At 38.4% G+C, this 288,358-nt stretch overlaps 3 protein-coding genes across 4 annotated transcripts; 2 read left to right on the forward strand and 1 right to left on the reverse strand.

Annotated features, from left to right (window-relative positions):
* The first annotated feature begins 211 nt into the window (after positions 1-211).
* Positions 212-118,176, forward strand: LRRC9 (leucine rich repeat containing 9). Its single transcript, XM_052647183.1, has 32 exons — positions 212-259; positions 512-730; positions 2,485-2,625; positions 3,905-3,968; positions 4,259-4,329; positions 9,077-9,259; positions 22,141-22,296; positions 25,149-25,345; positions 26,261-26,392; positions 38,281-38,457; positions 38,792-38,909; positions 41,278-41,410; positions 42,596-42,718; positions 43,319-43,434; positions 49,583-49,795; positions 53,293-53,412; positions 66,336-66,527; positions 67,712-67,837; positions 70,024-70,158; positions 72,395-72,572; positions 75,775-75,995; positions 77,790-77,912; positions 86,040-86,170; positions 89,225-89,333; positions 92,112-92,251; positions 96,013-96,149; positions 102,811-103,028; positions 105,163-105,231; positions 109,883-110,023; positions 114,772-114,916; positions 116,880-117,048; positions 118,137-118,176. The coding sequence occupies exons 1-32, from the start codon at positions 212-214 to the stop codon at positions 118,174-118,176; spliced, it is 4,485 nt and encodes a 1,494-aa protein (XP_052503143.1).
* A 39,268-nt stretch (positions 118,177-157,444) lies between these two features.
* Positions 157,445-196,808, forward strand: PCNX4 (pecanex 4). Its single transcript, XM_052647096.1, has 11 exons — positions 157,445-157,625; positions 169,158-169,901; positions 175,784-175,963; positions 176,062-176,576; positions 176,812-176,912; positions 177,028-177,150; positions 179,488-179,848; positions 183,697-183,800; positions 186,840-187,876; positions 188,212-188,398; positions 196,557-196,808. The coding sequence occupies exons 2-11, from the start codon at positions 169,213-169,215 to the stop codon at positions 196,806-196,808; spliced, it is 3,549 nt and encodes a 1,182-aa protein (XP_052503056.1). The 5' UTR covers positions 157,445-157,625; positions 169,158-169,212.
* An 8,152-nt stretch (positions 196,809-204,960) lies between these two features.
* On the reverse strand, positions 204,961-228,025 carry DHRS7 (dehydrogenase/reductase 7). Of its 2 annotated transcripts, none has more exons than XM_052646963.1 (7): positions 227,821-228,025; positions 217,165-217,317; positions 215,186-215,292; positions 214,474-214,713; positions 211,473-211,595; positions 209,550-209,765; positions 204,961-205,150 (listed from the first exon to the last, which is right to left on the reverse strand). In XM_052646963.1, the coding sequence occupies exons 1-7, from the start codon at positions 227,951-227,953 to the stop codon at positions 205,103-205,105; spliced, it is 1,020 nt and encodes a 339-aa protein (XP_052502923.1). In that variant the 5' UTR covers positions 227,954-228,025; the 3' UTR covers positions 204,961-205,102. The 2 variants fall into 2 exon arrangements, with proteins under 2 accessions (XP_052502923.1, XP_052502924.1); XM_052646964.1 differs by lacking the exon at positions 227,821-228,025 and adding an exon at positions 221,225-221,276.
* Positions 228,026-288,358: the final 60,333 nt, after the last annotated feature.

Raw genomic sequence — 288,358 nt, forward strand, 5'->3', positions numbered from 1 at the left:
TCCAAGAGAAAATTTCAGAGAGGGAATGGACTGTCTTGGGGTCCAGACATTCTTGGTAATGTACTGTTGGAAAATGTTAAAGCACAGGTGAGTAAGTCCACCTAAGTAATGTTAAGGTCCCTTTACATGATGTGGCATGACTCTGGTACTTACTTCAACTTTTCTTTTTTCTTAACAGATATATTACTATAACCTTTATTTTTAATGGAAGATGATTGAATGTGAAAACATAAACCAACACGACATAATTAAAGAACTGGTGAGTCAAAACCAGATTTCTTTTCAACTATATTTGTAAGAATACTAAATGAAACATTTTTACACTTCTCTCTGGAGTTTATCTAAAGATTTCTTCTATGATCTTTGGAAGTAGAGAAAAACCATATATGTGGTACAGCTTTTCTGCTTGTGAGTCAAAATGTCATCAGTAAAACACAGTTTATAATTTCTAATATCAAAAATAATTTGTTATCTTAAAAAAGTAATAACCCAGTTTCTTTTTTGAAAACAGTGTTTATGCAATGGTTTGTCTTATGAGATGATTGGACAAGAAGGATCAGATACTTCAAAACTGGAAATGTTTTTCTCAGGGTATCCTCGTATAGTTGGATTGTCATTATTTCCTAACTTAACAAGTCTCACAATTGTTGCTCAAGATATAAAAGAAATTTCAGGACTAGAAACTTGTTTACAGCTTAAAGAACTTTGGATTGCCGAATGCTGCATAGAGGTAAGTCTAAACATAACCTTACATGAAGTATTTGTACTAAATTATTTGGCTTTGGTAAATAATTCATTGAAGTATATGCTTGAGGCATAGATCAAAACAGATAAATTCATATTTGATGAATTAAACCCTTTATCCAGTAAAACAAAAGAAACATTTAAATGGGCAAAATATAAAAATAGATGTATACAAAAGAGAAAATAGAAATAACTGAAAAATAGACACATTCTACTTTTTAATAATCAAATCAGATCAAGTAATACCCAGTATTGCTTCATAGTAAAACTGGTTTCGGAGAAGGCGATGGCACCCCACTCCAGTACGCTTGCCTGGAAAATCCAATGGATGGAGGAGCCTGGTGGGCTGCAATCCATGGGGTCTCAAAGAGTTGGACACGACTGAGCGATTTTACTTTCACTTTTCACTTTTATGCACTGGAGAAGGAAATGGCAACCCCCTCCAGTGTTCTTGCCTGGAGAATCCCAGGGATGGGGGAGCCTGGTGGGCTGCCGTCTATGGGGTCACACTGAGTCGGACACGACTGAAGCGACTTAGCAGCAGCAGTAGCAAAACTGGTTTAACACTATTGGTTGTGTGAAAATTATAACATCTGTATTGAAAAGCCGTATTGCAAAATAAATCAAGAGCCAGAGATAGGTATATACCTTTTGACTCAGAAATCCCTATTCTAAGATTTTATCCTAGAGAAGTAATTAGAAGCAGAAAACTCTATACATAAAATTATTTGTTGTAATATTATTTATAGTAGTTAATATTTTGAAACAAATAATCATATAAGATTATTTCTAAGAAAATTATTATAAACATGAAATATTTTGTAAATACTGTAATTTGAAAGATTATAAAAACATTTTTTAGATGGCTTTAAGTTTTAAAAATCCCACAAAATTGTGTGTTATGATTATAACCATATAAAATAGGTATCAATGATAAAAGTTCAGAGAATATGAAAATTGAAAATAGTTATATTTAAGTAGAGTAATTAATATGATTTTTTAATTTCAGTTCATTTTCCTGGGTATTGATTTTGCAGTCTATTCTGAAAATGTGATTTTTAAAGGAAAATGTACTTAAAAATGTACCTTATTGAAAGGATTCAGTTCAGTTCAGTTCAGTCGCTCAGTTGTGTCTGACTCTTTGCGACCCCATGAATCACAGCACGCCAGGCCTCCCTGTCCATCACCAACTCCCGGAGTTCACTCAGACTCGCGTTCATCAAGTCAGTGATGCCATCCAGCCATCTCATCCTCTGTTGTCCCCTTCTCCTCCTGCCCCCAATCCCTCCCAGCATCAGGGTCTTTTCCAATGAGTCAGCTCTTCGCATGAGGTGGCCAAAGTACTGGAGTTTCAGCCTTAGCTTCATTCCTTCCAAAGAAATCCCAGGGTTGATCTCCCTCAGAATGGACTGCTTGGATCTCCTTGCAGTCCAGGGGACTCTCAAGAGTCTTCTCCAACACCACAGTTCAAAAGCATCAATTCTTCGGCGCTCAGCCTTCTTCACAGTTCAACTCTCACATCCATACATGACTACTGGAAAAACCATAGCCTTGACTAGACAGACCTTAGTCGGCAAAGTAAGGTCTCTGCTTTTGAATATGCTATCTAGGTTGGTCATAACTTTTCTTCCAAGGAGTAAGTGTCTTTTAATTTCATGGCTGCAATCACCATCTGCAGTGATTTTGGAGCCCCAAAGAATAAAACATAAATATTCAGTCTCCTCTTTTTTTTTTTTACAGAAAATTGGAGGTCTTCAAGAATGCAGAAGTTTAGAAAAGCTGTATTTATATTATAATAAAATTTCTAAAATAGAAAATTTAGAGAAATTATCCAGATTGGCGGTTCTTTGGCTGAACCACAATGCAATTAAATATATTGAGGTAAGATAATTTCAGTGATTTATGTTTAAAGTCGGTCAGATATGCAGATGACACCACCCTTATGGCAGAAAGTGAAGAAGAACTAAAAAGCCTCTTGATGAAAGTGAAAGAGGAGAGTGAAAAAGTTGGTTTAAAGCTCAACATTCAGAAAACGAAGATCATGGCATCTGGTCCCATCACTTCATGGCAAATAGATGGGGAAACAGTGGAAACAGTGTCAGACTTTATCTTTTTGGGCTCCAAAATCACTGCAGATGGTGACTGCAGCCATGAAATTAAAAGACGCTTACTCCTTGGGAGAAAAGTTATGACCAACCTAGATGGCATATTAAAAAGCAGAGACATTACTTTGTCAACAAAGGTCTGTCTAGTCAAGGCTATGGTTTTTCCAGTAGTCATGTATGGATGTGAGAGTTGGACTGTGAAGAAAGCTGAGCGCTAAAGAATTGATGCTTTTGAACTGTGGTGTTGGAGAAGATTCTTGAGAGTCCCTTGGACTGCAAGGAGGTCCAACCAGTCCATTCTAAAGGAGATCAGTCTTGGGTGTTCATTGGAAGGACTGATGCTAAAGCTGAAACTCCAATACTTTGGCCACCTAATGGGAAGAGTTTACTCATTGGAATAGACCCTGATGCTGGGAGGGATTAGGGGCAGGAGGAGAAGGGGATGACTGAGGATGAGATGGCTGTATGGCATCACTGACTTGATGGACATGAGTTTGAGTGAACTCTGGGAGTTGGTGATGGACAGGGAAGCCTGGCATGCTGTAATTCATGGGGTCGCAAAGAGTCGGATACGACTGAGCAACTCAACTGAGTGACTGACTGACTCCTGTAGAGCTTAACCAGTGTCCAAGAAATATTAATGACTCTTTTAACTATTGTTGAGAACTAATGCATATATAGCATATTATAACATACAGAGAACCTCATGCATAATTTTCTTTATTCCTTATACCATGTCTGGGAGGCAAGATGTTAATTCTTCTTTGAAGTTTAAAAATAAAAAGGTTTGCAGAAGTTTTATATATAACTTGCTGTCTATGTATTCTTTTTCCTCCTCCTCTTCTTTTCCTCTCTACTCTGCTCCCTGTTCCCTTCTCCTTCAGTAATTCTCTCCAGCTTCCAGAGAACAAGGTAGGCTGCACTGAGTTCTAAGCTTTTAAAGTAAACAGCATCCGGTGCTTGAAACACCAGGAGAGCTAACCAGCTTGCTCAGGTGACTTATAAACATAGATTTTAATGATTTCTTCTAAATTCTATGTTGCCTAAATTTTTAGGGCTTGCAAACTTTGAAGAATTTAAGTGATCTCAACCTTGCTGGGAATCTAATAAGCAGCATTGGTATGTACAGTTTCATTTGAAATATGATAATGTTTCAATAATTTTTTGTTATTATAAAAAGTACAGTCTTAATTTCTTTCTTTTAGACTTTTTGTATGATATCTTTACAAAGTATTTCTAAATCTATAGTTAAAGGATATGGAAATACTACCCATTGATCAGTGGTTACTAATTGTGAAACATTACTATTAGGAAAAGATGATCATATACAACTCAGAAACATGACAAGATACAAATGAGGTAAAATGAGAAATTTAATTTTTGTCTCATCTTGTTTTTTTAAATTAAAGGTCGATGTCTTGATCCCAATGAGCAATTAGAAAGATTAAACCTTTCTGGTAACCAAATATGTTCTTTCAAGGTATGTTTAAGTGGAATAATTTATTTTTATTTATCAGTCTGAATCATGAGCCATCTTATTGCAGTAAATGGACTAAATATTCCCCTCTTAAAGAATAATTTAATTGTTTTGGGCTACCGAACGCTTCCACGAATTTTCACATCAGCTGATAAATTGGCCCTAATGGTCTGACACTATTAAAACCAAAAAAATAACTATTCAGTTGGTTTTTAGGACACTACTTTCTCTTAGTTTATCTCCCATCTTTCTGGGTATACCTCTTCAGTTTTCTGGCTTTTCATTCTCTTCTAGCATCTACAAAATGGATTGTCCCAAGTTAGTCCAAGATGTTTTCTCATTTCTATCTGCATTCATTCTCTAATCACTCTAATCATCTTACAACTTTAAATACCTTTATTCACTAATTACTCCTAAATTGGTATCTCTGTTTTGCCTTAAAAAATGGTAGACATCTATCCTAACTCAAACTGATTTCCCCTTCACCAAAGCTTCATCTCCTGCAGCCTTCTCCATTTCTCTAAAAGGCATCTCTATTCTTCTGATAACTTAAGCCAAAATCCTTAGAGTCATTCCATGCCCCATATCCAGTCCATCAGCAAATTCTGTTGGCTCTACCTTCAGAATGTCCAGAGTCTGACCATTTTTTACCTCCTGTATCACTGTTAGCCTGATTCAAGACACCACCTTCTCTTTCTTGCATACTGAAAAAAAAAACCCCTCCTAACAGTTCTCCCTGTGTTTACCCTTCCCTATACTCAGTCTGTTCTTTACATAGCATCCTGCCCCTTTAAATATATGTCAGCTCAAATCACTTCTGCTCAAAAACCCGTCCTTGGTTTCTCATCTCTTTCAGAGTAAAAGCCAATTCTTACAATGGCCCATCAGATTCTATATAATCTAGTTTCCCCACTGTGTCTCTGGCTACAGCTTCTATCACTCTCCCCTCTGTTTATATCATTCTAGCCTCTCTGGTCTCTTCACTGTTCCTTAAATATATCTAAGACAGTCACCTTAGAGCCTTTGCACTTTCTGGCATATTCTTCCCCCATATATCTTCATGGGCTTCCCTCATAGCTCAGTTGGTAAAAAGTCTGACTGCCATGCAAGAGACCTGGGTTCAATCCCTGGGTTGGGAAGATCCCCTGGAGAAGGAAATGGCAACCACTCTGATATTCTTGCCTGGAGAATCCCATGGACAGAGGAGCCTGGCAGGCTACCATATATCAGGTCGCAAGAGTTGGACACAATTGAGCGACTAAGCACACAGTGTGCTCACATATATCTTCATAGCTCATCTCATTTCTTTCCAGACTTTATTCGAATGTCATGTGCTTAGCTATGCCTTTCTTGCCTAATTTAAATAAAATAGCAACAATCCCCTACTACCCTCTCCCAACTGGAAGCATTCCCATCATTTTTCCCCTGTTCTATTTTTCCTATTGGAACTTATCCAGAAAGCTTACTAGAATACAAGCTCCATGAGTACAGGAATTCACCTGTTTTGTTCACTGCTATATCCACAATACTTAAAGCAGTATTTGACTTATAATAAACCTCAATGAACATTTGTGAGGCACATAAATGAGAGAGAAAAAAACAAATAAGAAGGCAATGTTTATGGCATATAGTGTGGGTAAAATTATATGGCATTCATAATTTTGACAGTGTCAGAATGAAGTACATATTCAAACACTTTCTCTAGGTAATGCTGAAGAAAGGTGGGCAGATTTACTATTTAAATAATTCTGAATTGATCAGTGTTAAAGTAGGCATTCTTTTCCTCAAAAAAGATTATAGAACACCAAAAAGCTATAGAATGAGGCAGAATGTTTGAAGTGAAAGTTGCTCAGTTGTGTCCGACTCTTTACCACTGCATGGACTATAGCCCACAAGGTTCTGTCCATGGAATTCTCCAGGCAAGAATACTGGAGTGGGTTGCCATGCTCTTCTCCAGGGGATCTGCCCGACCCAGGGATTGAACCCAGGTCTCCCGCAATGCAGGCAGATTCTTTACCGTGAGGCAGAATGTTATAAGCACCTTAAAAGAAATTTAAATAAAATTTAATTTTATTGGTAAAATTAAAGAGGAAATATTTGATGTGAACATTGATGGGCTGACAGAATTTCAACAGGCAATATAGGGAGGATCTTCTGCAACATAGTTGGAAGTAGGCATTCCAAAGATGAGAAGAACCATTTGCAGAAAGAAGTGGAGGTAGGAAATCAAGGGGTTTGTTTGTAGTAACAGCAGCAACAGAAGAGGGAGCTATGAAACATATATTCAAAATGTATATATGTATACACTTAAATATTATCTACACTTAAATATTACCTACACTGATTTGTTACCTTAAATATTACCTAACGTTAAATGACTCTGGAGTCTATGAAAGCACAACATCTCACTGAAAATTAGTGCTATGGTACCTGGTACAGATGGAAAAGGGCACACAAACTTTTTTGTCACCACCAAGATAGTATCTTTTAAGGGTGACTGGAAAGGCTAGACATAAAAACTCAGAATAGTAGTATTTCAGGAACATTCCTAGTATGAGAATAGTAAAAGTTGCTGTGAGTTATGCTCAATGTTTTGCTCTGTAGGTAGTATTTAAGCTAACAAATGAGACATGAACAGGAGTTACCTAAGGAAAGAGCATTCCAAGCAAAGGTGTGCAGGACGTAGGTGGTGGAAAGACAGTGGCAGAATAAAAAAACTAGAAATCCTCTGTCTGGAGCAGAGCAAGGGAGAGAGTATGAGTTGGGGCTGAAGATAAGTGCAGAATGCTGGGAGGATGAGGTATCACTCTGCCAAGAAGCTATATGGAAGCTTATCTCACCCTGGCCTGCCATGGCAGCCTTGTGGCGAGGAGCAGAGGCTGCACAGCCAGGAAGACCTGTCATTTCTAGCCCTGCCGCAAACCAGGGGCAGCGCAATACAATGGTTACGTGATGCTGAAGTGACATAATAATATAAGGTTCTTAGAATAAAGACTGAACATCACTCAATAGATAGGCCATTTTATTATTACTCTCACTGTTGTAATGTTAACCTATTTCAGTCTCCTCACCAAAAGAATTGGATTAAATAGGACTATTTTGAAGATTCACTGTATGGCATAAAATTAAAAAGGCTGTCTACCATAATGGCAGCTACTTCTCAAAAAAAACATTGAGCATAACTCACAGCAACTTTTACTATTCTCATACTAGGAATGTTCCTGAAATACAACTATTCTGAATTTTTATGTCTAGCCTTTCCAGGCACCCTAAAAAGATACTATCTTGGTGGTGACAAAAAAGTTTGTGTGCCATTTTCCATCTGTACCAGGCACCATACCACTAATTATCAGTGAGATGTTGTGCTTTCATAGACTCCAGTGTCATCAAACTTTATAGAGTGTAGGTGGAGGATTCCAAGTTCACACCCATCATAGCTCAGACTAATGGTCAGATGCAATCCAGCCACGCAGAAAACAGTATCTTCATACTTCAGAACTATCAATGGTTTACCTTCCTTGCCCTGCAGAATTTGGCCAAGTAATTCTCTGCACAAGTCTATCCAGCAGTCTCCTTTCTAGAGAAACACTGCTTAGTGCCACTCCTGGGCTATGGGCCCAGCCATAGCCCCAGGTCCAGCCAGGGAGCCAAGTTCTTACTTGTCCATAGATAGCTGGGACACACATTGTCCACCTCCTCCTTACTGTTGATTCTGGCAGCCTGAATACTTGTTTCCTGATTCCATTTGTGCTTTATCTTCTAAATTAGAAACTGCTGATTCTTGCCTTGGATTTCCTTTAATTCCGATTCTGAGTCTCCTGACTAGCATTGCATTCCATCAAGTCGAGCTCTACCATCATACCCTCTTACCCCAGATCCCCTAGTAATATTATTATTGAGAAAGATGTGAGGATGTCTTAGAGATTGGTGGAAAGTAATATGTTGAAGTGATTTAGATGAATAAATGTTATTCTATAGTGAAAAAGATGCTAAATACTTGAAAAATGGATCAATAATTAAACAACAGACTCTGTTCCCATGCATTTTAAATGTAAAAGGCCAAAGAGTATTTACTAAATCATGTATTCCATATGATTTTAAGTTCAAGGTAAAAGATGTAATTACATTACCAACCCCTACCCTTCCAGAGTCTGTGAGGAAAGTGAGGGCCTTGGGAGAAAGCTAGATTTCAGTTGCCCTTAATAGGCAGAAATGGAATTTATAGAAACAAAAAACCTCAAACCAAAAGAAAACCTAAAACTCAGGATCTCAGTGGTAATTATGATAGAACAGAGGTGCCATAGTCTTTGGTGATAATTGCAGACCTGGAGGAGGCTGAGGAAAAGAGTGAGTGGTGGTCGGTGTGGGGAGGTTGATGAAGCTTGTAGGAGACCCGCACCCTTGTTACTGCTGGGCATTTGTTGGCAAAGGGGCTGTGTGCAGAGAGGGAATGGGGTCTGAAGGAATAGATGGGCTCCAAGATTTCACGTGGAATACGTGATTTAGTAAATACTCTTTGGCCTTTTACATTTAAAATGCATGGAAACAAAGTCTGCTATTTAATTATTGATCCATTTTTCAAGTATTCAGCATCTTTTTCACTAGAGAATAACATTTATTCACCTAAATCACTTCCACATATTAAGGTACATAATTAAAATGCATTAATTAAATTATGGGTGATCTTAAGAATTCAAATGCCTTTTTTAGAAATGGACAGTTGAAATTAATTGATTTGTTACTGTTCTAGGACCTTACTAACTTAACCAGGCTACGTCACTTAAAGGATTTATGTCTGAATGATCCTCAGTATAAAACCAATCCAGTTTGTCTGCTGTGTAATTATTCCACACATGTGTTATATCATTTGCCTTGCCTTCAAAGACTTGATACATTTGATGTGTCACCAAAGCAGATCAAGGAACTGGCAGATGTAAGTGTATCCCTAATCAGGTATCTGTGACTTAAGTTTAATTAACTGCTTCTTTCTGGCTATGTCAATGCGTGGTAGGTAGTAGTATTTTGTCAGTGTTGTCACCAATTCTACTTTTTCCCAGTGAGCTGGATATTTCACATAAATGCATATAAATAATAATAATATTAGTACTAGAACCTCAATTTTGATGACAATACTGGAAGGTAAAATAATAGAAAAGCATTTATAACTTATATAAAGCTTAAAGAAGAAAATCTGAAAAATTATCATCACTGCTAAGAATATACAAAAATTAATAAAACCTAAACAAAGTAGAAATGAAACAAGTAACTTCCTCTCATTTGGAATGTTATATATCAAAATTAGAAAATACCCGTGGTTGATGGTAGTATGCCAGGATTAGGTAGATTTTAATCTAATTAAAGATGGTTTGGGGCTCTCTGTAAATATAAGTGGATCCACCCACACTGCCAAAATCTTGAAGATGTCCAAAATTTGAAGATAACTGAAATCTAGAAGAGAGCTTTTCCTGGGCTGTCACTGATGGTGACTCTCCCAGTAAAGGGGCTACTTTGACATGGTACTAAAGGCTTTGTAATTTGAGAATAGAGTTCATAGGAATTTACCATGTTTATTAATATTCTTTCCACATTATATTTCTACTTCTCTTTCCAGTCCATTGAGTCCCATTTGTTCATTTAGTTAACCATTCAATAAACAGTTTATGAGTATCTAGAATGTGCCAAGCATGTGGATGCCCCCACCTAAAGCCCTTCCATCATTTCCTTGTGGTTCATCCATTATCTCAACACAGATGAAGAATGTCTTTACCCATTTATCTTGTTTCTCTTCTTTTGTTAGCCTGAGGATTTATTGTCAAGTTCCCTTCTTTCCTCTCTTCTTTTCAAAACTGAGATTATCCTCTCTCCCATCCCAATCTAAGAAGTGAGCTGTCTTGTAATATTGAGCAAAGGGCTACAGAGTTATTGTCTAGTAGCAGAGGTTCTGGAGAAGGCAATGGCAACCCACTCCAGTACTCTTGCCTGGAAAACCCCATGGATGGAGGAGCCTGATAGGCTGCAGTCCATGGGGTTTCGAAGAGTTGGACACGACTGAGCAACTTCACTTTCACTTTTCACTTTCACGCGTTGGAGAAGGAAATGGCAACCCACTCCAGTGCTCTTGCCTGGAGAATCCCAGAGATGGCAGAGCCTGATGGGCTGCCGTCTATGGGGTCGCACGGAGTTGGACACACCTGAAGCGACTTAGCAGCAGCAGCAGCAGCAGCAGCAGAGGTTCAGAGTCATTGGTGGGTCAGGTAGGAATGTCTTCTTTAACAGTGTTAAGTCAAAAATAATTACAAAACTTGGCAGTGACACCATATTTTTGAAATTTCCATTATCATCTGTGTTTTAATCACACACTTTCTAAAAGGTGAGCAGGGTGAATGCGCTTCACTAAACTACTTGTCTGATTTATTTATCTAACAAATATTTAACGCCTATTAGACACTGAGACACAGTTCAAGGCACTAGAAATAAAATTACCAAAATAGATAAAACCGCTGCCTGCATATGGAGTTTACATTCTAGTGAGAGAAGACAGATAATAAGGACTAAGTGAGTAAAAAACTAGTATGTCAGATGGTGATAAATGCTATGGAGAACAACACGGTGAAGGGAACAAAATTGTTGGTAGGCGCAGAGGAAGGGCTGTTGGCTCTTTTATATAGAATTGTTGGGAAATGATTTATTTAGGCAACATTTGAGCAGAGAACTGAGGAAGTAAGGGGGCAAGCTCTTCAGGGATCAGCAAGAACAAAGACCTTAAGCAGGAGCATGCCTCTCATATTTTAAGAACAACAAGGAGGCTAGTCTGGCCGGAGCTGAGCAAATGAAGAGGAGAGAAAGAGATGAATACAGAAGTGGCGGGGTGGGGGGTAGGAGGCAAACCATGTGAGACTGAAGAATGGTGTAAGAACTTTGGCTTTTACTTTCAGTGATATGAGGCCACTGGAAAATTTGAGAGGAGGTGAAATAAAATGCCTTATGTTTTAAAGTGTTAGTCACTCAGTCATGTCCGACTCTGTGACCTCATGGACTGTAGGCTGCCATGAAATTCTCCAGGCAAGAATACTGGAGTGGGTAGCCATTCCTTTCTCCAGGGGATCATCCCGGCCCAGGGATCAAACCCTGGTCTCCCACACTACAGACAGATTCTTTACTGCCTGAGCCACCAGAGAAGCAAAGTGATCTTTTTTTGGATAATGAATTAAGAATAGAAGATTTGAGGGAAAAGGTGAAAGCAGAGAGACCAGTTAGGTTCCAGAAACTTGGATGAGAGATGTTGATGGTTTGATACAGGACACTATAGAGAAGGTAGTAAAAATTAATCAAATTGTGGTAGTAGTTAGAAGGTGGAACCCATCTGGATTTGCTGATAGATTGAATTTGAAGTGTAGAAGAACAAAGTAGAGAATAATTCCAAGCAACTGGCCCAAGCAACTGAAGGAAAAGGAGCTGCTATTTGATGAGATAAGGAAGAGTATGGGAGGAGTACATTTAGAAGGAAGAATCACAGTTTAATTTTAAGCACAGAAGGTTTGAATAATCTTTTGAACATCTGAGATAGATATGATTCTATTTAATAGAGTCGCCCAGGTTGGAGATATAAATATGAGAATTGAAAGCAGAAGGATAGTACCAAGCTGAGGACTGGATGAATCACCAAGGGCATGGTGTCGATGGGGAAACTTGCTACTTGTAGGCAAAAAAAAATAGCACCATTTGCCATTTCCTTAGTTAATGATTTTTTTTCCTCAGTGCCACCCAAGAAACAGCTCTTCTTGGTCAGTAATTTTTATCTGCTAATCATCACCCAAAACAGCTTTCCCCACTCTTAAACTCTCCAGTTTTATGAATGTCTTATTTTTTGCACAAGAATTTAATGATTTCAGTTTCATAATTTCATAGCATGTGTGGGAAAAGGAATTATTTTGCTTTTTCAGCATGCATATATTTGTTTCCATTCCATCTTTTATGCCAAATAATTCTGTTGGGATCTTGACTATCCACTCTTTACTAAGTAAATCAGATAACAGTATACAAGCCTTCCAACTTATTTGAGTACAGATTTCCTGATAAAAAGAAATCTCTTCATTATTTCAGGTAAACAGTTAAAACCAGGTCTGATTTGTTTATTTTCTTCTCAGCTAGTTCTTTTTACTAGTATAACTCATAAGCACCATTTACTTTGTGTATTTCTTTTTTGTATTTTTAATTTTTTGTCTTTTTAATTTATTTTTAATTGAAGGATGATTGCTTTATAGAATTTTGTTGTTTTCTGTCAAATCTCAACATGAATCAGCCATAGGTATATATATATCCCTTCCTTTCTGAACCTCCCTCCTATTTCCCTCTCCATCCCATCCCTCTAGGTTGATACAGAGCCCCTGTTAGAGTTTCCTGAGCCATATAGCAAATTCCCATTGGCTATCTATTTTACATATGGTAATGTAAGTTTCCATATTACTCTTTCCATTCATCTCACCCTCTCCTCCCCTCTCCCTATGTCCATAAGTCTATTTTCTATCTGTTTGCCCATTGCTGCCCTGTAAATAAGTTCTTCAGTACCATTCTTCTAGATTCTGTATATACGTGTTAGAATACTATATTTATCTTTCTTTTTCTGACTCACTTCATTCTGTACAATAGGTTCTATGTTCATCCACCTCATCAGAACTGACTCAAACGTGTTCCTTTTTATGGCTGAGTAATATTCATTGAGCTCCTCCGGGAGTTGGTGATGGACAGGGAGGCCTGGCATGCTGCAGTTCACGGGGTCACAGAGTCAGACACGACTGAGCAACTGAACTGAACTGAACTGAATATTCCATTGTGTATATGTACCACAACTTCTTTATCCATTCATCTGTCAATAGACATCTAGGTTGCTTCCATCTCTTAACTATTGTAAATAGTGCTGCAATGAACAATGGGATACATGTGTCTTTTTCAGTTTTGGTTTCCTCAGGGTATATGCCTAGGAGTGAGATTGCTGAGTCATATGGTGGTTTTTATTCCTAGTTTTTAAAGGAATCTCCATACTGTCTTCCATAGTGGCTATATCAGTTTACATTCCCACCAACAGGGCAAGAAAGTGTTCCCTTTTCTCCACACCTTCTTCAGGATTTATTGTTTGTAGAATTTTTGATGATGGCCGTTCTGACCGGTTTGAGGAGATATCTCACTGTAGTTTTGAATTGCATTTCTCTAAAAATGAGCGATGTTGAGCACCTATCTTTTCATGTGTTTGTTAGCCATCTGTATGTCTTCTTTGGAGAAATGTCTGTTGTTTAGGTCTTTTTCCCACTTTTTGATTGGGTTGTTTGTTTTTCTGGTATTGAGTTGTATGAGCTGCCTGTATATTTTGGAAATTGATCCTTTGTCAGTTGTTTTATTTGCTGTCATTTTCTCCCATTCTGAGGGTTGTCTTGCTTATAGTTTCCTTTGCTGTGCAAAAGCTTTTACATTTAATCACTTGTTTACTTTTGTTTTTATTTCCATTATTCTAGGAGGTGGGTCATGGAAGATCTTGCTTTGATTTAGGTCATTGAGTGTTCTGCCTATGTTTTCCTCTAAGAGTTTTATAGTTTCTGGCCTTACCTTTAGATCATTAATCCATCTTGATTTTATCTTTGTGTATGGTGTTAGGAAGTGTTCTAATTTCATCGTTTTACATGTAGCTGTCCAGTTTTCCCAGCACCATTTATTGAAGAGGCTGTCTTTGCCCCATTGTATATTCTTGCCTCCTTTGTCAAAAATAAGGTACGCATAGGTGCATGGGTTTATTTCTGGGCTTTCTATCTGTTCCATTGGTCTATATTTCTGTTTTTGTGCCAGTACCATACTGTCTTGATGACTGTAGCTTTGTAGTATAATCTGAAGTCAGGAAGGTGGATTCCTCCAGCTGCATTCTTCTTTCCCAAGACTTTTTTGGCTATTCGGGGTCTTTTGTGTTTCCATATGAATTTTGAAAATTTTTAATGTAGTTCTGTGAAAAATGCCATTGGTAATTTGATAGGGATTGCATTGAATCTGTAGATTGCATTTGGTAGTGTAGTCATTTTCACAATATTGATTCTTACAGGAACATGGAATATCACGCCCATCTGTTTATGTCATCTTTGATTTCTTTCATCAGTGTCTTAAAATTTTCTGTGTTCAGTTGTTTTCTCTCCTTAGGTAAATTTATTCCTAGATATTTAATTCTTTTTGTTGCAGTGGTGAATGGGATTGATTCCTTAATTTCTCTTTTTGATTTTTCATTGTTAGTATATAGAAATGCAAGTGATTTCTGCATATTGATTTTGTATCCTGCAACTTTGCTAAATTCACTGATTAACTCTAGTAATTTTCTGACACTATCTTTAGGGTTTTCTGTGTACAGTATCACGTCATCTGCAAGCACTGAGAGCTTTACTTCTTCTTTTCTGATCTGAATTCCTTTTATTTCTTTTTCTTCTCTGATTGCTATAGCTAGGACTTCCAGAACTATGTTGAATAATAGTGGTGAAAGTGGACACCTTTGTCATCTTCTTGATCTTAGGGGGAATGCTTTCAGTTTTTCACCATTGAGAGTAATGTTTGCTGTAGGCTTATTGTATATGGCCTTTACTATGTTGAGGTAGGTTTCTTCTATGCACATTTTTTGAACAGTTTTAATCATAAATGGATGCTGAATTTTGTCAAAGGCTTTTTCTGCATCTATTGAGATGATCATATGGGTTTTATCTTTCAATTTGTTAATGTGGTATGTCACATTGATTTGCATATATTGAAGAATCCTTGCATCCTGGAATAAACCCAACTTGATCATGGTGTATGAGCTTTTTGATGTGTTGCTGAATTCTGTTTGCTAAGATTTTGTTGAGGATTTTTGCATTTGTGTTTATCACTGATATTGGCCTGTAGTTTTCTTTTTTTGTGTTGTCTGTCTGGTTTTGGTATCAGGGTGATGATAGCTGCGTGGAATGAGTTTAAAATTGTTCCTTCCTCTGCAATTTTTTTAAAGAGTTTTTTTTTTTTTTTTTTTGAAAAATGTTGAAGGAGTTTTACCTTGTGGCTCAACTGGTAAAGACTCCACCTGCAATGCAGGAGGCTTGGGTTCGACCCCTGGATTGGGAAGGTCCCTGAAGAAGGGAAAGGCTACCCACTTCAGTATTCTGGCCTAGAGAATTCCATGGATGTCCATGGGCTCACAAAGAGTTGGACATGATAATAGGTGGTATTAACTTTGGGCTTCCTTTGTGGCTCAGCTAGTAAAGAATCTGCCTGCAATATGGGAGATCTGGGTTCGATCCCTGGCTTGGGAAGGTCCCCTGGAGAAGGGAAAAGCTACCGCCTCCAGTATTCTGGCCTGGAGAATTCCATGGACTGGAGAATTCCATCTGACTCTTCCAAGAGTCAGACACAACTGAGCAACTTTCACTTTAGAAGGATAGGCATTAGCTCTTCTCTAAATGTTTTACAAAGTTCTCCTGTGAAGCCATCTGGTCCTGGGATTTTGTGTTTTGGGAGATTTTTGATCACAGCTTCCATTTCAGTGCTTGTAATTGGGTTGTTCATAATTTCTGTTTCTTCCTGGTTCATTCTTGGAAGATTGAACTTTTCTAAGAATCTGTTCATTTCTTCCAGGTTATCCATTTTATTGCCATATCGTTGTTCATAATAGTCTCTTATAATCCTTTGTATTTCTGCATTTTCTATTGTAACATCTCCTTTTTCATTTCTAATTTTGTTGATTTGACTCTTCTCTCTTTTTTTCTTGATGAGTCTGGCTAAAGATTTGTGAATTTTGGTTATCTTCTCAAAGAACCAGCTTTTAGTTTTATTAATCTTTACTATTGTTTCTTTCATTTCTTTTTCATTTATTTCTGCTCAGATCTTTATGTTTCTTTCCTTCTACTAATTTTTTTTTTCCTTCTTTTTCCAGTTGTTTTAGGTGTAAAGTTAGGTTGTCTATTCGATGTTTTCCTTGTTTCTTGAGGTATTGCTATAAACTTCCTTCTTAGAACTGCTTTTACTGCATCCCATAGGTTTTGACCTGCTTCTTGAGAAATCTGTATGCAGGTCAGGAAGCAACGGTTAGAACTGGACATGGAACAACAGACTGGTTCCAAATTGGGAAAGGAGAATGTCAAGGCTGTATATTGTCACCCTGCTTATTTAACTTATATGCAGAGTACATCATGAGAAATGTTGGGCTGGAAGAAGCACAAGCTGGAATCAAGATTGCCGGGAGAAATATCAATCACCTCAGATATGCAGATGACACCACCCTTATGGCAGAAAGTGAAGAACTAAAGAGCGTCTTGATGAAAGTGATAGAGGAGAGTAAAAAAGTTGGCTTAAAGCTCAACATTCAGAAAACTAAGATCATGGCATCTGGTCCCATCACTTCATGGCAAATAGATGGGGAAACAGTAGAAACAGTGACAGACTTTATTTTTGGGGGCTCCAAAATCACAGCAGATGGTGATTGCAGCCATGAAATTAAAAGACACTTGCTCCTTGGAAGAAAAGTTATGACCAACCTAGACAGCATATTAAAAAGCAGAGACATTACTTTGCCAGCAAAGTTCCATCTAGTCAAACTATGGTTTTTCCAGTAGTCATGTATGGATGTGAGAATTGGACTATAAATACAGCTGAGTGCCAAAGAATTGATGCTTTTAAACTGTGGTGTTGGAGAAGACTCTTGAGAGTCCCTTCGGCAGCAAGGAGATCCAACCAGTCCATCCTAAAGGAAATCAGTCCTAAATATTCATTGGAAGGACTGATTCTGAAGCTGAAACTCCAATACTTTGGCCAGTTGATGCAAAGAACTGACTCACTAGAAAAGACCCTGATGCTGGTAATGACTGAAGGCAGGAGGAGAAGGGAACAACAGAGGCTGAGATGGTTGATTGGCATCACTGACCCAATGGACCTGAGTTTGAGTAAACTCCGGGAGTTGGTGATGAACAGGGAGGCCTGGCCTGCTGCAGTCCATGGGGTCAGAAAGAGCTGGACATGACTGAGTGACTGAACTGAACTGAACTGATAGGTTTTGAATTGTTGTCTTTTCATTGTCATTTGTTTCTAGAAATTCTGATTTCCCTTTTGATTTCTTCAGTAACCTGTTGGTTATTTAGAAATGTGTTGTTTAATCTCCATGTGTTTGTGTTTCTTACAGTTTTTTTCTTGTAATTAATAACTAGTCTCATAGCATTGTGGTCAGAGAAGATGCTTGATATGATTTCAGTTTTCTTGAATTTACTGAGGTTTGATTTGTGACCCAAGATGTGGTCTATCCTGGAGAATGTTCCATGTGCACTTGAGAAGAAGGTGTATTCTTCTGCATTTGGATGGAATGTCCTGAAGATATCAGTGAGATCCATTTCATGTAATGTATTATTTAAGACTTGTATTTCATTATTAATTTTCTGTTTTGATGATCTGTCCATTGGTGTGAGTGGGGTGTTAAAATCTCCTACTATTATTGTGTTACTGTCAATTTCTCCTTTATGTCTGTTAGTGTTTGTCTTATGTATTGAGGTACTCCTATGTTGGGTGCATAGATATTTACAATTATGTCTTCCTCTTAGGTTGATTCCTTATCATTATGTAGTGTCCTTCCTTATCTCTTGTAATCTTTATTTTAAGGTCTATTTTGTCTGATATGAGGATTGCTACTCCAGCTTTCTTTTGCTTCCCATATGCATGGAATATATTTTTCCATCTTCTCACTTTCAGTCTATATGTATCTTTAGCTCTGAAGTGGGTTTCTTGTAGACAGCATATATTTGGGTCTTGTTTTTGTATCCATTCAGCCAGTCTGTGTCTTTTGTTCGGAGCATTTAACTCATTTACATTTAAAGTAATTATTGATATATATGTTCCTATTGCCATTTTCTTAATTGTTTGGGGATGATTTTGTAGATATTTTTTCTTCTCTTGTATTTCTTGACTATAGAAATCCCTTTAACATTTGTTGTAAAGCTGGTTTGGTGGTACTGAATTCTCTTAACTTTTGCTTATCTGAAAAGCTTTTTATTTCTCCATCAATTTTGAATGAGATCCTTGCCAGGTACAGTAATCTTGGTTGTAGATTTTTCCCTTTCAGTACTTTAAATATATCCTGCCATTTCTTTCTGGCTTGCAGAGTTTCTGCTGAAAAATCAGCTGTTAAACATATGGGGTTTCCCTTGTATGTTACCTGTTGCTTTTCCGTTGCTGCGTTTAATATTCTTTCTTTGTGTTTAGTCTTTGTTAGTTTGATTAGTATGTGTCTTGGCGTGTTTCTCCTTGGGTTTATCCTGTATGGAATTCTTTGTGCCTCTTGGACTTGATTATTTCCTTTTCCATGTTGGGGAAATTTTCAAGTATAATTTCTCAAAAATGTTCTCATACCCTTTCTTTTTCTCTTCTTCTGGGACTCCTATAATTAGGATGTTGGTGTGTTTATATTGTCCCAGAGATCTCTGAGACTATCCTCAGTTCTTTTCATTCTTCTTACTTTCTTCTCTTCAGAAGTTATTTCCACCACTTTATCTTCCAGCTCAGTGATTCATTCTTTTGCTTCAGATGTTCTGCTATTGATTCCTTCTAGGGTATTTTTAATTTCAGTAATTGTGTTGTCTCTGTATGTTTATTCTTTAATTCTTCTAGGTCTTTGTTAATTGATTCCTGCATTTTCTCCATTCTGTTTTCAAGGTTTTTATCATCTTTACTATCATTATTCTGAGTTCTTTTTCAGGTAGTTTGCCTATTTCCTCTTCATTTATTTGGACTTCTGTGTTTCTAGTTTGTTCCTTCATTTGTGTAGTTTTTCTCTGCCTTTTCATTATTTTTTTTAACTTATTGTGTTTGAGGTCTCCTTTTCCCAGGCTTCAAGGTTGAATTCTTTCTTCCTTTTGGTTTTTGCCCTCCTAAGCTTGGTCCCGTGGTTTGTGTAAGCTTCATATAGGGTGAGATTTGTGCTGAGTTTTTGTTTGTTTGTTTGTTTGTTTTTCCTCTTCTGGGCAAGGCTGACTGAGGTGGTAATCCTGTCTGCTGAGAATTCAATTCAGTTCAGTTCAGTTGCTCAGTCTTGTCTAACTCTTTGTGACCCCATGGACTGTAGAACGCTAGGCCTCCCTGTCCATCACCAACTCCTGGAGCTTACTCAAACTCATGTGCATCAAGTCAGTGATGCCATCCAACGATCTCATCCTGTCAGCCCCTTCTCCTTCTGCCTTCAGTCTTTCCCAGCATTAGGGTGTTTTCTAGTGAGTCAGTTCTTTGCATCAAGTGGCCAAAGTATTGAAGTTTCAGCTTCAGCATCAGTCCTTCCAATGAGTTTTCAGGACTGATTTCTTTTAGGATGGACTGGTTGGATCTCCTTGCAGTCCAAGGGACTCTCAAGAGTCTTCTCCAACACCTCCGTTCAAAAGCATCAATTCTTCAGTGCTCAGCTTTCTTTATAGTCCAACTCTCATATCCATACATGACTACTGGTAAAATGCTGATGATTGCGTTTGTATTTTTGTTTTGTTTGTTGTTTAGATGAGGTGTCCTGCACAGGGTGCTACTGGTGGTTGGGTGATGCCGGGTCTTGTATTCAAGTGGTTTCCTTTGTGTGAGTTCTCACTATTTGATACTCCCTAGGGTTAGTTCCGCTAGCAAAGTAATGCTTAAAATTCTCCAAGCCAGGCTTCAATAGTACGTGAACTATGAACTTCCAGATTCATGCTGGATTTAGAAAAGGCAGAGGAACCAGAAATCAAATTGCCAAAATCTGTTGGATCATTGAAAAAGTGAGAGAGTTCCAGAAAAACATCTACTTCTGCTTTATTGACTATGCCAAAGCCTTTGACTGTGTGGATCACATCAAACTGTGGAAAATCCTGAGCATGGAAAAATAGACTGGTTCCAAATAGGCAAAGGAGTACGTTAAGGCTGTATATTGTCACCTGTTTATTTAACTTGTGTGCAGAGTACTTCATGAGAAATGCTGGACTGGATGAAGCACAAGCTGGAATCAAGATTGCCAGGAGAAATATCAATAGCGTCAGATATGTAGATGGTACCACACTCATGGCAGAAAGTGAAGAAGAACTAAAAAGCCTCTTCATGAAAGTGAAAGAGGAGAGTGAAAAAGTTGGCTTAAAACTCAACATTCAGAAAACTAAGATCATGGCATCTGGTCCCATCAATTTCATGGCAAATAGATGGGGAAACAATGGAAATAGTGACAGACTATTTTGGGGAGCTCCAAAATCACTGTAGATGGTGACTGCAGCCATGAAATTAAAAGACACTCGCTCCTTGGAAGAAAAGTTATGACTAACCTAGACAGCATATTAAAATCAGAGACATTACTTTGGCAATGTCTGTCTAGTCAAAGCTTTAGTATTTCCAGTAGTCATGTATGGATGTGAGAGTTGGACTATAAAGAAAGCTGAGTGCTGAAGAATTGATGCTTTTGAAATGTGGTGTTGGAGAAGACTTTTGAGAGTCCCTTGGACCACAAGGAGATCCAACCAGTCCATCCTAAAGGAAATCAGTCTTGAATATTCATTGGAAGGACTGATGCTGAAGCTGAAACTCCAGTAGTTTGGCCACCTGATGTGAAGAGCTGACTCATTTGAAAAGACCCTGATGCTGGTAAAGATTGAAGGCAGGAGGAGAAGGGGATGACAGAGGATGAGATGGTTAGATGTCATCACCTACTCAATAGACATGAGTTTGAGTAAGCTCCAGGAGTTGGTGATGGACAGGGAAGCCTGGCCTGCTGCAGTCCATGGGGTCACAAAGAGTTGGACACAACTGAGTGACTGAACTGAACTGACCTGAGAGTTAGTTCTCTGGTATTCTAGGATCTTGGAGTCAGTGCTCCCAGTCCAAAGGCTCAGGTCTTGATCTATATCCTCCCACTAAACTGTAAATCCCGTGCAGTACTGGGAACGTGTCTGGTTCACCACTATGATGTCTCCATCAAATGTGATATAACTCCCAGTGGCTCAGCTTGTAAAGAATCTACCACACCTACATCGAGAAATCCAAACAGGAAGAAGCTCAAGGTCAAGGAACTCCCAGGTGCCAGGGAAAGAACAGGAGTTTCTGAGGGCAGCTGGCCACTGTTCTCTTAAGAAACCTGAAGTGCTTTCCAAGACTTCTCGAGCCTCCACTTTCCAGTCCATAAAATGGGGAGAAGCTAGTCATGCCTGCAAAGCTCCTGGCACCTGGTGTATTTCTTACTGGTGGATTTAATCAGTTTATCATGATAAGCATTGATAACTACATGATCCATTGATATTGAGAAATTCAAGATAACTGAATTAGATTGACAATTTAGTGACTTGCTCAATCTAAAACAAATTCATTTAGAGCATCATTTTACAAATTTGAAAAAAAAACCATGAAATGCTATTTCTTAACCATGATTTTAAAAAATGAATAATGTTACCTTTTATTCTCTTAAATTTATTTTTTTCAATTAATCAAATAGGAATAATACATTAGCTTTAGTAGTACTGCTGCATTACCTAAATGATACTATTTGTAAACTGAGTTCTATCTATATTCTCTTTATGTTGTCATCCTGAAAGTAAATGTAAATATGCCCCACACTTTAAATATTACCCACAGAGAAAATCTTTTAAATTTTATATTTTGCTTATTAAATTTGAGTAGAGAATTCTGTATAACCATTATCATTTCAACTAATATTATTAGTAACTGAGCATGTAAAACTTTAAATTGTTATATAAACACACCACACTCATATAATGCCACTAATAATTACCTATAATATTGTGTTTCAGCTAACCTTCTGGATTTTTTTCTCACTTTTAGACCACAGCAATGAAAAAAATAATGTATTACAATATGCGTATAAAAACTGTTCAGAGGCATCTTAATGAAGATCTTGAAAAACTGAATGATCGAAAATGTAAATTACAGAAGTTGCCAGAAGAACGAATAAAATTATTCAACTTTTTGAAAAAAAATGTAAGATAATATCATAAAATTTCAATAGCCATGTCTTAAGAAAACTGCCAGATGGCATTATCTTTTAAATTTTATATGTATATATAGAATTATACATATACATTTGTACCAAGTTTCAAGTAAGTTTGCCCTGAAAATGTTTTGATTCTGGGTACTTAAATTGGCTTCATTCTGTGCTTAGAAGTCTGCAATTTAAAAAGGGTATAGGCTTATTAATTTACAAAATTTTTAAAATGCTGGGTAATTCAATATGATTCACTGAGTTATAGAGATCTGTGAGACTTATTTCACTGAAGTTTTATTAGACACCAGCAGGCTGTGCTCAAAATTCATTTTTTGTCTAAAGAGCTAAAATATTCCTTCACTAACACTATTAAGGTATACAACATGGTGGGAACTTTATAACAAGCTATACTTTAGTAGTTGTATATTCCTTTTTTATTTAGAATAAATTGAATTTCCACTAAAAGTGGACTCTGAAAAATGAAGAATTACCTCAAAACAGAATTTTGTATGTATCAGAATTTATTGTATATAAAAAGTATAGGAAAATAATGGTTTATTTAAACAATAGTGTTACGAAAACAGTCACACTACTTGGGAGTAGGAGAATTGAGTCCTTACTTAATCCTTTACCAAAAGCTAATATAATAGAGAAAAAGAATTAAATGTAAAAATAAAATCATAAAAAAGCAGTACTATATTTGACTGATCTCACGCTGCCAAATAAGAAAAATACTATAAACTCTAGAAAAACACTAAAAATCATGAAGACCAGAATTAAGATTTGATTTTTAAAAGATGCTTTTGTACTAAAAAGCATCATTAATGAAAATAAGTAATAAATGACAATCTGAAAAATTTTGTTTAGGATAAAGTTACTCATAAACAAAACAAAAAGGAAATATCCAGATAGAAAAATGGAACAAATTCCATGAACTTTCATTTTACAATAGAAGAAATAAAAACTGGCTAATGAACATTTGATTCTGAAGACCTCAGTCTGACTGTTAATTCCTGAGTATGAAATAAGACAACAAGCAACCATTTTCACCTATAAATTTGTCATAGTGTGCCTGGTGAAGACGCATGTGTGCATGCTCAGTCGCTTCTGGCTCTTTGCAACCCCATGGACTGTAGCCCACTAGGCTCCTCTGTCCGTGAATTTTTTCAGGCAAGAATACTGGAATGGGTTGTCATTTCCTACTCCAGGGGTTCTTCACAACCCAAGGATTGAACTCCTGCACTGGCAGGCAGATTCTTTACTTCTGGGCCACCTGGGAAGCCCACCTGGTGAAGATGGGTGTGACACTGTTACACCACTGATGAGAGTGTAATTGGGTCATATATATTACTAACAGTCTAAAAATGCTCATAGCCTTTGACCCAGTAAAACTACTACTAGATTTGGATAAATACTTATATATAAGAATATTCATCACTGTGCTATTAATAATAATAAAAACTGGAAACTACCTAAATGTCTAAATTTAAAAAGAGAGGAATAATTATTCATTCTTAAGATAGAATGGTATGTAGCCATTAAAAACCAAGTTTTTAAATACATTTAATACTCTTTCTGAAATGAACAAGTTTAAATTCAATTATAGTCAAAAAATATTCTTAAAGTTAAAACATTAACATAATTTAAATTATTTATTTGAATAAAAAAAATCACAGGAGAACCAGTATATGGAAATCACTCTTTAGCTGCCATTTTCATGTGCAAATGGGTATATTAATATGTGAAAAATAATAGCTATAGGTTATATAAACTACAGACAGTTTTATAAAATATGCTTACTTAGTTTTTTAACAACTATATATAGCCATTACAGAGAAGGGAGTAGAGAAACTTAACAAATTAGTCTATTTGTATACCCCTCTCTATGTACAGTACAATTTATCTTGAAATCCATCTTACAAGACAGGTTAGGGTAAGGCCAGTGAGGCACTCACTCTGGGCTCAAAATTTAAGGGAAGGTCCAAAACCTCCATAATCAAGATAAATCTTATACTTTAATATAATACATTTTAAAAATACCAATGAATGCAAAAAAGTCCTTTATGAACAAAAAAAAATCCCAAATTTCAATAGTTATGTTGATAACTATTGTGCAGAGTCATATAGAAGACTGCGGCAAAGAGAAAAATGTGCACTGCTATACCCATGCTTTTATGTATTTTTATGTTAATTTTCCCAGAATACCAAAGTAGTTGAAAAATTGATAAGTAGGAGTGGTTAATGGCAAGCCACTCCAGTACTCTTGCCTGGAAAATCCCATGGACGGAGGAGCCTGGTAGGCTGCAGTCCATGGGGTCGCTAAGAGTCAGACACGACTGAGCGACTTCACTTTCACTTTTTACTTTCATGCATTAAAGAAGGAAATGGCAACCCACTCCAGTGTTCTTACCTGGAGAATCCCAGGGATGGGGCAGCCTGGTGGGCTGCTGTCTATGGGGTCGCACAGAGTCGGACACGACTGAAGCGACTTAGCAGCAGCAGGAGTGGTAAAAGTCACATTATTTCTAGTTTAGATATTTGCTTTGTATCAAAACCAGCATTTCTTATCATTTTACTTTAATAGAAGCTAACTTTTAAAATTTACTTCTTTGCTTTTCTTATTTTCAATTGAGAGAACTGCTATGTTTGAAGTAGTTAATATTGTCTTTCATTTGGGCAAGAGAAACTGGGTGACTGAACTTGAACTAAAGTTATAATCATGTGTTTGCCATGGTTTTATGAAGTTTGACTTATTTATATCTAGGTTTCTACTTTATTAATTTAAGTTAACTAAATATCTAATATATTCCACTAATGATTTTGCTCTCTGGCACATTGATTTCAACAGTTGGAACGGGAACTGACTGAACTCAAAGGATCTGGGAAAGGACACAATGATAGATCCAATAACAATAAAGTAACTGAGCTTGAAAAATCAAAAATCTGTGAAACTGTCACAGAAGAACCAAGTCTTCAACAGAAAATAGTGATCAAACTAAATGCCTTGAATGAAAGGGTAACATTCTGGAACAAAAAACTAGATGAGTATGTTTAATGAATTATCTAGTTGTTAAAATTTGAAACATGAAGAAAAAGAAAGTTCTACGTCATGAGTTGAGCCCAATTCTCTCCTTCAGGAATGGAAAGAATTACAGTATGAAGTACAACACAAAATGTGTTTCCAGTCCAGTTCTTAGGAGAGATGGGCATCTCTGGTTTAAAGCTAGATTTAGTTTTTTACAGAGGCAATACTTTACCAGAAACAGTGCATTTCCTTTGAGTGGCTTCTTGTCACACCTAAAAACATTAATCTGCAAACTAAAAAAATTAGTTTTTTTTTAACATTAGCTGCTACTGGTGCAGAAACTCACAACATAGATGAGACTGGGCAAAGCACATACAAAAGTTGTCTGGAAATATATAGAAACAAACTCAGGTTGAGTATCAACTAGAAACAGAAATCAAGAAGACTTAGTAAGTACTGTGAGTTTCCTTTTACTTAAGAGGGCACTAAGTGGATAAGTTAGTTATTATTATTATAACAAAATAATAAGTAATACTTACTGAATTCTTCCTCGGTGCCAAATTCTTTTCTAAGAGCTTTACATATATTTTGCATATAATCCTCAAAAAGACCTATTCGGGTATAAGTACTATCAGTAATGTTATTTTCTGAGAAATTACAGTAGAAAAATGTTGCAATTTGTCTAAAATCTGAGAATCATAAATGGTAAAGCCAGGAGAGTCTTCTAACCTTCACTTATTCTGAGGTTAACAAAATTTGAGGTGATTATAATTGCCAAAAATAGAATGTCTTTTACTTGGTTTAACTGTTAACACCAGGCTTTCTTTATCCACTGATGAAAGCCTTATATTTTGACATCAACTTAGAAGAAGCTATCATGAATTTTAATGTTGTGATTTTTAGATAATTTTAATGTTTGTTTTTTTCTTAAATAGAATTGAAGCAATTTATCGTATTGAAGTAAAGCGAAAGAAGAAAAGTCATAGTTTATTAATCCCATTTTTGTTAATTGAATTGGAGACGGTGGGAAATATCCACTTTGAAGAAGGCACTCGATCTGATGACTGGTAAATCTTTTGAAATTTAGTTATAGCTTTAAAACTAATCTTAAGTACTTAGGATCATCGACCGAAATATCAACTTACAAACATCTTCAATTGTCCCATTTCAACACACTTTCTCTATACAGTATTCATCAACTGAAAATTCGCACTTACTTTACATCTATACATTTCTCTGTTTACACAATTGCCATGAGCTAACTTGAAAACATCCTAATAGTAATTCTTTACTTTTTACTCAATTTCCCTTAGCCCAAGAGCAGAATATAATTTAGAAAAGTTTATGGTCAAGAATTCATTTTATGTATGTCTATACTGTTTATTTATGGACTGAATATAGCCCTGGTTTCTGACTACTGGATGAGAAGCTAGAGCAGATAAAGAATGGCAAAGCAGTATCGGCAGCAGCAGGTTGCAAACACTGGAGGATGCTGCCTAGTGTATTTCCTGGGAGTTCCCAGAGTCAAACTAGTTGCCTAGAGCTAGCTAGAGTCAGGGTGCACATAGACTTTATGAGTTTTAAAATAAGGCAGATACTTAAAAACTAAAAATTCAGGTGGAAAGTCTATCTGGACAAATACAGAATAGCCACCCAAAACGGAAGCCGGAAGCAGGCATCTACACTTCAGAATCAAGTCCTACTGGTAGACACAAGGAAGTGGTTGTGTTGCTTCAGCTAGAGAGTGTGTGTATGTGTGTGTGTGTTTGCACAGTCACTCGGTCAGGTCCAGCTCTTTGCAACCCCATAGACTGTAGTCCACCAGGTTTCTCTGTCCATGGCATTTCCCAGGCAAAATACTGGAGTGGGTTGCCATTTCCTACTCCAGGGGATTTTCCCGACCCTGGGATTGAAACTGTGTCTCCTGCTGAGCCATTGGGGAAGCCCAACTAGAGGGTACAACCCTCAAAAATGATCCTAAAGAAGAGCCTTGGCACAAAAATGTCATAATTACAACTTTCACATTTCTGCAATCGTTTTCTCAAAATCAAGAAGCCTATGAATGAGCTGAAGATTTCCCTCAAACTCTAGAAGCATACTGCAAACTTGGATTGTGGAGAGAAACCAGGAAACATTTACAGCTACAGAATGGACTTGGTATTTCACCCCCGAGGATGGTTTTACTCACAGTCAGTGTTGAAACAAACACCGATTTTTGTGGACTAAAATGCAAAACTTCAGTAACTTTTAGAAAGAAACATATGTGAAAGTATCTGCCAGCAATGCAGGAGCTGCAGGGAGACACGGTTTCGATCCCTGGGTGAGAAAGATCCCCTTGAATCCAGTATTCTTGCCTGGAGAATTTCACGGACAGAGGAGCCTGGCAGGCTACAGTCCACAGCTTTGCAAAGAGTTGGACACAACTGAAGTGACTTAGCACTGCAGCAAGCATGCACGCGCTTTAAGCCAAGCCCCCTGATTCTATTAGATGAGGCTCTAACTCACTTCTGTGAGTAAAAGCTAAAGTTCCTGGGGAACTTTGGTGGAAAAGTATAAGACATTCTGCCCAAGGGAAAAGGAATATTTTAAAATATTTTCTTTTGTATCAGTACACTCACTTGCCCAGTGATTATCACTGTTTGTTTAACCACATAACTTGTTTTTTATGTACAAACATAAAAGGTGGGCTTCCCTGGTGGCTCAGATGGTAAAGAATCTGCCTACAATGCAGGAGACCTGGGTTGGATGCCTGGGTAGGAGAAGAGCCCCTAGAGAAGGGAAGGCAACCCACTCCAGTATTCTTGCCTGGAAAACCCCATGGACAGAGGAGCCTGACAGGCTATAGTCCTTGGGTCACAAAGAGTCAGACAAGACTGAGCAACTATCACTTTCACTTTTCAGATAAAAAGTACCTTTTCATATAAAAGTTACTCACCCCACTTTCCATGTAAACACGCAGAGGCCTTGATTTTTCAAGGATAAGAAATGAATGGTGTCTCTTGCAGGATGTATGCATCATTCTTCAGTCATTCATTTGTACTCACTCAACCTACATGAGTTGTTTTTTCGTTCTTTCTTTTTAACTTAACACAAAGTAAGCTCTTTACAAAATAAGTAGATTAGCTTTTACAAAAATATGTAAAAGCAAGATAACTAAAAAGCCATTTAGGTAACTGTGTCAGCCTGATAGTAATTTAGACAGCTTTTGGATTTTTCATAAGCATTAGTAATTGTTTACTTGGTTTTAATAAGAATAACCTGGATCCATTTTAAGGAGACCATCAGATATATGTTGGCAGAATTTTAAGGACTGTTGGTTACTTTTACCATACTACAAGCTTGACGACTACCTTAGCCCTGATCTTTTAAGTATATTAAGAAACTGCTGTTCAAATGCTTTAAATTACTCTGTGTGGCACATAACTAGTTACTTTATTTAAACACTTATCATTAGTAATATTTTTAAAGCCAATGATTTACCATTTAAATAAAAAGTACTGGAATAGAGCTAGAACTATAAATATAAAGTTTATATATATATGTATATTTATATAAACTGTAAATATAAATATAAACTAGAAAATATAAAGTGTTATACCAAAAAAACCTATATATATAAAGTTCATATATATATGTATATTTATATAAACTGTAAATATAAATATAAACTAGAAAATATAAAGTGTTATACCAAAAAAACCTATATATATAAAGTTTATATATATATGTATATTTATATAAACTGTAAATATAAATATAAACTAGAAAATATAAAGTGTTATACCAAAAAAACCTATATATATAAAGTTTATATATATATGTATATTTATATAAACTGTAAATATAAATATAAACTAGAAAATATAAAGTGTTATACCAAAAAACCTTTCTTTATAAAATATAAATATAAATATAAATATAAATATAAAAATATAAATATAAACTATAAATATAAAGTTTATATATATGTATATTTATATAAACTGTAAATATAAATATAAACTAGAAAATATAAAGTGTTATACCAAAAAAACCTATATATAAAACCTTTCTTTATAAAATATAAATATAAATATAAATATAAATATAAATATAAATATAAATAATTTATATAAATATATAAATATATAAATAATATATATAAATATAATTATAATTATAATTAAATATATATTATATAATATATAATATATATTATAATTAAATATATAAATTATATTTATATTATATTATATAAATATAAATATAAATAAAAAACCTATATATAAAACCTTTCTTTATAAAATATAAATATAAATATAAATATAAATATAAAAATATAAATATAAACTATAAATATAAAGTTTATATATATATGTATATTTATATAAACTGTAAATATAAATATAAACTAGAAAATATAAAGTGTTATACCAAAAACTATATATATAAAGTTTATATATATATGTATATTTATATAAACTGTAAATATAAATATAAACTAGAAAATATAAAGTGTTATACCAAAAAAACCTTTCTTTATAAAACAAGAGCATTGCAGATTTCTAATTGTGTATCACTGAATATTTCTTAGCTTCATTTCTTTTATAAAATTAAAGGGCTTTATTATTCAGTTTAAAAAAGTCCCAGCTTTACAGAGACTTGCCTGTTGAGTAGACTGTTGCCACTATAGCATTTTCATTGCAGATCATATTATTTACCTATGCATTGCCAGTTTAGTTATCTATTGACATCAGACAACATTTATCAAATGGGGACTCCAAAGCATCAAAGATACTGTCCTTGTAGTTGAGAAGCTTTTAACCTAGTTATAGATACAGGGCCATTACAATGTAAAGCAATCACTTCCAAGTACCATAGAAGAAAATATGTGACTCTGTGAGCTCCCTGGGGACAGACAGAACTTGCCTTATAAATCATCTAGTATCAGTTCAGTTCAGTTCAGTCGCTCAGTCATGTCCGACTCTTTGTGACCCCATGAATCGCAGCACGCCAGGCCTCCCTGTTCATCACCATCTCCCGGAGTTCACTCAGACTCACGTCCATCAAGTCCGTGATGCCATCCAGCCATTTATCCTCGGTCGTCCCCTTCTCCTCCTGCCCCCAATCCCTCCCAGCATCAGAGTCTTTTCCAATGAGTCAACTCTTCGCATGAGGTGGCCAAAGTACTGGAGTTTCAGCTTTAGCATCATTCCTTCCAAAGAAATCCCAGGGCTGATCTTCAGAATGGACTGGTTGGATCTCCTTGCAGTCTAAGGGACTCTCAAGAGTCTTCTCCAGCACCACAGTTCAAAAGCATCAATTCTTCAGCACTCAGCCTTCTTCACAGTCCAACTCTCACATCCATACATAACTACTGGAAAAACCATAGCCTTGACTAGACGGACCTTAGTCGGCAAAGTAATGTCTCTGCTTTTGAATATACTATCTAGGTTGGTCATAAATTTTCTTCCAATGAGTAAGCGTCTTTTAATTTCATGGCTGCAGTCACCATCTGCAGTGATTCTGGAGCCCAAAAAAAATAAAGTCTGACACTGTTTCCACTGTTTCCCCATCTATTTCCCATGAAATGATGGGACTGGATGCCATGATCTTCATTTTCTGAATGTTGAGCTTTAGGCCAACTTTTTCGCTCTCCTCCTTCACTCATCAAGAGGCTCTTTAGCTCCTCTTCACTTTCTACCATAAGGGTGGTGTCATCTGCATATCTGAGGTTATTGATATTTCTCCTGGTAATCTTGATTCCAGCTTGTGTTTCTTCCAGTCCAGCGTTTCTCATGTTGTACTCTGCATAGAAGTTAAATAAGCAGGGTGACAATATACAGCCTTGACGTATTCCTTTTCCTATTTGGAACCAGTCTGTTGTTCCATGTCCAGTTCTAACTGTTGCTTCATAACTTGCATACAGATTTCTCAAGAAGCAGGTCAGGTGGTCTGGTATTCCCATCTCTTTCAGAATTTTCCACAATTTATTGTGATCCACACAGTCAAAGGCTTTGGCATCATCAATAAAGAGAAATAGATGTTTTTCTGGAACTCTCTTGATTTTTCCATGATCCAGCGGATGTTGGCAATTTGATCTCTGGTTCCTCTGCCTTTTCTAAAACCAGCTTGAACGTCAGGGAGTTCACGGTTCACGTATTGCTGAAGCCTGGCTTGGAGAATTTTGAGCATTACTTTACTAGCGTGTGAGATGAGTGCAATTGTGCGGTAGTTTGAGCATTCTTTGGCATTGCCTTTCTTTGGGATTGGAATGAAAACTGACCTTTTCCAGTCCTGTGGCCACTGCTGAGTTTTCCAAATTTGCTGGCATATTGAGTGCAGCACTTTCACAGCATCATCTTTCAGGATTTGAAACAGCTCAATTGGAATTCCATCACCTCCATTAGCTTTGTTTGTAGTGATGCTATCTAAGGCCCACTTGACTTCACATTCCAAGATGTCTGGTTCTAGATTAGTGATCACATCATCATTACTATCTGGGTCGTGAAGATCTTTTTTGTATAGTTCTTTTGTGTATTCTTGCCACCTCTTCTTAATATCTTCTGCTTCTGTTAGGTCCATACCATTTCTGTCCTTTATCGAGCCCATCTTTGCATGAAATGTTCCCTTGTTAGCTCTAATTTTCTTGAAGAGATCTCTAGTCTTTCCCATTCTGTTCTTTTATTCTGTTTCTTTGCATTGATCGCTGAAGAAGGCTTTCTTATCTCTTCTTGCTATTCTTTGGAACTCTGCATTTAGATGCCTATATCTTTCCTTTTCTCCTTGGCTTTTCGCCTCTCTTCTCGTCACAGCTATTTGTAAGGCCTCCCCAGACAGCCATTTTGCTTTTTTGCATTTCTTTTCCATGGGGATGGTCTTGATCCCTGTCTCCTGCACAATGTCACGAACCTCCATCCATAGTTCATCAGGTACTCTATCTATCAGAGTTAGGCCCTTAAATCTATTTCTCACTTCCACTATATAATCATAAGGGATTTGATTTAGGTCATACCTGAATGGCCTAGTGGTTTTCCCTACTTTCTTCAATTTAAGTCTGAATTTGGTAATAAGGAGTTCATGATCTGAGCCACAGTCAGCTCCTGGTCTTGTTTTTGTTGACTGTATAGAGCTTCTCCATCTTTGGCTGCAAAGAATATAATCAATCTGATTTTGGTGTTGACCATCTGGTGATGTCCATGGGTAGAGTCTTCTCTTGTGTTGTTGGAAGAGGGTGTTTACTAGGACCAGTGCATTTTCTTGGCAAAATTTTCCCTGCTTCATTCCGCATTCCAAGGCCAAATTTGCCTGTTACTCCAGGTGTTTCTTGACTCCCTACTTTTGCTTTCCAGTCCCCTATAATGAAAATGACATCTTTTTTGGGTGTTAGTTCTAAAAGGTCTTGTAGGTCTTCATAGCACCATTCAACTTCAGCTTCTTCAGCATTACTGGTTGGGGCATAGACTTGGATAACTGTGATATTGAATGGTTTGCCTTGGAGATGAACAGAGATCGTTCTGTTATTTTTGAGATTGCATCCAAGTACTGCATTTTGGACTCTTGTTGACCATGATGGCTACTCCATTTCCTCTGAGGGATTCCTGCCCGCAGTAGTAGATATAATGGTCATCTGAGTTAAATTCACCCATTCCAGTCCATTTTAGTTCGCTGATTCCTAGAATGTCGACGTTCACCCTTGCCATCTCTTGTTTGACCACTTCCAATTTGCCTTGATTCATGAACCTGACATTCCAGGTTCCTATGCAATATTGCTCTTTACAGCATCAGACTTTGCTTCTATCACCAGTCACATCCACAACTGGGTATTGTTTTTGCTTTGGCTTCATCCCTTTGTTCTTTCTGTAGTTATTTCTCCTCTGATCTCCAGTAGCATATGGAGCACCTAATGACCTGGGGAGTTCCTCTTTTGGTATCCTATCATTTTGCCTTTTCATATTGTTCATGGGGTTCTCAAGGCAAGAATACTGAAGTGGCTTGCCATTCCCTTCTCCAGTGGACCACATTCTGTCAGACCTCTCCACCTGACCCGCCTGTCTTGGGTTGCCCCACAGGCATGGCTTGGTTTCATTGAGTTAGACAAGGCTGTGGTCCTAGTGTGATTAGATTGACTAGTTTTCTGTGAGTATGGTTTCAGTGTGTCTGCCCTCTGATGCCCTCTTGCAACACCTACCATCTTACTTGGGTTTCTCTTACCTTGGACATGGGGGTATCTCTTCACGGCTGCTCCAGCAAAGCACAGCTGCTGCTGAATTCATAATTCAATCAATAACTACTAATTGAAGTCTCCATATCAATTTATAGATACTTAACAGGTCCACTTTTGTCTATAAAATAACTTAGTAATTAATCCTTTTATTTATAAACATTTCATGCTGCCCTGTTTTAGGCAGCTACAGAAACTTAGACTTTTTCCTTTATACTGTTTTATATTTGTTTTTGATATGGTGTAAGTCAGCAAGTAAGTTAACAGTATTTATTAAATGCTTGTTTAGGATTTTGAAGTACATTTTAATATAGTTTATTAAGCTTCAGTCATTTAAAATATGCATATTCTACATATGCTAGATGAGTATATCATTTGTATATTAATGAACATTTGTAGGCATCTCTCTGTGTAACTGAATACCTTAGTTTATGTGCATATCACCACTGTGGATGCTCACACATTCAGGTCTCATTGAATGAGTGAGGGCACCCAGTGAAATGAGGGGCCTTCACTCTCCTAATCTGTGCAGATTTTGATGCCTTTAGCAATTCCTTTCTTATAACTTCACTTCTCTAGTTATTTTTTGTACTTCGACACTTCCTACTTTCTTTTACACTCTCCCTTGATAATTTCTTCTACACCTGCACTGTCAAAATTACTTAATTTTTTCTCCTTTATACCAGTCTTGAATCTATCCCAATGTCCAACTAGCAAGGAAAACTCAACACATTTAAAACGGAACTCAGCCATAAAGTAATAAAATATTAAGTGGAGTTAAAATCAGAAAGCCTATGTTCACACTCTATCTGCATAGTCTTAAAGCAGTTATTTAATCCATCTGAACGTTATCTGTAAAGTAAGAAAAAGTCTATCACAAAAGGCGACCGCTAGGATTAGACAAGTTAATGTGAAAATCTTTAGTCCTTAATCTTTTTGCTTTTGTTTTCCTCATCCTGCCTACAAACCATCCTTTTCTTCTGCCTCCTCCATTCCTGTTTGTAGTACTACCATTATCTTCGTCGTGGAGGCACCATAAGCACTGAAGCCACTTCCTCAATATTCATATCTAATCAGTCTAAGCAAGACCCTCATGTTCTCTCCATAATGTCTCTTGAATTCATTCTCTCCTTTGTAACAAAATCACCTGCCTCACAACCTTCCACTTAGACTATTGCAGTATTCTAGCCTTGCAAATTTCATGGACAGAGGAGCCTGGCAGGCTTCAGTCCATGAGATCACAAAGAGTCGGACACAACTGAGTGACTAACATTTTCACTTCAGACTATTGCAGCATCTAGTACAGTGTCTGTCTGTAGTGGGCACTCAGTATTCACCAGGCAGTCAGTGAAGACACCTAGTGTTCCCATATGCTCCCTTCCTACGCCAACCACTCTGTTAAAAACAACAAAAGCCTCTTGTACCAACTTGTTATCTTCCAAATTACATTCTAACTCTTCACCGACTTTCAGTGTCCTTCACTGTATTGTCTCCAAATTACCTTAAACCTTTTTCAAACTGCTTCAGAGTCAGCTAAACTCTGCATGCCTCACTGCTTTTGGAGTCTACCTGGTACACCATCACACAGATGGTTTTCTTTGTTTTGCTTCCTTCCCTCAGAATGCCTTACATCCCCAGCCATTTGTGAGGGATTTTCTTGTCAATCCCATCAGCTGTAGTCACTGTTATTCTTTCTTCTTTTTAAATCTTCATAGCACTGAGTTGTATCTCTCTTATACTCTATAATTTTGCTTATACTTGACCTATTACTTTTTCACTTTGTTGGTTTATAAACTCAGTGAATATAGAGACTGTATCTTTTTAATCTTTGAGTCTTTTCTATTTTGTTCACTTGCTCAGCAGTCATCCATTAAGCTTCTACTGTAAGTCACATTCTATACTATGTGCTAGTGGTAAGTAGGGCACTTGAGGAAGGGAGATGCTTTGATTTGAATTTTGAAGGACAGGTAGACGTTAACTACACAAAGAATTAGAGGAAGGACTTTGCAGGCAGAGGCAACAGCAGCATGTGAAAGGGTATGTAAGTAGTATAATATATCTAGAGAACTCAGTAGTTTCACATGACAAGGGCCTGATCATTAATGGTCTTACAGGCTAGGCTGGGTAGTTTGAATTTTGCCCTTAAATCTATGGGACTCTTTGAAGCAAAGGTGTGGCAGATTTCAATATTATTTTATACAAAGCCCTAGAGAGTCTTTATTTCAGGATTTCAGGTTCAGACTAAAATGCAGATACCTCAAAGCAGTGATGACATGCTCCCCAGTGCAGGTAGCATATATTCAGCTGTGAGAAGTTACCATCCTCCATGAGGTATTGATGATATTGTAAGTCTCATTAATTCTCTGTCAGTCTAGCTCTGTTCTCCCTCCTCCCTCCTCCAGCAGTATTCTAGCTGGAATGATGTTTCCCCATGCACACAGTGTGGCCAGGTGATTGAATGAATTGCTTTACTTCTGTGACCCCAGATAGCAGAGCCCTTGTCCTCTTAGTACCAGGGTTCTCTATCTCCAAGGCTCTAGGAATTTCATATAAAGAAGGGATCAACTGATTAATTCCCAGACAAAGAAAAGCTCTATGAAAGGATCATACTACTTAGAGTTTCCTGTGCCATTTCTGGTTCTTGCATTCCTGGAAGACCAGAGTAGAAGTGAGTAATTGTCCATTCATCAAACATGCAAGCAATAAAAAACAAAGGTTAAAGTCAAAGAAAGAGATCCATCATGGAGTCAGAATGGCTCTTTCCCTCAACAGTTCCCACTGTCAATGTCCATTCCACAATGTTGTGGGAAAAGGCAGTGACGGCTTTCATCTGCTTCATCAGATGGATCTTTCTGGGAGTGTGCACCATTGGTGCCAGTGTTCCAGTGTTTGGGATGTTGAGATTTGTCTTTGTTTCTCTTTGGGAAAAAAAAAAAATTTTTTTTTAAATTCTTTTTCATTAAAGTAACATTGACTTATAATATGTTTCATGTGTACAACAGTATACTTCTACTTTTGTATACATTATAGCGTGCTCACCCCCAAAAATGTAGTTTCCATCTGTCACCATACTGTTACGCGCATGCTCAGTCATTCAGTCATATCTGACTTTGTGACCTCTTGCACTGTAGCCGACCAAGCCCTTCTGTCCGTGGAATTTTCCAGGCAGGAATACTGGAATGGGCTGCCATTTCCTACTCCGGGAGATCTTCCTGACCCAGGGATCAAACCTGCATCTCCTGCATTGGAGATTTTTTACCACTGGAGTCACCATACAGTTGATCCTCCTTATCTTAAATTTCAAATTAATCTAAATCCTGTGCTACTGTAAGACAGGGCCAGAATTACTTTGAGCACGACCAGGTGAGGGCAGCAGAGAGCACATGAGCCCTTAGTCACTTTTTTCTGAGATCTTCACATAGCAGACCCCTACTTCTCCTTCAATTCTTAGCTTAAATAATCTTCTCCAAAGGTCTTACGCAAGACCTCTCTTAAGTATCCCATGTTCCATTCCTTACCCCGAACCTTTCTTTATTCAGAGCACTTGTCAGTTTATATATTTTATTTTGTCTTGTTTATTTTTGTGTCCAACTCCCTTGGAATTATAGGGTCAATGAGAGCAGGATTCCTGCCTTTTTCACTTCTGTATCCCTAGTTATGAAGCTGTGGCAATAGTCCAACTGAGAGGTGATGGTGATTTTAACTAGGATAATAGCAGTGGTGATTAAATAGAATCATATTCAGGATATATTTTAGATATAGAGCCAAACAAGACTTGCTGAAGAGTTGGATATTGGTAAGGAAGAGTGGAGGCATGATTTATTCCTGGGATTTTAGCCTAAGCCACTAGTTAGATGGTGGTGCCGTTCACTGAGGTGGAAAACAGGAGGGGCAGGTTTAAAGGCAGGTGTGTTGGGTGAGTTAAATTTGAGAGGCCTATTACGTGTTCCAGTGAACATAGCAAGCAGGTAGTTAGATATTCAAGTGTGGGTATATCCAGGTAAGTGGAGTTAAGGTAAAGCCTGAAAATTTAATGTTGGAGTTTACTAGTATAATAAATATAGGTGTATATGTATGTGTGTGTATATACATATATATTTAAAACATATATTGCCAAAGGACCAAGTGAAATCACCTATTAATAGGGTTTATGGAAACAAGAGGGGAGCCAGAGACTGATTCCTGGGGCAATCCAACATTTAGAAGTCTGTCAGAGGAAAAAGAAGCTGCAAATAAAATCATGAAAGAGTATCCAATAAGATGCAAGCCAGAAGCGTGTAGTTTCACTGACGTCCCCAAAAGAAACTATTACAATACTGGAGGATTGCTCCATATCTTTTAGTCAGAACAAATATATTATTATTAATAAAAGAGCTGTTATTCTTCCCTAGTGGCTCAGATGGTAAAGAATCCAGGCAGTACAGGAAACCCGGGTTTGATCCCTGGGTTGGGAATGGCAGCCTCTGGAGAAGGGAATGGCAACCCACTCCAGTATTCTTGCCTGGAGAATTCCACAGACAGAGGCTGGTGGGCAACAGTCCATGGGGTCTCACAGAGTCTGACATGACTGAGTGAGTAACACTTTCAGAGTTTAGCAGTTCTTTTATTGATTATATAAGAAACAAAACAGCATGTATCTTTAGCAGAAACGTCAAATATGGGCTATTACTTTTTTCATATGTAACTTTGTGTTCTCAACATTTTAAGGAAAGTCTGATATTTTCTTTGTATATATTTTGTATTCCCATATAGGTTTAATTCCTGCTATGAATTAATTCTATCACGTTTTTGTACGTGGGACTTCAGAACATATGGTATTACAGGAGTGAAAGTAAAACGTGTCATCAAGGTTAATAACCGTATTCTGAGACTAAAATTTGAAGAGAAATTCCAAAAGTTTTTGGACAATGAACATATACATGATTCAGAGTAAGAAACTAACTTCCATAAGAAACATTTTTACAACAGCCTGCTTTTATTTTGTAACAACAACAAAAAGTCTTTCTGGCTGAAAGTTTACAGTATTGAAAATATCTTTGTTAGTAAATAGTTCCTTTAATGCATCTTCCTGACTAGGATGACCTCATGGTTTATCCACACCGAAGCTCTTTTTGAGACTGAGGAGGAGTGGAAATTTAAGAATGACACTGGAACATCCAGCGTAAATGGGAAATATCCTGGCTAGGGCATATGGTCATCCTACTCGTGGCTAGGCTTTTTTGAAATCAATTCTAAAACATTTTTTGTCTTAATTATTCTTAAGGAGCTATCGAAAGATGCTGGAATGCCTTTTTTATGTTTTTGATCCTGAAATTACAGTGAAGAAAAAGCATCTGCTACAAATACTTGAAAAAGGATTCAAAGACAGTGAAACAAGCAAGGTAGCATAAAATGTTATTCAAAATAATGCTTTCTTCCTAATGAATAAAGCTCTGCCACTGATTAAGCATAGTTTGATTCTCAATCCTTTCATTTATATTTATAGCAAACTTCTACTGTTTCACAAAAAAGTTAGTGCTATCCTGAAAAGTACAGTCCCTCAGTACTCAAGAGGGATTGGTTCCAGGACCTCCCACAAATACTGAAATCCAAGGATGCTCAAGTCCCTTATATGAAATGGCATTCTGTTGGCATATAGCCTATGTACTTCCTTCTGTATATTTTAAATCATCTCTAGATTACTTATAATACCTAATATAATGTAAATGCTATGTAAAGAATTGTAAATACAATATAAATTCTGTGTAAATAATTGTGGAAGCAGGGCAAACTCAAGTTTTGCTTTTTGGAACTTTCTGAAATTCTTTTTTTTTTTTTCCAAGTATTTTCAATCTACAGTTGGTTGAATCATGAATTATTTTACCTTTATGATTGCCTATTTAATCTTTCTAGGCATCTTACATTTTATATTGTGATCCTTTTGTGAATGACCTTGAAATCCGCTTCCTTAATCTGTTTTAAACACTCCAAGATCTTCTCCATCTTGAAAAAATTCATTCACTTAACACTGCTGTGCTTTCTGTCATTCTGTTTTTCTGTTTACTTTTACTACCACCATTTCTTTATTCTCTACTTCATCTTCCCCACCTTGATACTGATACTGTTTTATCTTTGATCACTCATGAGCTCCAAAACATCCAATCAACTTTTCTCAGTCCTCCACCCACTTGATGAGACAGCTAGCTGTAGTACACAGGTATAGAGCAGTATTTCCTAATCCTTTTCTCATCATGGCACACATAACCTGAAAATATTGCTTCGTTTGAATCCTGGCTTTCCTACTCACCAGCTGGGTGACTTCACCTCTCTGTGCTCGTTTGATCCATTCTGGCAAGTGAGGGTAATCCTTCACAGAGTGGTGAGGATTTAGTAAGATATACACGATAAAGTTCTTGGATACTTGTTCATAGCATCGTTAGTCACAATAGCCAAAAAGTAGAAAGAACTCAAATCTCCATTAATGGCTGCATGGATAAATAAAATGTGGTATATACATACAATAGAATATTATTCAGTCATAAGAAATGAAATTCTGATACATGCTATAGCATGGATGAACCTTGCAAACATTATATTAAGGAAAAGAAACAAGCCACTATGGGACAAATATTGTCTGATCCTGCTTACATAAAATATCTAGAATAGACAAATTGGTAGAGACAGAAAGTAGATGTTTCCAGGAGTTGGGGAGGATAGAGGGAAGGAGAGTTATTGTTTAATGAGTATATAGCTTTAGTTTGGAATGAAATTCTGGAAATAGGTAGTGGTGATAGTTGTACAACATTGTGAGTGTACTAATGCCAATGAATTGTACACTTAAAAATGGTAGCTTTTACCTTATTTTTTTTACCACAATAAAATAAAGATGGTATAGAAAAACCCAAACAAACTTTTTGGCCAACCCAGTAATTTCAATGGAGAAGGCAATGGCAACCCACTCCAGTACTCTTGCCTGGAAAATCCCATGGAGGAAGGAGCCTGGTAGGCTGCAGTCCATGGGGCTGCTAAGAGTCAGACACGACTGAGTGACTTCACTTTCACTGTTCACTTTCATGCATTGGAGAAGGAAATGGCAACGCACTCCAGTATTCTTGCCTGGAGAATCCCAAGGATGGCAGAGTCTGGTGGGCTGCTGTCTGTGGGGTCGCACAGAGTCGGACACGACTGAAGCGACTTAGCAACAGTAATTTCAAAACTCCGAGATAGTGACAAGGAGGAGCAGACCTGAGTCTAAATCATGACTTTACAATTTCTGCTTCAGTCTTAGATAGATTGTATAATCTCTCTTAGCTCTAGTTGTTTTTAACTGATAAAAACAGATTTTTGTTTCTATTTTTTAAGAGCTGCTTTCACAGCAAGTAATATGAATATTCCTGATAAAATACTTTTAAAGAAATAACTCTAGTCACAATGCAAGCTAAAACTTCCATACATTAGTACAATCAGATATATCTGGAAAATAATGTAGACTATTAGACCAATTATTAGACTGTTTATTTAAATAAGAATAATCAGTGTGATATCCACTGAATATTACATTTCATAGATCTATTTGCATATACATTTAAAATACATTACATGAACGGTTTCATGGAATGAAGTTGTCCTGAAGATTATCTACTTCTTTTCAGTGAGTGACCTGAAGGTTCCTTGCCCAGACACGTGAACATAAAATGATAAACCATCTGTAGTAAAGTTAAAGTATTGTCAGTTTTATAAAAATTCTCAGACTTTGCTTTTTCTTTATAGCTGCCTCTCAGAAAAGAAGCTGTCATTCTTGCTAATAGCCTAAGTATATGTGAGTGTCCCAGACTTGAATTACTACAGCAAAAGTACAAGGATGAGAAGAAAAACTCTCTTGAGCATGAGCTCTTCAGACATGGTATTATAAATATCCAGAGTTTCTGAACTTTTAAGCTCTAAGCCTTCAAATTCATTAATTACTTTCATAACATTTTTGATGCTTGGTTTGATCAACCTGGGAAGTTTTCTGAAACCCCCTTTATTTAGTGTCTACCAGTGAGGTAATACATGACTTTCTGATCTACTACTTGAGTCAGTCTGTCAACAAATATTTACTGAGTGATTATTATCAGCAACATCAATAGGATGAGATTCATTTGTTACTCATATTTAATTTCTCTTATATGAAATAAACACTTCTCACAATCTGCTTTTGTTCATTAAGATGTGTCCTAAAAATATGTATATGTTATACACACTCACCATACAAACCCCAAATTCACTGGAAAGAGACAAGAGAACTCTACCCATTTATGTAATCATCATATGAAGCATTCAGGAAGTCAGGTCTTATTTGTCCTTAATTAACAAAATATAAGATGGTAAGAAAACCTGGTTGTAAATCTAAAATTGGCTAAAGAACTTTTCCCAGTCTCAGGGTCTTATTTCCAATCAAGTGGCCAAAGTATTGGAGGTTCAGCTTTTCAGTCCTTCCAATGAGTATTCACAGTTGATTTCTTTTAGGACTGACTGGTTTGATCTTGCAGTTCAAGGGACAAAACAGTTAGATTCTCCTGATTTACATTTCATAGCTTGTACATAGTTTTAAGAAGTATGTGAATACTTTATGCATGGTATTACAAGTTACTTCATAGGATTCAGTGACTCCTAGAGATTCCTAGAAGTTGGTGAATTTCAAGGTTCCTTAATAACTTAAGGGAAAAGAAATGTTCACCATTCAGTAGAGTGGTATGTGCTAGATACTGATGATACAGAGATGAATTTTTACCCAGTTAACAAGAACAACAAATTTCTTAAATTACTTCATGAAAATATTGTTAAATATTGCCTTATTTCCTTCTTTCTTGTCTGTAAAGCTTTGCTTGATATAGTCAGAGGAATCCTCTTTTATAACCATTTTATTTATTCAACAAATATTTATTGAGCTCCTCTATTTTGGATCAAGCAGTGTGCTATGTGTATATGGATAGCTAGGATCCCTACCTTTACAGAATATACAATCAAGTCTGGGACCAGTAAGAAGGTAAAATTGTAAAATTGTTAAGATGAATTCGTGTTAAAATGTTTTGTTTTTTCATACTAGGCATCCTCATGATTACAAAGGTTTTCCTTGGCCAGAGTGTTCAAGCTCGTGATCAGGACTCCATCAGTCAAGCCAACTACCCAATGATTAATTCAGTGTTCATTCCTCAAAAATATTTACTAAGTATGTCTGCCATGAAATAAATCTTTTTTCATCTTTCTGACTATAGAATATTTTCATTTAATAAAGATGCTTATAATTTAACCTCTGTCTAACAAAGTTTATAAACTTCTCTATAAAACCATGTTCCTAGCCACTAATGAGCTTCTGTATTTCTGTTCCCTACTTCAGTGATAGTTATATATTTCTGTGCATAGATATTTTATTTTGTAAAAGTTTCTTTTATATTTTATACACACATATATGTATAATATATTGTATGTATTTCAAAAGATAGAACCCACCCAACTTTTAACAACAAAGGTTTTAGAGTAATATATTTATCAAAAACTATATGGTCAAATTCTGATTAGAAAAGTGAAAAAGTAAGAAAAAGAAAAGGATATGAATAAAACTAAACCCTACTAGTCTGTGTAGTGAAAGGGTGACTAGTCTTGATATAATTAAGAAATTATCGAGGATGGTAGGAAGATAGAAAAAAACCTCAATAACATGATATTTTGAGTTGTTTATTAATCTGTGTAAGGGTGAAAAGTGTATGTTATGTTTCACTTTGAAGAGTGTTTATTTATTTTGCTTGTTTTTATTTTTATTTTATCCTAGATTCTATCATGGGACAAAGAAACTGTGATTGCAGTGTTCGGCAGTGCAAGTGGTTTGTCTTTGATCATGAGCTTGTTTTGCCTGAATACATCGTGGAGTTTGAGTATATTACAGTGGTATGAATGCATTTTTTAAAACTGGAATTCCTTAAATGAGAACAGAACAGTAATTTGAAGCCTAATATTATGTCGAGTTTATGCTATATTATACGTACAGGCATACCTCAGAAATATTATGGGTTCAGTTTCAGACCCTGCAATAAAGTGAATATTGCAATAAAATTAGTCACACTAATTTTTGGTTTCCCAGTGCATATAAAACTTATCTTTATACTGACTATAGTCTATAAAGTATGAAATGTCTAAAAAATATACATACCTTCATGAAACAATAGACTTCATTGCTAAAAAATGTGAATCATCATCTGAGCCCAGTGAGTCATAACCTTTTAGCTGGTAGAGGATCTTGGCTCCATGTTGATGGCTGCTGACTGATCAGGTGGTAGTTGCTGAAGATAACTGGTGGCTATGACAATTTCTTAAAATAAGGTAACAATGAAGTTTGCTGCATGTATTGTCTTTTCCTTTCATGAATGACCTATCTGTAGCATTGCAGTGCTGTTTGATAGAATTTTACCCACAGAACTTTTTTCAGAATTCGAGTCAGTCCTCTCAAATCCTTCCACTGCTTTATCAACTAAGTTTATGAAGTATCCTAAATCCTTTGTTGTCACTTCAGCAATCTTCACAGCATCTTCACCAGGAGTGGAAACCATTTTCTTTGCTCATCTGTAAGAAGAAGCTCCTCATCTGTAAGGTTTTATTGTGAGACTGTAGGATTTCAGTCACATCTTTGGGCTGTATGTCTAGTTCTGCTGCTGTTTCCACTATATCTGCAAATGCTTCCTCCACTGAAGTCTTGAAAGAAAGAAAGTGAAGTCGCCCAGTCGTGTCTGACTCTTTGCAACCCCATGGACTATATAGCCTACCAGGCTCCTCCGTCCATGGGATTTTCCAGGCAAGAGTACTGGAGTGGGTTGCTATTTCCTTCTCCAGGGGATCTTCCTGACCCGGGGATCGAACCCAGGTCTCCCACATTGTAGGCAGATGTTTTACCATCTGAGCCACCAGGGAAGTCTTAACTTCTTTCAAATTCCTGTTAATGTTGATATTTTGAACTCTTTCTATGAATCATGTATGTTCTTAATGACATACAGAATGGTAAATCCTTTCAAAAAAGTTTTCAATTTCCTTTGCTCAGATAACCTCAGGAAAATCTGTATCTATGGCAGCTATTGTTTTTGTTCAGTCGCTCAGTCGTGTCCGATTCTTGCAACTCCATGGACTATAGTGTGCCAGGCTTCCCTGTCCTTCACCATCTCCTGGAGCTTGCTCAACCTCATGTCCATTGAGTCAGTGATGCCATCCAACCATCTTGTCCTCTGTCGTCCCCTTCTCCTCCTGCCTTCAATCTTTCTCAGCATCAGGGTCTTTTCTAATGAATCAGCTCTTCACATCAAGTGGCCAAAGTGTTGGAGTTTCAGCTTCAGCATCACTCCTCCCAATGAATATTCAGGACTGATTTCCTTTAGGATAGACTAGTTTGATCATCTTGCAGTCCAAGGAACTCTCAAGAGTCTTCTCCAACACCACAGTTCAAAAGCATCAATTAATTCTTCTGTGCTCAGCTTTCTTTATAGTCCAGCTCTCACATCCATACATGACTATTGGAAAACCATAGGTTTGATTAGATGGACCTTTGTAATCAAAGTGATGTCTCTGGTTATTAATACACTGTCTGGGTTTATCATAGCTTTTCTTCCAAGGAGCAAGCGTCTTTTAATTTCATGGCTGCAGTCACCATCTGCAGTGATTTTGGAGCCCAAGAAAATAAAGTCCGTCACTGTTTCCACATCTCTTTGCCATGAAGTGATGGGACCAGATGCCATGAGTTTTTTGAATGTTGCTTTAAGCCAGCTTTTTTCACTGTTCTCTTTCACCTTCATCAAGAGGCTCTTTAGTTCCTCTTTGCTTTCTGCCATAAGGGTGGTGTCATCTGCATATCTGAGGTTATTGATATTTCTCCTGGCACTCTTGATTCCAGCTTGTGCTTCATCCAGCCTGGCATTTCTCATGATGTACTCTTCATATAAGTTAAATAAGCAGGGTGACAGTATGTAGCCTTGACGTACTCCTTGCTCAATTTAGAACCAGTCTGTTGTTCTGTGCCTGGTTCTAACTGTTGCTTCTTGACCTGCATACAGGTTTCGCAGGAGGCAGGTCAAGTGGCCTGAAATTCCCATCTCTTGAAGAATTTTCCATATTTTGTTGTGACCCACACAGTCAAAGTCTTTAGCATAGTCAATGAAGCAGAAGTAGATGTTTTTCTGGAATCCTCTTGATTTTTCTATGATCCAGTAGATACTGGGAATTTGATCTCTGGTTCCTCTGCCTTTTCTAAGTCCATTTGAACATGTGGAAGTTCTCAGTTCACGTACTGTTGAAGCCTAGCTTGAAGAATTTTGAGCATTACTTTGCTAGCATGTGAAATGAGTGCAGTTGTGCAGTAGTTTGTACATTCTTTGGCACTGCCCTTCTTTGGGATTGGAATGAAAAACTGGCAACTATAGCCTTATGAAATGTATTTCTTAAATAATAAGACTTGAAAGTAGAAATTAGTCCTTGATCCATGGGCTGCAGAAGGAATGTTATGTTAGTAAGCATGAAAGCAATGTAAATCTCATTGCACATCTCCATCAGAGCTCTTGGGTAACCAGGTTCATTGTCAATGCTGCTGCTGGTCGCTTCAGTCATGTCCGACTCTGTGCGACCCCATAGACAGCAGCCCACCAGGCTCCCCCGTCCCCGGGATTTTCCGGGCAAGAACACTGGAGTGGGTTGCCATTTCCTTCTCCAGTGCATGAAAGTGAAAAGTGAAAGTGAAGTCACTCAGTCATGTCCGACTCGTAGCGACCCCATGGACTGCAGGCTACCAGGCTCCTCCGTCCTTGGGGTTTTCCGGGCAAGAGTACTGGAGTGGGGTGAGGTTCATTGTCAATAGGCAGTAGTATTTTAAAAGAAATCCTTTCTTTTTTTTTTCTCTCTGAGCAGTAGGTCTACACAGGGGTCTTAAAATATTCAGCAAACCATGTTGTAAATAAATGTGCTGTCATCCAGGCTTTTTTGGTCCCATTTATAGATCACAGGTAGAGTAGATTTAGCATAATTCTTAAGTGCCGTAGGGTGTCCAGAATGGTAAATGAGCGTTAGCTTCAACTAAAAGAACCCCTAACGAGTCAGCTTGACCTTTGAATCTCTAAAGCTGAGCACTGACTTCAGTGCTATGAAAATCCTAGATGGCATCTTCTTTTAATAGAAAATCCTAGATGGTATCTTCTAATAGAGTGCTGTTTAATCTATATTGAAAATCTCTGTATTAGTGTAGTTACCTTTATTAGTGACCTTAGCTAGATATTCTGAATATCTTGCTGCAGCTTCTACATCAGCACTTGGTGATTCACTTTGCTCTTCTATGTTATGGAGATCTCTTCTTTCCTTAAACTTCATGAACCAGGCTCAGCTAGCTTCAAACTTTTCTTCTGCAACTTTCCCACCTCTCTCAGCCTTCATAGAATTGAAGCGAGTTAGGACTTTTCTGTGGTTTAGGCTTTGACTTAAGGGAATATTGTGACTGATTTGATCTTCCATCCAGAGCACAAAATCATTTTCCATATCAGTAGTAAGACTGTTTCAGTTTTTTTACATTCATATGTTCACTGGAGTAGTACTTTTAATTTTCTTCAAAACTTCTCCTTTGCATTCAAAACTTGACTGGAGCAAGAGGCATAGCTTTCAGCCTGTCTCAGTGTTCAACATGCCTTCTTCACTAAACTCAGTCATTCTAGCTTTTGATTTAAAATGAGAGGTATGTGACTTTTCCTTTCACTTGAACAGTGAGAAGCCATTCTAAGGTTATTAACTGCCTAAATTTTAAGATTGCTCTATCTCAGGGAATAGGGAGGCCCAAAGAGAGGAAGAGAGGCAGGGAAATGGCTGGTCAATGGAGTAGTCCAAACACAGTTCACTGTCTTATATGAGCATGGTTTGTGGCAACCCAAAACCATTACAATAGTAACATCACAGATCACCATAACAAATATAATCTTAGTGAAAAATTTTGAAATATTATGAGGATTACCAGATGTGACAGAGACATGAAGTGAGCAAATGCTGTTGGAAAATAGCACCAGTAGACTTGATTGATGCCTTCAATTTGTTAGAAACCCAGTAAAGCAAAACGCAACAAAACGAGCTATGCCTATATATAAATGTAAAATGATTATTCTGTGAGGGATATAATTTTCAAAGAAAATCATTATGACACCTAAATTTTTTATTTTGAAAATATTTTACATGAGTAGTATATAGCTGTAGTCTCACTAGAAAAGATTCAAACTTATTGCAGAATATAGAATACACATGAAAATCTGCTTTCACCTCAATCCTATCCCACTCCCTTTCATTAAGGCATTCACTGTTAATAGCTTTGTGGGTTTTCTTTCAATCTTTTTTACTCTTTTGAAATATTATCTTTATTATTAAAATTATTTTAATATATATAGATCCTTATATTCTGTTCCATTGATCTCTTGGTCTGATCTTGGACCCCTACCATCTTGTTTTGGTTATTACAACCGGATGATATGTTTGGATATGTGACAAGGCAGATTCTCTTCTACTTATTTTTTAAAAAATTTCTTGGCTATTCTTGAACATGAGGAGGGCATGGAAACCCACTCCAGTATTCTTGCTTGCAAAATCCCATGGACAGAGGAGCCTGGCGGGCTATGGTCCATTGGGTTGCAGAGTCAGACATGACTGAAGTGACTTAGCATGCACGCACACATTCTTGAATATTTTCACTTTCAAATTAAATTTTCAAACAGCTTGTTACTAGGATTTGATTGTAAGTGTATTGAATTTAAATTTAATTTGGGGTGAACTGACTTCTTTGTAGTATTGGGCCTCTCATCCAGGAACATGATACATTATTCCATTTACTCAAGTCTTCTCCCATATTTTCCTTTATATGGGTCTTAAACATTTCTTTTTATATTTCTTGTATAGTTCTGGGCATTTATATTTTATGTTGTTATGAAGAGTATTCTATCAGTCAAATATACTCTCAGCAAAAGACACAGAAACCCAAACAAACAGAAAACAAAATAACTGAAATAACAAGAAGTGGAGAGGCCAAGTCCCTGCTATTGTGGCTGACTTCACTACAAAGTGATGTCAGCAAAGACAAGAGCTCCATCATCCTGCTTGCCCCTTTATGAGCTGTTTTAATCTGAAGATCAAATGTTTGTTTTAACTCTGGGAAGTTTCCTTTTCTTAATTCCTTTATCGTTACTTCTGTTCTCTGTGAAGCCCTCTCGCACTCCTATTTGGTAAACATTGAACATTCTGAACTGTTCCCCCCAGCAATGTATTTTAATTTGTTTTCTCTGTATTTTACATTTCCATCTTTAAATTCTTGTGAAAGATGCTCTCTATATTAGCTTCCACAGTGTTAATTTGATTTGCTGTAGTATCCATTTGGTTCCTCAGGACATTTATTGAATATTTCATACTTCACTAATTGTTTTTATGGTGACTTTGAAGCATTTACCCTATTTTTTCTATACCGTCTATTCTTTTATAGATGCTTTGCTCTCCTAGATTTTAAAAAGAATTCTCTTACGGACCATTCTGGTTTTTTGTAGAGCCATTTCTGTTTGTTCACGTTGTTTTCGCCCAGTCATCCACAATTCTTATGATAACTTAATCGCCTAATAATTACCTAGAGCTTCCTCCTGCTGCTTTACTTGTTCACTCTAAGCATCAAGTTTCTTGGAATCTGCCCTTTGAAGTGGTTATCTCCTGCATATATTTTGTCTGCAGGTTACATTTCTGCTTTTTATTGGTCAGTTCAGTCCCTTCTAATTTGTATCTCACAACTTTTAAGTCTTTTGTTGGTGCCCTCTCCACTGTTATAAAATATTTTAAAAATGTCTTTTAAGGAATTTTCAGGAGGAGGGGATGAACACACCCATTCTGAGTCCACAACTTTAATCTATTCTCATAGATTTCCTAATGTGATACAGATCATCATAGATATTACTATATAATGGAAAAAGTTTTAATTCATCTTTCCTACATAGCTTATTTTTCAAAATGATAAATACAGCAACCAAATTTTCAATGCTTTTAATAAATTTTTTAGGTCAAGGCTCACTCTTTATTTTCTTCATTCAACAATGTTATTCTAGAAGAAAGCAAAAAAATTTCAGAAGGATCAGTATTGTCTCAGGATTTGAAATTTGATGATGAAGTTATAAAAATGGATCCCAGGATCAAGCCCAGACCAAAACTTATTAGTTTGGATGATAAAACGATACTTTCCCTTGCCAAGACTAGTGTTTATGGTCATATTGTGGTGAGTATTACGAGGAAATTCTATTGAGATATTAAGCTTCCTTCTATATCTTGACTCAGTCTGTCCATTTCAAATCTGCTACCATTCTATCTAGACTCCCTTTATCGCCAACCTAGATACTTCCACGGGGCTATTACACAATTTCAGGAGGCACCATGCACATGATATTCTATTAATGTGCTCTTTGGATGCCATTCAGTATATAGCTAAGTATAACTCAATACAGGGGGTGTGTGCGTGTTTGTATGTGTGTGTGTGTGTGTGTGTGTGTGTGTGTGTGTGTGTGTTGGGGTGGGGGTGCATGCCTACTAGAGCTATGCAACAGAGGTTTTGTCCTACTTCCGCTTCAAGGTCACAACCCATTCTCCATACTGAAGCCAGAGTAGTCTTTTCAAGTGCAAATCTGATTTGTCATCCCTCACCACTCCTATATGAAATGCACAAATGCTTTTCATTCTTTTAAAAATAAAACCAAAGTCCTTAATACGGCCTGTAAGGTTTTATATGACCTGGTCCCAGGCCTGTCTTTTCAGACTCTTCTCATATTACCCTCCCTGTAGCAATCTGTAGTCAGCCTCCTTTTTGTTTCCTAAATGTATCCTTTGCAGCTGCACAGAGTCTCCACACTAGCTACTTCATCTGCACAGGATGTTTTCACATGACCCTGTTTCTCCTACTTAGCTCCCATACATTTTAGATCTATACTTAAGCATTTAGTCCTTCTCTTACCTCTAGGTTTAATTAAGAATCTAAGTAAGAGTCCTTTGCCATGTGTTCTGTATCCTTCCTAAACTCTAAATTCCACAGGGACAGAGGCTATAGCTGTTCTTAGTCATTTATATTCCCAGCATGAGGGGAACAATGTAAGACTGTGCAGTATGCACTGCACAGAAGGGCCACATCTAAGGGGCAACTTTTAAATATACAGTAGTATATTTACTACAACAACTTTCTGATGACTGGTGGTGGAATTTCTTTTACTAACAAAATCAGTCTATTGTGACAATTTTCTAAAAGCTGGAAATAAAGGTGTCTTGAGGTAAGGATGCCTTTTTATGATTTACTTATAAATACTGTGTGGGCCAGCATCAACTTTGCCATTATCTAGCACAATACCTAGCACATATGAGATACTCATTGGGTATTTGTTCTAAAACAGAATGTCTGAGTGGTTCTCACAGAAAAAGTGAGTTGTCTGCTTGAACCTAAAGTAGTAGTAAACAAATTGATATTAATTGATAAATGATTACAATACTTAAGGTATTCTTACTTGACATATCTTTCTATGCATTTACTGAAAACTGAGATACAGATAAAAATTCAGAAATTATTTTTATCTTGAAAGTCAATTACTTGGCTCCATTTTGACATTTTTAAATCCACTGTTTATGACAGTTTTTTTCCAAATGATTATGTGAAGCAGAAAGAGAATGCAAAACATATATTTTAAAAATAATACACTTTTCAGTCTGCTTCTAAAAATATTCAAAACATCTTTTTAAGATAGTTTATGAAATTGCTCTGGTAAAACTGTATTAGCATCATCCACCAAATCTTCAAGTCTAGATTAAGTCTACTTTAGAGAATTATTATTAGAGATGAAGTAAAACTTTATAGCATGATAGCAATATCACCATCTTTATCATAAATATGCAATATACTTAATACAGGAACAATCTTCTAGCGACAGTTTGGAGAAATTGTTCCTGAACTATAATGTCAAGATTTCATATTTGAGTAATACATTTTTATAATAAAGCCTCAATTGGAAAGGTTTAATAAATCAGTGTTCTGATAGGATTGAGCTTCTGAAACATGTATTCCTATAGATTTAAAGAGATTAAATTAAAGTAAAAAAAATAGCACCAGAAGGTAGGTCTTTTTTATTATCTTTGGTTTGTAAGATAAGAACCAGAAAGGAGAAGAATTTAAGACTTTGGAATATCTTGGCCAGTGTGACCTCCATCTGACTTAATTTGGTCAATACTCATAACATAAGAATTTAAGAATTCATCTTAAATGTGTCTATAAAAGCCAGAAAATTTTCTACAGTTTCCAGTAAGAATTCTAGATATTAGAAGGATATTTAGACATCACATCCTTTATTCTCCTTTATTTGTGCCATTACTGTAAGAGAAAGTGAAGGTACATATGTATTATTTTCTTTTCAGTTATCCCCACTAGATTGAGTTTTATGAAGACATCCATAAAAATAAATTAAATATATAGAAATGAAAAGCCCAGAGTAATATAATTTTATATTCTCTTACAGCACAATTAAATACTAAAAAGTAGAGTTGTTAGTTATAAGTCTGGCTTTTGCACTGATTTATTCATCTAGCATTTACTGAGAATTTGCTATATTTTAGCCATTGAAGCAAGTATTAGGTGTTCAATGAATAAGTTTTCTTCCCTGCTCCAAGGATACTATTTTAGTGAAGGAGACAGATACACAAACAAATACAAGACATTTAGAGCTGCTGGGAGAGGTCCACAGAAAGAGGTGGGTTTGTGTGAATTTCTGAAGGATATGGAAGATTTCATTGTTTTTGTCTTCCATGCAGAGGCATACTTTATCTGTAAGCACATGGTTTTGAAAGACCAAGTGTCTTATCTAGGGTGTGTGATGGTGGGAATATAGGTGTAGGTTAGAATACAAAGATACATGAGACTGTGACTGAAGAATGAGAGGTTATAGCCACATTAGGACTCTTTGCGACCCTATGGACTAGCCTGCCAGGCTACTCTGTCCAAGGAATTCTCCAGGCAATACTGGATTGGGTTGCCATGCCCTCCTCCACGGGATCTTCCCCACCCAGCAATCAAACTCATGTCTCTTATGTCTCCTGCATTAGCAGGTGGGTTATTTACAACTAGTGCCACCTGGGAAGCCCATACAGATACCAGTCTCCCCTAAATATAAAAATATAGTAACATTCATTTTCATATAGCCCAGGATCAAATGGGCAGGGAAAATCTGGGTCAATTTGTGGTGCAGAGACTTAGACAGTCTCTCAACTCCTTCTTTGACATTATATCATCTTTGACATTGTATCCTCCCACTTTAACACCCTCAGCCTTTCTTCCTTAGGCCAGGGCCCTCATTTGGTTCCCTGTAATCAGGTTATATCCAGCCATCCTCTCTCCTGTGAGGCAACCTAGCCAAGACCCAAAATCTTTAGGGCCTACATTGTTCACCAGCTAGCCTGAGAAATAGAACTGCCCTAATGAATATAACAACAAAATATTTAATCATCTTCTAAAAAGAATTTCATGCCAATTATTAGTAACCTTAGAGCAAGTGGAAAATCAAATTAATCAAGTACCAGGTCCAAAGCTGCTATTATAAACTTCATCTTGTAAAATCAGATTATAAAAACAGACTATACTTTTAAAATTAGATTTTTTTTTTCATTGGCTCTCTCTTACTGTTATTTAATAGCTATAATTAGAATATAATTTGTCTTACTTTTTATTTACATTTTATCTTACTTCAGAGTCTGAATCTACATGGAAACAGCTTGAGTAAGTTGAGAGATCTCTCCAAATTAACAGGACTTCGAAAACTTAATATCAGCTTTAATGAATTTACTTGTTTAGATGATGTATACCACCTGGTAAGAACTTTTTTGAAATTATGTAAGTAAAATAAAATCATTAATTTAATGGATAAATTATTTTTGTAATAATGACCTCTTCTATACCATATTAAAGATATATAGCACAAATCAGGAACAAAGCATACATAAAACTATAGTTTGTTATAGTATGTTATTTTTTCTAAAATAGGTCTTAGATTTAGATTCTGTTTACAAACCACATATACACCTGTGATCATATCTGAGTTCTAGCTACTTGAAAATAAAAGTAAAACTACTCCAGACTTGTTTTTAAAATGTCATTGATAAACTGTCATTTCCAATTTCTTCTGCTATATTTTTCTCAGTCTCTTTTTCCTCCTTCTTGTGAGTCCTTATTTCTTCTTCACTTTTTGGTTTACCACTTCACAGCTAATGTTGTCAGTTCTTCCCATCTGTGCATTATCCTTATGGTTATTTCTCTTTCTCTCTGCCTCGTCCTTTCTACCAAAACTTCAAATACATCGATCTTGTTTGACTTGTGTTTGCCTTCTTATAAATAAAAGGACAAATATAGTAATACACATGTACACATAGGTACAGATCTTACCTGGATATTTTTCCCTGTTTTATGTCATATAACAATTACATTGGAAAAGGCAATGGCACCCCACTCCAGTACTCTTGCCTGGAAAATCCCATGGACGAAGGAGCCTGGTGGGCTTCAGTCCATCGGGTCACTAAGAGTCGGACACAACTGAGCGACTTCGCTTTCACTTTTCCCTTTCATGCATTAGAGAAGGAAATGGCAACCCACTCCAGTGTTCTTGCCTGGAGAATCCCAGGGACGGGGGAGCCTGTTGGGCTGCTGTCTATGGGGTCACACAGAGTCGGACACGACTGAAGCAACTTAGCAGCAGCAGCAGCAGCAACAATAATTACATATGGGTTCCAGAAGTGCAGTCCAGCATCTTTGTTTCCATAGGTCTCAGGTCATCGACATACCTTTTCGAATATATCCAATGAGATATATTCAAAATACATCTCAGCTCTTGCCCGTTTTCTACCTCCTCATAACCATTTCAAGGCTCTTGCACCATTACTTCTCCCACTGTGGTGAGAGTTTGCTACTTTGTTTATTGGCCTTCAGTCAGTTCAGTTCATTCAGCTTGGTGGTGTCCTACTCTCTGCAACCCCATGAATTGCAGCATGCCCGGCCTCCCTGTCCATTACCAACTCCCAGAGTTCATTCAAACTCACGTCCATCGAGTCAGTGATGCCATCCAGCCATCTCATCCTCTGTCGTCCCCTTCTCCTCCTGCCCCCAATCCCTCCCAGCATCAGAGTCTTTTCCAATGAGTCAACTCTTCGCATGAGGTGGCCAAAGTATTGGAGTTTCAGCTTTAGCATCATTTCTTCCAAAGAACACCCAGGACTGATCTCCTTCAGAATGGACTGGTTGGATCTCCTTGCTGTCCAAGGGACTCTCAGGAGTCTTCTCCAACACCACAGTTCAAAAGCATCAATTCTTTGGCGCTCAGCTTTCTTCACAGTCCAATTCTCACATCCATACATGACCACTGGAAAAACCATAGCCTTGACTAGATGGACCTTTGTTGGCAAAGTAATGTCTCTGCTTTTCAATATGCTGTCTAGGTTGGTCATAACTTTCCTTCCAAGGAGTAAGCGTCTTTTAATTTCATGGCTGCAATCACCATCTGCAGTGATTTTGGAGCCCCCCAAAATAAAGTCTGACACTGTTTCCACTGTTTCCCCATCTATTTCCCATGAAGTGATGGGACCAGATGACATGATCTTCGTTTTCTGAATGTTGAGCTTTAAGGCAACTTTTTCACTCCCCACTTTCACTTTCATCAAGAGGCTTTTTAGTTCCTTTTCACTTTCTGCCATAAGGGTGGTGTCATCTGCATATCTGAGGTTAGATTTTAGTATTTAAACTCCCTTCCTTTTTTCTTTTAGTAAACCAGAGTCTTTTTTATTAAATTGGGGTAACATTGGTTTATGACACTACATAAGTTTCACGTGTACAATATTATTATATTTCAACTTCCGTATACACTACAGCATGCTCACCACCAAAAGTTTAGTTTCTATCCATCACCAAGCAGTTGACCACCTTTACCCATTTTGCCCTTCCTCCATCCTACTTCCCCACTGGTAATCACTACTCTGTTCCTTTTATCTATGTGTTTATCTTTATTTGGTTTGATTTATTCCTTTGTTTGTTTTTTTTAATTCCACATATGTGATATGATACAGTATTTGTCTTTCTTTGACTTATTTCTCTTAGAATAATACCCTCCATCCATGTTGTTGCAAATGGCAAGATTTCATCTCTTTTATGTCTCAGTAGTATTTCATAGTATATATATATATACCACATCTCCTTTATACATTCATCCATTGATGAGCACTTAGGTTGCTTCCATATCTTGGCAATTGTAAATTCAGCTATGAACTCAGGGGTACAATATTTTGAATTTATGTTTTTATACTCTTTGGATAAATACCCAGAAGCTGAATAGCTAAATCAGATGGTGGTTCTAGTCTTAATATAAAACAGAACTCTCCATACTGTTTTCCATACTGTAAATTGGCTGCACCAGTTTACATTCCCACAAACAGTGCATGAAGGTTCACTTTTCTCTACATCCTCTCTTGTTATTTCTTGCCTTTTTGATAACAAATCATTGTGGTTTTGATTTGCATTTCCCTAATAATTAGTGATGAACATCTTTTCATGTACCTGTTGTGCATCTGAAAATAACTTTGGGAAAATGACCATTTAGCTCCTCTGCCTATTTTTTAAATTGGGTTGTTTGGTTTTTTGTTGTTGAGTTTTATGAATTTTTAGTATATATTTTATATCAGCCTCTTATCAGATGTATGATTTGCAAATATCTTCTCCAGCTTGGTATGTTGTCTTTTCATTTTGCTGATGGTTTCCTTTGCCATGCAGAGCTTTATAGTTTGGTGTAGTCCCATTTCTTTATTTTTGCTTTTGTCCACATTGCTTGAGGAGTCATATCTAGAAACACACTGCTAAGACTCATGTCAAAGAGCATTCTGCCTTTATTTCTTCTAGGAATTTTAATGGTATTAGGAAACTGGATAGGCACATGTAAGGCCAAAGTCCTTTTTAACAGAATTCCCTATAGGGTTTGGTATGCAACTGAGAAAAGAAGATAGTTTAATAGAGGTCCCAGGACTATATATATTAATTGGTGGCATTTTGGGTTTAGTTTTTTTCTAATGATTTTCTAGCAGTTCCAAAGGTTGTAACAAGCACTGTAATTTTGCTAAGGCACAAATATAAAGAGTAAACTCTTAAGTCACACAGGATGAGTTTAGCCAGCTGCCCAGTGTGTATTTTGCAGTGTGGTTATATTGTTCTTTTCATCACCACAGCCACACAGCCTACTTATTGAATAACTATTACCACGGTCATTTTACATGTAAGGGAACTGGACAAATTTTATGCCCAAGTGTTATTTTTTAATTTTAGAACTAGGTAGAGATTCCTCAAACATCAGGAATCTGATATATAAATAAGTCTCTAAAAATGACTTCTTCAGGTGTTCAAAGAGAGGAGACACTGTATATGTAGAATAAAACACAGATCCTGAAAACCACATACTACAAATATGTGGTTTAATAAATTATTATAAGGTGAACATGCTTGTAAGTATCGTCCAGGTCAAGAAATAAAACTCTGCCACCCAGAGCATAAATCCTTATATATGCCCCATTCCTTCAAGAAATCATTATCCTAACTTCTATAGTTATCCTCTCCCTGCTGTTCCCCCCCATAGTTCCAACACCCAAATGTGCATTCCTAGCACAGCAGTTTGGTTTCCCCCATTTTTTTAATGTACTGTATTTTTTTAAGTCTCTTGTAAGTTTCCCTTCTATTCTCTTTCACTCCCCACTGTTTATTTGTTAGAGAAGGAAATGGCAACCCGTTCCAGTTTTCTTGCCTGGAAAATCCCATGGTCAGAGGAGTCTAGTGGGCTGCAGTCCTTGAAGTTGCAGTGTCATAAAACAGTTGTAGAAAAACTTGCACCTTCCAACCCAAAGAGTTTCCCACAGTCTGCTGCTCCTGCTACTAAGTCGCTAAAGTTGTGTCCGATTCTGTGCGACCCCATGGACTGCAGTGCACCAGGCTCCTCCGTCCATGGGATTTTCCAGGCAAGAGTACTGGAGTGGGGTGCCATTGCCTTCTCTGTCCCACAGTCTAGACCCTGCCAATATATTACCTATGATACAACCCTACATGCCCTCCACCCACCAGTTTTTTTTTCCAAATTGGCAACTGGATCCAGAGATTGGATCAGACTCAGATTCCATTCCTCTGGCAAGACAGTAAGAGACACATAATGTCTAGTCGTCACTTTTCTGATTCAAGGAGCCTATATCCATTGTTGTTCAGTTGCTCAGTCGTTTGACTCTTTGCCAGCCCATGGGCTACAGCACCCCATGCTTCCCTGTCCTTCACCGTTTCCCAGAGCTTGCTCAAACTCAACTCCACTGAGTCAGTGATGCTATCCAACCATCTTGTCCTCTGTTGTCCCCTTCTCCTCCTGCCTTCATTCTTTCCCAGAATCAGTCTTTTCCAATGAGTCAGCTCCTCCCATCAGGTGGCCAAAGTATTAGAGCTTCAGCTTCAGCATCAGTCCTTCCAATGAATATTCAGGTTTGATTCCTTTGTTCTCCTTGCAGTCCTAGGGACTCTCAAAACACCGCAGTTCAAAAGCATCAATTCTTTGGCACTCAGCCTTCTTTATGGTCCAACTCTTACCTCTGTACAATAAGACTACTGGAAAAACCATAGCTTTGACTGGACAGACCTTGGTCAACAGAGTAATGTCTCTGCTTTTTAATACACTATCTGGGCATAGCTTTTCTTCCAAGGAACAAGTGTCTTTTAAGTTCATGGCTGCAGTCACCATCTGCAGTGATTTTGGAGCCCATGAAAATAAAGTCTTTTACTGTTTCCACTGTTTCCCCATCTATATGCCATGAAGTGATGGGATGGATGCCATGATCTTAGTTTTTTGAATGTTGAGTTTTAAGCCCGTTTTTCACTCTTCTCTTTCACCTTCATCAAGAAGCTCTTTAGTTCCTCTTTGCTTTCTGCCATAAGGTTGGTGTCATCTACATATCTGAGGTTATTGATATTTCTCCTGGCAATCTTGATTCCAGCTTGTGATTCATCCAACCCAGCATTAAATATTCATTAATTTATTGAAAATTATGAAATAGCAATATTCTTATTCTCATTTCTTTTTCATTTATTAATTGGAATATTTTACATAGAGACATTTCCCCTTGTCTATTATTTGGATACCTAGTAGAACCATTCATATAGAAAATAGAGAAAAGATATTTGATTATTTGCCCTTATTTACCAACTTTGAAGATAATGAATTAGTTCCTTATGATTTCCCAAAGATGAGCAATTCTTTTCTGTTTTAATATCATTAGGAATGCAGGGACTTAAACATATTTGATGATATTCAATTTATTGCAATTATTATCATGACGAAGCTCAGATTTTCTCATACTTCGCCAGTAGAAGCATCATAAAATTATCTCCTTTAGCCATGACTCTAGTAGTCTGTGATAGCTTCTTTGCCACCTAGCATGAATGATTTTCCATACACATTTTGTGTGTTTTTCTACTGCAGACAGAGTCAACTATTTCTTCAAGAAGCCCTGGTTTCTTTTAGAGAAGTGGTATTTCAGGACCACAACCTGGGTTAGTCACTGTTTATAAGTCTTTCCATTGGACAGGACTTGTGAGGGAGGTGTGTGTGGGAGGGGGGCTGGTATATGTGCATATGTGTAACTAAAATTAACCTTATGAATTTATATTGATATTTCCAATTCAGGACTGCAAATCATTTAGCTTAACCTTTTTTCTGTTGTTGTTTTGTTCAGTTGCTAAGTCATGTTGGACTCTTTGCAACCCCATAAAATGCAGGACACCAGGCTTCCCTATCTTTCACTATCTCCCAGAGTTTGCTAAAACTCATGTCCATTGAGTTGGTGATGCCATCCAACCATCTTATTCTCTGTCATCCCCTTCTCCTCCTGCCCTCAATCATTCCCAGCATCAGGATCTTTTCCAAAGAGTTGGATCTTCCCATCAGGTGGCCAGCTTTAGCTTCAGCATCAGTCCTTCCAATGAATATTCAGGGTTGATTTCCTTTAGGATTGACTGGTTTGATCTTCTTTTTGTCCAGGGACTCTCAAGAGTCTTCACCAGCACCACAGTTCAAAAGCATCAATTCTTTGATGCTCAACCTTCTTTATGGTCCACCTCTCACATCCATTACATGACTACTGGAAAAACCACAGCTTTGACTATATGGACCTTTGTCAGCAGAGTGATGTTTCTGCTTTTTAATATGGTGTCTAAATTTGTCATAGCTTCTCTTCCAAGTAGGAAGTGTCATTTAATTTCTGACTGCAGTCACTGTCCACAGTGCTTTTGGAGCCCAAGAAAATAAAATCTGCCACTGTTTCCATTTTTTCCCTATCCACTTGCCATGGAGTGATGGGACTGGATGCCATGATCTTCTTTTGAGGGGATATTGAGTTTTCTCTGTTACATACATCTATATCTTTTTTTCATCACTAATAATCCTTATTTTCAAGCTTACAAGGTGAGAATTAGGATATTTAATAATCATTTATTTGTTTTATCGCCTGTTACACACACAACAGTCTTGGAATGATAGCGCTAATACCCTCATCAGCATGTTACCATAACTATTTTTTTTAATTTTGTGTATGCTCTTTCCAGTCTTCCTTATTTTAAAAAAGTTAAAATTATCATACTATATCTACTTTGAGCATGTAGCCCTTACACTCTGTACACTCTACCTTTTAGTTCATTGGTAATTGTATATTTAATTCTCATCACCAGTCCTTAGATTGGTATCAAACATCTTAATTGTCAGAAAAATATTCTATTATAGACTCCTCAGGAAGGGCTTATAGGAACAATATCCCTTAAGTTACTGCTGCTGCTGCTAAGTCGCTTCAGTCGTGTCCGACTCTGTGTGACCCCATAGACGGCAGCCCACCAGGCTCCCCTGTCCCTGGGATTCTCCAGGCAAGAACACTGGAGTGGGTTGCCATTTCCTTCTCCAATGCATGAAAGTGAAAAGTGAAAGTAAAGTCGCTCAGTCATGTCTGACTCTTAGCGACCCCATGGACTGCAGCCTACCAGGCTCCTTCGTCCATGGGATTTTCCAGGCAAGAGGACTGGAGTGGGGTGCCATTGCCTTCTCCGTTCTCTAGTGCAGGAATAGTTTATCTATGTCCTTTATACTTGAAAGGCAGTTTTGTTAGGTATAAAATCTTTGGCTCACAATTTTGTTTCTTGAGCATCTTAAGTGTTATTTAATTTTCTTGTGGCATAAAGTGTTGCTGTAGAAAAGCCTGATGAGAATGTATAATTTTTTCTCTTATAAGTCACAGGCTTTTTTCTTCTAGATGTCCAAAGGAAGTTTTTTAGTTTTCATTAAAGTCTAGTAATTTTATTATAAGAGTATGTCTTGCATTGATTGTTCTGGGTCAAGATTTCAAGTTCACAGTATGCTCTTCCAAAATAAATATTAAAATCATTTTTTTAACTGAAAGTTTTTAGCAATTTTTGTTTCCTTGCTTCGGTTTTCTTCTTTAGAAACTCACATTATCCATATGTTGAATCTTTTCTTCACTATTTGTCACTTTCTCTTGAGTCCTTTTTATATCTCCATTTAGATTTTTTAATTGATTTGATTTTTAAAAATTTCTTTTTCACTTTCTGCTTCTCTTAAGGTGTTGTCTTTTGTTTACTTCTTTTGTCTTTGACTAGTTTAGTATTCACTTCTGAAATGATTTTATTATTTTATTTTAGATTCTTTTCTGGGTCCTTTCACTTCACTTCTGAGTTTTTCTAATCCAGATTTCTGTTGTTATTTTGTATCTTGTATCACTCTTAACATCTTTTTGCTTGTTTTGACATAGTAGGTTTATGGTTATGATATGTTTCTTGGGCGTGTCTTTCTGATATACTTTCATTGCTGGCAGCAATATTTCTGTCTCTCTCATGCGTGCATAGTTTGTTTAGCTTTGTCTGGGATTTTACCTCAATACTTTTCTGCTGCTCATTTTTCAGTGAAATTACTTCTTACCTTTTAAAATGAAAGTGGGTGTTGGGGGAGCTTTTGTAGTTTCACAAATCTCCCTCTTCTGCTGCTTATATGTACTGTTAACAGTTGTAGCACTTATTTCCTGAGATTTCCTGCCTCTATTCCTTCTTCCACTTCAGTCTGAACTTTCTCTTTTATTTGCCTCCTTTGTCCTTATCCTGTTTAATTTTGACTTAGCCCAGCAGTTTCTTCTCCAAGGATTGAGTTCTCACTGGAGCCTGGTGGGGCAGTTTGAAAATTCATAGGTGCTAGACTGTTCCAGCCCCTTCAGACCTTTTTACTATGGATCTCATGCACTCATCTCGTATCAGAGAAGGCAAAACTCCCACTTTCAACTGCACTCAGTGTGCCTTCAGACATTCCACTGAATATTGGTTGGCTATTTGGGGGCTCTCTTATTCTCAGGTCTGTCAGATGATGCCCTGATGCTTCCTTCTTCCTCTCACATCAACATGGACACCATGTAGCCTTGTGGTTATTGGTGGTTTATCCCCACCAACTTCTTTCGGGACTTATGGGGCTACCTTGTTATGTAGCTTTATTATAAATGTTGTCCATGGAATTTTGGTCTTATTTTTACTTTATTTTTATGTGGGGATTCAGAGAGATTGAATACCTGTGCTGCCTCTGCCTATGTATTTTCCAATAATCAACTTTGTATGTGTGTTTAATATTAATTATATTTATCGTTTATCTCTGTATCACAAAAGGCTATGCCCTAATTTAGTCACTCACCTGTTATTTCTATCAGTAGCTCAGACCGTAAAGCATCTGCCTACAATGCAGGAGACCTGGGTTCGATCCCTGGGTTGGGAAGATCCCCTGGAGAAGGGAATGGTAACCCACTCCAGTATTCATGCAGTATTCATGCCTGGAACATCCCATGGACTGAGAAGCCTGGTGGGCTACAGTCCATGGGGTCTCAAAGAGTCGGACACGACTGAGCCACTTCACTTCACTTTAGTTTATCTCATTTTTTACCAGCTGAGCCACGAGGGGCTCAGATGGTAGAGAATCTGCCTGCAATGCAGGAGATCTGGGTTCAATCTCTAGATTGGGAAGATCCCCTAGAGAAGGAAATGGCTACCCACTCCAGTATTCAGGCCTGGAGAATTCCATGAACAGAGGAGCCTGGAAGACTACAGTCCGTGGGGTCGCAAAGAACTGGACATGACTGAGAGACTTTCACTTTTACTTTTCGCTTTTATTTATCTCATTTTTACTATCATGTTCCTTAACTGTGTCTCTAACATGGAGAGTTTCTATACTTTATTGTATGCTAGGCATTAGGTTCTACTAGGTTGCAGAAAGTAAACGGATGGTTACTATGTGTTCATTACCCTGTCTTTGCCTTGTGAATCAGGATTTCCAATCTATGACTGTTTATATAATGAAAGACCTGGGCTTCATAAATGGTGGAGATACATTATATCATTTTTATAGATTTTTTAAAAATCTAAGCAAGACGTCCACATAAGGTAAAATTGAAATATCAAAAGCTGTATGTCTGTCATTCATTCACCTGAACTATCAGGAAAGGAGAGTATCCAAGCCAAAGAAATAGGAACAGATTTTTTTTTTTTTTTCTGAAAATAACTATACCATAGTCAGAGTTGGCCAAGGAGAGAGAAACAAATATGTATGGCTATTTGCAACTTTATAGATTATAGGAATAATACCTCTGTGTTACCTTTTCCAATGACATATTTAGTGTTAAAATATTTCTAATGCCTCAAGACAGCTAATCTACATTTAGAGATTGAACTATTATCCCTAAAATATTTTAAAGAGGTCTTGTCAGTTTTAATCTTTGTAATTTGGGCTGAATTGTACCATAACTTACAAAAGATTTAAACCAAAATGCAAGAAATACTAAAATGCCAAATTCTCCTGCAAAACTGAAAATATTATTCCTTGAATATTCATGGAGTGTATGGAATCTCTTTTATATTCTGGGAATAAAAAAAGTAAAGATCTTACCCCTGTTTTCAAGAAAAGAAGACAGCTATCTTTATATAATGAATTGTTCCCAAATGCTAATCAGCATGCAAGTGTCAGAATTTGGGACAAGTTTTTAACCATTTTTTGATGAAAAATGGCAAAAGGTGGACCATGTAGTAAAATTTTATAAATCTAAATTTATTTAATTTAAAAGACTTCTTTCTGGCTTACTTCACTCTGTATAATCGGCTCCAGTTTCATCCATCTTACTAGAACTGATTCAAATGTATTCTTTTTAATGGCTGAGTAATACTCCATTTTGTATATGTACCACAGCTTTCTTATCCATTCATCTGCTGATGGACATCTAGGTTGTTTCCATGTCCTGGCTATTATAAACAGTGCTGCAATGAACATTGGGGTACACGTGTCTCTTTCAATTCTGGTTTCCTCGGTGTGTATGCCCAGCAGTGGGATTGCTGGGTCATAAGGCAGTTCTATTTGCAATTTTTTAAGGAATCTCCACACTGTTCGCCATAGTGGCTGTACTGGTTTGCATTCCCACCAACAGTGTAAGAGGGTTCCCTTTTCTCCACACCCTTTCCAGCATTTATTGCTTGCAGACTTTTGGATCGCAGCCAGAAAGAAAAACACCAATACAGTATACTAACACATATATATGGAATTTAGAAAGATGGTAATGATGACCCTGTGTGCAAGACAGCAAAAGAAACACATGTTTAGAACGGACTTTTGGACTCTGAGGGAGAGGGAGAGGGTGGGATGATTTGGGAGAATGGCATTGAAACATGTATACTATCATGTAAGAAACGAATTGCCAGTCTATGTTCGATACAGGATACAGGATGCTTGTGGCTGGTGCACAGGGATGATCCAGAGAGATGATATGGGGTGGGAGGTGGGAGGGGGGTTCATGATTGGGAACTCATGTACACCCATGGCGGATTCATGTCAATGTATGGCAAAACCAATACAGTATTGTAAAGTAAAATAAAGTAAAAATAAAAAAAGAGTGTTCTAAGATTATATGCTTAATACTTTCTACTGCCAAATATCCTTTTGTTCAAGAAATTGTAATGATAGTAAATTATAGGATATTTTTTTCTATGCTTACTTATAATAAAAGTCAGTAACACTATTTAATTTCCAGAAACTTTTTAGATTTTAATGATCTGAACACTCAACTCTTGAAACCTGAGTCATTGTAATAGGTGCTATTACAACAATATGAGCTATGCATTATATAGCAGTAACTAATTCTATGGTGAATTCAAATAATTGTTTAAGTTATAAAGAAATCAAATTTATTTTTAATTTATAATAATAGTATTTTATTTTAATAAATATGTTGCAAAACATTTTCTTCATGTTTTCTTTATCACTTTCTGGTTCTGGGTCTGAGTTAGTGTATACTTTAAAAGAAAATTTTGTTTGCACTGAATAGAAGTAGCAAATTGTTTTAAAGATTTCTTACAAGTTAAGTAAAATAAAGATCTAAATATATAAATGGCCAAAGATGAGAAAGACAACAAGCAAAAATATAGCTAGTACAGATACAGGCTTCCCTGGTGGCTCATACAGTAAAGTGTCTGCCTGCAATGTGAGAGACACAGGTTTAATCCCTGGGTCAGGAAAATCCCCTGGAGAAGGAAATGGCACCCACTCCCATATTCTTGCCTGTGAAATCCCATGGACAGAGGAGCCTGTTGGGCTACAGTCCATGGGATCTCAAACATGGAAAAGGTGTGCAACTTCAGTGGTAATAATGTAAATTAAAATAAGGCAGATAGGTTGGTGGATATTTAAGGAATGAGCATTCTCAAATCCTATTGTTGGAAGAAAAAACTGATACAAACTTCCTTAAAACTATTTGGCAATATTTATCAAGTCTTAACAATATAGAAATCCTTAAAAACCATTAATCTTATTTCTAAAAACCTTTCCTGAGAAAATATTCTCGGTTAAAGTATTATGAACATGGACATTTGTTGCAGTGTTGCCAACAATTAGAAGTCACATAAATGTCCATAGTAAAATGTTTTTAAAAGTCTAATAATTTACATATTAGAATACTATGCAATCATGAAAAATCATTTTGAATAATATTTAATAAGGTGTGAACATGTTAGAAGGGAATAAAATTCTATATAATAGAGCAATACATTTGTTTCATATAAGAAAAATATATATGAGCATATAATAAAAAATGTTTTCAGTGGTTCTTTCTGAGCAACAGAATTATATATGCTTTCTTTTTTAAAAATGTATTTACTGTATTTCCCAGACCTCCAACAAGAATGTGTTACTTTAATATTTTTTAAAAAATTAATTATTGAAAAATCCTGTCCTTTTAAAAAAGGAAATTATAGAATGTAACAGGTGTAGTTTCTGCTTCTGAAGATGAACACTTTTAAACTAGGCCTTGAGTTTAAACCAGAAGCCTGGGTATAAGAAGTGTAATTCTTCATTAGGGACAAATTTTCTTGTTAGTTTTTCTTTGCTGTCTCATCTGTAAAAAAACATACTGCCACTCTATGTTACAAGGGTGAAGAGAGAAGTAAGAGAAAATTACTAAAATAAAATATAATGTAGCTGTTTATTAATAGGAAAATAGGTACTTTGATGCCATTACTGCAGTATAGGCTACTGTTTAGGTTTTCTGTTAAGGATTACCAAAAAGCATGTAAAGTACCTAAAGAATCAGAGAGAGAAAAAGAACTGTGTAAATACAAACCATGATCCTTCTAGCATCACTTCTATTTGTATGTGTTGCAGTATAACCTTGAATATTTGGATGCAAGTCATAACCATGTGATAACCCTTGAAGGATTTAGAGGTCTGATGAAACTTAAGCACTTAGACTTGAGCTGGAATCAATTGAAAAAATCTGGCGATGAAATAAATATGTTATGCAAACATACCACAAGCCTTCTCACTCTTGATATTCGACATAATCCATGGCAAAAGGTATGTAACAGACATGTTTATAAAAAAGCAAACAATCATTTTTATTTCAAAGCTGTTTTCTCACTATTATTCAATAATACCCAGAAACAGGCAAACTGTCTTTGTCTCAGTAGAATTCCTTGAAGTATTTTGTAAGTTGAATATAATGTATCGATCAAGTGAATCAAATGTTATTATAGAAAAGTTTTTAGTTTCACATCAGATTTTTTTGCAGCCTCTAATAGTTTGAGAGTATTGTGGTCTTAAAGAGTATCAGATGTCATTGCCATTTGAAAACCTTTAGAGAAATTTTATAATGTAGTATATATAGCTCAGTGTGCTAGAATCCTACTGTAGTGAGGCATAGGAACCAAGAATAATAGAATACTATACTGTGAGAGAAACATACTATTAAAGGGGGAACAAGTTTGTCACATTCTCCAATAAACCTAAATTAAAAAGTCTTATTTATGTTCTGTTATAAAAGGAAATTTGAGCACTGTTTTTTCTCATCACAAACATATGTAGAGTCATGCTAAGAAATTTCAGTATTCAATGATTATATTGAAGAGTATCTCCAAGTATTTAAAATAAGCCCCAAGTTTATAATTTCAAGAATGCATCTTTTCTTGCTTTTCAAAAATGTATATAGACCGTGTTCAACATTTTAAAAAGGGACTAAAGCATGATTGTTTCTATTACATTGGCCATGTTACTATGTTTATATTGTTGTATTTCTCCTTTTTCACTCCATAAAATTGAAGCATATTTTTCTTTTGCCAAATCAGACTTCCTGATTGATCATAGTAGAGCTATAACCATGCTGCCAAATTAAATGACAAGAGCTGAAGAGCTGTATTGGCTCACCCAATTGGCTGAGTAGCTAACTGCTGATCTCGATAAACGGGAGGCACTGCAGTTCTTTGAACACTTTTCATCACTCTCACTTGTCAACAGCTAGTGGGATTTCCTCCCTTCACAACAGTAGAAGTATCCAGCTTCAAACAAAACAGATTAATTCTTAAATATAATTTAATATCAACTATTATTTAAAGAATTAAGTTAAGCCTTTATTTTTAGACATATATAATAAAGTAGGAGGTGCATAATTTGAATTATGTGAGAAGGAATGAAGAAAAACTCCTTTCCATGTCATAACACTATGTAATATTTTGTAAAAATTAACTTTTATTATTTTTCCCAAGCCAGCCACATTAAGGCTGAGTGTTATTGGCAGATTAAAGACTCTTACTCATTTAGATGGAGTCCTCATTTCTGAAGAAGAAGCAACAGCAGCTATGAAATTTATTTCTGGAACAAAGATTACTCAGGTTGGCTTTCACTGTTTAATATTTCTTGTTCTATTTAGAATATACAAATAATATTTCCTATACTCTTATTTCACTATTGAGATTTTGTATTCTCCTTTAGCATGCTAATAAAAAAGTTCAGCTGTAACAATCATATCACTTGAAAATTTTTTTTCTGTTTAAATGTATCCTATTTAAATACCAAGTGGTTTTATGGATTCTCATTCCTGGACACTACCTCAAAAATGCCTCTAGGGTAACTGTTTTTTTCCTAGTCAACTTGAACTCACCAGAGTCCTTTCTAGAGCCTACATGAAAATAAGCAACTTTCTGTGGATAAGGTAAGCCTAGAGACCTTGAGAAAGCATTTAGTGACTTATTATTACCTAGTATTGATATTATATGTGTCTGGCTGAAAAAAACAAAACCTATTAACTTGGGGAAGGGGAAATACCTATATTATCCAGATTAAGAATGCTACTTTAACTAAAGTTGCTTCAATATCCTTAAGATCTCCACTCTAGTTATCTAGGTATTTACTTTCTGTAGAATATTTGAATGTTAATTCCTTAATGTAATGTTTAATTTTGCATCTGTTTAAAGTGAAGGAAAGAAACTTTTTTGTTCATCAAAATATCATTGACTCCTAAAGAAGACTTGGGGATTGACCCTACCAGAAATCAAAACTTGCTAAAATCCTGTAAGACAGTGTGGATTTGGCAGAGTTAGACAAATAGACCAACACAACAGAATATAAAGACCCAGTGTAGACCCACACCTACATGGAAAAGTGATAAATCACAGAGCTGACAGTATAGATTAGGGAGTCTAGTCAATAAAAGATACTGGGATAAGTGCATTAAGGTTTCACTGCAAAAAGCAAAACCAAAATATTTTAGAAGAAAAGATCAGAAATTATCATTATAACCTTGAATTAGGGAAGAAAGAATTTATTATGTAAGAAATAAAGAGCATGAACTATAAAAGATTGGATTTGTCTATCTTAAAATTAATACATCTAATCCTCAAAGGGTAGAAAGTCAAAAGACAAGCTATATACTGGGAAAAGAAATTTGCAACATATCTAATTGACAAAAGTAGATAAAATTAGACAAATTCTTTATATATCCAAAATATATTAGGAAAAAGACAACCAATCAAACAGAAAAAAGAGCAAAACATTTAAACAGACACTTCACTGGAGAGGAAATCAGAACAGCCAAACAACTTAGGAAAAGATGCTCTACCACATTAATACTCAAGAAAATGAACATTAAAACTTTAATAATCTACCAATTTATGGCCACTATTGAAAAACTCTTGACAATACCAAGTTTTAGCAAAGATTTGAAGTAAAAGTTATTACAATTGGTGTAACCACTTTGGAAAACAAATTGACCCTATCTAGTAAAGCTGAATATATACATACCCTAAACCCAACAAGTTATATACTCCAAAGATACTCTTGGATATATGTACCAAGAGTCATGCACAAGAATATTCATAACAGCAGTGTTTATAATAGCAAAAAACCCTGAAATCAGCTCAGTGTTCATTGACTTTGATAATGAAATACTATATAACAATGACATGTGAATAAAGTACAGCTACAGGCAGAAGTGTAGATGGATCTCATAGATACAATGTTGAGCAAAAAAGCAAGTTACAGAAGAACACAAACATTATTCAATTTTCACAAAGTTCAAATATGTGTAATACTAACTAGTATTTTATTTATGAATATAAACATAGGTCTATAAAGAAAACAAGTAATGGTAGATACAGATTTTGAGATTATTTGATTGCTTCTTAAGAGGATTGATTGATTCACCTGAGAAGAGTGATGGCTTCTGAGCAGCAGAGAAAAAAGATTAGGATGGGACACATAGGGAGCTTCTAGGGTAGTAGAAATATTCTAGCTCTTAAACTGGTTTCATGGATGAATTACATGGTATTTGTATTATAATAATCCTTTCACAGTTTTATAAATATTATTTTATTATGGTTAAATGACTGATAAAACAAAAAATGAGTGAGATATATGATTTAAAGTATATCAAGTTACTGAAAACACTTTAAGACATAGAAAATGTTATATTTTAAAATTATTCATTGGGCCAGCCATCTAAGAGACAGTTCTTTTAACTATATATAAATGGACCTTTCCATATTTCCTTATTCATCATGTGTTTTTTTTGTTTTATTAGTTCTCTCTCTTACGGCATTCTAGTACTAAAGAAGAGAGACCACGGATTCTCAGCATATGGCCTTCTGCCAAAATTCTGACACAGACTTCAAAGTTAGGACCACATTCACATATGAGTGGAAATTGGTACTTGAAGGTAAAAGCAATTCTATTAAACTTAATGTAAAATCTTAAGTTCAGTTGATTTTAATCAGCTTTGCCCTTTGTGTCATAAAGAGGGTACAGATAGGTAATGGGCAAAAAACTGGGAGAGACAAATTAAAATTGAAAGAGAAGTCAAGTTGTGACTAGCTGTGTCACAGGGCTAAACATCAGGGCTAGACCTCAATGTTCCAGATATTCAACTGGATTTGGAAAAGGCAGAGGAACCAGAGATCGAATTGCCAACATCCATTGGGTCATAGAAAAAGCTAGAGAGTCCAAGGAAAACATCTACTTTTGCTTTATTGACTATGCCAAAGCCTTTGACTGTGTAGATCACAAAAAACTGTGAAAAATTCTTAAAGAGATGGGAATACCAGACCACCTGACCTGCCTCCTGAGAAATCTGTATGCAGGTCAAGAAGCAACAGTTAGAACTGGATATGGAACAACCGACTGATTCCAAATTGGGAAAGAAGTACGTCAAGGCTGTAATTTAACTTGTATGCAGAGTGCATCATGTGAAATGCTGGGCTGAATGAAGAAAAAGTTGGAATCAAGATTGCCAGGAGAAATATCAATAACCTCAGATATGTAGATGGCACCACCCTTATGGCAGAAAGCAAAGAGGAAGGAACTAAAAACCTCTTGATCAAAGAGAAAGAGGAGAGTGAAAAAGATGGCTTAAAACTCAACATTCAAAAAACTAAGATCATGGCATCTGGTCCCACCACTTCATGGCAAATAGATGGGGAAACAGTGGAAACAGTGTCAGACTTTATTTTGGGGGGCTCCAAAATCACTGCAGTTGGTGATTCCAGCCATGAAATTAAGAGACACTTGTTCCTTGGAAGAAAAGCTATGACCAACCTAGAAAGCATATTAAATAACAGAAAAATCACTTTGCCGACAAAGGTCCATCTAGTCAAACTATGGTTTTTCCAGTAGTCATGTATGGATGTGAGAGTTGGACTGTAAAGAAAGCTAAGCACCAAAGAATTGATGCTTTTGAAGTGTGGTGTTGGAGAAGACTTGGACTCCCTTGGACTGCAGGGAGATCCAACCAGTCAGTCCTAAAGGAAATCAGTCCTGAATATTCATTGGAAGGACTGATACTGAAGCTGAAACTCCAATACTTTGGCCACTTAATGCAAAGAACTGACTCGTTAGAAAAGACCCTGAAGCTGGGAAAGATTGAAGGCAGGAGAAGAAGGGGATAACAGAGGGTGAGATGGTTAGATGGCATCACCGACATGATGGACATGAGTTTGAGCAAGCTCTGGGAGTTGATGATGGACAGGGAAGCCTGGCGTGCTGCAGTCCGTGGGGTCACAAAAAGTCGGACACGACTGAGTGACTGAGCTGAACTGAACTGAGACCTCAACAGTGGTCACTGTAGCACAGGAATTTAGGATAAAGGTACACTACAAAACCAATGGATAGATTCTGATAATATATCAAAATAAACAAGAGGACTTTAAAGCTCAGAGCCAGAGACCAAGACAAAAGTTTGCATGGTAAGGTAAAAAGAATCAGGAATCCTGGCAAGGGAATAGGGGAACTAGTCAGAATTCACCCAAAGCTAAGGAAAAATGTTATGGAACACCACAGCTTCTTGCTTCATAAAGCAGCATGTAACCTCTTGCCAAAGGTAGAAACTGAGTTAAGAGAATCTGACCCTTGAAAATGGAAGATATTAGTGCCATTGTTTTTATTACAGGATACAGAGATATTTAGCTGTGATGCTGACTCAGTTATAGTCTTAGCTGACCCTGTGGGCAGTTCTGGAATTACAATGGCCCTTTAAATCTGTCCTAAGTTGGGCTGAGGCCAGGCCCTTCTTTCCCTTCATCATTGGGTAGGTGCCAACCTGGGAAGGGGCATGACCTTGAGCAAGGCTGCTCTCTGCAGCTGATGCTGTCCCTGAAGGGACTGACAGTTGAAGGCTTTCTGCCAATAGCACTCCCAGCAGCTGAGACAAGTCCTTTACTACTGGGAAGCTGACTGGCACAGCTCAGTTTCTACAAAACCATATAAGTCCCTCTTTGAGTTATAATCTCAAAAAATAATCAAAATTTTACTTTTCTGTAAATTAAGAGCTTTGCCATGTCTTTAGTTCCTAAAGGAATTTTTTTTTTATTTTACCACATTTGAATTATTTCATTAGCCTTTTTATAACAGTGAATTTTGATATGATTCAGAAATAACATATAAAGTGAATCATTCTACAGATAACTGCCTTAAATTTAGATGGGCAACATCTTTTTGAAATCACAAATTTAGAAAAATTGGAAAATTTGAAATGGGCTTCATTCAGCAACAATAATCTCACTAAAATGGAAGGCTTGGAATCTTGTGTTAACTTGGAAGAGCTCACATTAGATGGAAACTGCATCTCAAAGATAGAAGGTAAGATGTTAGATAATCCTAGAGTCTTAAAATATGAATGTCTAATTAAGAAGAGTCAAAAGTGAGTAACACTAATGAAGGAATTTCTCAAGAGGAAGATCTTCCAAGAAGTCCCAAGAAGGTTTGGAGTAGCATATTCTAAGTCACTTCAGCCGTGTCCAACTTTTTGTGACCCTATGAACTGTAGCCCGACAGGCTCCTCTGTCCATGGGATTCTCCAGGCAAGAATACCGGAGTGGGTTGTCATGCCTTCCCTCCTCCAGGGGATTCTCCTGACCCAAGGTTAGAACCTGTATCTCTTAACATCTCCTGCATTGGCAGGAAAGTTCTTTACCACTAGTGCTACCTGTTAAGCCCAGAGTATTCTAAACACCTCTTAGTGGGATCTGTGGTTGGTTACTATATATAATGAGCCCAACTAGCTGACTTTCATTTCCTATGCCTTCCCTCCCATCTCCGAACTAGTGTTTACCAGCTCTTACCAAACTTATGTAACAAACTAGGCAGTAGTCAAGATCTATACTATTGGGCATATATTAATAAATGAATGAATGAATGAGGTATACTTTTGAAAAAGATAAGTAGCCATACACAAACACACAAACACACACATCAGCATACTTACCTAGGTATAGAATATTTCTAGATGTGCATTTTGGTAACAGGGTTGTCATTGAGAGAAGGTAAAAATTGAAAACCAAAGCCTGGGAAAGAGGCTTAATTTATTTGCTTTTGAATTGTTTTTAGCATGTGTGTGTACTACCTTTTTCAAGGCTACGGTTTTTCCAGTAGTCATGTATGGATGTGAAAGTTGGACTGTGAAGAAAGCTGAGCACCAAAGAATTGATGCTTTTGAACTGTGGTGTTGGAGAAGACTCTTGAGAGTGCCTTGGACTTCAAGGAGATCCAACCAGTTCATTCTAAAGGAGACCAGTCCTGGGTGTTCTTTGGAAGGAACGATGCTAAAGCTGAAACCCCAGTACTTTGGCCACCTCATGCGAAGAGTTGAGTCATTGGAAAAGACTGATGCTGGGAGGGATTGGGAGCAGGAGGAGAAGGGGACGACAGAGGATGAGATGGCTGGATGGCATCATCGACTCGATGGACATGAGTTTGAGTGAACTCCGGGAGTTGGTGATGGACAGGGAGGCCTGGAGTACTGCAATTCATGGGGTCGCAGAGTCGGACACAACTGAGCGACTGAACTGAACTCAACTGAACTGTACTACGTTTTTCATAAAATAGAAATTTTTACTTTAAAAAAATTACATATGCAAAACAAGTGTTAATTATCTTTAAAAACAGAATGTTTAACATTCGTTATACTTTATTTTAATGGTGATTAACAATAGTTTATAAAAAAGTGCTTGATCATAGGAATCACTTAGTTCAGTTCAGTCGCTGAGTTGTGTCCGACTCTTTGCAACCCCCTGAATTGCAGCACACCAGGCCTCCCTGTCCATCACCAACTTCTGGAGTTCACCCAAACTCACATCCATCGAGTCAGTGATGCCATCCAGCCATCTCATCCTCTGTCATCCCCTTCTCCTGCCCTCAATCCCTCCCAGCATCAGAGTCTTTTCCAATGAGTCAACTCTTCGCATGAGGTGGCCAAAGTACTGGAGTTTCAGCTTTAGCATCGTTCCTTCCAAAGAACACCCAGGACTGGTCTCCTTTAGAATGGACTTGTTGGATCTCCTTGCAGTCCAAGGGACTCTCCAGAGTCTTCTCCAACACCACAGTTCAAAAGCATCAATTCTTTGGCGCTCAGCTTTCTTCACAGTCCAACTTTCACATCCATACATGACTACTGGGAAAACCATAGCCTTGACTAGACAGACCTTTGTTGGCAAAGTAATGTCTCTGCTATTACATATTATTGAATATGCTATCTAGGTTGGTCGTAACTTTCCTTCCAAGGAGTAAGCGTCTTTTAATTTCATGGCTGCAATCACCACTAATCAAATATATGTACAGATTCACAGGCCTCTCTTCTATAGATTTCAGCTGAGTAAGAGGGTAGGTAGAGAGGTTTAGCTCAGGCATCTGCGTTTAGAACCATCACTACCCTTCCACTCCCATACAATAGGGTGCGAGTTTTGCTTTGTATATATAACGGAGAACCCATTTCCTTTTTATTCCCCTCCATATGCTCACTGAAAGGAAGAATTCTTCAACCTGTCTTTTCCCTATACCCACTTTTCAAAGATAGCTACCCTACTAAACTTTAACAGATATATTTTTTTTCCAAACACAGATAGACCTAATATCCAATTTAAGGATTTTTGCTTTGACAGTACATCCTAACTGGCCCCAGATTGATTTACTTTCAGCATTTCATAGTCCCATGATAAAGGCTGATGTGAGAGAGGAACATGAATAAAATTTATTGAGTATTCATTATTTATATGCCAATAGCTATAACTGATACTTTTCAAATATCACTCTATTTACTTCCATAGCCCTTAGAAGTAGATTTAGGTATATTCATTTCATGGATGAGGAAAATTAGGCTCAGAATTTACACAATTCTACATAATTTACCTATGGTCCTAAATCTAGTAGTGTTACATTTGAAATCAACTCTGACTCCAGAGTTCTTGTCTTTCAACTGCATCATCCTATCCACAGTTACAAAGTATCTGCAGTACATACTGTATTAATACATAGGGATTAGACTGTAGTGAGAGGTAACATTTCTGTCTTAAAGTACTTCTAAACATAGAAAGGTAGAATTAGAATTTTTTTTTTTTAATTACAAATGATGCCACAGTAAGGAATACTTTCCAGAGCATTGTATTCTAGTTCCTTACCCTTAATGTTTTATAGTACGGATTGGTGAATACTTGAAGCTTTGTGTAGAGCTTTATATTATTGTGATGATGAAAACCTTAATTAATTACATCATTAAAAGGTTATTTGAAAGCTTAATTCAATATTCCTATACAGTGCTTTCCCTTAACATCTAAGAAAAATGAGTCTACTTAGAAATCCAAAATTAGAATTTAATATATTAGTTGGGACGTAATGCACATTATATTCTTCTTTAACAAAAGGAAAAACAGTGATGATCAATACTATAAAATCTGTCAAGTAACTTGAACTTAGAAAAAGAGAAACAGTAAAACAACCAGCAGCTTATTTTTTAAATTAACCTTTCTGTGCTATCTGAATCTTTTTTTGAATTTGCTTATTTTTCTAGGCATTTCCAAGCTGACTAAATTAACCCGCCTCAGCATAAATAATAATCTCCTCACTGGTTTGGAAAAGCATACTTTTGATAACATGCTTCATCTGCATTCCCTTTCTCTTGAGAACAACAGAATCACTTCACTGAGTGGTTTACAAAAATCTTTTACACTAATTGAATTATACGTAAGCAATAACTATATTGCTCTCAATCAGGAGATCTACAATTTAAAGGTGACTATCTGGGGGCACTAATGCTTTTATTTTTCTAAAAGTTTTATTTATTTATACTATGAAAGTAATACATGCTCACTATATAGAATTTGGAAAATACAGAAAAATGTAAAGAAGAAAATAAAAATCAGGAAAAACAGATTTGTTAAAATGTATCTGCATTCGATTTGTGTACACATTTGTGTACATAGTTGATAGTGTCCCCAAGTTGATAGCTTCACAGAAATATATTTTAGTCCTCAAATAAAATAACCCAATCTCCATTCCTTCTAACTGTGCCTTCCTTAAGTATTTCCAAGGATCACCTAACCTGATTGGGGGATAAGATTCATTAACAATTCCTCTTCTCAGAGCAGTTCTTGATTGTCTTTCACTACTTTCTGGTTCTTTCTCATGGCTCCTACCCTCTCTGGTCAGCTTTGCCCAGTTTTGCTTTCTTTAATTCTCCCCAGTAAACCTCTTATATTGAGGCTACTGTTTTACTGGAGGTTTTAATAAAATGGAAGTTTACTGCAACAAAGAATAGAGATTTACTTCAAATGTAATGTGGGACTTCATAGTTTCTAAAGTTCAAAGGTCATTTCCTACCACTGAGACTCCCAATGGCCTCTCTCCTTTTGCTGATACTACATTGCTAGGGCTTTATCTCCTACCAAAAACTTACATCCATTTCCTGTCTTTTCTTGCTTGCAAACTTATCCTCATCATATTCCCCCAATACAACTACTTCTAGAGCTGTAGAGTCAACCTAATAAACAATAGATACATAATAAACATTTTACATTATAGACACAGAGTAAGTAGTTTTACCCCCTCATGTCAGGGCCCTTCCTTCACAACAAAGGCGCATCAAAATATCTTATCTAATAAGGAAGCACATTGAAGTCTGCTACTCCCTTACCAGGCAGAAGCACTTCAGTTTTAACCCTCATCAGAAGACTGTTTTTTTCATGGCTTCATTTCACTATTATATTTGTATATGTGCTTACATATGTGCTCAGTCATGTCCAGTTCTTTGAGACCCCATGGACTGTAGCACACCAGACTCCTCTGTCCATGGGATTTTCCAAGCAAGAATACCAGAGTGGGTTGTCATTCCCTCCTCCGGGGATCTTTCCTGCCCAGGGATCGAACTGGCATCTCCTGTGCCTCCTGTATTGGCAGGTGGATTCTTTTACCACTGAGCCACCTGGGAAGCCCATATTTGTATACTACGTAGTAAGTAAGTAAGTAAATGAAGTCTCTCAGTCGTATCCGACTCTGCGACCCCGTGGACTGTAGCCTACAAGGCTCCTCCATCCATGGGATTTTTCCAGGCAAGAGTACTGGAGTGGGTTGTCATTTCCTTCTCCAGAGGATCTTCCTGACCTAGGGATCGAACCCAGGTCTCCCTCATTGTAAGCAAGACACTTTACCATCTGAGCCACCAGGGAAGTCATATACTACATAATAGCCACATACTATTTTATAGACTGTTATTCCATAAACATAGCATGTTTTAAACTTTGCTAAGTTCTTTACAAGTCTTTATCATGGGTAATAACATTTAGCACCAGTATCCAAAAAGTGATTCTGATCATATAGTATAGACCACTGAAATATTGCACAAACTTATACTTTAATAGTCTGAAAGTGTACTATAAATAATACACTCCAAAGATCTGAAATCACTATGGAATGATAGAGTAATTCAAATATTAAAATTCATGGATGATTAAACTCTTAAGGGGAAAAAACTGGTTAGAGTGAGTATGTATGTATATCACATTAAAGGTATGTATTTTTATTATGCAGGGTTTATGCAACCTGGTTATTCTAGACATGTATGGAAACATTATTGTATGGAATCAAGAAAACTACCGGTTGTTTGTAATATTTCATCTTCCAGAACTGAAAGCTTTGGATGGAATCTCAATTGTAAGTTTTTTGTTGATGCATAGCATTTGGTCCAAACTGCATATTAATATATATCCATAGGTCATAGTCATTTTGAATGTTGCTTTATCATTAGTATGTAAACTTACTATGCTTATTAAAATCTGGATCCCCCAAAGCACATTTTAGATGTGGGTTTTAATTTTTTCTCCTTTGACCAGTTTTTAATTGTCTAAATGAGGTGGCACAGAAGGGAAGATACTGCTTACATTTATACCCACTGAATCCAATGCCTAACAAATAAAGAGCACAATTTTATGAGACAGGATAGAAAAACTGCCCTGGAGCCCTACCATCTTCTTGGGCCTAAAAACTGCTTCCTGTTACCTGGAAAAATACAGTTAAGATTTAAGAAAAACATATTTGAACCAATGAATGGTATGTCAACATTACTAGGAAGCTGTACTAGTAAAAAATAACTTTTTGTACTGTGTTAAAAAATAACACAGAACATAGGATTGACTATGAAAGCAATATTTGGAAACTTGAATTCTGTAACAAGCAGGTTCATTCAAGGCTTCTGATTTCCGTGTAATAGGATACACGCACAACAAATGTGTGGAGAATAGAAAGTTCCCCGTGTAACATTGCCTAGCACCTGTCAGACAATAAGACTCTTCAAGTTTCTAGAAAATTGAGAGATAGTTTATGATTATTTGGGACTTTGAGGTACTCTGATAAGATTACTAATTCTAACCTTGCTTTTTTCAGGACCCTCATCAGAATGAAGAATCAAAAATATTCTCCCCCAAACATGAACAGTTCTCTAGAATGTTGCATACTGGGTTTTGTTTAGGTGTTGGTTTTCACTGAGGGTTGTTTTTAAAACAGGCATATGAAACTAGTACTGCATGTGCGCCAGGGTGTTGAGAGAATATTATCCTTCCCATCTCTCTGTGCCCTCAGCTGAAGGGCCACCTTGGAAAGTGCTTTTGGAAGTGAGAGTAGGAAAAACATTTCCCCCTGAAGAAAGTTATGCTCTCCTCGCTGACAATGAGTATTATTTAACTATTTTCCTTTTCACTTTGACTACCTTAAAGCTCAGAGCCAAATTTGTGGTTCAGTAACAGAAACCCTGTAGGACTTGTGGTCTCTCTCCCTATCCCAACACTTGATCTCTTCTAACTTACATCATTCTCAATCTCCGCTATTGTTTACATTTTACTATTTGATTATGTGTTCCTCCTGGAAGGTCCACAAAAATTTTGTAGGATGAGGGAGAATATATGAATTGATAATGGGACATGAAGATTAGTCTGAATAACCTAGACTTTAATTGAGAGGTAATGGGAAGGCATTGAAGTTTTTGAGTAGGAGAATAACATAATTCAAAATTATATATTAGGAAATTTAACAGCAGTGTTTAGAGCAATAGACAAAAAAACCAATAGGAGACTATTAGCTTAATCTAGATATGAAGTACTGAGAAACTGAAATGAACCAAGGGGAAATAGTATTATAAATGGAGAGTTGAAAGGTAGAAATACTAGGAAGAATTGACAGAACTTGGCAACCAATTAAATTTGAAAGATGAGGAAAGGAAAGAATAAAAGAGGTCTACAAGGCTTGAGTCTATGCCAGTAAGAGATATCATAACAGAAATACTATAGGAAGAAAAGTAGTTTCAGGAATAAGATGATTAGTGTTGGACACACTAAGTTTTATACGATAGTGGATCATCTGATTGGAGATGGCAAACAGGCGATTGAAAACACAGGACTAACTTCAGATATGGACATTTAATTTACATTTGTTTAGATTTGGAATTTGGAATTTAAAGAAAGTTGCCTAGTTAAAACCAAAAGCATATACCACTGACTAAGGAAAGAGAGTAGAGAAAGTAAATCTAAGTGAGGCTTTTAATAACTTCATTCAGTAAATGTAAAGAGGAAAAGAAGCCACCAAAAGTAGATGTAGCAGGAGGTAGAAAGCAACATGATTCTAGAGTGTTTGAAAGGTAAATAGACATTGACTTTAGAAATAACATAGTCCAAAGGCTTTATTTTGTGAATGAACACAAAGAACTCCAGAGAATTTAAATGCCTTATTCCAAGTGACACGACTTTTTAATGGTAAAGCATGGACAGCTAAGTCTCACTCTGTCTCCAGGGCTCATGGATATATAATCATACCAGGATGTAAGGTAATGTTACTGGAAGTTCCAACTTTCTAATCATGGTTGATTTTCCTGGCAACCAGTCCCCATTCTCAGGGACTTTCCAAAAGTCATCTTGTTAAAATAAACTCAGGTGTGGTTGAAAGGTTTGTTAGGAATGGCAGCACGCTCCTTTCACCTGGTGGTTCTGGAGCTATTTCAGGAATCAAAAACAATAACCACAATATTATAATAAAAGATTCCCAGATGTGAGAGTTGGAACATAAAGAAGGCTGAGAACCAAAGAATTGATGCTTTTGAACTATGGTATTGTAGAAGACTCCTGAGAGTCCCTTGGACAGCAAGGGAGATCAAACCAGTCAATCCTTTAGGAAATCAATCCTGAATATTCATTGGAAAGATTGATGCTGAAGCTGAAGCTTCAATGCTTTGGCCGCATGATGCAAAGAACTGACTCACTGGAAAAGACCCTGATGCTGGGAAAGATTGAAGGCAGGAGAAGAAGGAAATGAGAGGATGAGATGGTTGGATGGCATCACTAAGTCAATGGACATGAGTTTGAGCAAGCTCCAGGAGATGATGAAGGACAGGGAAGCCTGGCATGCTGCAGTCCATGGGGTTGCAAAGAGCCAGACATGACTGAGTGGCTGAACAACAACATGGCTCTAATACAGGAAATTACACGGGTTTTAGGAGCTATGTGCCAGGAACAGTAGACAAAGACCAAATGTATGTTTCTTGTTATAAATCACAATATCATAACTCATGCCCTTGTCTTTTTACAGCAAAATGATCATAAATTCAAAAGATTTTGGAATATTGCTATAATCCCATTCAGTTATTATACAGTCCATAATCATGGAAATGCCTCCCAGGGTGAGGCTGCTCAGATTTACAGCTTTCCATTGGAGACTTTTGTCAGTTTCCTAAAACAGGAGTAGTCTCAGAAAACATAGCTTCACCCTTTCAAGCATCTGTTATAATTGAACTGAAACAATATCAACTCTTGCTCTAGCCTCTTTTGAGGTAATATAAATAATACTGGATTTCCCTCATTACATTATGTATTCATTAATTGCTTTACCCACAGCTTCCCTTCCCCATCCTTTCCATTTATACCCGCATTTTTCCACCTCTGGAAGGGACATTAGGTTTGGCCACTGTGCTGGTCTAGATTGATACTAGTCTACCACATACCTCCTCTCAGCCCACCTCGCTTAAAATCGGGTGAGGTGATAATAGGTGCAAAACTAGTGGGCTATTTTTGCTACCAGGAAATACAGATACATTCATTGTTAATTCCAATTTTGCCAGATGGAGTGAACGTAAAATTTATCCCTATCAGGCCTTTAGGAATTCTGACAAAATGTTTAAAAGCATAGTTTCTTGCTTAAAAATGATCCCTATTTCTAGCACTTATAATTGCAGGTGTGGTTCTGTGACCAGTGCATCGGGTAGAAAAAAAAAGGTGAGGTGATGTGAGGAAGAAGGAAAGAAAAAGTATAATGATTTTACCAGCATCATCCTGCCTTAGTAAGAAGTGCATAGTCATATCAGCATCCTTCCCCTGTGCCCCAGATCCACCAGAAAAACAGACGTCTATCCATCAGGGACACTCTTTTAGCTCCATTCATGTTCACTGAGTGTGAGCACACTCAGAGAGACGTGTAAGCCAGGCCGCGAACTGTCATGATTCTATCCCCCCCTGTTTTGGACAACCAATGCCTACTCCAATGCTCTATCAAACTATTACTCTGAAAAGGATAGTTTCCTGCCCATTGTTGCACAGTATGGACTGTAAAGCATGTTCCTTGGTCTGAAGAAATAACCGTCAACTGTCTAAATTGGTGTCATATCTTCAGTTCCAGCTCTTTTATAGCACTGTATGCATTTGCATTTATACTGGGTAAGCAAATCCCAGTCCAGGGTCAGTATCTATTCCTGTCAGGACGTATTTGTAGCTCCCTAGGGCTACCAGCCTCAGTCTGACTTGCCAGCTGTGTTCAGGGCCTTCCCACAGGGAAATCTGCCACACAGCCATCTGCAATCTCTGTCTCTTTTGGTGGCAGATGGAACAGTGCTTATTGGCATTTTGTACCTAAGAGGGTACAAGAGGAATATGTCTAGATTCATCCTATCTCTGCACTGCTGTAGACCCCCAATGTCCACCTATTTTATAGACCCAGGTGGCCATCTTAAGTGAACATATGGGCCTATCTGCTTGTCAATTTCAATCACCTTCCAAAATTGACAGCAAGTTCAGATGGGCATCAACGTGCCCTACTTTTTATATACCCATCAATTTCCATAGGGCTGTGCCCCATATGGACATCATTTTAACAGGACAGGTTTTCATTGTTCTCCTGCCTGACCATATGGCCAAGCAGGAACAGTAGATGAAGGTTTCTTATTATTATCAGAGTAACACACCAGAGAACTCACCACAGTGTTATTCCTCAGGTCCCAAGGACCCTAGCTGGTCTGCCTTCTTTGAACCTTTCAGTCTCCTATGTGTATTATATATGTAATATCCAGAGGGTTTGGCTGTACTTAGTATAAAATAGGGAGAAATGAGTCCACTCTATTTTGATCTGGAACCAAAGAATTAAAGACATTTCAGTTCATTTCAGTTCAGTCGCTCAGTCTTGTCTGACTCTGCGACCCCATGAATCACAGCATGCCAGGCCTCCCTGTCCATCACCAACTCCCGGAGCTCACTAAAACTCATGTCCATCAGGTCGGTGATGCCTTCCAGCCATCTCATCCTCTGTCGTCCCCTTCTCCTCCTGCCCCCAACCCCTCCCAGCATCAGAGTCTTTTCCAATGAGTCAACTCTTTGTATGAGGTGGCCAAAGTATTGGAGTTTCAGCTTCAGCATCAGTCCTTCCAATGAACACTCAGGACTAATCTCCTTTAGAAAGGATTGGTTGGATCTCCTTGCCATCCAAGGGACTCTCAAGAGTCTTCTTCAACACCAAAGTTCAAAAGCATCAATACTTTGGCCCTCAGCTTTCTTCACAGTCCAACTCTCACATCCATACATGACCATAGGAAAAACCATAGCCTGGACTAGATGGACCTTTGTTGGCAAAGTAATAGCTCTGCTTTTCAATATGCTCTCTAGGTTGATCATAACTTTCCTTCCAAGGAGTAAGTGTCTTTTAATTTCATGGCTGCAATCACCATCTGCAGTGAATTTGGAGCCCCCAAAAATAAAGTCTGACACTGTTTCCACTGCTTCCCCATCTATTTCCCATGAAGTGATGGGACCAGATGCCATGATCTTCGTTTTCTGAATGTTGAGCTTTAAGCCAACTTTTTCACTCTCCTCTTTCACTTTCATCAAGAGGCTTTTTAGTTCCTCTTCACTTTCTGCCATAAGGGTGGTGTCATCTGCATATCTGACGTTACTGATATTTCTCCTGGCAGTCATGATTCCAGCTTGTGCTTCTTTCAGCCCAACGTTTCTCATGATGTACTCTGCATATAAGTTAAATAAGCAGGATGACAAAATACAGCCTTGAATACTCCTTTTCCCATTTGGAACCAGTCTGTTGTTCCAGGTCCAGTTCTAACTGTTGCTTCCTGACCTCCACATAGGTTTCTCAAGAGACAGGTCAGCTGGTCTGGTATTCCCATCTCTTTCAGAATTTTCCACAGTTTATTGTGATCCACACAGTCAAAGGTTTTGACATAGCCAATAAAGCAGAAATAGATGTTTTTCTGGAACTCTCTTGCTTTTTTGATGATCCAGTGGATGTTGGCAATTTGATCTCTGGTTCCTCTTCCTTTTCAAAAACCAGCTTGAACATCTGTAAGTTCACTGTTCACATATTGCTGAAGCCTGGCTTAGAGCATTTTGAGCATTACTTTACTAGCGTGTGAGATGAGTGCAATTGTGCGGTAGTTTGAGCATTCTTTGGCATTGCCTTTCTTTGGGATTGGAATGAAAACTGACCTTTTCCAGTCCTGTGGCCACTGCTGAGTTTTCCAAATTTGCTGGCATATTGAGTGCAGCACTTTCACAGCATCATCTTTCAGGATTTGAAATAGCTCAACTGGAATACCATCATCTCCACCAGCTTTGTTCGTAGTGATGCTTCTTAGGGCCTGCTTGTCTTCACATTCCAGGATATCCAGCTCTAGGTGAGTGACCATACCATCGTGATTATCTGGGTCGTGAAGATCTTTTTTGTACAGTTCTGTGTATTCTTGTCACCTCTTCTTATTATCTTCTGCTTCTGTTAGGTCCATACCATTTCTGTCCTTTATCGAGCCCATCTTTGCATGAAATGTTCCCTTGGTATCTCTAATTTTCTTGAAGAGATCTCTGGTCTTTCCCATTCTGTTGTTTTCCTCTATTTCTTTGCACTGATCGCTGAAGAAGGCTTTGTTATCTCTTCTTGCTATTGTTTGGAACTCTGCATTCAAATGCTTATATCTTTCCTTTCTCCTTTGCTTTTTGCTTCTCTTCTTTTCACAGCTACTTGTAAGGCCTCCTCAGACAGCCATTTTGCTTTTTTGTATCTCTTTTCCATGGGGATGGTCCTGATATCCTGTACGATGTCACGAACCTTCATCCATAGTTCATCAGGCACTCTATCTATCAGATCTAGGCCCTTAAATCTATTTCTATTTCTCACTTCCACTGTATAATCATAAGCGATTTGAATTAGGTCATACCTGAATGGTTTAGTGGTTTTCCCCACTTTCTTCAATTTAAATCTGAATTTGGCAATAAGGAGTTCGTGAGCTGAGCCACAGTCAGGTCCTGGTCTTGTTTTTGCTGACTGTATAGAGCTTCTCCATCTTTGACTGCAAAGAATATAATCAATCTCATTTCGGTGTTGACCATCTGGTGATGTCCATGTGTAGAATCTTCTTTTGTGTTGTTGGAAGAGTGTTTGCTATGACCAATGCATTTTCGTGGCAAAACTCTATTAGCCTTTGTCCTGCTTCATTCTGTACTCCAGGGCCAAGTTTGCCTGTTACTTCAGGTGTTTCTTGGCTTCCTACTTTTGCATTCCAGTCCCCTATAATGAAAAGGACATCTTTTTTGGGTGTTAGTTCTAAAAGGTCTTGTAGTTCTTCATAGAACCATTCAACTTCAGCTTCTTCAGCTTTACTGGTTGGGGCATAGACTTGGATTACTGTGATATTGAATGGTTTGCTTTGGAAACGAACAGAGATCATTCTGTCGTTCTTGAGATTTCATCCAAGTACTGCATTTTGGACTCTTTTGTTGACCATGATGGCTACTCCATTTCTTCTAAGGGATTCCTGCCCACAGTAGTAGATATAATGGTCATCTGAGTTAAATTCACCCATTCCAGTCCATTTTGGTTCACTGATTCCTAGAATGTCTACGTTCACTCTTGCCATCTCCTGTTTGACCACTTCCAATTTGCCTTGATTCATGGACCTGACATTCCAGGTTCCTATGCAATATTGCTCTTTACAGCATCAGACTTTGCTTCTATCACCAGTCACATCCACAACTGGGTATTGCTTTTTGCTTTGGCTCCGTCCCTTTATTCTTTCTGGAGTTATTTCTCCACTGATCTCCAGTAGCATATTGGGCACCTACCGACCCGGGGAGTTTCTCTTTCAGTATCCTATCATTTTGCCTTTTCATACTGTTCACGGGGTTCTCAAGGCAAGAATACTGAAGTGGTTTGCCATTCCCTTCTCCAGTGGAGCACATTCTGTCAGACCTCTCCACCATGTCCGCCTGTCTTGGGGAGCCCCATGGGCGTGGCTTAGTTTCGCTGAGTGAGACAGGGCTCCAGTTAGAAAGCCAGTGCATCCTCTGTACACCTGGAGGACAGCATGGCAACCCGCTCCAGCATCCTTGCCTGGAGCACTGCATGGGCAGAGGAGCCTGATGGGCTGCAGTCCTGGGGGTCACAAAGAGTTGGACACAATTGAGTGACTAAGCACAGCACAATCATCGATAAGAGAAGACATCACTTTCTAAATATCCTCATATACAGGAACCACCAGAGACTGAGTGTGCAAAAGATTTGTTTGGTGGCAGACTTACTTCTGACATGATTGCTGAACGACAAGGACACCCAAACTTTACCCAAATGCAAGAACTAAATTGGACTTCATCATCCATCAGGTACAATCATTTTATTATATGCTCTTTGATATGTGAGGGCTTCCCTGGCAGCTCAGTGGTAAAGAATCCATTAGCCAAGCAGGAGATGTAGGTTCAATCCATGAGTCGGGGATATCCCCTGGAGTAGGAAATGGCAACCCACTCCAGTATTCTTGCCTGGGAAGTCCCATGCACAGAGGAGCCTGGCAGTCGCAAGGACAATGAGGCTGCAAGTTTTAGACATGACTAAACAATAGCAATTTGGTATTATAATTAAATGTGTAGTCATTATTATTTTTGTAAGGTTTATAATTTATACATTTTATCCAAATATAGCCAGTAATTCAGAAAATCAACTACCCTACTTCACAATCTCATATTAACTTTACCATCTTTGAAGTGCATTAGTAACTTTTATTATCACACATTATGATTAAAAATGTCATTGAACTCTTTCTAAGACTTTATATTTCTATTTTATAACCAAGTTTTTTAAATGGGAACATACTATCTTTGCTCCTCACATTGTATCACTCTAATCCAGCATTATCTGGCTTTCACTGTTAGCTTTCCTCTGATGCTGTTCTCATGAATGTTATCATTGTTAGATAATGATAATGGTTAATAAATCCTTCTCTCTTCTTTTTTCTATTCTGTACTCTTCATAGGCAGATATCTTTAGCTGTAGTTTTAATTTATGATCAACCCCTAATTTAGCCTTACCTGGACTCCTCATTTGAATATTTGCTCCCTAGATAGCATCCAGGAAATAACATTCTCCTGTTGTTGCCCAAGCCAAAAATCTAGGGTCCACGTCTCTCTCTCCTTTGTCCACCATTTTTAATTAATCACTACATTCTCCAGAGTCTGTGTCTTAAGTATGTGTCATACATAGTTCCCTCTACCTTCTTTTCATAGTCATTGCCATTGTCCTAGACTGGAGAATTACCTATTTTAGAAACTATTGTTTTTTGTCTCATATAACCTTACCTGCAAGTCCATCTATTATCCATACTGCCTACTACAATGCAAGTTTTATCAGATCACTTCCCTTCTCAACATCTTTCAGTGGCTTTCCACTGTAGAGAGAATAAAATTTTAAATCTCTTTGTATGACATGGGAGGCCCTTTCATTACTAGTCCATTTGTATCTCTTGTAATCATTACCTTTACTGCACCATAACTCTTTATACTCCAGAAATTCTAAAATATTCTGTTCTTTAATCTCAGTCACAAAATGCTGTTTCATGTTTCTGCCTTTGCTTGCAGCTGTTTCACTGCCAGGAACTCTTTCTTGTCTGACAGATGCCCCAAATTCTCCAAGTCTCATTTTAAGATCTTTCTCCCCAGTGAAGTCATTTCTGACTTCCCCAAATAGGTTTTTCTTTCCCTAAAATGCAGTTATGCCTAATCATATTATGGCAGTTTTCCTTTTTTTATTTGTTTTTCTGTATCCCATTTCTTGAGTGCATGGACAGTGCATGGACAGTGTCTTTCATATTTGTAGACTTTCTAAACACATTGTCTGCACTTAGAAAATAACTAATGAAAACATGTTGAAAGAATAAGCAACTTACTAATGGATAAAGTATGTTATAATTATAACTTAAGAGTTGAGGATTTAAAGATGTGGTTAGGCTTTGGTGCAGCAAAGGAAACCATCAACAAAATGAAAAGACAACCTACTGAATGCGTAAAATTATTTGTAAATTATATGACCAACAAGGAGTTAATATCCAGAATATATAAACAGTTCATACAATTCAGTGTAAAAAAAAAAAACCCTGACTAAACATGGGCAGAAGATCTGAGCTGACATTTTTACAGAACTAACATATGACCCAGCAATTCTATTCCCAGGCATTCATCTGGGAAAAAAAAATGAAAAATACTAAGTAAAAAATACATGTGCCCCTATGTTCATAGCAGCATTATTTACAATTGCCAAGATATGCAAGCAGCCTAAAAGGCCGTAAATAGATTATACATAAGATGTAGTATATATTTGTACAATGGAATAGTACTCAGCCACAAAAGATAACAGAATTGTGCCATTTGCAGCAACACAGGTGGAGGGTATCACGCTAAGTGAAAGAAGTCAGACAGAGAAAGACAAATACTGTATGATATCACTTGTACGTGATCTAAAAAATAAAACTAGTGAATAAAACAGCAACAAAAAAAAAGACTTACAGATACAGAGAATAAACCTGTGGTTATTGGGGAAAGGGAAGGGGGGAACAAGATACAGTAGGAGACTAAGCTACATATAGTCTGTATAAAATAAATAAGCTACAAGAATATATTATACAGCAAAGGGAATATAGCCAATATTTTATAATAACTGTGAATGGAGTATAATCTTTAAAAATTGTGAATCACTATATTGTACATCTGAAATTTATATAAATTTGTACATCAACTATACCTCAATTTAAAAAGGAAATAAATGAAATAAATTGGTATGTCTTTAAAAAGAAGGGATCAGAGCAAGGTGATTTAGCTTTATGCTCTTCATAGCTCAAATGAAGGTAAAACAGTTTTAAAGCTATCAACTAGGAATCAAGCATTCTGACAAATTACCCAAACATCCTTATAAGGTGGAATGCCATAAAAGTTTTCAGGAGATTACACAGAAAACTGTTTTCAAAGACCTTACCTTTCTCCTTTTCTTTCCTATCCCAAACCTCTTCCTGGAATTTCAGAAATAACCTCTTTCATATATATCCTCTACAGTTTACAACTGAAAATCTTTTGGATTACCATATCAACTTCACTATGCTTTCATGAGCACGTATGTGAATTTATAAAGAAATTGGATGTTTCTTTTATGATAGTGCTGTTTATGTGGTAATAGACATATTTCTCAAGTCAATGAAATTCTAGGTCATTTTTCTTACACAAAGAATGTATTTATCTGATCATTTGATTCATACATTTTATGTTATGGCAATTATTTTTCATAGAATTTGTCAGATAAATTTTTCGAAATGGCTCTGGTGTTACATGTGAGAGATTTCACCAATATAATATGCCCATTAAAGTTATAACTGTATTTACTCTGTCTCAATTCAGAACTGTGGATTTGATTCCAGTTGACCAATTTAGAAATGTGTGTAATGTGAATCTACAGAACAATAATCTTACCTCATTCAGTGGATTAATCTATCTGCCTAATGTGAAGGTGAGTCACTCACAAATTTTCTTTTTTTCTTTAAGATTTTCAGTGCAGGTTGTAATCTTCTTTACTTTAGACTAAAATATATATTTTATTACATTTAAATATGATTAAATTTATGATTATACAGCGGAAGTGAGAAATAGATTTAAGGGGCTAGATCTGATAGATAGAGTGCCTGATGAACTATGGACTGAGGTTCGTGACATTGTACAGGAGACAGGGATCAAGACCATCCCCAAGAAAAAGAAATGCAAAAAAGCAAAATGGCTGTCTGGGGAGGCCTTACAAATAGCTGTGAAAAGAAGAGAAGTGAAAAGCAAAGGAGAAAAGGAAAGATATAAGCATTTGAATAAGGAGTTCCAAAGAATAGCAAGAAGAGATAAGAAAGCCTTCCTCAGCGATCAGTGCAAAGAAACAGAGGAAAACAACAGAATGGGAAAGACTAGAGATCTCTTCAAGAAAACTAAGAGATACCAAGGGAACATTTCATGCAAAGACAGGCTCAATAAAGGACAGAAATGGTATGGACCTAACAGAAGCAGAAGATATTAAGAAGAGGTGGCAAGAATACACAAAGAACTGTACAAAAAAGATCTTCATGACCAAGATAATCACGATGGTATAATCACTCACTGAGAGCCAAACATCCTGGAATGTGAAGTCAAGTGGGCCTTAGAAAGCGTCACTACGAACAAAGCTAGTGGAGGTGATGGAATTCCAGTTGAGCTGTTTCAAATCCTGAAAGATGATGCTGTGAAAGTGCTGCACTCAGTATGCCAGCAAATTTGGAAAACTCAGCAGTGGCCACAGGACTGGAAAAGGTCAGTGTTCATTCCAATCCCAAAGAAAGGCAATGCCAAAGAATGCTCAAACTACCACACAATTGCACTCATCTCACACACTAGTAAAGTAATGCTCAAAATTCTCCACGCCAGGCTTCAGCAATATGTGAACCATGAACTTCCAGATGTTCAAGCCAGTTTTAGAAAAGGCAGAGGAATGAGAGATTAAATTGCCAACATCTGCTGGATCATCGAAAAAGCAAGAGAGTTCCAGAAAAATATCTATTTCTGCTTTATTGACTATGCCAAAGCCTTTGACTGTGTGGATCACAATAAAGTGTGGAAAATTCTGAAAGAGATGGGAATATCAGACCAGCTGACCTGTCTCTTGAGAAACCTATGTGGAGGTCAGGAAGCAACAGTTAAAACTGGACCTGGAACAACAGACTGGTTCCAAACGGGAAAAGGAGTATTCAAGGCTGTATATTGTCACCCTGCTTATTTAACTTATATGCAGAGTACATCATGAGAAACGCTGGCTGGAAGAAACACAAGCTGGAATCAAGATTGCTGGGTGAAATATCAATCACCTCAGATATGCAGATGACACCACTCTTATGGCAGAAAGTGAAGAGGAGCTAAAAAGCCTCTTGATGAAAATGAGAGGAGAGTGAGAAAGTTGGCTTAAAGCTCAACATTCAGAAAATGAAGATCATGGCATCCGGTCCCATCACTTCATGGGAAATAGATGGGGAAACAGTGGAAACAGTGTCAGACTTTATTTTGGGGGGCTCCAAATTCACTGCAGATGGTGATTGCAGCCATGAAATTAAAAAGACGCTTACTCCTTGGAAGGAAAGTTATAACCAACCTAGACAGCATATTCAAAAGCAGAGACATTACTTTGCCAACAAAGGTCCGTCTAGTCAAGGCTATGGTTTTTCCAGTGGTCATGTATGGATGTGAGAGTTGGACTCTGAAGAAAGCTGAGCACCGAAGAATTGATGCTTTTGAACTGTGGAGTTGGAGAAGACTCCTGAGAGTCCCTTGGACTGCAAGGAGATCCAGCCAGTCCTTACTAATGGAGATCGGTCCTGGGATTTCTTTGGAAGGAATGATGCTAAAACTGAAACTCCAATATTTTGGCCACCTCATGTGAAGAGTTGAGTTTGGAAAAGACTCTGATGCTGGGAGGGGTTGGGGGCAGGAGGAGAAGGGTACGACAGAGGATAAGATGGCTGGATGGCATCACCGACTCGATGGATGTGAGTTTGAGTGCACTCTGGGAGTTGGTGATGGACAGGGAGGCCTGGCCTGCTGCAATTCATGGCATCTCAAAGAGTCTGACACAACAGAGTGACTGAACTGAACTGAAAATGTTATTTATGTCATTAAAGAAAAGAAATTATTTTTCCTAAAGCATTTTTTTCAGCAAGAAAAAAAGCATTACTTCCCAAAGTGATTTCAAATAACCTCAATTTTATGTGATTATCTTATAAGCAGTGAATCTTCCTCTCTAATAGGAGATGGGATGGAAAGCTGCCTCTGTCATGCGTGAAGTTGGAGGGCACTGTGGTTCTCAAAGCAGCCTCATTGCCTCCTGTCTTATAGATTTGAGACATTTCCTGAGGCCTCTTAAACTTAGGCAAATAACAATCTGTCCAACTAAAGAGTTATTTCATCTAAATAAAGCTTGGAGAAGTCAGGAGTACAGATTGAGAAAGTTGAGCAGCTTTCTAGGGTCTCCATTACTTTGTCAGAAATGGTGTCATTTCTCAGCATGTCAGATAGTAAAAAACACTTTCAAAGTCAAATCCAGACAATTTGGGACATAAAAATTTGTCATTGTTAACACTAATATATTAAGTTATGTTGTATAGTCCAAGTTTTATCCATAGCATCTTAATAGTTTTTAGGATGATGATAACCTCAAACCAAAGGTATATATACAGCACCATTCATATTTTAATAGCTGAGTAATCATGGATTCTTTCTGTAGGTGTTATGCCTAAACTATAACCATATTGAATCAATCATACCCCGACTAAAACCTCAGACTCACTTGACCAGTAGACAACTGCTCTACCAGAAAGTGCCTTCAAGTGGCTATGGGCAGCAAGGAACTTCAAAAATAAACAGGTATTCTTTTTTTACAACTATAAATAATTTTGGTGGGAATTTTAAAAGCAGTTAGTTATATCAATGCCAGTAGTAACATACATTTAGCTTATTTAATACTTAATAGCTGCCTAGCAAAAAATAAACTTTGTAAATAAAAAGATACCAAATTACTCCTTTGTTATTGTTTTTCCCTGCTGCTTCCATTTCATACTCATATTGTTAAAAAATGGAAGAAGTAAAAGAAAAATCCTTGTATGTTTAAGAACTGTGGGTTGTTGTTGTTGTTGTTTTTGTTTTTTCTTTTGAGATACAATTCACATACCATAACACTTACCCTTTGTGTACAATTCAACATTAGTCATGAGGAAATTCAAATTAAAACCACAATATGATACTTCTTTAACTCCATTAGAATGGCTGTAATAAAAAATGTAGACATCTAAGTGTGAAATTCCTGAGTCAACTTCTTAAGAAACTGCCACACTCTTTTCCAAAGTGGTTGTACCAAATTCCATTACCAAAAAAAGTTTTAAGGGTTCTAATTTCCCTGTATCCTCACCAACATTTGTCTACATTTATTATTACAGCCATCCTAATGGAGTTAAAGAAGTATCTTACTGTGGTTTTAATTTGCATTTCCCTTATGACTAATGTTGAGCAGCTTTTAATATGCTTATTAGCCATTATTTTATCTTATTTGGTGACTGCCTGTTTAAATATGTTGCTAATTTTTCAGTTATGCTGCTTGGGTTTTTATTATTAAATTCATCAAATATTCTGGACAACACCTTTATCAAATAAATGATTTACAAGTATTTTTCTCTAAATGTGTGGCTTGTCTTTATGTTTCTTGAATGATATCTTTTAAGAGAATTTTAATTTTGATAAAGTCCAATATATCAACTTTTTCTCTTACAGATTATGATGTTGTTGTACCTAAGAACTCTTTGCCTAACCTAAGGTTACAAAGATTTTCTCATGATTTCTTCAAGAAATTTTTTTTCTCTTACATTTAGGACTCTAAATCCATTTTGAGTTTATTTTGAGTTTATTTCTGTATATATTGTGAGATAAAACGTGAGGGGTAAATTGAATAGCCTTGGTAACTTTGTTGAAAATCAATTGACTATAACTGTAGAAGTTTATTTCTGGACTCTTAATTCTACTACATTGATCTGTGAGTCTGTCCTTTTGCAAGTTCCAGACTGGTTTGATTATTGCAGCTTTATAAGTTTTGAAATCAGGAAATGTAAGCCCTCCAACCTTATTCTTTTCAAAGATTATTTTAGATATTCTGGGTTGTTTGCATTTCCTCATAAATGCTATGATGAGATGGTTATTTTTTAGAGAGAAAGAAAAGGGAGAAAACCTGCTAGACTATGATAGAGATTGAATTGATTCTATTAATCAATTTTGGGAGAACTATTGCTGGAATCAAGATTGCAGGGAGAAATATCAATAACCTCAGATATGCAGATGATACTACCCTTATGGCAGAAAGTGAAGAGGAACTAAAAAGCCTCTTGATGAAAGTGAAAGAGGAGAGTGAAAAGTTGGCTTAAAGTTCAACATTCAGAAAACGAAGATGGCATCTGGTCCCATCACTTCACGGGAAATAGATGGGGAAACAGTGGAAACAGTGTCAGACTTTATTTGTGGGGGCTCCAGAATCACTGCAGATGGTGATTGCAGCCATGACATTAAAAGACGCTTACTCCTTGGAAGGAAAGTTATGACCAACCTATATAGCATATTGAAAAGCAGAGACATTACTTTGCCAACAAAGGTCTGTCTAGTCAAGGCTATGGTTTTTCCTGTGGTCATGTATGGATGTGAGAGATGGACTGTGAAGAAGGCTGAGCGCCAAAGAATTGATGCTTTTGAACTGTGGTGTTAGAGAAGACTCTTGAGAGTCCTGTGGACTGCAAGGAGATCCAACAAGTCCATTCTAAAGGAGATCAGTCCTGGGGGTTCATTGGAAGGAATGATGCTAAAGCTGAAACTCCAATACTTTGGCCACCTCATGCGAAGAACTGACTCATTGGAAAAGACTCTGATGCTGGGAGGGATTGGGGGCAGAAGGAGAAGGGGACGACAGAGGATGAAATGGCTAGATGGCATCACTGACTCGATGGACATGAGTTTGGGTGCACTCCAGGAGTTGATGATGGACAGGTAGGCCTGACGTGCTGCGATTCATGGGGTCACAAAGAGTCAGACAGGACTGAGCTACTGAACTGAGGTAGAAGTAATAGTCTTCTCCCATGTGAACATGAGATTTTTCACTATTCATTTATATCTTTAATGTATCTCAGCAATGTTTTGTAGTCTTCTGTGTATACATTTTGCATTCCTTTTGTTAATTTTTTCTGATGTATTTTATCATTTTTCATAATATTGTGAACAAAGTCTTAATTTCATTCTCAGTTATTACAGATGTATAGATATTCAATTGATTTTTGTATATTAATCTTTTACCCTGTATCTTCATGAATTAATTTATTGGTGCAATGATAGTTTTGTTTTGTTTTTGGTGTATTCCTTCAGATTTTCTAAATACACGATCATGTCATCTGAGAATAAAGACAGTTTTACCAATTCCTTTCCGATCTAGATTTGTTGCTGTTCAGTTGCTCAGTCATGTCAGACTCTTTGCAACCCCGTAGACTGCAGCACACCAGGCTTCCTTGTCCTTCATCATCTACCAGAGCTTGCTCAAACTCATATCCATTCAGTCAGTGATGCCATCCAACCATCTCATCCTCTGTCATCCCCTTCTCCTCCTGCCTTCAATCCTTCCCAGCATCAGGGTCTTTTCTAATGAGTCGGCTCTTCACATTAGGTGGCCAAAGTATTGGAGGTTCAGCTTCAGCATCAGCCCTTCCAATGAATATTCAGGATTGATTTCCTTTAGGATTGACAGGTTGATCTCCTTGCTTTCCAAGGGACTCTCAAGAGTCTTTCCTAACACTACAGTTCAAAAAGCATCAATTCTTCAGCACTTGACCTTCTTTCTGGTCCAACTCTTACATCTGTACATGAGTACTGGAAAAACCATAGCTTTGACTAGATGGACCTTTGTTGACAGAGTAATGTCCGTACTTTTTAATACACTGTCAAGGTTTGTCATAACTTTTCTTCCAAGGAGCAAGTGTCTTTTAATTTCATGGCTGCAGTCACCATCTCTAGTGATTTTGGAGCCCAAGAAAATAAAGTCTGTTACTGTTTTTTTCTTTTTCTTGCCTGATTGTACCAGCTGTTGCTTTTAATTCTGAGTAACTCTGTATTTCTTTTTTTTATCATATAAAACTGATTTTAAAGAAGAAAAAGTGATTATTATATGAATTATAAAGGCAGAATGTTATAGCTTAATTTGCTCTATTAGTAAATTCATTCTTTTTTTCAATTTATAGTAAGTACATAATAAACTCGGAGAAGGCAATGGCAACCCACTCCAGTACTCTTGCCTGGAAAATCCCATGGATGGAGGAGCCTGGTAGGCTACAGTCCATGGGGTCGCAAAGAGTCGGACACAACTAAGCAACTTCACTTCCACTTTTCACTTTCATGCACTGGAGAAAGAAATGGCAACCCACTCCAGTATTCTTGCCTGGAAAATCCCAGGGACGGGAGCCTGGTTGGCTGCCGTCTATGGGGTCACACAGAGTTGGACACAACTGAAGCGACTTAGCAGCAGCATAGTAAACTGCCTTTTTATGTTTATACAAACAGCTAATTTGAAATTAAGTTTATGGGCCAAACTGATATTTGTGTTTCAGAGATACAACGAGCAGTGAAAATTTGCCTCCAATAATGAACAGTTTAGAAGTTCTTCATTTGGGCTACAATGGAATTTGTAATTTGATTCAGCTACAACTTAACAGACTAAGAAACTTAAAATTCCTTTTTCTTCAGGGTGAGTAGCAACACTGTTAATGTGTAAGTCTTTATTATTAAAAACTGACTTGATTATCATCCTATTTTGAAACCAGATATAAGCATCAATATTAGAACAGATTCATTGACAAAAATATTTGAGTATTCACAAATGGGCTAATCTTGAGTTATTTATATAAATAATGTAAATGCAATGTTCTAGGGCTATAGAAGATTGCATTCTAGCTCACCAAAGCACATGCATTTTTTATTCAGTATGAATGACATAAATAAGGGCTGGGACTACAATGGTGTCATGGTGTCAGTGGAAAGGGTGAATAAAGGGGGAGTCCAAAAGGTTGCTTAAAAGAAGTAAATATTAGGACTTAGTGACTAAATATACAAGGAGAGAAAAATAGTTCAGGATGTTTTCATGCTTTCATTAAGACATTGGCAAACAAATTTCTAAAGCTAGGGAGAGGATAGTGTTGTGACCACTCAGACATAAATATGGAAACTTTTTCAAGTAGTGGTACTGGACCACAGATCAGAACTGGAGATGTATAGTTTAGAATTATCCCAGTAGAGGTGATAGGTCAAGTCATAGTGTATGTGCTTATTTAAAAATAATGATAAGAGAGAAAGAATGAAAAGCCAAAAAGACATGTAGAGACACAACTCCCCCCACTACCTCTCAATAATTCCCTCCCACACCCCATTCCCAGCATTAAGAAAGCTGGGAAAAGAAGAACCAGCAGAGGAGTCATTCAAGAAATTTTGAAAGAAAACCAAGACATACAAACTCTCAATGTCAGGAGAAAAACGGTGATTGACCAAAGTCAAATGATGAAAAGAATGAGACCTGTGAAAAGAATATTGGATGTAGACAATTGGATTCAACAAAAAGGAAACCGCTGGTAACCTTCAGAGTATCAGATTTGGAAGTGTGGAAAATTATTGGATAGGCAGGAAAAACAATAGAGGTTAGAGGCTGCATGTTCCAGGAACTTGTCCTTGAAAAATAGGTAAGGGATGGTACCTAGTGAAGTTATGATCATATTTGAAGGTTTGTAAAGAGGTCAGTTAGGTTAAAGATACAGAACAGGAGGATATAGAAAATTTTAAGGTCAGTTTAAAGGGAGAAGACAGCAAAAGCTGTAGAAAGTACAGAAATGTGGGCAGTAATAAGATAAGGTAATGCCAGGATATATCAGAGTTAATGAACCTACATTTCATCTGCTGGATTAAATTTGCTAAAATGGTAGAAAAGTCTTTAGGGAAAGAGCAGGGTGGGGCTGTAGGGAAGCAAGTTAGATTCTTAAGGATTAAGAGCCAAATTTATCTAAAATGTAACTATTTAGTTAAATAAGTGGGAATTTTCAAGAGTGGCAAATTCTGCTAGTCATAGAAATTTAAGTTCCCTGAAATCACATTTCAGTTCAGTTCAGTCACTCAGTCATGTCCGACTCTTTGCGACCCCATGAATCACAGCATGCCAGGCCTCCCTGTCCATCACCATCTCCTGGAGTTCACTCAGACTCACATCCATTGAGTCAGTGATGCCATCCAGCCATCTCATCCTCTGTCGTCCCCTTCTCCTCCTGCCCCCAATCCCTCCCAGCATCAGTCTTTTCCAATGAGTCAACTCTTCGCATGAGGTGGCCAAAGTACTGGAGTTTCAGCTTTAGCATCATTCCTTCCAAAGAAATCCCAGAACTGATCTCCTTTAGAATGGACTGGTCGGATCTCCTTGCAGTCCACAGGACTCTCAAGAGTCTTCTCTAACACGACAGTTCAAAAGCATCAATTCTTTGGCGCTCAGCCTTCTTCACAGTCCATCTCTCACATCCATACATGACCACAGGAAAAACCATAGCCTTGACTAGATAGACCTTAGTGGGCAAAGTAACATCTCTGCTTTTGAATATGCTATCTAGATTGGTCATAAATTTTCTTCCAAGGAGTAGGCGTCTTTTAATTTCATGGCTGCAGTCACCATCTGCAGTGATTTTGGAGCCCAAAAACATAAAGTCTGACACTGTTTCCACTGTTTCCCCATCTATTTCCCATGAAGTGATGGGACCGGATGCCATGATCTTCGTTTTCTGAATGTTGAGCTTTAAGCCAACTTTTTCACTCTCCTCTTTCACTTTCATCAAGAGGCTTTTTAGTTCCTCTTCACTTTCTGCCATAAGGGTGGTGTCATCTGCATATCTGAGGTTATTGATATTTCTCCTGGCAATCTTGAATCCAGCTTGTGTTTCTTCCAGTCCAGCGTTTCTCATGATGTACTCTGCATAGAAGTTAAATAAGCAGGGTGACAATATACAGCCTTGATGTACTCCTTTTCCTATTTGGAACCAGTCTGCTGTTCCATGTCCAGTTCTAACTGTTGCTTCCTGACCTGCATACAGATTTCTCAAGAGGCAGGTCAGGTGGTCTAGTATTCCCATCTCTTTCAGAATTTTCCACAGTTTATTGTGATCCACACAGTCAAAGGCTTTGGCATAGTCAATAAAGCAGAAATAGATGTTTTTCTGGAACTCTCTTGCTTTTTCCATGATCCAGCGGATGTTGGCAATTTGATCTCATTTAGCATTGTTGTTTTAAAGTTCTCTTTCTTAAATATGTTTAATGAGCACTCTAAAGTGAATAATGGCCAAAAACATGCTACCATAGATATTATTCAACACTTAAGCTATCTCATGAGATTTTTATACCACTGGATATAAAATATTAAAAGTGACAGTCCAAATACATAATATTTTGAAAGTGATACACAACTGAGTCATTTTTCTTAATCTGACTTAATAGACTTCTTTTCATTTATAAGTAAGGCACTGGTAATGTTTCAATTTAATTGTATGATTTAATTCTTTTCAATTTTATTGAAGGTTATGATGTTATCAATTTCTCTAAAGAATAAAAATAAGATAAATTTCCCATATTTCATCCATTCTGAAACACCCCCTTTAATATTTTAACATCTTGAAATCAGGTGGTACCTTAATTGATGGCATAGTTTATCTAGCTGAGCTTTTTTTCCCTTTCTTAGTACACACAAAATATTGACATATCTTAACAATTGTTGGCATCTTAAATTCTATGAAATATGTTAAATTACAAAGAGAATTCCAAGAAAGTGGGATCACATATTCAGTAATTTATTAGTTTTCTAGGACTGCCATAACAAAGTACCACAGACTGGATGACTTAAACAACAAAAATTTATTTCCTCACAGTTCTTGACCAGAGTCCAAGATTAAGATGTCAGCAGGATTGGTCTCTTCTGCAGCCTCTCTTCTGTACTTGTAATTGTACTCTGTATATTCACATGGTCTGTCCCCTTTGTCCTCTATGTCCTAATCTCCTCTTCATATAGACACCAGTGATACTAAATTAGTGCTCACTATTGACTATGCCAAAGCCTTTGACTGTGTGGATCACAATAAGTGCAGAAAATTCTGAAAGAGATGGGAATACCAGACCACCTAACCTGCCTCTTGAGAAACCTATATGCAGGTCAGGAAGCAACAGTTAGAACTGGACATGAAACAACAGACTGGTTCCAAACAGGAATAGGAATACGTCAAGGTTGTATATTGTCACCCTGCTTATTTAACTTATATACAGAGTACATCATGAGAAATGCTGGGCTGGAAGAAGTACAAGCTGGAATCAAGACTGCCGGGAGAAATATCAATAACCTCAGATATGCAGATGACACCACCCTTATGGCAGAAAGTGAAGAGGAACTAAAAAGCCTCTTGATGAAAGTGAAAGAGGAGAGTGAGAAAGTTGGCTTAAAGCTCAACATTCAGAAAACGAAGATCATGGCATCCGGTCCCATCACTTCATGGGAAATAGATGGGGAAACAGTGGAAACAGTGTCAGACTTTATGTTTTTGGGCTCCAAAATCACTGCAGATGGTGATTGCAGCCATGAAATTAAAAGACGCTTACTCCTTGGAAGAAAAGTATGACCAACTTGCATAGCATATTGAAAAGCAGAGACATTACATTGCCTATTAAGGTCCGTGTAGTCAAGGCTATGGATTTTCCTGTGGTCATGTATGGATGGGAGAGTTGGACTGTGAAGAAGGCTGAGCGCTGAAGATATGATGCTTTTGAAATGTGGTGTTGGAGAAGACTCTTGTGAGTCCCTTGGACTGCAAGGAGATCCAACCAGTCCATTCTAAAGGAGATCAGTCCTGGGGGTTCATTGGAAGGAATGATGCTAAAGCTGAAACTCCAGTACTTTGGCCACCTCATGCGAAGAGTTGACTCATTGGAAAAGACTCTGATGCCAGTAGGGATTGGGGAAGGGGACGACAGAGGATGAGATGGCTGGATGGCATCACTGACTTGATGGATGTGAGTCTGAGTGAACTCCAGGAGTTGGTGATGGACAGGGAGGCCTGGCGTGCTGTAATTCATGGGGTCACAAAGAGTCGGACATGACTGAGCGCCTGAACTGAACTGAATTGAATGACCTCATTTATTTAACATTAGTTACCTCTTAAAAGACCCAAATACAGTCACATTCTGAGGGACTAGGGATTAGGACTTCAACATATAAATACGAAGAGACACAATTCAGTCCCATGATAAACAAGGAGGATAAATAGTGGGTGAAAGACTGAATGGCACAGTAGTAGCAGCACTGTAAAAGGTCCAGGTTAGGCCTAGTGTTGCTGTCTTTATGTCATTCAGCAAGACAATTTCTCTGACCCTCAGTTTTCTGATGAGTAAAAAATAATATTTTCCCTGTCCTAATTTGAGAATCTAATAGAAATGAAACCATTTGGTCAACTCAAGGTTCCTCTTCTTATATAAGTTCCTCTTCTTATTTATACTTACAACTATTGATTGCTACAATAGAGAGAAATCATAGGTTGTAATGAAACAATGAGGTTCTAAAAAATGTAATATATTCTTAATTTTTTAATGTAATTGCAGTTCAAAAATATGTTGAGAAGGAATTAACAGCATGATTAAGGTATAACTAACATACAGCAAATTAGTTTATTAATAATACAGCATAATTAGCAATGCAACAAATTAGTTTATTTAAATAAATAATTAATATATCTATTTGAATACTTTCTTTTTTAACTACTTCCTGGTACATTTTGGTCTTTTTTGTTTGTTTTTTTGGTTTTCATTTTATTTAAGTATAGTTGATTTGCAGTGTTGTGTTATTTTCTGGTTTACAGCAAAGTGATTCAGTTATATATATATAGATACATATATTTATATGCATATATATTCTTTTTTATATTCTTTTCCAATATGGTTTAGCATAGGATATTAAATATAGTTTCCTATACTGTATAGTAGGTTCTTGTTGTTTATCCATTCCATATATAATAGTTTGCATATGCTAGTCCCAAACTCCCAATCCATCCTTCCTCCACCCCCTACCCCCTTGGCAGCAACAAGTCTGTTCTCTATATGTCTCCAAGTTATTTCTGTTTTGTATATAGATTCATTTGTGTCATGTTTTAGATTCCACAGAGTTTCTCTCATAGCTCAGTTGTTAAAGAATCCGCCTGCAATGCAGGAGACCCTGGTTCGATTCTTGGGTTGGGAAGATCCCCTGGAGAAGGGATAGACTATCCACTCCAGTATTCTGGCCTAGAGAATTCCATGAACTCTATACTCCATGGGGTCACAAAGAGTTGGACACAACTGAGTGACTTTCACTTTCACTTTGGATTCCACATATAAGTGATATCATATGGTATTTGTCTTTCTCTTTTTGACTTATTTCACTTAGCCCTGATAATCTCTAGGTCCATTCATGTGGTTGCAAATGAAATTATTTCACTCTTTTTTATGGCTGAGTAATATTCCATTGTATACATGCACAACTTTATCCATTCATCTGTTGATGGACATTTACGTTGTTTCCGTGTCTTGTAAATGGAAATGGCTCTTGTAAATAGTGCTGCAGTGAACATTGGAGTGGAAGTATCTTTTTGGTTTATTGTTTTCTCCAGATAAATTCCTAGGAGTGGGGTTGGTGAATAATATGGCAACTCTATTTTTAGTTTTTTGAGGCATCTCTATACTGTTCTCCACAGTGTCTGCACCAATTTATATTCCCACCAGTAGTATAGAGGGTTTCCTTTTCTCCACACCCTCTACAGAATTTGCTATTTGTGGACTTTTTCATGATGGCGATTCTGATCAGTGTGAGGTGGCACTTCATTGTAGTATGAATTGGATTTTCTGTAATAATGAGTGATATTGAGCATCTTTTTCATGTGCCTCTTGGCCATCTGTATTTCTTCTTTGGAGAAATGTCTATTTAGGTTTTCTGCCCATTTTTTAATTGGGTTGCTTGTTTTTCTTGTTATTGAGTTGTATGAGCTAGGAAGCATATCTTTTGCAGCACTTTTACACATCTACTTTTATCAGTATCAACTATTTTAGCACTTAACTGTTGAAGAGACAGATTGGGTCAATTCACTACATTTTCTACATCATATCTTGATCTTTCACACATAAAGGAAAAATTCACCTAGTATTATTTGATGATGATGCTACCTTCCTATAAATTAATGTTTTTCTCCTTGGAAACATGTTCTTTTAATACTTCACTTTTAAAAAAATCATTTAATAAAAATATTTAAACAAAAATAGTTAATTTATTCAGTTTGGGCTCACTTGACATATCATGAGTTACCTTTTTTCAGGAAATGAAATTAGTCAAATTGAAGGACTTGACAACTTAGAAGTCCTTCAAGAATTGGTAGTGGACCATAACCGCATCAGAGCGTTTAATGATAGTGCCTTTGCCAAACCAAGCTCTCTGTTGGCACTTCACCTGGAGGAAAACAGACTACGAGAGCTGAGCAAATTACAACCTTTGGTAAAACTAGAGAAACTCTTCCTAGGATATAATAAAATCCAGGTAACATTATTTTGTTTTGTTATAAGATTTCTAAGACTTAAACCCTCTAAACAGAAAGCTGTCAAACACACCAATGAATATTTTGCTAGTGAGCTACTTATCATTTATATGACATGTAAATACTCTGGGATGCAGAAATGCTCACCCTACTCCTAGACTTATAAACCTGACCAAGCCATATGCATCCACCTGGATATCCTCTAAGAGATCTTTTTAGTTCCTGACTGCCTCTTGGTCCGAGCTGTTTGTGCATCTCAACACCAGACTCCCTCTGGGCCTTTAAACTTAACATTTGTACTTGGTCTACCTGACATTTGAATCAACTCCTGATAATGAACTTTGGCTTGGCTTTAATATTCCATCTTTCCCCACTAAAGGCTTCCTGCCTTTGTTTCACCTGATCATAATTCAGCCTATTTCCATTAGGCCACTGTCCCAACCAGCCCTGCCCAAGCTGTCTTCTGAGATAGTATGCAGATAAGAGGTATACACATAATCATACACAATCCTAACATTTCTCTTAGTATTTTGCTGATGATTGGTTAGCCCTCCTTGTACCAATTTTGTTATTTCTGCGCATACCTCTAAGACAACCTTGAAGACAAACTGAACTGTGTACTGCCCTGCAAGGGCAGGGACCAAGTCTTTCTTGCCCAAATTTGTTTTAGTATATAGCATTGTGCCTGGTACTTAGTAGATACATGATTAATATTCGTTTGTGGCTCTACTTGCTGAAGTTCAGGAAGATTTTCTGGAGTGATATAAAAGCCTGAGCAGTACCCTTTTCTACCTAGCAACTACGAAATATATATACAGAGAAAATAACATCCAATTAATATATCAAGGTTCAAACAACATTCATCTGAGAAGATGAATGCCAAAGCTGGCAATGATTCTTTCAAAGCTTTATGTAGAAGAAATCTAAATTGGGAAAATTGCTTCCTATAGGAACTCTTTCCAGTGATAAAAATTGAGCTAACACAAAGGATTTGTCAAATCAGACTTATATGAATCTGAGACTTTACCCAGTATCAAGCTTTACTAATAATTTCAAGGATACACATGGTTTGGGGCCTTCCTGTGGCTTCTCAAATTCTACTTCCAAGTGACCCAAAATAGGTCTAAAATCTTTTTATAGTTACTCAATGAATTGGCTAAAACCCACTTGGCATTCCAGTTAAGAGTAGGAGCATATCAAGAACCGTTTCATTACTGTGAACTAGCAACCACCTTACGGAGAAGGCAATGGCACCCCGCTCCAGTACCCTTGCTTGGAAAATCCCATGGACGGAGGAGCCTGGAAGGCTGCAGTCCATGGGGTGGCTGAGGGTCGGACACGACTGAGCGACTTCACTTTCACTTTTCACTTTCATGCATTGGAGAAGGCAATGGTACCCCACTCCAGTGTTCTTGCCTGGAGAATCCCAGCGACAGGGGAGCCTGGTGGGCTGCCGTCTATGGGGTCACACAGAGTTGGACACTACTGAAGTGACAGCAGCAGCAGCAGCAACCACCTTAAGCTAATCGTGTTGCCTAAATTTTGTCAGCAGTAGCATTTAAAAAATAATTTTGCAAAAACTAAAATGTATTTGCAAACTTTCACCAGTGTTAAATAATGATAAATAGTTCCATTCAGTAGCAAAAGCAACTCATTTAACTAGAGAAACAGTTTTTCAACCATATATATTCTCAGCAAATATGTCAGTATTCAGTCCATTCAACATGACATGCTCCTTCCTGGTTAATGTTGTGCTTGATATATACCTTTGAAATTGTTTAGACTAGATTCACCTCCTTTTCCACACATCTAGGTTAGTCCTCTTAGGAATTAACCAAATACAATCTGAGTTTTAGAACAGATCATAACTCTTCTGAAAAAAATATGGTCTTTCCTAACAAGGGCTGCTATATGGCCTGTTTTCCGTGTTGGCACATCATCTTTACCCAATCATGTATTTGAAATCAATAGTAAACAGATCTATCTTTAATCAACAATACAGCTTATTGTCACTCAAGCTCATTTCAGAAGATTCAACTCGTTACAATACAACACCTACATATAATAACTTCAAATAAGCATATATTTGAAGATGTTGGATAACCAAATAATAATTTATTGCTTAATTTTTAATAGGATATGGCAGAACTGGAAAAACTTGATGGTATCTCTTCCCTCAGAGAACTTACAGTTTATGGCAATCCGGTGAGTGTTATTTTTCTAATTTATCAGTTAATTTACTTAAAATGTAATCTATAGTTGTATATAATTTATTTTTATATACTGTGATAAGATATTTAATTTTACCTGTTTCCACATGCAAGTTACTCAGTTTATTATTGACAAGTACAATTTATTGACTAGTGTCTTCTTCCAACTGATAACAATATAAATTGCCATTGTCGTATACAACAGGGTCTATTTCTTGGTTCTACTTTGTATTCATTGGTCTATTTGTCAGTCCCTATAACAATATCAGTCTATGTTAATTACTAAAGTTTTATAGTAAGTCTTGATATCCGGTAGAGTAGGAACCTCTAATTTTCCCTCTTCCTCCTTCTCTCTTTTCTTCACTGTCTTAGCTATCCTTGGCCCTTTACGCTTCATGTGAGTTTCAGGAAACAGCTTCTCAAGTTATATGAGAATCTTGTTGATAATTTAATTGGAAATTGGAATCACATTGTATTTATAAATTAATTTTGCGGAAAATTTGCCACTTTTACTGTTGGAGTCTTTGAAGGGATAAAATAGGCAACTACACTTACTCACCTAACATTTGAACAAATTGAGGAATATGAGTGGCGGACAGAGAAGTGAGAATGTTTTGCTTAGTTTAGAATTTTGACAAAGCTAGATGGTCCTGCCAACAGTTGCCAGAATTAATCCTGATGACTCAGATGGAAGGATATATACCTTCTCCTGCAGGAGTAAAAGCAATAAGCAATTTCTGAAGAGAAAAGACAGGAACTAAACATGACCAGTTTAATCTTCCCAGATTTATCAGTTAAGTCACTGCTTCCCCAAGTAGAGGAGTGAAGGGACTGAGCCAGTAGTGCCACATCATAGAGTTACTTCCGCCAAGAAAGAAACACAGTAAGCAGTCTCCCCCAATATTTTTAGCTTTCATCCTTCTCATTCACAAACATAAATATCCCTGTGTTTATTTTATGTCCTTCAATAAAAGTCTGTGATTTTCTCCTAAAAGTTTTCGTCATCTTTGGTTTAATCATCCTCCTGTTTTAGTTTTTTTTCATTTCTGTTATTTTAATAGCTGTTTTAAACAATATCTTTTTTATATTTTTCTAGTTGTTTGCTGCTAGAGTATAGAAATTCTGATTTTTTGCATATTACTCTTTATCCAAATAGCTTCGGAACTCTCTCTTAAATTCTAATGGATTGTAAATTTTGTTGGATTTTCTCTGGAGACAATCATAATATTTGCAAACAATGACTCTAATCTTTCTTTCCAATCCATATGGTTTTATTTCCTTTACATCTCTCAGTGTACTGACTAGGATGTCTAGTACAGTATTGAATAAACACACTCATAGTTACTGACTTCAAAGAATACTTCTAAATTGTCACTATTAAATATGATGTTTGCTGTAGGTCATGGGTAGATAACCTTCAGCATTTTAAGGCAGTCCCTTTCTAATTCCAGTTTGCTACTTGTTCTTATGAGGAATGGACACTGGATTTTAACTAATTGGTAATATAGTATTTATCTTTAATCTGTTAATATACAAATTAAATTAATAGAATATAGTGCTAAACCATCCTTAAATTCCTGGGATGAATATTACTTGGTCATCTTTTATACTTTACTGGATTCAAGTTGTTAAAATTTCATGTAACATATTTGTGACCCCAGGGACTATACAGTCCATGGAATTCTCCAGGCCAGAATACTGGAATGGGTAGCCTTTCCCTTCTCCAGGGGATCTTCCCAACCTAGGGATTGAACCCAGGTCTCCCACATTGCAGGCAGATTCTTTACCAGCTGAGCCACCAGGGAAGTCCAAGAATACTGGAGTGGGTAGCCTATCCCTTCTCCAGGGGAATCTTCCTGACCCAGGAATCAAACTGGGGTCTCCTGCCATTCCAGGCAGATTCTTTACCAGCTGAGCTAGAGAGACCTCTCCAATTAATTTTATGAGGCAAAACAGCATTGATCAACTTGAAAAGAATAGCATAAGAGAACAAAATCATAATAATTTTACTTATCTCTACTTCCACAGAGACATGTTGAACTTCCCTGGTAGCTCAGTTGGTAAAGAATCTGCCTGCAATGTAGGAGACCCTGGGTCGATTGCTGGGTTGGGAAAATCCCCTGGAGAAGGGATAGGCTACCCACTCCAGTATTCTTGGGCTACCATGGTGGCTTGGCTAGTAAAGAATCTGCCTGTAATGCAGGAGACCTTGTTTTGATCCCTGGGTTGGGAAGATCCCTTGGAGAAGGGAACTGGCTACCCACTTCAGTATTCTGGCCTGGAGAATTCCATGGACTATGTAGGCCATGGGGTCGCAAAGAGTCGGACATGACTGAATGACTTTCACTTCCACTTCCTCTTTTTTTCTAGTCTGTGAATTAATTTATATAAAAGAAGACTTGTGTGTTCCTTGAAGGATAATTAGATCTTATCTCTAAAACCATCTGAACTTAATTTTTTTTGAAGTTAGACTTTCAACAACTTGAAATTCTCTGACATGACTGAGAGACTTAACTGAATTGGATATATATCTAGTCATTTTCTATTAAACTGATAAGAACATATACTACAATATACTTAAGAACATACACTGCTGCTGCTGCTAAGTCACTTCAGTCGTGTCCGACTCTGTGCAACCCGATAGACAGCAGCCCACCAAGCTACTCTGTCCCTGGGATTCTCTAGGTAAGAATACTGGAGTGGCTTTCCATTTCCTTCTCCAATGCATGCATGCATGCTAAGTCGCTGCAGTCATGTCCGACTCTGTGTGACCCTATGGACAGCAGCCCACCAGGCCCCTCTGTCAACAGGATTCTCTAGACAAGAATACTGGAGTGGGTTGCCATTTCCTTCTCCACTAAGAACAGATACTAAGTTCAATATTGAGAACTTAAATTTTTCAATAAAATTGTCCTTTTATCTAACTTTAGATGTACTTCCATCATAATACTTTCATAAATTTTTAAAATCTTGATTATATCTGTGTTTTGTCACCTATTTTATAGCTAAATTTTTTTTTTGGTTTCTCTCTCTTATATTTGATGAGTCTTACTATCATACTAATCTCTTCAAATAACCATATTTTGGCTTTACTAAGTATAATTTTTCTCTTTTTAGTTCATTAATTTCTACACTCTATCTTTAGTTTCTTGGAATTACTTTTTTAAAAAAATCTGAAGTAGTAGAATGCCTACTCATTAACTTTTAATATTTCTTCTAAATTAATAAATTTTAGGATACAAAATACTGCTTTAGCAACAGCCTAAAAGTTTTGATATGTAGTGTTTTTCCTGTAATTTCTTAGAATCTACTTTACAAAAGATTTCTTTTTTAACTGTGAATTATTGAAGTATGATAATTTCAAACCTATTATATATTTTTAGTTATCTCTTTGTCATTTATTTCTAGTGTTGCTATATTTTAATCAGAAGAGACAGTTTATACATTCTTTGGTTTTATGAAACTTGCTTTGTGGCCTAGAATGTGGTTATTTTTTAAACTCAGTTTATGACTTAGACATCACTCTTCATTAATATATATGTATCTACTACATTAAAAAAATAGATTATTTATTCCCTTTTCATAATGTTTCTTTCTTCCTTCCTTTCAATCACAAACAGTGCCGCATACATCTTCTGTGTTGTCAGTCCCCCAGATCATATCCATATTCAGAGATTTGCTAGATTTGCTAAAAGTCATAGGACTTAGCATATAGTTGTACTCATGGCTAAAGGTTTATTACTGTGACATAATGAGGATACAAAGCCAGGTGATGAAGGAAAAAAAACATAAGCAGAGTCAAGGAATCCATGTGCAAGGTTCCTTATGCTTTTTTCCTCACACGAGGAAGTCACAGTGTACACTCCTCACCCGGTAACAAATATGTTATTTTCTGACCAAGAAATCCCATTAGATTTAATGGATTTCAAGGATTTTTTTGGAGGCTTGTCACATAGTTACCCTCTGCCTATCACATACAAAAATTCCAGGACCTCAGAAGGAAAGCAGGTTGAACAAGAATCCTACTGTTTGTAAAAGTAGTGTAGGCATAATGAATTACCTTTATCACTTAAGGAATGGTGGGAAATCTTCCAAAATCCAAGTACCAAACACTTGTTAAAACTTACCCTTGCACACAGATCCTTCTAAAGTTAACAGCCTCAAACCAACTATGTTAACTCTTTTACACACTTTCTCATGCATATATGCAAGTAATTTTAGAGTAGGTTAACACTATGAAGTGATGATTCATACAGTTCAACAGATATGCATTGAATTAAATTGAATAGTACCTATGGGAAATTGTAAGTTTCAAACTAATTACTTATAAGTAAACTTGTATAATATAATCCTATTCATGAGTTGGGGTTGCCTGTAGTTAATGAACAATATCATATACTCTTCAAAGAAACTAAACCTGCACATGGTAGCTTTGGTTTAAAAAAAAAAAAAAAAAAGCTCTTATCTTCTAGCATAACAGAAAATTGAGAAATTTCTAAAAAGGGAGTCTGTATCATTTAATACTATATATTAGCTGTTACCTGTCATCTTTGCTGTCTATGCTAAATATCCTTCTCTATAAAGGTTAATCTTTGAAATAAAGAGCTTTTTTAAGGAATGAATTGTTATTTTTTAACTTTATTCAGATTTGTAGAAAAATGCTACATCGCCACGTGCTTATATTTCGACTGCCTAACTTACAGATGTTAGATGGAATTCCTGTGAATTCAGATGATAGGGCAAAAGCTGAATTTCACTTCTCTGAACTACAAGCAAAGAAAAATTCGGTAATAATTATTTACACTTTTCCTTTTAAAATATATAAATTAGTAGTAGATGAACATTATGTCATGATTTTTACTTAAAGTTTAAATCTAGTGTATGATGCTTCCGTAGACTATTTTAGCATGTATTTAATGATTATTATCAAAAGCAGCTTGATCTGGTGAATAGAACACATACACACACATAGAAACTAGGAAAGCTCCTTATTCTAAAAACATACTTTAATGTAGAGCGAGTTATTTAAAACTGTGTGCCTCTTGCTCCATATGTCAGGTGCTGCTAGAAGTTAAGAAACTATAACAAAGCATTCTTATAAACTGTGACTAACAATAAAACTCTTTCCCTTTCTATCTCCTAAATGGAAAAAGTTTTATTGTTCATGGGCCTTTTGCCCATGAACCCTAGTAGGATATCTGACTTTTGATAGGGAAGAGGTTAGAGAGGAAAGAAGCCACAGAAGCATATCATTTGGCAATTCTATCATTGACCACCAGGATTTTTCATAGCCATCTTTAAAAGACTAAATTTAACACAGAAAAGCTAAGGTTTTTGAGCAAAGAAGTAATATTATTAGAGCTGTGCCTTTGCAAAGTTTAAGGAAGAAGAGCCTAGAGGCAGAGAAATCAACTAAGAGGTTTTTAGGATAATCCAAGAGAGAAATTATGAAGACCTGGACTAGGGTGGGGCAATGAAATGTAAGTAAACCTCTAATGTAAGTGAAAGCCAGAGAGCAAGGGCAGTAGTCAGTGAACAAAGATTACTTTTAAAAGTTAATTGAAGAGGAAAGAGATAAGACTACTGTAGATGCTTTCACTTATCTCACTGGCTTACCCCATACTCTCCATTCCCTCTATAAAACAAACTAACCAATTCCTAGCACTTAATACTAGTAGGCTCCTCTCTAACTAACTATGCCTTCAGCAACAGAATCAGATTTATTAAAAGTTGGCTATGTTTTTTCAAAACTTATGCCAATCTTTTATTTTAAATAAATAGATATACAAGTACAAATTTTAAATTATTATTTCCATGTTTCTTTGAAAACCAAATGAGATCCTCTGCAGAATCTGGATAAAGATGAACTATACACATACACAAATAATATCAAATTAGGTTGGGAGAGAAAAAAAACCCTGCAAAATAAGGGAGAGAATTATAACAAGTCAGATAAAATATGTGGGGAAATTTTTAAAAATCTAGGCAGTTTCTTGTATTCAGATTTTCTCCATATGTTGTTGAATTCTTGTTACTTTAATGAAACCAAACTGGAAATTGTGGTGGCTTTATCAATCAAACAAAATACCAGTCAAAGGATACTTCCTTACAGAAAAGGCCTTGGCCCTTCATCCAAAGATGGGTGGGCACATGTACTTTATGTTTTAAAATCTTTTAAAGGATTATAAAAAGATTACAGATCTAATTCTTATTATTTCCTAGACTTTTTTTTTATTAACCAAGGGGATTCTATTACAGATTGAAATAACTGTAGAGACCTGTGAAACTTACAGTTGTACAATGTTAATAAAGATTATCTATATTAGGCAAAGGAAATTGGTTCATATACAGGTTATATCTACAAAAGTTTTTCTATGAAGTATGCTTTGTGAAAAACAGTGTTAGCTACTAATCTATATGATACAATTGAGAGCACCATCTAAATGTCATCTACCAAAATTATTGTCACAGTTTCTAATCTTTAAAAAGAGAACAAAGAAAATTTAGTCCAAAGATTTAAGCTTCCTTTCCCTTTCTTTTATATTCCATAAGCAAGTCACTTCTTGCTTCCAGAAGTGAAAAACTAAACAAAACTTTCGTTTCCTGTTATAACAAATTACCTCAATTTTAGTATCTTCAGACAACACAAATTTATTACCTTAAAATTCTAGAGGTTCTAAGTCCAAAAATTAGTCCTGTAGAGCTAAAAGCACGAGTATTGGCAGGGCTGCAATATCTTCTGGAAGCTCAAGAGAATTTGGTCTTTGCCTTTCAGCCTTCTAGAGGCTATCTGCATCCCTTGGCTCGTGGCCCTCTTTCAACAAATAGCATAACTTTGGCCTCAGCTTCCATCATAACATCTTCTCTCCATTGTTATAAGGATGTTTGTGATTGTAATGGGCCTACCTAGTTAATACGGCATAATCTCCCCATCTCAAAATCTTAATTTAATTATATCTGTACAGTCCATTATACCACAAAAAGCATTCACAAGTTTTGGAGATTGGGATGTGGACATCTTGGTGGAGGTAGCATTATGCTATCTACCATACCACTTATGTGAGGCCTCTAGTGAGAGATCTATACGAATTGTAACATTAAATTTTATAAATTCTATTTTAAGGTAATGCTGGCTACATTTAAAAAATTCCATATAACTTCCTAAATACTAAATTCCTTATGAAGAAATCACTCAGAGCAGCTTCAAAGATATCAGTTTTCATATATATATTTGTAATTGGTTTAATATAGCAAAAAAAGACATAAACTCAAATTTTAGTCATTGATGGATGTGTATTTCACTAAAAGTTTTTCTTGTTTGCTTCTTTTCTATTTATCATATAGTGAACTAACATTTCCCCCAGTATATACTATGATTTTGGAGAAGGCAGTGGCACCCCACTCCAGTACTCTTGCCTGGAAAATCCCATGGATGGAGGAGCCTGGAATGCTGCAGTCCATGGGGTCACTGAGGGTCAGACATGACTAAGTGACTTCACTTTCACTTTGCACTTTCATGCATTGAAGAAGGCAATGGCACCCCACTCCAGTGTTCTTGCCTGGAGAGTCCCAGGGACGGGGGAGCCTGGTGGGCTGCCATCTATGGGGTCGCACAGATTCGGACACAACTGAAGCGACTTAGCAGCAGCAGCATACTATGATTTGTTTTCAGTGATTCTAGATACCTATTCTTGCTATTTGAATTAGTGCCATATGTAAGAATGGAAAAAATATCTTTCCATTTATCCTATATATATTTTTTATTTAAAAGTTAGGTTTTTTAATATTCATTTATATATGATTAGTAAAATAAAGCATTTGAAGTCTTTATTTCAGATAAATCTATTTTTTAAGATGCAATAATAATTTTTATTTTCCTATCCAGAACAAAATTGAGTTATTATTTCATTTAGCTGTTCAGAAGACACAAGAATAAAATACTTTTCAAGTTTATCAGCTCATTCTAATGTATTTTCCTTTGTTTTAGTTGCTGCTGTTCTTTTTTTTAACAGCAAATAAAGAGGGAATAAATAAAATGTAAAGTTGCCCTTTAAACCATAACATTTTGGTGCTTTGGTTTCAGAAGAAATTTGACTGCTTTCTAGATTAGTGATGGGAAGAAACTCCAATGAGAGAATTAGTTAGGGAATTTGGGATCTGCTTTACTAAAAGGCTTGATATCTTAGTGCTCATTACAAAGCTGCATTTTGGTTACATTTACTGAAATATGGTGGCTCAGATGGTAAAGCGTCTGTCTGCAATGCAGGAGACCTGGGTTCGAGCCCTGGGTTGGGAAGATCCCCTGGAGAAGGAAATGGCAATCCACTCCAGTACTATTGCCTGGAAAATCCCATGGACAGAGGAGCCAGGTAGGCTACAGTCTATGGGGCGGCAAAGAGTCGGACACGACTGAGCAACTTCAATTTCACTTTTCACTTTCACTGAAATATGAGGGAAATGTATAATTTTACACAAATGCATAAGCCTATATCTCTAAATAAATTGAATCATATATTCAGAATTCATATTTTTTAAAGTATAAACAAGGTAAGTCTTACTAAAGACATAGTAGGCATACATTTCTAGGGAAACCAATAGTGTCCAGTTTATAATACCCCTCTCTTCCATTTGTTGATTCCTGAAGCTCTTTTACAAACCTCTTAATTCGGAAATCCTGTGTACAGAGGAGGCTGGTGGGCTATAGTCCATGGGGTCGCAGAGTTGTACTGAACAGCTAACACTTTCACTTTCACTTTAATTCTCAATTAACATAAAATGTAAACACTGTTTAGAGGGTTAGTGCACTCACTAAAAGTGATTGTTGTAAGATGCTTTTCTTGTATTAAGTCGTTTCATTCGTGTCCGACTCTTTTCAACCCCACGGACTATAGCCCACCAGGCTCCTCTAGGTCCATGGGATTCTTCAGACAAGATTCCTAGTGGGTTGCCATGCCCTCCTCCAGGGGATCTTACCAACTCAGGGATCGAACCCACACATCTTATGTCTCTTGCATTGACAGGCAGGTTCTTTACCACTGCACCGCCTGGGAGGCCAAATGCTTTTCTTAGTCCCCACTTTATTTAATTGTTTTTGAAAAACTAATTAACTGCAAGACAATTGAAGAGATAGTGTGAGGAGCACAAAGATGTAGAAGATACAACTCTTACCATCCAGAAACTCCTGTTCAGAAAAAAAGATACTACAAAAGAGGAAAGGCTTAATTCTCATTTTTCTAATTTTACACTTACCACGTTAGGACCCTTTGGAATGGGGAGGCGCCCATCACATTAAATTGTAGTGATGTGTACAGTGCAGTCTGAAAAAAATAATAAGGTTCTGATGGGGGGTTAAGGACCTCAAAGTCTGTCTGTTTCACCTTTTTTGCCTCTCTACCAACTCTGAGTTTAGGCAACCATTCAATTTCTGACCTAAAAAATTTTAAGTTGAATTTCAAATGGGGCTTGTGGTAAGGCTAAGCCTATTGATCTGAGTTTTAGAGGCAAGGTGTTCTTAACTTTTATTTTTATCATGTAGTTTATTCCTGTTACCAGCTCTCCTGTGGATGGTGCATCGTTTAGCCAACTGAAAGCTCCTCCCATAAAGATAACAAATGTAATTCTGCCTGGTGGATTTAGCCATTACTTGGGATCTGACTTCACTTTAACTCCTGAAGTTGAAGGTATTTTGAGAGTTTCTGAATGAATGTAAAAAAAAAAAAAAATACTGCATTTGATACAAAAATCTCACTTTGATTTCTAATACTACTTAAAATTGTATATTTTGAATTTACAGATTTACACTTCCTACAAGTGAATTTGTGTTCAAGTTTCATGTGATCATTCTGATTTCAAAGAATCTATAGTATTTTTTGGTTCTACTCAACTACTAATATGTTGTAGTTAAAGATTTGCTTGCAATTTGAACTTTGTGATACTTACTGGATTTTTCTTGGGATTTCCTTTCAAAGCTTTTATTCTATTTTGTGTATTTCAGAGCAAATGACTACTAAAACCTATAGTGCATTCTGCTAAAAGTAGAGGTTTAAAAATATTCATAATAACAGACTCTTGGTGCTTAAAGTGTGTCTTACAAAGAGAAGGTCAAACTTCATCCTTGAAACCACAATATTATTTTATATATTCATGAAGCTAGTAGTAGGGAAGTGTTTCAAGAGGTAGCTCTGTAAAGGAAGGGAGTATATTAAAAGGTCAAGGCATGGAAATGGTTCATTCTATTATTACATTTGCATTCAGGCCTAGATGAAGCCTTTTCCCTAATTCCAGATGTTGGCTGGCTATCATTTTTATGAAATTGGGGGTAGCTAGAAGATCTTGCTTCTTGGAAGGAATGCTATGACAAAACTAGATAGTGTATTAAAAAGCAGAGATATCACTTTGCCAACAAAGGTCTGTATAGTTAAAGCTATGGTCTTTACAGTAGTCATGTATGGACATGAGAGTTGGACCATAAAGGAGGCTGAGCACTGAAGAAGTGATGCTTTCAAACTATGATGTTGGAGAAGACTCTTGAGAGTCCCTTGGACTGCAAGGAGATCAAACCAGTCATTCCTAAAGGAAATCAACCCTGAATACTCATTGGAAGGACTGATGGTGAAGCTGAAGCTCCAATACTTTGGCCACCTGATTGCAAAGAGCTGACTCATTGGAAAAGACCCTCATGCTGGGAAAGACTGAAGGCAAAAGGAGAAGAGGTCAGCAGAGGATGAGATGGTTAAATAGCATCACCGACTCAATGGACATGAACTTGGGGAAACTCCCGGAGATAAGGAGGCACAGGGAGACTTGGTGTGCTGCAGTCCCTGAGGGCTCACCTCTTCCATTCTTTTTAACATCCCTCTTTGCCTCAGACTACTGTTAGACAATAAAATTCTAAAACTGAGTATCACAATAATGATAAAATGATCTAAAAACCTACTAAGAATAGTAGATCTCTCTATGGAGTTATTCTTAAAAGAAATTCGATTTTTAAAAATCCAATATAATTTAGTCTAAGATGTTATTTTTTAACTTATTCTTTATACTTCTACTTCCTTATAGCTTTAAGATTTAATCATAGTGAGAATTTTAATGCTTTTGTCCAGAAGACATAACTATCAGTAAAACTGGATATAACAAATTGTTATTAGCCTCCTTAAGAGTACAGTTTCATCACTAGCATCCTCAGGAATGTCTTCAATATCTTCTTTTGCAGGGGGGAGGTTGGGGATTAGTTCAACCCTGGATTCATTTCCATAATTTTTTCCTGAGGTATCTTTAAGATTCATTGTGCAACTACTTTTTAGGATTTTCTGGAAAAGTCCTATTTTTTTCCTATTTTCTGAGTATATTACCCCAATTTTTGCTTGAGAAGTATGGTCACTTTATCCATATATTTATTTACAGCACACAGCTCTGGATATTTATATTTTTTAAAATTACCAAGAAAGTATCAAATTGATTCACTAACTCAGAAAATTTTAAACCGCATTTAAGTACTAGAAATATATTCCAATTTTAACTTTTATTTAAAATTTTTAATTCATGCTGTGAAATGTGTATGGCATACAGTCAACTGAAGGACAACCATAGCTTATTAATTTATTTTATTAATGCCTTTCATTGTTTCATAATTCCTAATTGCAGACAAAAAAACCAAGAATGCAGGGATTCTAACAAATAATCCTCGGAGCATCCATGCAGAAATAGCTTTTCGGCAACTCAGAGGGATAAATCTCTCTCCATCTCTTTTATCGCATCAGAATATGGCATCTCCAAGTGCACAGATGTACCAGAGCAACCAGGACGAGGGAAGGTAAAGCTATTCTGTGTTTTAACATCACTTCTCATCATAAAACCTCCCAAATTTGCTAATCATGTATAGAAATAGGAAATATTGTTATATACTATTATGTATTTACTCTGTGAGCTGGGGGAAGACTGTCAGCATAAGGCTTATTCTCTCACATTCACCGAATCTTTCTCAAAATCCAGCATATACATCATAATTCAAACAGAAATGGCTTTCAAGGTAGAATAGTGCTCGCCTTGTACTTATGTGAGGGACCATTGAAACAACTACGGGAACCACTTTTAATGGTATTATCTCCCAAGTCATTTCTACTTACTGAATATGCAAAGCAGTTCACTTATATTTTGAACAACAGATAAATTCAAATCTGAAATCACAAAGGCTGAGAATTATGTAAATTCTTCAGACTTCTTGTAATTCCCACTTGCCGCTCCTCCAGTTAGGATCCTAGTCCTTAGAGGCCAGCTGAAGGCCTAAGAACCTGATATTCTTATTAAGATTTCACTCTGCTGCTCAAAACCTATCCACCCAGATTTCCAGTTAATATTTGCCCTCTAGCTTCTTTGTAGCCAATCTCTGGAACACCTATTAAGCCTGGCTCTTGCTGTACTGACTTCCCTGCTATAATCAGGCATGTCCCACTAAGTGTATATTTACTGAGTATACTATGTGGATATCACGGGCTTCCCTGGTAGCTCAGCTGATAATCTGCAGTGCAGGAGTCCCCAGTTCAATTCCTGGTTGGGAAGATCCCCTGGAGAAGGGAATGGCAATTCACTCCAGTATTCTGGCCTGAAGAATTCCATGTACAGAGGAGCCTGGCAGGCCACAGTCCATGGGGTTGCAAAGAGTTGGACATGACAGCGACTTGCACTTCACTTTATGTTGATATCATATTTTTATATCAATGGGTTATCCCCACGATAACCTTACAGTTAGTCAAAAACATATTTTTTCTCTCTTGTGGTGTCTTTTTGTAATTGTACACATATAAAATACAAAAATTATTTACTTCAGAATTACCTTAAGTTAGCTGATCCATTAAGAAATTGTCACCACTACTTAACTCATAAATATTTTGTTTCTGACAGAATTCCTGGCAGCCACTTTCCAAGATCAAATCGAATGTAACTGCCTAGAGAACTGAATATACACCAAGAAACCTATTTCCGCTTAGAAGTTGTGCAAAAACTAGCAGACAGTGTTGGTGATAAAAAATATATATAAGATAATCACATTACTTATGTTACTGAAACAGTTCAGTTCCATATGAAGATAATCTCTATCATCCTTGGTGACTTTTATTTAATATCACCTCTCTTAAACTTTCTTTACAGTTACCTTATTCATTTGATTTTCTGTGTTAGAAAAATCATGAAATATACAACAATTTGAAAAGATACAAGGGACATAAAATGAAGTCCAAAGAATCAAATATTTAGTCCTGTTATTGGAAGCATTTAGTTGTAAAATCTCATTTTGGCTTGATATATAAAGATACTAAGCAAAGGTAAGTTTAGGAAATAAGTATGTTTTCATTTGTAGAATATCTATCCATTTAGGCTTATCTAAAACTAAAGCATACATTTCTTACCAAACACAACTATTCTTAAATCAGGTTGAGTTTTGTTAGTTGAACTACAGATTAGTTTTTTTAGGACTATATATTTTTTTAAATAGCATTAAATGGGGTTTGTCCTAAGAATTATTTAGAGATGTAAATCATAAACATCAATAATACTTCCTGAAGATGGCTAACTATGAGTGCAACTCATGCTACAGGAATAAAAGAATACTATTTCATATATAAAATCCATTAAATGTGCCCATAGCAATATAATTTTACAAATAAGTTGTAGGCTAAGTAAACAGATGTTCAAAATGAGTGGACACATTTAAAATTTGGACTCATATTTCACTGGAAATAATTTTTCTAAAATAATTATATTGCAGACTACTAGGACAAATCTCAAATCAATCAAATGTGGTTTTGAATATTAAACACAGTTCTTTCAATGATTAAATTGCCAATCATATTTTTATATCAAAAGGTCCCATGATTCATGAAGTATTCTGTTTAAATTTTTCAGGTAGCAGTTCAACATTGCATATAATTTTCATATTATTTTATGTGTTCCTTACATGAAAATAAATTATTTTTACTGAAATATTTGTATTTTATAATCTATCTGGAAATAGTTGTAAGGATATATTGGAAATTCCAATGTGCATGCAATAATTTTGTGTCTTTAAATGCTGTATGTTTGTAACTTAATCATGTAATATTTAAAATTTCAAACCTAATACAGATTGATTTTACCCTTCTTAATGCATGGTGTTTAAACTATTACTCTAAGGTACAAATAAGATCCTTTGTTTAGAAAGGAACTATGCAGTTCTTAAGATGTCCAGAAGATGTCTTTGTCACCCTTTAGTTTTGAAAACTGCTTTCACTAGTGTTGTGATAAGCATCTGCTCATTATTATTTGCTACTAACTTGGCATCATTTGCTTTTTCTTCCTCTCATGATTATGTGTAAGTGAAATGCTCAGTATGTTCTACTTTTATAGTAAAAAGTGTCTTTGTAAATAATAAACTGAATGGGAAAAACAGGTTTTCACTGGAGAAAAATTTACAAGAGTAGAAAAGTATAAAGCAGGAAAAACATATCTTATTCAGCATCCACTTAATGTTTGAAATTTTTTTTCTTAGCCATTTTTTCTATGCATTTCTAATATATTTGAGATCTACCATTTGATTTTTTATGAACACATTGTTCAATTGAGATATTTTTATTATAACATTTTAATTAAATCTGAATTTCTTCCTGAAAGTAAATTTGTAATAATTTAATAGTAACAAACACTGAGAATAATAACAAACATATTTAGGCATTTCTGGGTGCTGTACAGAAACAGACACTGACTCAACCTTAAGAACATTTTAATATAAATAAATAATTCCATATGAAAGCAATGAGGGGATGATTACTAAGATAATTGGCATAGTAGTTCTGAAGATTATTCTACCATGAAAGCAGATGATGATACAAAATACTCCCCTAGGATTGCCCAGACAGGTTAAGTTGTTGGCTATGTGAAGTTCTTAAAGCAATATTTATAACTTCATCCCCTTCCTATTCAACAAAACAAATGAAAATATGATTGAACATGAGAGATGTTTTTACAGATCTGCTTTAGATCTGCTCTAAATGATGTTTTTTAAGTAAATCAACTGTGAAATTTTACACTATTCATAATACACTTCACCACCAATTAAAACAAGCAAGTAGTACTTATTTTTATAAACCACTAGTCCATATTTTTGGCTTCCCTAGTGGCTCAGTGGTAAAGAATCTGTCTGCCAATGCAGGAGACTTAGGTTTGATCCCTGGGTTGGGAACATCCCCTGGAGAAGGAAATGTCAACCCACTCCAGTATTCTTGCCTAGGAAATCCCATGGACAAAGGAGCCTGGTGGACTATATAATCCATGGGGTTGCAAAGCAGTTTAGTGACTAAACAACAAATAACAACAATCCTAATAGCTTATGAAGTAGATACAATATGCACTGTCTACATTCATAGATTAAAAAAAAATGGCCCTAACAGGAAAAGATATCACACCAAATTCTATATTCTTTCAACTCTAAATTCATTGCTTTTTCAGTTATTGCAGATGAACTGACATGTAACCATTCCCAATGTGCTGTTTAATCAGCTGTTGAGCCCTAATGTGTGTAGAAACTGAAAACTATTCATTTTCTTTCAGTGTATATAGCTTAGGGAAAATGTTTAAATTCTACAGTAAAATTAGTTCTTGTAGTTGAGTTCACTTCAGTCGCTCAGTCGTGTCTGACTCTGCAACCCCATGAATTGCAGCACGCCAGGCCTCCCTGTCCATCACCAACTCCTGGAGTTCACTCAGACTCATGTCTATCGAGTCCGTGATGCCATCCAGCCATCTCATCCTCTGTCGTCCCCTTCTCCTCCTGCACCCAATCCCTCCCAGCATCAAAGTCTTTTCCAATGATTCAGCTCTTCACATGAGGTGGCCAAAGTACTGGAGTTTCAGTTTTAGCATCATTCCTTCCAAAGAAATCCCAGGGCTGATCTCCTTCAGAATGGACTGGTTGGATCTCCTTGCAGTCCACGGGACTCTCAAGAGTCTTCTCCAACTCCACAGTTCAAAAGCATCAATTCTTTGGCGCTCAGCTTTCTTCACAGTCCAACTCTCACATCCATACATGACCACTGGAAAAACTATAGCCTTGACTAGACGGACTTTAGTAGGCAAAGTAATATCTCTGCTTTTAAATATGCTATCTAGGCTGGTCATAACTTTTCTTCCAAGGAGTAAGCGTCTTTTAATTTCATGGCTGCAATCACCATCTGCAGTGATTTTGGAGCCCCAAAAAATAAAGTCTGACACCATTTCCACTGTTTCCCCATCTATTTCCCATGAAGTGATGGGACCAGATGCCGTGATCTTTGTTTTGTGAATGTTGAGCTTTAAGCCAACTTTCTCACTCTCCACTTTCACTTTCATCAAGAGGCTTTTTAGCTCCTCTTCATTTTCTGCCATAAGGGTGGTGTCATCTGCATATCTGAGGTTATTGATATTTCTCCCAGCAATCTTGATTCCAGCTTGTGTTTCTTCCAGTCCAGCGTTTCTCATGATGTACTCTGCATAGAAGTTAAATAAGCAGGGTGACAATATACAGCCTTGACGTACTCCTTTTCCTATTTGGAACCAGTCTGTTGTGCCATGTCCAGTTCTAACTGTTGCTTCATAACTTGCATACAGATTTCTCAAGAGGCAGGTTAGGTGGTCTGGTATTCCCATCTCTTTCAGAATTTTCCACAGTTTATTGTGATCCACACAGTCAAAGGCTTTGGCATAGTCAATAAAGCAGAAATAGATGTTTTTCTGGAACTCTCTTGCTTTTTCCATGATCCAGCAGATGTTGGCAATTTGATCTCTGGTTCCTCTGCCTTTTCTAAAACCAGCTTGAACATCAGGAAGTTCACGGTTCACGTATTGCTGAAGCCTGGCTTGGAGAATTTTGAGCATTACTTTACTAGCATGTGAGATGAGTGCAATTGTGCAGTAGTTTGAGCATTCTTTGGCATTGCCTTTCTTTGGGATTGAAATGAAAACTGACCTTTTCCAGTCCTGTGGCCACTGCTGAGTTTTCCAAATTTGCTGGCATATTGAGGGCAGCACTTTCACAGCATCATCTTTCAGGATTTGAAACAGCTCAACTGGAATTCATCACCTCCACTAGCTTTGTTCGTAGTGATACTTTCTAAGGCCCACTTGACTTCACATTCCAGGATGTCTGGCTCTAGATGAGTGATCACACCATCGTGATTATCTGGATCATGAAGACCTTTTTTGTACAGTTCTTCTGTGTATTCTTGCCACCTCTTCTTAATATCTTCTGCTTCTGTTAGGTCCATACCATTTCTGTCCTTTATCGAGCACATCTTTGCATGAAATATTCCCTTGTTATCTCTAATTTTCTTGAAGAGATCTCTAATCTTTCCCATTCTGTTCTTTTCCTCTATTTCTTTGCACTAATCACTGAAGAAGGCTTTCTTATCTCTTCTTGCTATTCTTTGGAACTCTGCATTAAGATGCTCATATCTTTCCTTTTCTCCTTTGCTTTTCACCTCTCTTCTTTTCACAGCTATTTGTAAGGCCTCCCCAGACAGCCATTTTGCTTTTCTGCATTTCTTTTCCATGGGGATGGTCTTGATCCCTGTCTCCTGTACATTGTCACGAACTTCAATCCATAGTTCATCAGGTACTCTATCTATCAGATCTAGCCCCTTAAATCTATTCCTCACTTCCACTGTGTAATCATAAGGGATTTGATTTAGGTCAAACCTCAGTGGTCTAGTGGTTTTCCCTACTTTCTTCACTGTAAGTCTGAATTTGGTAGTAAGGAGTTCATGATCTGAGCCACAGTCAGCTCCAGGTCTTGTTTTTGTAGACTGTATAAAGCTTCACCATCTTTGGCTGCAAAGAATATAATTAATCTGATTTCGGTGTTTACCATCTGGTGATGTCCATGTGTAGAGTCTTCTCTTGCGTTGTTGGAAGAGGGTGTTTACTAGGACCAGTGCATTTTCTTGGCAAAACTCTATTAGTCTTTGCCCTGCTTCATTCTGCATTCCAAGGCCAAGTTTGCCTGTTACTCCAGGTGTTTCTTGATTTCCTACTTTTGCATTCCAGTCCCCTGTAATGAAAAGGACATCTTTTTTGGGTGTTAGTTCTAAAAGGTCTTGTAGGTCTTCATAGAACCATTCAACTTCAGCTTCTTCAGCATTACTGGTTGGGGCATAGACTTGGATTACTGTGATACTGAATGGTTTGCCTTGGAAACAAACAGAGATCATTCTGTCATTTTTGAGACTGCATCCAAGTACTGCATTTTGGACTGTTTTGTTGACCATGGTGGCTACTCCAAAATTAGTTCTTTACCCCCTAGCAAATGTCTTGATAAGTTTGAGTGCAGTCAAATGCATAATTATATTATTCGTTTTACATTAAAGACAATTCTACAAACAATCTGAAAAGCAAAAAATTAGGGCCTTTTAACTATAGGCAAGGAACCTGCATTGCTGAACAGTATATAGATGTCGAAGTGATCTGATTTTTATGAAGTAATCTTCTGACTTTTATGAAGATTGACTGTAAATGTTAATTAGAACTTTATTATTTACTTTATTTTCTACTGCTTACACAAAATTAACTATGGTTGTGAACATACCCTTGCATAGACTATTTAGTGTGGCTCTGTGTGTGTGTATGTTTGCAGGCATGCATGACTAGTTTTAAAATAGTCATTATATTTAAGTAACATGTCATTTCACTATTTACTCATAAGCTATCATACACTATGAGAAGTGTTTAATGTTTTAAAACATTAGCTCTTACTATTTAGTCATGCTGTAGGCTCTTAGCTCCAATTAAATGTTACATAAAAAGAAGTAAATTATAATTTTATAAGAGTAGAAGCAGCACTTGTGTCTGACTTCTGTTAATTAGTCAATGAATTTAATATTGGTTTGTTTGGTATAGAAACTGGCTGACTTTTTAAAATTACTCTGCTATAAAACTTAGACTTTTGGATGACCTCCTTTTAACTATTTTTCTTGTTCATCTCTGTGAAGTGAAAGTGAAAGTCGCTCAGTTGCATCCAACTCTTTGCAGCCCCATGGACTATACAGTCCATGGAATTCTCTAGGCCCGAATACTGGAGTGGGTAGCCTTTCCCTTCTTCAGGGGATCTTCCCGACCCAGGGATCAAACCCAGGTCTTCCACATTGCAGGCAGGATTCTTTACCAGCTGAGCCACAAGGGAAGCCCAAGAATACTGGAGTGGGTATGAAAAGTTGTTGCTGAGCCATGAAAGACGCCAGGATTCTTGGCCTCCAAAGTGGAGGATTTCAATCCGGGGCCAGTGATGAGGCTTGATCACTCAGAGCTTTTGTGTAATAAAGTTTTAATAAAGTATAAAAGAGATAGACAAAGCTTCTGACATAGACATCAGAAGGGGGCAGAAAGGGTGCCCCCCTGCTACTCTTTAACAAGATGTTTTATGTCTGTTCAGTTGAGTTCAGTTCAGTCACTCAGTCGTTTCTGACTCTTTGCGACCCCATGGACCACAGCATGCCAGGCCTCCCTGTCCATGACCAACTCCTGGAGTTTACCCAAACTCATGTCCATCAAGTCGATGATGCCATCCAGCCATCTCATCTTCTGTCATCCCCTTCTCCTCCTGCCCTCAGTCTCTCCCAGCATCAGGGTCTTTTCCAATGAGTCAGCTCTTCCCATCAGGTGGCCAAAGTATTGGAGTTTCAGCTTCAATATCAGTCCTTTCAATGAACACTCAGGTCTGATCTCCTTTGGGATGGACTGGTTGGATCTCCTTGCAGTCCAGGGGACTCTCAAGAGTCTTCTCCAACACCACAGTTCAAAAGCATCAGTTCTTCAGTGCTCAGCTTTCTTTATAGTCCAACTTTCACATCCATACATGACTATTGGAAAAACTTGACTAGACTTGACTAAATGGACCTTTGTTGACAAAGTAATGTCTCTGCTTTTTAATAGTCTGCTGTCTAGTTTGGTCATAATTTTCCTTCCAAGGAGTATGCGTCTTTTAATTTCACAGCTGTTGTGTCTGTTAGAAAGCTATTAATCAGATAAGAGGGACACCTCAAGGCTGAGGGAGTTTCACCAGTCCCCTCTCCCACAATATGCATTTTTCAGATAGGATGGCAAGAGGTGTGTCATCCCCCAGCCATAAAACAATTGATATGAATACTGGTTTGTTGAACTATTATCAGCCCAAGGTTTGAGGAAAGAAAAAAGTTAGTCTTAGGTGGAACCATTTTGAAGAAAGGCAAGTTCTAAAGCAAATATATAGTTTCATTAACATAGCTTAAGACAAACATTTCCATAAGAAAAACGCATTGGTTAGAGCAAGGTTTGAGAAAAGTTAAGTTCAAGTGTCATCATGGCAACACAGAATTTTAAGAGAAACCTCCTTTTAATTTTGTATCAGTTCAGTTCAATTCAGTCGCTCAGTCGTGTCCGACTCTTTGCGACCCATGAATCGCAGCACGCCAGGCCTCCCTGTCCATCACCAACTCCCAGAATTCACTCAGACTCACATCCATCGAGTCAGTGATGTCATCCAGCCATCTCATCCTCTGTCGTCCCCTTCTCCTCCTGCCCACAATCTCTCCCAGCATCAACGTCTTTTCCAATGAGTCAACTCTTCACAGGAGGTGTCCAAAGTACTGGAGTTTCAGCTTTAGCATCATTCCTTCCAAAGAAATCCCAGAGTTGATCTCCTTCAGAATGGACTGGTTGGATCTCCTTGCAGTCCAAGGGACTCTCAAGAGTCTTCTCCAACACCACAGTTCAAAAGCATCAATTCTTTGGCGCTCAGCCTTCTTCACAGTCCATCTCTCACATCCATAGCTGACCACAGGAAAAACCATAGCCTGGCCTTCCTGCCTATTGCCTACCCCTTCTCCAGGGATCTTTCCGACCCAGGATTTCTGCTTGTTACCCTCTCAGGTAGTCTATCCCTTCCCCAGTGAATCTCTCTGACCCAGGAATTGAACTGGCATCTCCTGCACTGCAGGCAGATTCTTTACCAACTGAGCTATAAGGGAAGCCATCATCTCTCTATACTTTCCTCTATTATTGAAAGTTTGTTTCTTTTTTAAAAAATTGAAATATAGGTGATGTACAATATTATGTTTAGTGTTGGGTGTACTACATAGCAATTTGTCATTGACATACACTATGAAATGTTTGCCACTATAAGATTTGTGACCATTTGTCCCCATACAAAATTATTAACAGTATTATTGACCATATTCCTTATGCTGTATATTACATCACTTGGCTTATTTAATTCACAGCTAGAAGCTTGTACCTTTAAATCTATTTCACCTTTTTCACACTTTTCTCCTATCTGCCTCCCCCTCTAGCAACTACCCATTATTTGTATCTATGAATCTGTTTTCATTTTGGTTTTTTTTAGATTCTACATATAAATGAGATTATATGGTATTTTTCTGTTTCTACCTGACTTATTTCACTTAGCATAATACCCTCTAGATACACCCACATTATTGAAGTATTTTAAAGAAAAAAACTATACCAAATTGCAGTTTTAGTTTTCAGTTGCCTTTTGGAACTAGGGCAGCAAAAGTACATAGTTATTTTATTACTGTTTTATTTCTGAAGTTTTTAATCTTATAAAAATATGAATTTAAATATTATATTATTCCTCTTTTTCTTTGATTTATGGATAAAATTATTTTGTTAACTACAGAAAAGTTATTTCTCTGGCCCAATTTGTGCATTTTTTAACTCAAAATTTTGTTTTAGTGATGATTTTTCCTTTAAGTAAAATAAATGATTTTATAGCAAAAACATAAAATCCTGTAACCTAAAAACAGAATAATACATTCAAAGGAAATTAAAAGTCACTTTGAAAGTGTTAATTGCCTGAAATAAAATTATTTATTATTCACATGTAATCTATTATTAGGTAAATAAAAAAGCAAATTCAAAAACAAACAAAAGCAAATCATCAGCATCATTTCCATATAAAATGCTAGTGATTCTGAAATGCTAATTTTAAAATTAGAATAATTTTCCTTATATTGTATCACTAAAAATAAGAGTATTTATTTCTAAAATGCTCTGAATAAAAATCCATTGGAATGACATTTTGATAATTTTCAAAGATTAATTTCATTTTGATCAAACAAAATGAAAATGGATGTGAAGTATTTTTCGCAAATAATATTGTACATTTTCTTCCAGTTTTTAATTTTATGATTCTAATGAATTTCCAAATGTTTAAAGTATGTCTTACCAACAGAGTTCCATTTTTGAACGTTGCAAATAGGAAAAAAGGTCAGTGATGATCTTAAATGAATCATTTATAGATTATAGATTTGCAAACCATTATGGTTACATTTATTTTTAAATAACAATATCTGTCCTTTAAATAGAAAAGAATTAAGATCATGTGGTTTAAAACTATGGATTTTAATTATGGACCTGTATGTTTTACATCTAGCTTACTGTAAAACATTAAAATGTTTTAAATAATTTTAGTAGTTTGGCTCTACTATTTGTCTTATCTTTAATTATAACATAATGCTCCCCATTCCGTCCCTGCCCTCAAATGTTTTACAAATATGTTTCTCAAAGAATAACCAAAAAAAACCTAATCTGTAAAAAAAAATATATCAATAACATTTTAAAGTTTCCAATTATTTATTATTTCATCCTATCAGTGTGGCTGAAAACATATTTACAAACACTGGTAGCCTACTTTCCTATGGCCTTTCACTTTTTTATGAAGTCCCTTAAATGATTTCAATCAACCTTAATGGTACATTTTTAGTTAAGAAAACAAAATGGGGAGAAGTCAATTTGAGTGCCCAGACGAACAAATGTCTTCAGAAAGAATAGGCATAAATGGGTTTAGAAAACAGAGAACAGGAGTAAAATGCAGTGAGCAGAGCACTCAGGGAAGCCAGATACAATGGAAAGAGTAAATACTGCAGAGCTTTTTAAGCTACATACAATTGGAACAATGGACTTGATCCAGCCATCTATGTTAAACTGTTAAAAGATAGGTAGAAAGCAAGCTGGAATTCTATAAAGAGTGTTGAAGAACAGTAGAATGAAGAGCTTGAAATCTAAAGAGAATGAATGCAGTCATTCAATAGGATGGAAATGAAGTCAAAATTGGCATATTTCCCTGGTTAATTTACCTTGTGACAAACTCTGTTCAGTTTTAGATATTAAGCCATTATTAGTAACAAAATAGTCTTTAAATTGCCAACATTGGTGTTTTAAGCAACAGCATAGTGTACATCTGTGAATTTAATGTATACATACAACTGTCTTTGGGGACAAGGGCAAAATTTCCCCTACTACGCCTCCTGAGTTCTTATGGCTGGACTAATAATAAAATTTACACATGACAGATAACAGTAGAAAAAGCAACTTAATTTCATGCACACAGATCATAAAATGATGCTCAGAGTAACCAAAAGCAGGTAGTTTTTGTATGTCTTTTACATGAAGAAAATTTGTGAGGATTTGACAGGACAAACTCAGGCTTAGGTTCTTAATTAGTAAGGAATTTAAGCAAAGTTTAGACTTCGGTAGTAAGTTAGTAAAGAAGTAACAAGGCTTCTTTATAAAAGCTCTAGGCCCTGAACTCCCTGTCTTTCTACCTTCTGGTACAGGGAGGGCACATTTAACATGGGAAATTTATTTCCTACCTTCAGAGAAACAGAGGAGAGGTAAATGTGTCCCTCTTGCATGGCTCATTTTTTTTAAGTAACTTTAATTCAAAATAGTATATATGCCATTGAAGCATATTTTGGGATGGCCCCAACACCAGATAAACGTACATAGATACATACAATTAAAACTACAACATATAGGTCTCATATAATTGTAGCAATTTAATACTGTGGTCTGTAGCATTCAGGACACTATCTATGTCAAACTTCCTATCCTCCAAAAAAAGAAGCCTATTCTGGGGGGCTCCAAAATCACTGCAGATGGTGACTACAGCCATGAAATTAAAAGACGCTTACTCCTTGGAAGAAAAATTATAACCAACCTAGATAGTATATTCAAAAGCAGAGACATTACTTTGCCAACTAGGTCCATCTAGTCAAGGCTATGGTTTTTCCTGTGGTCATGTATGGATGTGAGAGTTGGACTGTGAAGAAGGCTGAGCACCGAAGAACTGATGCTTTTGAACTGTGGTGTTGGAGAAGACTCTTGAGGGTCCCTTGGACTGCAAGGAGATCCAACCAGTCCATTCTGAGGGAGATCAACCCTGGGATTTCTTTGGAAGGAATGAAGCTAAAGCTGAAACTCCAGTACTTTGGCACCTCATGTGAAGAGTTGACTCATTGGAAAAGACTCTGATGCTGGGAGGGATTTGGGGCAGGAGGAGAAGGGGACGACAGAGGATGAGATGGCTGGATGGCATCACGGCCTCGATAGACGTGAGTCTGAGTGAACTCCGGGAGATGGTGATGGACAGGGAGGCCTGACATGCTGCGATTCATGGGGTCGCGAAGAGTCGGACACGACTGAGTGACTGAACTGAACTGAACTTAAAGTTAGTGGCAAAGGTGCAAGTGTACAATTACAAAAACTTGAAAAAGAAAGCTAATCTAGATAACATACAACTCATAGGATACGATACTTTGGAATATATTTTTTTTTTAGTTAGCTGGAGGACAATCAGATTTGTTTTCTATATTTTGAGAAAACTGTTATTAAATGTATTGACATACTTTCCTGTTTTAGTGATCAGAGTAAATGAAAATTTTTATTTTCAATGATTTATAGTGTCTGAGGTGATAGTTATACATGATTTACAATTTTAGAGAAATATAGCCAAGAGAATTGTATAGTTCAGTTCAGTCACTCAGTCGTGTCTGACTCTTTGCGACCCAATGAACCACAGCATGCCAGGCTTCCCTGTCCATCACCAACTCCCAGAGTTTACCCATACTCATGTCCATTGAGTCAGTGATGCCATCTAACCATCTCATCCTCTGTCGTCCCCTTCTCCTCCTGCCTTCAGTCTTTCCCAATATCAGGGACTTTTCAAATGAGTCAGCTCTTCCCATCAGGTGGTCAAAGTATTGGAGTTTCAGCTTCAATATCAGTCCTTCTTATGAACACCCAGGACTCATTTCCTTTAGGCTGGCTGGTTGGATCTCCTTGCAGTCCAGGGGACTCTCAAGAGTCTGCTCCAACACCACAGTTCAAAAGCTTCAATTCTTTGGCACTCAGCTTTCTTTATAGATCAACTCTCACACCCATACATGACCACTGGGAAACCCGTAGCTTGATTAGACGGACCTTTGTTGAGAAAGTAATGTCTCTGCTTTTAACATGATGTCTAGCTTGGTCATAACTTTCCTTCCAAGGAGTAAGCATCTTTTAATTTCATGGCTGCAATCACCATCTGCAGTGATTTTGGAGCCCAAAAAAATAAAGTCAGCCACTGTTTCCACTGTTTCCCCATGTACTTCTCATGAAGTGATGGGACCAGATGCCATGATCTTCATTTTCTGAATGTTGAGCTTTAAGCCAACTTTTTCACTCTCCTCTTTCACTTTCATCAAGACGCTCTTTAGTTCTTCTTCACTTTCTGCCATAAAGGTGGTGTCACCTGCATATCTAAGGTTATTGATATTTCTCCCAGCAATCTTGATTCCAGCTTGCGCTTTATCCAGCCCAGCATTTCTCATGATGTACTCTGCATATAAATTAAATAAGCAGAGTGACAATGTCAGCCTTGACGTGCTCCTTTTCCTATTTGGAACCAGTCTGTTGTTCCATGTCCAGTTCTAACGGTTGCTTCTGGACCTCCACATAGGTTTCTCAAGAGGCAAGGTTAGGTGGTCTGGTATTCCCATCTCTTTCAGAATTTTCCACAGTTTATTGTGATCCACACAATCAAAGACTTTGGCATAGTCAATAAAGCAGAAATAGATGTTTTTCTGGAACTCTCTTGCTTTTTCCATGATCCAGCGGATGTTGGCAATTTGATCTCTGGTTCCTCTACCTTTTCTAAAACCAGCTTGAACATCAGGAAGTTCACAGTTCACATATTGCTGAAGCCTGGCTTGGAGAATTTTGAGCATTACTTTACTAGCATGTGAGATGAGTGCAATTGTGCGGTAGTTTGAGCATTCTTTGGCATTGCCTTTCTTTGGGATTGGAATGATAACTGACTTTTTCCAGTCCTGTGGCCACTGCTGAGTTTTCCAAATTTGCTGGCATATTGAGGGCAGCACTTTCACAGCATCATCTTTCAGGAGCCAAGGAGAAAAGGAAAGATATAAGCATCTGAATGCAGAGTTCCAAAGAATAGCAAGAAGAGATAAGAAAGCCTTCTTCAGTGATCAATGCAAAGAAATAGAGGAAAAGAACAGAATGGGAAAGACTAGAGATCTCTTCAAGAAAATTAGAGATAACAAGGGAATATTTCATGCAAAGATGGGCTCGATAAAGGACAGAGATGGTATGGACCTAACAGAAGCAGAAGATATCAAGAAGAGATGGCAAGAATACACAGAAGAACTGTACAAAAAGGATCTTCACGACCCGGATAATCACGATGGTGTGATCACTCATCTAGAGCCAGACATCCTGGAATGTGAAGTCAGTTGGCCTTAGAAAGCATCACTACGAACAAAGCTAGTGGAGGTGATGGAATTCCAGTAGAGCTATTTAAAAAGAAGATGCTGTGAAAGTGCTGCCCTCAATATGCCAGCAAATTTGGAAAACTCAGCAGTGGCCACAGGACTGGAAAAGTCAGTTTTCATTCCAGTCCCAAAGAAAGGCAATGCCAAAGAATGCTCAAACTGCCACACAATTGCACTTATCTCACATGCTAGTAAAGTAATGCTCAAAATTCTCCAAGCCAGTCTTCAGCAATACGTGAACTGTGAACTTCCTGATGTTCAAGCTGGTTTTAGAAAAAGCAGAGGAACCAGAGATCAAATTGCCAACATCCGCTGGATCATGGAAAAAGCAAGAGAGTTCCAGAAAAACATCTATTTCTGCTTTATTGACGATGCCAAAGCCTTTGACTGTGTGGATCACAATAAACTGTGGAAAATTCTGAAGGAGATGGGAATACCAGACCACCTGACCTGCCTCTTGAGAAATCTGTATGCAGGCCAGGAAGCAACAGTTAGAACTGGACATGGAACAACAGACTGGTTCCAAATAGGAGAAGGAATACGTCAAGGCTGTATATTGTCACCCTGCTTATTTAACTTCTATGCAGAGTACATTATGAGAAACGCTGGACTGGAAGAAACACAAGTTGGAATCAAGATTGTTGGGAGAAATATCAGTAACCTCAGATATGCAGATGACACCACCCTTATGGCAGAAAATGAAGAGGAACTAAAAAGCCTCTTGATGAAAGTAAAAGAGGAGAGTGAAAAAGTTGGCTTAAAGCTCAACATTGAGAAAATGAAGATCATGGCATCTGGTCCCATCACTTCATGGGAAATAGATGGGGAGACAGTGGAAACACTGTCAGACTTTATTTTGGGGGGCTCCAAAATCACTGCAGATGGTGATTGCAGCCATGAAATTAAAAGACACTTACTCCTTGGAAGAAAAATTACGATCAACCTAGATAGCATATTCAAAAGCAGAGACTTTACTTTGCCGACTAAGGTCCGTCTAGTCAAGGCTATAGTTTTTCCTGTGGTCATGTATGGATGTGAGAGTTGGACTGTGAAGAAGGCTGAGTGCCGAGGAACTGATGATTTTGAACTGTGGTGCTGGAGAAGACTCTTGGACTGCAAGGAGATCCAACCAGTCCATTCTGAGGGAGATCAACCCTGGGATTTCTTTGGAAGGAATGAAGCTAAAGCTGAAACTCCAGTACTTTGGCCACCTCATGGGAAGAGTTGACTCATTGGAAAAGACTCTGATCCTGGGAGAGATTGGGGGCAGGAGAAGGGGATGACGGAGGATGAGATGGCTAGATGGCATCACTGACTCGATGGATGTGAGTCTGAATGAACTCCAGGGTGGTGATGGACAGGGAGGCCTGGCGTGCTGCGATTCATGGGGTCGCAAAGAGTGGACACGACTGAGCGACTGAACTGATCTGAACTGAATATGGACATTATCAAGAATTTAGCTAACAGCTGCAACAGACTTCAGAAGGAGTGAAGACTTCCTAGTATCATGGAACTGTTTTAATACAGTGCTATTATTTTCAGACTTTTTTCTAATACATTGTAAGAAGAATGGAAATATGTACATATCACATGAATATTTCAGTCACTTCAATACTTAGGAGAGACACCATCATAAGCTATTAAAGATAATAAATGTGAAGTTTACTTTTTAAAGAGTAGTAGTATTTTCATGCAGGAAACAAAATAAAAAATTAGGCTGTGGTTAGAAGTTTCGAAACTCAAAAACACCTTTAAAAAAGTGAGGGATTTGTTTCTACTATTCAATCCTATATATTTTTGATCAGTTATTTTCTATTATATTAAAAAATCAATAAAGAATGCTATTGTGAGCCTAGATGGGAAAAATCAAATGAAAACAAAGCATATTATTGGTATCCAAAGTAATGTTATTTATGTATGTGTGTGGGGGGGGGGGTGTGTGTGTTGCTTAGTTGTGTACAACTTTTTGGGAACACATGGACTATAGCCCCCCAGGAACCTCTATCCATGGAATTCTCCAGGCAGCAATCCTGGAGTGGGTTTCCATTCCCTTCTCGGGATCTTCCCGACCCAGGGATCGAACCCAGGTCTCTGCACTGCAGGCAAACTCTTTACCATCTGAGCCACCAGTGAAGCCCAGTTGCTTATAAAGAAGCTTGAATTCCCTTACTACATCATAAATGTTTAAGTTATTTTGTCTTGAGATCAGTTATTGATAGTTACATACTGTTTTATTTCCCACTGAATTTTATAATTTCATTCACTATGTTTATGAGTCTTTTCATGATGTTTGTGGGGGAAAGAACAAAAATGACTTTTTAAAAAATAACAAAATCAATCTACTCACTAGTTTATATGAAGGTATAAATTATGTAAAAATATTAAAAACTTAAAAGTTTTAAAACATTGATGTAATTCCTCTGATATATTGGGTTGGCCAAAAACTTCCTTTAGTTTTCAGGTAAAAATAAAAGACATATTTTTCATTTTCACCTAGAACCTATTGAACAACATATTCACCATTTTATTTGACTACCTTCTGCCATATTTCAGGCAACTTTATAATTCCATCTTTCCAAAACTTTATATTTTTGAGCAAAGAGCTGTTCCAGGTGTCTTTTATAGTCTTCCAGGGAATTGAAATTTTTTCCATTAAGGATATTCTGTAAAGACCAAAATAAACGGAAATCTGAAGGTGCAATATCTGGTGAACACAGCAGAGAAATCAGAACTTCTCCGGCAAGTTGTAACAGTTTTTGCCTGGTCATCAAAGAAACATGTGGTCTTGAGTTATCCTGATGGAAGATTATTCATTTTCTGTTGACTAATTCTGGATGCTTTTCACTGAGTGCTGCTTTCAGTTAGTCTAACTGGGAGCAGTACTTTTTAGAATTAATCGTTTGGTTTTCTGGAAGGAGCTCATGATCAGGACTCCCTTTCAATCCTACCATATACACAATATCAACTTCTGTGGATGAAGACCAGCCTTTGGTGTGGTTGTTAGTGGTTCATTTTGCATGCCCCACAATTTTTTTGTTTCACATTATTGTACAGTATCCACTTTTCATCACCTGTCACATGGGTTTTAAAAATAGAATGTTTTCATTACATTTAAGTAGAGAATTGCACTGTGGAAATGTGGTCAAGAGGTTTTACTTTATTTAACTTATATGGTCACTGACTCGATGGATGCGAGTCTGAGTGAACTCCTGGAGTTGGTGATGGACAGGGAGGCCTGGCGTGCTGTGATTCATGGGGTCGCAAAGAGTCGGACACGACTGAGCGACTGAACTGAACTGAACTGATGTGGAACCCAAACATCAAACATCAAACCCAAACCCATAACCAACCTGGCACAAATGATTTTCAGTGCTTGCTTTGGCTATTTTGAGTGTGTTGGCTATCTCCCGAGTTGTATAACATTGACTGTTCTCAATTAATATCTTGACTTGATAACTATCAACTTCAGCTGTTCTACCTGACCATGAAGCATCATCCACTGAGAAATCTCTGGCATGAAAGTTTGTTTTTGACACATTTGATCAGTCACAGTACTTTCTCCATACACTGCACAAATCTTTTTTAGGGTTTCAATTGTGTTTTTACCGTTTGTGAAATAATGAAGCATAATAGGCCAAAAAATTTAGTTTTTTTCTTCTATCTTCAATAATAGTTACACAAAAATTCACCAATTTTTGATAAGATCCTTTTTAAATGCACAATGATATGACAGTTATCACAGTACAATGTAACAAAATTATTTTAAATGAAATTATACAGCTAAGCACTACTAGAGCCATCTTACATAAAAAAGCTAATTTTCTGGCCAACCCAAAAAATCTGCTTATATGTTTGGGTATGTGATTGAGCTTACTATAGCTAAATGGCCTATGTATTAAAGAATTAAACACATGAGTAATGTTATAGCAGAGAATAGAGGATATACACTAAGAAAAAAATTGATATAAATAGAAAAACTGACTACATTGGATCACTTCTATTTCATAACATAGTTTTATTATTCTTTTATATTTATAAAAGATGGACACATCATCATTTTGGAAACCAATCAGTTACATACAATCTCTTATCAAATTTTCAGATGATCACACTATGCTACAAAGCTATAGTAATCAAAACAGTATGGTACTGGCATAAAGACAGACACATAAATCAGTGGAACAGAACAAGAAGCCCAGAAATAAACCCACACACAATGGTCAACTAATCTACAACAAAAGAGGTAAGAATATACAATGGAGAAAAGACAGTCTTTTCAGTAAACGGTGCTGGGACAACTGGACTCTCTTTAGTTGCTAAGTCATGTCTGACTCTTGCAACCCCATGGACTATAGCTGACCAGGCTCCTCTATCATGGGATTCTCCAGGCAAGAATACTTGGGTGGGTTGCCATTTCCTTCTCCAGGGGATCTTCCCAACCCAGGGATCAAACCCAGGTCTCCTGTACTGCAGGCAGATTCTTTACCAACTAAGCTATGATGGAAGCCCAGGGACAATTGGACAGCTACATGTAAAACAATGAAATTAGGGCATTTCCTCACATTAAAAAAAAAAAACTCAAAATTGATTAGAGACATAAATGTAAGACGTGAAAACATAAAACTCCTAGAAGAGAATAAAGGTGGAACACTCTGATGTATATTGTAGCAATATTTTTTGACTCTGTTTCCTAATGCAAAAGAAATAAAGGTAAAAATAAACAAATGGGACCTAATTAAAGATTTGCACAGCACAGGAAACAACAAAATTTAAAAATTTGTGAAATTAGAGAAAGAATTTGCAAATGATATGACCAATAAGGGGTTAATATACAAAATATATGAACAGCTCCAATATAAAAAAAAACTAACATAATTAAAATATGGCCAAAGACCTAGGTAGACATTTTTCTGAAGAAGATATATGGATGGCCAAAAGACATATGAAAAAATGTTCAATATCACTAATCATCAGTTCAGTTCAGTCACTCAGTCATGTCTGACTCTTTGTGATCAAAATCACAGTAAGATATCACCTCATACCTGTCAAAATGGCTATTATCAGGAAGTCTACAAATAAAAAATGAGATGAGGACATGGAGAAAATGAAACCCTAGTACACAGTTGTTGGGACTGTAAATTGTACTCACTATGGAAAATGGTATGGAGTTTCCTCAAAGAATTAAAAATAGAAGCTTCACTACTGGGTATATATCTGAAGAAAACAAAAATATTAATTTGAAAGGATATATTCACCCCAATGTTCAAGGCAGCATTATTTATAATACCTAATATGTTCTAATTAGCTATTATAAATAGCTAATTATTATTATAAATAGCTAATTAGCATATAATAGCTAATATGCTTTCACAACCTAAGTACCCATCAACAGACGGATGGAAAAAAAGATATGGAAATTCAAGGAATTCTAATTCCTTGTTTCTTACATTGCTATGGACCAAGAAGTTTTATTCTGCACAAAAAGAAAAGTGAGATTAGAACTAAGAGTCAACACAGAAGTCCCTGGCTCCCATCAAGAATCATACTGACTCCCCAGATAGAGATAACTGAATCATATATCTGTTTTTTCTCAGCTGAAGTAGAAAATGCCACAATTTAACATTTGCACACAATTTTTCCTGTATCTTGAGAAACAAGCATCTCAATCATTTTTTCAACCTACTGATGAAAAGAATTTCCAATCAGGTTCATATTTACAGATGTTTGTTTCTAATCAGAGTATATAATTTTCCCCTGCATTCAAAAGACTGTGTGACATAATAAGAAATATATTTAGTCTTTCTCTCTGGTTCCTGTCATAAAGCTCCTAAAACCTTTGGAACTTCCTGAGTGATAGGAGTGTCTTTTGTCATTTATAAAGAGCCCCTTTAGAGCACACCAGAGTTTATACTAAAAGATTACTTGGGGCTGAGTCCTAGATAGTTTATGCTAATGAGATAACTTAAGGTGATGACCTAGGAACTGGTCACCAGAAAGACCAAGTAATTAGTTAGAGTTGGAACTTTCAACCCCATCTCCAACTTCTGGGAGAGAAAAAGAAGTGAGGGTTGGAGATTAAAGATCTACAAGAATGCTTTAACAATGAGGGTTTGATGAGCTTCCAGGTTAGTAAACTCTTCCATGTGGTGGGAGGGTGATGCCACCCAGATCCATGGGACAGAATTTCCTGTGTTTGGGACCCTTCTGGACCCCACTCCATGTACCTCTTCATCTGTATCCTTTATAATGTCTCTCATAATAAACAGGCAAACATAAATGTTTCTGAGTTTTGTGAGCCACTCTCGGAAATTGATCAGGCCTGACAAGAGGGTTGTAGGAACCTCCAGTTTATAGGCAGTGGGTCAGAAGCACAGGTAACAACCTGAAATAACAATTGGTGTTTAAAGTGGGGCCAGTCTTGTGAGACTGAGCCCTTACCCTGTGGCACCTGATACTATCTCCAGAGAGATAGTGTCAGAATTGATTTCAATTTGTAGGACATCTAGTCAGTGTCTCCAGACAGAAATGCTTGGTGGTATGGGGGAAAAAAACATATTGAAACGTGTGAAGAATACTGAAGACTATCCAAATACCACAGTAATAATTATTCTAGGTAAAAATCATCTATGGATACTAAAATTAGTAGATAGCAGAACAAATTTGTATATTTGAATGGTCTCTAAGAATTTCCCCACAAGATACTTTTTCATTACAAATAGAAAAATAGAACCTTTATTGTAGAAAAACCTCATAAACACCACTTTAAGTGGTCAGAGTTAACATCACCAATAATAAGATATGTCAATATCCTGATATGGTACACTAATAAGGGTACATCAGTTCTGTGATATTCTTGCTAAAAATACATAACCTGATCATGAGAAAATATCAGAAAAACCCAAACTAAGAAACAGTCTATATATAAATGATCAATAACTCTTCAAAAAGGTCAAGGGTGTGGAATGACAAAAACTGGAGAACTGTCACAGATTGAAGGAAACTAAGGAGACACAACTAAGTGTAATATGTGGGTTCTGGATTGGGTGTTGAATGAGAAAAACGACGTTAATGGGAAAACTGGTGAAATCTGATAAAGTCTGTAGGTTAGTTAACAGTATCATTCTTGACTGCTCAGTTTCAATTATTCTGTTGTATAAAATGTTGTGTAAAATGTTAACATTAGGGGAACCTGAATGAAAATAAGTACATTATTTCTGTGACTTTACTGTATTTTTAAAATTATTCCTTAAAAAAAATAATTAGAAATTTGAAATGTAAATTTTGGACAGTGTTACTAATGCTTAATTATCATTTTATTGATGCTTATGTGTAGGAGTAAAACTATAATTAAGCCAAATTACCACTGTATTTCACACATTCTTCATGAATTTGGGGGTTCAGGAAGGTCTTAGGGATCTTCTGAATTTTATTTTCATATCAGAATCAAGAATACAGTTTATTTTAAAATATGCCTTCCTTTCATGAAAACTTAACTCATGAAGTCATGATATTTTGAAAAAAATTGATTAGCAATTTTTGATAAGGAAATTTAACCACTCTATTCAGGGAACTGAAATAAATATAATTATGCAATTAAAACCTTTATAATTACCAAAAAAATTTTTTTATTACAAAAGAAGCACTATTTTGGGGTTTGTTTCAAGGTTTTACTCTACTAATTAATTGAACTAAAAATGTACAAAGTAGTACTAGAACAAAAACCAAACTATGTCTTAGCTACAAAGATGAGAAATTAGTTAGTGACATAGCTTAGAAGAAGTGGTAATTGTGGAGGAGACAGCTAGTTACCACCCAGCATCTGTTCTGTCATTCTTCTTTAGTAGAAGAACTCATTATTAGATAGGCATAGTGCTTCCCCTGCAGTTAAGTGTGACCACTTGTTTTGGCCAGTGACATACATGGGCTAGCATTGTATGGAAATTTCCTGAAAGTCTCCTTAAAAAGGAAAACAATATCCCTTTCATCCATCCTGTGGTATATAATTAGAATATGATGGAAGAGCTCTAGTTGGATAAGGAGAGAAAAGACTATAGGGAGGATGGCATAATAAAATGGATGGACCCACCAGCCCATGTTCAGTGCAGCTCAGTTCAATTGCTCAGCCATGTCTGACTCTGTGACCCCATGGATTGCTGCACGCCAGGCTTCCCTGTCCATCACCAACTCCAGAACTTGCTCAAAATCATGTCCATTGAGGCAGTAATGTCATCCAACCATCTCATCCTCTGTCATCCCCTTTTCCTCCCCACTTCAATCTTTCCCACCATCAGGGTCTTTTCCAATGAGTCAGGTCTTTGCATCAAGTGGCCAAAGTATTGGAGCTTCAGCTTCAGCATCAGTCCTTCCAATAAATATTCAGGATTGACTTCCTTTAGGATTGACTGGTATGATCTCCTTGCTGTCCAAGGGATTTTCAAGGGTCTTCTCCCAACACCACAGTTCAAAAGCACCAATTCTTCAGCATTCAGCTTTCTTTATGGTCCAACTTTCACATCCATACATTTCTACTGGAAAAACCATAGCTTTGACTAGACAGACCTTTGTCGGCAAAGTAATGTCTGCCATAGTAATCCTGGAACACCTAAACCCAGATCTATTCTATATGGCAGAGAAATAAATTTATACCTTATTAAAAAATTGTCACTATGATTTATCTGTTATATGAAGTTCAACCTATTACTAACTGATTCAGGAACCTTACCAGAAAAGAGATGCGAAGGACTTTTATATTCAAATTTTAGCAGACAAATATGACTCAGTGATAATTGAGAAAGAAAGCAAAGAAGAAATGTAGATCTTAGGGAATAGCATAAAATGGAGGATAAAAAATGAAGACAGGAACTGGTTTTGAATGAGTTATATTAGAAGGTCACTGCAAAGTCCCTTAGTATCAGTATAACGGAGGAGAGGGCATAGAAGAATAATCTCTACAATTTCAATATATTAAATACATTAAGATGAAAAAGGAACCATACTTAAATTCACCACTTTAAATTCTCTACAGTCCATGGGATTACAAAGAGTCTGACATGGCGGAGCAACTAAGCACAGCAAATGTATGGATGTGAGAGGTGGACCATAAAGAAAGCTGAGCACCGAAGAATTGAAGAATTGATGCTTTTGAACTGTGGTGTTGGAGAAGACTCTTGAGAGTCCCTTGGACTGCAAGGAGATCAAACCAGTCAACCTTAAAGGAAATCAGTTCTAAACATTCATTGGAAGGACTGATGCTGAAGCTGAAGCTCCAATAATTTGGCCACCTGATGTGAAGAACTTACTCATTGGAAAAGACCCTGATGCTGTGAAAGATTGAAGGCAGGAGAAGAAGGGAGTGACAGAGGATGAGATGGTTGAATAGACATGATTTTGAGCAAGCTCTGAGAGTTGGTGATGGACAGGGAAGCCTGGCATGCTTCAATCCATGGGTTGCAAAGAGTAGGTCACGAATGAGCAACTGAACTAACCGAACACACTTTAAAGTGGGTATAGTAGACTATGAGCATTATTCCTTTTGTCTACCCAGGTAATTACTTTCCCCACCCCTTTCTTCAGATTCCTTTGGGAACTGCTCCTTGACTCTATCTGTTACTACTGGGGATGCTGATCATAGGGGTGGGTACACAGGACCTGAAATTGAGATACAGACAATAAGAGAGAGCTGTTTATTTCCTCCACATCAATTGCTTAACCATGAGGATGTGAGTCTGAAGCCTCTGAAGGTATTTGTTTGCCACTAGAAGAAAATCTATTTGAAGAATAAAATTAAGCAAACCAAGAGATGGATAAAGTCTTGACAGTAGTATTTGAGTCTCTGGTTGCAGTCTTTCCTTAAGATCTACCCTGGGACTTCTCAATTACATAAGCCAATAAATCTTTTTGAAAGTGAATAGGTGAAAGTGAAAGTCACTCAGTTATGTATGATTCTTTGTGACTCCATAGACCGCAGTCCACCAGGCTCCTCTCACCATGGAATTCTCCAGGCAAGAATACTGGAGTGGGTAGCCATTCTCTTCTCCAGGGGATCTTCCCAAGCCAGGGATCAAACCTGGGTCTCCTGCATTGAAGTCAGATTATTTACCTTCTAAGCCATCAGGGAAGTCCAATAAATCCTTTTAGGGGTTCAGTTTCTCTCATTTGCAACCAGAAGTGTCCCAAGCGTAGTACAAAAGATCTAGAAGATAATATTGTCTCTATTTTGAGTCCTACAAAGAAAGAGTAATTTGGAAAAATGTAACTCCCTCTCTTCCTATCGGGGAAGTAGAAAGGATATTTGGGCATCAATTCATAAAATATGAAGCACTAAAAAACAGTTCAAAAAGTAGATTAGTTTTAAAAGTAAAGGAAATGCATCTTCCCTAAGCATCAAAGGAACTAGGCTTGCGAAAGCTTGTGAAGTTAACAATTGCTTGAATAAGTCAAAAGCAGAAGTAAAGACTTAGATTTAAGCTATACCATAGGAAATTCATGTCTGAGATAAGAATTTCCTGGGCCTCCCATGTGGCACTAGTGGTAAAGAACCCACCTGCCAATGCAGGAGACAAAAGGGACTCAGGTTCAGTCCCTGGGTTGGGAAGATCCACTGGAGGAGGGCATGGCAATCCATTCCAGTATTCTTGCCTGGAGAATCCCATGAACAGAGGAGCCTGGTGGGCTACAGTCCATAGAGTTGCAAAGCGTCAAACATGATGAGCGACTTAGCACACAGCACATAGGAAATTCATGTTTGATATAAGAATTTCCTAGTAGAAAATAAATAACTGAATGTTTCACAAGATTAACTTTTTAAAAAAAGATTAGAATCTGGCTTGCTTGACATAGTATAAAGGTTAAGTGACACTGTCATAAAAGTAAAGAATCAGACACAACTGAAGCGACTTAGCACAGCACAAAAAGTAAAGGCATCCATTCTAGTCATGTCAGCCATTATCTATCTACAGGATCTTAAGTTCTCTGTACCCCTGGTTTTTCACCTCTAACACAAGCATCTCTTTCACCTCTAAAATTGTGACTGAGCATTCAAAGCTCATTTTGGTCTCACAATTACATTTTTGTAAACTACCAACATACATGCGCTTAGGAAAGTATGACAAATAAGCAGGATAGATTTCAAATCATTAATTTGAGAATAATACTGAGTAGAATTTGGTGATGTTCATTTTAAAAATTATTTTTCCAACTACATTATGCACTTCATTTTTTTATTGTCATGTAGTCTTAAATCTACTAACTCTACAAACTAACTCTCTTTTCAACTTCAGATACATATCTAGGAATCCATTCATAACTTGGGACCACTTTTTAAAAAGTTTTCATTGTAGTAAAATACACAACATGAAATTTACCATTTTAACCATTTTAATTTTTTAATTGTGGTGAAAAATACATAAAATTTACCATCTGAACCATATTTAATTGTACAGTGCCAGTGGCATTAAGTACACTTACAGTGTTGCACAACCATCTATCTAGAACTCTTTTCACCTTGCAAAACTGATATTCCATTGTAATAATATTCCATTTTACTTATAGAACATATTTTGCCTATCCATTCATCTATTGATGGACATTTGGTTTGTTTCTACCTTCTGGCTATTGTGAAATAATGCTGTTATGAACACTATTGTAAAAGTATCTGTTCAAGTCCCTGTCTTCAATTATTTTGGGACTATACCCAGAAACAGAATTTCTGAATCATATGGTAATTCCAAATTTAATTTTTCTGAGGAACCACCATATTGTTTTTCACAGCAGCTGCACCGTTTTAGATTCCAATCATCAATGCACAAGGGCTCCAGCTTGGGAATACTTTTATACATTAAAATATTAATTATTTTTAAGATAATATACAGTGCTTCCAAAACAAACATTGAAATGATCATCTAAAACACCACCATGCTAATATAACTATCATTTTTAAAAATCCAAGTGTTTTCTCACTTGTATATTTGTACAGAAATACACTTTACATAATCTTTGTTTTCACATTATAAATCTAAGCATTTTCCATATTAGAGCACAATTAGCATTTTAATGTTTGAATTATATTAAACTAAAGAGAAATATTTTCTTAATCATACCTTTGAATATTCAAATTGTTTCCAATTTTATATCACAAGAAATATGCAATAAACACATACAGATATAAATCCTTTTTCTTCTGTTGAATATTTTCCATGCTGCTGCTGCTGCTGCTGCTGCTAAGTTGCTTCAGTCATGTCCAACTCTGTGCGACCCCATAGACGGCAGACCACCAGGCTCCCCCATCCCTGGTATTCTCCAGGCAAGAACACTGGAGTGGGTTGCCATTGCCTTCTCCAATACATGAAGGTGAAAAGTGAAAGTGAAGTCGCTCAGTTGTGTCCGACTCTGTGCGACCCCACCAGGCTCCCCCGTCCATGGGATTTTCCAGGCAGGAGTACTGGAGTGGGGTGCCATTGCCTTCTCTGGAATATTTTCCATAGGAAGGTATTATCAGCTAAAAGTTATGTACTTTTTATAGAAGTGTTGATAAATATCACTAATTTTTTTTTTTACAAGGGGATTATATACTTTTTCATTACCCCAGCACTCTCAACAGAAGGAGCTGTGATGGGTGGTATTGTTATCCTTCTTTATATCACTAATTCTCTAAGATTTATCACCTTATAAACACATAATACATGTTTACTAATGGCTTTCATGAATAAATAAATGAGAATGCCATTTAATTGAATCCTATCACTGAATCTTATTTTGTTTGGTAATTTAAGAGAAACCCCTTGTGGCTCAGCTGGTAAAGAATCTGCCTGCAATGTGGGAAACCTGGGTTCCCTCCCTCGGTTGGGAAGATCCCCTGGAGAAGGGAAAGGCTACCCATTCCAGTATTCTGGCCTGGAGAATTCCATGGACTATATAGTCCATGGGCTCGCAAAGAGTTAGACACGATTGAGCGACTTTCACTTTACACTAGTACATTTTGGACTGGTTTAAACTATTTTAACAATGGCACCCCACTCCAGTACTCTTGCCTGGATAATCCCATGGACGGAGGAGCCTGGTAGGCTGCAGTCCATGGGGTCGCTGAGAGTTGGACACGATTCAGTGACTTCACTTTCACTTTTCACTTTCATGCATTGGAGAGGGAAATGGCAACCCACTCCAGTGTTCTTGCCTGGAGAATCCCAGGGACGGGGGAGCCTGGTGGGCTGCCATCTGTGGGGTCACACAGAGTCGGACACGACTGAAGCGACTTAGCAGCAGCAGCAGCAGCAACACAATTAAAAATTCGGCCTTCAAGTCAGGTGGTCCATAAAAAAATGACAATATGTAGGCCTTCTTGGCATTTAAACATTTTTCTATGCATTTCCAATATGTAAGTCTTCTTGGTATTTAAACATTTTCCTATACATTTCTAAATGTAATATAATTCCACTCAATTATAACCTTTCTTTTCTAAACATAAAATATTATTGTGGGACCACTTTCCTAACTTCCCACTGTTTATGGTGTTAGGTAGAAATAGATTCTATTTCAGCATTTATGTATAAGAAAATGAAATAGTATCAGCCACACTCAACTTATCATGACCAAAATGTAATTGGCTCTAAGTTTTGTTTGTTCTTTTGCCTTGTGAATTTTCTATTGAGTAAACGGTTGAGTCCTTTGACATTAAATGATGCTTCTTTCTATCTTTCTATTTGCAAAACTGACTAGCGCAAAAAAAGGATCTGCACATAGTAAGTATCAATAAATATTCTGGTATATTTATTATGCTATATATTTTCTACTTGATCTAATTGAGAATAGTTTTAAAGAATCAAGATAAAAATAAATTATATATGCATTAAAAAATACATGACAAAGATCCCCTCTTTATGTTAAAGTAGTAGAATAAAATTATCAGATGAAAAGGAAGCTTTAAACTCTCCTGACGCTCAAGGTAGTATTCAATTCTTCTTCATAGACTGTAAATTATAATGGGAATGTTACTAGAACTGTCAAATTCTTCCCAAAGCAATCTTCAAGCTAATCAACATAGACAATCACCCTTTCATTTCTATAGCAATAAGAAAATGTTAAGCAATATCTTTTGACTATCTTGAAAATTGCTTAGTTGGAGACTTTATTTTTAAATGCCATAAGCCTGAACTATTTAATGTAATTTGCAATACAACCTAGAGAAAGAATGAAACATTTGGTAAATTTTTCCTAATTGTTTCTGATTGCTGCCTGGGTAGCTCCAGCACTTCTCCTTCTTGAAAATCACCTCTGAGGATTTCAAATCTTTTGACCACTGCTTTTAATCAAAGAGGCTAAACATAAAATAATTGGACTATTATGTGGCAAAAATCCTAACAACACTGGCTTTCACATTTTTATTTAATTGACCTTAAAGAGATATTCCTCAGAAAGTAAACTGTTGGCACTTAATGAACTCTGATAAAGGTGACATGTTACCCGATGTTAACATTGACAAAAATCTCTCTTTTAGGAAAAGTGGTCAATAATGAAGTTTTCCAATGATAATTTAGTTTAGTTTTCCAATAACTATGTTTGCTTAGGTCTGCTTAACAATAAATAAAACTTGCTCTTTTGTTAAAGCATTGTTACCTACAAAACTCATATAGCTTAAAACAAAATGCACGCACAAAATTATCATCGCCTGTCTTTATTTCCACCCATACCATGAGACTTTTAACACATAAATAACACAAAAGCAGAAATACAGAATTAAATGGAAATATAAGAGATGCAGCCCAATCTCTTAAAAGGAAGAAAGTGAAGTCTGGAGAGTTTATATGACTTGTTCAATGTCAAGTTATTGAGTTTCTCGCAGAGAGTGAATTATAATTCAGATCTCATTATTTCTGATTAAATATGCTTTCTATAGTTCATGAAAATCACTGGCCTTGCCCTTCACACTAAGAGCACTGTTTTCTTAATTTTCCACTATTTTAATCTGTAATACAGTTCCCACATCCATTTACCCAAGATGGAAGAAGAAAGCAGATATTGACTTCATGCTTTGGTAAGGAGCAAGGAAAATATTGCTTTAGTAAATGGAGGTTATGAAGAGGGCAAAATATTTCAGAATGTTGTCAGGTAGAACTGCTTTTATTTCTGAATAGGAGTCATACTCTGGTAGCAGGCAGTAATGGATGGAATATTGGTGCTATAATTGAAAGGAGGAGAAAACCAGCTCAAGACCCTCCTCATTGTTCTTAAAGACTGTTCAGTCTAATAAGGCAAACCTATTCACTGCATGTATCAGGAGAAACAGGAATAAATTCTCCTTCTGAAAGAATCCATATTACCTTCAGGTTTGTATTTTGTATGTACTATAATTTTAAAGAAAATGTATACTGGAGAAAAGAGACATATATGAACAAAGGAAGTCTTTATAGAGTAAATGTAACTTTGGGCATACAGAAACAAGTGGCCAAGGGATCCTGGATTGTGGAATTCAGAGTGGATGCCTCTACACTAACTGGGCCATTTAGGGGAAAAAAAAGTTTCATTTAATTTTTTTTAATAGAGAGTATGAGTATTTGCTTGGTTTTACTACATGTGTTAGGAAGGGCATGGTGAAGGTGAAGGTGAAGTTGCTCAGTTGTGTCCGACTCTTTGCAACCCTGTGGACTGTAACCTACTAGGCTTCTCCGTCCACGGGATTCTCCAGGCAAGAATACTGGAGTGGGTTGCCATTTCCTTCTCCAGGGAATCTTCCCGACCCAGGGATCGAACCCCGGTCTCCCGCATTGGAGGCAGACGCTTTAACCTCTGAGCCACGAGGGAAGCCCATATATGCATTTAAAAGAAAGCTGATCTCTAAAATTTGATTCATTATTGTTGCCTGGAGAAAAATTTATAAGGAAAAAAATCCATGATCTAGCTTTATATAAAAACCACAAATAAAAATGATTGTTCCTTAATAAATGGTTATTTCCACAAGTAAATGCATCTCTTTCTTGCATGCTGCTCTTTACTAATGTAGACATTTCTCACTAATTACCAACTCTTTTAGGAGAAAAATTTCTATGTAAAAACATGAATCTAGTATTTGGCTTGAAAATTATAGACAGAATTTTTTAATAATTGTTTTGATATTCATTTCTATACACTTGGTTTTCATTTAAACCAAGAACCTAAAAAGCAGATCGAATAATATATTAATGATTAACATAAATTTTATTAAAAATTGTTATGTTTAAAATAATATTGCTAAAGACAACCCATATGAAAGTTTCTTCCATTAATACCTAGTCATTGCTAGTTCAGTAAAATAGGATTTCCATGTATTTTATTTTATAAGTTATATACAACATATACTTTTGATATATAAGTATTTTATATCTATATCTGTATATATACACTAATTAATATGTGTATATTTCATGTATATACTAAAATTAGGATTTTATATCTAACATTAGAAAGAAATCCTAATAATCTTAAGCATGTATTCTAAATTCAGTAAATGTTCTCATTTAGCATAAAATGAACTAACTTTAAGGATTCCTATTGATATAACACCAAAATGGTCAATATTCTAGGCTGTCTCTGGTTATCAGAGCTCAAAATTTACCAGTATACCAAATGACTTATTGTAACTTTTAACTGTAATATAACACTAAAAACTAATATAGCTTTTCTCCCTATGAAAGCATCATTGTTGTAATTTATTCACAGAAACTAGTAACTATATTTTTAAATTATTATCTGGATAAAAGTGTTATTATAAAAACAAAAATCCACTGTGCCAGTTTTCTAGTTATATAGCAGGTTGATGGGTTTGAGGGAGGGTAGAGTGGGTATTTTTGATTGTCAATTTATTTTTGTTTGCTGGCTATTTTATTATTTTAAGATTATCAAAGCCACACATATTGATAAAAAATATATTACCAGCACAAGAGTAATGGTAAAAAGTAAAAGTCCCTTTCCTATCAAACACCAGTTAGCCTCTTTAGAGGTTCAATTCTATCAGTTTCCTATGTGTCTATTAAAGGTAAGTATATGCAAAGCATGCTCATGCATACATTTAGTTTTTATATAAGATCACAATAATTTAAAAAATTTTTACTTAGTAGAAGTTGGACATGCCAAAAATGTACATTCTTTTAAATTTATTTAAAATTATCTCCTACTTAAGAATGTTTTGCATTTTGCTATTGCAAATGTTCTAAGGATATCTTTGTACAAATATCATTACATACTTAGGTGAGATGTCTGTAAAGGAAGATATCTGTAAGGTATTTCTATAGATAAAACTTCTGTCAAAGGGAATTGCATTTAAAATTTTGCTTGATAGAGCAAAGTCTCATATGTACCTCTAAATGCCATCCCACCAAAGATGATTATTGCTGATATTGTTATTTCCCCTAAATTATTTATCTGTGAGTAACCTCCAATTTTCATGTTTTAAATATTAAGAGGGCATATTTTAAACCTGAAGAGGTCATCACAATGCAAGCTCTAGGAAGTAATTCTAACCAGTGGACATTTCCATTCAACAGCAATAGTATCATGAGTCTGGAGACACTATGACAGAGTATATTACCTTTACACAAATTATACCCAACTCTCCCCCACTGTCACATTCTTACTTAATTACAACTTCAAATGGAAATTTTATCAGAGAATTTATTTACTGCATTTCCTTATACTATATTCATTCTGCTGCTGCTGCTGCTGCTAAGTTGCTTCAGTCATGTCCAACTCTATGCGACCCATAGACAGCAGCCCACCAGGCTCCCCCATCGCTGGGATTCTCCAGGCAAGAACACGAGTGGGTTGCCATTTCCTTCTCCAATGCGTAAAAGTGAAAAGTGAAAGTGAAGTCGCTCAGTCGTGTCCAACTCTTAGCGACCCCATGGACTGCAGCCCACCAGGCTCCTCCATCCATGGGATTTTCCAGGCAAGAGTACTGGAGTGGGGTGCCATTGCCTTCTCCAATATTCATTCTAGGAAACTGAAAATAATGTTCACAAAATTCTAAACAATTGGTTCACTTACAGGCAAAAAAGTTAGCAGGCAAATCCCAGGAAAAGGACACTTTTTCAAGGCTACCAACTTCAGTTCTAGCTTTAGATATTAATATTACTAATAAGACACTGTAATTGCTGGTAAAACTGTCAATAGAAGAGGTTAACTCACATTCCAAATTTAATACAGGAGACCAGGGATGAAGATTTTGAAATCTGCACAGTCAACTCTTAATTATATATGTCAAACTAAAGGAAAATCATTATTAATTCATGTGGCATATAATTTAATTTTCATAAAGAGTAAAATCATAAATATGCCCATCAATATTTAAACAGAGTTTGGTTACTCTTAAAATTTGATCTTTCAGTGAAGTTATATTCACAAACTTTTACAAAAACTAACAACTTGAAAACACTTATATATACTTCAATTTAGTGACTTTTCAGGCTACCAAAAATTGTTCTCTTTTTAAATGACTCTAAGGTACCAGTTGAGCTATTTCAAATTCTGAAAGATGATGCTGTGAAAGTGCTGCCCTCAATATGCCAGCAAATTTGGAAAACTCAGCAGTGGCCACAGGACTGGAAAAGGTCAGTTCTCATTCCATTCTCAAAGAAAGGCAATGCCAAAGAATGCTCAAACTACTGCACAATTGTACTCATCTCACACGCTAGTAAAGTAATGCTCAAAATTCTCCAAACAAGGCTTCAGCAATACGTGAATCGTGAACTTCCTGATGTTCAAGCTGGTTTTAGAAAAGGCAGAGGAACCAGAGATCAAATTGCCAACATCCGCTGGATCATGGAAAAAGCAAGAGAGTTCCAGAAAAAACATCTATTTCTGCTATATGGACTATGCCAAAGCCTTTGACTGTGTGGATCACAATAAAGTGCAGAAAATTCTGAAAGAGATGGGAATACCAGAACACCTGATCTGCCTCTTGAGAAATCTGTGTGCAGGTCAGGAAGCAACAGTTAGAACTGGACACGGAACAACAGACTGGTTCCAAATAGGAAAAGGAGTACATCAAGGCTGTATATTGTCATCCTGCTTATTTAACTTATATGCAGAGTACATCATGAGAAACGCTGGGCAGGAAGAAGCACAAGCTGGCATCAAGATTGCTGGGAGAAATATCAATAACCTCAGATATGCAGATGACACCACCCTTATGGCAGATGGTGAAGAGGAACTAAAAAGCCTCTTGATGAAAGCGAAAATGGAGAGTGAAAAAGTTGGCTTAAAGCTCAACATTGAGAAAATGAAGATCATGGCATCTGGTCCCATCACTTCGTGGGAAATAGATGGGGAAACAGGGGAAATAGATGGGGAAACAGTGGAAACAGTGTCAGACTTTATTTTTGGGGCTCCAAAGTCACTGCAGATGGTGACTGCAGCCATGAAATTAAAAGACGCTTACTCCTTGGAAGAAAAGTTACGACCAACCTAGATAGCATGTTGAAAAGCAGAGACACTACTTTGCCAACATGGTTTTTCCTGTGGTCATGTATGGATGTGAGAAATGGACTGTGAAAAAAGCTGAGCACTGAAGAATTGATGCTTTTGAACTGCGGTGTTGGAGAAGACTCCTGAGAGTCCCTTGGACTGCAAGGAGATCCAAATAGTCCATTCTGAAGGAGATCAGCCCTGGGATTTCTTTGGAAGGAATGATGTTAAAGCTGAAACTCTAGTACTTTGGCCACCTCATGGGAAGAGTTGACTCATTGGAAAAGACTTTGATGCTGGGAGGGATTGGGGGCAGGAGGAGAAGGGGACATTAGAGGATGAGATGGCTGGATGGCATCACGGACTCAATGGACGTGAGTCTGAGTGAACTCCGGGAGTTGGTGATGGACAGGGAGGCCTGGCATGCTGCGGTTCATGGGGTTGCAGAGAGTTGGACACAACTGAGCGACAGAACTGAACTGAAAGTAAGTTCCAGTGGTGATAACTTTTAAAAATAATATTAATTGAAAAGTTCTAAAATTTTAAAAATCTAAGCTGAAGTTACTGATTGAAATAATTAAATTTAAAAACTGCATAATAAAATTCAAAATTCTTCATCAAAATCAAAACCTGAGAAACTACCCACTCTACATTTCTCACAGGAATTACTGTAAGATTTTCAGAACTATAATTTAAAATGCATTGTCTTTTATAACAAAGCATAAAACCAATTAATGGCAAAGCTATGATTACATACTACTTGATGATTCTACTTATAAATACTTATGTGGTCTGAGACTTTTTTCTATAACAAAGTAAGTTTCAGTCAGTTCAGTTCAGTTCAGTCACTCAGTCGTGTCCGACTCTTTGCGACCCCATGAATCGCAGCACGCCAGGCCTCCCTGTCCATCTCCATCTCCAGGAGTTCACTCAGACTCACGTCCATCGAGTCCGTGATGCCATCCAGCCATCTCATCCTGGGTCATCCCCTTCTCCTCCTGCCCCCAATCCTTCCCAGCATCAGAGTCTTTTCCAATGAGTCAACTCTTCGCATGAGGTGTCCAAAGTACTGGAGCTTCAGCATCATTCCTTCCAAAGAACACCCAGGGTTGATCTCCTTTAGAATGGACTGATTGGATCTCCTTACAGTCCAAGGGACTCTCAAGAATCTTCTCCAACTCCACAGTTCAAAAGCATCAATTCTTTGGCGCTCAGCCTTCTTCACAGTCCAACTCTCACATCCATACATGACCACAGGAAAATCCATAGCCTTGACTAGATGGACCTTAGTCGGCAAAGTAATGTCTCTGCTTTTCAAGATGCTGTCTAGGGTGGTCATAGCTTTTCTTCCAGGGAGCAAGTGTCTTTTAATTTCATGGCTCCAGTTACCATCTGCAGTAATTGTGGAGCCCCCCAAAATAAAGTCTCTTACCATCTATTTGCCGTGAAGTGATAGGACCGGATGCCATGATCTTAATTTTCTGAATGTTGAGTTTTAAGCCAACTTTTTCAGTCTCCTCTTTCACTTTCATCAAGAGGCTTTTTAGTTCCTCTTCACTTTCTGCCATAAGGGTGGTGTCATCTGCATATCTGAGGTTATTGATATTTCTCCTGGCAATCTTGATTCCAGCTTGTGTTTCTTCCAGTCCAGCATTTCTCATGATGTACTCTGCATAGAAGTTAAATAAGCAGGGTGACAATATACAGCCTTGATGTACTCCTTCTCCTATTTGGAACCAGTCTGTTGTGCCATGTCCAGTTCTAACTGTTGCCTCCTGACCTCCATACAGATTTCTCAAGAGGCAGGCCAGGTGGTCTGGTATTCCCATCTCTTGAAGAATTTTCCACATTTTATTGTGATCCACACAAAGGCTTTGGCATACTCAATAAAGCACAAACAGATGTTTTTCTGGAACTCTCTTGCTTTTTCCATGATCCAGCAGATGTTGGCAATTTGATCTCTGGTTCCTCTGCCTTTTCTAAAACCAGCTTGAACATCAGGGAGTTCATGGTTCACGTATTGCAAAGCCTGGCTTGGAGAATTTTGAGCATTACTTTACTAGCATGTGAGATGAGTGCAATTGTGTGGCAGTTTGAGCATTCTTTGGCATTGCCTTTCTTTGGGACTGGAATGAAAACTGACCTTTTCCAGTCCTGTGGCCACTGCTGAGTTTTCCAGATTTGCTGGCATATTGAGTGCAGCACTTTCACAGCATCATCTTTCAGGATTTGAAACAGCTCAACTGGAATTCCATCACCTCCACTAGCTTTGTTCGTAGTGATGCTTTCTAAGGCCCACTTGACTTCACATTCCAGGATGTCTGGCTCTCAGTGAGTGATTATACCATCGTGATTATCTTGGTTGTGAAGATCTTTTTTGTACAGTTCTTCCATGTATTCTTGCCCCTCTTCTTAATAACTTCTGCTTCTGTTAGGTCCATACCATTTCTGTGTTTTATCAAGCCCATCTTTGCATGAAGTGTATCTTTCCCTTTCTCCTTTGCCTTTTCCTTCTCTTCTTTTCTCAGCTATTTGTGTGGCTCCTCAGACAACCATTTTCTGTTTTTGCATTTCTTTTTCTTGGGGGATGGTCTCAATCACTGCCTTCTGTACAATGTCACGAATTGTATCCATAGTTCTTCAGGCACTCTATCAGATCTAATCCCTTGAATCTATTTGTCACTTCCACTGTATAATCATAAGGGATTTGATTTAGGTCATACCTGAATGGTCTAGTGGTTTTCCCTACTTTCTTCAATTTAAGTCTGAATTTGGCATAAGGAGTTCATGATCTTAGCCACAGTCAGCTCTGAGTTCAAGGTAGGTAGTAAGTTAAATAACAAGTTTTGTTTATATAGATTTCTCTGCCTGTCTGTAGTGATAAGGATGTCTTTCTACTTTCTAGTACAGGTAGGGTACCTTTCACATGGGACCTTTAGTTCCTGGTTTCAGGGACACTGAGAGGAGGTTCAAAGGTCCCTCTGGCACCCACCATTCCTTTAGTAACTTTAATTCAAAATAATCAATATTATTATTGAGGCATATTTTGAGGTGGCTTGCCCAAGGTCCAAGTAGTTTTAACTCAGGTTTCTGGATCACAGAGCATCTACTCTTTGCCACTCTATACTGACTTCTTAGGAGTAGCTGATATGCTTCAAAAATGCTTAATGTGGTACCATGACCCATGATGACTGAAGTTATATCTTCCCCAAAAGACTGGAAAAGATTAGGGATGAAACAAATACACGCTTCCTCTTCACAACAAACTAGGAAAAGTTCTATTTTCAAATTATATCCTTGAAAGCAAGTATGTATGTATGTTATTCAAATGGGAACCGAGTTCTTGCCCTCAGATCCGAAGGAAATCCACAAACACTCACAGTAGCAAGTGAATAGGATTTTTTAAAGAGAAAGAAAGTACAAAGCTCTCAGCATAGACATTGAGAGGGGGTAAAGAGTTCCCCACAAGGCCAGACTTACAGTAGTTTTTATATCCTTCCTTAAATCATGTTATTTCTAACCAATCAAGTTAAAAGTCAAGATACTTAACAAGTTTGTGACTTCTCTTTATCCTCCAATGGGGAAACAATGGAAACAGTGACAGATTTTTTTGGGGGGGTGGGGGTGGGGGCTCCAAAATCACTGCAGATGATGACCGCAGCCATGAAATTAAAAGACGCTTACTCCTTGGAAGAAAAGCTGTGACCAACCTAGGCAGCATATTAAAAAGCAGAGACAGTACTTTATTTACAAAGGTCCTATAGTCAAAGCTATGGTTTTTCCAGTAGTCATGTATGGATGTAAGAGTTGTACCATAAAGAAAGCTAAGCACCAAAGAATTGATGTTTTTGAGCTGTGGTGCTGGAGAAGACTCCTGAGAGTTGCTTGGACTGCAAGGAGATCCAACCAGGTAGTCCTAATGGAAATCAGTCCTGAATAATCATTGGAAGCACTGATGCTGAAGCTGAAACTCCAATACTTTGGCTACCTGATGAGAAGAACTGACTCACTGGAAAAGACCCTAATGCTGGGAAAGATTTAAGGCAGGATGAGAAAGATAAAACAGAGGATGAGATGGTTGGACGACATCACCGAGTCAACAGACATGAGTTTGGGCATGCTCTGGAAGTTGGTGAGAGACCAGGAAGCCTGTTGTGCTGCAATCCATGGAGTGGCAAAGAGTCATACAGGACTGAGCAACTTAACTGATCTTGGATTAAGTCACCTCTCTTTTTCACGCCCCCTGGCCAGTTTACAATGGGCCAGATGTATGGGTTTAAGATTAAGGATCACCAGTTGTTTTTCCCTCAGACATATGGAACAGAAGCTAATTACTGCGCTCCCTTGTGACTCAGCTACTAAAGAATCTGCCTGCAATGTGGAGACCTGGGTTCCGATCCCTGGGTTGGGAAGGTTCCCTGGAGAAAGAAACTGGCTACCCACTCCAGTATTCTGGCCTGGAGAATTCCATGGATGGTACAGTCCATGGGGTTGCAGAGTCCAACACAACTGAGTGACTTTTACTTTCACTTTCCCTGGATCTGGGTGCTGATAATTGATCAGACCAAAGACACATTCCAGAAATTCAGGACAATGGAGCAAGACGTTTACTGAAAAAAAGTCCAGAGGTCTCAGAGTTCTACACTGACTGCCTAGTAATTTCTACCTCATTATCACCATGGATGGTGCAAAGGGTTTTCTTCCACATGGTTTCAATAAACTACACTATTCCTCTGGATAGATTTGTATCTTCTTTTTTATTAGCCTTGGCTTTCTTTTCAGTTCAGTCGCTCAGTCTGTCCGACTTTGCCACTCCATGGACTGCAGGCACACCAGGCTTTCCCATCCATCACCAACTCCCGAGCTTGTTCAAACTCATGTCCATGGAGTTGGTGATGCCATCCAAACATCTCGTCTTCTGTCCTCTCCTCCTCTTGCCTTCAATCAATCTTTCCCAGCATCAGGGTGTTTTCCAATGAGTCAGGTTGCTTTCTTTAAATTAACACCAAAAGGTTTCCCCCATTATGGTCCGAAATCCTAAGTACTTAAGAACTAAGCCATTACTTTCAGTAAAACCAAGAAAGAAACTAAAAAGGATGCATTCATAGTTCTGAGGTAAGGAGATCCAGACAGTCCTTAAGCCAATCAAGAGTCTCTGTGTATGCAAAACTGATGATCAATGCAGGCGGGGGAGGAAGGAGACAAGGCTACCTAGATACCTACAAATTGGCTTTAAGTTCACCTCTAAATCCTTAAGAGACCAATTTAAAGAGCTCTTGACTTGCATCTTGGAAGGTGTCCAAAACTTAGGGAAGCAATGAAACTTGGTGGAATATGTAGGCAGTCGTGATGGGCATGTTTTAACTTTCAAACTACCAAAACTGGGGACTTCAAGGCCACCCTGTAAAGACTCCCAGACCAAAAATTACTACCACTAATAATAGTCCGCCATTATTTAAAAAATAGCTTTTTTAAAAAGATGGAAGACGGTAACTCTGGCTGACTTTATTAATAAACACCTTGCTGGCATGTTTCACTTATGGGTATTTTGGTTCATAGTATTTAAAATGCAGTCACAAATCCACTCCTGGGCGAAAAATGCAATAAAGGGGCGACAGCGAACACGTATATGTATGAAGTATCACTTAAACGCATTTATTACCGTCAATGTATTGGGTGGCGACGGCCAAAGTGCGGCTGTGGTTAACGTAGGTCGCGGGACCCTGAGCGGTTGGAGTCTCACTACACCCAGACTCGTCAGTCAGACCACTGAGTGCTACACGCTCTCAAAATGGCGCCGGCTCTTAAAATCTCTCTATCAGCCCCAGCGCTCTACTTTCCGGAGGAACGTCGCGTCACCAGGGCAACGACGCTCTTGCGTGGAAGCGCGACGCGGGTGAAAGTTCAGAGCTAGAGTGACGATCCCCCACCGCCGCTTCTGGGCCCTAGGCGACGCCCGAGCCCACGCAAGTCCCACAGTCCCGGGTCAGGCGAGCGTTGGCTCAGAGCTGGAACGATCCGAGCGCGCCTCTCCCCGCACTCGGCCTTGCCTGGTCAGGCTGAGGCCCAGATGTAACCTCAGGCCGAGGGGCGGGACGGGCCGAGCGCGCGGCCCGCCCCCGAGGTCCGTTCCGCGCCCGGGGGTGCCTGCTGGAGTTGACGTTAGCCATGGAAACGAGGTGCCGGTCTCGACGCCACCGCGGTGAGCTGGTTGCCGTGGCCGCCACAGTTCCTCTGCCTCGGCGTTCGGACCGCAGGCAGCCTTCCGGCGGGAGCGCGCAGCCCGGGTATACCTGCAAAAGTGCCGTCACCGGAATGCCTTCGCTTCGCCTCTTCCCTCAGGTGATTCCAGGTACGTTAGATCCCTGATACCCACCTGGGCAGTTCTTGGCCGCCTTAATTTCCAAGCCTGTGCAGAGTGATGATTGCATTTTTTAAGACATGAGATGAGCTCTGTCTCTAGAGTTCATCAATCTGGTGTGCTTTTAACTTTCTTTCGTAAGGCTTCTTTAGACTGTTGAATTTTAGTATTTTATTTCTGAGAGACACTTGTGAAATGGAAAATGGCCCTTTCAGTCTTGGTTTAGGAATGGGCTTGTTATCCAAATAAAGATTACGAACTATGGCCCTTGCTACTGTATTAATTTTCTCCTTTTCTCCACTTTTGCCCTAAATCAGTCAAATCACGGACTCCTGAACAGGAACAACTCTTTCCCCACCGATCTGCAGTGTCTTTCCACAATCCTGTGTTTATCAAGGACCAACATTGACTTCTGTGAAGTCTACTCCACCAGAAGTTACTTATCAGGCCTCTGAATTATTTTTTTCTCTTATTCAGCTGTATAATCTTAGGTGGATTTTTTTCTCATTCCCACAATTAGGGCAGAGCCCATCCTTTATATTATTGGATGTCTATCATCACCCATGCCAAATCTCCACATCTTTATCATAGCATCCAAAGCCAGTTAAGATGTTGCCATTTTAGTCGTTTAATTGTTTGGACACCTGACCATCACTTTATTTAATTTCCGACTTAAAGAACTGCCTACTAGTTATTAGCTGCCACAGAAAGTGGGGGGGGGGGGGGGAGTAACCTTTTCTGTTTCTTTTTCTAAGAACTTTATTGAGATTAAAATTCACATTCCATACAATTCAAATTTAAAACATTTTCATCACGCCCCCAAAAAGCTCTGTACCCTTTAGCAGCCATTCTCCCTGCCCTCCAGTCTTCACTGTCCCCACCAGCCCTAAGCAAACCCTAATCTGTTTTCTGTCCTTATAGATTTGCTCTGGACGTTTCAGATAAATGGAATTGTACAGTATGTGGCCTTTTGTGATTGGCTTCTTCCACTAAGCATTCTGTTTTCAGGGTTCATTCATGTTGTATTAATAGCGTGCATCAGTATTTCACTGCTGTTTGTAGTCTTGTTAATATTCCAATGTATGGCTATATCTGGAGAAGGAAATGGCAACCCACTCCAACGTTCTTGCCTGGAGAATCCCATGGACAGAGGAGCTTGGCAGGCTGCAGTCCATGGGGTCGCAAGGAGTCGGATACAACTGAAGCAACTGGGCATGCACCTATGGATATATCACGTTTTATTTCATCTGTTGATGGCCATTTATGTTGTTTCCATTTGAGGCTATTAATAATATTTCTTCTATGAATGTTCATGTACAAATACTTGTGTAGGCTTATGTTTTCTTTTCTCATGGGTAAGTACCTAGGAATGAAACTGCTAGGTTATATGGTGTGTGTGTGTGTGTGTGTTAGTCACGCAGTTGTGTCCAACTCCGTGAGACCCCATGGACTGTGGCCTGCCAGGCTTCTCTGTCCATGGAATTCTCCCGGCAAGAATACTGGAGTGGAATATGATAACTCTATGTTTAGCCTTTTAAGGAACTGCCAGACTGTTTCCAAAGCAGCTGGACCATTTTACATTATCATTTGAGTGTTCTGATTTCTCTATAACTTGGGCAGTACTTGTTATTGTTTGTCTTTTATATAGTCAGTCAAGTGGATTTGAAGATATTGTGGTTTTGGTTTGCACTTCTCCAATGAGTAGTGTTGTTGAACATCATTTCGTATGCTTATGTTGGCCATTTGTGTATTATCTATGGAGAAATGTCTATTCCGATCTTTTGGCCAGTTTTAAATTATTTGTATTTTCATTAAGTTGTAAGACATTTTTCTAGATTGTCATTACAAGTCCCATAACGAATATATAATTTGCAGAAATTTTCTCCCATTCTGTGAATGATTTTTGCATTTTTTCCATTACCTTTTACTTTTTATTTTACTTTTTTTAAATTGGGTTATAGTTGGTTTATACTGCTGTGTCAGTTTCTGCTGTATAGCATAGTGCATCATCCATACATATACATATGTCTCCTCTTTTTCGGATTTCCTTCCTATTTAGGTCACCACAGAGCACAGAGCAGGGTTCCCTGGGCCATACAGTAGGTTCTCATTTGTTATCTATTTTATATATAGTAGTGTATATAGATGAATCCCAGTCTCCCAATTCATCCTGCCCCCACCCCTGCCTTGTTTTCACTTTCTTGATGGAGAGAACGTTTTCTTTTACGCACTTTCCCCTCTTATGTGTGTTTGTCTTATCAAGTAGTCCTACCTGCCATTGCCATGCTGGCTTAGGTAACAAAAGCTTCCTATATTGACATTTGTAGATTTCTCTCAGGCCCACCCTTCTCTGAAAACCCCTCTTCCAAATTTATCCTTCTGTTTCTCAATTCACACACAAAAAAACCCCAGAACTTCCATTTCATATGTCAGTAGCTTGGTGTGATTGAAAAACTCTTCAATGTAGGCCATTTTGTTTCTTTTGCTAACATGAAGTTTGTTTGTTTTTTTAATTGAAGGATAATTGCTTTACAGAATTCAAATCTCAACATGAATCAGCCATAGGTATACATATATCCCCTCCCTTTTCAACCTCCCTCCTATCTCCCTCCCCATCCCACCCCTCTAGGTTGATAGAGAGCCCCTGAGCCTCTGTTTGAGTTTCCTGAGCCATATAGCAAATTCCCGTTGGCTGTCTGTTTTACATATGGTAATGTAAGTTTCCATCTTACTCTTTCCATACATCTCACCCTCTCCTCTCTCATGTCCATAAGCCTATTCTCTGTTTCTCCATTGCTGTCCTGAAAATAAATTCTTCAGAACCATTTTTCTAGATTCTGTATATGTGCGTTAGAATACAATATTTATCTTTCTCTTTCTGACTCACTTCACTCTGTATAATAGGTTCTAGGTTCATCCACCTCATTAGAACTGACTCAAATGCATTCCTTTTTATGGCTGAGTAATATTCCATTGTGTATATGTACCACAACTTCTTCATTCATCTGTCAGTGGGCATCTAGGTTGCTTCCATGTTCTAGCTATTGTAAATAGTGCTGTAGTGAACAGTGGGATACATGTGTCTTTTTTAATCCTGGTTTCCTCAGGGTATATGCCTAGGAGTGGGATTGCTGGGTCATATGGTGATTTTATTCCTAGTTTTTAAGGAATCTCCATACTGTCTTCCATAGTGGCTGTATCAGTTTACATTTCAACCAACAGTGCAAGAGTATTCCCTTTTCTCCACACCCTCTCCAGCATTTATTGTTTGTAGACTTTTTGGTGATGGCCATTCTGACCAGTTTGAGGTGATATCTCATTGTGGTTTTGATTTGCATTTCTCTAATAATGAGCAGTGCTGAGCATCTTTTCCTGTGTTTGTTAGCCGTCTGTATGTCTCCTTTGGAGAAATGTCTGTTTAGGTCTTTTTCTCACTTTTTGATTGGGTTGTTTGTTTTTCTGGTATTGGGTTGTATGAGCTGCTTGTATATTTTGGAAATTAATCCTTTGTCAGTTGTTTCATTTGCTGTTATTGTCTCCCATTCCAAGGGCTGTCTTTTCACCTTGCTTATAGTTTCCTTTACTGTACAAAAGCTTTTTATGTTTAATCAGGTCCCACTTGTTTACTTTTGTTTTTATTTCCATTACTCTAGGAGGTGGGTTATAGAGGATCTTGCTTTGATTTATGTCATCAAGTGTTCTGCCTATGTTTTCGTCTAGGAATTTTATAGTTTCTGCCCTTACCTTTAGGTCATTAATCCATTTCGAGTTATCTTTGTGTATGGTGTTAGGAAGTGTTCTAATTTCATTCTTTTACATGTAGCTGTCCAGTTTTCCCAGCACCATTTATTTAAGAGGCTGTCTTTGCCCCGTTGTATCTTCTTGCCTCCTTTGTCAAAAATAAGGTACGCATAGGTGCATGGGTTTATTTCTGGGCTTTCTATCTTGTTCCATTGGTCTATATTTCTGTTTTTGTGCCAGTACCATACTGTCTTGATGACTGTAGCTTTGTAGTATAATCTGAAGTCAGGAAGGTGGATTCCTCCAGCTGCATTTTTCTTTCTCAAGACTTTGGCTATCCAGAGTCTTTTGTGTTTCCATGTGAATTGTGAAATTTTTTGTTCTAGTTCTGTGAAAAATGCCATTGGTAATTTGGTAGAGATCACATTGAATCAGTAGATTGTGTTTGGTAGTATAGTCGTTTCCACAAAATTGATTCTTCGTACCTAGGAACGTGAAATACCTCTCCATCTGTTTATGTTTTCTTTGATTTTTTTCATTAGTGTCTTATAATTTTCTGTGTACAGTTCTTTTTCCTAACATGAAGTTTTTGGTTTTCCAAATTAGTAAAGGTGATTATGCTTAGCAAAGTAGAACTTTTGTATATTTCCTTTCATATTTTAAAAATAATTTATTTATTTTGGCTGTGCTGGGTCTTTCTTGCTGCGCAGGCTTTTCTCTAGTTGCAGAGAGCTGGGGCAACTCTCAAGTTGTGGTGCACAGGCTTCTCATGCAGTGACTTCTCTTGTTGTGGAGCGCAAGCTCTAGGGTGCCCAAGTTTTAGTAGTTGCCACATATGGGCTTAGTAGTTGTGGCTTCTGGACTCTGGAGCACAGACTGAATGGTTGAGGCATACAGGTTTAGTTGCTTCGCAGCATATGGGATCTTTCCAGACCAGGGATTAAACCTGTGTCTCCTTCACTGGCAGGTGGATTCTTCACCACTGAGGTACCAGGGAAGCCCCTCCTTTCAAATTTCAAAAAAAATACTTTTTTGGAACATGGATGAGCACATTCTATTCATTATTGACAAAGTTTGTGTTGGCATTTTTAAATAGAGCAAGAATTTCTTCTTCTTGTCAAATTTAATTTTTTTAAATATTTTTAACTTGTAAACTAACTTTCTGTTCCTTGCTTACTCTGTGTTCTTGATAATGAAAATTAAAATAATTCCAGAGTTGCTTTTAACAGTAACAATTATTTGGGAGGAAAATTATCTCTCTTCTACTTGGTTATAAACTCCTTTGAGTCAGACAGCAGTCTTTGTACTATCACCTAACACATTGTAGATCATCAAAAGTTATTCCAATGTTTACATTTGTGGAAAGTACTAATTTATCATTAGCTGTTTCTCTGTGAAAGGAAGAATTTAGTCTGTTTTAACAACTATTAAAATGTAATGGTTAATCCTTGCCAGCATCTTCTAACAGTGCTTCAAGAGCAAGTTAACATAGTGGGGGGAAAGGGTTGTAACATAAGTCACAATTGATATCCTTCATATATAAAAAGTTTTTTAAAATAAGAAAAGTGAATACTTCAGTAGAAAAGAGGCCAAGGACATGAGGCAATTACAAAAAATATGTGACATTTATCTACACACACAACACATATACATATATGTAATGAATATTCTCAGATGGAGCATAGTCATAAAATAATAATAGTATTCTATAAAAAGCAATATTTAGGGATGAAAAAGTGCTTTTAGAAGTTAAAAATAGGGAGAGCAAAGATTTACTGAAACTTGATGTTCCTCAAAGTACAACAAAACTTCAGTAGAGGTACAGTGCACAAGTGCTCCTTGGATATCACCTCATACCTGTTAGGATAGCTGTTAAAAAAAAAAAGATTGCAAGTGTTGGGGAGGATGTGGAGAAATTAGAACCTTCCCACTGTTAGTGGGAATACAAAATGGCACATTGCACAAAAGTAGTACAGTGCTACTGGAAACATTATGAAGAGTCCTCACAAAATTAAAAATGGAACTGCCATGTGATCCAGTAATTCCATTTCTGGGTATTTATCCGAATTAATTGAAAGGAGAGTCTTTCAATATATTTGCACTTTCATATTTCAGTTCAGTTCAGTTCAATTCAGTCGCTCAGTTGTGTCCGACTCTTTGCGACCCCATGAATCGCAGCACGCCAGGCCTCCCTGTCCATCACCATCTCCCGGAGTTCACTCAGACTCAACGTCCATCGAGCCCGTGATGCCATCCAGCCATCTCATCCTGGGTCATCCCCTTCTCCTCCTGCCCCCAATCCCTCCCAGCATCAGAGTCTTTTCCAATGAGTCAACTCTTCGCATGAGGTGTCCAAAGTACTGGAGCTTCAGCTTTAGCTTCATTCCTTCCAAAGAAATCCCAGGGTTGATCTCCTTCAGAATGGACTGGTTGGATCTCCTTGCAGTCCAAGGGACTCTCAAGAGTCTTCTCCAACACCACAGTTCAAACACATCAATTCTTCGGCACTCAGCCTTCTTCACAGTCCAAGTCTCACATCCATACATGACCACAGGAAAAACCATAGCCTTGACTAGACGGACCTTAGTCGGCAAAGTAATGTCTCTGTTTTTGAATATGCTATCTAGGTTGGTCATAACTTTTCTTCCAAGGAGTAAGTGTCTTTTAATTTCATGGCTGCAGTCACCATCTGCAGTGATTTTGGAGCCCAAAAAATAAAGTCTGACACTGTTTCCACTGCTTCCCCATCTATTTCCCATGAAGTGATGGGACCAGATGCCATGATCTTCGTTTTCTGAATGTTAAGCTTTAAGCCAACTTTTTTACCTTCCTGTTTCACTTTCATCAAGAGGCTTTTTAGTTCCTCTTCACTTTCTGCCATAAGGGTAGTGTCATCTGCATATCTGAGGTGATTGATATTTCTCCCGGCAATCTTGATTCCAGCTTGTGTTTCTTCCAGTCCAGCGTTTCTCATGATGTACTCTGCATAGAAGTAAAATAAGCAGAAGCATTATTCATAATAGCCAAAAAGTGGAGGCAAACCAAGTGTACATCATCTGATGAATGGATAGAGAGCATGTGGTATGTACATAAAGTGGAATATTAATAAGGCCTAAAAAAGAAACCCTGCCAGATGTGACAACATGGATGAGCTTGGAAGACATGATAAATTAAATAAGCAAGTCACAGAAAGGCAAATACTACATGATTCCACTTACATAGGTATCTAAAATCATCAAAGTCCTAGAAACAGGGAGTAGAATGATGTGCCAGGCACTTGGGGGAAGAATAAATGGAAAGTTACTATTTAGCAAGTTTTAGTTACCCAAGCTGAATAAATTCTAGAGACTTACTGTACAACATTACCTTGCCAGTTAACAATGCTGCATTGTACACTTAAAAATCTAAGAGGGTAGATCTTACGTTAGTATCTTTTTCATTAAAAAAAAAATTCTAATCTAATAGAAAATAAATGTGTGGATTCAGTGAATGAAACCAACAATAAAAACAGTATGCTAGATTTTTTTTTTTTAAGTAATCTTTGCTAACCAAAATCAGGCAATTGCTAAATCTTCTATTTCTAGGAATTCTTTTTGCCAAATATAGAGAACTATGAATTCAGAATAATCCCCCCAAAGTGCCACTTTTTCTTATCTCTTTCTTTGTTTTAAGGGATTTTCAGGCTAATATCTTGCATGATTACCAAAGTTAAGATTTTGGTAACTAAGTACTCCCATCTGTATCACTGCCAAATTGATCTCTGTTTCCTATTGGATAACGGGTAAAAAATGCGACTCGGATTCCAAATAAAGCAACCTATTTACGACTGTTTTGTCGGCCTGCTTTCAGAGTAGCATATGAAGAAAGCTGCTGCTGCTGCTAAGTCGCTTCAGTCGTGTCCGACTCTGTGCGACCCCATAGACGGCAGCCCACCAGGCTCTCCCGTCTCTGGGATTCTCCAGGCAAGAACACTGGAGTGGGTTGCCATTTCCTTCTCCATGAAGAAAGCATACGGCTTAAATCATTGCTGTGGAAACCATCTTTATCCCATAACTTCTCTTTTCACAGCTTTTACATTTTTTTCCCCCAAAGCCTTGAGCTATTATTCATTTCAACATGTTGTAAGTAGCAGCCATATAAATACATCAGTCTGTCTTTAGCAGTCTCTCAGAGTGTGCCAAATTTTCATTTAGGGAGTTAGTTTTAATCTGATTTTATTTTTCATGCTAGTAATCCAGATTAGGATTTAGAAAATCTGTCTATATAAATGTAACTGTCCTTTCATACAAAGAAGATGTTTTTAAAGTATTCCAGGATCTGTAATAAAGTAAAAGCCAAACAGTACTAATTTATCATAATTTTTGCCTAAATGAATTTACAGCATTTGTCATGTAATCCTCTTTTATCCTTACAGTATGAGAAAAAAACAACCTGATGTACATGCTGCCTATGAAATTTCTATTTATTTATTTTTTCTTGTGTACCTTCATTCATGACATTCTTCTTTAAATGGTGTATCTTTTTTAACTCCACCTGGCTAAATATTTAAGGTTCCAACTGAAGCCCAGGCCAATATTTCTGAAAGCGATTTCCACAAAACACTGCACACATGATCCGTTATTAGATATCAAGGGGAAAATAGGTTCCAAGGTCAAATAAGTGTGGAAACCTTAAATGATATATTTTAAGCAGATTTGAAATGGTGTTTTGTTTTGTTTTTAACTTGAAAATGTCTCAGAATCTTTGGTCTGCTGATATCCATTGTGACTTTTCAAGATGACAGTCTGGTATAGTAGTTTCTCAAACTTCTTTAACCATAGACATCTGTTTAAGAAACAGTCCTGTATCTTTCAGCCTTTCTTTTTATATGCTTTTAAAATAAATCGCCATCCCAGTGTCCTCCCCATGCTTCTAAGGCTTCTTGAGGGAACTTGTGCTCTTCATACTTTTTAGTCTGTCCTCACTTCAGTATCACTCCTGCCTTGTTTTGTCCCTTGTGCCTGCTCTTCTTCCTCCACTTTTCTCTCCCAGTAAGAACTAACTCCTCTTTCCTGATAATGAAGGAGATTAAAGTATATCATTAAACATGTAGCGAATTAAAATTAGACTTCTGACATGTTAAAATTCTCTGGCCATTCCCTTCTCCATGGAAGAAACCCAGCCATATTTCTCCTTCAGGCTCATTCTGCTCCAGTATTACTGGGATACTATACTGCTCTAGGCAAAATCTTCTCTGAGCTGGTAGTACTATCATTAGATGCCATTATTTAGTCCATAAGAGAAGTAAATTAAGATACTTTCCAAACATTTAACAACCGGAAATAAAGAGTTTATGGGTTTAGTATTTTGAATGGGGCAGGATATGCTGGAAGAAATTTTCAGAAACAATAAACAACATCCAACTTCCCTTTAGAACAGCAATATTTAATTTTCTTCAACTTTAATCTTAGTTAAGCTATGCCATTAATGTACTAAATGCCTTTCTGTGCCAGGGTATTTTACTAAATATTATAGAGAATCAGAAGTATCTCAAGATTTGGCCCTTAGCCACAAATAATTTATTAGTAGAGAAAAAAATTTTGAAAAGATACCATGTAAAGAGGTAACTAATATAAGAAATGCCCCCAGTTGATACATGTTAGAAGATGAGTATATTACAAATAAGCCGTGTTTTGAGTATACAGAGGAGAGAGACACCGTTTGGTCTAAGTGCTCAGCAAAATTTCAGAAAGGATTAGACTGAATCTTGAAAGTTGACTAAGATTACTATGAAAGAAAGGGAAAGATAATCTGCGCAAAGGAGAGGGTATGAGCATGGCCACTTAGAGGCCACAGGATGTTTTTGCAGGGCATGGGTTGAGAGTCCTATAGGATATTCACTAATTTGAAGAGGTGTCAAAATGTTATATGTGAAATACAAACGAAGCCTAGTGTTTGTACACTTACACACGTGGAATAACCATGTATACCTGAAAGTGTGCATACTTTTTTTTTTTCTAATACAAATGGGATCATCAATGTGTTTATTTTACTTTGCAATATATTGTAGGCATCTTTCCAAGTTTCCAAATCAACAATAGATCTTTAGACTATTCCGCTCTTTGGAATATAATCACAGAATATTTACAGAAGACTCAAAAGTACTAAAAGGTAATTGAATATGGGCAGTAACAGCTAGATAATCTAGTTTATAAGGTATTTTCAATTTCTGGCTTTCTTTCCCAGCAAGTCATCTCACATTGTTCCTGACTTGCCTTAGTGGAGAAAGAGGGGTCAGCTTTTAAATGCCTAAGCTGGTCATCCAAGCTCGTTTTCCTGTCTGAGAGCATCATCCACAGGTAATTGAAATTAGAATCTTTGCCCACCTACCCATGGCTCTGCTGAACAAGCATATCAGAACACAGTACACTGACATCAGTATGCAGGAGATAACGCTCATTCGGAGAGCGAGGAGGCAGTCTGCATTTCCTGAGGCTAAACTCAGCAAACAAGGTTCCTTCTGGCCCCCTGGTTCTGTTATTTTGTGAGTACTTGCAGGGCTGTGATGTGATTAAAAGCTATGACTTTCTGTGCAGAACTAAGACCAGTAGCTGGAAGATACAAGACAATAAGTGTTTACAGGATAAAGAACTTCCCAACTTCCCAAGATGTGCTGTAAGGTGGTAATTCTTAATGGTAACCCAAAAGCTCTCTCCAGGGCTGATACTGGTTGGGTAGGAGTAACTTTCAGAAAGACTGTCTTAAACTGATGGGAAGAAAAGTTACTTTAAGATGGCTTTAAGTTTTTTGTGTGTGGTAAAATAGATAGAACATAAAATTTACCATCTTTACCATTTCTAAGTGTACAGTTCAGTGGCACTTTGTACAGTCACATTGTTGTGCATGAATTGAGTCATGAAGTGGTTTGCATGTGGTAGCCTAGTTAATAATAAGCATGTAAAGTGACCCTTAGAGTCTTTGGTTTCCAGTTGTTCTTCCTACTACATGTTGAGTTGCCAATGGCTTTTTATTGAAATGCTACTATTTTAGCAGAATTTGACTTTTTAAATTAGCAGAAAACCTAAATTTACTATAATTGTTAAGAGATGCGACTGCTAACACTTAGTATCTCTAATTTCCACCTCTATTTCCATTTCAGTTCAAGGGAATTACAGAGAATATCCTTATCTTATAGCAGAGGTTGGCAAACTGTGGCCCACAGGCTCATCTGGCCCACAGCCTGTTTGGGTAAAGACTGTAAAGTTACGTTGAAATGTGACTACTAATATCCACTTATGTATATATTATCTATGGTTGCTTTTCTGCAACAACAGCTGGGTTGAGTCACTGAAACAGAGACCATATGGTCCACAAAGCCTAAAATATTTACTGTTTGACACTTTATAGAAGAACTTTGCTCACCCTTGTAATAGAAAAGTTTAAAAGAACAAACAACAGAAACACTCAGGGAAATAATCAGTTAAACCACTAGCAGATTTGCATTGAGAGTACTGGCTTTTTGAACTTGCCTTTGACCTTAGAATCTGAAACTGTGAGTTACTTAAGAAATTCTAAGTTTATCTAAGTTCTGTGTAAATTAATAGTGAATATTTTTTTTTATATTCACTTAAAAAGCACTTAGCAACTATTTGTTTTGTGCCAAGTATGTGTCAGGCAATGGAAAGGAGCTAGAGAAGTGAAGATATAAATCCTGCCCTAAGGAACTAATGGAAATGTGGATTTTTTTCTCCCTTATGTTTTAAGTATGACGTTTTCAAATAGTGACTTTTTTCTTTTTCTTAGTGACTGCTGTGTTACAGAAAAGAAAGTGACTTTCAGAATAATCTGAGTGAGAAGGATGAGTCCAGATGTGCCTCTGCTGAACAATTACAAACAAGACTTCTTCCTGAAGCGCTTTCCACAGACTGTTCTTGGAGGCCCTCGACTCAAACTGGGTTATTGTGCCCCTCCTTACGTATATGTTAATCAGATTGTCCTTTTTTTGATGCCATGGGTTTTAGGTGGAATAGGAACACTTTTGTACCAATTAGGCATCCTGGAAGACTATTACACAGCAGCACTTTCAGGTGGACTGATGCTTTTCACTGCATTTGTCATCCAGTTCACAAGTTTATACGCCAGAAACAAATCGGTAACAGTGGAGAGAATGCTGACCACAGACATCTTAGCAGAGGAAGATGAGCATGAGTTTACAGGTTGTGCTGGTGCTGAGACCATCAAATTTCTAATTCCTGGCAAAAAACATACAGCCAACATAGTTTTTCATTCTGTTCTTGCTGGATTACTGTGTGGCCTTGGGACATGGTATTTGCTCCCACATAGAATAACCCTGCTGTATGGCAGTGCAGGAGTCACGGTTCTACTCTTTGTCTTTGGATGGATGACGCTGTGTATAGGAGAATATTCATTAATTGTAAACACACCTACAGAGTCTGCAACTTTCCAAACCCAGGATGCGTATGAAATCACTCCTCTTATGAGACTTGTTTATATTTTTTTCTTCGTTTCTGTAGATCTTGCACACAGGTAATAAACTGTCAAATACTGTATAACTTTCTTTATTTTTAAGCAATATCCTTAGTATTAAAAAAAAAAAAAGAATCTATGAATTAAGTCACCAAACCGTTGAGTGATAAGTTGTTTTGATAATTAATCTCATAGGACTAATCTTGTTAAACATTCATTCTAAAGCAGTAGTTAAATCTTATTGAAGAATAAAAAGAAAATCTTTTATAAGTAAAATTTCATTCCTGTATTTTACTTTAAATAAGGAGCCATGAATCTGTAACATAGCCTGGCTAAAACCTGTGAAAAGAGACAGAAGTTTCCTGTGAGGGGAAAACAAATTTAAAATTGATACTGATAAATGTTATACATAGATTGAATGGATTTAAAATGGATTGAATAACTTACTTAATTTTGTTGTAGTAACTATAGAAAATTGGAGAAGGCAATGGCACCCCACTCCAGTACTCTTGCCTGGAAAATCCCATGGATGGAGGAGCCTGGTGGACTGCAGTCCATGGGGTCGCAAAGAGTCAGACATGACTGAGTGACTTCACTTTCACTTTCCACTTTCATGCATTGGAGAAGGAAATGGCAACCCACTCCAGTGTTCTTGCCTGGAGAATACCAGGGACGGAGGAGCCTGGTGGGCTGCCATCTATGGGATTGCACAGAGTCGGACACAACTGAAGCGACTTAGCAGCAACTATAGAAAATAACTGATCTTTTAAAATCAATTTACTGTGGCAGAAAAAGAGAAAATAGCAATTTTAAACACAATTATTTGACCTCTTTTGCTTGCCTTTTCTAAATCTGACATTTCTTTCTATAGTTTTCTCTTTCACCAGTAGAAATGTAGAGGCGCCACTTACAGCACCACTGAATGTTTGTGCCCCTCCATTCATATGTTGGAGAAGGAAATGGCAACTGACTCCAGTATTCTTGTCTGGAAAATGCCATGGACAGAGGAGCCTTGTGGGCTACAGTTCATGGGGTCGCAAAGAGTTGGACACTGCTGAGTGACTGAGTAGTGACACACATTCATATGTTAAATCCCTAACCTGCATTGTGGTGGTGTTTGGAGATGGAGTTTTGGGGAGCTGATAGGACAATAAGGGTGGGGCCCTAGTGGGATGGGATTAGTACCCTTATAGGAAGAGACACCAGAGAGTCTGATTTCTCCCTTTAACATATGAAGGTAAAGGGAGAAGGCAGCTGCCTGCAAGCCAGAAAGAGTTCTCACCATGCCTGAATCATGGTGGCATTCTGATCTCAGACTTTCAGATCTGTGAGAAATAAATTTCAGTTGTTTAAACCATTCAGACTATAGTATTTCTTTAGGAGCTAGCTAAGATTTTGATACCAGGAAGCTGGGGTGAAAGTGAAAGTGTTAGTTGCTCAGTCATGTCTGACTCTGTGATCTCATGGACTGTAGCCTGACAGACTCCTCTGTCCGTGGAATTCTCCAGGCAAGAATACTGGAGTAAATTGTCATTTCCTTCTCCAGTGACCTTTCTGACCTAGGGATTGAACCCGGGTTTCCTGGAATGTGGGCAGTTTCTTTACCATTTGAGCCACCAAAGATTCTTTTAGAAGATGGGGTACTCCCATAACAAATACCTAGAAGTATAGAAGCAGCTTTGGAACTGGATAATGGGTAGAGGCTGGAAGAGTTTTGAAGTGAGTGCTAGAAATATGGACATTAAAGGCAATTCTGATGAGCTCTTAAGACAGCAGTGAGAACAGGTTATTGGAAACTAGAGGAAAGGGCAATCCTTGTTAGAAAGTCGCAAAGAACTTATAAAGTGGTAAAGAACTTAGCTGAACCATTTTCTGAAGTTTTGTGAAAGGTAGAACTTGAGAGTAATAAATTGGGACATATAGCTGAGGAGATTTCTAACCAAAGTGTTGAATGAACAGCTTGATTTCTCCTGACTGCTTATAGTAAAATATAAAGGAGAGAGATGAACTGAAGTAGGAATTGCTAAGCAAAATGGAACCAGAGGTTGAAGGTTTAGGAAACTGTCAGCCTGTCCATATTGCAAGAAATGAGAAAGCATATTCTCAAGGGAACACCAAAGGTGTGGCCAGACTGTCACTCATTGAATTTAATGAGTTTCTGGGATTATATGAGTAGAAACACTTCTAGTTTGAAATAAAGATATAATGAATGAAGGCTGTTCAGCTTCTTAAATTTGACAGGACAGGGATATTAGAGTTATTTGGCTGTGAACATGTGTTTTTCTTTAAGGAGAGAGAAAAATGACCTCAAAAGTGATTCTGAGATTATCAGGTTTCAGCAGGCTAGAAGGTTTCTGCTGGAAGCATTGGGTCTGGTACTGCTCTGTAGAGCTATGGTGTGTAGGACCCACACCTAGAGCTCTTTGGGTCACATGCCACTCTGGGGACCTGGAGAGCAGAGTATGAAACCAAGGAGGATTATTCTCCAACCTTTAAATCTAATGAAATTTGCCTTGCCAGATGTTGGACTTCTTTAGGACCAAACACCCCTTTTTTCTTTCCTGTTTCTCCCTTTGGGAATGGGAATGTCCATCTTTTGCCTGTCCCACCACTGGGTTTTGGAAGAACATGACTTGTCTGGTTTCATTGATTCACACTGGAGAGGATTTTGCCTCAGGATAAGTCATACCTCAAGTCTTACCTGTATATGATTTAGATGATATTTAGATAAAACTTTAGACTTCCCTGGTGGCTCAGAGGTTAAATCGTCTGCCTCCAATGCAGGAGACCCGGGTTTGATCCCTGGGTCGGGAAGATCCCCTGGAGAAGGAAATGACAATCCACTCCAGTATTCTTGCCTGGAGAATCCTATGGATGGAGAAGCCTAGTAGGTTACAGTCCACGGGGTTGCAAAGAGTCAGACACGACTGAGCCACTTCACCTCACCTCACCCTGGACTTTTAGAGTTGATGCTGGAATGAGTTAAGAATTTTGTGGCTGTTGAGAAGGAATGAATGTATTTTTCAGATAAGAAGAACGTGAATTTGGGAGACTGGGGTGGAATGTTATGGACTGACTGTATGTCTCTTCAAAACTCGTATGTTGAAGCCCTAACCCCCCAGTGTCGGGATATTTTGTGAGGGTCTTTGGGAGGTAATTAGTTGGGGTAGTCCTAGTCCCTCATGGAATTGGTGCCCCTGTGGAGACACTAGAGAGTTTCATCTCTTTCCACCACATGAAGATGCAGTGAGAAATTGGCTTCCTGATGCCAGAAGAGAGTTCTCATTAGAATCCAATCATAATGGCATTCTGATCTCATACCGTGAGAAATAAGTTTCTGTTGTTTGAGCTCCCTGTCTTAGGATACTTTGTTATGTATCAGAACTGTGAGAAATAAGTTTCTATTGTTTGAGCCATCTAGTCTATCCTACTTTGTTATGGTAGCCTAAAAGAAAATAAGGCATTTAAAAATGTGTAGCCAGTTTGTGTACTGAAACTGACTGATTCTTAAGATGTCTGATGTTCCTTAGCTCTTAATCTTTTCTAATTGTGCTACATTTATGGACCAGAGGACACTGTAACAGCTTTATAGTTATTCAGCTAATCAGATATGTAAAGAGAATTTATGGAAATTCTGTTAAAATTGATTTCTTAGTACCACTAGAATTTCTAAGTATAAAATATGTTAAATGCTTGATTTGGGGAAGTTAACAAAATCAAGTTTAAATGTATATTTACGCATTTGACCCTTTTTGAAAGATTTGTTTATAAGATTATTATTTTCAGAAGGTAAATTATTGAGTTACTATCTCACTGTAGATGAGATAACTGCAGATAAATACTATATGAAATGTGTATTCAAATTTGGAGAGTTGTCAGATATGTCAAGTTGTATCTTAATTTCCTTTCAAAGAAAAAGTTTAAGAGATAAGCCATACAGTGTAGTAAATTAATTTCTTCATCCTTTATTCTACCTAGCATAGTTGTATATTAATAATTTTTAAATGATTTTTTCTATACATTTTTATTAAAGACAAATGTTAAACCTACAGTTCTTAATTCATAGACTGTCAGGAACTGTTTGGATGAATGATGCATATTTATATCATTTTATTCACTATGTATTAAGAACATCTTTTTCTAGGTTCATGGATTGTGAGTGAGTGTACAGAACTTGAAATATTTTTATGGTTGTTAGAAAAACAGGTTTTTTTCTTGCAGGCTTGGATTTATTTATTTATTTATTTATTTTTTGCTCTAGAAAATTCCTCTTACGTTATCAGAAACTTTAAGATTTAAACATTTTTCTGTATAAAAGAACCACATTAATCATCTGTTTGATTATCCTGAATCATACACATAGGAAAGTAATCACAATGTTTGGTTACTTCAATTATGTGTTCTTATTTATTTGTGATATTTTTATACCTTCTGTACTATTTCTTGTTTACTTTAAGGACAAAAACAGATTGGAGGGGCAGGAATAGTACTTGGGTAAATATTTCCTGAGTATACATTATTTTTACACAAATTATCCTTTCTTTGAATATGTTAGCAAGGGAACTGTTGTATTTTTAAAAAAAGAACAAAAATAGCTGTACAAATCTACACGTTTTCCTTGACCACCTACGGCATATTGTGTGTGGTTTCATTTTCTTTTTTGTTACTGGAGTGTTTTCATCTCAGAATGGAATGAATTTTATTTTAAAACTACACTACAGCAAGTGTTATCCTCTAATGTAGCATCACATTGTTAATTAATTGTGTTCATTAATTCTATCTGCTTATAAAAATTTGAAGGACATACAGTATGAAGCAGAGTACATTAGCTTGCATCATCCTGGTATTTGTGTGAGGAAGCACATTTATACCATTATTATAACTAGTTGCTATGCATTTGTTTCTGGGCTGTTAATTTACACTAAAGTGGATAATTACTCAAGTTGCCTTTCTGCTTGACTTTGATTCCTAGCAGCTCAGATATTCAAGTATAATTACTATGCTATAAGTTTTGAGATTTAGTTTTCTCTTCTGAAAATTGTCTTTGGAACTCTGTAAGTACTACAGCATTGTTGGTTTCCAGGCAAGGTGTTTGGTTAACCTTATTCCAAAAAACTTAACAACATATAGATAATGTTTATTCTTCTGTGCTCTAAAGATTTTATCAAATTATTTGAAGCAATTTGATGGTAAGTGCTGTACCAAAAACCAGTTTCTCCACTTAAGATAGACTTCACTCATTAATGAGATTGTGCTGTACAAGTTTCTGTTCCCAAATCTGTACCACTGTTTATTCAAAATAGAAATAGTATATGCTGGTTAAGTTCCCAGGCTAAACCACAGAGATGTGTTCATAACCTCAGGTTCTGACCTCTGATACTGAATGTACTCACTTGAAATTCTAGGACCTGGGAGCAAGTCAGTACAGGAGAGAGGAGGAAAAGAAGAGCTTTCCCCCTTTGCTAGCTGCTAATTTATGAACCCTAGGAAGTCTTTGGCTTTTCTAGAGTTGCCTGCAATTTTAAATTAAAAAATTTTAAACTCTAAAGACTCTTTAGTGGAATTGTAGCCAATGTAATTGGAGCCATGTTTACACATTTAACGGAAAAGTATTTTTGCCATGGGCTCAGTTTAGTTTTACAAATCCCTAAACTGAGTTTTATTTAGTTGATTACTTAGTCCTTCTTTTCACATTTGAATACATATATTTGCTAAGTACTACACTTGTATACAGTTGACTACTTGCTGGTATAGGAGAAGGACAGTGATCACAATTTGTGTTTTTGATCTTTTGCAGTTTGTTACTAGGACCTCTTTGTAAATGTATTTCTTGTTTCAGGGCGGAGGTAGGGTGTAGAAGAAAATGTATATATTTTGTTTTTTTCTGGAAAGGTCTTCTATTTGTTGTTTTGTATGATTTAAATACTTTCTTTTTATTGTAGGTTTATGGTAAATATACCAGCGCTAGAACAGATGAATCAGATTTTACACATCTTGTTTATATTTTTACCCTTTTTTTGGGCACTTGGGACCCTACCCCCACCTGATGCACTTTTCTTATGGGCAATGGAGCAGGTTTTAGAGTTCGGCCTTGGAGGCTCATCTATGTCAACTCACCTACGGTAATTATTTTCAGTATTAAAGCGATAGTGTGATTTATTCTCAAGGGACATTTTTTTTTTCTTTTCAAGCAGATCTTTTTTTTTCCCCCCCTCTGCAGGTTGTTAATAATGTTCATCATTTCTGCTGGAACAGCTGTAGCATCTTATTTCATTCCCAGCACTGTTGGTGTGGTTCTTTTCATGACTGGACTTGGGTTCTTGCTGAGTCTTAACCTAAGTGAGATGGTTCTTGTCGTCAAACACAGTGTGACCAGACACAGAGTTGGAACCAAATCTAATGCTTTATCCGGTGGTTCAGAAATCCGGTTTACTTGGAGGGAATACCTTTTCTACAGCGTTGTATTAGTCTTGGCCCTCTTAGAAACTGGTTTGTTGCATCACTTTGCTAGTTTCTCACAGATTTCCAAAAACAGCCCTCAGGCTGTTGTTGGCTATACTTTGATGATATTATTTATAATACTGTGGATACTTAAAGAAATTCAAAGTATCTATATTTTTGGAATTTTCCGGAACCCTTTCTATCCAAAGGATGTGCAAACTGTGACTTTATTCCTAGAGAAGCAGACAAAGCTCATGAAGATTGGTGTTGTCAGACGGATTTTAATAAATCTAGGTAGGCAGATAAAACATAATAAACTTGCATTATATCTAGGAAGTATACCAAAATATTACAGAATTCCTGTATTTGTATAATGTTATGTTGCATATAGATATTATTTTATGTTTTGGTTTGTTTGCTTATTCTTTTTTAATTAATTGCTTGAATGTGCTCATAAAAATACAGGCCAAAATTAAATATGGTAAAAGATTATTTTGCCTTCATTAAATTTGTCTCATTTTTGTCTTAGTGTCACCTTTGGCTATGATAGCATTTCTTTCATTGGACAGTTCCTTACAAAGGCTTCACTCTGTATCTGTCTCCATTGGATTCACAAGAGCTTTTAGAATGGTAATACTAATATGCACTTAATAGTATGTACCTGTTCCCAAATTAAGATTTTGTTCAGCAGTTTACTTAAATTGTCAAATTCTGCCTAGTAAAATGGTTAATTTGTGTACTGCAGGTATGGCAAAATACAGAAAATGCCTTATTGGAGACAGTCATTGTATCAGCAGTGCACTTGCTGATCTCCAATACAGACCTATGGTGGAGCAGAAGCCTGGATACAGGAATCAAACTCTTACTGGTGAATATGTCTTTTTAACATCTTTAATGAGATGTATTTCATATACCGTAAAATCATTCACTTAAAGTCTGAAGTTCTGTGGTATATATTCAGAACTTTGCAGCCATCACCACAATCTAATTTTAGATAATTTTCAACATCCCAGAAAGAAATCTTATATACATTAATAGTCATTTCCATTCCACTCTCCATCCATTCTACTACTCCAGCCCCAGCAACTATTAATCTACTTTCTGTCTCCAGGGACTTTCCAGTTCTGGACATTTCACATGATCGAAATTATCTAGTATGTTGTCTTTTGCATTGGCGAAAGACACCAACAGTTGTCTTACTTTTTCACTATAGGATTTTCATGAATGTGAACTCTCTTTTTGTGATTTTAATAGTGCATTTCTCTGAATGCTAATGGTTCATCTTTATGTATATTTATTGGCCATTTGGGTATGTTTTTGAAGGAAATGTCTATTCAAATTCTTTGCCCAGTTTTACCCAGGTCATTTGCCTTTTTACTGTTAAGTGTAATAAGAGTTCTTCATATATTCTGCATAAGTTCCTTGACAAATATATGATCAGGAAAAATTTTCTCCCATTCTGTGGGTTTTCTCTAGCTTACTTGATAATGTCCTTTGAAGCAAAAAAGTTTTAATTTTTATGAAGTTCTATTTATTTCTTTTGTTGCTTGTATTTTTTGGTGTCATATCTAATAAACACTGCTTTCAAGATCATAAAGATTTACTATGTCTTCTAGTTCTTACACTTGATTCTGTGATCTACTTGGAATTAATTTTTGTACATGTTATGAGGTAAATTTCCAAATCCATTCTTTTATATATGGATGTACAGTGGTTTCAGTATCATTTATTCAAAAAATTATTATTTTTCCCTCAGTGACTTTTCTTGGCACCTTGTCGAAAGTCAAGCAGCAAAAATAAGGGTTCATTTCTGGACACCCATTCTCTTTTCCATTCGTCTATATATCTGTCCTTATGCTAATACAACACTGTCTTGATTACAGTACTAGCTTTGTAGTAGTTTTAAAATTGGAAAGTGTGAATCTTATGACTTTGTTGTTTTTTTCCAAGATTATTTGACTATATTAATAATTCTTAAATGTTCATAGTATTCAGTATGTATCTTATTTTGTACTATGTAGTATTTTGTAGTATTGAAGCTATCAGCTTTTCTCTTTGGGAAGCTTTTAAATTACTAATTCAGTTTCTCTACTTGTTATATGTGTATTCAGATTTTCTGTTTTTTCTTGAATTAGTTTTGGTAATTTATGAATCAGTTTGGTAATTTATGTCTTTTTCTTAGAAGTTGTCAGTTTCATCTAAGTGACCTAATCTGTTGGCATATGGTTTTTCATAATATTCTCTTATGTTTTTTTCTGTGAGGTTGCTGGTAATGTTATCTGTTTCATTCCTGATTTTAGTAATTTACATCTTCTGTGTATTTTTCTTGGTCAGTCTGGCTAAAAGTTTGTCAGTTTTGTTGATCTCCTCAAAAACAAAAAAAAACCACCTTTTGATTTCATTGATTTTATCTATTATATTTCTATCCTCTATTTTATTAATTTCTACTCTCGTCTTTATTATTTCTCTACTTCTGCTTACTTGAGATTTAGTTGCTCGTTGTTCTGTAGTTTCCTAAGATGGAAGATTAGGTTACTGGTTTAAGATACTTCTGTTCTTTTAATATATACAGTTGTAACTATAAATTTCCCTCTGAGGATTGTTTTTGCTATGTCACAAGTTTTGATTTGTGTTTCATTCATCTGAAAATGTTTTCTTATTTATCTTGTGGTTTCTTCTTTGACCTGTTGGTTATTTAGGAATATGTCTTTTAATTTCCACATTTCATTCTGTTGTTGATTTAATTCCGTTTTGATTGAAGAACATACTTTTATGATTGTATAAATATATTTAGTATGATTTCAGTCAGTTGAGATTTGTCTTATGGCATGATGTATAATTAAGATTTCTTAATCTGTGTTCTCTAAAATAAGGATAAATTAAGTGTAGTTGCTTAGCTATTTACTACTTCTAGTTCTTATGACTTAACAAGCATGTAACACAGAGCTTAATCAACCATAAGATAGATGTAGCACTCTATCATTTCTCTTTAGTACTACTTTTTTTAAGAGAGTCTAAACTTTTAAAAATATAGTCTCATTTGCTAATTGTGGGAATCGAGAAAATTATAACAGAGAATCTTACATAAGGGCAATCTCCTCAAAAATCTTGGGGCAATGATAAAATTATATTGTTTTTCTTATATGATCTTGAAAATTCATGAAAAGTATTTAAGAATAAAAAAGTTGTTTTTATGTCTCTCCAGGTTGGTATCATGCGTGATCGCCTGATTCAGTTCATCGCTAAATTGCAGTTTGCTGTGACTGTGCTTGTGGCATCATGGACAGAAAAAAAACGTAGAAAATCAGCCACCACTTTGGGTGTACTCAACATTGTCTTCTCTCCATTTGTGTTGGTCTTTATAGTTTTATCTACAGTACTCTCTTCTCCCTTAGTCCCCCTCTTTACCCTTCCTTTGTTCTTGGTGGGGTTTCCTCGACCTATTCAGAGTTGGCCAGGAGTGGTGGGCACCACAGCCTGTGTGTGTGCAGATACAGTGTACTATTGCCAGATGGTCCCAGGTTTAACCACTGCGCTGCAGTCTGCAATGGCAGCTGGGAGTTTAGGTAAGTGAATGGGTTGTGCTTACGACATCCTCAGTAATATATTTGAAGTATAGGAAAATGAACACACAGAAAAACAGTGTTTTGATCCAGCTGTTATACAGATTCTAATACTTTGATTTGCAGGCATACAGACTAAATATGAAGAAGTAGATCTTCTTGTTTTGAGGTATATAAAGTCATAAAATAAAAATATGGAGTGAAAATTTCATTAACACCTTAATTTTGACAATTTTTAAGAAACATTTTCTTGACTCAAATCAGGTTATAGTCCCACCATGAAGCATGAAAACACCTTATTTTCCAAAATTTTCATGAATTTATGATGAGTTCATGTCAGTTAGAAGTAACAGCTTAAGCCCACAGAGTGAAAACCAGTTTTATATACCAAATTGAAGAACTTAAAGAAGTATGCTTGTGTCTTACTAGTTACTATAACCAGTATTACATATCAAATTGAAAAACTTAAAGAAGTGTGCTGTGTCTTACTAGTTACTATCTGCCAACTTCAGCAGTCTGACAAGGCTAGAGGCAAGGTAACAAAAGCTTTGGTCTATGATGCATAGCCTTCCAAAATGAAGTGCTGTATGAATATTAGGAAGATTTTTGATGAGAATGGACTAGTATTATAATTTTGTGATAGCTTTCTAAATTCATCATATACTATGTAAATTCAACTATTTTCTATTTCTCAAGGTTGGCTTTAGAGAAGGTACAAACTAATGACAATAGTTTGTTGTCTCCTGCCATATACTTTAGCCCCATATTTGGTTTAAATATGGCCAGTGACTTCCTAGCACACTGACTCTGCTGGCAGAGAATAGCAATTTAAAATTGGAATTTTAATGTTTCCTTGGGTTGAGTTTTTAAAATTATCTATTAAGTGAAATAATTTAGTAAAAATGTTTTGTAATACAAATTTTTCATGAATAGCCATTTTCCTTTCTTATAGGAAATATTCTACACTTTTAATACTTTATCCAGTTCCAATTTATTTTATTATTTAGTGCAGTGCCACTTTTTAAAATACCTATAAGTTGAGCTATTTCAAATCCTGAAAGATGATGCTGTGAAAGTGCTGCACTCAATATGCCAGCAAATTTGGAAAACTCAGCAGTGGCCACAGGACTGGAAAAGGTCAGTTTTCATTCCAATTCCAAAGAAAGGCAATGCCAAAGAATGCTCAAACTACCGCACAATTGCACTCATCTCACACGCTAGTAAAGTAATGCTCAAAATTCTCCAAGCCAGGCTTCAGCAATACGTGAACCGTGAACTCCCTGACGTTCAAGCTGGTTTTAGAAAAGGCAGAGGAACCAGAGATCAAATTGCCAACATCCGCTGGATCATGAAAAAAGCAAGAGAGTTCCAGAAAAACATCTATTTCTGCTTTATTGACGATGCCAAAGCCTTTGACTGTGTGGATCACAATAAACTGTGGAAAATTCTGAGAGAGATGGGAATACCGGACCACCTGATCTGCCTCTTGAGAAACCTATATGCAGGTCAGGAAGCAACAGTTAAAACTGGACATGGAACAACAGGCTGGTTTCAAATAGGAAAAGGAATACGTCAAGGCTGTATATTGTCACCACGCTTATTTAACTTCTATGCAGAGTACATCATGAGAAACGCTGGACTGGAAGAAGTACAAGCTGGAATCAAGATTGCCGGGAGAAATATCAATAACCTCAGATATGCAGATGACACCACCCTTATGGCAGAAAGTGAAGAGGAGCTAAAAAGCCTCTTGATGAAAGCGAAAGTGGAGAGCGAAAAAGTTGGCTTAAAGCTCAACATTCAGAAAACGAAGATCATGGCATCCGGTCCCATCACTTCATGGGAAATAGATGGGGAAACAGTGGAAACAGTGTCAGACTTTATTTTTTGGGGCTCCAAAATCACAGCAGGTGGTGATTGCAGCCATGAAATTAAAAGACACTTACTCCTTTGAAGGAGGGTTATGACTAACCTAGATAGCATATTGAAAAGCAGAGACATTACTTTGCCAACAGGTCCGTTTAGTCAAGGCTATGGTTTTTCCAGTAGTCATGTATGGATGTAAGAGTTGGACTGTGAAGAAAGCAGAGCGCCGAAGAATTGATGCTTTTGAACTGTGGTGTTAGAGAAGACTCTTGAGAGTCCCTTGGACTTCAAGGAGATCCAACCAGTCCATTCTAAAGGAGATCAGTCCTGGGTGTTCTTTTGAAGGACTGATGCTAAAGCTGAAACTCCAGTACTTTGGCCACCTCATGCAAAGAGTTAACTCATTGGAAAAGACTGATGCTGCAAGGGATTAGGGGCAGGAGGAGAAGGGAACAACAGAGGATGAGATAGCTGAATGGCATCACCAACTCGATGGATGTGAGTTTGAGTGAACTCCAGGAGTTGGTGATGGACAGGGAGGCCTGGCATGCTGTAGCTCATGGGGTCTCCGAGTCGGACACGACTGAGCAACTGAATTGAACTTAACTGAACTGAAGGTTAAACTCACATCTGAAATAATAAATACCTTATACTTATTATCAAATCAATTATATTCATCCAGTAAGTGTGTTTTAAGTATTGCCTGGAGAAAAAGCAGACAAACAACAGTGAGGTAACATTTCACACACATCTGATTGGCAAAATGTAAAAATGTAAATTCATACAGCTACCTTGATGAGTAAATTTAATAGTCTGTAATAATGATGTGCATATCTCATGACCTAAGGATTTCAGTTTTAGATTTTATGATCCAGTGATTCCAGTTCTAGAGACACTCTTGTGCATGTGTTTTGGGGGTCCCAGGTTTGATGATTTTCTAGGACACATAGGACTCAGCATTCAGTTGTGCTCATAGCTAAGATTTAATATAGCAAAAGAATGCAAAACAAATACAGCAAAGGAAAATCACGTGGGGTGAGAAGACTGGGTGAAAGCTTCCAGGGATCCTCTCCCAGTAGGGTTACACAGAACGTGTTTAATTTCCCAGCAACTTGTGACAGTATGTGTGATATGTTGACTACTGGGGAAGCTTATTTGAGACTCCATGCCTAAACCTTATATTGAAGGCTGGTCGTGTAGGCTCCTCTGCCTACCACATGCCAAAATTCCAGCCTCCCAAAAGGAAAGCAAGTGTTCAGTATAAACTGTATTCTTTGCACAGTTTAGGCCCAAAGAGAGACTGTTTATCAGTTAGGGTAGTGAAATACAAGTTTCCAGGGCCAACTTTGTAAGCAGACCTTTTATTTAATAGCAATACAAACATTTGTACAAAGTAATTTGTACAGCATTATTTATAATAGGGAAAAATTGGAAAACATGAAATGTTTATTAACAGGGAAATGAATATTTAAATTTAGCTACATTCATACAGTGAATTCTCAGTGTGGTTACAGTGAATGAGCTTTGTAGTCAATAAAATATCTCAGAGACTTAATGTTAAGAGAAAAACTAAGTTTTAAGAGTATTTGTATTATAGCCTGGTAGGTAGCATTTTATGTAAGTTTTTAACAGCACAAATCATTTTTATAGGCATATATAAAAATGTCCAAAATATATTTGTTTTCCTAATATATTTAGCATGTATTTAGAATTTTATGTAAGAGGTTCTCATTTGTTGTTTTTATGGAAAATATATTCTTAAATTCTTATTAATTATCACCTATAGTTTTTTCTTCCAACTGTTCCTGTAAAAAGCTTAATTTCTCCTGATAGGCAATGGATAGTCATTTGTATTTTTGACATAAAAAGAGGGTAGAAAGAGTTATGAATTAGTTCCAAGTGTTTTATTGATTTTTTTAAAGATTCACATGGCAAAATAAAACAAGCTTGAACAATTACTTACTTTTTTTTCTAATTTGTTTTAGGTCTCCTCTTACCTGGGTCTCATTACTTGGGCCGTTTTCAGGATCGTTTAATATGGATAATGATTCTAGAATGTGGCTATACTTATTGCTGTGTTAACATTAAGGTCATTATGCATTTGAAATCTCTCTTTTACAAGTTAAAATTTTTGTTACGCACACATCAGAGACTTAATAGCTCACTTTGAAAGAGTGTCTTTTAATTACTTGTGAAACACCTAGGATTTTTAAAGTATATTTCAGTTTGTACATATGGATAGACAAGTGTTGACTATATGACAGAGCATAACAACAAAGTACACTTGCCCCTTTTTTATCCAGTCTTACTCTTTTTATCCTTATCTGATTGAGCATCTCGAAAAGGTGACTGAGTAATACTTTCTTCACTTCTGTATCATGTAAGCATTCTCAACTTAATAAAAACCTTCTTTTGACCCCACTTCCCTTGCCTGCTAACACTCTGTTTTTCTCCTTTCAGAGCAAAATGCTTTATTAGAATTGCTTATCATCATATCTCCAATTTTCATTTCTCCCATTTTCTCTTCAATTACCCTAGTTTTTAACCCTTTCTATTACGCTACTGAAAAACCACTAATGTCAGGGTCTCCAATGACTGACGATTGCTTAATCCAATGATCAGTTCTTACACCTGGTCTTATTTGACCTGTCAGAAGCACTTGACACAGTGAAGCATTTGTCAAGTGAAGTGATCTCTTCACTTGTTTCACAGATTAATCCTTGACAGTCTCCTCTGATAGTTCCTTCCCTCTTCCTTGACTTCTTAATATCAGACTGGCCCAGTTCTTGCTGACAATTCCATCCTTCTGATAGCTCAGCTCAAAAGCATTTGGGCTTTAGTCTAGTGATATTTGATTCCTTGTTTACTTCTATACCCCACATCCAATCCAGTAAGAAATCTTATTGGCTCCACCTTTGTCATCCTGTATCCCACCACTTGTCACCACCCTGCCCTCAGCCCCTTTCCTCCTTGTCATGGGTAACTTGCAATTGCTTCCTAATTGGTCTCTGCTTCTACTTCTGGTCCCACAACTAGCTATTACCACCCAGAATGATCTTTAAAATCTAAGTCAGATCATGCCACCTCTCTACTCAAAATTCTACAGAGGATTTCTTCTTTTGTTCAGAGTAAAAGCCAAGGCCCTAAATGGTTAAGCTCCCTGTTTTCTATTTTGTCTCATCTGCTGCTTTAACTGTCTCACTCCACTCCAGCATACTGGCTGTTCCTTCTGCCTGGAACACCCTTCTTTCAGGTAGCCACACAGCTAATTCTCTCATCAGCTTTAAGGCTTTGCTCAAATGTCACCTCCAGTAAGGTCTACTATGACTATTCTGTTTAAAATTGCATACCCACTCCCATCCTGACTGCACTTCCAATCCTCCTGGCTTGCTTTACTTTTTCTCTGTTTTTATAGCTCTTGTACCTTCTAACAAACTGTGTAATTTACTTATTAATTTTATTGTTGATTACCTGTGTCCCCGCACTTTTCTAACATAAAAGTCACAAGAGCAAGGATGTTTGTTTTTATTTGGAGACTATATCCTAAGCCCCTGGAAGAGTGCCTGGCGCATAGTAGGCCCTTACTAAGTATTTGTTGAATGAATAGTGAGTGAATGAATTTTTTTGTCTTAGCGCAGATTGGATAAAATTTCTGTGATTAGAAAGCTGTTCCTTTAGTCCAGTGGTTCTCAAAATCCAGTTCTTCAGATTAGTGATTTTAGTATCTCCTTGGAACTTATTAGAAATGAGATTTTGAGGCCTCAACCCACACCTACTGAATCAGAAATTCTGAGTCAGTGCCCAGCAGTCTGTTTTAACAAGCCTCCCACTGTTTCTGACTCACCTAAAGTTTGAGAACTAGTGTTCTAGTCTAACACGTACAAGTAAGAGAAGGCAAAAAATCATGCAAAATATGGAGGATATTTTCATTGCTTAATTTAGTTCTATTTTTTAAATGGTTTTAAAATACCTAATTATGCAGGTCCTTTTATAATCTTTTGTGCTCCATGTAACACTTTAAAAATTTGACAAAGCACTTTCATTACTTAATTTAATCTTCACAGTCCTATATGCCAGGGCTATTTTTCTTTGAAAGAAAAGCAAAAGGAATCTCAAAAGGTTAGTGACCTACTCAGGACTGTGTACTAGCATCTGAGAGAGCCATTATTTAAAAGTAGTTTCTAATGTCACATTCCATGTTCTTTCCCTGAATCACAGTACAAACTACCAGCATTGCCTTTTATTAAAAACACAGGTAGTTTTGAGAAAATGTATAAATAAGTAAGCAATAATTACAATAATAATAATAGTAAACAGTGACCTGATGTATCCTCTTCAGGTGATTCATTTTAGGGAGGTAATCAAAATGTGTTTAAAATTTATATAGGACGCATGTAAGAATTAAAGATTTTAAAATTTAAAAAAAATAAATAAAAATAAAAGCAAAAAATAAAAATAAAAAAAAATTTATATAGGAATGTATTCAAAGTATTCATTCTTTCAATATATATTTGTTGCATACCTACTGTGTGCCAGACACTGCTTTAGGCACTGAGGAATTAGGAATAACCAAAAGAGAGCTGATACATGGAGTTTATATTGTAGTTGGAGGAGATAGAAAATCAAATACATAAATCTATATTATTTTATGTTATAATTTTTAAAAACTTGAACAGGGTACTGGCTAAATAAATTATGACTTATCTATATAGTAGAATAATGCTCTTTATAAAGTAGAATGGAAAGGATACAAAATTATGTGCATACTGTATATTTCCAGTTTTGCTCCTTCCCAAATTTTTATAATTTAAAAAAGTTTTTAATAAGTGTGATTCAATCTTGAGCTACAGTCTTAAAATTATGGTCATACTCATTAAAATTGTTTTGCCAATTTCTATTGGAATTTCTATAATGTCTTTAAAAATGCAGCATTATTTTTCATTTCTATATCCAACATAAAATGTGTCATTAAGTTTGAATTAAGATGTAGCTATCAAGTTAAATAATTTTTTTTCATTTTACATATTTTTATTATGAGAATGCAATCCATGAACAGTTACAAAACTGGTTACTTTTCTTTTTGTAAGAAGTGATCATAAGCTCAAGTACTTTTTCATTTCCTCTTTAGGGGTTAGAATTGCAAGAGACATCCTGTCACACTGCTGAAGCTCGAACAGTTGACGAAGTTTTTGAAAGTGCCTTTGAACAAGAAGAATATGTAAAACTATGTTCCATTAATGAACACTTTGGAAATGTTTTGACACCCTGTACTGTTTTGCCTGTGAAACTCTATTCTGATGCCAGGAATGTCCTGTCTGGCATAATTGATTCTCATGATAACTTAAAGGAATTTAAAGGTGACCTTGTTAAAGTACTTGTGTGGATACTTGTTCAGTACTGTTCTAGAAGGTCTAGCATGCTAGAGAATGTTCACAAAACTGAAAGTAAAGGGAAAGCATCTCTAATAATCCTGCCTGCTTTGAATACTGAACCACAAACTGAATTTCCAGAAGATACAGATAGTTTAAATTCAGAAAATTTGGATGACTGGTCTAATGATGTTTTTGGTGAAGAACCAACTATCAAAAAAGGAAAAGATGAAAAAGATCAGTTTAAAGTATTGCCAGGTATAAATTTGCCTATTCCTGGTTCAGTAGAATCACAGAACGTTGATAGTCATTCTACAAACACAGTTACCAAAACGAGTCTTTACCAAGCAGTTGCACTTGGATACCCTGCCATTGACAAAGGAAAACAAGAAACCATGGCATATATCCCTCTCATGGAATTCAGTTGTTCTCATTCTCACTTATTAAGCTTACCTGAAGAGTGGATGTCTGACTGTTTGCCTAATTCCAAAATGAAGGAGATGAGTTCATTATTTCCAGAAGACTGGTACCAGTTTATTTTAAGGCAGTTGAAATGTTTTCCTTCAAAAGAAAATGCCTCAAATGTAGTGGAAGAAATTGCAAAGGACAGAGTTCTAAAAGACTTTTATGTTCGTGCAGTAATGACTTGTTACTTTAGTTTTTTGGGGGGAGACAATATGATTCCTAGTCCTGGTCATATATTGAGAGTTTACAGTGGTGTTTTGCCTTGGTCTCTTGCCTTGGATTGGCTCACAGAAAAACCAGACCTGTTTCAACTAGCCCTGAAAGCTTTCAGGTAATTTATTTTGATTACATACAAGTTTTAATATTGGTGGGAAAATGTTGATTTAAAAAAAAAAATAACTTAGATGCTCTTCCATTTTTAATTTAAAAAAATGATCACTTTCCTAAAAATGAAAAAAAATGCTTGATATGTACTATGATTATATCAGGAATACACTTAAATATGTACTTTTTAAAATATGGAGTATCTAAGTTTTATATGGCTTTCTGGATGTTTTTGCTTTAACTCTTATCATATCTCTTTTTCTCTGAAGTATGTATGATTGTAGTTTAATATCTTAAAAATATTGATCAAACTTAAAATTCTTTGTGTCTCCATTTTTTAAGGTACACTCTGAAACTAATGATTGATAAAGCAAGTTTGGGTCCAATAGAAGACTTTAAAGAGTTGATTAACTGCCTTGAAAAATATGAAAGTGACTGGTACATTGGTTTGGTGTCTGACGAAAAGTGGAAGGAAGCAGTTTTACAAGAAAAACCATACTTGTTTTCTCTGGGATATGATCCTAATATGGTAAGGTTAAAAATGTGTTCTTAAACATTTTTGTATATAAACCTTAAAGAATAGAAATCAGTTATAAAGTTTTTAACCTCAGTGATGGAGATAACATTCTGGGTATAAATATATCAATTATATTGGGACTTCCCTGGTGGTCAAGTGGTTAAGACTCCATGCTCCCAATGCAGGCAGCACAGGTTCGACTCTGGTTTGAGAACTTAAATCCCACATGCCACACAGTACAGCCAAAAATTAAAAGAATAAATAACAGCCTAGAAGAAAGGGTAGATTCTTAGAAAGGTACAATCTCCCAAGACTGAACCAGAAATACAAACTATGAACTGAGATTGAAACTGTGATTTTAAAATGCCCAAGAAACAAAAGTCTTAAGACCGGATAGCTTCACAGGTAAATTCTGTCAAACATTTAGAGGTCACACCTATCCATCTGAAACTCTTCCAGAAAATTGCAGAGGAAGGAACACTGCTAAGCTAATTCTGTGAGTTCACCACCAGATACCCAAACCAGAAAAAGATACCATAAAAAAAAGGCCAGAATAAAAACTCTAGATTCCTGGTTGGTGACCTCATCAATGCACAGGAAGGATAAGGCACCCTGACTCCATAAGGAGAGGGCTGGAATCTCTGCAGAACCTCCGGGACCTCACCCAAAACTACAAGTGTCTTTAACAAGATTTTCCCTCTTCCGGTGGTTAATGACTGGGACACCTTAACAAGGAGGAACCTCCACAGTAAAGAAGAACCACAAACTTCCAGCATACAGAAAGGCCACCCCAAACACAGCAACCTAAATAAGATGAAAAGGCACAGAAATGTTCAGCAGGTAAAGGAACATGATCAAATCCCACCAAACCAAACAAAAGAGGAGATAGGGAGTCTAACTGAAAAAGAATTCAGAATAATGATAGTAAAAATGATGCAAAATTTTGAAAACAAAATGGACTTACAGATAAATAGTCTGGAGACAAGGATTGAGAAGATGCAAGAAAAGTTTAACAAGTACCTAGAAGAAATAACGGAGACGGCAGTGGCACCCCACTCCAGTACTCTTGCCTGGAAAATCCCATGGGCAGAGGAGCCTGATAGGCTGCAGTCCATGGGGTTGCAAAGAGTCAGACACGACTGAGTGACTTCACTTTCACTTTTCCCTTTCATGCATTGGAGAAGGAAATGGCAACCCACTGCAGTGTTCTTGCCTGGAGAATCCCAGGGATGGGGGAGCCTGGTAGGCTGCCGTCTATGGAGTCGCCCAGAGTTGGACACGACTGAAGTGACTTAGCAGCAGCAGCAGAAGAAGAAATAAAAAATAGTCAATAATGAATAATGTAATAACTGAGATCAAAAGCACTCTGGAGGGAACCAACAGTAGAATAACTGAGGCAGAAGATAGGATAAGTGAGGTGGGAGATAGAATGGTGGAAATAAATGAAGCAGAGAGGAAAAAAGAATTAAAAGAAGTAAGGACAACCTCAGAGACCTCTGGCACAATGTTAAATGCCCCAACATTCGAATCATAGGAGTCCCAGAAGAAGACGACAAAAAGAAAGGCCATGAGAAAATACTTGAGGAGATAATAGTTGAAAACTTCCCTAAAGTGGGGAAGGAAATAGCCACCCAAGTCCAAGAAACCCAGAGTCCCAAAGAGGATAAACCCAAGGCAGAATACCCCAAGACACATATTAATCAAGTTAATGAAGATCAAACACAAATATTAAAAGCAGCAAGGGAAAAACAACAAATAACCCACAAGGGGATCCCCATAAGGATAACGCTGATCTTTCAATAGAAACTCTTCAAGCCAGAAGGGAATGGCAGGACATACTTAAAGTGATGAAAGAGAAAAACTTACAACCCAGATTACTGTACCCAGCAAGGACCTCATTCAAATGTGAAGGAGAAATCACAAGCTTTACAGACAAGCAAAAACTCAGAGAATTCATCACCACCAAACCAGCTCTTCAACAAATGCTAAAGGATCTTCTCTAGACAGGAAACACAGAAAAGGTTTGTAAACTGGAACCCAAAACAACAAAGTAAATGACAATAGGATCATACTTATCAGTAATTACCTTAAATGTAAATGGGTTGAATGCTCCAACCAAATGACAAAGACTAGCTGAATGGATACAAAAACAAGACCCCTATATATGCTGTCTACAAGAGACCTACCTCAAACCTAGGGACATATACAGACTGAAAGTGAAGGGCTAGAAAAAGATATTTCATGCAAATGGAGACCAAAAGAAAGCAGGAGTAGCAATACTCATATCAGATAAAATAGACTTTAAAACAAAGGCTGTGAAAAGAGACAAAGAAGGACACTACATAGTGATCTAAGGATCAATCCAAGAAGAAGATATAACAATTATAAATATATATGCACCCAGCATAGGAGCACCACAATATGTAAGGCAAATGCTAACAAATATGAAAGGGAAAATTAACAATAAAACAATAATAGTGGGAGACTTTAATACCCCACTCACACCTATGGATAGATCAACTAAACAGAAAATTAGCAAGGAAACACAAACTTTAAATGATACAATGGACCAGTTAGACCTAATTGATATCCTTAAGACATATCACCCCAAAAAAATGAATTTCACTTTTTTCTCAAGTGCACACAGAACCTTCTCCAGCATAGATCACATCCTGGGCCATAAATCTAGCCTTGGTAAATTCAAAACAATTGAAATCATCTCAAACATCTTTTCTGATCATAATGCAGTAAGATTAGATGTCAACTACAGGAAAAAAGCTCAACATTCAGAAAACAAAGATCATGGCATCTGGTCCCATCACTTCATGGGAAATAGATGGGGAAACAGTGGAAACAGTGCCAGACTTTATTTTGGGGGGCTCCAAAATCACTGCAGATGTTGACTGCAGCCATGAAATTAAAAGAAACTTACTCCTTGGAAGAAAAGTTATGACCAACCTAGACAGCATATTCAAAAGCAGAGACATTACTTTGCTGACTAAGGTCCGTCTAGTCAAGGCTATGGTTTTTCCTGTGGTCATGTATGGATGTGAGAGTTGGACTGTGAAGAAGGCTGAGCACCGAAGAATTGATGCTTTTGAACTGTGGTGTTGGAGAAGACTCTTGAGAGTCCCTTGGACTGTAAGGAGATCCAACCAGTCCATTCTGAAGAAGATCAGCCCTGGGATTTCTTTGGAAGGAATGATGTTAAAGCTGAAACTCTAGTACTTTGGCCACCTCTTACAAAGAGTTGACTCATTGGAAAAGACTCTGATGCTGGGAGGCATTGGGGGCAGAAGGAGAAGGGGACCACAGAGGATGAGATGGCTGGATGGCATCACTGACTCTATGGATGTGAGTTTGAGTGAACTCTGGGAGTTGGTGATGGACAGGGAGGCCTGGTGTGCTGTGATTCATGGGGTTGCAAAGAGTCGGACACAACTGAGTGACTGCACTGACTGACTGACTGACTGACAGGAAAGAAACTATTAAAAATACAAACATATGGAGGCTAAACAGTACACTTCTGAATAATCAACAAATCACAGAAGAAATCAAAAAATCAAAATATGCATAGAAATCAATGAAAATGAAAACACAAAAACCCAAAACCTGTGGGATTCAGTAAAAGCAGTGCTAAGGGGAAGGTACGTAGCAATACAAGCCTACCTCAAGGTATAGGAGAGAAAACAAATAACCTAACTCTACACCTAAAGCAACTAGAAAAGGAAGAAATGAAGAACCCCAGGGTTAGTAGAAGAAAAGAAATCACAAAAATTAGGGCGGAAATAAATGCAAAAGAAACAAAAGAGACCATAGCAAAAATCAACAAAACTAAAAGCTGGTTTTTTGAGAAGATAAATAAAATAGACAAACCATTAGCCAGACTCATCAAGAAACAAAGGGAGAAGAATCAAGTCAACAAAATTTGAAATGAAAACAGAGAAATCACAACAATACAGAAATACAAAGGATCATAAGAGACTACTGTCAGCAACTATATGCCAATAAAATGGACAACTTGCAAGAAATGGACAAATTCTTAGAAAACTATAACTTTTCAAAACTGAACCAGGAAGAAATAGAAAATCTTAACAGACCCATCACGAGGACAGAAATTGAAACAGTAATCAGAAATCTTCCAACAAACAAAAGTCCAGGTCCAGACAGCTTCACAGCTGAAACCTACAAAAAATTTAGAGAAGAGCTAACACCTATCCTACTCTTCCAGAAAATTGCAGAGGAAGGTAAACTTCCAAACTCACTCTGTGAGGCCACCATCACCCTAATACAAAACCAGACAAAGATGCCACAAAAAAAGAAAACTACAGGCCAATATCACCAATGAACATAGATGCAAAAGTCCTTAACAAAATTCTAGCAAACAGAATCAAACAACATAATAAAAAGATCATACATCATGAACCAAGTGGGCTTTATCCCAGGGATGCAAGGATTCTTCAATATTCACAAATCAATCAATGTGATACACCACATTAACAAAAGATAAAAACCATATGATTATCTTAATAGATGCAGAGAAAGCCTTTGACAAAATTCAACATCCGTTGATAAAAACACTCCAGAAAGCAGGCATAGAAGGAACATACCTCAACATATAAAAGCCATATATATATATATGATACTGCAGCAAACATTTCCCTAAAGTAAGAGATAAGACAAGGATGCCCACTCTCACCACTACTATTCAACATAGTTTTGGAAGTTTTGGCCACAGCAATCAGAGCAGAAAAAGAAATAAAAGGAATCCAGATTGGAAAAGAAGAATTAAAACTCTGACTATTTGCAGATGACATGATCCTCTACATAGAAAACCCTAAAGACTCCACCAGAAAATTACTAGAGCTAATCAATGAATGCAGTAAAGTTGCAGGATATAAAATTAACACAGAGAAATCCCTTGCATTCCTATACACTAACAATGAGAAAACAGAAATTAAGGAAACAGTTCCGTTCACCATTGCAATGAAAAGAATAAAATACTTAGGAATAAATCTACCTAAAGGAACAAAAGATGTATCTATAGAAAACTATAAAACACTGTTGAAAGAAATCAAAGATGACACAAATAGATTGAGAAAAATACCATGTTCATGAATCGAAAGAATCAATATAGTGAAAATGAGTATACTACCCAAAGCAATATATAGATTCAGTGCAATCCCTATCAAGCTACCAATGGGATTTTTCAGAGAATTAGAACAAATAATTTCACAATTTCTATGGAATTACAAAAAACCTCAAATAGCCAAAGCAATCTTGAGAAAGAAGAATGGAAGTGGAGGAATCAATCTGCCTGACCTCAGGCTATGCTACAAAGCAGCAGTCATCAAGACAGTATGGTACTGGCACAAAGACAAACATAGATCAATGGAACAAAATAGAAAGCCCAGAGATAAATCCACACACCTGTGGACACCTTATCTTTGACAAAGGAGGCAAGAATATACAGTGGAGAAAAGAGAATCTTTTTAACAAGTGGTGCTGGGAAAACTGGTCAACCACTTGTAAAAGAATGAAAGTAGAACACTTTCTAACAGCATACACAAAAATAAACTCAAAATGGATTAAAGATCTAAACGTAAGACCAGAAACTATAAAACTCCTAGAGGAAAACATAGGCAAAACACTCTGACATAAATCATAGCAGGATTCTCTATGACTCACCTCCCAGAGTAATGGAAATAAAAGCAAAAATAAACAAATGGGACCTAATTAAACTTAAATGCTTTTGCACACCAAAGGAAACTATAAGCAAGGTGAAAAGACAGCCTTCAGATTGGGAGAAAATAATAGCAAATGAAGCAACTGACAAAGAATTAATCTCAAAAGTGTACAAGCAACTCCTGTAGCTCAATTCCAGAAAAATAAGTGACCCAATCCAAAAATGGGCCAAAGAACTAAACAGACATTTCTCCAAAGAAGAGATACAAATGGCTAACAAACACATAAAAAGAAGATGCTCAACATCACTCATTATCAGAGAAATGCAAATCAAAACCACAATGAGGTACCATCTCACGCCGGACAGCATGGCAGCTATCAAAAAGTCTACAAACAATAAATGCTGGAGAAGGTGCAGAGAAAAAGAACCCTCTTACACTGTTGGTGGGAATGCAGACTAGTACAGCCACTATGGAGAACAGTGTGGAGATTCCTTAAAAAACTGGAAATAGAACTGCCATATGACCCACCAATCCCACTGCTGGGCATACAAACCAAGGAAACCAGAATTGAAAGAGACAGGTGTACCCCAGTGTTTATCGCAGCTCTGTTTACAATAGCCAGGACATGGAAGCAACCTAAATGTCCATCGGCAGATGAATGGATAAGAAAGTTGTAGTACCAAAAAAAAAAAAGCTGTGGTACATATACACAATAAAATATTACTCAACTGTTAAAAAGAATGCATTTGAATCAGTTCTGATAAGGTGGATGTAACTGGAACCTATTATACAGCGTGAAGTAAGTCAGAAAGAAAAGCACCAAAACAGTATATTAACTCATATATATGGAATTTAGAAAGATGGTAACGATGACCCTATATGCGAGACACAGATGTAAGGAACAGACTGTTGGACTCTGTAGGAGAAGGCGAGGGTGGGATGGTTTGAGAGAAAAGCACTGAAACATGAATATTATCATATATGAAATAGATCACCAGTCCAGGTTTGATGCACGAGGCAGGGTGCTCAGGGTTGGTACACTGGGATGACCCTGAGGGATGGGATGGGAAGGGAAGTGGGAGGGAGGGTCAGGATGGGGAACACATGTATACCCATGGCTGATTCATGTCAGTGTATGGCAAAAACCACCACAGTATTGTAAAGTAATTAGCCTCCAAAAAAATAAAACAGGCCAGTATCAATGATGAATATAGATGTAAAAATTTTCATTGAAATACTAGCCCACTTATCCCAACAATACATTTAGAAGATCATATACCATGATCAAGTGGGATTTTTCTGAGGAATGCAAGGATTCTTTAATATCCACAAAAAAATAAATGTGATACACTACATTAACAAATTAAAATATATGATAATCTCAATAAATGCAGAAAAGGGTTTTGACAAAATTCACCACCCATTTATGATAAATACTTTCCAGAAGGTAGGGGTATAGAGGGAACATACCTCAACATAATAAAGGCCACATATGACACCCACAGCTAACATCATACTCATGGTATCAAGGAACATGAAAAATGTTCAGTATCAACACTGATACTGAACAGTATGTTCAGTCGATACTAATTTGTGTTTCTTAGAGAAACACAAATCAAAACTGCAATGAGTATCACCTCAGACCAGTCAAATAGCTAATATCAAAAAAATCCACAAACAATAAATGCTGGAGAGGGTGTGGAGAGTTCAAGGAATCCTCTTATACTATTGGTGAGGAGGTAAATAGGTACAGCCATTATGGAGAGCAATACAAAAGTTCCTTAAAGAGCTAAAAATAGTTACCATATGATCCAGTAATCCCAGTCCTGGACAAATATCTGAAAGAAGACAAAAACTCTAATCAAGATCCATGCACCCTAGTGTTCATAGCAGCACTCTTTACCAATAGCCAAGATATGGAAGCAACCTAAATATGCACTGACAGCTGAATGAATAAAGATGTACACACACACACACATGAATACTACTCAACCATTAGTGGTTGCCTGTGACTGGGAGAATTAGGGATAGGAGGGTGATAGCTAAAAAGTACCGAGTTTCTTTTTGAGGTCATAAAAATATCCAGAAATTGTGGAGATAGTTATACATACCTGAATAACTAAAAAGCCATTAAATTATTTGGAACATGAATTATATCTCAATAATTGGATGACTGTTCACTGACTAATATTTATGACTTACATTTTGCTGAGGCCACATGGAGTGAGGGAAGGGGAAGGAAAGTAAAAAGAAGTGAGTACAATGTCTGTCAGGAAATTTTTTTATTTCACGCTTAGTTGGAGAGCAACCAGATAGAAGTGATTCTTGATTTTGAAGACAAGCAACTTGTGTACATTTTGATATACTACTTTCTGTTTAAGTTTGCTTAACTACAATGGAGTTTTTCTCTAAGTTTATAAATGAAGGCCTGAATATAATCTCTCTTCTTTTTCTTTCCCTTCAACCTCCTTTCTTCTTTACAGGGAGTTTACACTGGGAGAGTACTTACCCTTCAAGAATTATTGATCCATGTTGGGAAGTTAAATGCTGAAGCTGTTAGAGGTCAGTGGGCCAATCTTTCATGGGAATTGCTTTATGCCACAAACGATGATGAGGAACGTTATAGTATACAAGCTCATCCACTACTTTTAAGAAACCTTACAGTACAAGCAGCTGATCCTCCCCTGGGATATCCAATTTATTCTTCAAAACCTCTCCATATACATTTGGTTTAGAGGCCATTTGACTTGTAAATGTATTGTAAGCAAATGAGATGTGTTTATTTTTTCATTCTGGAAAAGTTAACATTGTGATTCCTTATAACTTCACTGGACTTCCCTCTCTCCTCACACAAGTCAGGTGCCTGAGAAAAGCTAAGCTCTATAAAGTTGATTTTCTAAGATATCTTAGTGGTATAAAACAACAACTTTATGTATAACATAAAAGTTAGAATTAGTTGGCCAATATTTGTGCCCTATGGATTGTGATATGCTTTGGTAAATATAAAACATTTGTATAAGATTATAAAATGAATTTTTTACTGCTTTCTTTAATGTGTGATAAGTGACTTGCCTTAGAGTAGTCAACAACTATGTAATTTTTACATGCTTAAAAGATATACATATCATTGTTTTTTACATAATAATAATGGTTCCTACTGAAGGTTACAAAATGTAAATATATTTATTTGAAATATATTAAATTCTATAGTATTTTCAAACTTTGTGCTATTTATTTTAACATTTAACATGCTCTTAATGTTTTCATATAATCTATTCAGTTTCTTTTCATATACTTCAATTGAGAAACCTTAAAAACTTTGAATAAAATCTCTTCCAAAAATTTTTAAAATTTTTTTCTCAAATATCCTTTTGATATATTTAAAAGGAAAAGGGTTCATCCCATTCATCAAGTGAATACTCAGCAGAATTAGCAACATTAAGGTAATCTGATTATGACTGTTAGAGGCCATTCTGTAGATCTGGCTTATTGTGCATTTCTTTTCCACTGAATATACTGATTCTGAAGAATGACTTGCCCAATAGGACTACCAGTTACTATTGTCTTCAGTTGTTTGAACTCAAGCCAAAAACAGGTAGGAGAAAAATTTTCATAATGTGATCAGGGTTTTATTTTCATTCTTTTGCTGCTTAGGAACTTTTTACAGGAAATTATAAGGAGGATAAATAATGAATCTGCATCATTTGAGATGAATTTTCTCTACACTTTTATTTTCCTCTATGTTGTTGTTCAGTCTCTCAGTCACGTCCAACTCTTTGTGACCCCATGGACTGCAGCATACCAGGCTTCCCTGTCCTTTACAAACTCACAGAGCTTGCTCAAGCGCATGTCCATTGAGTTGATGATGCCATCCAACCATCTATTCTTTGTCATCCCCTTCTCCTCCTGCCTTCAGTCTTTCCCAGCATCAGAGTCTTTTCTCACGAGTCGGCTCTTCACATCAGGTGGCCAAAGTATTGGTGCTCCAGCTTCAGCATCAGTCCTTCCAATGAATATTCAGGACTGATTTCCTTTAGGATGGACTGGTTGGATCTTCTTGCAGTCCAAGGGACTCTCAAGAGTCTTCTCCAACATCACACTTCAAAAGCATCAGTTCTTCGGCACTAAGACTTCTTCACAGTCCAACTCTCACATCCATACATGACCACTGGAAAAACCATAGCCTTGACTAGACGGACCTTAGTCGGCAAAGTATTGTCTCTGCTTTTGAATATGCTGTCTCGGTTGGTCATGACTTTTCTTCCAAGGAGTAAGCGTCTTTTAATTTCATGGCTGCAGTCACCATCTGCAGTGATTTTTGAGCCCAAGAAAATAAAGTCTCTCACTATTTCAGTTGTTTCCCCATCTATTTGCCATGAACTGATGGGACCAGATGCCATAATCTTAGTTTTCTGAATGGTGAATTTTAAGCCAACTTTTTCACTGTCCTCTTTCACCTCATCAAGAGGCTCTTTAGTTCCTCTTCACTTTCTGCCATAAGGGTAGTGTCATCTGCATATCTGAGGTTATTGATATTTCTCCTGGCAATCTTGATTCCAGCTGTGCTTCATCCAGCCCAGCATTTTGTATGATGTACTCTGCATGTAAGTTAAATAAGCAGGGTGACAATATACAGCCTTGACCTATTCCTTTCCCAATTTGGAACCAGTCTGTTGTTCCATGTCCAGTTCTAACTGCTGCTTCCTGACCTGCATACAGATTTCTCAAGAGGCAGATCAGGTGGTCTGGTATTCCCATCTCTTGAAGAATTTTCCACACTTTATTGTGATCCACACAGTCAAAGGCTTTGGCATCATCAATAAAGCAGAAATAGATGTTTTTCTGGAACTCTCTTGCTTTTTCCATGATCCAGCGGATGTTGGCAATTTGATCTCTGGTTCCTCTGCCTTTTCTAAAACCAGCTTGAACATCAGGAAGTTCACAGTTCACGTATTGCTGAAGCCTTGTTTGGAGAATTTTGAGCATTACTTTACTAGCGTGTGAGATGAGTGCAATTGTGTGGCAGTTTGAGCATTCTTTGGCATTGCCTTCCTTTGGAATTAGAATGAAAACTGACCTTTTCCAGTCCTGTGGCCACTGCTGAGTTTTCCAAATTTGCTGGCATGTTGAGTGCAGCACTTTCACAGCATCATCTTTCAGGATTTGAAACAGCTCAACTGGAATTCCATCACGTCCACTAGCTTTGTTTGTAGTGATGCTTTCTAAGGCCCACTTGACTTCACATTCCAGGATGTCTGGCTCTAGATGAGTGATCACATCATCATGATTATCTTGGTCATGAAGATCTTTTTTGTACAGTTCTTCTGTGTATTCTTGCCACCTCTTCTTAATATCTTCTGCTTCTGTTAGGTCTATTTAGTCTGTAGTAGCCTCCTGGGTTGGGAGTACAATAATACATTCTCTATAGTAATGACTGAAATTATTTGAAATGTACCAATTAGGTTTTTATTACTATTATTCCTTTATTATGTGAAACAGCAATGTTAAAGGATAGTCTTGCTAATTTCAGTTAATGAATTCACAAGATTTGTGTGTTAGTCATTTTGGGGGAAGCAATATAGTATAGTTATTAAAATGGGATTTGGTGTTACATCTGAGTTTGGATCTCAGGCTTATGATTTATGTAATTGAGATGTATTAGCTGGAAAAAATGTATATATGTATACATATATAGACAGAGAAGTCTGGCGGGCTACAGTCCATAGAGTCGCAAAAGTTAAACACAACAGTAACTAAACAGCAACAGTATATACATACACACACACATATATATATAATGTATATATCTTTTTTGTCACTGATAGAAATTTTCTCATATCATTAAGAAACACTAATTATCTGCTTTAGTGATTATATAACTTTGATAGATATAAAAGACTATTAGAGTATCCCTCAAATAATAGGCATTTTAAATTGTTTAAAGATTTACACTATTATAATAGTGCCATGCCATGCTTTCCCTTTACCATGGATTCTTCTCAAACTTCCGCAATGTCTCTCCATTCATTCATGGCCAAGTTTTCTCACCTTCATTCACTTATCAAAATGTTCCTGTTTGGATTCCATTTCTACTGTTCCCCCAAAATAAAGTTTTTATTAAAGTCATCATTTACTTTCATATTATCAAACCTACAGTTGACCTTGAACAACGGTTTGAACTGTGCAGGTTCACTTATACATGGATTCTTTTCATTAGTAAATGCTAAGCTACTACAGGTCTGAAATTGTTTCCATGGAAACATAGGGCCTACTATAAATTATATACAGATTAAAACCCCAGCTGTTCAAGTGTTCACTATAGTTACTTTTATATTCCTGTCTTATTTGGCAACCCACTCCAGTATTCTTGCCTGGAAAATCCCATGGACGGAGGGTCCTGGTAGGCTACAGTCCATGGAGTCGCAAAGAGTTGGACACGACTGAGCGACTTCACTTTCTTAAGCAGTACTTGACACTTTTTGACAACTGCTTGAGTCACCTTCTTTTTTTTCTTTTGGACTTCCCTGACACCACTTGATCTTTATTTTCTTCTTGTCTCCCTGACTGCTCCTCAGTCGCCTTTGCTGCTTTTCCTTTTCTGTCTGACCTCTGTCTGAATTTTGGAATTTCTTCATAAATGGTTCAGGCCACCTCTTCTTATTCTACATTTCATCATAGACAATCGCATGCACTCCCAAAACCTTACATATCATCAATAAATTAATGATGTTCAAATACATGTACTCAACCTCTCTTAGCACTGCACCTGTGTATGTAACCATTTATCTCCATCTGATACAAAGTAGCTTGACCTTATTGAACTTGCCCTAAAACCAGCTTCTCTGACTTCCGCTTTTAGTAGTACACACGTAATTCACATCAGACATCTCATAGAGAACTGTGGAAGCTGTGCAAAAAATTTTAAAATCTGTGTGAAAAGTATCAGTGAATCAAGAAGACAGTGAAGGATTATATCACCAAGACCCAAGGCAGAATGAAACTTCGAGACCTGAGCTCAGCATTTGAGCTACTTTTCTTCTAGGAACATTGGCTGATTCAGGAGGAGGTGGCTGGGAAGACAACTAACACTTTTGGCAGACTTCCTACTAAGTTAAAGCATTAAAGATGGAGTTCAGGGCTCTCCAAAGAAGGAGGGTGAAAAAAAAACAGATCAATTTTGAATCTTTTCAATCTTGTCAAGGGGGCTTCCCTGGTAGCTCACCTGGTAAAGAATCTGCCTGTAATGCAGGAGACCCTGGGTTGATTCTGGATTGGGAAGATCTCCTAGAGAAGGAAATGGCAGCCCACTCCAGTATTCTTGTCTGGAAAATCTCAAGGACAGAGGAGCCTGGTGGGCTACAGTCCATGGAGTTGCAAAGAGTCAGACACGACTGAACAACTTAGCCCAAATCTTTTCAAAACTGGATTAAGGTGATCCTGGATTTGTAGTGTACCTAGCTACTACCCTGAGCAAATATAAATCTGCTCTGGACCTTTTAATTATTTTTATAATTTTTCATATTTCTGTTGGAAAATCTAAAACACCTGAGGAGAAAAGACAACATGATCAAAATCCAAGAAAAACAACAGACAATAGGAACAAACCCACAGGGGTTTATAGCTAGAGGTCAGTACCTCTGAATCCCCTTCCTATTTTGCCCCCTCCCATCAGTCACCTGTTTGTGGCTATATGTCTATTGTTTTGTTTTTTAGATTACACATAAAAGTGAGATTATGTGGTAGTTTTGTCTGACACATTTCACATAGCATAATACCCCTCTAGATCCATCCATGTTGTCTCAAGTGGCAAGATTTTTTTAATGGCTGAGTTATTGCATTGGATCAATACTTATATACCACATTTTCTTTATCCATCAACGGACACAGGTTGCTGCTGAAATTCTCCATCTTGTGTTTCAAAATATTTAAATAAACCAAACATAGTTTTCCACCCTGTGTCTAATCCCATTATCTGGGATTCCCTGTGGGCAAAATAAGCACTATCTTCTGTGCACATAAATTTAAGTGTATCTAAACAGAATTGTGTTATAGTTCATCATTTGCTTTCTTCACTCATCACTATGTTCTAGGATGTTGCCATGTATGCATTTATTCCATTGCTTTTACTTGCTTTATGTTGTACCCCATGCTGTACTCCATGGTGTCACTCTACCATTTACACCTTCCACATTTCCCCAGTGGTGGCCACCAGGGTGGCCTCCGGCCTCTCCAACAACTATCCCAGTTATTTTATGGGTGTTAATCAAGATTGCTGGGAGAAATATCAATAACCTCACATATGCAGATGACACCTCCCTTATGACAGAAAGTGAAGAAGAACTAAAGAGCCTCTTGATGAAAGTGAAAAAGAGTGAAAAAGTTGGCTTAAAACTCAACATTCAGAAAACTAAGATCATGACATCCGGTCGCATTCAGTTCAGTTCAGTTCAGTCGCTCAGTTGTGTCCGACTCTTTGCGACCCCATGAATCGCAGCCCGCCAGGCCTCCCTGTCCATCACCATCTCCCAGAGTTCACTCAGACTCATGTCCATCGAGTCAGTGATGCCATCCAGCCATCTCATCCTCTGTCGTCCCCTTCTCCTCCTGCCCCCAATGCCTCCCAGCATCAGAGTCTTTTCCAATGAGTCAACTCTTCACATGAGGTGGCCAAAGTACTGGAGTTTCAGCTTCAGCATCATTCCCTCCAAAGAAATCCCAGGGCTGATCTCCTTCAGGATGGACTGGATGGATCTCCTTGCAGTCCAAGGGACTCTCAAGAGTCTTCTCCAACACCACAGTTCAAAAGCGTCAATTCTTCGGTGCTCAGCCTTCTTCACAGTCCAACTCACATCCATACATGACCACTGGGAAAACCATAGCCTTGACTAAACGGACCTTTGTTGGCAAAGTAATGTCTCTGCTTTTCAATATGCTATCTAGGTTGGTCATAATTTTTCTTCCAAGGAGTAAGTGTCTTTTAATTTCATGGCTGCAATCACCATCTGCAGTGATTTTGGAGCCCAAAAAAATGAAGTCTGACACTGTTTCCCCATCTATTTCCCATGAAGTGATGGCACCAGATGCCATGATCTTCGTTCTCTGAATGTTGAGCTTTAAGCCAACTTGATCACTCTCCTCTTTCACTTTCATCAGGAGGTTTTTTAGTTCCTCTTCACTTTCTGCCATAAGGGTGGTGTCATCTGCATATCTGAGGTTATTGATATTTTTCCCGGCAATCTTGATTCCAGCTTGTGATTCTTCCAGCCCAGCGTTTCTCATTAGATGGGAAAACAATTGAAAGAGTGACAGACTTTATTTTCTTGGGCTCCAAAATCATTGCAGATGGTGACTGCAGCCATGAAATTAAAAAACGCTTGCTCCTTGAAAGAAAAGCTATGACCAACCTAGTGGTGGTGGTGGTTTAGTCACTAAGTCATGTCTGACTCTTGTGACCCTATGGATTGATAGCCTGCCAGGCTCCTCTGTCCATGGGATTCTCCAGGCAAGAATACTGGAATGGGCTGCCATTTCCTTCTCCAGGGGATCTTCCCATCCCAGGGATTGAACCCAGGTCTCCTGCATTGCAGGCAGATTCTTTACCAACCTAGACAGCATATTAAAAAGCAGAGACATTGCTTTGCCAACAAAGGTCCATCTAGTCAAAGCTATGGTTTTTCCAGTAGTCATGTGTGGATGTGAGAGTTGGACCACAAAGAAACCTGCGTGCCGAAGAATTGATGCTTTTAAACTGTGTTATTGGAGAAGACTCTTGAGGGTCCCTTGGATTGTAAGGAGATCCAACCTTAGGATTTAGTCAATCCTAAAGGATGGACAGGGAGGCCTGGCGTGCTGTGATTCATGGGGTCGCAAAGAGTCGGACACGACTGAGCGACTGAACTGAACTGAAAGGAAATCAGTCCTGAATATTCATTGGAAGGACTGATGCCTCCAAGACTTTGGCCACCTGATGTGAAGAACTGACTCATTGGAAAAGACCCTGGTGCTGGGAAAGATTGAAGGCAGGAGGAGAAGGGGTGACAGAGGATGAGATGGTTGGATAGCATCACCAATGTGATGGACATGAATTTGAACAAGCTCTGGGAAATGGTGATGGACAGGGAAGCCTGGCGTGCTGCAGTCTGTGGGATCGCAAAGAGTCACACGACGGAGTGACTGAACTGAACTGAACTGAACCTTGTCTATAACTAAAATGTAAACCACTTAGCAATGAGAACCATGTTTTTCTTCCCCTGTTCTTCTCCCTTGATAGTAAATAGTCAAGGAACATTTGTTGGTTTTCTGTTATAGCCTATGCATGTTTTCTACTGTAAGACACTAAAGGTTAAAGTAAAATTAACAATAATAAGTAAGAAAGTCACCAATGGAATCTTCCTGAGCTGAGTTTAACCCAGGCTTTACCCATTACTAGCTCTGTGACCTTGGGAAAGTAATATCTACTTGCTTTGGGCATTTCTTTCTTCATCCACAAAGGTGGATAATACCACCTACCTTAGAGTGCTGTTACGAGGAATAAGTTAATTAACTAATTACAAACCACCTCAGTACAGCAAATGACACATAACAGGTTTTTAAAAATAATGGCTGCTATGAGTCCTACCTACGGTGTCAAATTCCAGTCATTTGTACCTATGAACTCTTCCAAGAGAGTGTGAGCACCTTGGAGGCAGGACCTTTTCAGACACTTATTTGTATCTGCCTGCTATCCAGCACTCTGCTTCATGTAATAGCCCGTGCATTTATGGTAAATGGATTACTGTAATTCTTTGGTTAGCATTCTGCTAACCTAGATTTTAAGCATATATACTAGAGTACGTTACCCAGGAATGTAATATGTATTAACATATTTATTGCAAGACTCCTGTCATTCTTGTTATTTATTACATATTGAAAGGAAAGTTGTATCTATTAAGAAATAAAATGACAAATTATTCTTCAATGTATAAGAAGATCGCTGTTTTCCGTGTTTTCCATTTCTCTTTCCAGTGGCTTGAAAAATGCAAGTACTCCTTCAGTCATGTTTTTTTTTCACGCTTCTAAAATAAGAGGAGTCTGCATCCTATAACAGAATAACAGAAACATGAATCAGTTCCTTCTACCCCAGTTTTTGACAATTAATTCCTCCTGTTTTGAGGAGCTATATCATTATGATTCACTGTTGAGAATCCTTATAAAACCTTGGAAAAATACTTAAATAGGAATAAAAATCATAGCCAAAATTCTCAAGCTACACAAAATATCTCTAAGGGGCTTAGCAACATTATTTCCCTGTCATTTGTTAACATCTGAGTATGCTATTTCATAAATGCTGAAATTTCTACTATTACTCTTCTGATCAGCATGTCATACCTACACTGGCTTGCTTTAATAAATACAAAGAGTCTTTAGAATTAAAATACTTGAAAGATAACTCCAAAATCATTTGTGAACTTTTAGTATATTGCTTAAAGAGTAAAACAAGGCAATTCAATAATTTCTAAGAGGTGACATTTCATCTGGGAAGATACCCATTTACCACTCTCAAGAATTTATACTAAATAAGACAAAAACAAATTATAATACAAAATTCAATGATGTTATTGTTTTTGATGCCTAAAATTAATAACAATTCATCAAAACAAAGTTCCAGACATACTGTTCCTAGCCTAAAGAACAGAAACAAATGTGTGCCTAGACAACCTCATGGACAGTATGAAAAGGCAAAAGGATAGAACACCAGAAAATGGGCCCCCTAAGGTCACAGGGTGTCCACTATGCTACTGGGGAAGAGCAAAGGGCAATTACTAACAGCTCCATAAAGAATTAAGTGGCTGGGCCAAAGTGGAAACAACATTCAGTTGTGGATGTATGTGTCTGGTGGTGAAAGTAAAGACTAATGCTGTAAAGGACAATATTGTATAGGAACCTGGAATGTTAGATCCACGAATCAAGGTAAATTGAATGTGGTCAAGCAGGAGATGACAAGAAAATGACAGAATGATCTTGGTTCATTTGGCGATGCCAAAGAATGTTCAGACTACTGTACAACTGTGCTCATTTCATGTGCCAGCAAGGGTATGCTCAAAATCTTTCAAGCTAGGCCTCAGCAGTACGCAAACCAAGAACTTCCAGATGTACAAGCTGGGTTTCAAAGAGGCAGAGGAACCAGAGATCAAATTGCCAACATTTGTTGGATCATTGAGAAAGCAAGCGAATTCCAGAAAAAACATCTATTTATGCTTCACTGACTACCCTAAAGCCTTTGTGTGGATCACAGCAAACTGCAGAAAATTCTTTAAGAGACTACCTTACCTGTCTCCTGAGAAACCTGGATGTGGGTCAAGAAGAAACAGTTAGAACTGGATGTTGAACAACTGGTTCCAAATTGGGAAAGGAGTACGACATGGCTTATATTGTCACCCTGCTTATTTAACATCTAAGCAGAGTACCTCATGCAAAATGCTGGGCTGGATGAATCACCAGCCGAAATCAAGATTGCTGGGAGAAATATCAACAACTTCTGATATGCAGATGATACCATTTTAATGGCAGAAAGTAAAAAGGAACTAAAGAGCCTCTTGGTAAAAGTGAAAGAGAAGAGTGAAGAAACTGGCTTAAAACTCAGCATTCAAAGAACTAAGATCATGGGATCTGGTCCCATCACTTCATGGCAAATAGAAGGGGAAAAGTGGAAGCACTGACAGATATTCTTTTCTTGGGCTCCAAAATCACTGTGGATGGTGACTGCAGTCATGCAATTAAAAGACTTGGTCCTTGGAAGGAAAGTTATGACGAACCTAGACAATGTATTAAAAAGCAGAGACATCACTTTGCCAACAAAGGTCCATATAGTCAAAGTCATAGTTTTTCCAGTAGTCATATATGGATTTGAGAGGTGGATCATGAAGAAGGTTGAGCACCAAAGAACTGAAACTTTCAAATTGTGGTGCCGGAGAAGACTTTTGAGAGTCATGTGGACTGCAAGGAGATCAATCCAATCAATCCTAAAGAAAACCAACCCGTAATATTAATTGGGAGGACTGATGTTAAGGCTGCAGCTCCAATACTTTGGCCACCTGATGAGAAGAGCTGACTCTGGAAAAGACCCCAATGCTGGGAAATATTGAAAGCAAAAGGAAAAGGGGGCAACAGAGGATGAGATGGTTAGATAGCACCACCGACTCAATAAACATGGATATGAGCAAACTCCAGGAGATAGGAAGGACAGAAGAGCCTGGGGTGCTATAATCCATGATATTGTAGAGTCAGACACAACTTAGTGACTGAATAACAACATTTAGTTTGGGAATAATAGTGGCATTCTCTTAACTGAGATTCTTACAAACAAATTTCAATAAGGAGATGAATATACACAATACAAAATAAAGTAGGGAGGAAAGAGCAATGAGGAGAGAAGTAAAAAAAAATGAACAACTTTTTAAAGTTTCTAGGGTTTTGTGTAAAGAATAAGATATATCTCAGAATGATTTGGGGAGTTGAAAGGATGCCCAGTTTATCATAAAGTGATAAAGCAATGAGACCATGTAACAAGCAATAATTCAAATATGTTGGTAGAAGAGAGAAGTCATGATTTCTAGCAAATGTTAGATGTAAGGCAATGACTATATTTACACTGCTGTTGTTTAGTTGCTAACTCATGTCTGACATTTTTGCTACTCCATGGTGTATAGCCCGTCAGGCTCCCCTGTCCATGGGATTTCCCAGGCAAGAATACTGGAGTGGGTTGCCATTTCCTTCTCCAGGGGATCTTCCTGACCCAGGTATCAAACCTACATCTCCCGCCTTGGCAGGTGGATTCTTTACTGAGGCACTAGGGAAGCCCAAGATTTACATTAGGTATTCTGTCGGTATTCTGTAAACAAAATAAAATAACCTTCTTATGAACAACTACTACAATGGGACTGAAACTCTAGCCCCTAATCCTTCTTTCCCCTCTGAAACAATGATTTCTATAATGCATTCTCCCTCTGCCATATTATTTAATTCTTTAATCTTTACTGTCTGTTTGCTAAATATCCTCCTGCCATCAAAACAAAAGCAGTAACAGCTAATACTTAATGAGTGTAACATACCGTGGTATGTTTTAAGAGCTTTCCACATACTAACTCATTTAATCCCCATAACAATCCTATGACTAGGTGCTACTATCAACAGTAATCTTCCATTTTGTAGATGGTTCAGTTCAGTTCAGTTCACTCAGTCGTGTCCGACTCTTCACAACCCCATGGACTGCAGCACACCAGGCTTCCCTGTCCATCACCAATTCCCGGAGCTTGCTCAAACTCATGTCCATCAAGTCGGTGATGCCATCCAACCATCTCATCCTGTCATCCCCTTCTTCTGCCTTCAATCTTTCCCAGCATCAGGGTCTTTTCCAATGAGTCGGTTCTTCACATCAGGTGGCCAAAGTATTGTAGATGGGGAGATTGAGATATAGAGAAATAACTTGCCTGGGATCGTAGGATGAGTATGGAGTAGAGCTGGGATTTCAGCGTAGGTAGCCCAGCACCTTGCTCCATGCTTTTAACCAGAATGTTGGGTCACCTCTTTAGTAAGGTGGCCTTTCCCCTCAACTCTTATCTATCACTGGGCACAATGCCACTTTATCAACTGTCCTCTAAATTTCAGACTCTGATGCAATATTTGATGAAGCTCTACCTTTAGAAGCAACCCACAGTACCAAGTTCCAACATTATGAAATCACTTATAAATGTTTTGACCCAAAACAAACTGGTTAGTATAAAATGAATAGCCCTCTTCGTGATTTTTCAAGTTCTAAACATGTTAGTGCATATTGAAAGTTTTATAACCTTTAAATCTCTTTAAGTATTTCATTTGGGTTTTTGGGGTTTTGTTTCTTTTTTCACCAGTTCATTTAACATTCCTCACTTTTCTGGAAAAATGAGTGCTGAAAGAATAAGCTATCAGCAAGTTTTCCTAAACATGGACTTAGGCACATTTCAGATGTGCAAACTGACCTTCTGGAACAAAGTCAAAGGAACCAGTACTACAGGTGAAACTATATCTTTTACTAGTGTGGAAGTGCTTTGACAGAGGGCTGATGTGCACCTAGTCCTGGGGAGAAATAGGAGGGAGGCCAGGTATCAACCCAAGGAGGTGACACAAAATGTAGAGACTTGTAGGATGGGTTGGAGTTTGTGGGGAGACATGGTGGAGAAAAAGCATTTTGGCACATACACTGGCCAAACAGCAACACAGAAGAAAAAAATGGCAATCTTTGATTTGATTTTTACCTTGTAGAAAACTTTCTCCAAGACCAGTAGTAATTTACAGTGAACCGACAGATATGCATTGAGGATGGAAAACTTTTTATATCTTTTGTATTTATTAATATATCATGAGGTTGGCAGACAGTAAGAAAAGTTTTTAAGCACTGGAAAATTTCATGTTTTCCTACAAGATTGATATGAATTCAGAAATGTATAAATTGGACTTACCACACCACTCTTGAAGTTCTCAATCCTTCTCTTTGCTGCTTTGTTGGTTAACCACCAGGCCAAGGTTGGCATATATTGCCACAAATAGAACATTAGCAAAAAAGGCTGATCAGCGATCCAAACTTCCTTCAAATCATTGGCCATGGTGACTAACATCAGCCGCACACAACGACTGGTTGCCATCTTGTAGGACTGGTCTGCAGTGCTGCCTGTAGTCTAAGAAAATTTTGAAAAATTCGTGAGTGATACGTATTTATCTAGGGTATCTCACAGAACTTTTAGGAGACAGCCAGTTGAGTGATTCCTTTACTGTGACCTCATGCCCTTCAGGAGTCCCCATAGGCACTAAGGGGTGCCTGTAAGCTATTTATGGGCTTCCCAGGTGGCACAGGACCCGCCTGCCATTGAAAGAGATGCAAGAGATGCGGGTTTGATCCCTAGGTCCGGAAGATGCCCTGAAGGAGGAAATGGCAACCCACTTCAGTAATCTTGCCTGGAAAATTACATGAACAGAGGAGCCTAGGGAGCTGCAGTCCATGGGGTCGCAGAGTCAGACATGACTAAGCATGCACACATAAGCTATATATTTCAGAAAACCTAATGGAATTCATATACTTAACCAGATAAGTGTGCAGGCTAACTAAAAGATAACAGTTATTCACTTTTGCTTAGTATTGTACCATCAGCCCTGGGATTTCTTTGGAAGGAATGATGTTGAAGCTGAAACTCCAGTACTTTGGCCACCTTATGCAAAGAGTTGAGTCATTGGAAAAGACTCTGATGCTGGGAGGGATTGGGGGCAGGAGGAGAAGGGGACGACAGAGGATGAGATGGCTGGATGGCATCACCGACTCAATGGACGTGGGTCTGAGTGAACTCCGGGAGTCGGTGATAGACAGGGAGGCCTGGCGTGCTGCGGTTCATGGGGTTGCAAAGAGTTGGACATGACTGAGCTACTGAACTGAACTGAACTGAAAGTACTTAATGATAACTCTATGTCATTTTAATAATAAAAATTTTAAACAAGTTATTAATACATACATTTAGCAAATGAAGTTCTATAAAACATGGAGTCTATGAGGATGAAATAGAGAAAGAAGATAAAAGTGGTTTCTTGATATTGAAAAAATTTGGAACTGCTACTCTAGTTAATCTACTACTGTTTTACAAATAAATAAGCCCAGAAAGGCAGTAACTTTTATCTGTGCTCACACAGACCATTTAGTAGTAACCAGTTCTATATTCCAGGTCCCCTGATTCCTGTACATTGTGCTTATTCTATTTTACTATAGTGCCTCCATAGAAAATGTAAAATATAAATTGTATATGTAAACATTTACATGGAAACATAGATTTATATCTCAGTAGAAATATTAGTGGAGAAGAAGGAAAATTTCATGGTCTTTAGGGAGTTTTTTGTATTATGGAGTGATACTGGATTCTTCATGAGACATTTATTATTCATTTGGTAGATTAATTACATGTAATCTATGAGCTGAGGGAAGCACAGGCCTGGGTGAGGCCAACCTAAAACTATTACATCTTAACAGGGGGTTTTTTGCTAAGTTCCTCTACCATAATCCCTTTTAAAATCCCAGTAAAATTTTAATTTACTAAAATTCAGCCACACAGAACTTTCAACATTGCTATGATTTGTGAATTGATTAAAACTGGGTTTTTTAAATATTGATAGCTGACGTAATAGTGGATCACTTATAAGCAGTATCTTAGTAATTTCTTTAGCTATTACTAAGGCTGGATGCCAAAGCACTATCAGCTAACCTTAACAACTTTCCTAATGCTGAGTTAAGTTATGTAAATAATTCATAAGGGATTCTAACATGAAAATCCTGAGGCATAGTGATGTAAGGCCAGGGTATGACTACTAAATCATTCAAATTATTCCCCAACTAGAAATTTTACCTTTGTGACTTCTTCGGTTAGGGCATTTTTCACAATATTTGATTGCACAGGTCCCGGGCAAATGTTAGAAATTGTTATACCTGGGTAGGTGGCAAGTTCAGTTCGGAGGGTATTAAAAAATCCCTAATAGACAAAAAATAAATAAATAAATAAATACAGACACATATCTCATGTTTAATAGTATGAAATTACTTTTCTTCAACTTTTTATGAAGGACAATAGCAGCACTTTATCAAAATGGGTTCTGAAATGCCTGAGTAAAGGACAGGGAATGTAATTACACAAAATGAGGCATTTTTAAACGTAAGACCGCAAGCAATCTATAACAGGCATCATTAACTCTTTCCAGGTATGAGTGGTTCATCCTCCCGATGGCAGTGGTTTAGCTTGTGCCATCAGTGATTTTGCACCGGATAAGTGAGAGACTACCCTTGAAGAGTCTGATACCCAGTCACCAGCTCCCCACTCCAAAAGGGTTGCATGTTCACTGAGCATCATTGAGGCTGGATTTCTTTTGATGATCCCTCAAAGTGGCCTAAAGTACAGATGGTAGGGCAACAGGGAGCAAGTTGGAATTAATACTTAAGGGAAACTATCATAGAGGAACAGTTCGGTTTTTTCAATTACTATCTGAAGACTATTAGTTTCAACAAAAATTTTTATTTTCGGTGTAGTAAGAGAGTACATGGCTAGTTAAAAATGTAATATGATTGCTTACTCAATGACTTTTGTAAAAACAAGCTAGACCCTCTAGACTTAAAAGATACTGCCTATTTCTAAACCATATAGGAAGTAAACATCTACTTCTCCTCATCTCTTCTCCTAAATCAGGAAATATTCCAAGACTACACTGTGATAAACTGAGTTAACTTTGAAAAGCCTAAGCAGCCAACATAGGTACATTCATTTATGACCCAATAAGATTAAACAGTTACCAGCCTTTAATGCTGATGCCTAACAAACACAAGGCCTTTGAGGGTTTGTGCTGTCCGAGACTAATACAGTACCTGACTCAGATGGACAGGATAAAAGGCTTTGTAAATGAATGAATGAACTTTAACCTTCTGCCCGTCTATAGCAGAAGAGGGGAGAGGACACCATGAAAGCCAATACTCCAGACACTAAAACCTCTCCTTGCTTGAAATCACATCTAGTATAGTGTGTGAACTTTTCAACAAGTAAGTTCACTCTCTAGCTTGCTGAGTATCAGGGAAGGAAATGTGCCCTTCAAAAAGAGACTCCTGGTTTCAGTGTTCAGCTACTGGTATAACTAGATCTCAACTTGACACATGGTATCAGACAATCAAATCCAGTACAAAACAGTCTTGGAAGGCAGGCCAGACAACTTCTACTGTGTTTGATTGAAAGTATCCTGCATATCTTATGGGATACTGGGTACCAAACAGATGGGGTGGCTACCTTCCCTCATGTGCCTGCCTGAGAGTTGCCCAACTGCCCTGCTGGAAGTAACTGACACCCTATTACCAAATATGAGGAAATCATCAGTGCAGTATTTCGTTTCATCACTCTCTGCAATTGTCTGCTCTTCACAGCAGAAAGAGGATCCTATGGAAGCAAAGCTTCAAATTTTCATGAAACTGATGACTATTCAGCTATTGCATCTTATTATTCCAACAGTGAAACATTCTACATAAACTGACCTTCAACGGCATTAATTATAAATCATGTCTCTATTAATCATTTTCCCTCCTATTGGCCTTACAATTTAATTTGCTCCATGTTATAGAGAAGGCAATGGCACCCCCACTCCAGTACTCTTGCCTGGAAAATCCCATGGACGGAGGAGCCTGGTAGGCTGCAGTCCATGGGGTCTCGAAGAGTCGGACACGACTGAGCGACTTCACTTTCACTTTTCACTTTCATGCATTGGAGTAGGAAATGGCAACCCACTCCAGTGTTCTTGCCTGGAGAATCCCAGGGACGGGGGGAGCCTGTTGGGCTGCTGTCTATGGGGTCACACAGAGTCGGACACAACTGAAACAACTTAGCAGCAGCATAGTGTATATAGTTACAGTTTCTTCTCATCCATTCTTAAGCCAACATTAAAAATTTATTCATTTCTAGTACTCATATCTCATATTTACACAGGCCAAATTAAACTTTCTCCGGAGAAGGCAATGGCAACCCACTCCAGTACTCTTGCCTGGAAAATCCCATGGATGGAGGAGCCTGGTAGGCTGCAGTCCATGGGGTCGCGAAGAGTCAGACACGACTGAGCGACTTCACTTTCACTTTTCACTTTCATGCATTGGAGAAGGCAATGGCAACCCACTCCAGTGTTCTTGCCTTGAGAGTCCCAGGGATGGGGGAGCCTGGGGGGGCTGTCGTCTATGGGGTCGCACAGAGTCGGACACGACTGAAGCGACTTAGCAGCAGCAGCAGACTCTGCCTTAATTAGATTTTCTTCTAATGAAGTCAGAGTAAACAGAATCGAGGCTAGACCCAGCAGGGATTTGATGCTCAGGGCTAATCACCCAGTGGAAAGTTTCTATTTCTGATAGGCATGTACATTTAGAAATTCAGGTAAAATAAACACCAACAACAAAGGGGAAGGAAACAAAGTCATAGAAATGAGAAGGACGAGTAAATGTATGTAGAATCCTGAAATGTGTGTAGAAAAAACAGGGGTAGACCCCAAATTTGCCATGAAGATGTGGTAGAAATGAGGACAAGGTAAAGGACAAGTCATGTCAACTAGACTATACAGTTTGTAAGGGCAGGGATTATATCATCTTTATATTCCCAGGATATGTTGCAGTGTATGACACAGTGTAGGTACTCATTGCATGTTTGCAGAATTAGGAAGAGGCATGTGAGGCTCAAGCCTTTTTAGCATCTTCTGGGTAAGTCTTCTACCCAAGATCTTCTTGGGTCTCTCTGTCTCCAAACATCACTACCTAGTTCCAATGACCTCTTGCAGTAAATGTTCCAAACACACGTTCAGGTCAGTTCTATCAGAGTTGAGTTTTGACAGCCTTACCCGGAGAGCATGTTTGCTGGCACAGTATCCAGTAGAAAGGGGTGCAGCTATAATTCCCACAATGCTATTCACAGTAACAATTTTTCCTTGCTTCCTCTCAATCATGTGAGGCAGAACACACTTTGTCAAGGACACCGTCCCTAAGTAGTTAAGCTCTATTAGCTCCTTGAAGACATCCAGGTTGGTGTCCACACACAAAGCACGCTGGGATACTCCACCATTGTTGACCAGAATGTCGATCTAAGTAAAGAAAATCAGAAAAGAGGTACTTTAGGGATGGCGTTAGATGGATTGTTGGAATTCCTAGGGATGGTTGGTTATATTGTTAACTTGATGAATCAATGGAACAGGACAGTACATTTCCAGAGGTCAGCAATAGAAAAAGATAAAACAAAAATTCACCTATGGAATTAAATTCCCACCTTAAGTTACTTTTTATGGAAAATAATGTAACAGAAATAAAAGGCACAGTAAATCTTTAGCTTCTTTTGTCCTACATGGAGGAGTTAATTTATTAAGGTAGGAAAAGTTCCAATTATTAATACATAAAGCCACCGATTCAGAGATTAAGAGACCCAGCTGGGCCCCTGAGATGAAGTGAGATGCCTCATGAACCCATTTGCCTGCAGCCCTTTGAATGCTAGCACCACAGATGGGAATCTCTTTTGCAGCTACTTCAGAGCAAGATTCATGCACTCAAAATGCTACTTACTCTGCCAAACTCCTGGAGAACTGCTTTGGTAGCCGTCTCATGGGAGCTTCTGTTAGTCAGGTCAAGGGGCAAAATGAGTATATCTTTTTCTTTCAAATTACCATTCTCTAAATAAAGACACTTAAAATTAATATGGAAGTCATGTGCTATTCACATTACATTTAACACCCACCCTACAACCACACTTAGCAATGAGCTCATTTCTGGGTGAAGCCCTGTGGATGAGGTTCTCTTTAAGGACCAAGAAGCAGATCTTATCAAACAAAAAACTGACTGGGTACACAGGAAACAGAATTCCTTTCTTCTGTTTAAATATATACAACCTAACATTAGACCAGGCTTCCCTGACAGCTCAGTTGGTAAAGAGATCGCCTGCAGTGCAGGAGACCCCAGTTCGATTCCTGGGTCAGGAATATCTGCTAGAGAAGGGATAGGCTACCCACTTCAGTATTGGAACAGCTTCTAGAAGGAATCAAGATTATACTACAAACTAAAAAAAGCAAACATTTTAGATCAATTCCTTTAGAGGTACAGAGGTATTTCTGTACATCTGTTATATAACAGGTTCACTGCTTGATTTTTAAACACAATTTTAAAAAATTTCTGCTGAAAATCAATGAGAATTTGGGTCTTCCACTCACGTAACAGAAAAGATTCCTTTCAGAGGCTAAGGATTCCAGGAGGTGAATAAGGAAAAGGACACAATCCTGAAATTCCCAACCAAGAAACACGTTGGGCTGTAACAGCCTCTCTATTTCTATTATCAAAACAACAGTTCAAATGAATTTCCTTGAATTCTAGCCCTGAAATACAACAAAGTTGTGTTTTGGTAAGAAAAACAAGTAAGTAGAGAAGAGGTGAAAAGGCTTTATGGGCACAGGATTAAATTGTGAAATATTAACTGTTTTTTAAAACCAATAGAAAAGTCTGTACCCATGATATGACAGATAAAAGGAAAACAATCTTACTCAAGCTAAGAAACACTGTTATGGTTCATTTCTTCCTGTGCAAGTCTTAACAGCAGAGGAGCAACTGTCAAAAGAGGTGGCCCAGTGGAAAAATACAAGAGGCCTTTAAGAGCAATATCGTGAAAGAGGGCTTGTGGCTGATGCTAACTCCATACCTGGGTGATTAGTCCCATCAGCAAAGTGAAAGAAAGATTTTTAAAGAATGACAAGTAGATGACAGAAAAAAAAAATAACAACGATCTTCTGGAAAATTCAAAATTATTTCAGTGTAGATATTAAATTTCCTATGAGAAATAATAACTGTATTACTTGAGACTGCTTTTACTGTGAACTACACCAAAACCCAAACAGATAAACAAAAACTCTATTGTCCTGTATATATGAAAAATTTTATATCAACTTGCATTTCTCAAACTTAATTCTACTCTGGGATTTCCCTGGTGGTCCAGTGGTTAAGACTCCACACTTCCACTGCAGGGGCACTGGTTCAATCTCTGGTCAGGGAACTAAGATCCTACATGCTGCACAGTGCGGCCAGAAAAAAAATTTAATTACACTCCTGTTTTTTTGTCCTTTACAACAAAAATCTTATATTATTTCATATGACTTTAATATTGGACATTTTAACACAATAACAAGTTAATTTCTATGGTAACGTATATGTATATCATTCATAAGAACCAAATCGTTCTTTGTCTAAGATAAAAATGTAAGACATTTATGTGGTCACTAAAAATCCAAACCAGCATTTGAGAGAACTGACGATCAATCCCTAATGCTAAGAATTAGTGTAAAAAAAAAGGTAGAAAGATGGCAGAAAAAGAAGAAAAAGGTCAGGCCAGGTAACTAAGAAGTGACAAAAGGGAAAGGAGTTGGATCAAAGCATTCAGCATTTGGAACCAGAGTCTACTGCTCATGAAAATCCCCCTCTTCCCTCTAAAATTCCCAAATTTTGACTCTGGGCTCTGATTTAGTTCTAGGCAGCTCTGCTGCTATTTCAGATTTACTCACCAAGGCACTTTCTTTTCACCCTTTCCAACTCATGCACTCTTCTGGCTGACAGTACAAGAGAAACTCCTAGTTTGGACAGCTGGTAAGCCAGTTCCTCTCCAATCCCACTTGATGCTCCAGTCACCCACACCACCATATCGGTCAGCTCCCATTCTATTGAAAAGGGGGTGGGGATTGAGGGGAGAAAATAAGCTATGGGTTACAACCATAAATCAAAGATTGACCAAAGGAAAAAAATAGTTTTAAACAATATCATCGAATATGAAGATACAATATGTGGAACTTAAAAATTTAAGTATCCTATGTTTACAGCCCTGATTGTTGGGGTGATGATCTCACAAGTGTATACTTACCCCAAACTCATCCAATTGTGTACATTAAATATGGACGATTTCTTATATGACAATCATACCTCAATAAAGTGGTTTAAAATTTTTTAAAATTAAATATCTTAAGGAAACACTTTCTACCTAGTGTGAGAAATCATATTAGTAACAGTTTATTACTAATTGTATTATTTTGTGTATTCTAGACTCTTCGAGAGTTTTTCAGGCTTTACTTCAAGGTAAGCCTTACAACTCCATGGTCTGACTCTAAGGCTCTATTTATCTGCATATTTGATCATGAAAAGTAAGGGTAAGTAGATAGAAAGTATCTGGACTCATTTTCTCACCTTCCTTATTCATAAATGAGGGTTTCATGATCACTTCTGGTTCCATCCAGTTTTCTATTCTATTCTAATTTCTCACATTGGTGGTATTGATGATAAATCTGAGTATACCAAGTTCTACTCTATGCTATGGTAGAATCACCCTGAATTTTTAAAGTCATGTTTTCCCCACTTGTCAATCATAATCTGATGCCTAGCAACTAAAGGTCATTTTGTAGAAGAGCTTTCCAAATGCCTGAGCCTTCATCTTAGAAGAATCTAGTAGTTCACCCAAGATGAAATACATATGAGAGCGAGATGAAATGTTATACTCTGCTTGCCAGATATCATCTTGTAAAAGATTGTAAAAATGTGAAATAAAGCACTGACAAGTGGTTTATTGTCCAACGAAAAACTTATTTGTACTTCAGCACATGATAGCCACTGTCCACCTGAATCCATCGAGTCAGGGCAGTGCAATGCTCCTGTGTACCTTATTACAATGTGTTATTTGTCAAAAATAGGAAACAAGGTATTATTTAAGATACACATTGATGATTTTGGATCAGAAAAGTTAAAATCAGGAAGCCAGTTTACTATTTTAGTCAAACAATTCTAAAGTCTAAGTGTTGGTGAGTCAGTATGTGCTCTGTTGTACTTTAACTCCCAGGGTTCAAGTGCCAGCCGTGTCACACACAGCCATGAAATGCTCCCGTGTGGGAACTCAATGCCTTCATTTTCCAAAAGTGGAAAATTGAATTAATAATAAAACCTCCTTCATAGAATTGTTGAGAGAAATGAGTTAAAACATGTAAAGCACTCAGAACAGTGACTGACACACATGTGGAAGTGTGAGCTAAGTTGTTTCAGTCATGTCCAACTCTTTGCCATCCATGGACTGTAGCCCACCAGGCTTGTCTGTCTGTGGGATTTTTAAGATAAGAATACTGGAATGGGTTGCCATACCCTCCTCCAGGGGACACAGTGCTTAATAAAATGTCAACTCTAGTTGTTGCAAAATTGTTTAACAAATGGATTTTGGCAGCAAAACATTGAATGTTCTAATTTCTCCAGCCAAAGGCAATGGGATTACTAACTTCAATGGCTTAACATTTTTCCATTGCTTCCTATGTGCTTTTTTTATTATCTTATTAAAATCTTCACAAGAACTTTATGAAACAGGAATTATCTCAGTTTTACAAGAAAGGAAACTGAGGTTTACAGAGATTAATTTACACCACTAGACTGTACATTTCCTTAAGGCTGGGACCCTGTCTCCTTTATTCATTGCTATGTCCTCAGTGCCTAGCACAGAAACTCGCTTAGAGGAAGGACTCCACAAGTCACTGTTGAATAAACATCCAAGAATCCTGGCAGAGCTAGGATATTTGTCGAGGTATGTCTGACCTCTAGCCTAAGCTGCCACATTTTAATATGGTCAATATTGTAGACCCAACTCTCTTAGCAATTCAAGAAAATATCATCAGGAAAGCGATTTCATGTAAATATCTAAACAAAGGACAGAAACATCCCAAATACACTGTCTGGGCTACAGCATTTTCCTATCATCTATTGCACTATGTATTTTGTTTGTTTGTTGGCTTGCGAGATTTCAGTTCCCTGACCAGGAACTGAACCCACGCCACAGCAGTCAAAGCTCTGAGTCCTAACCACTAGACCAAGGGAACTCCTAAATCTGATGCACTTTTATGGAAAGGCTCAACTGAGCAACCTTGCAGATTTTGGGGGAAATTGTTGTTTAGTAGCTAAGTTATCTCTGACTCTTTGCAACCCCATGGACTGCAGCACACCAAGTGTCTCTGTCCTTCACTATCTCACTGAGTTTGCTCAAACTCATGTCCGTTGAGTCAGTGATGCCATCTAACCATCTCATCCTCTGTCACCCCCTTCTCCTCTTGCCCTCAATCTTTCCCAGCATCAGGGTCTTTTCCGATGAGTTGGCTTTTTTCATCAGGTGACCAAAATATTGGAGCTTCAACATCAGTCTTTCCAGTTAATATTCAGAGTTGATTTCCTTCAGGATTGACTTGTTTGATCTCCTACTTACTGTTCCAAAGTTCTGCAGTATATAAGACTCCAAGGTAAATATAATTTGTTTGTATATTTACTAGCTAGCATAGCAGTAAGAAAGATTTCATTTGTGCATGCATGCATGCGTGCTCAGTCACTTCAGTCATGTCTAACTTTTTGTGACTCTATGGACCATAGCCCACCAGGCTCCTCTGTCTATGGGATTCTCCAGGCAAGAATACTGCAGTGAGTTGCATGCCCTCCTTCACGGAATCTTCCCAACCCAGGGATTGAACCTGAGTCTACCACACTGCAGGCAGACTCTTTACCCACTGAACCATCTGGGAAGCCCTCTTCATTTGCATCAGTTCAGTTCAGTATCTCAGTCCTGTCCGACTCTTTGCGACCCCATGAATCGCAACACACCAGGCCTCCCTGTCCATCACCATCTCCCGGAGTTCACTCAAACTCACGTCCATCGAGTCCGTGATGCCATCCAGCCATCTATCCTCTGTCATCCCCTTTTCCTCCTGCCCCCAATCCCTCCCAGCATCAGAGTCTTTTCCAATGAGTCAACTCTTCGCATGAGGTGGCCAAAGTATTGGAGTTTCAGCTTTAGCATCAGTCCTTCCAAAGAACACCCAGGACTGGTCTCCTTTAGAATGGACTGGTTGGATCTCCTTACAGTCCAAGGGACTCTCAAGAGTCTTCTCCAATACCACAGTTCAAAAGCATCAGTTCTTTCGTGCTCAGCTTTCTTCACAGTCCAACTCTCACATCCATACATGACTACAAGGAAAAACCATAGGCTTGACTAGACGGACCTTTGTTGGCAAAGTAATGTCTCTGCTTTTCAATATGCTATCTAGGTTGGTCATAACTTTTCTTCCAAGGAGTAAGTGTCTTTTAATTTCATGGCTGCAGTCACCATCTGCAATGATTTTGGAGCCCAAAAAAATAAAGTCTGACACTGTTTCCACTGTTTCCCCATCTATTTCCCATGAAGTGATGGGACCGGATGCCATGATCTTCATTTTCTGAATGTTGAGCTTTAAGCCAACTTTTTCAGTTTCCTCTTTCACTTTCATCAAGAGGCTTTTTAGTTCCTCTTCATTTTCTGCCATAAGGGTGGTGTCATCTGCATATCTGAGGTTATTGATATTTCGCCCGGCAATCTTGATTCCAGCTTGTGCTTCTTCCAGCCCAGCGTTTCTCATGATGTACTCTGCATATAAGTTAAATAAGCATGGTGACAATATACAGCCTTGACGTACTCCTTTTCCTATTTGGAACCAGTCTGTTGTTCCATGTCCAATTCTAACTATTATACCAATATGCAAATATTAATACAACAATGAAAACTATCAGGCTCACATTTACCTTAGTACATCTGCAGTTCTGATACCCTTCCTCCCACTCTGGAGAAGAAAATTTTTTAACTTAGCACAATTATTTAACAATTCTACAGGGACTTCCCTGGCAGTCCAGTGGTTCAGACTTCACCTTCCAGTGCAGAGGGTGTGGATTTGATCCCTGGTCAGGAAGCAATGTTCCCACATGCCTCAGGGCCAGAAAAAAAACAAAAACAAAAAAAATAAGAAGCAATATTGCAACAAAGTCAATAAAGACTTTTAAAAATAATAAAATAAATAAATAAATAAATAAATAAAAAAGCAATTCAGCAAAATCTGGCATACATCATGGCCTCCCCTAAAGAGCCTCTGAAAGCAGATTCTCAGAGTTGAAAGGACACTTAGAGTTCAACCCCAAACCCAGGTTAAGAACTGTCCCCTCAAGCTGTTGACCATTTAATTCCCTCACAGGATGAGTAATCTAGTTACCTCTGAGGCACCAGCTCATTTGGGAGGGGTATTCAAGATGGGTTTCCTGGGTGGTTCAGGGTAAAGAATCCACCTGTGATACAGAAGACACAGGAGACCCAGGTTCTATCCCTGGGTTGGGAAGATCCCCTGGAGGAGGGTATGACCACCACTCCAGTATTCTTGCCTGGAAAATCCCAGGGACAGAGGAGCCTGGCGGGCTAAAGTCCTTAGGGTCACAAAGAGTCAGGCATGACTGAGGCGACTGAGCACTTAGCACAATCATTCAAGGGCTTCAGGAATTTTCTTATACTGATACCTTTAACTTCTACAGACCAGCAGCAGCTGGCAGCAGTTCTGCCTTGTGGTGTCAGGAAGGATAAATCAGGCCTGTCTTGCACATGACAGTGTCTCATCTGTTTGAAGACAGCTGCTATGTCCTCCTTAAGTCCTTTCATCTCTTGCTTCTCTAAGGCTAAATAAACACCTCCAATTTCTGCTACTTTCCCTCAGATGGCACGGCATCTGGTTTCCTCACCCTTCTTCTCACACCCTCTGTACAAGCTCCAACTGGTCAATGTTCTATTGAAAGGAGCTGGCCAGAGCAGGATACAGGATTCCCAGGGGTCTAAACAGCTCCAAGTAGGCTGACTTGACTAAACCACTTCCCTTGTCTTTCAGAAGGGACATGCCGTGAAGGCCCAGACAGTGGCTGGCTCAGCCACTGCTGTGTCCCCAGTGCCCAGCACAGAGGCCAACACAAGCAGGAATTCAGAAAACATCTTTTGTTGTTTGCAGTTTGTTCCATAAGACACGAAACAGCTCCAAAAGCTTGCCTAATCTTTTCTGGCACTGCACAGTTGACTCTCATTGAGGCCACTCTCAAATAAGAGCGGTTTTCCTCACATATGTTCTGCTGTTGAGACTTTTCCTACTCTGGACTGGTGCCATGGATTTTTCTGGATCTATGTGCAGTACCTAAAATTAGTCACTCTGAAATTTTACCATGTGAGATACATGCTTGGAGACACAGAAGGGATCTCTAGACCAATACATAAAAGGGAGGAAATGGTGGTTGCCTCGCAGCTGGGAGACAAGGGTGAGAATGAGCTTTACTTGTCACCATGTATCCTTTTCTATTTTTAAATACATATATTTTGTATTTGTATTTTTGCCTTATGTGAGTATATTGTCAACTTTTTAAAGTGACACTTCATGGCAAATAGATGGGGAAAAAGTGGAAACAGTTAACAGATTTTATTTTCTTGGGCTCCAAAATTACTGTGGACAGTGACTGCAGCCATGAAATTAAGATGTTTGCTCCTTGGAAGAAAAGCTATGACCAACCTAGACAGCATATTAAAAAGTAGAGACATTACTTTGCCAACAGAGGTCCATAGAGGCAAAGCTATGGTTTTTCCAGTAGTCATGTTGGGTGTGAGAGCTGGACCATAAAGAAGGCTGAGCACTGAAGAATTAATGCTTTCGAACTGTGGTGTTGGAGAAGAATTTTGAGAGTCCCTTGGACTGCAAGGAGGTCAAACCAGTCAATCCAACAGGATATCAACCCTGAATATTCATTGGAAGGACTGATGCTGAAGCTGAAGTTCCAGTACTTTGGCCACCTGACACGAAGAGCTGATTCATTGAAAAAGACCCTGATGCTGGGAAAGATTGAGGGCAAGAGGAGAAGGGGGCAACAGAAGATGAGATGGTTGGATAGCATCACTTATTCAATGGACATGAATTTAAGCAAACTCAGGGAAATAGCAAAAGGCAGGGAAGCCTAGCGTGCTGCAGTCCAGGGGGTTGTAGAGAGATGGACACGACTTCACAACTGAACAACAACAACATAAAGATGAAAAAGAGGATAATTTTTTAAAAAACTTTAATAGAGTCTGCCCATCTTTCCAATCTGAGCTGTTTTCAGAACTTGAATCTATCTTCATGTTCCTTTAACTCTATTACATTATCGCCCTCCCCTCCCTTCCAACTCTCTCACCCCCTAATCCTCCCCTCCCAGAGCCCCTAGAAATCTTTTTAGTCATTTTTCCTAATAACATCCCTATAACATTTTAATTTCACAAATATATGTTTATGTATCTTCATATATCTGCATGCCAAGTTGCTTCAGTCATGTCCAACTCTTTGTGACCCTATGGACCATAGCCTGCCAGGCTCCTTTCTCCATGGGATCCTCCAGGCAAGAATATTGGAGTGGGTTGCCATACCATCCTCCAAGGGATCTTGCCCATCCAGGGATAGAACTTGCGTCTCTTGTGTCTCTTGCATTGGCAGGCAGGTTCTTTACCACTAGTGCCACCTGGGAAGTCCTTACATGTATGTATCTATGGTTTAGACATAAAAGGAGTTCTATAAAGTTTATTCTTCAATAAGTGCAGGTTTAAGCATGGTGAAATTGAAAAGTTAAAAGTTAAATTTAAAAGCTATTAACATTTAACTTTACAACTATAAATTTACAAAAGTTATTTTGCTGAATAACATGTATTTACATAAATTGCAATGTATCATATTACATTTGTAAATCAGCGAATTATATAACTACACGATAATAATAGCAAAGTAATTAAATGTTTAAAAATCCTTTGAAACTCGTATTTTTCCAGCAAAAGTAAAACACTGAAGACACCAAATTAATTTCTTAAAAGTTATTTTAGTCACCTTAACTTCTGCTTGATATATGAAAATAACTTTTCATTTAACTAGCTGCTAGATATTGTCAACGTTTTTTCTCTTTAGCACTTGACATTATCAGTTGAGTAACTTTTGTAGAACAGTAAAATATAAAGTATTTTTATGTAATCTCAAAGTCCAAGTTAACACTAAGCACAAATAGGATCAAACACTAAAGTCGACAAAGCAGCCAATAGGTACATGCATTCCATCTGCTGAGATGGGCCAATGACCAAGAGAAAGTCTGCCAATCACTGCCATCTGTTTGCCATAGTTTTGTAACCCTGAGCTTGCACATGTTTTACATATTTTCCATGAACTCAATGTAAGTGCTTCACCCTCCTCCAAGAAAAGAAACAAGAAAAATGAAATACTAAGGAATAATACTTTGTCAGTTAGGGTTGAGCTTAGGAGGGGCATAAAACCTTGTACCATCTAAGATTTTTTTCAGTCCCCAAGAACCAATTTTCACCCCCATGTAAGTGATAGGGCTCCCCTTCCCTCTCTGGCTCCATTTTTATAGGTATCACTTCCAGGGCTTCTCTGGTGGCTCAGACAGTAAAGAATCTGCCTGCAATGAGGATCAGGAGTTTGATCCCTGGGCTGGGAAGATAACTCTGGAGAGGGGAAGGGCAACCCACTCCAGGAATCTTGCCTGGAGAATTCCATGGGCAGAGGAGCCTGACGGGCTATAGTCCATGAGTCCCCAAGAGTTGGAAGGAATGCAAAAAAGCAAAATGGCTGTCTGGGGAGGCCTTACAAATAGCTGTGAAAAGAAGAGAGGCGAAAAACAAAGGAGAAAAGGAAATATATAAGCATCTGAATGCAGAGTTCCAAAGAATAGCAAGAAGAGATAAGAAAGCCTTCTTCAGCGATCGGTGCAAAGAAATAGAGGAAAAGAACAGAATGGGAAAGACTAGAGATCTCTTCAAGAAAATTAGAAGTAACAAGGGAAATTTTCATGCAAAGATGGGCTCGATAAAGGACAGAAATGGTATGGACCTAACAGAAGCAGAAGATATTAAGAAGAGGTGGCAAGAATACACAGAACTGTACAAAAAAGATCTTCATGACCAAGATAATCACGATGGTGTGATCACTCATCTAGAGCCAGACATCCTGGAATGTGAAGTCAAGTGGGCCTTGGAAGGCATCACTATGAACAAAGCTAGTGGAGGTGATGGAATTCCAGTTGAGCTGTTTCAAATCCTGAAAGATGATGCTGTGAAAGTGCTGCACTCAATATGCCAGCGAATTTGGAAAAATCAGCAGTGGCCACAGGACTGGAAAAGGTCAGTGTTCATTCCAATCCCAAAGAAAGGCAATGCCAAAGAATGCTCAAACTACTGCACAATTGCACTCATCTCACATGCTAGTAAAGTAATACTCAAAATTCTCCAAGCCAGGCTTCAGCAATACGTGAACCGTGAACTTCCTGATGTTCAAGCTGGTTTTAGAAAAGGCAGAGGAACCAGAGATCAAATTGCCAGCATCCGCTGGATCATGGAAAAAGCAAGAGAGTTCCAGAAAAACATCTATTTCTGTTTTATTGACTATGCCAAAGCCTTTGACTGTGTGGATCACAATCAACTGTGGAAAATTCTGAAAGAGATGGGAATACCAGACCACCTGACCTGCCTCTTGAGAAATCTGTATGGAGGTCAGGAAGCAACAGTTAGAACTGGACATGGAACAACAGGCTGGTTTCAAATAGGAAAAGGAGTACATCAAGGCTGTATATTTTCACCCTGCTTATTTAACTTCTATGCAGAGTACATCATGAGAAATGCTGGACTGGAAGAAACACAACTGGAATCAAGATTGTTGGGAGAAATATCGATAACCTCAGATATGCAGGTGACACCACCTTTATGGCAGAAAGTGAAGAGGAACTAAAAAGCCTCTTGATGAAAGTGAAAGAGGAGAGTGAAAAAGTTGGCTTAAAGCTCAACATTCAGAAAACGAAGATCATGGCATCCAGTCCCATCACTTCATGGGAAATAGATGGGGAAACAGTGTCAGACTTTATGTTTTTGGGCTCCAAAATCACTGCAGATGGTGTTTGCAGGCATGAAATTAAAAGACGCTCACTCCTTGGAAGAAAAGTTATGACCAACCTAGACAGCATATTCAAAAGCAGAGATATTACTTTGCCGACTAAGGTCCATCTAGTCAAGGCTATGGTTTTTCCTGTGGTCATGTATGGATGTGAGAGTTGGACTGTGAAGAAGTCTGAGCGCCGAAGAATTGATGCGTTTGAACTGTGGTGTTGGAGAAGACTCTTGAGAGTCACTTGGACTGCAAGGAGATCCAACCAATCCATTCTGAAGGAGATCAGCCCTGGGATTTCTTTGGAAGGAATGATGCTAAAGCTGAAACTCCAATACTTTGGCCACCTCATGCAAAGGGTTGACTCATTGGAAAAGACTCTGATGCTGGGAGGGATTGGGGGCAGGAGGAGAAGGGGACGACAGAGGATGAGATGGCTGGATGGCATCACTGACTCGATGGACGTGAGTCTGAGTCATCTCTGGGAGTTGGTGATGGACAGGGAGGCCTGGCGGGCTGCGATTCATGGGGTCACAAAGAGTGGACACGACTGAGCGACTGAACTGAACCGAACTGCACTGAGCAACTAACACTTTCACTTTTTCACTTAATCACTTCCAAGCAAACCTTCTCACATGATTTAGATATTTTTATGTGCGGAAACTAGGTCCAGGGAAATCCCACTTCCCGCCGGCCCTTGTAGACCCAAAGCCTAGCTCTGGACAGCCCACTGAACTTCTCTGAGCATTATGAAAATAAGATTAATAATGCCTACTTTAGAAGAGTCAGGGTAAAGGTGAACAGTCACAAATGAAAAGGGCCTGGTGCACTGCTTAGCACATAGAATGCGTTTAGTAAACGACCATCAAATATTAAGCTGGGCATAGATAAAAGAAAAGTAGAATGTCTTTTAGTATGCCAATAACGGCCTTCCTTCAGGCAAATCACCCACTCCAGTTCTTTACTTTTATCCCAATGGGTAGGCAGCTTTGTGGGTGACTGTATTATCTCAAATTCCATTTCACTACTCTCGAGTAGAGTGAGAGATGGCAGATAAACAACTTCAGGAAGTAGCCTCAAAGGACACTCCTTTACAAGCGCACTGTTTCTCCAAGTACTGTCCTCCCACGCGGCTTCAGAATCCCTAGGAGCCAGGCGGAGAACTCAAGAGACCTGAAGGCACCCCGCCCATTCCAAGGTTCTTTTACTTCAGCAAGTAAAAGGCAAGTCCGTAGGGACCAGGACAGAAGACAAGAGGCGCCGGCCCCTTCCACCCCGAACCAGAGCCCTTGAGAAAGGCGCAGCCTCGCCGCCTGGGAAGCTCCACGCCACCCGGAGGGACGCAGGAGCAGCGGAAATCCGATCGCAAGGAACCCGGGCTCCCAGTGCAGAGAGGCGGCAGCAGGTCCTCACCTGGGCGTCGCCCCTGCCACTCGGCCCACAGCAGGGTGAGGTCCGCGTCGGCCCGTAGGAAGCGCAGCAGCTGCACCACGAGCGCTAGCAGCGCGCACAGCGCCAGCAACCAGAGCAGCAGCTCCCAGCTCATCGCGCCCTGCTCCGCGGGAGGAAGATAGACTGACCCCCGCCTAGACTGCGCCTAGGCCGCCTGGCTGCAATCGCGCCTCCGCTCCGCCGCCCGCCCAGCGGCCCGGACCCACCCAGAGAGCAGGCAGGAGGGAGGAGCCGCAAGGCGCGCCCCGATCCCCGCCGCGGGGAGCCCGCCCCCGTTCTGCCCGCGATGGGCGTGGGGCGCCCAGCCCGGAGATCGCTGCCCAAGTTTTGTCCGCCAGGGCGCCCAGTAAGGGGTTGCAGTGGAAACAAACGGCGTGGGTCGCTTAAGCATTTGGAGATATTCCTATTCGTAAGGTAGTCACAGCATTTGTAATCTCAAGACCGATTCTTTTACAGTTGTTTTGAGATGCAAATAGTTTTCGAAGCTCAAGAAGAGTACAAATATTCCAGCCTATGAATTCGGCCTCCTCCTTTCCCTTCTAATCTTTAACTACAGGGACCTAACAGACCACCCGTTTTTGTTTTTGTTTTTGTTTTTTCCCACCACCCCGCTATCGCCACTCCCTCACCAAATTAACCAAGTATATGAGTAGGATTGGCCCTGTGTCCACCAACATTTGGAAAGCACCTTGCAAGTGATTCTAGTGTGATTGTTCAATGGGAAAGTGCAGCTTGGGCAACACTTGCCCTTGAGCCTAGTGCCAGGAGCATTTTCTGAGGACTTCAGCCAACTCCAACTTGGTTGGAATCCAGGTAGCTCAGCCCTCAGTGACCCTAATTTTTTTCCTTATCTGTACCCAAGAAGGATATATAATTTAAATGGAAAAAAAAAAATGCCTGTGAAGGGCATAGTGGCTCATACACAGTAATAATATTTGTTCTTTCTTTTGTGTTCTTAGAATTAACTAGTATTATTTATTATTTCTATTATAAATATAATTTTGAGAGTGTCAATTATTACGTAGGTTGATAAGAAGTCCAGTGCCCAGAGGAGGAGAAAGGGGTTTGAGGCTCTTGAGGAGGAGAAAAAGACAAACTTTTTTCTACATTGCTTTCTCTAGTCACATAAAACTTTTTTTTTTTTTCTTTAAGCCCACTTAACCTGCCTCTTGAGAAATCTGTATGCAGGTCAGGAAGCAACAGTTAGAACTGGACATGGAACAGAGACTGGTTCCAAATAGGAAAAGGAATACGTCAAGGCTGTATATTGTCACCCTGCTTATTTAACTTCTATGCAGTGTACATCATGAGAAACGCTGGACTGGAAGAAACACAACTGGAATCAAGATTGCCAGGAGAAATATCAATAACCTCAGATATGCAGATGACACCACCGTTATGGCAGAAAGTGAAGACGAACTAAAAAGCCTCTTGATGAAAGTGAAAGAGGAGAGTGAAAAAGTTGGCTTAAAGCTCAACTTTCAGAAAACGAAGATCATGGCATCTGGTCCCATCACTTTATGGGAAATAGATGGGGAAACAGTGGAAACAGTGTCAGACTTTATTTTGGGGGGCTCCAAAATCACTGCAGATGGTGACTGCAGCCATGAAATTAAAAGACGTTTACTCCTTGGAAGAAAAGTTATGACCAACCTAGATAGTAGATTCAAAAGCAGAGACATTACTTTGCTGACTAAGGTCTGTCTAGTCAAGGCTATGGTTTTTCCAGTGGTCATGTATGGATGTGAGAGTTGGACTGTGAAGAAGGCTGAGCGCAAAAGAATTGATGCGTTTGAACTGTGGTATTGGAGAAGATTCTTGAGAGTCCCTTGGACTGCAAGGAGATCCAACCAGTCCATTCTGAAGGAGATCAACCCTGGGATTTCTTTGGAAGGAATGATGCTAAAGTTGAAAACTCCAGTACTTTGGCCACCTCATGCGAAGAGTTGACTCATTGGAAAAGACTCTGATGCTGGGAGGAATTGGGGGCAGGAGGAGAAGGGGACGACAGAGGATGAGATGGCTGGATGGCATCGTGGACTCAATGGACATGAGTCTGAGTGAACTCCGGGAGATGGTGATGGACAGGGAGGCCTGGCATGCTGCGATTCATGGGGTCACAAAGAGTGGACACGACTGAGCGACTGAACTGAACTGAATGATTACACAATAAAACAACTCATTTTAAACTCTGTTTAATTCAGTTCAGTTGCTCAGTTGTGTCTGACTCTTTGCGACCCCATGTACAGCAGCACGCCAGACGTCCCTGTCCATCACCAACTCCCAGAGTTTGCTCAAACTCATGTCCATCAAGTTGGTGATGCCATCCAACCATCTCATCCTCTGTCATCCCCTTCTTCTCCTGCCTTCAATCATTCCCAGAATCAGGGTCTTTTCCAATGAGTCAGTTCTTTGCATCAAGTGGCCAACGTATTGGAGTTTCAACTTCAGCATCAGTCCTTCCAACGAACACCAGGACTGATTTCCTTTAGGATGGACTGGTTGGATCTCCTTGCTGTCCAAGGAACTATCAAGAGTCTTCTCCAACACCACAGTTCAAAAGCATCTGTTCTTTGGCTCTCAGCTTGCTTTATTGTCCAGCTCTCACAGCCATACATGACTACTGGAAAAACCATAGCTTTAACTAGACTGACCTTTGTCGGCAAAGTAATGTCTCTGCTTTTTAATATGCTGTCTAGGTTGGTCGTAGTTTTTCTTCCAAGGAGCAAGCATCTTTTAATTTCATGGCTGTAGTCACTATCTACAGTGATTTTGGAGCCCTCCAAAATAAAGTATCATTGTTTCCATTGTTTTCCTATCTATTTGTCATGAACTGATAGGACCAGATGCCATGATCGTAGTTTTCTGAATGTTGAGCTTTAAGCCAACTTTTTCAACCTCCTCTTTTATGTTCATCAAGAGGCTCTTTAATTCTTCTTTGCTTTCTGCCGTAATGTGGTGTCATTTGCATATCTGAGGTTATTGATATTTCTCCCAGCAATCTTCATTCCAGTTTGTGCTTCATCCAGCCTGGCATTTCGCATGATGTACTCTGCATAGAAGTTAAATAAGCAGGGTGACAATATACAGCCCTGATATACTCCTTTCCCAATTTGGAACCATTCTGTTGTTCCATGTCCAGTTCTAACTGTTGCTTCTTGACCTGCACACAGATTTCTCAGGATGCCGGTCAGGTGGTCTGGTATTCCCATCTCTTTAAGAATTTCTCACAGTTTGTTGTGATCCACACAGTCAAAGCCTTTGGCATAGTCAATAAAGCAGAAATAGACCTTTTTCTGGAACTCTCTTGCTTTTTCTGTGATCCAATGGATGATCCAATGGATCTCCTCTTTGACCACTTCCAATTTACCTTGATTCATAGACCTAACATTCCAGGTTCCTATGCAACATTGTTCTTTACAGCATCTGACTTTGCTTCCATCACCAGGCACATCCGCAACTGGGTGTTGTTTTCACTTTGGCTCAGCCTCTTTATTCTTTCCTGAGCTATTTCTCTGCTTTTCTCCAGTAGCATATTTGGCACCTACCGACCAGGGGAGTTCATCTTTCAGTGTCCTATCTTTTTGCCTTCTCATACCGTTCATGGGGTTCTCAAGGCAAGAATACTGAAGTGGTTTGCCATTCCCTTCTCCACTGTAAACTCTGTACTAAGGTTTATATAACAACAAAGTATCCTGCTTGAGAACTTATTTCTCCTTCTTAAGAACCTTCTGACTAATGTGTTATCTTAAAATGTATATTATGGGAGTGGGTATAGTAGGATCTTTCTATTGTTAGTTCTAATCCCATTATCTTAAAATGTAAATTGTGGGAGTGGTTCCGGTAAGACCTTTACAACCTTGAGACATTCTTTTGATTTACTGTAATAACCAATTGAAAAATTGAGACTAGCAAGTTGGGCGCTCTCCGTCCCCCTTCTGATGTCTGTGTCAGAAGCTTTCTCTGTCCTTTTTCACTGTAATAAAACTTCTGCTACACAAGAGACCTGAGCCTGATCCCTGATCCTGAAGCTAAATCTTCTTCTTTAGAGATTATGAATCATTCACTGTAAGCTATCAATTTCTTAGACTCCAACATGAAAGGCAGGGGCTTTGTTTATAAACTCTATCTCCTGCACCTATAGAGTTACACCCTTACGCCTGAAAGCCATAAACATGTTTACATTGTGTGAATCAGAAATTGTGATATTGTTCTGTGTTCCTGGAGGAAGCTGTGCCCTACTTAGCTAAACCTTGACCCTGACTGATAGTTGATCCCAGTCACAACTTGGAATAACATTGCTCAAGAGTTACCCTTATGGCCTTGTCACCTTTGTAATATAAGTGTTCTTTTCCTTATGATAAGTGTAAATGATTTTTCAAATAAGGTGCTTAAAAATACTATTGCCAGCTGGAGCTGGAACCAAACTGAGGTTCAACTGCTCTTGCTCAGAGTTGGTGGAAATAAGTGCTTTATTCAGGAAGCCAGCAACCTGGGGAGATGGTAGACTAGCACTCCCCAAACCATCTCCCAGTTGTCAGTTAGAGGGAAAGAGTTTTAAAGGGAAAAGGGGGAAGTTTTAGGAGCGTGCAGAACAGCAGTCACCTCCAACAATTCTCTTGAAACTGGTCATGTGATAGTCTGGTCAGTGTCATCTTGATTGTTGTAAGTGCAGTTAATCTTCAGTTCCAGAGTTGGTTTGTCATCTTTTCCTTGAAGTCAGTTCTTGGAATTGTGCAAGATGGATAAGCTTATGTCACAGCTATAGTCCAGTCATCATGCAGTTAGCTTTTTCTATGTGGTGGTGGTTTTAGTATCCTGCAAAAAACAACTCAGGAATAGACATCAGGCGCTATTATCTGTGTCCTTCAGAGAGGAACTAAAGATTCAGTGACACTATCACCCTAACCACGAACTGCTTGAGCCTGCTTTTTTGTGACACAGTGAGGCCAGGGAGACTACAGCTTTCTACAAGTAAGAAACAGGGAACATGGAGGCTTTATTGTACCTGGGAGAGCCCCACAGAGTCCTGTTCTGTTTCAGTACTACAGTGAGTCTCACTACTGTGAACAAATTCTATTCAAGTTTCCTCTGTGCCTTTTCCCCTTCTCTAAAATGAAAGGCTTGAGTTAGACTCAGTGTCCCCAGCTAGATCATCTCATGGATGGGTACACTCTATTCTCCATCCCAAACTCCAGCTGTGGGGGTGGTTGTGAAAGGGGATAGATCTGCAAATGGCAGTTGGACTGGGAGCTGGGACAGCAGGCCCAGGATTGGGAAAACTGGCCCAAAGAATATAATCTCTGTCCATTCCTGGAGAATAAGAAGTCTACATGAGCTCTGAATGTCTAAGTCTCAAAAAAATATGCCTTTGTCTTTTTTCATAGAAGAGCATTTTATTTTAAATATAGCAGTGTGTGCATGTTAATCCAAATTCCCAATCTATCCCTATGTCTTTGTCTCTTAATTTGATGATTTGGTCTCATGTGAATATCTTGTTCATTCCAGGGTATGTACTTGTAAACTTGTGTACATTTATTATCTGACAAGATATAATGGTTAACTTTATGTGTTGACTTGGCTAGGCCATGGTGCCCAGTTTCTGGTTAAGCATTCAGCTAGATGTTGGTATGAAGGGATTTTTTTGTTGGTACACTTTATATAAAGCAGACTAGCCTCCACAACATGGCTGGGTCTCATCCAATAAGTTAAAGACCTTAAGTGAAAAAAGACAGAGGTCCTGAGAAGAGAGAATTCTAACTCCAGACTGCCTTTGAACTTGGGTTACAATGTCAACTCTTCCCTGAGTCTCTAGCCTGCCAGTCTGCCCTGCAAATTTCATACTTGCTAGTCCCCAAAATTGTGAGTTATTTCCTTAAAATAAATCTCTCTCTCTCTGTCTCTGTCTCTCTGTATATGCATAGGTATATGTATATGTACTAGGTTGGCCAAAAAGTTCATTTGGGTTTTTCCATAACCATTTACCAAAAACAAGCAAACAAAATTTTTGGCCAAACCAATGTGTGTGTGTGTGTGTGTGTGTATCTCCTATTGGTTCTGTTTTTATGGAGTACCCTAACTAACACACAGGTATAATAAAACCACAAAGTGATGTCATCTCACCAGCTGTTTTTGCACTGGAAAATGAAAACAACAAATTAATGTAAAAATTTCCATGTCACAGATTTTATTTTACCTAAATAGAAGTATTTTTGGAATTCAAGTATATGTATAAAGATTCAGTTAACCATCATCAGAAAAAATAACTATTATAACTAACATCTTTGCAGTATAAAATGTCCTCATCTGTTCTATTCTCCAGTGAGAAAAATCCACTTTCAGAATCTTCTGCCTCAGTAAAGATACTCAGCAAGTTCTTCTCATAAATAACATCCATTCTTCCCATTGCACAGAATTTACCTTAAAACTTGGAGCCAAAGCATTCAAAGCAAATGAAAGACAGATGAACAAATGAAGGCATTCTTCTGAGGCCAGTAGGGGATAGAGTCAGAGCAGTGGAAATCTGGCCTCTCCTGAAGCAGCCCATCCATGAGCTGACCAAATTTCAACCATTGAAATATAACATTCCAATAGTGTTTTTAAAAAATCTTATTTAAATATAAGCTGATGAAGCACAAGCTGGAATCAAGATTGCCAGGAGAAATATCAATAACCTCAGATACGCAGATGACACCACCCTTAGGGCAGAAAGTGAAGAACTAAAGATCCTCTTGATGAAAGTAAAAGAGGAGAGAGGAAAAAGTTGGCTTAAAGCTCAACATTCAGAAAACTAAGATCATGGCATCTGGTCCCATCACTTCATGGCAAATAGATGGGGAAACAGTGGCTGACTTTATCTTTCTGGGCTCCAAAATCACTGCAGATGGTGACTGCAGCCATGAAATTAAAAGATGCTTGCTCCTTGGAAGAAAAATTATGACCAAACTAGAAGCATGTTAAAAAGCAGAGGCATTGCTTTGCCGACAAAGGTCTGTCTAGTCAAATCTATGTTTTTTCCAATATTTGTGTATGGATGTGAGAGTTGAACTATAAAGAAAGCTAAGAGCTGAAGAATTCATGCTTTTGAACTGTGGTGTTGGAGAAGACTCTTGAGAGTCCCTTGGACTGCAAGGAGATCCAACCAGTCAATTCCAAAGGAAATCAGTCCTGAATATTCATTGGAAGGACTGATGCTGAAGCTGAAACTCCAATACTTCGGCCACCTGAAGGGAAGAACTGTCTCATTGGAAAAGATCCTGCTCCTGGGAAAGATTGAAGGTGGGAAGAGAAGGGGATGACAGAGGATGAGATGGTTCGATGGCATCACCAACTCAATGGACATGAGTTAGAGCAAACTCTGGGAGCTGGTGATGGACAGGGAAGCCTGGTGTGTTGCAGTGCATGGGGTTGCAAAGAGTCAGACACAACTGAGCAACTGAACTGAAACATAAGCTGCATTATTTCCTCTATGAACAGAGCACTTAAACAATTGTCGAGAGACAAAGAGAGTGTTACTGTCACTTCAGACCCCTTTCCACCCCCCTTTTGGAAGAGCAGTGGCTGCTCCTTTTCTCAAGTCTCAGTATAGTCTTATGAGGCCAGGAGAGTACTGCTGAGTGTTAAGTGCAGGACAGTGCTGCTGAGTGTTAAGTCCAAGCCAAGGCAATGGTCCCTCAAATAGGTCAGGGGCCTTTCATGATTAAAGAAAAAAGAGTGAAGCCATATACTATATTTCAGCACCTTACAACATGATTCTGCAAACACTAACTTGCTCTCAGCCAAAGTATCTGTTTCGGCAAATAAATCCTATTTGGTACTAAATCATCGGCTACTTCAGCCATGATTCATGTCCTAGAGTACACAGTGCAGTGAGAACAGAAAGTAATCAGTATACCACTGTCTAATTCACAAAGCATTAAGATACTGTTCTTGATTAATTTGCACTAGGAATATGCTTCAAAGCGTTTAATTGTTTCTTCCTAAACACCTACATAGGGCTTCCCATGTGGCTCAAGTGGTAAAGAATCCACCTGTCAATGCAGGAGATACAAGACACTTGGGTTTGATCCCTGGAGGAGGAAATGGCAACCCACTGAAGTATTCTTGCCTGGGAAATCCCATGGACTGAGGAGCCTGTGTGCTTCAGTCCATGGGGTTGCAAAGAGTTGGACAGGACTGAGCATGCAAGCATGCACACACCCAGATACGTACAAGTGTTAGACAAGCAACAGCAGCAACTTTCTTATTCTTATGCATTTAAAAGCAAAAGAGTTTTCAATTCACAAGCCTCATGAAGACCCAGTTCTAGTGCATAGAAACAAGGTTATAGGTGATGACAATAGTCAAATGGAGAATATTCTAGGCATGGATACAATAGAACTTCCATTCTCTCTAACTTCTGCAATGCGCTGCATTATCTGACATCAAAGGCTGTTCTTTGGTAGGAGCCAAATATAACTTTAAAAGAACCACAAAAGTGAGATTGTGGCTTCCCTCCTCAAGGTTTCATTTTCCAATTACAAAACTTCCTTTTCTTTCCTCTTGAAATATTTTGAAGAATGTTGCTTGTAATAATTAAATTTCCTTAAACAGCTCTTTCTTCTGACTTTCCAGTCCCATTGCAAACCTCCACCAACCCCTCCCACTTCAGTCTTCCTCTCAAAGTTTTTTCTGGTTATCTGGAGCCACGTCACCTCCTCCCTAGTCTTACCTCTTTTTACAATTACTTCTGATGGGGACTGTGTCTGATAGCTCCAGTTTTTTTGTGGGGTTAATATAGTATTACCTCAACAAAACTTCAAGTTCCTTGAAATAAAGTAACAAAGCCAATGTTTCTTTTGAAGGATCTATGATATTTAGCTATGATAACAAATGATAAACCCAAATTGAATTAAAATTTCCTTTCTTTGAAAGTTAAACCTCCATGAAATTCTCAGGTCAGGTCTCTGAGTGTCATTAAAATACTTTGAATAAAGTTTGAAACCAGGCCTTTTGCATAATCTGTAACCTTAGTTTTTACTCCAGCTGTGGTAGAATGATACCCAACCTTCCCTCCTTTTAGTAATGATCACTTTTGATGGTATGTGGTCAGGACCAGTCAACATAGATCAGTCAAGATGGAAGCAGTGGTATATAAGAAAATTGTCTCCTTTCATAATAAAAGCATATATGAAAAATAACTTAGAAAATCCAGATCATCCAAGATTGGCAGTCTCTGGGAGAATAGAAAAGAAATGTAGACAATATGAGTGAAAACTGAGACTGAGGAAGTCTAGGGAGAGAATATTCTTCCTCAAGAACAAGAAGGGGGTTTGTGGCTTTTGATTGACGACATGATTACAATACCCTGGATACTTTTGGAAACGTGTTGGATATGCTTTGCTTTCATAGTGCCTGGTGGCCATGGGTCAGGTGTGCTAAAATCTGGGCAGCATATAAAGGCAAACCTAATAAAGAGGTGTCTGGCCCCAAATCCCCACAGTTCCTGTCCAGAAATACTACAGCCTGACTGTGGTGGAGAGAGGTTTCATGGTCTATTCCCTGCTTAAGGGAAGGATTCCTCCACACTCTCCGCATCTGCTGGGCCATATTGCATGTACAGTTCAGTTCAGTTCAGTCACTCAGTCATGTCTGACTCTTTGTGACCCCATGGACTGCAGCACGCCAGGCTTCCCTGTCCATCACCAATTCCCAGAGCTTACTCAAACTCATGTCCATCAAGTCGCTGATGCCATCCAACCTTCTCATCCTCTGTCATTCCCTTCTCCTCCCGCCTTCAATTTTTCCCAGCATCAGGGTCTTTTCCAGTGAGACAGTTCTTCCCATCAGGTGGCCAAAGTATTGGAGTTTCAGCTTCAGCATCAGTCTTTTCAATGAATATTCAGCACTGATATCCTTTAGGACTGACTGGTTGGATCTCCTTGCAGTCCAAGGAACTATCAAGAGTCTTCTCCAACACCACAGTTCAAAAGCATCAATACTTTGGGACTCAGATTACTTTATAATCCAACTCTCACATCCATACATGACTACTGGAAAAACCATAGCTTTGACTAGATGGACCTTTGTTGGCAAAGTAATGTCTCTGCTTTTTTAATATGCTGTCTAGGTTGGTCATAACTTTTCTTCCAAGCAGCAAGTGTCTTTTAATTTCATCGTTGCAGTCACCATCTGCAATGATTTTAGAGCCCCCAAAAATAAAGTCTCTCGTGTTTCCATTGTTTCCCCATCTATTTGCCATGAAGTAATGGGACCAGATGCCATGAGTTTTAAGCCAACTTTTTCATTCTCCTCTTTCACTTTCATCAAAAGGCTCTTTAGTTCTTCTTCGCTTTCTGCCATAGTGTGGTATCATCTACATATCTAAGGTTATTGATATTTCTCCCGGCAATCTTGATTCCAGCTTGTGCTTCATCCAGCCTGGCATTTTGCATGATGTACTCTGCATATAAGTTAAATAAGCAGAGTGACAATATACAGCCTTGATATACTCCTTTCCCAATTTGGAACCAGTCCATTGTTCCATGTCCAGTTCTAACTGTTGCTTCTTGACCTGCATACAGATTTCTCAAGAGGCAGGTCAGGTGGTCTGTTATTCCCATCTCTTTAAGAATTTCTCACAGTTTGTTGTGATCCATACAGCCAAAATCTTCAGTGTAGTCAATAAAGCAGAAGTAGATGTTTTTCTGGAACTCTCTTGCTTTTTCAATGATCCAGTGGATGTTGGCAATTTGATCTCTGTTTCCTCTGCCTTTTCTAAATCCAGCTTGAACATCTAGGAGTTCATGGTTCACATTCTGTTGAAGCCTGGCTTAGAGAATTTTGAGCATTACTTTACTAGTGTGTGAAATGACTGCAATTGTGTGGTAGTTTGAGCATTCTTTGGCATTGCCTTTCTTTGGGATTGGAATGAAAACTGACCTTTTCCAGTCCTGTGGCTGCTGTTGATTTTTCCAAATTTGCTGGCATATTGAGTGCAGCACTTTCACAGCATCATCTTTTAGGATTTGAAATAGCTCAACTGGAATTCCATCACCTCCACTAGCTTTGTTCATAGTGATGCTTCCTAAGGCCCACTTGACCTCGCATTCCAGGATGACTGGCTCTAGGAGAGTGATCACAACATTGTGATTATCTGGGTCATGAAGATATTTTTTGTATAGTTCTTCTGTGTATTCTTACTGGCTCTTCTTAATGTCTTCTGCTTCTGTTAGGTCCATACCATTTCTGTCCTTTATTGTGCCCATCTTTGCATGAAATGTTCCCCTGGTTTCTCTAATTTTCTTGAAGATACCCCATGTCCAAGGGCAAAGAAGAAGCCTTGCAAGATGATAGGAGGGGCAAAATTGTTTTAGATTTCAAACCCCATACCTGCCAGAGACACTCAGAGGGCTCAAACAAACCTGTGCACACCAGGACCCAGAGACCCTACAGAAACTTAGACAGAATTATGTTTGAGTGTCTCCTGTGGAGGTATGGGTCAGCAGTGGACTGCTGCAGGGGCAGGGGCTCTGGGTGCAGTAGACCTGGATATGGCATAAGCCCTTTTGGAGGAGGTTGCCATTAACCCCACAATAGAGCTGCCAGAACTAACTTACACAGGACTAGGGAAACAGACTCTTGGAGGGCACAAACAAAAACTTGTTCACACCAGGACCCAGGAGAAAGGAGCAGTCACCTCACAAGAGACTGACCCAGACTTCCCTGTGAGTGTCCAGGAGTCTCGTGGAGGCGTGGGTTGGTGGTGGCCTGCTGCAGGGTTGGGGGCACTGAGTGCAGCAGTGTGTGCATGGGACCTTTTGAAGGAAGTTGCCATTATCTTCATTATCTCCACCATAGTTTGGCCTCAGGTCAAATAACAGGGAGGGAAAACAGCCCCACCTATCAACAGAAAATTGGATTAAAGATTGCATGTACAAGCACTGGGTACTGTTGAGGATCCTTATATTCTACAGGCAGACAACATCTTACCTGAAGAGTTTTGCATCTCTTATATAAGTTGCCTCCTTCTCTTTAATAATCTCAAGGGATTCCTCAATAGGAACTTCTCACTGCATTGCTGGCCACGTGTTGTTCTGTATATCAATGCACTAACTGTTTCTTTAGGTTAGCTGATTTCAACATTATCTTGAGTCTCTGAAACATGAAAAGTTCACCATATGGTTGGTTCCCTCTCTCTGTTTTTCTTTCTCTTTCACTCTCTCTCATTTCAAACTTCTTTTTACATATCTCAGTAAATGATTTAGTCACTGGTGCTGGTTACTCAAATATATGTGGTAAAATTGTATAGAACTACATATGCATGCCTGAACACACATATACACTTGCATACATGTTAAGCTGGTGAAATCTGAATAAGGTCCCTGCATTGTACAGGTATCAGTTTGCTAGCTCAGTTATTGTTCTGAAATTACGTAAAATGTTACCAGTAGGGAAAAACAGGTTGATGAAGGGTTATATACAGAACTTCTCTGTTTCATTTTTTTCAACTTCCTGTGAATCTGTAATCATGTTAAAGCAAAGTAGGAATATTTTGTAGTTATAAGGTGTTTGCCCTACAGTACAGTGTTATTTGAAAGTAGACTTGGATCGATTATAAATGTGCATTGCAAATTCTAGGGCAACTACTTTAAAAAGTTTTTTTTTTAAAGGCATATAATTGATATGCTAATAAAGGAGAGGGCATTAGGCAGTTCTCCAGAGAAACAGAGCCAACAAGATGTGTGTGTGTAACAGGAAATTTATTATGAGAATTGGCTCATGCAAATGGAAACCAAGAATTCCCATGATCTGCCAGCTGCAAACTGGAGAACCATGAAAGCCAGTGGTATAATTCAGTCTTTGCCAGAGGCCTGAAAATCTGAAGAGCAGATGGTGTAAGTCCGCATCCAAGTCCAAATGCCCAAGAGCACTGATATCTGAGAACAGGAGATGGATGTCTCAGCTCAAGCAGAGAGCAAATTCACCCTTCCTCTACTTTTTTGTTCTGTTTAGGTCTTCAATGGATTGGATGATACCTACCCATATTGGAGAGAGTGCTCTTTACTCAGTCTACTCATTCAAATGCAATCTCTTCCAGAAACACCCTTACAGACACACCTAGAAATAATGTTTTATGAGCTATGTGGGCATCCCCTTTAGCCCAGTAAAGCTGATACATAAAATTAACTGTCACAGAGGGAAAATAGACTCATATAAAATGCTTAGTTAAAAAAGGCAGAAATGGTATGGAAGACAAAATTAGGGAAAAAGTGCAAGCTTTTGTTACTTACTAATGATAAGTAAGGCAATAAACAGTAACAGATATGGTGGATATTAATCCAATTATATCAGTAAGCACTCTCAGTGGTCTAAAAATAAAAAAAGTCACAGATTGAGGATATTTGCATCTATGTTTGTTAATGATATTGGCCTGTAATTTTCTTTCTTTGTGGCATCTATATCTGCTTTTGGTATACATTTCTGTGTGTATACAGATCCCCTGGAGAAGGAAATGGCAACCCACTCCAGTATTCTTGCCTGGAGAATCCCATGGACAGAGGAGCTTGGTGGGCTACAGTCCACGGGTCACAAAGAGTTGGACATGACTGAGCAACTTCACTTTCCATGTGTAAAATAGATAGCTAGGGGGAATTTGCTGTATGATGCAGGGAGCTCCAATCGGGTGCCCTGTAACTACTTAGAGGGGTAGGATGGTGTGGGAAATGGGAGGGAGGCTCAAGAGGGAGGGATATATGTATGCCTATGGCTGATTCATGTTGATGCATGGCAGAAACCAATACAATATTATAAAGCAATTATCCTTCAATTAAAAATAAATTTTTAAAAAGTCAGATTGTCAGAGGAGATCAAAAAACAAGACCCAGTTAAATGTTATGTATAAGAAACTCACTAAATTTAAAGATACAGTAGATTAAAAGTAAAAGGATGGATTTGACAATGTTCTTTTGGATATGACACCAAAAGTACAGGAAACAAAAGCAAAAATAGTCAAATAAGATGGCATCAAACTAAAAGGCTACATGGCAAAGGAAACCATTGAAAAACTGAAAAGTCAACCTATGGAATGGGAGAAAATATTTACAAACCCTTTCTCTGATAAGAGGTTAAAATATACAAAACAAATCCAAACCAGTTAAGAATTTGTATATCAAAAATATACAAAATAAACCCAAAACAATTAAGAAAATGATAATAGGACCATGCATATTGATAGTTATCTTAAGTGTAAATGGATTAAATTCTCCAACCAAATGACATAGACTATCTGAATGGATACAAAAGCAAGACCTGTATATACACTGTCTACAGAAGACCCACTTCAAACCTAGGGACACATACAGACTGAAAGTGGGGGGATGGAAAAGGGTATTCCACGGAAATAGAGATCAAAAGAAAGTGGATCTTTTTCAATCTGTCTCCCAGAGTAATAGAAATAAAAGCAAAGGTAAACAAATGGGACCTAATTAAACTCAAAAACTTTTACACAGCCAAGAAAACCATAAACACAACAAAAATACAATCCATAGAATGGGAGAAAATATTTGCAAATGATGTGACTGACAAAAGATTAGTCTCCAAAATTTATAAAAAGGTCATGTGGCCTAATATCATCAAAACAAGCAACCCAATCCAAAAACTGGATAGAAGACCTATATGGACATTTTTCCAAAGAAAACATGCAGATGGCCAAGAGTCACATGAAAAAATGTTCAACATCACTAATTATTAGAGGAATGCAAATCAAAACTACAATATCACCTCCTACCAGTCAGAATAGCTATCATCAAACAACTCACAAACTATAAATTCTGGAGAAGATTCAGGGAGAAGGGAACCTTCATACACTGTTCATGGGAATGTAAATTGATACAGCCACTATGGAGAACAGTTTGCATGTTTCCAAAAAAAACTAAAACTAGAGTTGCCATATGATCCAGCATACCCACTCCTGGACATATACCCAGACAAAACTATAATTAAAAAGGTACATGCACCCCTATGTTCACTGCAGCACTATTTGCAATAGCCAAAACATGGAAACAACCTGAATGTCCATCTACAGATGAATGGATAAAGAATATGGTATATATATATCACATCTTCTTCATTCAATGAAACATTATTCAGCCATTAAAAAGAATGGAAGCAACAACATGAATGGACCTAGAGATAATCAAACTAAGTGAAGTAAGTCAGAAAGAGAAAGACAAATACCATATGATATCACTTACATGTGGACTCTAAACTGCAAAACAAATGAGCATATCTATGAAACAGAAACAGATTCACAGACACAGAGAGCAGACTTGTGGTTGCCAAGGACAGGGCAGGGAAAGTGTGGGAGTTTGGGATTAGCAGATGCAAACTATTATATACAGCAGCAGTCCTGCTCCACCAGGTTCCCTGGAGCACAGACTGTCTCACTCTCCACCCTGAATTCCCCTCAGTGGCTGAAGGTCAGCAGCTGCAGCAATCACAGGACTAAATCTCCGAGAAGGCAGATGGCAAATGTACTTGTCATTGTTGTTTAGCTGGCAATGATCTTGGCAAGTGAAATTTGTAGTTGAATATATATATATATACACATATAAGATGGAATGCAATTGAATGTTATTCAGCCATACAAAAGAAGGCAATCCTGCCATTTGCAATAATATGGATGAAACTTAAAGGGCATTATGTTAAGTGAAACCAGTCAGATAAAGAAATACAGATACTATATGATCTCACTTATATGTGGAATCTAAAATAAAAAGAAATAAAAAGAAAGCTCATATACAGAGAACTGATTGGTAATCACCAGAAACAGGCAGTAGATAGTCAAAAATAGAAACTTCCACTTATAAAATAAATAAGTCAGGAAGATGGAGTGTACTGTATGGAGACTATAGTTAGTAATACTGCTATATTTGTATATTTATAAGTTGCTAAGACCGTTGATCTTTAAAGCTCTTGTCATAAGAAGAAAAACTGTGTCGTGATGGATGTACATAGATTTATTGTGGTGATCATTTTGCAATATAGAGGTGGACCATAAAGAAGGCTGAGTGCTGAAGAATTGATGCTTTTGAGTTGTAGTCCTGGAGAAGACCCTTGAGAGTCCCTTGGACATCAAGGAGATCAAACCAGTCAATCCTAAAGGAAACCAACCCTGAATATTCATTGGAAGAACTGATCCTGAAGCTGAAGCTCCAATACTTTGGCCATTTGATGCAAACAGCCGACTCATTGGAAAAGACTGTGATGCAGGAAAGACTGAAAGCAAAAGAAGAGGGTGGCAGAGTATGAGATGGTTAGATAGCATCACTGACTCAATAGACGTGAATTTGAGCAAACCCCAGGAGATAGCGAAGGACAGGGAAGACCAGCATCCTGCAGTCCATGGGGTCACAAAGAGTTGGACCCGACTTAGCCTCTGAACAACAACATCTGAAACTAATATAATTATATCTCAACTTGTTAAAAATATAATGAAATACTAATCCCCCAAAAGAAGGTATCTCTCACCTATAGTTGGGTGTCCCAAAGAAAGAGATTCACATGGACCCACAAAGCAGTGTCAGCAACAATCACAACTAATCTGCCCTAATATTTTACCTCCATTCCCACTTATCCTTAAATGATTCTTGCCGGATGAATTGTGGAACCCTCACTGCTTCCACTCACCATTACAAGAACATCAAGTTTGGTATCCAGGCTTCTGTTTCCAAGGTTTCTATCTGTAGGCTGCAAGACTGTCCCTGGTTTCCTGAAGAAGGAAGGAAAACATCTCCTCCCTCCTCCCTTATGTACTGTTCGCTGTGCTCAGTCTCACTAAGCTAGCCTTTAAGTCTACCAGATCCTATCAGCCTCAAATCCTTCTCTCCATAGAAACTGTAATCTAGGGCCAGACATCTTGGAATGTGAAGTCAAGTGGGCCTTAGAAAGCATCACTACGAACAAAGCTAGTGGAGGTGATGGAATTCCAGTTGAGCTGTTTCAAATCCTGAAAGATGATGCTGTGAAAGTGCTGCACTCAATATGCCAGCAAATTTGGAAAACCCAGCAGTGGCCACAGGACTGGAAAAGGTCAGTTTTCATTCCAATCCCAAAGAAAGGCAATGCAAAAGAATGCTCAAACTACTGCACAATTGCACTCATCTCACATGCTAGTAAAGTAATGCTTAAAATTCTCCAAGCCAGGCTTCAGCAATACGTGAACTGTGAACTCCCTGATGTTCAAGCTGGTTTTAGAAAAGGCAGAGGAATCAGAGATCAAATTGCCAACATCGGCTGGATCATGGAAAAACCAAGAGAGTTCCAGAAAAACATCTATTTCTGCTTTATTGACTATGCCAAAGCCTTTGACTGTGTGGATCACAATAAAGTGTGGAAAATTCTGAAAGAGATGGGAATACCAGACCACCTAACCTGCCTCTTGAGAAATCTGTATGCAGGTCAGGAAGCAACAGTTAGAACTGGACATGGAACAACAGACTGGTTCCAAATAGGAAGAGGAGTATGTCAAGGCTGTATATTGTCACCCTGCTTATTTAACTTATATGCAGAGTACATCATGAGAAACGCTGGACTGGAAGAAGCACAAGCTGGAATCAAGATTGCTGAGAGAAATATCAATCACCTCAGATATGCAGATGACACCACCCTTATGGCAGAATGAAGAGGAACTAAAAAGCCTCTTGATGAAAGTGAAAGAGGAGAGTGAAAAAGTTGGCTTAAAGCTCAACATTCAGAAAATGAAGATCATGGCATCTGGTCCCATCACTTCACGGCAAATAGATGGGGAAACAGTAGAAACAGTGTCAGACTTTATTTTTTGGGGCTCCAAAATCACTGCAGATGGTGACTGCAGCCATGAAATTAGAAGACGCTTACTCCTTGGAAGAAAAGTTATGACCAACCTAGATAGCATATTCAAAAGCAGAGACATTACTTTGCTGACTAAGTTCCGTCTAGTCAAGGCTATGGTTTTTCCTGTGGTCATGTATGGATGTGAGAGTTGGACTGTGAAGAAGTCTTAGTGCCAAAGAACTGATGCTTTTGAAGTGTGATGTTGGAGAAGACTCTTGAGAGTCCCTTGGACTGCAAGGAGATCAACCCTGGGATTTCTTTGGAAGGAATGATGCTAAAGCTGAAGCTCCAGTACTTTGGCCACCTCATGCGAAAAGTTGACTCATTGGAACAGACTCTGATGCTGGGAGGGATTGGGGGCAGGAGGAGAAGGGGACGACCAAGGATGAGATGGCTGGATGGCATCACGGACTCAATGGATGTGAGTCTGAGTGAACTCCAGGAGTTGGTGATCGACAGGGAGGCCTGGCGTGCTGCGATTCACGGGCTCACAAAGAGTCGGACATGACTGAGCGACTGAACTGAACTGAACTGAGCCTGAGGACCAGTTAAAGACAGCAGGTACCATTGCTACCCTGAATCATCTTCCCCAGCACAAGTCCCCAGCCAAAGTCTATGAAGGGACACTATTGGGGGCTGGGACTGGGGTGGGGTCAGGGATGGGGGAACGTGGTATCTACATCACATTGGTCTAGGTTCAACAGTCAGAAATGTACTTTTTCATCACTACCTGGGCTGAGTTCAGTTCAGTTCAGTCACTCAGTGGTGTCCAGCTCTTTGTGACCCAATGGACTGCAGCATGCCACTCTTCCCTGTCCATCACCAACTCCCAGAGCTTACTCAAACTCATGTCCATTGAGTCGGGGATGCCATCCAACCATCTCATCCTCTGTCATCCCCTTCTTCTCCCGCTTTCAATCTGTCCCAACATCAGGGTCTTTTTCAATGAGTCAGTTCTTCCATCAGGTGGCCAAATTATTGGAGTTTCAGCTTCAGCATCAGTCCTTCCAATGATTATTTAGGACTGATTTCCTTTAGGATGGACTGGTTGGATCTCCTTGTAGTCCAAGGGACTCTCAAGAGTCTTCTCCAACACCACAGTTCAAAACCATCAGTTCTTCGGTGCTCAACTTTCTTTATAGTTCTACTCTCACATCCATACATCACTACTGGAAAAACCATAGCTTTGACTAGATGGACCTTTGTTGGCAAAGTAGTGTCTCTGCTTTTAACGTGCTGTCTAGGTTCAGTTCAGTTCAGTCGCTCAGTCGTGTCCGACTCTTTGCGACCCCATGAATCGCAGCACGCCAGGCCTCCCTGTCCATCACCATCTCCCGGGGTTCACTCAGACTCACATCCATCGAGTCAGTGATGCCATCCAGCCATCTCATCCTCGGTCATCCCCTTCTTCTCCTGCCCCCAATCCCTCCCAGCATCAGAGTCTTTCCCAGTCAGTCAACTCTTCCCATGAGGTGGCCAAAGTACTGGAGCTTCAGCTAGGTTGGTCATAGCTTTTTTCCCAAGGAGCAAGTATTTTTTAATTTCATGGCTACAGTCACCATCTGCAGTGATTTTGGAGCCCCCAAAAAATAATCTCTTGCTGTTTCCATTGTTTCCCCATCTATTTGCCATGAAGTGATGGGACCAGATACCAAGATCTTCGTTTTGTGAATGTTGAGTTTTAAGCCAACTTTTTCATTCTTCTCTTTCACATTCATCAAGAGGCTCTTTAGCTCTTCTTCGCTTTCTGCCAAAAGTGTGGTGTCATCTGCATATCTGAGGTTATTGATATTTTTCCTGGCAATCTTGATTACAGGTTGTGCTTCATCCAGCCTGGCATTTCGCATGATATACTCTGCATATAAGTTAAATAAGCAGGGTGACAATATACAGCCTTAATGTACTCCTTTCCCAATTTGGAACCAGTCTGTTGTTCCATGTCCAGTTCTAACTGTTGCCTCTTGACCTGAATACAGATTTCTCAAGAGGCAGGTCAGGTGGTCTGTTATGCCCATCTCTTTAAGAATTTCTCACAGTTTCTTGTAATCCACACAGTCAAAATCTTCAGTGTAGTCAATAAAGCAGAAGTAGATGTTTTTCTGGAACTCTCTTACTTTTTCAATGATCCATCAAATGTTGGCAATTTGATCTCTGGTTCCTCTGCCTTTTTAAATCCAGCTTGAACATCTAGAAGTTCACAGTTCACATACTGTTGAAGCCTGGCTTACAGAATTTTGAGCATTACTTTGCTAGAGTGTGAGATGAGTGCAATTGTGTGGTAGTTTGAGCATTCTTTGGCATTGCCTTTCTTTGGGATTGGAATGAAAACTTACTTTTTCCAGTCCTGTGGCCACTGCTGAGTTTTCCAAATTTGCTGGCATATTGAGTGCAGCACTTTCACAGCATCATCTTTTAGGATTTGAGATAGCTCTACTGGAATTCCATCCCCTCCACTAGCTTTGTTCATAGTGATGCTTCCTAAGGCCCACTTGACTTCACAATCCAGGATGTCTGGCTCTAGGTGAGTGATCACACCATCATGGTTATCTGGGTCATGAAGAAATTTTTTGTATAGTTCTTCTGTGTATTCTTGCCACCTTTTCTTAGTATCTTCTGCTTCTGTTAGGTCCATACCATTTCTGTCCTTTACTGTGCCCATCTTTGCATGAAATGTTCCCTTGGTATCTTGAATTTTCTTGAAGAGTCTTTCCAATTCTATTGTTTTCCTCTATATCTTTGCACTGATCACTGAGGAAGGCTTTCTTATCTCTCCTTGCTGTTCTTTGGAACTCTGCCTTTAAATGGGTATATCTTTCCTTTTCTCCTTTGCTTTTCACTTCTCTTCCTTTCACAGCTATTTGCAAGGCCTCTGACAACCATTTTGCCTTTTTGCATTTCTTTTTCTTGGGGGTGTTCTTGATCACTGCCTCCTGTACAGTGTCACGAACCTCCGCCCATAGTTCTTCAGGCACTCTGTCTATCAGATCTAATCCCTTGAATCTACTTGTCACTTCCACTGTATAATCATAAGGGATTTGATTTAGGTCATACCTGAATGGTCTAGTGGTTTCCCTACTTTCTTCAACTTAAATCTGAATTTGGCAATAAGGAGTTCATAAACTGAGCCACACTCAGCTCCTGGTCTTGTTTTTGCTGACTGTATAGAGCTTCTCCATCTTTGGCTGCAAAGAATATGATCAATCTGATTTCAGTATTGACCACCTGGTGATGTCCATGTATAGAGTTTTCTCTTGTGTTGTTTGTTGAAAGAGAGTGTTCATGGACAGGAGCGATCCTCCATGCTAGGGTATTGGCAAGCCATTCTGTGTCTGTATATATTAGGAATGATTCTTAAAACACAATGTGGCTGGAATTTTTTAAAAAGTCATTTACAAATATATGTAAAGGTACAGTGGATGAAGATGGTGGTATAGAAGGACATGTGCTCTTCTCCTGTGAGAACTCCAAAATTACAACTCGCTGCTGAACAACCATAACAGGAGAATGTTCAGTTCAGTTCAGTTCAGTCACTCAGTCATGTCCTACTCTTTGCAACCCCATGAACTGCAGCACGCCAGGCCTCCCTGTCCATCACCATCCCCCGGAGTTCACTCAAACTCATGTCCATCAAGTCGGTGATGCCATCCAGCCATCTCATCCTGTTGTCCCCTTCTCCTCCTACCCCCAATCCCTCCCAGTGTCAGAGTCTTTTCCAATGAGTCAACTCTTCGCATGAGGTGGCCAAAGTATTGGAGTTTCAGCTTTAGCATCAGTCCTTCCAAAGAACACCCAGGACTGATCCCCTTTAGAATGGACTGGTTGGATCTCCTTGCAGTCCAAGGGACTCTCAAGAGTCTTCTCCAACATCACAGTTCAAAAGCGTCAATTCTTCAGCGCTCAGCCTTCTGCACAGTCCAACTCTCACATCCATACATGATGTGATGTATGGAAGTGGAAACACCATACTGGTAAAACCATAGCCTTGACTAGACGGATCTTTGTTGGCAAAGTAATGTCTCTGCTTTTGAATATGCTGTCTAGGTTGCTCATAACTTTCCTTCCAAGGAGTAAGCGTCTTCTAATTTCATGGCTGCAGTCACCATCTGCAGTGATTTTGGAGCCCCAAAAAATAAAGTCTGACACTGTTTCCACTGTTTCCCCATCGATTTCCCATGAAGTGATGGGACTGAATGCCATGATCTTAGTTTTCTGAATGTTGAACTGTAAGCCAACTTTTTCACTCTCCTCTTTCACTTTCATCAAGAGGCTTTTTAGTTCGTCTTCACTTTCTGCCATAAGGGTGGTGTCATCTTCATATCTGAGGTTATTGATATTTCTCCCAGCAATCTTGATTCCAGCTTGTGCTTCTTCCAGCCCAGCATTTCTCATGATGTACTCTGCATATAAGCTAAATAAGCATGGTGACAATATACAGCCTTGACATACTCCTTTTCCCATTTGGAACCAGTCTGTTGTTCCATGTCCAGTTCTAACTGTTGCTTCCTGACCTGCATATAGGTTTCTCAAGAGGCAAGTCAGGTGGTCTGGTATTGGATCCCAAAATATAAAGATACCCCACATCCAAGGGCAAAGAAAAAGCCTCAGCAAGATGGTAGGAGGGGTGAAATCGCATTTAGAATCAAAACCTCTACCCACCAGAGGCGTTTGGAGGCCTCAAGGAAACCTTGTGCAAACCAAGACCCAGAGACCCCACAGAGACTAAACCAGAACTGTATTTGAGTATCTCCAGTGGAGGTGCAGGTCAGCAGTGGTCTGCTGCAGGGGCAGCGGCTCTGGGTGCAGTAGACCTGGATATGGCATAAGCCCTTTTGGAGGAGGTTTCCATTAACCCCACAATAGAGCTGCCAGAACTTACACAGGACTGGGGAAACAGACTCTAGGAGGGCACAAACAAAACTTTGTGCACACCAGGACCCAGGAGAAAGGAGCAGTGATCCCACAAGAAACTGACCCAGACTTGCCCTGAGTGTCCAGGAGTCTCCAGCAGAGGTATGGGTTGGCGGTGGCCTGCTGCAGGATCAGGTGCACTCAGTGTAGCAGTGTGTGCATGGGATCTTCTGAAGGATGTTGCCATTATCTTCATTGCCTCCACCATAGTTTGGCCTCAGGTCAAACAACAGGGAGGGAACACAGCCCCACCCATCAACAGAAAATTGGATTAAAGATTTACTGAGCATGGCCCAGCCCATTAGAATAAGACCCAGTTTCCCCTTTAGTCAGTCTCTCCCATCAAGAAGCTTCCATAAGCTTCCTATTCTTAGGGCCAACAGAATGAAAACCTCAGTCACAGAAAACTAATCAAACTGATCACATGGATGACAGCCTTGCCTAACTCAGTGAAACTATGAGCCACGCCATGTAGGACCACCCAAGACAGATGAGTCATGGTGGAGAGTTCTGACAAAATGTGGTTCACTGAAGAAGGGAATGGCAAAGCACTTCAGTATTCTTCCCTTGAGAACCCCATGAACAATATGAAAAGGCAAAAAGATAGGACACTGAAAGATGAACTCCCCAGGTCGGTAGGTGCCCAATATGCTACTGGAGATCACTGGAGAAATAACTCCAGAAAGAATGAAGAGATGAATCCAAAGCAAAAACAATACCCAGTTGTGGATGTGACTGGTTGCTGCTGCTAAGTCTCTTCAGTCGTGTCCGACTCTGTGTGGCCCCAGAGACTGCAGCCCACCCGGCTCCCCCGTCCCTGGGATTCTCCAGGCAAGAACACTGGAGTGGGTTGCCATTTCCTTCTCCAATGCATGAAAGTGAAATGTGAAAGTGAAAAGTGAAAGTGAAGTCGTTCAGTAGTGTCTGACTCTTCGCGACCCCATGGACTGCAGCCTACTAGGCTCCTCCGTCCATGGGATTTTCCAGGCAAGAGTACTGGAGTGGGGTGCCATTTCCTTCTCCAATGTGACTGGTGATGGTAGTGAAAGGTTGTTGTTGAATCACGACGCCAGGATTCTTGGCCCCCGGAGGAGAAGAATTCAATCCGGGGCCAGAGACAAGGCTTGATCGCTCAGAGCTTTTGTGTAATAAAGTTTTATTAAAGTATAAAGGAGATAGAGAAAGCTTCTGACATAGGCATCAGAAGGGGGTAGAAAGAGTGCCCCCTTGCTAGTGTTAACAATGGAGTTATATACTCTCCAGTAAATCAAAAGAATGTCAGGAGGTTGTAAAGACCTCACCAGACCTACTCCCATAATTTACATTTTAAGATAACAGAATTAGCCAGAAGGTTTAATCCAGAGACTGTCCTCAGGCAGAATACATTGTTGTTATATAATCCTTGTAAAGAGCAGGTCTACTCCCATAATTTACAGAATTAGCCAGAAGGTTTAATCCAGAGACTGTCCTTAGGCATAATACATTGTTGTTATATAATCCTAAGGACTGTAGAGAAGGAAAAAAAGTTTGTTCTTTCTTCCTCCTTCAGAATTCCAGACCCCTCTCTCCTTGGGGACCCCTAGACTTCTTATCAACCCGCCTAGGAAATGACTCTCTCAGTAGTAAAGCCCAATGCTGTGAAGAACAATATTGCATAGGAACCTGGAATGTTAGGTCCATGAATCAAGGCAATTGGAAGTGGTCAAACAGGAGATGGCAAGAGTGAGCATCAACATTTTAGGAATCAGTGAACTAAAATGGACGGGAATGGGTGAATTTAACTCAGATGACCATTATATCTACTACTGTGGGCAAAAAGTAGTAGATATAATGGTCATCTGAGATAAGAAAGCCTTCTTCAGCGATCGATCAATGCAAAGAAATAGAGGAAAACAACAGAATAGGAAAGACTAGAGATCTCCTCAAGAAAATTAGAGATAACAACAGAACATTTCATGCAAAGATGGGCTCGATAAAGGACAGAAATGGTATGGACCTAACAGAAGCAGAAGATATTAAGAAGAGGTGGCAAGAATACACAGAACTGTACAAAAAGATCTTCACGACCCAGATAATCATGATGGTGTGATCACTTATCTAGAGCCAGACATCCTGGAATGTGAAGTCAAGTGGGCCTTGGAAAGCATCGCTACGAACAAAGCTAGTGGAGGTGATGGTATTCCAGTCGAGCTGTTTCAAATCCTGAAAGATGATGCTGTGAAAGTGCTGCACTCAATATGCCAGCACATTTGGAAAACTCAGCAGTGGCCACAGGACTGGAAAAGGTCAGTTTTCATTCCAGTCCCAAAGGAAGGCAATGCCAAAGAATGCTCAGACTACCGCACAATTGCACTCATCTCACATGCTAGTAAAGTAATGCTCAAAATTCTCCAAGCCAGGCTTCAGCAATACGTGAACTGTGAACTTCCTGATGTTCAAGCTGGTTTTAGAAAAGGCAGAGGAACAAGAGATCAAATTGCCAACATCCGCTGGATCATGGAAAAAGCAAGAGAGTTCCAGAAAAACATCTATTTCTGCTTTATTGATGATGCCAAAGCCTTTGACTGTGTGGATCACGATCAACTGTGGAAAATTCTGAAAGAGATGGGAATACCAGACCACCTAACCTGCCTCTTGAGAAATCTGTATGCAGGTCAGGAAGCAGCAGTTAGAACTGGACATGGAACAACAGACTGGTTCCAAATAGGAAAAGGAGTACATCAAGGCTGTATATTGTCACCCTGCTTATTTAACTTATATGCAGAGTACATCATGAGAAACGCTGGGCTGGAAGAAGCACAAGCTGGAATCAAGATTGCCGGGCGAAATATCAATAACCTCAGATATGCAGATGACACCACCCTTATGGCAGAAAGTGAAGAGGAAAAAGCCTCTTGATGAAAGTGAAAGAGGAGAGCGAAAAAGTTGGCCTAAAGCTCAACATTCAGAAAACGAAGATCATGGCATCCGGTCCCATCACTTCGTGGGAAACAGATGGGGAAACAGTGAACAGTGTCAGACTTTATTTTCTGGGGCTCCAAAATCACTGCAGATGGTGACTACAAAATTAAAAGATGCTTACTCCTTGGAAGAAAAGTTATGACCAACCTTGATAGTATATTCAAAAGCAGAGACATTACTTTGCCGACTAAGGTCCGTCTAGGCAAGGCTATGGTTTTTCCAGTAGTCATGTGTGGATGTGAGAGTTGGACTGTGAAGAAGGCTGAGCACCGAAGAATTGATGCTTTTGAACTGTGGTGTTGGAGAAGACTCCTGAGAGTCTCTCGGACTGCAAGGAGATCCAACCAGTCCATTCTGAAGGAGATCAACCCTGGGATTTCTTTGGAAGGAATGATGCTAAAGCTGAAACTCCAGTACTTTGGCCATCTCATGCGAAGAGCTGACTCATTGGAAAAGACTCTGATGCTGGGAGGGATTGGGGGCAGGAGGAGAAGGGGACGACCCAGGATGAGATGGCTGGATGGCATCACGGACTCGATGGACATGAGTCTGAGTGAACTCCCGGAGATGGCGATGGACAGGGAGGCCTGGCGTGCTGCGATTCATGGGGTCGCAAAGAGTCAAACACGACTGAGTGACTGAACTGAACTGTGGGCAAGAATCCTTTAGAAGAAATGGAGTAGCCATCGTAGTCAACCAGAGTCTGGCATGCAGTACTTGGATGCAATCTCGAAAACGACAGAATGATCTCTGTTCATTTCCAAGGCAAACCATTCAATATCACAGTAATCCAATTCTATGCCCCAACCAGTAATGCTATAGAAGCTGAAGTTGAACAGTTCTATGAAGACCTTCAAGACCTTCTAGAACTAACACCCAAAAAAGATATCCTTTTCATTATAGGGACTGGAATGCCAAAGTAGGAGGTCAAGAGATACCTAGAGTAACAGGCAAATTTGGCCTTGGACTACAAAACGAAGTAGGTCAAAAGGTAACAGAGTTTTGCCAAGAGAACGCACTGGTCATAGCAAACCTGGGCTGAGGTAGCCCAGAAACCTGGGTATTCAGAAGGTAAAGCTGATGACCACGCTTTTTCTTTCCAACAGAGGCATTTTTGCTGAATTCAATGCATCTAAGGTAAAATTAGCTATTGTCTATCAGGGAATTCCTTTTAAAAAAAAAAGGGCTTTTGTTATTACATTTTGGGTCTTCTGTTGAAGGTATCCATGGATAAGTCAGCACTGCCCTCTACTGGATAATCTGTGTTTACTACTCTACTGTGTCTTGTGCTTAAGTCGCTCAGTCGTGTCTGACTCTGTGACACCATGGACTGTAGCTCACCAGGCTCTCCTGTCCATGGGGATTCTTCATGCAAGAACACTGGAGTGGGTTGCCATGCCCTCCTCCAGGGGATATTCCCAATCCAGGGATGGAACCCAGATCTCCCACATTGCAGGTGGATTGGTTTAAATAGAATCTTTGATTTCTTCCCACCCCCCCGCTCCCCTGCCACTGAATTTCAGAGAAAGAAACCTAGATGTTCAAGCTGTCTGGATATTCCTCCATGCTTATTAATATGGTCAGATAATATGTTTCTCAAAAGGGGGGCTTCCTTTTCTAATTTTGAGAACTGAAAGTTTAAAAAATGAATTCCAATGCATTAACATCAAAGAGAAAGAGTCAGACAGAAAGACAGAGATGAGGGAAAGAAACAGAGAGAGACAGGGAGGCAGAGACGGATAGAGAGCCAGAGAATGAGAGCCAGTTCTCATCAGAGTAAACGAGTACTGGTTTCCTACTTTGGCAACCTCAAAAATAAACTCAAGTAAATGCTTTATTTGTGACATCACCAGCTGCAGTTCTTACAATGTGTACACTAATTCTAGCTCATGAGATTAACTTTTTATCTTCTTGAGACAAAATTTAAGTTGTGAGCTTGGTCAACTCTAATGATCAGTTTTCCTGCTGTGAAAACGTTACACTTCTACCAAAACAGGTTAAATTACGGTTGATTGGGAGTCAGCCAGCAAACTGCTGTATCCAACATAGTAACAGCATGAAAAACAACTGATATTGAGTCCAAATTCAGACTTATAAAGAAAATAGTAATTAAAAGATGCTACTACATGAATAGTTCTTACAAGGGGGAAAAAAGGAAAAAGAAAAGAATACCTAATGAAATTACAATATATGCCTAAATTATCCCAACAAGAACATCTGGATACAGCCTTAATAAGACAAATGCAAACCAGAATAAGCCATCATTTCTGAGTTAAAGACCCCAAAGGAGACTCTCCAACCCTGACCCCCATCATCTCTCCCAGAAGCAATCTCAAATCCTAGAAGGATCATTGCTTTAGCCTAAAAAACCTGGATTCAAATTCCAGCTCTGCCATTATGTGGCTTTAAGAAAGACCTTTTTTCCTTATCTGCAAGGTGGAGATAATAAGAGATATAGAGTCTGAGGAAATTTAAATGAAATAAAGCATGTAAATCACTTAGTAACTGGCATATATTTGGTTTTCAATAACACTATGGTTTTCCCTTGTCCCTCTTCCTCCAAATTCTTTTAGCAACCAGCTTACTAGACAACTCTGGGTGCCACACAGGTCATCACTTCAAAGCAAAATGTCTAAAATTCTTCCCCCTCTATGTCTTCTTCCCTAATTGCTGCTACTGCTATTCACCTATTTATCCAAATGAAACTCCTGAACATCATCCTAGGTGCTATATTCTCGCTCACTTCCATGTGTGTATTATAAAACTCCTCTGTCAGCTTCTCTGGAGGCTCAGTGGTAAAGAATCTGCCTGCCAATGCAGAAGACACAAATTCCATCCCTGGTCCAGGAATACGCCACATGCCGCTGAACAGCTAGGCCCATGTGCTACAGGCATTGAGCCTGTGCTCTAGACCCCGGGAGCCACAACAGCTGAATCCATGTGCCACAGCTACTGAAGCACTCACGCCCTAGAGCCCACCGCGGTGAGAGAAGCTACCACAATGAGAAGCCTGAGCACCACAGTTAGAGAGTATCCCGGGCTCTCTGCAACTGGAGAGAAGCCCATGCAACAGCGAAGACTCTGCACAGCCAAAAATACACAAAGAAATAAAATTACATTAAAAAAATATCCTCCGCCTTCTAGACTCAGTAGATGTTACCTCTCCTGGGAAAAGCCTGGATTTCTCTGATCCTCTCAGGCTAAGTAAAGCTCTTGATCTGGTCCTATGTTCCCACAGATATATCTATTAGAGAATAGGTTTTAATATGTTGTGACTAGTTTCTCTTTTCCACTGGGCTGTGAGTACTCTTACAGCAGAGATTGTGTCATTCAAAGTTTTACTCCTAGGTACTAACATTGTACTTGCCACGTGAAGATGCCAAAAACTGTTTGTGGCATAAATGAATAGAGGTAAGGATTAATGAATATGTTCTTGGAGCTGCCAGAATTGTACCTCTTTCCCTTATGGAGCAACAGAGTTAGGAGTCAGATGGAGAATGTCATAGGAACCCACAAGCCAGGATCAGGCTTCCTATTCCTCCCCCAAGTTTAGATTTCTAGACCCTGGAAGTCAGACAAGAGCAGACATCATCCCACAGGGGACGTGGTCATCTGCCTCATGTCTTTTACGTGCAGAGTAGAGGGAGTCTGCTTCTGGAAGCTTGTCCATCGGCCTTGACCCAGGTGTGCTTTCCCATAGAATCCAGGGCAGAGGGAAATGTATGCTTTTTGCAGGGAGGCCAGTTCTAAAACTGAGAACGCATGTATTAGTGCAAGTTGTTGGTGCCAGCTGAGGAAGGCAGTGATGCTGAAATCCAGCTCACACTCTGCTTGCTAAGCTGGCCATGCTAGCTTGAATCTGTGTTGAATAAAGATGCCATCTGCTTGGTGAGCCCTTTGTTTAGAGGGCTGTGTCCATCCAGAGTGGGACCTTTGTCTCATTTGTGCAAAAGCTTCATGTGCACTCATGGGACCCTATTATATATCCTTTCCTCAGGTCTTGCCAATCAGATGCATCTTTTCCCCTCCCTTGGAGGAGATGTTAACAGATGGAAGAAAGGGTGGAAACTCCCTTCTCAATGCATCCAAAAGGATGGATGTCTCATTTTTTTATGTGTGAGGAGAGGAAGGGAAGAGTTCTCCCTAAGAAAAACAGGTGGGGAGAAGAGAATTAGCATTAAATGAACATCTACTATGTGCCAGATATTGGAGCACATGATTTGGATAAATCATTTCATATTCAAGCAAGTCTGTAAAGGGACTTCCCTGGTGGTCCAGTGGCTAAGACTCCATCTTCCCGATGCAGGGGGCCCAGGTTCCATCCCTGGTCAGGAAACTAGATCCCACATGCCTCAACTGTGAGTCCACATGCCACAGCTAAGACCCAGCACAGCCAAATAAACATTAAAGGGGGGAAAAAAGCAAGTCTGTAAAAACTGGTACCTGCAGATGGGTATCCTGAGGATTAGAGCCAGGAAGACCATATATACAAAAGTGATGACATTGGTTCCGAAGCCCAGCATCTTACCCCACCCATGATTCTTCATCTTCAGACGGAGATCTTGCTAGTAGAGACTCATTCCTAGTAGTTCCAGGAGCTAAAGGGCATGAAGCTGAACAATGCAGACACCTCTATTTTCCCAAGACCTGAACCAAGGAATGCCATCAAGGCAGCACCCAGTTTTCAAAGGTGCCTTCTAAAAGTTCATTCCAAGACTAGGACTTAACAAATACATTTTCTAAGTTATAAATGAAGGTTAGATTCTTGGACTAGCTTACAGAACTGTTTTTAATCTGGTTTGGAACCTGAAGCCCTGAAATAGAGCTTCTCTGATCCTCTGTGAACTCAGAGGCCTGTGGGCACCCTTATGAGCTGGTAAGCTCCAAGATGGACTGACTGTTTATGTATAAAGGAGGTTTGTAAAACAAGCAGCATAGAATGAAGGGCTTATGTAAAAAGTCCCATGAATAATGTTTTGAACATCTTTATTGCAGGCTTTCTCCATCCTAGCACGATCAACATTTGGGCCGTATAATTCTTTTTGTAGGGGAGCTGCTCAGGGCATTCCTCAACTGTTCAGGGAACTGTTCACATTTAGCAGCATCTCTGGTCTTAGCCCACTAGATGCCAGTAACGGCATCCGAGCACCAGTTTTCTGTTTACAGCCAAGGAACTGTCCCCTGAGGGACCAAAACCACTCTTCACCGAGGCTTTGGAATTCAATGGTCTCTGAATGGTGGCTGACAAGCACTTCAGTCCTCTGTAGCTCTCAAAGGCTAGAAACCCAGGCTTCTGTGGATAAACTACTAATGTGCAAAAACACATAACATTATTAAAGGAAAACACAATTTTGAGGGTAGAGGAGTATTATTTGCAATATCTTTAAAGCTTGAATACCTTTAAAGATCTAGGTATTTTAATACCCTGGAAAGATTTAACACCATTTTCTTAAATAAGGGATGACTGAAAATTGCTTTTCAGTTTCAAATAAAATATACTGTTCCTCAGAAGACTCTAAGACATTTTAGCAGAATTACGATACATTTGTTTTCAGGTGCTGATTTGGCATCAACAATGGGCCTTTTCTTTGGCTATAAACAGAAAAATGTGGATATGGGCATAATGAAGCAATTGTACCGTTGGAAATAGTGAATAACCCACATCCTTCATAGAGAAAGGATCCTGCTACCTTTACAGCACAGGCCAAGAAAATTCCCATGATGCCCAGTCACAGAGAAGAGTTTCAGATTCCACAAAATACTCTGAGTCCCGTATTCCACTATTCTCTGCTTTCAAAGGAATGAAAAGTGAAGTTTCCTTCACAGGTCCTCATGCTAATGCCCAACTGCCCCCTGGGGAGGGTTCACCCTCTCTTTTATATGAAAATTAAAATTCTTCTCCAATAAACATCAAAATCTCCATTCACAGATGAATACAGAGGCCGTGAGTTGCTTTCAAAAGGTTACCCAAAGCAGAGGAAGGAATCAAATTCCAGGACTTGGGTCTCCCGAGTCCTCTATAGACATTATCATATGGTCTCCACCTGAACATTATTATATTTCCTCCACCTGGGAACAGAATTCTGGGAGTTAGCTGTCACCATTAACCTGACCTCACTCCTCGCCTGCATCCCTTACCACCAAGTTGAAACCATTCATAGTTTGTATACGAGCAACGTGGAACAGTCAAGAGCAGGGATTCTGGAGCCAGATCTGGACCTGGATCCAGAAGCTCAGTTCTGTCACTTCTTGGCTCTGGAAGGCCTCTTGTACCCTCACCTCAGCCTATGTGTGCCTGTTTCCTCATCTCTCCAACTGAGGTCATAAAAATGCCTATTTTCTAAAGTGGTTATGAGAAATAAATGAGCAAATATTTGTAAATTGCATAGAACAGTGTCTTACATCTAGCAAGTGCTATGAAAATATTTGTTAGACAAAATTATAAAATAAAGGCAACATGAAGCTTTGGTTCCATTATTACAATCAGGCAATGCCCTACAAGAAAAATTCAGAAATAGACTTTTTGTCTCTCCTACTGCACATCCTTCTTTCAATCCCTTCTTCCTTTTTCTATGTTCATCTTGAGCCCCCTTTCCAGCTTCCTACCAGGGTGTTCAGTTCAGTTCAGTTGCTCAGTCGTGTCCGACTCTTTGTGACCCCATGAATCGCAGCACGCCAGGCCTCCCTGTCCATCACCAACCCCTGGAGTTCACTCAGACTCACGTCCATCAAGTCCGTGATGCCATCCAGCCATCTCATCCTCTGTCGTCCCCTTCTCCTCCTGCCCCCAATCCCTCCCAGCATCAGAGTCTTTTCCAATGAGTCAACTCTTCGCATGAGGTGGCCAAAGTACTGGAGTTTCAGCTTTAGCATCATTCCTTCCAAAGAACACCCAGGACTGATCTCCTTTAGAATGGACTGGTTGGATCTCCTTGCAGTCCAAGGGACTCTCAAGAGTCTTCTCCAACACCACAGTTCAAAAGCATCAACTTTTCGGCGCTCAGCTTTCTTCACAGTCCAACTCTCACATCCATACATGACTACTGGAAAAACCATAGCCTTGACTAGAAGGACCTTTGTTGGCAAAGTAATGTCTCTGCTTTTGAATATGCTGTCTAGGTTGTCAGCAGATGACAACTGGTAATGTTTGAAGGTGCCAGTCTAAGCTTCTTCTCGGAGAGACCTTTGAATTCTACAGAGACTGTGAAAGGCTAAGAAATTATCAGAGCTTAAAGAAATGAAGCTCTAACACTGACACATCAGTGAGGAGTTGTATTTCCAGTACAGGAGATACTTCCTGTATCTGGTCTGTGCACTCCTGAAGCTGGCCCTGGAGCAAATGGTAATGTAAGTTAATAGTTCTGTGCTTAAAAATTAAATTTTAAAAATAAGCAGCCTCAAATTTCTGTATTCCAGCATATGGCAATTGTGGTACTGTCTGAAATGAGTCATCCTAAACCCAAGTTAGAAGCAAACGTAAGTTTCCAGATGTTGAAAATATTTTTTATTTTTTACTAAATAAAAAAGCAAGATGAGTGTGTTTTTCATACTGCTTATTTTTACTAGCAGTTAATGTTTACTCACTTCTGATTTTCCTAAGATGATCCTCTTGTAAGCTGTGGCCTAAATGCATTTAAATTGCCTTTGAATATTCTAAGCAACCCTTACTACCATGGAAACAGAACCAAGGATATGCGAGATGTCTCCTCTGCAATGGAATTTGGTGCTTTAGATATTTTTGATTGGTTGCTCGTCCCTCTACCACCCTTCTCTGAAATGCAGTCCTGTCGGTTGGATTTAATTTTGTTATCCATGGGAGCACACAGTTCACCACATAGTGGGAAATGCCATTCATCTGACAAAGTCCTTCCAGAGACATTCCCAGTCATGGGCAGAACTAGCAGGGCCAAATCCACATGTGTCAGAAAACATGGGCAGGTCTAATCCAGAAAGATTCAAGCATTTGTCCAGTGGGCTACGAGGTAACCTGCACCTTTTGTACTCTTATTGGTAGAGGAGAAAAGATGATATTCCAGGGCTGGCCCCAAAGAATGCTGCGTGATGCCGTGAGTCTTGAGGATGTGATTTGGCTGCTGTATAATTCTGTATAAAGGGCATATGAGATAGTAATAGTAAGGGGTCAAAATTGAGAAAGAGACAATTTCTGCCTCTGTTGATAAAGTGTTTATAAGCTTAATAAAATAATTTAGTTGTTCCTCCCATATATAAAATGATTACTTATAGAGTGTAGACTTAGAGCTTGGGTTCAACTTGAGGTCAATGTTTGTAAACTAATGATCCTTTGGAGGAAAGATGAAACACAAAGAACAAATATAAATATAGTTTCCTTTGTTTCATCAATCCATGATGAAGATGGGAGAAAAATGTCAAGGTAAAGTCTGTCTGGTTCAAAAAATACCACCTGAGAAATGATTAGAATCCATCTCAGTTACTTAAACGCACAGTGTTCTCATGCCTCCTCGAATAACTAGATCCATGAAATGGGCAAAGGCTTAAAACAAATACTTGTGATTTTTTAATTCATTTTTTCTTCTCTTTGTAGAGTTACGTGGATTTCTCTGGACATGTATCAAGAGACTAGCTGTTTATTAGACTAAATATCATGGCAATAAAAGGGCACAGAGGCCAAATAAGCCGAGTCTACCTGCCCTTTGCCCTGCATAGAAGTGATTGTGATATTTAGATGTTGAATGATGAAAACGCTGACAAGAAAGGTTAATCACTATTGCATATAAAAGTTCCTACACATCCATGAGGAATATATTAACAAATAAATTCACAGGTTCTAAAAGATGAAGGTGCACAGATAGTTTATGTGAATGGATATAAAGTTGATGTATAGAAACTTGAAAGGAAATTTAATAAGTAACCCGATAAATGAAAAAAGAATTATAACTGATTACCAAAAGCAATTTAATTATCTAATGCTGGTAGTTATGGAAGGTGAGACATATTTTGTCTGTGGTCACCAGCATCTTTTGAACTATCTTTGTACATTAGAGGAAGTTGTCAAATTCCAAGTCCTGCCTCTTAAGGAAAAATATAGAACTCATTTTCCCAAGCTTCTTTGCAACAAGGATATAGACATGTAACTTACAAATACATCCAATTAAGAATTTGATATAGAAGAGGAAATGTGTATTCATATATTCATCAATCCATGATGGGAGAAAAATGTCTAGGTAAAGTCTGTCTCGTTCAAAAAACACCACCTGAGACATGATTCATTTTCACAGAACTTACTTTCTGATGGAGATGACAGCAGAGGTGTACAGCTTCGAGGACAGCAGAGTTTCTATCATCAACCAGTACACCGACTCAGCAGGTGGGCTGCAGTGGTGTCTCCTGATCACAACAGAATCTTCTCTGGAACTGATGCATAGTGTGGTGTGTGGATTCTTCATGGCTGTGGAGCCTCCAAGACATATTCGCTGAACCTCTGGAAGGGCCAATAAGTTCTTTAGTTTGCAACTAAAGACCTTGGTTAACGTAGTGTGCCCATTCATACATCCTTCATGCAAATGTAAATTGCAATGCCCCTTTTGTAAAGTGCTGTAGTATTGAATATCATGTATCAAGATCCATTAAAAATACTCATCCCTAACTCATTAACCCTCTTCTAAGTCTTTATGGTAAAGAAACAGCCCAAAGGAAGGAAAATGGCCCTGTGAATGGACATGATTGAAAATTTCAAAGGATTAGGAACAAACTGAAGGCTCAGCAACAGGGGACAATTGAGTTACAGTATACCCTTGGTAGTCAATAGAATCGCAGCATTGCTGCATGGTCAGGGCTTACGATACACAGTTTTGTGGGAGGGAGGTCAGGGGACTTAAAGCTGCATTTAGGTAGAGTGTGTGCCCTTTTTCCTTTGACTGAATATTTATTTGAGGCTTTTTGTGGGAAATGAAGAATGAGATTGTGCTTTCTGTGCTCAGTTGCTCAGTTGTGTCTGACTCTTTGCAACGCCATGGACTGTAGCCTGCCAGGCTCCTCTGTCCACAGGGATTCTCCAGGCAAGAATACTGGAGTGGGTGGCACTAAAACCCACCTCAATTATCTCCTCCAGAGCTGCCACTATTGGCAGATATTGCACAGTGAATGAAATGATTGTTAGGAAGCTTATGTAGCAAGGTATGGAAAAATACTCATGGTATCTTGTCAAGGGAATAGAGCAAAGCAGAAAATTACATCTATACTGTGACTACAGTTATGTAAAAAAATGATGATAGTAAATTGAGCCAGGTCTGGAAGGAAGCACAGAAAGACAATGGGATTCATTGAGTGATAGAATTGTCAAAAAATATTTTCTTCTTATTTTCTGTGAAGGCCATTTAATGCAATAAATATTTTTATGCTTTACAAAATTATCTTCTACGTGTTAAAATTATATCTTTTCTTTGACCATGTGTCCATGATATTGTGGCAGTACTGTCACCTGCTCAGTGAGGACGACTTTGACACCTGTTGTCTTTTGGCATAGTTAGATTCAATCTGGGCTCTGGGCAACCTGGCTACTTTTGATGTGCATGGATCCATAGGAGCAAAAGAAAAAGGCACCACTCTAGAAGGTCACTAGCCACATAGGCTTTTCCATCGGATCTCTAAAAATACAACTGCTCACATGAAATGATGGGGACTGCTGGTGAGAGAGGAAACTGGCAAACCTCTTTGGTATTATCTACTAAAGTCGGAGATATCGTAACACTGTGACCCAGAAAGTTCACTCCTCGGAGAAACTATTGGCACATTTGCAGCAGTAAATATGGACAAGAATCTTTATAGTTTGTATTCCTATTCACTAAAACTGAAAAAAAATGCCAGTGTTCATCAATGGTAGAATGGATTAAAAAATGAGTAAGTGCACGGTGTCATCATATAATACTATATAGCAATGAATGTATACAAACTACATTTAGACTCAGCAAAATGAATGGAGCTCATAAACAAGCAAGATATGTGGTATGACTGTTCATAAAGAGTTTAAAAGTGGGCAAAATTACACTATGCTATTTAGGGATGCATACAAAATTGGTAAAACTCAAGTAAAGTAAGGAGAAGATGGACTCAAATGTCAAGATAGTGGTTCCCTCTGGGGAGGGCAAGGAGTTGTGTTTGGAAAGAGGCACAGCGGGGCTTCTGGCCTAGCAATGTTCTCCCTTGATTAGTGATGTTTGGCAGATTTTTCACTCCTTAATTTCACATTAAGCAGTGGAACATTTGTGTTTTGCACTCCTTTCATTGTGTACAGGATAGTTTATGTTTCGAGAAAAGAAAGAGAGGAGACACTCATGTGTCAATGAGCCAGTTAAGAAGACATTTCTTCTAGAAACAGAAACCACTTTCAGTTCATCCAAGTAGAAGTTGGAGAGTGGAGGAGTTTGTTGAGACCTTGATTAATGAAATGGAGCCGCCCCCAGGATCTGTTTATCCAGGAGAATGGTTCAGAAACAGTACTTAATGAATAAATGTAAGCTTTTGAATTCCCCAAAGCAAGGTATTAGATGGACCACCAGGAACTGTGCCTTTGAAAAGCTCCAGGCAGTGGAAATGAGAGCCCTCTGGAGGCTGGTGCCCCAGGAGAAGCAGACCTCTCTAAGTTTCCACCACGGGCTTCTCTAGACATCAGAGAAGTCGAGGTTGCAGCCTCTGGATCCGAATTAGGGTTGGGTTGCGCATCACTGTCATGGATGCAGGCATGTGTGTTAACTGACCAATCCCCATAGGGCTTGGTGGCCCATGAAACTGATCTGAGATGAAGGAGGAAAGGGTCTCAGGGACTGCTAGCCTAAAGGTAGGACATCAACAATTTTAAATGGAACCTAGAATGACAGAATAGTAAGAATAGTTTTCATTACATCTTGCCATGACCAGTGAGGACACCTGGCTCACTGCCCTGCTTATAAATTTCTGCCCCGGAAAATTTAAGGGAAGTCTATTGAACCCTCCTCAAACTGACTGGGAAAGCAAATACTTAGCAATTTGCTCCTTGATAGGTCAACATCAACTGGATGGTCTGCCCTAAACTAAACAATCTACCAAGAACCCCAGATTTGTATTGATTACCTGTGCATTTGAAATCTATTGTCTGGGCTACTTAACAAATCTGTAGGAATGGAGGTGATTTTATACATTCTTGTCCGGTGGAGGTGCAAATAATTTCTATCTGGTGGGAAAGATAATCCCAAAGGTTATGGTATGGCCTTTTGGACATTAACTAGTTTTGTGTATAACCCAGCAATTTTACACTAGCATTGTCAAAAAATACCTAGTTTCTTAAATGCTTTTTGTGCCCAGTTGCTCAGTCACGTCTGTCTCTTTGCAACCCCATGGACTACAGCCTGCCAGGCTCCTCTGCCCATGGAATTTTTCAGGCAAGAATACTGGAAGGGGTTGCTATTTCTTCCTCCAGGGGATCTTCCCAACCTGAGAATTGAACCTATATCACTTGTGTCTCCTACATTGGCAGGCTGATTCTTTAACACTGTGCCACCCAGAAAATCTCAAATGCTCTTTGGACAAGTTTTTAAATAAATCGGAAGTGAAAGTGAAAGTCACTTAGTCATGTCCCATTCTTTGCGACTCCATGAACTATAGAGTTCAGTTCAGTTCAGTTCAGTCGCTCAGTCATGTCCGACTCTTTGCAACCCCATGAATCGCAGCACGCCAGACCTCCCTGTCCATCACCATCTCCCAGAGTTCACTCAGACTCACGTCCATCGAGTCTGTGATGCCATCCAGCCATCTCATCCTTGGTCGTCCCCTTCTCCTCCTGCCCCCAATCCCTCCCAGCATCAGGATCTTTTCCAATGAGTCAACCCTTCGCATGAGGTGGCCAAAGTACTGGAGTTTCAGCTTTAGCATCATTCCTTCCAAAGAAATCCCAGGACTGATCTCCTTCAGAATGGACTGGTTGGATCTCCTTGCAGTCCAAGGGACTCTCAAGAGTCTTCTCCAATACCACAGTTCAAAAGCATCAATTCTTCGGCGCTCAGCCTTCTTCACAGTCCAACTCTCACATCCATACATGACCACAGGAAAAACCATAGCCTTGACTAGATGGACCTTAGTCGGCAAAGTAATGTCTCTGCTTTTGAATATGCTATCTAGGTTGGTCATAACTTTTCTTCCAAGGAGTAAGCGTCTTTTAATTTCATGGCTCCAGTCACCATCCAGATCATAATACTGGACTGGGTAGCCCTTCCCTTCTCCAAGGGATCACCCAACCCAGGGATCGAACCTAGATCTCCCGCATTGCAGGTGGATTCTTTACCAGCTGAGTCAGGAGGGAAGTCTAAGAATACTGGAGTGGGTAGACTATGCCTTCCCCAGCAGATCTTCCTGACCCAGGAATCGAACTGGGGTCTCCTACATTGCAGGGAGATTCTTTATCAAAGACAGCCTTCAGAATGGGAGAAAATAATAGCAAACAAAGCAACTGACAAAGAATTAATCTCAAAAATGTACAAGCAACTCCTGCAGCTCAATCAGAAAAATAAATGACTCAATCAAAAAATGGGCCAAAAAACTAAACAGATAGTTCTCCAAAGAAGACATACAGATGGCTAACAAACACATTAAAAGATGCTCAACATCACTCACTACCAGAGAACTGCAAATCAAAACCACAGTGAGGTACCATCTCACATCAGTCAGAATGGCTGCTATCCAAAAATCTACTAACAATAAATGCTGGTGAGGATGTGGAGGAAAAGGGAACCCTCCTACACTGTTGGTGGGAAAACTAGTACAGCCACTATGGAGAACAGTGTGGAGAGTCCTTAAAAAACTGGGAATAGAACTGTCATATGACCCAGCAATCCCACTGCTGGGCATACACACCGAGGAAACCAGAGTTGAAAGAGACACGTATACCCCAATGTTCATCGCAGCACTGTTTATAATAGCCAGGACATGGAAGCAACCTAGATGTCCATCAGCAGATGAATGGATAAGAAAGCTGTAGTACATATACACAATGGAATATTACTCAGCCATTAAAGAGAATGCATTTGAATCAGTTCTAATGAGGTGGATGAAACTGGAGCCGATTATACAGAGTGAAGTAAGCCAGAAAGAAAAACACCAGTATAGTATACTAACACACACACACACACACATATATATATATATATATATATATATGGAATTTAGAAAGATGGTAACAGTAACCCTATATGCAAGACACCAAAAGAGACACAGATATATAGAGCAGTCTTTTGGACTCTGTGGGAGAAGGTGAGGGTGGAATGATCTGAGGGAATAGTAATTGAAACATGTATATTAAATATATGAAACAGATCTCCAGTCCAGGTTTCATACATGAGACAGGGTGCTCAGGGCTGGTGCACTGTGATGACCCAGAGGGATGGGTTGGGGAGGGAGGTGGGAGGGGGGTTCAGGATGGGGAACCCATGTAAACCCATGGCTGATTCATATCAATGTATGGCAAAAACCACTACAATATTGTAAAGTAATTAGCCTCCAACTAAAATAAATACATTAAAAAAAAGAAAATGGAAGAAATGATGAAAAAACAAAAGATTATTTACCAACTAAGCTATCAAATTCCTAAGGAAAAATAAAAGGAAGCTTCATGACAGACCATGGGAATCGGTTACACAAGCTACAAATTGAGAGGGAATATTAGCCAACCACATATCAAGCAAAGACTTATACCTTAAATACATATAAAAATAAAACACAAAAAAAACACATATAAAAATTCAACACACAAAAAATCCCTCAAATAACCCAACTAGAAAATAGGTCAAAGTCATAAACATATATTTCACTGAAGATGGTAAATAAGGACATCAAAAGATGTTCACCGTCATTAGCTATTGGGGAAATTAAAATAAATCACAATAAGATATTACTATACACCCATCAGAATGGTGAAAATAAAAATTAGTGACAACACTAAATGCTGGTGAGGAATGCAGAGAAGCTGAATTACTCTTACTTTGGTGGTGAGAAAGCAAAATGGCACAGCCCTCTGGAAAACAGGTTAGTAGATTTTTCAGAAAACTAAACACACAAATACCACAAGATGTAGCAATTCTATTCCTGGGCATTTACCCCAGAGAAATGAAAACATATATCTAAATAAAAACCCATCCATAAATGTTCATAGGGGTTCATAGCATTTGCGTACCTATAACATTTGAGTTCGTAATAGCCCCAAACTGTAAATAGTCCAGAGTTCCTTCAGTGGCTGATAATTCAACAAACTGTAACACAGCCTTACCATGAAATACTACTCAGCCAAAAAGAAAGGAAAAGCGACTGATACATGTGGCAATTTGGATTAATCTCTAGGGAATTATGCTGAGTGAGGGGAAAAAAAAAAGAAAAAGCCAGTCCTAAATGGTTACGTACAGTATGATTCTATTTATTTAACATTTAAATGTTAGCATTTAACATTTCAATATTCAATACATACATTTTAACATTATGAACTTTTAACATTCAATTTATTTAACCTTCTGTGTTTTACATTCTTTAACAAATCTAAACATTTATTTAACTTATTTAATATAACATTTTAGGAATAGAGAACAGATTAGTGATTTTCAGGGTCAGAGATCAGGAGGGTAGGTGGCAACACTCGGCAACTAGAGAGGAGCCCCCACTTACCGTAACTAGAGAAGAGCCAGAGCAGCAACGAAGACCCAGCACAGCCAAAAATAAAAACAAACAAACAAAAAGATAGGGATATTTCTTACAGTAAAGAAACTGTTCTGTGTTTTGCTTGTGGTGGTGGATGCATGAACCTACAAATGTGATAAATTATATAGAATGAAAATCCCATGGACGGAGGAGCCTGTTAGGCTGCAGTCCATGGGGTTGCTAGGAGTCGGATACGACTGAGCGACTTTACTTTCACTTTTCACTTTCATGCATTGGAGAAGGAAATGGCAACCCACTCCAGTGTTCTTGCCTGGAGAATCCCAGGGATGGGGGAGCCTGGTAGGCTGCCATCTATGGGGTCGCACAGAGTCAGACACGACTGAAGCAACTTAGCAGCAGCAGCAGCAGCAACATTATCTTGAATACTTTTTTGCTTTAAATTGGAAATATTAGTATAACGTGATAAAACTTTGAGATACCACAATGACTAAAAACACTATTCAAATCAGCTTTATTTGCATATTCTATGGCAATATATTGTCTCCCTTTCAAGTGATGAAAGATGCAATTTTCTTTAAATTATAAAATAGTGCTAAGAGTACTGAATCTTAATGAAGGAGAAAACAAGAGGCAGTGAACCATTACCGGAAGGGTCTTGGGCTGGGCAACAGGGAAACAAGGCTTCTAATCCTTGTTCTAACTAGCTTCCCCCCAACCCCCAAAATATCTTTCCAACTAGTCTGTAACTCTGTTTAAAATTTCACTATTAGAGATTGATTACTCCAGGTTAACGCTCTAATGAAACTAAATCTGGTGACATAATACTTGCCAGGGTATTGATTATCTACACTAGTGTAATTTCACTTGTTCCTAACCAGGAAACTAGCCCTGAGATAATAGGAGGTGCTTTGTGCTTTCGTCCCACAGGGAGATAGGAATAGAAGGCACTGCTACTTTGGAGCCTGGAGAGAAGGTGGGGCTCTTAGAGAAAGTTACGTGGGGAGGGAGATCACAGCTGACAGAAGCAGACAATTTGAGCATAATCTTAGGTGACAGAGGCTTCCCTGCTGGCTCAGACGGTAAAGCGTTAGCCTGCAATATGGGAGACCCGGGTTCGATCCCTGGGTCAGGAAGATCCTCTGGAGAAGGAAATGGCAACCCACTCCAGTACCCTTGCCTGGAAAATCCCATGGACAGAGAGACTGATATGCTACAGTCCATGGGGTCGCAAAGAGTCAGACGTGACTGAGCGACTTCACTTTCCTTTCCTTTAGGTGACAGAGGGTGGTGAGAGAGGAGATTGGGAGGAGGAAGAGGGTCCGTGGTCCGTGGAGAGGTTGTGGGGAGGGCCTCCTCTACTCAAGCTTTTCCCAGGACTAGTACTCGGTGTAGCTGAGTATTCTAAAATGAGGACTTCCTCTGGGATCAGGGATGGAGAGAGGGAATGTGAAAAGAGTCCGCTCCCTTGACATTCACCCAGAGGCTCTGAGGTTCACTGGAAAACATGCTTGAGAACCTATGTCTAAGGGCGTGCAAGCATACATACACAGCACCATAAAAGGCGACAGCATTTTAGACTTTCCTTAGAATGTCAGGCCTGTGAATTTCTTCAACAAATTTCCCGGAACATCACGTCTTTACCAAGCCTTCCCCCATTTGTCACTGCCACAGTGGTGCAGACCTTGGATTCCAGTATCAGGGATAAAAGGTGTAACTCACTTTTCATGTAAATACTTCCTAGCTCATGCAGACCGTTTTTATTTTTTGTGTGTTATGGGGGTTGTGAGTGGAAAAATTTAAGTGGTTTTGCTGACTGTCAGAGCAATGAATGCTCATTGTAAAAAAATCAATGACATAGAAAAGAAGAAAGTGAAGTTCTCTTCTTACCCTACCACATTGTAGTGGGTCTCTTCTAGATTTTTCAAAATTGTATCACACTGTTCTTTCATCAGCATTTTTACTTAACGTAATACTGTGGACACCTCTTTGTCTCAATAAATGTAGCTCTCCATCGTCTTTATTAGTGGTTCCATAGTATTCCACTATATTTGCTGTACCATGATTTATTCAACAGACCCAGTTGATGGATATTTAGGTCATTACAATTTCTTTCTATTATACATTATCCTTGAACTGATTGCTCCCAAAATATTAATTTCCTTAGAAAATACTTGCTAAGCCAAATCATACACACATTAAATTTTACTATATGTTTTTATATCTCCCATTCTAATTTATATCTTCTGCCGTGACTTTTGCTGGTGGTCAGCTTTTATCAGGAAGCATTTTAAACTTCTCCTATTGTTCTTGATTGCATCTCTCAATTTGTGGAACATTTGTTAGGTTAATAGGGAACTTGAGAGGGTTTCAAATTTTCTTTAGCTCTTAAGGAAGTCTTTCTAGGAAATCAGATAACAATTTCTGGCATGTGAGAAATGTACATAAAAGGACTACCACAACAATGGAGTGAAGCTCTATGTGTTTGGAGTTTGTTGTCTTATAATTAAATCTTTCTCAAGAATGTTTCCAGTAGTCATGTATGGATGTGAGAGTTGGACCATAAAGTAAGCTGAGAGACAAAGAATTGATGTTTTTGAACTGTGGTGTTGGAGAAGACTCTTGAGAGTCCCTTGGACTGCAAGGAGATCCAACCAGTCCATTCTAAAGGAGATAGTCCTGGGTGTTCTTTTGAAGGACTGATGCTAAAGCTGAAACTTGAATACTTTGGCCACCTAATGCGAAGAACTGACTCCTTAGAAAAGACCCTGATGCAGGAAAAGATTGAAGGCAGGAGGAGATGGGGACGACAGAAGATGAGATGGTTGGTTGGCATCACCAGCTCGATGGACATGAGTCTGAGTAACCTCTGGGAGTTGATGATGGACAGGGAGGCCTGGCGTGCTGCAGTCCATGGGGTCACAAAGAGTCAGATATAAGACCATTTTGGTGAAAATGAGTTAGGAGAAAAGTATCCCTCTTTTAGGCTTGATTATTTTGTAACACATAATTGAATCTTGTTCAGAGCTTCTGAGACCAATGACTGCCTTTCCCCTTCGTGCTGCACACAAAGTCTTGAGTGTAATCTCTTCCCGGACCACTTAGCTGGATTTTCTTCCTCAGTACCTTTAAACCTCACCAAACTTAATAAATGAGAGCTGGAGACTAGCAGAGGCTCAACCAAGATTATATGGATGGCACCTGGCAAGATCTTCTGACCCCACTCAAAGAGTAGCAGCATAAGGTCAGAGGAAATCAGAACTCGTTATGCTCAGTTCATGGACTGCAGGGTGAGCTAGACTAGTGGAGAATCAGGCCATGATACTTATTGTAAAATCAATAGGAGAAGGGGAAAAAAAAAAAAGAACTTGAAAATGTACCGAGTCAGGGGAGGAGGATCCTCAAAATCCAACCAAAAGATTGATCATACTTGACAGTGTTGAGATGTGGCTGCTGAGGAAATTCACAAATTCAGCTGATGGGAATCCAACAAATATGTGCTTAACATCAACTGCATCTTCTTTCCTCCCAAGCAGACTTCACAAGTCTATGCATCTTTGTTTCTTATGGCCCTTTTTCTTTCTCTTCTTGTTCTTCCTCCCGCCCTCATTCTTCCTATTCTGTGTGTGTGCTTAGTTGCTCAGTCATGTGAACTGTAGCCTGCCAGGCTCCTTTGTCTATGGGATCACCCAGGCAAGAGTATTGGAGTGGCTTGCCATTTCCTACTCCAGAGGATCTTTCCGACCCAGGGACTGAATCCGCGTCTCTTGCGTCTCCTGCCTTGGCAGGCAGATTGTTTACCGCTAGTGCTACCTGGGAAGCTCTCTTCCGACTCTAAGTGCTGCAAACCCAGTGGCAAATGAGACCTGCATCACTTCTTTCTCTCTGTGAATACCTTCTCCCTTGCATACAAACTGTCCTCAGGCTTTCAGGATTCTAATTAATTTCTTCTTTCCACTTTGTCCTCCCTTTCGGGGGATAGTTTATGCCAAAGTAAAGAATTCCTTAGGATGCATTCACTCTTTAACCAGACTTTGTCCCTAAAGCCTTTTCTAAAATCGTAGTTTCAAATGTCCCAAGTGATATATGATGGCCATTCCAGGATATTCAGCACAGAAACAGCTTCATGTGTGAGAACTCTCCCATTCATGTGGGTTGGTGGATATGGGTGTGGACTCTTTTGGCCTTTTGTGAAAGTTGACGAGGACCACACTTTTCTTTCTCCCTGTTAGAGTGTAAGTACATGGTCTAGGTTTGGCCAATAGGATTGGCCAAAAAATGCAAAAGGAACTTTGATTTTGGAGAGCGGGAGGCAAGAACACAAGCTTAGTTAGAGATTAGTCATAGCAGCAGGGGCGACATGAAGTTTCTGGTGAATACAGTGACTACCCTGGAGTGGGGAGCCAGTGGTGATATCTTCACTAGACAATTTCTTGGGCAAAACCTTAGCCATGTTCCATGATTCCAAGTTTCTTCAGTTCCTACCAGGTTCTCAGCCTAGTTCTCCACTCTCCCTGTCTTGAGTTATTCAATATTCTTCCAATATACCTTTTTCTGCTGAAGTTAGCCAGAGTTGGCTTCCATCATTTTCCATTAAGAACACTGCCCTCATCACTGGGCAAGGCGCCTTCTCAGTTGTATCCTCCTTTAGCTCTCTGCCAGAGTTTAAAGTAAATCCTCTCCCTCCTGAAATGTCTCTTATATTGCCTTTAGCAACCATACACTTTCTGAATATTCTCTTTTCTCTCTCACTGCTCCTTTTCTATCATTCTCCATCACTCTGCCTCGGCTCTTCATTTCTCTGTTTAAGGTGTCCCCAAAGATATCACCTCTCCCCTGACTTCAGTGAACCTTTAAACTTAGCCTGTAGTCCATGGCCCACAATAAAGAACCAGTGCAGACTCATAAATAAATAAAATATTAGAATATATGTATGTATATATCATTGACAACTGATTTGCTTAGCGTCCTCCAATATCAGTGAATCTTGGACCATCTGTATAAAAACCACCTATTGTACCTGTGACAATGCAGACTCTTTGACCCTGTCCCAGAGCTAATGAATCAGAATGAGAAAAGAGGGGAAGGCTCAGGAATCGGTATTCTATTGAGTCCCCCCAGAAGATTTCTACATTCATAATTGTCTGAATTCTGCACTCTTGCAATCAATTTACCCCAGTGAGGATCAGCAGTTTCCCATTTATAAACCTCAGAAAGAAATGTGTCTAGCTCTGAGCAAAGCAAGAGGGCTTCCATGGCCTAAACAAACATGCACCTCCTCTATCCAGCCCTTGCCACTAATCTGGACCTCACAGTCCATATGCCCTGTCTTCACCATAGCCTGTGAAAAGACTCTGATGGCTTTTCACATGCTGAGAGCATCTGCTATTGCTCATGGCACTTTTGTAATTGTAGCTCAAGAGAAAATCTGAGGGTGATAACACCTTGAGCTCTGCTCCTTGGACGCTAAACAATGAAATGGAAACCCTCAGCTTTGCACTCCACCTCCCTCCTGACCAAACACCAACCAAAACCACAAACAGTGGCTCCTCAGTGAGGTTGCAGGATAGCAGGTGATTGAAGTGAGTGAGTGTGTGTGTGTGTGTGTGTTCAGGCACCATCTGCTGCATGCAATATAGATGAGAACTCCCCTGTGAGTTAAGCTGGAGCTTAGGCTTTAGAGCAGGGGTTTTCTATCTTAGCTGCTTGTTAGAATCACTGGGGCAGCTTGAAAACATCCTTAGGCCCAGGCTGTATCCCAGACCAGTAAAGCCAGGAACTCTTGAGATGAGACTTGGCATCCAAACTTTTTAACAGCTCCGTGGCCATTCCAATGTGTGGGCAAGTTGTAAAGCCTCTGCTCAAGGGAGAGTTAATGTACTAGTTAACCCATAGAAAATAACAACCTCCACTCACTGTTACCATTATCAGGTGGAAGCCAGGACATCTTACACTGAAGCACCTACCTGCTGAAAAACGCAGAATTCTGACACTATTGACTGTAAACCTGTGGCTTTCTCAGTCCCAGGTAAAGCATTTCACCAGTGGAACCCTAATTCTGTTAGACAACTGAATTATACCACTGGTGCTCTGAACAGCTCATTCCTTAGTAAAATGGAAAAAGCCTTTTGTCAGAGAGGTTACGTGAACCTGACTGGCTCGCAGGGCTCTCCACTTGACCTGTGGATTCACAAATTTGTGTGTATGTGCATGTGTGTACTTTTATATGCTTTGTCTTCAGAGTGTCACTGAATTTGACAGTAAAAGCAAGGAAGGAGTAATGGAGTGCTATCAGTCTTGTCTCTTTCTACTTTAATAATGATTTTTCCATGGCATCATGGTATTTAATAAGCACTTTTTGTTAAATACTATATGGATATTATCTCACTGAATTTCAGCAGCTCTGAGATAGGTATTATTTTCAATCTATAGATGAGGAAATTGAAGAGCATAGAGATTAGACTTGCCTGAAGTCCATTTGAATTTAAATCTATCTGACTTCAAAGCCTAGGCTCTTACCCATATTATACTGCCTCTGAGAGCATTTTTGTGATCATTCACCTGCTCCTTATCCAATGTCAAATATTAATAAAATGTGCTTTTTACCTTAAGGAATACCAGAAATTATCTTTACAGATCAGACCCACAATGACAGTTTATAGAGCTCTGTTTATAGACAATGATCACAGTTTTTAGACAATGATCAAAGTTGCTAAGGTAGTCTGTGTCCAAATTGGATGCTTAATAAATGTTTGTTGATGAATGATTAGTTAGTGTTAATTGCTCAGTCATGTCATGGACAGAGGAACCTGGCAGACTACACAGTCCATGCGGTTGCAGTCGTGTCATAAAAATCACGAAATCAGTCCAGATTGGTATTGCAATAAAGTCTCAACTACAGATTTCAGAGGGTAGTCTACATGGTGGCAATCTTACTTTTGTTTTCTGGTAGTAGTAGTGAAAGTTGCTCAGTCATGTCCTACTCTTTGTGGCCCCACGGACTATACAGTCCATGGAATTCTCCAGGCCAGAATACTGGAGTGGGTAGCTGTTCCCTTCTCCAGGGGATCTTCCCAACCCAGGGATTGAACCCAGGTCTCCCACATTGCAGGCAGATTCTTTACCAGCTGAGCCACCTAAAGGGCTTGACAATTCATCTGACTCCTTCCCCCTCACTCCCAGAGAACCACCTATTGTAAATATCGAAGGTTTGCCATTGTTCATAATCCTACAATTTTATTTCAGTGACAGGGAATCACATTTAGGCTAAACCTATAGCTTTTAACCAGTATTTTGTGAACTTGCAGGAGAACACAAAGACTTTCCAAGGGAGTATCATCACAGATTTGGAACTACCTTTTGTAAATTTTCCTGAACTGATTCACCTGAAAAATGTTCTATTGGTCCTCCGTTCCTGCTTCCCGTCTCATGCTTCAGTTCAGTTCAGTCGTTCAATCATGTCCAACTCTTTGCAATCCCATGAATCATAGCACACCAGGCCTCCCTGTCCATCACCATCTCCCAGAATTCACTCAAACTCACGTCCATCAAGTCGGTGATGCCACCCAGCCATCTCATCCTCTGTCATCCCCTTCTCCTCCTGCCCCCAATCCCTCCCAGCATCAGAGTCTTTTCCAATGAGTCAACTCTTTGCATGAGGTGGCCAAAGTACTGGAGTTTCAGCTTTAGCATCATTCCTTCCAAAGAACACCCAGGGCTGATCTCCTTTAGAATGGACTGGTTGGATCTCCTTACAGTCCAAGGGACTCTCAAGAGTCTTCTCCAACACCACAGTTCAAAAGCATCAATTCTTCGGCGCTCAGCCTTCTGCACAGTCCAACTCTTACATCCATACATGACTACTGGAAAAACCATAGCTTTAACTAGATGGACCTTTGTTGGCAAAGTAATGTCTCTGCTTTTGAATATGCTATCTAGGTGGGTCATAACTTTCCTTCCAAGGAGTAAGCATCTTTTAATTTCATGGCTGCAATCACCATCTGCAGTGATTTTGGAGCCCCAAAAAATAAAGTCTGACACTGTTTCCCCATCTATTTCCCGTGAAGTGATGGGACCAGATGCTATGATCTTCGTTTTCTGAATGTTGAGCTTTAAGCCAACTTTTTCACTCTCTTCTTTCACTTTCATCAAGAGGCTTTTTAGTTCCTCTTCACTTTCTGCCATAAGGGTGGTGTCATCTGCATATCTGAGGTTATTGATATTTCTCCCGGCAATCTTGCGTCCAGCTTGTGCTTCTTCCAGCCCAGCGCTTATCATGATGTACTCTGCATATAAGTTAAATAAGCAGTGTGACAATATACAGCCTTGACGTACTCCTTTTCCTATTTGGAACCAGTCTGTGCATGCATGGGACCTTTTGAAGGAGGTCCCCATTATCTTCACTACCTCCACCATAGCTTGGCTTCAGGTCAAGCAACAGGGAGGGAACACAGCTCTGCCCATCAACAGAAAATTGGATTAAGACTTACTGAACACGGCCCCCAAGGTCAGGGGCTGTGGCCTAGAGGAGCAACCCCACGTCCAAGGAGCAGAGGCTGCGTGGGCGCACGAGGGCCAAGAGGAACTATTCCACATTCAAGGTCAGGAGGGGCGGCGGTGAGGAGATGTCCCTCGTCCAAGGTAAGGAGCAGTGGCTGTGCTTTGCTGGAGCAACCATGAAGAGATACTGCATGTCCAAGTTAAGAGAAACCTAAGTAAGAAAGTAGGTGTTGAGAGAGGGTATCAGAGGGCGGACACAATGAAACCATAGTCACAGAAAACTAGTCAATCTAATCACACAGACCACAGCCTTGTCTAACTCAATGAAATTAAGCCATGCCGTGTGGGGCCACCCCAGACGGGCAGGTCATGGTGGATAGGTCTGACAGAATGTGGTCCACTGGAGAAGGGAATGGCAAACCACTTCAATATTCTTGCCTTGAGAATCCCATGAACAGTATGAAAAGGCAAAATGATAGGATACTAAAAGGGGAACTCCCCGGGTCAGTACGTACCCAATATGCTATGGGAGATCAGTGGAGAAATAGCTCCAGAAAGAATGAAGGGATAGAGCCAAAGCAAAAACAATACCCAGTTATGGATGTGACTGGTGATAGAAGCAAGGTCCGATGCTGTAAAGAGCAATATTGCATAGGAACCTGGAATGTCAGGTCCATGAATCAACGCAAATTGGAAGTGGTCAAACAGGAGATGGCAAGTGAACGTATACATTCTAGGAATCAATGAACTAAAATGGACTGGAATGGGTGAATTTAACTCAGATGACCATTATATCTACTACTGCGGGCAGGAATCCCTCAGAAGAAATGGAGTAGCCATCATGGTCAACAAAAGAATCCGAAATGCAGTACTTGGATGCAATCTCAAAAACAACAGAATGATCTCTGTTCATTTCTAAGGGAAATTCAATATCACAGTAATCCAAGCCTATGCCCCAACCAGTAATGCTGAAGAAGCTGAAGTTGAGCAGTTCTATGAAGACCTACAAGACCTTTTAGAACTAACACCCAAAAAAGATGTCCTTTTCATTATAGAGGACTGGAATGAAAAGTAGGAAGTCAAGAAACACCTGCAGTAACAGGCAAATTTGGCCTTGGAATACGGAATGAAGCAGGGAAAAGACTAATAGAGTTTTGCCAAGAAAATGCACTGGTCATAGCAAACACCCTCTTCCAACAACACAAGAGAAGACTCTACACAGGGACATCACCAGATGGTCAACACCAAAATCAGATTGATTATATTCTCTGCAGCAAAAGATGGAAAAGCTCTGTACAGTCAGCAAAAACAAGACCTGGAGCTGACTGTGGCTCAGATCATGAACTCCTTATTGCCAAATTCAGACTTAAATTGAAGAAAGTAGGGAAAACCGCTAGACCATTCAGGTATGACCTAAATCAAATCCTCTATGATTATATGGTGGAAATGAGAAATAGATTTATGGGCCTAGATCTGATAGATAGAGTGCCTGATGAACTATGGACTGAGGTTTGTGACATTGTACAGGAGACAGGGATCAAGACCATCCCCATGGAAAAGAAATGCAAAAAAAGCAAAATGGCTGTCTGGGGAGGCCTTACAAATAGCTGTGAAAAGAAGAGAAGTGAAAAACAAAAGAGAAAAGGAAAGATATAAGCATCTGAATGCAGAGTTCCAAAGAATAGCAAGAAGAGATAAGAAAGCCTTCTTCAGAGATCAATGCAAAGAAATAGAGGAAAACAACAGAATGGGAAAGATTAGTCTCATGATTACCCTTCCTTAATTTCACAGAAGAAATTAATACATTTCACCTTAAAAAAATGGGAAATTATATAGTGATACAAGCTCTGATATGCTTAATCAAGGGATATTTCAAAATCTTGATATCAGAGAAGCTTTCCTTAATTAAGGCACCATAAACTCATAATAGGGGTTCATATCTTTATAACATATTTCCATTGAGTGAAGCATAGTTTTATTTTTTTATGTTGCTTCATTCATTTTACTTTGAATAGTCATAAAAGAGGCAAAATTATCAAAACTTTAATTATCTATAGCACTAGTCTCTAGAAACAGCAAAATATTTATCCTTCAACGTGATGTTTCATTTTTTTTTTAAACTGGAGGATACTTTGCTTTACAATTATGTGTTGGTTTCTGCCATACATCAACATGAATCAGCCATAATTATGTATATGTTTGTTCCCTCTTGAACCTCCCTTCCACCTCCCATCCCATCTCACCCCTCTAGGTTGTTATGGAGCACTGGGTTTGAGCTCCCTGCATCATAGAGCAAATTTCCATAGGCTATCTATTTTACATATGGTAAAGTATATGTTTCAAGAGAATGAAGCCTCGTTTTAGAAATGGGGCATTTGGCCTATATTGACGTGACTATGAATTCCAAGGCAGAAATCCTGAGCCTTGCCATGGACAAAATAAGGTATACCATCTTCAGTATTTCTTCCATATCATTAAATGACAAAGCTCCAGTATTCATGTCTTGGAATCCGTGTAGTCAAGACTGCAAAGAGCATGCTAGCAGACACCAAGCTCCATCAGAGCTAGTCTCTGAATCTTCACCATTCATACCAGTAAGAAAGTGTCAGATGAATACTTTCCTTAATCTGTGTCTATGATTGTGCCTCAGTGGCATCTTTTGTTGGATTTCAAGGAGGAGGAGGTGACAAGTTCCATGCTGACCTCCCACAGGTAAACAATACGGCTTAGAGTAAAAGGAATGTGGATCAAAGTTAATGTGTGTTGTTTTTTTTTATTCAGACTGGTAGGAAAAAAAATTGTACAGATTATTGGATATTTTAAATCCATATTCATTTTTCCTTAAATGAACATCTCTTACTGGCTGCCAGCAACAAACACTTCTTGCTAATTTATTTATACCTACCATCCTCTTCCGTGGGTTGAACTGTCCCCACAGGGCTTTGCAGCTGATTCTACTATGTACCTAACAACTAATGCTGCAACATTGCACTGCCTCCTAGGCAGCCATGTTAGCAACAGTCATTAATGATTCTTTTGTAAGACTGAATTTACAAGAGCCCTGTATCTTCCACCCCTCTTTCTCTTTTACTTTCTGTAACTATTCGCAAAGTACATTCAACTGTACTCTGAAAAGAAGAATTTCTAACTATATGCATGTGTAGGACAATAAGTTCAATAAATGCAGCCTAGGGTAGAAAGCTGGCTGCATCATTTCAGAAGATGATATTCAATTCTAACAACTGTAGCAATTAAACTGCTCGGTACTGGACTTTATATTAAGGGAGAAAAAGAAACCTTTGCGTTTCTTGGCCTACTTTGGGTTGGGTATTCTATTTCTTGCAGCCAAACCATGCAAAACTGACTCACTTTGCATTCATCAGACAGTAACTGCCCACCATCAATTCCACAGAATTTCTTGAACCCACACACACTCTCTCTTTCCTTTTGCCACAATGGAGAAGAATATCCCTCCTCTGATCCAAAGCTATTCAGCCACCCATGTTTGCTTTCCATCTGAGGATGTTGCTGTGGTTTCTTCCTCTGTTTTGCATCTTTAGTTTCTTATTCTCCACCCAGACCTTCCAAAGAGCATTCAAACATCCTCTTACACCTCAATCAACCAACCAACAAAAATACCTCCCTTGGTTATATATTCTTCTCTGCCAGCATTCCCATTGCTCTTCTCTCCTTCCCAGCCAATGTTCACAGGAGTTGTCTACACCCACTATCTCTACTTCCTTTTCTTCCTTTCTTCTACCCCACCAGCCTAGAAAAAACAGCTCTTGATAAAGTCACTGTGACGTTTGTGTTACTAAATCTAACAGATGCTTCTCAGTTTCATCATCTCTAACTTCTTAGCAACATTTGACACTGTTGATTACCAACCAGTTCTTAAGTCATTCTCTTTATTTGTCTCCTATGAGACCACAGACTCTGGTTTATTATCTGTGGCCATGGTTCCACAGACTCCTGATTCCTCCTTCTCAAGCTGGTTCTGAATATCAGGGCTCCTCATGGTTCCATCCTGGGCTTTCTTCTTGTGCTCTGCTCTATCATCCCAGAATGATCTCGACTGTATAGGCTGCTAACTCTCAAATGTATATGTCCAGTCTGATCTGCTTGCTGAGGTCTAGCTTTGCACAGATAATTACTAACTTGATTTTTCTATTTGGACAGCTCACAAGCATCTCAGACTTAAGATTTACAAAACGAAATTCTTCGTTTTGACTCACTCAGATGTGCTCCCCCTTTGGTCTTCTATATCAGTAAGTTTCACCTTCATCTACTCAGATGTTCTTGCTAGAACAGTGGGTGGCTCATCCTTGACATAGCCCTTATCTTCAATCTCATCTCCCTCCTTCAACCTCAACTTAAATCCCAAATAAGGTATCCCTAAGTCCTATAGACTATACCTCTAAAATATTCCCTGTATCAATCTACTTCTGTCTGCTTCCACTCTAACCACAGTCCAAACCACCAAAGGCTTTTACAATAGCTTCTTAACTGATTTTCCTCTACCCACTTTCTGACCCGTTCTTCACTAAAGAACTGGGGCAATGGTTGTAAATATAACTTGAGCATGCCATTTCCCAATTTAAATGCTTTTGTTGCTACCCATTGCTCTTGGATAAAAATCCACTATCTTTAAAACTGCCTTTGAAACATTGCATAATTTATCTCCAACCTATCATCCCAATCTCATCAGATGTCTCTCTCCTTGACCCAACCACATTAGCCTTCCTCCATTCTTTGAGGGTGCCAAGTTCTTTGCTTATTCAAGGCCTTCTCAGTGTACGATACTCTGCCAAGCTTTGTCTTCTAGTCTGAATTTAAATGTCGTTTCCTCAGAAAGCCCTTTCCTAATATCAACCCCTGCCAGTGCTCTATACACAATGTTGATTATTTGCCATATGCACTTTCCCACTTTTTATCTTTTTTGCTTTTTCTAACCGTGTTGCTATGAATGTTTTTATATATGTTACAGAGTTTCTCTAAGGCAGTGTTTTTGAAACTGTGGGTCCCAAGTTGCCTGTGGTTAGTAATGTCAAATTTTTTTAAGAAAAATAAGAAAGTAAAATAAATAAAAGTGAATACAATAGAAAATACTAAAGTACACAGCATGTAACAAGAATAAGATTTGTTTTTTGAAACTTTGATTTCAGGTGTGTTGGGCAGGGATCATAAAGTAAAATAGATTTATTACTACAGGTCAAAGTCAAAAAAGATTGGAAGTCTGCTACTTCAGGGGATATTTTAGGAAGCGATATCTTGGGTCACAGTGTTCTATTGTAGTTTTAAGCACAAATCTAGGAAATCAAGAGCTTCAATGGGGAAAAAATGAAATAAATCTATACATATACTACACTTTGCCCTTAGTTTACTCATGTTAGTTTCCATAAACTTCAGTTCATATTAACAGTACCTTTTGAGAAAGGGGAAAATTCTTAGAGAAAAGCATCTTACAAATATTGTATAAGAAGTCAGTTATTTATGTAGAAATCAGTGTTAGTTTAAGTATACAGAGCAGTGACAGAAACCAGGAGGTCTGAAGGTTTAGCATGCCTTCTCTTTTCGTAACTTTCCACATCACCAATTTACATTATGGCTGGAAATAAATCCTCTATGTTTATTTAAACACTAAAAGTGTAGAACACATTTATTTTATTGTATAAAACTCTATTGGAAAAATTCTGGCTGCTTAGGATAGAAATCCCCAATCCGTGGACGAAATACCATCTCCATGTGCTGTTTTCTATTCTCGTTGCCTTTGGTGCCCCGTTGCCCTTTAACCTACCTTTACGGCACAGCAAAGAGCTGAAGCTGAGCCAGTTCTACGAGCCAGAGCAGACAGCTGCCTCTGGGTAGGGCCTGAGGGGAACTGAAGCAGTCTGCCGTGAAGCATCTATTCTATTGCCTGACTCGCCACTAGAGTGACTCGCCTGGTTTCAGCCAGAAGATTCTTGTTAAAATCCAAATATTTTACAGAATATTTATGTTCTAACCACTAGTTTTAAAAGCAGTCAGGACCTTGAATGAAGGGGATGGAAAGAAGTTAGCTGCTAAGGCAGGCTGAGGTGGGAAACAGCTCCCACCTCTTTAATGAAGGAGTAGGCTGAGTTCCCCAGCTGAATGTGGAAAAGAGGGCCTGAAGACAAACTCTTCCTACTTACCAGTTTTGTGCTATCTGTGAACACTCTCCCTGATACTGTGGGGACATCTTGGAAGCACCAGGGATCAGAGCCAGCATTTCAGCTCCATTCTGTCTAACCTCATTTACACGCTGCATTCATTGTGAGATCTCAGGTGTTGCCCCATGCTCACATTCAAACACAGCTTCTCAGAAGCCAGTATTTGAAATACAGAAAACAACCAGTTTTTGGATACCCACCCGGTTTATGTGTCACCCTTTTGTTTCTATTGTAATTATCGCTAGTCTGACCTGACCCTTCTTTTAGCCAGTTTTGTTTTTTCAATCATCTCCAAATAGATATTCCACTTGAGCAAAACCGTTTTGCCCTGTAGCCAGCAACAAGAAGAGGAATGCTGGATTTCAAAAGCAATAAAAGAAAACAAAACCAGACAGAGACCAGGTCTGTTTCTTTAGGACACGTCAACCTTACACCATTGCCAGCGTCACTTTTTATTAAAGATGACAAACAGATAAAATCCCTTCATCGCTGATGTAAGACGTCTCTTGGTAAGAATAGTAGTAAAGAGAATTAGGGTCCAGGTTGACATTTACTGGGCCAAGATTCTGCTGTTGGGGGATTTGTGGGTGAGAAGTGAACAGCTCACCTCATTCAGTTATATGAGACTTGACTTGATTTAGCTCCTAGGAGTCCAGGGGCTCTGGGGCAGGCTGGTGGTAAGCAGAGTTCCTTAACTTCAGAGCCCATAATCTCTATGCTTCCATTACTCACTCTCTGGGTAAGGTGTTTTTTTTTTTCTTTTCTGGGTTGGGTTTTGATTAAACTCACTCCCAATGAGGCATAAGTGATAAACGTCGTTGCTTGTTGGGTTTTGACCTTCCTGCTAGAAATTCACAATCCACATTAGGTGTTGAGAAGCCGCACATAGAAGGAACCTGTCTAACTTTGTTTCACCCTAAGTGTTTTATCCCAACTTTGTGCCTTTAGAATAACTTAACATTTTCAGGGGGTGCTAGCGCTATGGCAAATATGTTTCTTTAAGTGAAATGAATGTATCTCTTATTCATTCATTCTTTCAACAAATGGCTACTGAGGCCTAGTATGTGCCAGGCACCGATGAATAAAATAATCACCTTCATGAAACTTATACTCTTTAATTAGCTTGCCTCCCCTATATTTATTGTGTAGTTAATTAACATAATTCACTGATAAACATTAATAAAATAATCACACCAGCAAGGATATGGCTGAACCAGAAGATTCTCTTCTGGATGACTGAGGACACCTGGAGGCAGGTGTTAACCAGATGAATGGGGAGGAGGTTTGAGGAGAACAACATTCTAGAAAGAGGGGCCACAGGGACAGATATTGAGCAAGAGGAGAAAGCATGGTGCTATTCAAGAAAGCACCATGAGAGCCTTCTTCCTGGTTGAGGCTGAGGAGGTGGGTAGAGGCCAGACTATGTCAAGAAGCTGGCTGGGGAAGGGTTTGTTTTGGCCCCAGGGTTCCTCTCAGTGCTGCTGAAATCACACCACCTCCGCCTTGGGCGTTTGCCAGGTCCCAGGCTGCACAGCAGGCATTAGTGCCCCATTTTCCAGGAAAGGAAACAAAGGTCAGAGACGCAAGTGACCTTCCCAAGAGTGACTCAGGGGAAGAATCAGGATTTAAACTCAGTCTGTCTGAGTCCAGAACCATGTGCCAAACTAACAGCCCTAAAGACAGCTGCCTGCCCATAAAGCCTGACACCACGTGTTCCCTCCCAGCGCACCTGGCTCCTGAAGGTTTTGTCCCTGGGGGAGGCATGGCCAGAGGATGACCGACACAGATGCCACGTTCAGCATCAGGAAGCACATGAGTAGGACAGCAAAAACCACCCTTCAGGACTCGACGTACAATTCTAAGTACAAAAAACAGACACAATTTTCCACTTCATGCTGTAGATTAGGCCGTACTACCAAGTGGAAAAGGGAAGCCCAGTGCCCTTTTGAGGTCTTGATTTCTCTATGGTTCTGAGTCCTGAGAGGCCTTTAAACATCTCAGGAGTATAAGCCTGTGGCCTTCACGCCAGCACAGCAGACCCCAGACCCTCTCTCTGAGGCTCCACCGCATACAGAGGGATTGGTGATAAGCATGTGGCCCGAGGGGATTCTTAGCTGCCAAAGTGTGCTTGCTACTGGAGGGTGAGAAGAGAGGTGTTAATTTCAAGGCTCTTAAGAAGATCTCAGAGTCCTGCTTCATCTGTGGAGTAAAAACAGGTCCTCAAAGAGCCTTAATTCCTCTCTGGACTTAAACACAGAGTGGTGGGCAGGGCCAGAACCCAGTGTCCTGACATCTTGTACCCTGTACAATTGTGTGCATGTGTGTGCATGTGCATGACTACACACACACACACACACACACACACACACACACACACACACACCCCACACTGCTTTCCATCTCAGCATGGTGTACATTGTGCCTGCTGTAGCCTCAGTCAGTTGAGTTCCAGGAATCCTGGAGGCTCTTACATCTGGTAACAATTCTGGTTGGAGATACCCCAATGATATGTCATCTTTGGGGCTGAAATGGCCCTCAGGGCTAACCATGCAAATACCCTCTCGCCTACACAGGGAGATGGTGGGAAACCTCAAGGATGCACCTAATTCCTTTCCACCCTACCTGCCCTTTAGAACCTCATTGCCCCCAGAGGCAACCCGTCTGTAGGGCACGTCTTTGAACATGCATACATCAGGCTTTGATTCATGGCTTTGCTCTGTGACTGCGGGTAAGATGTTCAGCCTCAGTTTCTACGTCTGTAAAGTGGATCTAATACCTTCCTGCTGGTATTGTTGTAATGATTAAGTGACATCACATAAACCAGTTCACAAAGCGCATGGTAAGTAAGCCCTTAATGACAACAGCAATCATTTTGTCAATGACTACCACGAGGCGAAGGGCCTGAGGGTAAGCAGGAAGGTCTAGCAAATAAAGTCTGCAGCAGTGGGCCTCTGGTTGTGGTGACCCCAGCCCTTCACTCTCTGACCTCCAATTAGACTCAAGGGTCTCTGAATAAACTGACAAGTGGCCTAGGCTGTCAGCCACCTTCCTGGGCCAGTGCACGTCTTCAGATTTGAGGCCACATGGAGTAGTAGATCAGGAATAATCCTTAGGTTAGTCCTGCCTTCATCTTTTCTGGTTATTTGATCTTAGGCAAGTCATTTACACTCCCCGCATCTCACTTCTCTTATTTGCAAGATGAGAATAATAATGACATCTGTCCCATAGGACATGTGTGCAGATTAATGAGGAAATATGTTTGATGATGAAGGAAAAAGAGTAACTGTTCAGAAACTTGGCCTCTGCTGGAAAACTTCCAGTAACAATGAGTTCACAGAAAGGATTACATTATCGATCAGTTATAATTGTTTGAAGTTTCTCTTTATATTAAGTGGATGCCTGTGCTTCATCTCGACTCTGACACATAGAGATTTCACTGCACCAGCCTCAGACTCCTTAATCAGCAATGGCAGGGACAGGAACTGGGCTTGTATAGTTAAAACCCCGACTGGAGACTGTCTACCACTGATCTAGGGACCAAGTCCAACCTGGAGTTACAGCAGAGCACTCTGGGTCTAACATTGATGTGAGGATGTTCTGTGGATGACAAGGACAGAAACCTACCCAAACTGTACCCCTGGACAGGAGTTTGTCTGAAGTTGGAAAAGTTATATGCGGAAAGTCCCCAAATGGATTAGACCTTCTAGATTTAACTGCAGTATCCTCCAAATGACCCAGAGTCAATTTATTCCTCAGGTGTCTCTGAAGGGTGTTGGGGTGCAGGTGGGAGAGATCAAGGAGAATGGCCAAGCAAGTTTGGCTGATAGACTAGAAAGACTGAACAGCCCAGGCTTAGGAACTGTCAAGCAGTCTAGGCAGAACAAAGTGAGAACTGAGTGAGAAGACTTCAGTACTGTGCCGGGCCTGACTGTGCCTGTATGTGCTTGAGCTAAAATGCACACATGTTAAAGCAACAGGAAACTTTAGCCTGGACTGGTTGTGGGTACATGAGAGATTCAGCTTGTAGGTCAAGAAAGTGTCTTGTCACATAATGTGCCTTGTATAAGTTATTTACAGTGTAGAATGTAAGCAATATACAGTTGTCCTTTGGCATTCTTAAAGCTTTGATTTCAGGACCTCTGTGGATACTAAAATCTGTGAATGCTCAAGTCCTTTATATAAACTGACATAATATCTGCAAATAACCTATAAATATCATCCTGTATACTTTAAATATCTCATTTATTTATAATACTTAATATAATATAGGGGCTTCCCTGGTGGCTCAGAGGGTAAAACGTCTGCCTGCAATGTGGGAGACCTGGGTTCGATCCCTGGGTCAGGAAGATAACCTGGAGAAGGAAAAGGCAACCCACTCCAGCACTCTTGCCTGGAAAATCCCATGGACAGAGAAGCCTGGTAGGTTACAGTCCATA

The sequence above is a fragment of the Budorcas taxicolor genome, chromosome 10, assembly GCF_023091745.1.
Source record: "Budorcas taxicolor isolate Tak-1 chromosome 10, Takin1.1, whole genome shotgun sequence".
In the NCBI taxonomy this organism is placed as follows: Eukaryota; Metazoa; Chordata; class Mammalia; order Artiodactyla; family Bovidae; genus Budorcas; species Budorcas taxicolor.

Bases quoted from the DNA above. Each gene is read 5' to 3' on its own strand.
- LRRC9 (XM_052647183.1), top strand. From the start codon at position 212: ATGATTGAATGTGAAAACATAAACCAACACGACATAATTAAAGAACTG. The intron at 67,838-70,023 runs GTTGGCTTTCAC...TTGTTTTATTAG, and splicing joins CTGGAACAAAGATTACTCAG to TTCTCTCTCTTACGGCATTC. The intron at 114,917-116,879 runs GTATTTTGAGAG...TCCTAATTGCAG, and splicing joins TTTAACTCCTGAAGTTGAAG to ACAAAAAAACCAAGAATGCA.
- PCNX4 (XM_052647096.1), top strand. From the start codon at position 169,213: ATGAGTCCAGATGTGCCTCTGCTGAACAATTACAAACAAGACTTCTTC. The intron at 176,913-177,027 runs GTAATACTAATA...TGTGTACTGCAG, and splicing joins TCACAAGAGCTTTTAGAATG to GTATGGCAAAATACAGAAAA. The intron at 187,877-188,211 runs GTAATTTATTTT...CCATTTTTTAAG, and splicing joins CTAGCCCTGAAAGCTTTCAG to GTACACTCTGAAACTAATGA.
- DHRS7 (XM_052646963.1), bottom strand. From the start codon at position 227,953: ATGAGCTGGGAGCTGCTGCTCTGGTTGCTGGCGCTGTGCGCGCTGCTA. The intron at 214,714-215,185 runs GTAAGTAGCATT...TTCTTTACTTAG, and splicing joins TTCTCCAGGAGTTTGGCAGA to ATCGACATTCTGGTCAACAA. The intron at 209,766-211,472 runs GTAAAATTTCTA...AAATTTTCTTAG, and splicing joins TAACCGAAGAAGTCACAAAG to ACTACAGGCAGCACTGCAGA.